Here is a 203,256-nt window from a genome sequence, read left to right as displayed (position 1 = left end):
GAGATGTCTCTAAAACTTTCTGACACCCAGGGGGACATGCCTACTTTTTCCAAAGGAGAAACTTCCCTCCTGTGTTCCCTATTTCAGTAAGCAGTGATGTCCACCCAGTTGCCCAATGGATTAGGATTTTTTCAGTTGCAAATACCAGAAACCAAACTCCAGGGGCACCTGAGTGGCTCAGTTCGTTAAGCTTCTGACTCTTGACTTTGGCTCAGGTCATGATTTCATGGTTTGTTAGAAAGAGCACTGCGTTGGGCTCTGTGCTGACAGTGCAAAACCTACTTGGCATTGTCTCTCTCTCTGCCCCTCCCCCTGCTCGCTCTCTCTCTCCCTCTCTCTCTCCCTCTCTCTCTCTCCAAATAAATAAATAAACATAAAAAAAAAAAAACCGAACTCCAACTGACTTAAGCAAAAAAGCAATTCATGATTCCATGAAGCCCATGGGAAACCTTGGGAGAACCCCAGTTTCCAATCCTACCTTCAACATTAACCATTATGTAACTTGGACAAGATACTTAAATCACCTATAAAATGGGGGTGATAATAGTACTGTTGTGAATATGAAATGAGTTCACATTTTAAAGTACTTTGAATAGTGCCTGGTACACAGCTAACAATCAATAGATGTTAGCTATTATTATTATTATAAGCTATTATCCAGGAATCACTACAAATCTGGAGGACAAATAAAAATATTCATCCTGGACACATTGTAGTGGTAACTACAGAATATCAAAGATACAAGAAAAAAGTGTTAAAAGCTTTCAGGAAGAAGAGATAAGTTACCTACAAAAAAATATGGACAATTAGGCTGAAGTGGGCTTCTCAACAGCAGTAACAGAAGCCAGAAGAATGTAAAATATCTTCAAAAGGCTAAAAGGGAAAAACTACCAAATTAGGACTTTAACACAGCAAACTATTTCTCAGGATGGAGTATTATGTGAAGAAGAACTTACCAGATCAACAACAAAAATCTACCAAAAACAACCCTCACCAAGCATGTCTAAAGAATCACTCCAGGAAGAAGGAACTAGAACAAAGGATGACACACAAAAAGTACATATGGGAAAATAAGTTAGGAAGTACATAGTAAATCAAAATATTGACTCTACAAATAATTATTATGATGATGACTAATATGAGGAATTTAAAAAAAGGAGGTAAAACAAAACAAAGTGATGACAAGTGAAATATAAGAACATACAAAGTATTATTAAGAATATAGAAGATTTGGGGTGCCTGGTGGCTCAGTCAGTCGGGTGTCTGACTTCAGCTCAGGTCATGATCTCACAGTCCTTGGTCCTGGGGTTTGAGCCCCACGTTGGGCTCTGTGCTGACAGCTCAGAGCCTGGAGTCTGCTTCGGATTCTGTGTCTGCCTACCCCTCCCTTGCTCACACACTGTCTCTCTCCCAAAATAATAAATAAACATAAAAAATTTTAATTAAAAAAAGAATATAGAAGATTTGAATAAAACAATTAACAAGTTTATCTACTGGACATGGATATACCACCTACAGCCACAAAATTTAGAGAATACACCTTCTCAAGCACAATGGAAAAAAAAAATTTTTAAGAATTATTTATTTATTTATTTATTCATTTTTTTTAACGTTTATTTATTTTTGAGACAGAGAGAGACAGAGCATGAACGGGGGAGAGGCAGAGAGAGAAGGAGACACAGAACCAGAAGCAGGCTTCAGGCTCTGAGCCATCAGCCCAGAGCCCGACGCGGGGCTCAAACTCACGGACTGCAAGATTGTGACCTGAGCTGAAGTCGGACGCTTAACCGACTGAGCCACCCAGGCACCCCAAGAATTTTTTATTTTTGAAAGAGAGAGACAAAGCACAAGAAGGGGAGGAGCAGAGAGAGAGGGAGACACAGAATCCATAGCAGGCTCCAGGCTCCAAGCTGTCAGCACAGAGCCCGATACAGGGTTCGAACTCACAGACTACAAGATTATGACCCAAGCTGAACCTGGATGCTTAACAGACTGAGTCACTCAGGCACCCCACAATGTAATATTTAAACATTGATCATGAACAAAGCTTTATGGTAAGTCTCAAAAATTTTAGAGATAGCATACAGATAACATCCTTTCACCAAGATGCAAAAATAATTAGAAATCAATTACAAAAATATGTTTTTTTAAAAATCTATGATTTAAAAAATATGAAACACACTTCCAAAAGGAAACATAGAATAAACTTACTTTTTTAAAAAAAAATGAACTTCATTTTTTAGAACAGAAAAGTTGGGAAGATAGTACAGAGTACTCATATACCTTGTGCCCAGTTTCCCTGTTATCAACATCTTATGTGACATTTGTTACAATTAATTAACCAATATTCCTCCATTATTATTAACAAAATCCATACTTTATTCAGATTTCCTTGATTTTTACTGAATGTCTTTTTTCTGTTCCAAGATTCCATCCAGGATGTGACATTACATTTCATAAATTATGTCTCCTTAGCCTCCTCTAGTCTATGACAGTTTCTCTGACTTTTCCTTGGTTTTGATGACCCTGACAGTTTTAAGGAATACTGGTCATGTATTTTGTAGAATGTCCCTTGATTAAAGCCTGTCTGATGTTTTTCTCATGATTAAGGATATGGCTTTTGGGGAGGAAGACCACAGAGGTAAATGCCATTTTCCTCACATCAGATCAGGGTACATGGTATCAACATATCTTTCCATTGTTGCTATTGGCCTCGATCACCTGGCTGAGGTAACATTTGTCAATTTTCTCTATCGTGACTTATTTTATTCCCCCTTTTCATACTGTACTCTTTGATCACTAAGTGTAGCCCATGCTTAAGGGATGGGGAATTATGTTCCATCTCCTTTGGCAAGGATTATCTATATAAATCATTTGGAATTCTTCTGCATAGGAAATAGATTTGTCTCTTCTCTCCCATTGATATATTTATTCAATCATTTATTTGTATCAGTATGACTTTATGAGTACTTATTTTATGCTTTGGATTATAAATACGGTATTATTTTGTTACTCAAATTTATGTGTGTGTAATATGTTATATATTTAATACATTATATGTACAAGTATATATAAACCTCTGTATATGATATATATCAAGCCATGTATATACCCATATCTATAATTACTTCTATATCTTTCTATCAATATCTATATCAAGCTAAACATGAGTTTTTACTCGAGTCTCTAGCTCTTATCCAATACTGTGTGTTTCCCTAGTCATCAATGTCTTTTTTAAACAATAAACTAAAAATTAAAAATCTAACAAAAGAGGGATGCCTGGGTGGCTCAGTCCATTAAGCATCTGGCTCTTGACTTCGGTTCAGGTTATGATCTCACGGTTCGTGAGTTTGAGCCCTATGTCGGGCTTTGTGCTGACAGTGCAAAACCTGCTTGGAATTCTGTCTCCCTCCTTCTCTGTTGCTCGCTCGCACGCACCCTCTCTCTCTCTCTCTCTCCCTCTCTCCCTCAAAAATAAGTAAATAAACTTAAAAAGAAAAGAAACATCTTATTAAAAAAAAAGAAATCTGACAAAAGAGAAACTCAAGGCCCAGATTGTTTTATGGCAGGTCTTACCAAGCATTCAAGGAATGGACACAGTTTTAACTGTGTATTTGAAAGGCATTAGCAAAGACCTAAAAATTGGGGGAAAAAAATGCTATGTTTCTTCATAGAAAGACTCCATATCTACAGATGTCAATTATTTCAAAAAATAATCTATACATTTTTTAATTTTAATTTTTAATTTTAAAAATATACACTTGGGGCGCCTGGGTGGCTCAGTCAGTTAAGCATCCGACTTCAGCTCAGGTCATGATCTCGTGGTTTGTGAGTTTGAGCCCCGAGCTGGACTCTGTGCTGACAGGTGGAGATTGGAGCCTGCTTTGGATTCTGTGTCTCCCTTTCTCTCTCTGCCCCTCCTGCTCGTGCTCTGTATCTCTCTCCTTCAAAAATAAATAAACATTAAAAAACATTTTTAAAATAATCTATACATTTAATTTCATTCCAAATGAAGCCCCAGAGGATTTTTCAATGAAACTTGACAAGCTAAATCTAAAATTTATATAGAAGGACCAAAAAACAATAATAGCCAAGAAAATTTTTTGAGACTGACGCACTGTCCACTGTGCTAAGAAAGCAATTAGCCAACAAAATTTTAAAGAAGAACAGGAAGGAGAGTTGCCTCACTAGAAATTAATTAGAGGCCTTTGATTTTAAAAACAAAGAGTTAGAGGGGCTTTTGGGTAGCTCCATCAGTTAAGTGACCAGCTCTTGACTTCGGCTCAGATCATGATCTCATGGTTTGTGAGTTTGAGCCTGCATTGGACTCTGCACACTGGCAGTGCAGAGCCTGCTTGGGATTCTCTCTCTCTCCCTCTCTGCCCCTCTCGCACTCGTGTGTGTGTGTGTGTGTGTGTGTGTGTGTGCGCACGCGCACTCTTTCTTTCTCTCTCTCTCAAAAGAAATAATAACATAAACTTTAAAAACAAAGCGTTAGAGGGGCACCTGGGTGGCTCAGTCGGTAAAGCATTCAACTTCGGCTCAGGTCATGATCTCACAGCTGGTGAATTCAAGCCTCATGTCAGGCTCTGTGCTGACATCTCAGAGCCTGGAGCCTGCTTCAGATTCTGTGTCTCCCTCATGCTCCGTCTCTCTGTGTCTCTCAAAAATAAGTAAACATTAAAAAATTTATAAATAAATAAAAAGAGTTAGATATTTACAGCATCAGGATAAGGAGGGATTTCTTAAACAAGAAACATAGGCCATTAAGGAAAACAATTATACACTTGATTACATTAGAAGATAAAACTTTTTAATAAAAGAGAATTTCTAAAGTTGAGAAAATAAGCCACAGACCGAGGGAAAATATTTGCAACACATTTAGCCAAAATGTATTAGATCAAAATACATACATATATATATATATATATATATATATATGTATATATATATATATGTGTATATATATATATATATATGTATATATATATATGTGTATATATATATATATATATATATATATATATAAGTCAGTCAGAAAAAGACAAAGAACTGAATAGAAAAATGGTCAGAGTATATAACCAGGCATATCACAGAAGAGTAAACCAGAATACCAAAAACACACAAAATATATTTAAACTCACTAGTATTTAGAGAAATGCAAATTAAGTCCACAGAGAGATACTATTTCATACACACCACATTTACAAAACTTCAAAAACCTTACAAGATTTTAAAATGGTACACAGTAAATTCAGTATCTTCCCTTTGGAAATCATCCAAAAGCAATGGAAGAAAATAACAGAAACACAAACCTTCTTGATGAAACTAAAAGACATTTGAATCCCAACCTGTAAAATATCTGGAAAGACTGCCCAAAGCAATGAAAATCAAGTAGGAGTTCAGATAGAGGAGCAGGGATGTGGGTGAGGGCGGAACTCAGAGACAGCTGCAGACTGGGCATACCAAGGTACAGAGCATGCCCTGACTTGCAAAACCAAAGTAAGTAATGGGTGCATGGGCTTGGGGAAAGAACTTCCTTGGGATCGGCTTAATTATGAGAAATATAGGAGGTAGAGCTAATTGATAAATCCTGGAAACAAGCTCCTTGAACAAGAAGGTGAGTATTCCAAAAGCTGCCTCTCCTTTTGCTGAGTAATGATGTCCAAATACTAGGATGGATGAGGACACGGGCTGATGGCCAACTGGATGGGCCACCCTACTCATTTGTCTGGACAGTCTTTTACAACTGATAGGCACTGTCATTGGTGCACAGATGCTCTCCCTTTGAGCCCACTCCCCTAAGTCTGTCCACTTCTCCATCCATCCATCCATCCATCCTCCTCTCCCTTAGACATGGCTGTTTCCAATATATCTTCTCCCCAGTCTTTGTTGTTCTTTTCCACTACCCTGCACAAAGGCACCCAGCTGTGGGAGGAGTGGAGGCCAATCTACAGCTCTTGCTATAGTCATCAAGTTGGTGCCCTGGCATGGGCTGGGTCGGAATTAAACAAGGGGCATGTTTAGTATTTTATCCACCCAGAAGAGATGTTTCTACAATTTGCTGGCTCAGAAAAGGAATGGCTTTGTACTTTGCTTGTCCACAGGGAGTGTTTTATGCAATTCCTCTCAAAGGCACTATGAGCTCATTTGATAGGGGACCAAACGAGAAGGTCTCATCATATCCTATAAACACTTTCTCATTTGAATCAAAAAAGCAAAATCCTGGTTAACCAGAAACAGAAAGTAGGTCCAATCAAGAGTAGTTCATTATAATATAAATAATTATTAGCTGTGGTAAAGGAGTAACTTAAGATGTAAAGAAACTTTGTATGGTCCCCTAACACTGTTGGAGAAGGCGGGTTCAGCCCACCCAATGGCAGACAAGGTTGCTGGTTCAGCCAGCCCAGAGTGGGTCTGGGGTTGCCCAGCAAGCAGTAGGTGCTACTCCAGAGTTTAAAATGGGGAGCAGGTGACCAGCAACTGGTGATGTGGGTGTGAGGCAGGGGCTGGGCACCAGTGCGGGCAGGAGACCTCTGCATGCTCAGAGGTTCTGATTTCCTCACTAAGAAGGTTGTGGAAAGATTATGGCCAGGCTGAGGCTATGAGTTTGGAGATGGCTGTCATCTAGGCCTGTGGCCTGGGCAGGCCCCTTGGGTGCTCTTACCCCCACACCTGGTCCCCAGCCTCAAAAATAGCAGGAGAGTCTCTCCCGTGCCCTCTACTCAGGAGCTTAACATTGTGCGGGCCCTAAAGGAGAGATGCTTAGGGGAATCCTGTTGTCAATCACAGGGCATAGAAAGTTAGGGGGCACCATTTGGAACCCTAAGAGACAGTAAGTTGATAACTGACAAATCATCCAGAACTTTCCAGCACCAGGTCTCCCCTCAACACCATCACTCCTTTAGTGTTAGGCCCACCTTGAGAACCATGTTGCGATTTTCCTCTCCTTTTAGTCTCTGATGTGTCACAAATTCCCATATTCCTGTCGTTCTAGAAGGACTCTGTGTTCTCTCCACGGTGTCTCCCTCTGAACTCTCCCCCTTTACAGGGCTTTCAAAGATGCTTCCTTGTCTCCACTCTCCATCTTCTGAACCCCTGCCTTCTTTCCTATCCCTGTCACACAGACATGCACCCTCAATGGAGAACATGCAGGAGTTCTGACTTGTGGATCTTATTGAGTCCAAACCCTTCTGCCTCTCACAGGCCTTCTACCACCTGGCCCTTCCTGTTCTCTGCACCTCCTTTCCTCACATTCCCTGAGGATGACCTCTTCCCTACCTACTGCTCCTTCACCCTGATGTTCCCTTTCCCCTCCTCTGACTGTCCTCTGTGACCCAATTGGGCCCCTTCCTTCAGGAAGTCTTCTTGTGTGGGGCATTCTGGCGGCTCAGTTGGTTGAGCATCTGACTTCAGCTCAGGTCATGGTCTCGTGGTTTTTAAGTTCAAGCCCTGTATTGGATCCTCTGTCCTCATTCTCTCTCTGCCCCTCCCCAACTCATGTTCTCTCTTTCTCTCTCTCAGAAATAAATAAACATTAACAAAAAAATTTAGAAAAAGAAATATTCTTGTGCAGAACACATCCACCCCTTCCTTTTCTTCTCCTCACATGTGTAGCCAGCACCAGGCTGTTCACCCCTCAGGGACTAGCTCTGTTCTTAGCCCTGAGTGTCTTCCTACAAAAACTGTTGAATGACTTCTCAATTTTTCCACAGGCTAAGTTCTGAGGTCCTATCCCTGGAATTTGGCCATGGGGCTGGCCCCAAAGCTGATACCTGTTTGAGGGAGGATTCTCAGCTGTGCTGCAGATTGGACAGAAACAGCCTGTGCTGGTGACTAACAGCTTGCTGGACCTTGCTGCCCCAGGACTGAGCAGGGTTTCTCCCAGCTGGCTCTGGGCCTAGCCTAGGGTGGGCCCATGGGCTACAGGAAGTACCTTATGTAATTCTCAGGGGAGCCTGTGGGTGGGAGCCTGACAGCTGTCTAAGTCACAGTCCTCACCCAGGTGAGGGTGGGGCTGAGGGGCACAGAAGGGGCTGGGACCTGGGTATAACAGCAGTCAGTCAGTGTGAGATACTCACATACCTGCACCCCCCACCCCAACATATTATCCCTGAGGCTCAGCCCAACCCACTATGGGGCTGAAGGGTGTGCTCCTTAAAAGATTTGCCTATATTGTCACTAATCTCTCTTCTCCCATTTTTCTTGAGCCGTCAGGTTTCTCTCCTACCACTCTACAAAACTGCTGGTCGAGGCCCCCAATGAACCCACATTGCTAGTGTTATGGGGGGTCCTCAGTCCTTCCTTACCAGGCCTCTCAGCTTTATTGAAAGTTCCCCAAGGTGCAAAGTCTTTTTCTTTTCTTTTGTTTTCTTTTCTCTTCTTTTCTTTTTTTTTCTTTTCTTTAACTTGCACCTTTCCTAATGCTCTCCAAATCCACATCCAAAATAGAGCTTGCTAAAAAGTAAGTGCTCCAAAATGTACAGTGGTATGGTGATTAATTGCTTGGGTGTAGGAATAAAAACTAAGCCCTGAGTTCAAGACCTGATTACTTGTGACCTTAGTGTTCTTGGGTAAGTAACTTGTCTTAGTTTCAGTTTCACATCTGTAAAACAGGAATAATAATATTACCTCCCTCATAGAATTGTTGTGAAGATAAAAGAAAACATATGTAAGATGTGTAGGACAAAATAAGCATTCACTAGAGGATATATAAATATATTATTATTAAAAATAAGAGTTTGTGATAAAAAGGGGGGAGCTTTCCCTTCGGTAACAGGAGGTCAGTCACCTATCTCCTAAGGCCAACCACCCACTTGTCTACTAGGTTCCATTTTCTCTCACCTACTCAAGGACACTTGTTCAGAAAATTTCCATTCTCTCTCCCACAACACCAATTTTTCTTCTGTTGGATCATAACCATCAGTGACTAAACATACAGTAATCCTTCAAGTGTCAAAACCCAAACTCTTGCTCCCCACATAGCATCTCCCTTTACCTACATCCCCATTTCTTTGTTCTTCTTTACAGCTTAGCTCCTCAAAAGATTTACCTATATTGTCACCAATCTCTCTCCTCCCATTTTTTTCTTGACCCAGTCAGGTTTTTCTCCTACTGCTCCGCCAAACTGCTGGTCGAGGCACCCAGTGAACCCACATTGCTAGTTCAACGATGGGTCCTCTGTCCTTCCCTACTGAGCTTCTCAGCTGCGTGTGATGCTGTCAGGGATGCTCCCCTCCTTCAAGTGCATTCTCCTCCTGGCTTTCTGCACACCACACTAGCCTGGTATCTCTCCTACCTCACCAGTTGCTCTCCTTCAGTTACCATGGCTGCTTCTCACCACTTTCCTGACATCTGCAGGTTGGAGTCCCCACAACTCAGTTCTTAAACTTCTTCTTTTCTTCCTTTTTTTTTCCCTCTGTCTATATTCATTCACTTAACAGTCTCTTCCAGTCCCTTGGCTTTAAGTAACATGTACACACTGGTGATTTCCGAATTTATATCTTCAGACCATAGAAGGCATGTCTACCTGCTAATGGACCATGTTCTTTGGGAAACATCAGAACCTCAGGCTGATGCAGGCTGTGGTGGCAAGCCCCTGACCATACTGTCCCTCAATGAAAGGGGTCTCTCGCCCTGGGACTCCAAACTGCCTCTCATTCTTGATTCCCTAGGGTCAGCCTGACCCCACAGCGAGCCTTCTCTGGGAGTTCCAATCAGAAGCTAGATCCCAGGTCAGGCCTAGATTCCAGGATCAGGGCTCCAGAAGCCAGGTACAGTCTGGGAATGGGACAAGAAACCTCAGGATAGTGGCCCTGGTCACAGGTAGGCCATCATATGGGACACCAGGAGACTCAAGAAGGCAGCCTGCCTGCAGTAGTTCTTGTTCAGAGGAAGGCACAGATCAGGAGAGGGGTCCACAAGGGCTTCTACTGAGCATGAAACTCTGTAGGTACACCTGCCAGCCTGGTGAGGCCAGCAAAGGAGACCTGTGTGAAGGCTGTCACCTCAGCTATCAATCCTAACTCAAGAATGTTATGCCTGAGGAAGGCCAGGTGGTCCCTTGGGCCCATAATTCCCATTCCTTTCATCTAAGACACTATTTGGCACCATCACTGATTGGGCACACTAGGGTCAATGTCTGCAGGGAGCTCGAGGAGAATGGTTGAGCAGGCTCCAAACACCCAGGCTCTGCCAGCCACCTAGAGTTCTGAGGAGCCCCATGTCTCCCATTCAGGAATATCAGAAAACAGCAGCCCAGAAGTGAGGAAGCCCTGCCCTTGGCTACTGGCTCATCCTTTCAGCCCTCCTACCCTGGCTCCGGCTCCACTCCAAGCCCATCTCTTGACCAAGATACCTGCTCCCTAGGTGGCGGCAGTGATATGGCCAGCTCAGCAAGGCAGGGATTTGTGAGACTGGAACCTCCACCCTCTGGGCGGCTCCCATCCAAGGGCCTTTCCCTCACGTCTTGGAGGTCGGCCAGCACCACCAAGACCTCTGGTGCAGCTAATACAAGGAGAAAGCACATATATGTGCACACAGGGACACACGAAGGTGGAACACCTTCTCCCAGGCCGGGAAGAGGGAGGAAATGAGGCAGGTCCATGGGGCAAGGATGAGGAGCAAGTCCAGTGAAACATCTCTAAAGACCAAGTCCTTCCCCTGGCCCAGGAAGGGTTGGGACCAGAAGTTTGGTCACTGTGCCCAGCATAACCAGCCACCTCCACCCCAGGAGTGTGGCGGCAACAAGTCCAAGTCTGAGCCAGGCTGCTCATATGCACCTGGCAGTGTGTACAGAGCGGTGAGGACCAAATCATTTACGAACAGCCAAGAGGCCACCTTCAGCAGCTCAGAGCACTCAGTACCAGTGTAGAAGAGTAACGCGCAAGTACTGAGGACAGACAGTGTGCCAGGCACAGTCTCAGCGCGTCACACACCGGGTTTCATTCCACCCACACAGAACCTTTCAAGTGGCCTCTGTGAGCTCTAGTGAGGCCGGCAGCTCTCCGACCAAGAGGCTCCTTACCCTTGAATGTGTCCGATCCAATTGGTCCTGCGGAAGATAGGACATTAGTTCAGATTGATGGTGCATTTGGGGACTGAAAAATACATTGGTGGTCAGAAAAACTCAGCTATTGTTAATACAATAAAATGTTGCGTAATAATAATGGCTAAAATTTCTTCATTATTTAGGATGTGCAATAGTTAATTTAAATTGTTTCTTTAAAAGACAACTTCATAAAATGTACTGGGCAATTAAAAATCATCAAATTTTATTTTTTTTAATTTTTTAATGTCTACTTTTGAGAGAGAGCATGAGAGGGGGAGGAGCAGAGGGAAAGGGAGACACAGAATCCGAAGCAGGCTCTAGGCTCTGAGTTGTCAGCACAGAGACCAACGCAGGTCTCAAACTTACGAGCCCTGAGATCATGACCTGAGCCAAAGTTGATATTTAACCGACTCAGCCACCCAGGTGCGCCTAAAATTTTTTTTTTAATGTTGGGAAGTGATCTTAGCCTGTCCTTCCTCTTTCTTCATGAAATTGGAAATTCTCCTTTGTAATATTTTCCTTACCACCAGCACCAAACTCATCAGAATAACAACGGAAAAGATAAAACAGATTAATAAATTCAGAATCCATGATTCAAAACAAGAAAGGGAGCTGTTTAAGGATCAGAAACTCTGAGGAAACCCTAAATAAGAAGTCAAATCGGAGCCTGAGAGGTATGGTGGTGCCATCCTTGCCTTGGCTGTAAGATCATAGGGGATGAAGCATTGCTTCAAGGCTCTCACTCCCGGGGCCACTGCACTGTTTCCATCTCCTCCCCTGACCCTGCACTGCCACCTAGAGGCCACTATTGCCAACTGCATGGCCAATGACAACCAGGAGCCATCACAACCTAGAGCACTTATAGATAGAATAGAACCCTCTGAGATGAGATTACAACTAAGAATTACCAAATATATAAAGAAGGCAACATCTACGAAATAGGGAAAACAGAGAACTTACCCCAGGTAGATATTTCACAGGACAATCAGGAAAATGTTTAAAAATCCATATGTTAGGGGTGCCTGGGTGGCTCAGTCGGTTAAGCGTCCGACTTTGGCTCAGGTCATGATCTCGCGGTCTGTGAGTTTGAGCCCTGCGTCGGGCTCTGTGCTGGCAGCTCAGAGCCTGGAGCCTGCTTCGGATTCTGTGTCTCCCCTCTCTCTCTGACCCTCCCCCGTTCATGCTCTGTCTCTCTCTGTCTCAAAAATAAATAAACGTTAAAAAAAAATCCATATGTTAGCGCCATCTGAGTTAAAGGAGCACCATTCACATCAATGCAGTGAAAACAGGTAGTTTTGAAGATCCTATTGGAGAATTTAAATTGAAAAATGTAATAGCCAAAAGTTAAACAAAAGTCTTCAACAAAAGCTCCACCAGGAGCTGACTGGATATAGAGAAATATTATATTTGTGAACCAGAAAGCATGCAAAGAAAATGCCCCCAAGAACACAGCACAAATGAAAAGACAGAATGTGTAAAAGGCAAGTTTAGTGATATAGAGATTCAATTCAGATACTTCTATATTCATTTGAAGGGAGTTCCAGAAAGAGATAATGAAGAAGAGTAGCATTTTGATAAAATTGGTAGACAATTTCTTAGAGCATCAAAAAGACACAAATCCAGAAATTGAGAGAGCTCACTGATAATTCTTTTTAAGCTCATACTTTAGAAAAATCATAATGTTTTTGAAAGTCAAAGACAAAGAGGAAGCCCTAAGAGTTCAAGACAAATTACCTACAATGGGATGAGAATTCAACCAACATCAGATTGCCTATCAGCGATATCAAATCAAGAAGGCATTAAAATCTGAGTAAATGTAAGTTTGCGTCAAGAGTTCTATATTCAGGGGCGCCTGGGTGGTCAGTCAGTTAAGCATCTGACTCTTGATTTTGGTTCAGTTCATGATCTCACAGTTCGTGGGATTAAGCCCCATATCAGGCTCTGTGCTGACAGCACTGAGCCTGTTTGGGATTCTCTCTCTGCCTCTCTCTCTGCCCCTCCCCTCTTCATGCATACACACACACACACACACACACACACAATCTCTCTCAAAATAAATAAATAAACTTAAAAAAAAGAGTTTTATATTCAACCAGACTATTATTTGTAAATCAGGGCAAGCAAAGAAAATTCCAGACATATAAGAACTCAGAAAGTTTACCTCCAATAGACCCTCCATTAAATATCTATTCAGTTTTGAAATCTAACAGAAATAAAAATAAAGGAAGAAAGGAGTTATAAGAAGATATAATGGGCAAATAAGTAAGTAAAACATATTGTAAAGTTGAAATAAATATTTCTATTTTGAAGTTTTTAATACATGGGAAATAAAATTCAAGTAAGAGCCCAAGGTAGCTTGTACAAAGTTTGGGTGGGTGGGGAGCCAGATGTAGGGCTGAAACATAGAAAATGTGTTAGCATGCTCAGGTTCTTGTCTTATTTGGAGAGAAAAAATGGAGACTGACTGGCTTTTTAAAAGTGCTCTTTAAAAATAAAAGTTGAGGGGCACCTAGGTGGCTCAGTCACCCAGGTAACCATCTGACTTTGGCTCAGATCATGATCTCGTGGTTTTTGGTTCAAACCCCACAATGGGCTCTGTGAGTATACAAGAATTGAGTTCATACCATGCATACTTTTAGACCACAATGCTATGAAGCTTGAAATCAACTACAAGAAAAAGTCTGGAAAACCTCCAAAAGCATGGAGGTTAGAGAACACCCTACTAAAGAATGAATAGGTCAACCAGGCAATTAGAGAAGAAATTTAAAAATATATGGAAACAAATGAAAATGAAAATACAACAATCCAAACGCTTTGGGATGCAGCGAAGGCAGTCCTGAGAGGAAAATACATTGCAATCCAGGCCTATCTCAAGAAACAAGAAAAATCCCAAATACAAAATCTAACAGCACACCTAAAGGAAATAGAAGCAGAACAGCAAAGACACCCCAAACCCAGCAGAAGAAGAGAAATAATAAAGATCAGAGCAGAAATAAACAATACAGAATCTAAAAAAACTGTAGAGCAGATCAACGAAACCAAGAGTTGGTTTTTTGAAAAAATAAACAAAATTGATAAACCTCTAGCCAGGCTTCTCAAAAAGAAAAGGGAGATGACCCAAATAGATAAAATCATGAATTAAAATGGAATTATTACAACCAATCCTTCAGAAATGCAAGCAATTATCAGGGAATACTATGAAAAATTATATGCCAACAAACTGGACAACCTGGAAGAAATGGACAAATTCCTAAACACCCACACACTTCTAAAACTCAAACAGGAAGAAATAGAAAGCTTGAACAGACCCATAACTAACGAAGAAATTGAATCAGTTATCAAAAATCTCCCAAGAAACAAGAGTCCAGGACCAGATGGCTTCCCAGGGGAATTCTACCAGACATTTAAAGCAGAGATAATACCTATCCTTCTCAAGCTATTCCAAAAAATAGAAAGGCAAGGAAAACTTCCAGACTCATTCTATGAAGCCAGTATTACTTTGATTCCTAAGCCAGACAGACACCCAGTAAAAAAAGAGAACTACAGGCCAATATCCCTGATGAATATGGATGCAAAAATTCTCAATAAGATACTAGCAAATTGAATTCAACAGCATATAAAAAGGATTATTCACCATGATCAAGTTGTATTCATTCCTGGGATGCTGGGCTGGTTCAACATTCGCAAATCAATCAATGTGATACATCACATTAATAAAAGAAAAGATAAGAACCATATGGTCCTGTCAATCGATGCAGAAAAGGCCTTTGAAAAATTCAGCAAACTTTCTTAATAAAAACCCTCGAGAAAGTCAGGATAGAAGGAACATACTTAAAGATCATAAAGCCATTTATGAAAAGCCTACAGCTAATATCATCCTCAATGGGGAAAAACTGAGAGCTTTTTCCCTGAGATCAGGAACACGACAGGGATGTCCACTCTCACCGCTGTTGTTTAACATAGTGTTGGAAGTGCTAGCATCAGCAATCAGACAACAAAAGGAAATCAAAGGCATCAAAATTGGCAAAGATGAAGTTAAGCTTTCACTTTTTGCAGATGACATGATATTATACAAGGAAAATCTGATAGACTCCACCAAAAATCTGCTAGAACTGGTACATGAATTCAGCAAAGTTGCAGGATACAAAATCAATGTACAGAAATCAGTTGCATTCTTACACACTAATAATGAAGCAACAGAAAGACAAATAAAGAAACTGATCCCATTCATAATTGCATCAAGAAGCATAAAATACCTAGGAATAAACCTAACCAAAGATGTAAAAGATCTGTATGCTGAAAACTGTAGAAAGCTTATGAAGGAAATTGAAGAAGACATAAAGAAATAGAAAAACATTCCGTGCTCATGTTGGAAGAATAAATATTGTGCAAATGTCAATACTACCCAAAGCTACTACACATTCAATGCAATCCCAATCAAAATTGCACCATAATTCTTCTCGAAACTAGAACAAACAATCCTAAAATTTGTATGGAACCACAAAAGGCCCTGAATAGCCAAAGTAATTTTGAAGAAGAAGACCAAAGCAGGACATCACAATCCCAGACTTTAGCCTCTACTACAAAGCTGTAATCATCAAGACAGCATGGTATTGGCACAAAAACAGACACATGGACCAATGGAATAGAATAGAAACCCCAGAACTAGACCCACAAACATATGGCCAACTAATCTTTGACAAAGCAGGAAAGAACATTTTGGAATGTTGGATAATGGAAAAAAGACAGTCTCTTTAACAAATGGTGCTGGGAGAACTGGACAGTAACATGCAGAAGATTGAAACTAGACCACTTTCCTACACTATTCACAAAAATAAACTCAAAATGGATAAAGGACCTGAATGTGAGACAGGAAACCATCAAAACCCTAGAGGACAAAGCAGGAAAAAACCTCTCTGACCTCAGCCGTAGCAATTTCTTACTTGACACATCCCCAAAGGCAAGGGAATTAAAAGCAAAAAAATTAAAAACTATTGGGACCTCATCAAGATAAAAAGCTTCTGCACAGCAAAGGAAACAACCAACAAAACTAAAAGGCACCTGACAGAATGGGAAAAGATATTTGCAAATGACATATTGGACAAAGGGCTAGTATCCAAAATCTATAAAGAGCTCACCAAACTCCACACCTGAAAAACAAATAACCCAGTGAAGAAATGGGCAGAAAACATGAATAGACACTTCTCTAAAGAAGACATCCGGATGGCCAACAGGCACATGAAAAGATGCTCAAGGTCGCTCCTCATCAGGGAAATATAAATCAAAACCACACTCAGATACCACCTCACACCAGTCAGAGTGGCTAAAATGAACAAATCAGGAGACTATAGATGCTGGCAAGGATGTTGAGAAACAGGAACCATCTTGAACTGTTGGTGGGAATTCAAACTGGTCCAGCCACTCTGGAAAACAGTGTGGAGGTTCCTCAAAAAATTAAAAATAGACCTACCCTATGACCCAGCAATAGCACTGCTAGGAATTTACCCAAGGGATACAGGAGTGCTGATGCATAGGGGCACTTGTACCCCAATGTTTATAGCAGCACTCTCAACAATAGTCAAATTATGGAGATAACCTAAATGTCCATCAACCGATGAATGGATAAAGAAATTGTGGTTTATATACACAATGGAATACTACGTGGCAATGAGAAAGAATGAAATATGGCCTTTTGTAGCAACGTGGGTGGAACTGGAGAGTGTTATGCTAAGTGAAATAAGTCATACAGAGAAAGACAGATACCATATGTTTTCACTCTTATGTGGATCTTGAGAAACTTAACAGAAGTCCGTGGGGGAGGGGAAGAAGAAAAAAAAAATAAGAGGTTAGAGAGGGAGAGAGCCAAAGCATAAGACTCTTTTTTTTTTTTTAAGAGACTCTTAAAAACTGAGAACAAACTGAGGGTTGATGGGGGTGGGAGGGAGGGAAGGGTGAGTGATGGGTATTGAGGAGGGCACCTTTGGGGATGAGCACTGGGTGTTGTATGGAAACCAATTTGACAATAAATTTCATATTAAAAACTAAATAAATAAAAGTGCTCTTTAAAAATAAAAGTTGAGGGGCACCTGGGTGGCTCAGTCACCCAGGTAAGCATCTGAATTTGGCTCAGGTCATGATCTCGTGGTTTGTGGGTTCAAACCCCACACTGGGCTCTGTGCTGATAGCTCAGAGCCTGCAGCTTGCTTCAAATTGTGTCTCCCTCTCTCTCTGCCCGTCCCCAGCTCATGCTCTGTCTCTCTCAAAAATAAACATTACAAAATATTTAAAATAAAATAAAAATAAAAGTTTAAGTATTAAAAGCTTAATGAGAGCCCCAAACTGGAAATAATCCAACTTTCCATCAGCAGGTGAATGTATAAACAAACTGTGGTATGTCCACAAAATTCCTATTTAGCAATAAAAAGATATGAACCACTGATACACACAACAGTGTGGATGAATATCAAAAGCACTATGTTGAGTGGAAGAAGCCAGACAAAAAAAGTACACACTAGATAATCCCATTTATGCAAAACTCTGGAAAGGACAAAGCTGGTCTGTAATGACAAGAAGCAGATCAGTGGGCACTGGGAGCAAGGGTGGGAGATTGGTTGGGATGGAACCCAAGAGAAGGGGTGATGGAAATGTTCCATATCTTTTTTTTAAAGTTTATTTATTTTTGAGAGAGAAAGAGAGAGAGAGAGAGAGAGACACTGCTGGGGAGGGGTAGAGAGAAAGAGGGGGAGGGAGAGAAGCAGGCTCTGTGCTGTCAACATGGAAGTCTGATGTGGGGTTTGAACTCACAAACCTGAACCAAAATCAAGAGTTGGATGCTTAACTGACTGAGCCACGCAGGTGCTCCTGGAAATGTTCCATATCTTGATTGTGGTGATGGTTACATGTGCCTATAAATTTGTTAAAATTCATTGAACTATACACTTAATCTTGTATATTTACTGTACACTTAGAATGGGTGCGTTATATTATTTATAAATTATAGTTTAATAAAATTTACAAGGGAAACCATCAGCATTCTAGCAACAGAAAGTAGAACTTTCATACTAGCGGAAGGGGATAGTGGAGGAAAGGAACGTGAATGAGAAAGCAAAAAACAGGAGGCTTAGGTGATACCTGCCTGAACCAGAGATACAGGGATACCTGGACCCTATTGTGGAGCCTTCAGCCTGAGTCCAGACAACTGAGTGGAGGTGGGTAGAACAGACCTCTGGTCTGCTAGACCAGAGCAGGCCCAGCTTAGACAACTGTACTGTTTAAACTTCCCAAGTGATGCTACTCTGTGACATTTTGGGACCACCACTCTGAGATTAAAGGCTAAAGAGCAATGATAGACTCACAAACACAAGCTAAGCAGCCAGAGACTGTCTCAAAAGCAATTGCCCACCTCCTTTCCACAGCCTACTCACCCCTCCCCACCTGACTGCCCCTCTGCCTTACTCATATTTTCCTCCCTCAATCTTTCTCTGACTTTCCCCCAAACCTTGCCTCCTTTTATCACTTACTTTGCCGAAGCTCAACAATTAGACTTTTAAACCGTCTAGGGGCGCCTGAGTGGCTCAGTTGGTTGAGCATCTGACTCTTGATTTATTTCAACTCAGGTCATGATCCCAGTGTCCTGGGATCAAGCCCCGTGTCAGGTTCCATGCTGAGCATGGGGCCTGCTTGAGATTTTCTCTCCCTCTCCCTCTGCCCCTCCCCAGCTCAAGCATGCAGGCACAAGCTCAATAGATAGATAGATAGATAGATAAAATGAAAAATCTAATTAAATGGCCTTCTATTATATATTTTTTTCAAAGCCAAATTCTGACTAAAGTCAAAGGTTTTTAATATGTGTGGGCTCTTAATATTCCCTGTGCCTCAGTTGTCCTAATGGAAAAAAATTAATCCCCAACCCTGAACTCTGGTGATCAATCTCACTGAGTTGCAGGACAGCCCCAGGAGAAGAGTCCTGGACTCTCTGCCCTGTTCCATGTTCCCCCACCATAGAGGGAGTGTTGAGGGGGAAATGGACACACGCAGAGTAATGCAAGTAATCCTCCTTTCCTCCTCTCCAAAAATGATTCCATCTGAAATGAGGGAGCTTCCATTTAAACTCTCAGCCGAAGAATGGAGTAGCAGTGAGGCAATAAGCTGCAGGGCCTGAGCTCTGGAGAAGGTGGGGGTACACCCATGCCAACCAGCCACCTACCAATACCTGAGGTCCACCTCCCAGTGTTGTGCCAGCCAATGAGTGAAGAAAATACTTCTCCAGGCACCTGGGTGGGTCAGTCAGTTAAGCATTCAACTCTTGATTTCGGCTTAGGTCATGATCTCACGGTACATGGGTTCGAGCCCCTCATTGGGCTCCACCCTAACAGCGCGGAACTTGCTTGGGATTCTCTCTCTCTCTGCCCTTCGCCACTTGTGCACAAGCTCTCTCACTCTCTCTCAAAATAAATAAACTTAAAAAAAAAGAAAAATTATTTTCATTCTTCTCTTTCTTTGTCTCTCCTTTCCTTCCTTTCTTCCTTCTTTCTTTCCCTACCCCTCCACCCCACCCTGCACCTCTTCCCTTTCTCTGCAGGAGACTCTTGTGAATGTCTGGAGATATATCTGAAGAAGCAAGGGGGCCTAATATTTGAACGAGCCTTGTTTCTCACATTCATTCAGCTAAGACTATGGGCCCAGGGCTGTCCTATGGTAGAACCCCACGGGGCAAATTCATATCATCACTTCATATGAATGGCACCCCCTGGAGTTGGGCAGTATATAGCTTGTACAGCCATACATGGCAACCTTGGTGGCCACCCTTTTCTTCTTTTGCATGGTGAGGGAGTTTGACAAGTTGAGGAATGATGTTCCTGCTCCTGTGTTTCTGCCCAGCTTCAGAATGAATCGGGCTCATAGCTGTGTTCTTATGGCCAAATCCCTCCAAACTGGCCACCCTCAGGACCTTGAAATGTGTTTCTGACCATCTTGGGCCAGGGTTGGAGATGGGATAGGAATGCAGTAGAAATAGACTCAGATCCCTCCTTACCTAGGATCAGGAGCCAAACTGGAGTCAAGAGTCAAGGAGTCAGGAGTCAAGGAATGGCCCTTAACTCCTCAGTCTGGTTGGCTCCCAGATTCAATCCTGGTGATGGTTCCTCATTCCCTGGCTGAGGTTACCCCTGCATCTGCTGACCAATTTCTTGACTAGAGAACCAGACCAGCCTCCACATTCTTGCCCTCCCATCCTTGTCTCATTATGTCTTCCCAAACCCAATCTAAGCCAAGGTGGCATTGCCTACATTTCTGTGTGAATCGAGTTACCTACCAACTCTGCACAAGCCCTGCACATGCCTGCTTCCTTCATAAAACCTGCTGGCCTGGGACAGCAGACACCAGCCACCACAAGGTGACAAGGTGATCACACAGTGAAGCAGAGAACTTGTTGTGTACAACTTTGCATATGTATGTGCGTTTTTCTTGGGAGACGGTCCATGGCTTCCATCAGTTTTCCAGAGAGGTCCAAATGGGTTAAGAACCACTAGAGTACAGTGTTGCACACCTTTTCATGGTTAGTAGGTAATGATCTGTCTCTTTAGAATGTAAGATCCCATTCACTTACTTGTCAAATATTTATTGTACATCTACTATCTGCCAGTCACTGCTTTAAACACCGGAGATAGAGCAGCAAACAAAACAGACAAAAATCTCTACCCTCCAAGGCCTTACTTTTCAGGAGCCAGAAACAGACCCTGGCTATATGAGGCATGAAAGACAGACTGAAAATTCTAAGTTTTGAGCTCCATGAAGATCGAAGAACTCAGAACTCTCTGAGTTTGAAGTTCTAAGAACTCTACAAAGTTCTAAGTTATGAACTCTGTGGAGGTCTTAATAAGTACTGATGATGCCAGCACAGGGGTGGTGATGACAGGTGGCCATAGTAGGAGCTCAGGGGCCAGCCTGGGGCTACCCCAAAGGAAACCTCTCATTGCTGAGCCCAGAGACAGTAGTGGTGGTCTATGACAGGAAGCAATGGTTGGGAAGTAGGGGAGAACCAAATTGCTCCCTACCCATGCCAGCCAAAACACTGGCCCTTCTGAGGTCCAGCTTCTTCAGCCCTCCCTGCTCATGTCCAGCTGGAGGCCTGGGGATCCCAGGCCAGGCCAGGCTGGGGGCACAGGCTGGGACCACCTTTCTCCCAGCTAGGAGCCAGAACAAGGGCTTTCTTCCCAGAGTCAGGATGTATGAGCCTTCCTCACATAGGTGTCCCTGACCGAAAAAAGGAATTGTGACTTCGGTCCTGGAGAGGGTGGAGAGGGAAGGCTGCAGCCCAAGAAAGCACTCCTGGAGGAGAGGGTAGGAGGAGCAAGTGTCCAAGTGAGTATGGCATCAGGGCCACTGAAGGGCCCCAGGCAGCTCAGCACTGGGCAGGGAGGACATGGGGACAACAAGGCTTCAGAGGCCAACGGCCAGAGGGCCCCCACATCATGCCTAGTCAGGGTGGACCCCCTGTCTACAGACCTGAAATCTGCCCATGGTGAAGAGATTCCAGCTATCAGAAGGTCCCAGGTGGGTCAACAGAGATGAAAAACAGGGAGAGAGAGGGGCAGTTTGCCCAGATCATAGCACGTGTCTGTGAAAGAGTCAGGAATCCAGGCCTCTGAGTTCCCAGCCAGGCCCCTCTACCGTGCCCATCCCTGCCCCACAGACAGGTGCTCGCCAGCCCCACCCTCACTAGCAACACACACACCCACGCAGCCACACACTCACTCTGCTCCCTGGTAAACAAATGCATGCTCTAGACATACCCATTGAGCTTCTGGGAATGGCGAGACTATTTGCAGGAGGGGGCAGCTGTACACCTGACAAGAGAGTGTGGTCCGAGTTTAAAGAGTAAAGCATCAGTAACTAGCAGGGAAACGTGTGCATACCCACCAGCCAGGATGCCATCCCACAGCCTTCAGGAGGCTGAGCAGAGAAGGGTGGTGAGCAGTGAGGTGAGGGGGCAGGGGAAGCCAGAGGTGAAGGAGAGTCGGCAGGCAGGAAGGTGGCATTAATGATCCAGACTGGCAATCCATGAGGTCTCCCTTTATTCTTGATAGCACTGAGCACTGCATCCAGGAGCCCGGCCATTTGCAGGAAGTGTGGATTAGACGGAGGAGTCTCTGCTTTTGGTCTCAGCTTAACCTGCTTTCACAGCTTCCAGTCTTGGTGAGGGTCTGAAGACCTGGGCCCCCTAAGGTCCTTCTGGGTTTGGACCATGCCCTGGGGCTAGATTGTGGCCTCATCCCTCTATACTCCAGTGTAAAATTAGCACTGCTCACTTGTGCCCTCCTCCTCCCCAAAGCCCCTGGGGGAGACATCCCCCCGCTTTGTCTCCCAGAAACACATATGAGAAGGGTGCAGCCCCAAAGCCAAGCTGCCGTTCCTCAGGAGCTTTCTGAGGCCTGAAGGACCTAGAGCCAGTCCCTGTAACCTGGTATGAAGAAACCCCACAGAGTCTACCACTCCTCCCCATACCAAGCCCTGGTCTGGGGCCCACAGTTGCTCCCCTCTCACAGCCCTCTGACTCCAGCCTGACTCAGCCTCCAGCCCTGCCCCCAGCCTGCCTTCGCTCCAGAGCGAGCTGGAGCGCATGCCGCAAGGTCTCCACATTGTTCAGAACATTGTATCGACTCAGAGCCACCAGCCGCTCAAACTCCTCAGGCTCATAGGTGAAGTTCATCATGCCATATGGAGTGTCTGCCCCATTGACCACAAAGTCCCCGTAGGCCTTCTCCTCGGCTGTTTGTCGCTCCACACCTACAGGTGGGAAGTGGCAAAGAGGCCAGGCTGGGGCACTCTGTGGCTAGGAGTGGCCAGCCCAGAAGCCCCCACCCCTTGCCCTAGGACATCTGGCGGGACCCACATTTCAGCTCTCTCTACCATCAGGAGGAACCAGGCCAGTGTGGATCCTGAGGCCTGGAAGGTGTGGAGCAATGGCCAACCTGGGCCCTCCAAGAGGCATGGGGTCCAGGAAATCCACTGTCAGAACGGCACCCCACCACCACCCTGGGCTGTGTGAGCCAGACCCCAGCCCAGGGCCTCCCCTCACCTGGGGCCAGGTGTGTGCAGAAGGTACGGTTGACGAGGGGAAAGTGCAGCACGATGGGAGAGCGGGGGTCCTTGGCCTTGGCGAACAGGTAGCACTCACGGGGTTCCTCCAAGTCCTCGGGGAGCACCTCGATACTTGGGAAGGGGATGCCTCGGTCCAGGCAGTACTTCTCTGTCATCTGTAAGACCTGGGCAGGGAGGCCAGCTTTGGACCCTGCCTCCGGCTGCCTGCACTCACATAGCCCGCCCACTAGCTGAGTGACTGCAGGTGGGCTACATCACCTTCCCCAGCCAATTTCTTTATTTACATAATAAAAAAGAGAATAACTCTAGTGGGGGGTTGTGGAGATTAAGGACAATCATTAGTGTTCCCAGTGTCATTCCTCTCCTTCACTTCTCTGGCTCCTCCCTGCTTCCTCTTAGGGGCTGATTTCAATGTCACCAGGTGGAAACTGAATGGTTACAGAAGGGCACGTGGGAGGAGGCTTTATTCATCATCTAATCCCAGGCTTTCCTTGGACCCAGGAGGATTAGGAGGAGGAAGCCAAAGATAGAAGGGCTGGCCCAGCAGCGGGACCAGAAAGCTCATCCAGATGATGGAACCCATCGACTACCCCACAGGGTTTGAGGGAGCTGCCCCTAGAGACTCCCCGAGGGGACCTGATGGTAACTAACGGAGGGCAGACCCAGACGCCAGTCCAGATAGGAGCAAAGAATGCTATCAGGACAGGCAGGGGCCAGAACAGGAGCCTTCTCTTCACCAGTATGGGAGACTTCTGAGGACCTTCTTTGGCCTCTTCTCCCACCTCCCCCTCCATCTCATAGCCTCAGCAATCCCCCTCCTTCAGCTGGGGAGACCAGTGCCACTAAAAGTCTTCACAAGGTACCCGCCCTTGGATTAGAACCCAGGCCCTCCATGAAGGGCAATTCCCAAAGCCCAGCCAGGCCGCCCTGCAGAGAACCTCAGTTCCTCCCCACCACACACCTTACCTCGAAAGGGGCCTCCAGGGAGTAGTCAAAGGACAGAATGAGGTCCACCGCTCTCTGGGGCAGCAGGCTGAGTGGGAACGGAGAGTTGATGGCAAAGCCCCCATCCACCAGGCACAGGCAGTCCCGCATGGGAGTGAGCTGGTTGGGGAAGGCGTCAGGGTGCGTATCTGCAATAGGGACAAATGCTCACTCTTCTCTCTCTGTAGAGATCTCTCCTCCCCTTCTTCTGATGGCAACAGAGTCTGCCACCCCAGCCCCTGGCCCTGCCTCCTGGCAGACATCCCAGTCCTTCCCCATCAGCCCCTGGGCAGCAGGAGCCCATAGCCCAACCTCCGGGAACAAAGGCAGTGCTGGTCCAGGTGAGCCGTGAGCCGGAGGCAAAGGCAGCGGGGGGACCCCCAGCCAGAGCAGCACCCACCTTTCCAGGCCATGAACTCCTGGCCAGCCACATAGTCTTTGTGCAGGCAGAGGCCCCTGGTGAAATTACAGTTCTCCGCGAAGGTAAAGCGGGAAGTAAAGATGTCCAGCACGGCCTGGGAGAAGGGCCCCTGGCGGGTGAAGAGCCTGGTCCTCAGACGTGTGGGATCGTGCAGCTGGAGCTTCTGGCAGTCATCTAGATGGGAGCGCGTGGGTGAAATACAGTCAGAAGGGTGCTGTCTGTTCTCCAGTGGCTCTTATGGCCCAGGGGACCCTTCCTATCTCCCCCCACATTCACCCCTCCTTCACCCCACCTCCCAAGCCTCAGACCACTGCTTCCCAGAACCTCTTTTAAATGACCTTTTCTTTCAGCGTCCCTATATTTGAAAGTTGCCTATGACAGTGTATTTGTTAAGTGATAATTTATATGCCCTTTGAAAATAAAGTTGTGTATGGGGCGCCTGGGTGGCTCAGTTGGTTAAGTGTCCGACACTTAATTTCAACGCAGGTCACAGTCTTGTGGTTTTGTGGTCATGAGATCGAGCCTGGCATTGGTCTCTGTACTGAGTGGAGCCTGCTTGGGATTTTCTCTTTCCCTGTCTGTGCCCCTCCCTCTCTCTCTGTCTCTCTCAAAATAAATAAATAAATAAATAAATAAACAAATAAATAAATAAATAAATTTTTAAGAAGTTTCTACAATCTAAAACCTTTTTTTTAAAAAAAGAAAACAAAGTTTTATATACAACTTCCAATCACAATTTCATCCATTAAACACCTACTGAGCAGTTACTGCGTGCTGGGCCCCTCCAGGGCTTATAGCCTACTTAGGGGGAGAGTCACATAAAGAGATCATAAATCATACCAATGCCCCAAGGTAAGGACAATGGTGGGGTGTGCACATAGTCCTATGAAACTTGGGTGCTGGGGGCATGCAGTAGAACAGAGAAGCCCCCTGACAAAATGATGTCAGAGCTGAATCTTAAGGGATGAGCAGAGGTTATCCAGGGAAGAAAGGTAGAAAAGGTTCTGTGCAGCAGGGAGCAGCCCAAACAGGAGCCCTGAGGTGTGTGGACAGATACCCACCAGATGCCCAGTGGTCCTGGTCTGCGTTGACATAACTGGAACCCAAGCAGAGAATTCAAAGGCGCAGTCTTACTATAGAGCACTCACAGCTCCCACTGGCTTTTCTGAGGTGGGCCTTCCCCTTCTTCCCCTGGTCCCCCTGCCACGCTGCATCAGCAGATCTCTGGGCATCCACAGACCCTAAGCTACAAGTCACTTCCTCAGGACTTCTCTGAATGCAGTGGGACAGCTGAGTCCTGCACCATCCCCTCCCTCATCCTTTGTGCCTCCACCAGGGCCCCGACGCTGGAAAGAGCAGTAGGGGGAGGTCAGGATGTCTACCCGCACCTGTGATGTTTACACTCCCTCTGTGGCAGTCTAGGAAGCTGAGGCCCGAGCCGGCAGTCTTCAGGAAGATCTCATCCAGGCTGGCTGCAAAGGCGCTGCCCCACACACCTAAGCAGAAAGGTAAGGCCCTGGGCCCTCACATCTCCTCCAGCCCACCTCAGGGCCTGGCCCAGCCCCTGCCCTGGCCCCAGCCCTCCAGCCCAGACTCACCCTGCAGGTAGCAGATCCGGGGCTCGGGCTGGGGCTGCAGCAGATGCCCCATGAAGAACTCAGAGCCAAAGAGCTCAGTGGGAACATAAGCCCCGTACTTGGGGAAGCCGACCTCATAGGGTGTGAACTCGCACCATTCTGGGGATCCAGAGTGAAGGGAATGTCACCAGGGGCCTTCCACCAGGACCCCAAGGTTTCCCCTCACACCTGAGTACAGGAGCAGGAATCTCACTTGCCAAGAGCAGGAGGCAGCAAGCTCGCTGTGCTCCAAGGCTCCCATCTATACACTGATAGCTCTGGCCTCTCCCACCTTCCTACCACCCATCACCTCCACCTGCTTCCCAGGTCCCTGCACCCAGGCACCTGCAAAGTCTTCCCCACTGATGTTGGTGTGGACATTGATGCTGGCGTAGATAGGATAAGGATTCTGGCCCTGGTTGACGGCCTCCTGCTGGTCAGACAGCTTGGCAGGGTTTTTCTGGTAGGAAGGAAAGGAGGCACTTGACTTTTGGGGGTCCCCTTCCTCCCACCCTCATGGCTTGAGGCCTGATACCCTGAAGAGGATGCCATGGCCCACAAGGGACTGTGGCTGCCAAGGCCAATGCTCTAGAGACAGCTCTCTAAGGACGAGGCTTTAGGCTGCAGCAAAGGTAAGGCCCCTGTGGGTTTTGTGCAATTCCAGGGGCATTGGGAACACTCCCCACTTGTTTCCCATTCAAGAAAGCATATTGGAACCCAAGGGAGTCAGTGACATTTGTTTTTTTGAGTCAGTGACATTTTTAAAGGAAAAATTGAAAACCAGTTTACTTTCTTTAAAAAGTAAATCGTTTGAAAATATGCATTCTTTCCTCAGACACAAGAAACCACTTGTGATAGACGTCCACAACGGAGAGCCACACAGTGGGCCAGACTCCGAGGGCTGAGAACACTGCTGGGCTCTGACTACTCTCACCTCCCAGCTCATACCCAGCCTGCAGTTCTAGGAGCAGCATGGCAGCTGGAACGCTCTCAAAACACACTGTGCTAGGGCTTCACCCCAGACCAGCCCAAATCAGTATCTCTGGAAGTAGGGCCCAGGCAAGGGTGTTTTTGAAAAGCTGTGCAGATGGGGGGCGTCTGGGTGGTTCAGTTGGTTAAGCATCCGACTTCTGCTCAGGTCATGATTTCATGGTTCATGGGTTCGAGCCTGGCATGGGGCTCTGTGCTGACAGCTCAGAGCCTGGAGCCTGCTTTGGATTCTGTGTCTCCCTCTCTCTCTCTTGCCCCTCCCTCCCTCTCTCTCTCTCTCAAAAATAAAGAAACATTTAAGACATTTTTAAAAAGAAAAGAAACGCTGTGCAGGTGATTCTAATATGCAGATGGACTTGAAAACTGCAGACCAGCTTCTCCCCTCCCAGGGGTGAGGAGCCAGGAAAGACGAAGTGGTGTCAGCCCACTCAGGGATCCACCTCTTTTCCTCAGAGAGCTCAGACCTAAGGGACCTCTTTGCAAACCTTAGATCTTACCTCAGCACCTAAGGCAGAAGTAAGTGTTGGCGGGGCAGGGGTGGAAAGGAGCTGTGTTTATTTATTATCTGCTCTTCTCTTACCTCCTGGTAGAGGAAATATTCAATGAGGAGACCCCAGATGTCGATGAGGGAAACTCTGTGGCCAGTGCTTTCCAGGCTCCCCAGTTCCTGGGCATAGTATTGTAGGCGCTCCGTGGACATCGCCCCCATCTTACTGCTGCAGACCCGAGCCTGGGCACGCTCAATGGGGCCCTGCAAGGCCACCTGGGACCAGTCTGGGTCCTTGTAGAGTGTGGAGATGCACCTGGGCATAGAGGGAATTAGGGGCAGTGGGGCAGCAAGCACGGCAAGGGGAGAGAGGGAATGCAACTGTTGGTGAGTGACCCTGCCTCTCCATCCCTTGAACCCACTGCCCTGCCCCACCCACTCAAGGAGGCCTGGGCACTCAGTGCCCCTCCTAACCCCCTTGGAGGCAGGATCCCAGCACGCCCTCAGGGACTCCACCTATATCACCAGCCACATTCCTTCCCCTTCAGGGCTCTCCTTTACTCTGAATCCTACCCCACCTCACTTACCAGGTAGACCCAGAGACCCCACTCAGGTAGGTCACAGTGTCCAGGAGGCCAAGTTCCTGCAGCCCTGCCAGGCTTCCGTACAGGGAAGACATGGCTCGGGTTCCACCTCCCGAACCTAGCACAGCCACCACAGGCACCTGGGCACAAAAATAATCATAACATTGACCACCACTGTCGCTTATGAATTATTGCTTATAATTTCAGACATTTGTCTACGAGCCTTATCTGTATTATCTCATTGAATCCTCACAAGCAACCCAGTGGGATCCCCATTTTGCAGATTAGGAAACGGAGGCACAGGAAGGTTGGACAATGTGCCCACAATCGTACAGGTAGTAAGTGATGGGCCATCAGACTGAAGTAGTATGACTCTAGAGATGGCTCTTGACAATTGTCTCGGGATTATATGTAACTGGAAGGTATCCTGGATTTCACCCAAAACTGTTGGAGCAGGGTTTCTCAGTCTTGACACTATTTATGATTTTGGACTGGGTAACTCTTTGTTGTGAGGAGCTGTCCTGTATGTTGGAGGATGCTTAGCAGCATTCTGGGCCTTTACCCAGTAGATGCCAATAGCATCCTCTCCCCCGGCCCTGCTGGTAACAATAAAGCATGTCTCTAGACATAGACAAATGTCCTCTGGGTGGGGGGTGGAGGGATGAAATGACCCCCAGTTGAGAACCATTGGGCTAAAGCGATGAAGACCACCAAAAAGCCTGGACTTGCCCCAGACGTGAGCGGTGCCCAGATGTCTCTTTGGGATCAGAGGTGCCTGGTGGGGTCAGACTAGAAGCTTTCTGGCTGCTCAGCTTTTCCGTGAAGCTTTAGCTCATTCTGCCCCCAGACTTTTGGTTCCTTTCCCTGGCCTCCTTTCTTCTATCTTGAAAGAAATGCTCCCTGGCCAGTGCCCACAAGGACACTCTCCCTTCAGAGCGCTGGAGGACACAGAACTCCCTGAGAACAAGATCTGTGCCCTCTTTACCCTCTACCTCCAGAGAGGACATCTGGCACAGAATAGTCATTATCAAATGAACAGTCCGGTCTTGCTCACTTTGTCAGGACTCAGAAGAGGCTCTGACTCCTGAGTACACTTGTAGCAGAAGAAAGCCACCAACTTGTTCCCAATTTACCATAGCTCTCTGCCTTGGTGTGGCCTTGCCTCCTGCTTCCCAGCCACGGCTCCCGTGGACCCTACACTTCCAAATCCCTTTGTCTACTGTTATGGTCTGAATTGTGCCCCTGCCCCTGCAAGTCCTTATGTCGAAGCTCCAGTATGACTATATTTGTAGAAAGGGCCTATAAGGTGGTTATATAGGTTATGTAAGGTCATAACAGTGGGGCCTTTATCTAATAGTATCGTTGTCCTTGCAAGAAGGGGAAGAGAGAGATTCTCCCCTTATCCCCTGTACATGTCCAGTGGAAAGGCCATGTGAGGACACAGCAAGAACATAGCTGTCTACAAGTCAGTAAGAGAAGCCTCACCAGAAACCAGCCCTGATGGCACCTTAATCTTGAACTTCCAGCCTCCAGGTGAGAAAATAACTGTTTGTTGTTTAAGCCACCTTGTCTGTGGTGTTCTGTTGTGGCAGCCTGAGGAGACTCATATACCTTCCTTGGCCAGGGCTGTTCATCCCTCATTACATACAGGGTCCTGACTCTCCTGATTTTGCCTATCGGCTCTGGCAAGCAGGACTGCCCCTTCCTCCTCTGTTTCCCACCCTTTCTCAAGGCTTCCTGTAACCACTTGGCCACACAGTACTCTCAAGGGAAGAGGCTGGATTTGGTCTTGGTGACCCTGGGGTCCAGCTCCTCCATTTCATACCTGGCCACTGTCAGGCGCCTGGCTCAAACCCAGAACCTGCTGCAGGGCCTTGGACACGATCTGCTTCCTCTTGTCCAGAAACTCCCGTTCCCCATCACACAGGCCAAAACCAAGACGCAGGTCAAGGTCTCCAGAGCTGCCAGAGATGGAGTGGGGGGGGAGGGGGCGGGTACTGGGTGACTGTTCATTGGAGGAAAGCCTTGGGCCCAGCCCATTTTTCACAGGAGCAGACCCATATTCCATCGAACCCCTTAGAAAGACCTCAGCAGAACCAGAGATGCCTTCCACCACCGGGCTGAGCTGAGTGGGCAAAGAGCCCCTACATATTCAGCCTAGCATAAGAGCCTTCCTCCTGAAGTCAGCCTTCCTCACCTCATTTCTGCCTTCATACTCAGAACCACCTCCTGGCCCTGAAAGAGACAACAGCCCCATCCCTGAGTGCCCTGAGTGGATTCCCCCACCCACAGCTCCTGTTGCTCTGGTAGCTCTGGCCCGTATGTGAACATCGTGGCTGAGCTCCAGGCTGGCCTGAACTTGACCCCCTCTGAGGCCCCTCCCCCCAGCCTTCTTTTGGTGGTCACAGAGCAAGCAGGGGTCCCTCAGGCACCCAGGCAGAGCCTTACCTCCCCTAGGGCCACAAAGCGCTGTTCCTCTTGGCCTAGGGCCAGAGAGGAGAGCAGGATACCCCCCTCACCCAGCTTGTTGGTGTGGGCCTCCAGCTCAGCACTTGGACCACTCTGTAGAGAAGAAAACACCCAAGGAACCCACCATGGTGAAGGAAAACATGCATCCGTGGTGGCCCCAGGACGCCCCCCTAGGATGGACTGATTCTATCATCCATCCCTTCCCAGACTATGGGCTCACTCACTTGCAGGACTGTGAGCCTCTCCCCCAGCTCCACATCCAGCCTGGAGCTGATCACTGGGTTCACGTGAAAGGTGAAGGTAGCTGGGAGGCCTCCCTCCATGGGAGGTTGCAGGGGCAAGAACTGTGGCTTCTCGTAGGCCCCGGGCACTGTCAGCTGAATCTGCCTAGAGCCTGGGAGCAGAGGGCCCAGGTAAGGGGGTGAGAGTGCAGGGGTGTGTGTGGCTCATGATGGCAGCGACCTGGATGGCAACTCCCCTTTGTTTCCTCTTTGGAGATGCCAACTCATCACCCTGCTCACCCTGTGGTTCTGTGGCCCACAGCAAAGGCATCATGAAGGACACTCAGGGTCCTACAACGTGCCCTGGTCAGAACTGGGAACTGGGGAGGGTAGGAAACACACAATGCCTTGGGAAGGGGGAAGGGCAGGGAGGGAGAGGACTCCTTGCCCAGAGTTTATGAGGCTGATGATTTTGAGATCATGATATTAATTATATAAAATATAATTCTATAATAATTATAATGTTATAATTATCATACATTATTACATTAATTACCAATCTTCAACTGGTAGTTTCCCCATCTTTTGCCTCCATTCAAGCTCTGTGCTCATCACCTTGGGGAAGGTTTGTGGCCAGGGAAAAAAACAGATAGGCAATAAGTTGTTCTGCCCTTTGTTTCCAAAGTGTAAGACCTTGCGAGCACACAGAGGGTGTGCAGCGGAGGTGAGAGGAAGGAGTGGGTTCCTGGGTAGAGGCTCGGAGGAGCAGAGCAGAGCCAGCCCAGGCCAGAAGGAGGCAAAGAGGGAGGCCTGTGGGCTCATCCTGTTCCTAGCAGCTTTCTCGGGAGGAGGAAAAACCCCAGAGAGAAATGTCCATGACATTCAGACAGGGGGGACCCCAAGCAGCCTCACAAAGGAGCCCCAGACCCTAAACATGACTTGGGAGCAACAGACACCCAGAAAGCCCAGAATGGCAGATGCCTCAGGAACAGAGGTCCACATGAAACCCTTCTCCCAACATACCCTCCTTGGCACTAAAATGAGACCTGGAGACATGACATGACCCTGGGTGGGAGGGAATTAGAGAAAATAAGGAAACTGATACTTCTTTCACACCATGGTTTATGGATGGAGATTGATATGTGTTGTTCAGAGTCAGAAACAATAGACCCCGGAGTGTCACAGACCTGGGTTTGGTTCCTGGCCTTATCACTCTCAGAGTTTGGTCACTGTGTGACCTTAAGTAAGTTTCTTGTTTGAGCTGGAGCTTCATAAATCAAGAGGATATAGTTGTATTTTCCAGGGTTGTTATGAGGATTAAAACATAAAAGACATGTGAAATGCTGAGCACAGTGCCAGACTCAGAGTAAGTGCTGGACATTTTCTGGACAGGACTCATCCCATGGGCTCAGACCCTCAGTGTCAGAGGAGACCTTAGCTGTCACACAGCCTCTGTTGCACTTCTGCTTCTGCGTCTGAGTGGCTACCCTCTGTGGCACACTGTACCTGTGGCCTCAGTTCTTCACTTCTGGAATGCCCATGCTTTGTCATGTGACTTCACTTCCTCCCACTGAGAGGCCAAAATGTTAGTTACTGACTATGATGTGACCAAAGGCTTGAAAACCACCTGCTCATCTGGGCTTGCTCTCATACCTCTGCTGATGCCTTAAAAACACAACCAGTCCAGGGCTCCTGGGTGGCTCAGTTGGTTGTGTCTGACTTTAGCTCAAGTCATGATCTCATGGTTTGTGAGTTTGAGCCTCACATTGGACTCTGTGCTGACAGCTCAGAGCCTGGAGCCTGCTTCAGATTCTGTGTCTCCCTCTCTCTCTGCCCCTCCCCTACTCACTCTCTTTCTCTCAAAAATAAACAAACATTAAAAAAATTAACAACAGCAAAAACAGAACATGACAAGTCTGCTAGTCACAGAAGGTTGTTGAGGGACATATGGCACAAAGCCAGGTCCCTCCTGCCAAGCCCAGCCTAGATCATGATGCATGAGCTCAATAAATGCTTCCTGTTGTCTGCCATTGAGATTTAGGGTTGCTTTTTGCAGAGCACTAGTTGGACTGATACAGCCTCTATGCTTGAACACTTCCAAGGAGAGGAAATTCACTACTTCCAGAGGCGAATCCGTCCCATCCTTGGTCAGTTTTGAGTGGTAAAACATTAAGAACTTTCCGCCTGAGACCCACCTTCTTGAAATCAGCAGCCCAACCCCTAGGAGAGAAGGCAAGACCCAAGGTCATGGACCAGACTCACCATACTCTCGATGTGGGGCTGTCCCGTCTTCCCTGAGGGTCCCCTGGATTCTCAGACAGGGCTGAGCCTGAGGAAGACAGAGGCCTGTGGGAGCCACCCATTCACAGGGCCCCGCACAGGGCCCAGACCAGGGTGAAAGGAGGGGTCTCTGGGGCAGGGCCCAGTTAACAACCTTCCCAGGGCCCGTGCCTTGTGGGTAGGAGTCTTCTGTAGTGGCCTCCTTCCCAGGATTCAGAAGAAGTGGCCCTGGTGGGAAAGGGGAAGGAGGAGAGGGGCTCTGATAGTGATGCCTTTGGCAATCCCAGCAGCCAGGGGCCCAAGTAAGTGATGTGCTGTGCACAAGGTAGGATGGTGGGCTTCTGAGCTGTCCACTCAGATGTGAGATAGCTTCTTGCCCCTGGTCCCTGGAGATGCCTCCCTAGCACATTTCTCCTCTCAGGAGTGCTTGAGTGTCCTTCACAGGCAAGTGGGCATGATAGGCTCAATTGTGGAGTCTGCAATGCCCCCCAGCCCCGGGCAGCCCCAAGCTCGCCTTCCCTACTCACCACCAGGACTCCATTGGTGATGACTTCAGACGCAGGCACCTGGCTGCAAAGGATGAGGGGCTCATGGGACATCTGGCTCCCCTTGAGATGGCTGTTACTATAATATGTGACTGAAGCAGCTGATAGAGCCTGGGGATCATGGCCAGGTTTGGGGGTGAGAGTGGGCTTGTCACCAACACTCAAATGGGTGACTAGACTAGGACATTCCCCCACAGGCCAGGCCAGCGTAGGTCCTGGTGATTGACAGCTGGAGCTGTCCTGGAGTCTTGGTGTAAATGGAAGGGTATAGGCACCACCTGGACTCACCTGTTCTCCAGAACAAATTCCACCTGCAGCTCCTGTGAATCCTACATGGATGAAGCAAGGAAGCATCCATTTGCAAAGAGCTCTGAAAGCATCAGAGACTGACCCTGCCCCCTACCCTGCTCAGCTTCAGGGTCTAGAAGAGGTGACCATTGTTGTGGCTTTTCATGGGCACAGGACAAGTAAGTAGCATCTTCATGAGAAGCTTCATGCCTTCAAAACTGTGTTCTAGGCCCTATTCTAGACACTGAGGGTTCAGCAGTGACTAAGACAGACAAAGTGCTCTGCCCTCAAGGAGCTCACATGTTGGCTCCACTCAGGGAAGAAGTATTTGAGGGGAACCTTTGTAGGGTTTGTAGGGTTAGTGGTGTAGGATAGAGAGGGGCCTGTCTTGGAGGCCTGGCCTGTGCTGACCAGGAGCCCTCACCTCGGTGTCCTGTGTCCAACTTCCTCTCCTTGAGTTCAATTCATTGCTGGCACAGGTGTGGTGGCTCACCTGGTGGTTGAGTGGGAAGATGTGTCTGTAGGGTTGGCCAGGCTTGAGGCTCCTCAGGTCAAAGAGTAGCAGGGAGAGCTGGTCACTGCCCAGGATGTCCTTATCACAGAGGGTGAGCTCCAGGACATTCTGGAAACAGGGCAGGCAAGAGGTGGGAGCCTGACATAGGGCAGGAACATAGGCAGCCCTCTCCCTCTGCTGGCCCTCACCTTCACAGCACCATGGATCTGGTAGTGGAAGGTCTCGTTCCACTCAGGGTCACTGCAGTTAGCCACCATCCTTGTCTGGGCAGGGCTAGGGGACGCAGTGGGCAGGCGCAGTTCCACGTAGCAGTCAGCTTTGGACACTGCAGGTGGGGTGAGGGAGGGGTCCTCACTCTCTAACTCTTGTTGCTGAAAAGGTTGCCTGGGGAAGGCTGGGGCAGAGGGGAAGGAGCCGAGGAGAATAGAAGCTGCCTGTTTGGGACAGGGCGACGTGGGGAGAGCCGGTGTCCCTAACTCCATCGGGACCAGTTACACCACCCATTCAACTGAATCCTGTAGTGGCCAGTTGAAAAGACCACGTGGCAGCACAGATAGTTGAGTAATTCCCTAAAAGAGCCTGATTCAGACAAAGAACTCCCCTTCCATTGTGAGCACTGGTGTGGAAAGCTGCTGGAGAGCAGATGATTTCTGGCAACAGTGGGCCTCACATGCTCACTCAGGCTGGCACTGCTCCACTTGCTAGTGTCAGAGAGGAGTCCATGGTCTGCACAAGTCTCCCCTCCAGCCCCTCCTGCCTGCCCTGGGGCTCCCTCACCAGGATGGATTCCCTCCACAGTCACCAGGAGCCCTTCTGCCCCACTCCAGATACACACACACACTTCAGGCCAGCCCCTGCTGAGCTCTGGGGAGGCCCTAGGGAAAGGAAGAGAAGAAAGGGTGGAATTGGGGGTCACTCACAGAGATCTGTGCCCTGGATATTTCTGGCCCTCAGCACCTTCACCTGGAGGTCATAGTAGGGGTGGGTTTCCCGCTGAAACAACAGAACTCAGGAACTCAGTTCCAGGAAGCTGGGTAGGGGGCCTGATCTCCTCCCTGCAGTAATGCCCAGCTTAGTCTTCCCCCTTCCAGTCACAGAGCAGGAGCCTGGCCCAAGGTCACTGATGTCGCTGTGCCTGGGAGCTGAGAGGTCTTGGCAGGGTCCTGGCATTGGGAGTTCAGCATGTTGGTGATGAGTTCAGGCTGGGTTCAAAGCTAAATTCCACTAGGGACTAGCTGAATGGACTTGGGCAAATTACTGGATTTCCCCATGCTTCATTTTCCTCATCAATAAACGGGGGGTTACAACCTCACAGGGTTGTGGGGAGTTTTAAATGAGAAGTTGTATAAAGTGCCTGGTATAAGTGCTTCATATATGTGGCCATTGTTACTAATTATGGTTATGAGGTACCACAAATTGGCAGCTTCCCTGTCATGCTGCTGCTATAGCTTGGGAACCTAAGGGAGAGCTGGAGTGATGTACTTAGATTAAATATTAGACGGGAAAGCTGTAGTCCATCCCACCCACTAGCTCGCTGACAAAGGCCACACCTCCTAGGAGGCGGCAGGTGAAGGGAAACCAGGTGTCATCCAGCTTGGACTGGTCTGACTAGTCGCTAAGGAGACAATAGCTTGGGCCAAAGAGAGGTAACAGCAGGCTGCAGCCTCCTGGGAGTGAGGCTAGCCCCTCAAAATCCCAGCAAACACCTTCATCCTTTCCCCTGAGGGGCTCTATCTACATCCAGGCTAGGGCAATCTGGGCAAAGCCAACAGCAGTACGTATCACATGACCTCACTCTCCATTCCTAATTGGGGAGGGTGGGGGGGTGGGATTATTTCCAAAAGCCAAGGTCTTGGCCAATCACTTTAAGCTCCACCAGGTTGGCTAGAGCAAATTAGTCCTAGCCCAGATCAAAACCCAACCCTGGGCTAGCCTGTCTTCAGAGGGGACTGAGCTCCCAGGACTCCTGCAGTCCACACGCCCCGGGGAAGATCAAGTACTTTACCCTCCATTGCCTCCACTGAGGTCCCCTCTTGTCTCTCTTCCGCAGCAGCACTGCCCCCAGGAGGGGCAGCCCCTTGCCTGCCAGCCACCTTGGCCAGAGCGCCCAGAGCATGGCCAGCCAGCCCAGTTCTCAGCAGGAAGCCCTGCCTGCTTTCCAGAGCCACTCTGTTCTCCTCTGGCTCCACTTACTGCTAGCTCAGGTCTGACGGTAACACCAAGGTGGGGAGGGTGGAGCTGGCAGCTCACAGGAGGACTTGAGGACTCAGAGTTGGGTGGCCTGCTGGGGCTGGAGGTGGAGTTTGATATGCTCCAGGAAGTGGCTGGGGCCCAATTCCCTCAGGCAGGAGACACTTCAGTCCCTCTCCAAGAGGATGAGGAACTGGTACTCTGGCTCCCAAACCCAGCCTCTGGTTATTATTGAGCTGCTCATGGAAAATAGATACCTGAGTCTCACCCCCTAGATGATTTGATTTAGTGGGTGTGGGTCGAACCCAAGTGTTCATATTTCCAACAAGCCTTCTAGACAATGCTGATGCAGCAAGCCCAGGGAATGAAAGCTAGTAAGTTCTGCCTCGGGGCCTCCGCTCCTCCAGGTAGAAAGAAGTCCTAAAACCATCTGCCTTCCAAGTCCCACTTTCCCCATGTTTCTTAAGCAGGAACATGGAAATCTCCGGTTCAGTTTTATCTGGACTCAAAGGTGTTTCTAATCTCTTGTGGCCTCCCTCATTTATTCTCCAAACACAGACGTCTGCTGTGAACCAAACCTGCACTAGGCCCTGGAACCAAAGGTGAGGAAGACCCATCCATATCCTGAGGAAATTCACAGCAGCTTTTGGCCAGGGCCCTCTTCCTGAATGGGTAGATACACCTGGATGGTCCGGGTATACAGATGGGGATACAGTCAGGTGGTATCAATAGCGACAGCTAAAAAGCATGTCTGCCTATCCTTAAGCTACTAGAAGTAAGGCTTTAGTTTAGAGGGTCCTCTTTTGACCACCATAAGCCTTAGGCTACAGATGGTACGTGATGTCCCCTTTTCTGTGGACCACGACACTCTAGGTGTTGTTTTTCCATCCAGGCAGCTTCCAGAAGAAAAGATTTCTGGGGCAGTGAGCCGATGGGAGAGAATTTCTATTCTTCAACCAAGACTTAGTCATCTCCACTCTCCTCCCCAAGGCATGAGGTGGAGACTGAAAAAACAACATCCAAAAAAGAGGTGATTCAATTCCAAAACGAACACTGTAGGCAAGTTGAGACCAGAAACTCCCAGAAAAAAAGGGGATGACTACCACTGCCCAGGCTCCAACAGGAGGGCCTATTTCTGCTTCATTTGAGCCATGAAGCCAAGACCTGTGCTGAGGTCTCAGAAATGCCTTAGTGCCGCCCCGTTGGTGGTATCCATGCACAGCACGCAGGGGACCTGTGGATCCACACCAGAGGGGCATGAGGAAAGGCACGGAGCTGGCTGGGGCAGACACAGCAGTCTGGTGTCCCATCTCCTGACTGATGTATTTTCTGGGCTGTACAACACTCTCTCTTGGGAGTCACAGGTCCTGTGCCTCAATAAAGCCATGCTTCTTAGTTCCAGATGCTTTTCATTCTCAACACTCAGGATGACCAGAGATGGCTAAATAGGGGGACAGAGAAAGACCAAACTGCCTTTTTGGAGCTGGCCAAAATGGACCAACCCTTCTCCACTTCTCAAATATCCTTGGGTGTATGTTTCGTGATTCTTCCGGTCAGCAGGAGCTGCAGGAAGAGGCCATGAGGCCCTAATATGTGAAGCGCCCGGGGAGACAACTGGGATTAGCTAGAGTTCCTGTGTGTCCAACACAACTTGGTGATGTCAGAAATGTTCTATACCTGTGCTGTCACACCATCAGCCACCACAGCCACACTAGCTGTGCTGGATGGCACAGATCGAGACACACAGGTGCCACAGGTGTTCTACTGTCTTTTCTCTCTTTGTCACGAATTGGCTTATTCTTCTCAATTCTTACCTAAATCAGTATCTTCTCATTGTTATCTCCATCACAGGACGCGTGGAAAAGAGACCCAAACAGGTTGGTTTCTTACTTTATGATGTTTATTATGAGATCCTCAAGAGTCATTACAGAGTTTCATGTCTAGCCTTCTCCACATCTCCACAGAGGGCAAAGAGGTCCAGGGAAGGAAAAATGGAGTTTGGGAAAGCTGGATCGTTTATATATTCCAAAGGAAGAAAACACGCATTCTTTATTCTATTGCTTCAAACACATGTGCCACACAGGTGGTGGGAATGGAAGATACAAACAGAGCAAGCCAGGAAGACTGGGTCTGCATGGCGGGGCGAGCTTCTGCTGCACAGAGGAGGGCCGGCCTCATGACTTCACTGCTGCTTCCAGAGGAAGCGCCTCCGAACTGGTGCAAACAGGTCCAAGGGCAGCATTGCTTCTCATGTGCTGGCACGGCCAGCTGGGCCTGGCTCTCCTGAAGCGCTGCTCTGTCTCCCAAACCTGAGCAGTCCCCATCTGTGTGCACGATGCCGAGGGCATGCACTCTGTCCCCGCGGACCCTCCATGGACAGCGTGCCCAGGAGGAGCCTAGTCTACTACACCACTACGTCAGCCTACAACAAAGGCCCAAAATGGCACAGTGCTGCGGGTTAAAAAGAACCGTGGCACGTCAAGGACAGGCTACTAAAACACTGTCGGGGCTGGGCACCATCACCCACCCTCATCACCATTAAAAACACAGCAGCAACAAGACTGTGCGTTGTAAACCCCACGGAGGACAGGACACAGGGCTGCTCTCCCCGTGTGTCTGCCTGCAATGCTAGACACTCCTCCCGTCTGTCTCGGATACCCGCGGGGGTGGGGAGTCTCCCTGCCCCCTCCATGGATGTGGTAGGGAGTGACTTCACAAACCCATGTGCTGCTGCCACCTCCTGCAGCGCTCTTGGCTGTCCCCGGGCACCTCGCAAGCATGCCTGACATCACATCCCTGTCAGTTTCCGATGTGAGCAGTCCTGTGTGTAGCAGAGACCCACCCACCCGCAACAAGCCAGCTGGAGAGAACAACTGCCAGGCCAAGCTGTGAGAGGTAAGCGGGCCGCACTAGCTGCAAAGGGAAAGGTGTCCAAGGCACAAAGCTCTCAGCCCACAGACTAAACCAACCTGCCCTGGGTGGCTGGTGGGTGAACCAGGAGCAGGAGGCCCCTCAGATGTCTAAGAGATATGACAGGCCATCCTTAGGGCCACCGTCACACCTGGCCCTGATGGACGGAGGATGACCCTCTCCTAAGCCTCTAAGCATAGAGCTCTCAGTCCAAGGAGGATCTATTTACAATATACCTGACAATCAATTATCGCTGTATCCTGGAAACTGAGACCTCCTCTTGCTTCTCATTTTACCTTGTTTAAAATATTAGTTATTCCTGGTGTCGGGAAAATGGGAGACAAAGCTGGGGTAGAGCAGTGAAGGGAGACAAAGGAAGAAAATAAATAGCGAGAAAGAAACGGAGACTAACAACATAAAGGGATGAGTGGGGAGCCTCCCAGGGAGACAGAGGGAGTGGTGACTATGGAGAAATGACTGTCATCACCTAGACAGCCAGTGTCCGGCCTGCGCAGTGAGAAGAAACCTAGGACTGCTCTCCTTCCAGACCCCAGGCCAACTGCGCAGGGGGCTCCATGCAAAGTCCTGCATGTGCCTTCACAGAAAACTCTGAATAAACAATCTCAGGGTTACGGACTCTTGAGACACTTTCCTTGATCAGGTGATTGGTGTACAAAGGCAGGACACTGCCCTTCGTCACCTCCTCCCATCCAAGCAGGTAGTAAATTCTCTGCAACTGCCTGCGACATAATGGTATATAAGGTATAGCTAATCTCTTTTTTCTATCAAAAAGCTGGTAACACCAGACCACAAGTCTGATAAATTTAGAGATGTGCCAGGGCTCAAGGTAGCCAGTAGTGTCCAAATGGGGAGACACCTGGTGGTGGAAGCAGCCCCTCATTTCTAAGGCCAGTGCTCCTTCCCCTCTCTGGGATAGCTGAACTGTCCATCTGAAGAATTCCTGGCATGCTGGGCTCAGGTGTCAGCTGGGTTTACCTCTTTGGAACAGAAGTAGTGCACGACCACGCCATTGGGGTATCTCGCAAATGCACTGTAGGGAGGGAAAGCCACTCAGGAGTGAGGACCACCTCTAAGAGAAGGCGCCTTACCCATATGCGACCCCAGAAGCAGCCCGCCCTAACCACGAGGAATGGCCCACCCTGAGGGTCTTCTGGATTTACATAGCCACCATCTCTGTCACATAACCAAACAGAGGATGAGCTCCATGCAGTTTGAAGGCATGGGAATATTTCTTATTAAGTAATCAATGTGCAAAATGGGGCAGATGGAGCAGGACACCGGCCTGAGTCAGCACCAGCTCATGCAGATGTGACAATGCTCATTAGAACAAGTTTCAGGCCAATTCTAACAAAAGACAGAAGTAAGGTCTTTTTGGATTCTTCCACCCACATAAGAAAAAGGACAAAACACCATGCTTTGCAGGAAAGGGGATGGATTAGAATATATGCTTTGAAACACAACGTTGCTGGCTCAGGATTTTACTCAAGTCTTTTTCTTCCTGCAGAGACACATCCTTAAAAGATAAGAACTTTCTGCCCACATACAACTCACACACACCCACTGGCTACATCACAACACATAGTTGCCAGAAGGGAAGGGCTTTATAGGCAGAAAATCAAGAGCCCCATGCCATTTCAAGTCTTTAAATCCTCAAGCCCACCCGCAAAACACAACATGGACTGCTCTCTGGAGCCTCAAGAACTAACCATGGCCAAGAGTCAGTAGCCATGCTTTCCCCCTCAGTTAAAGGGCAGAAATCCGTCCCAAGCCTGACCACTATCAAGACTGAAACTGCATAGCTGTGAAGAAGGCTCACCTGTTCCCGATCTTCTTCTTACACACCATGCACACCTTCTCCTCGGTGATGATGCACTTCACCTGCTGGTGTAAAATCCTCTCTTCCTGGACCTGGGAGAGCAGAGCGACTGGGAGAGAAGCCCCACCTTCCAGCACACAGAACACCAAGCAGAGGCTGGCTGGGTCTCACCTCCCAGCTCCCACAGAGGCCTCTAACTACAACACTTGCAACTAAATGTCAAGTCAGTTATTGTATCGGTTTGAGCTACAGTGTTAAAGCAACACAAAGCTCTGCTTTTGTCTACAGGGCTATGTGGTAACTATCTCTCGTACTAAAAAGTATAACTGCACCTTGGAGTTGGGAAAATTCATACCCTCAGAAATTCCGCATGGAGAAGGTTCTTGAGCACTTGATTGAACCGTTTCTTTTGTGCATTTTCTTCCAAGACCTTTTCCAGAAAGATGCGTATATCATTAATCTGAGTGTTTGCTGGGAGAAGGTTGATGGCCTAGGGACAGGAACAGAGATGGGAACACAGTGAAACAGAACAGGAGTAAGCCTGAGGAAATGTCTGAAGCCACAGAGCTCTCGAATCCCAGTCCATTTCTCTGTCCTCTCCTTTCATTCAATGCTCCCCCAAGTGCCCTCCATCTTCCCGAGAAGAAGTCCTGACCTTAGTGGTGTCCAGCTTGCTGTGGTGCAGCTCGAGGACCTGCAGGGCAGCTTGGAGGTTGGCTTGTGGCTCCAGCAGTTCCAGCTTGATTGGTCCCAGGCAGTGAACACTGGGGGGTGACAGGTACATCCGGAGCAGGGACAGATACACCTGTGTCTCATACAAGTACAAACCACATACGTCAGGCTGGCAGAAAGCCTCCCAGAAACCCCCCAGCATGACCACATGTAAAAGTACGAGGGGTTAGTCTGTGGTAATAGCTGACAGGGGACACTTAAAACTCATCATTTTCCACATTTTAAAAAGATTTTGGTAAAGTCAGTCAATTGCAGATGTTAAAAATTAAGGGCTGTTTTTCCTGAGAGACAAAACTCAAATGCCTTATATTTGTTAAGCATTACACTACTGACAAAATGCCAACACTGCAAAATGACTCAAAAAAGATCCCTCCAAGGAATCTGGCTTTGAGGCTGAGGCCCTATCACATTTTGGCAGAGAAGATGAACCCGAGATGAGATGTCGTAATTTCCTACTGGTACCAGTTAATGCAGGATTTCTCAACCTTAGCACTCAAGATTTGCAGCCGCATAATTCTTTGTTGAATTTTAGCACCCTGTTTAGCAGCAACTCTGGCCTCTACCGCCTAGATTCCAGTTACCCCCATATCCCTAGGCAGGACGATCAAAAGTGTTTCCAGACACTGACAGATCCAAGTGCATTCTAGATGGCGCACGTAAGTGCCCCTTATCACAACCATTAGATGTACCTTCTCAACAGGCTGATGACATAATTTACCATACAAGCTAGGACTCTTTTGAAAGTAAAGGGGCAGGGACGCTACTTATAATCACGTGGATGACCATAAGCCAGAAAATATCCCAAGCAAACCAGGATGTACGGTCACCCTGCCTCTTCCTTAATAAACACATGCAAAACCAATCAGTGATCTTAGCAATTCACACCAGTGTCACCTATGGCCAAACGAGAGAGGGTGAGGTGTACTCTGAGGGACAGTGAAAAGCGCACATGCTCCCGGGGCCAGGGTCACTACTTACATCTTTGTTGCCATCTTTATTTTGGTCATAATGCTTGTGGCAGTACCTGCAAGGGAGAAAGTGGTGAGACAAGGCCAGAGCAGCCATGTCTAGACAGAGGTCATCAATGCTGCCTCCTGAGCAGCCTCCTGATGGCGCCACAATCGGGGGCCAGTACAGGAGGCGGGGGGCGGGGGGGGGGGGGGGGGAGGTGGCCTTCTTAACTTCTCCCGCCTCTCCTCTCTCTGTGGGGCCAGTTGTTAGACTCCTTGGGTGGTACGTGGCAAGGTCAACGTACTCCTCAGCCATCTTTGTGTCCTTCAGGATGTGGACATAGATGAAGAGGGCTTGCTCATGCTTCCCCATGCGCCCCAGCAGCAGTGCGCGCTCTTCTAAGAGGCCTAGGAGGAAGAAGCAGCGTTAAGTGGCCATCGCCACACCGTGTAAGCACAGGCCAGGGGCTAAGCTGTTAGACAAATGGGTGACAACATTTTTATTACTTGGGATTTTGTCAAGGAGAACTGCTAAAATTTAAAAAAGGGTGGAGGGAGATATTTTAAGAGGTACTTTATCCCATCTGTTTTGTGATCACTTTAAAAAAAATTTTTTTTTTCAACGTTTATTTATTTTTGGGACAGAGAGAGACAGAGCTTGAATGGGGGAGGGGCAGAGAGAGAGGGAGACACAGAATCGGAAACAGGCTCCAGGCTCCGAGCCATCAGCCCAGAGCCTGATGCGGGGCTCGAACTCCCGGACCGCGAGATCGTGACCTGGCTGAAGTCGGACGCTCAACCGACTGCGCCACCCAGGCGCCCCTGTGATCACTTTTAAAATGGGTTAAGAACCCTCACCGGAAGAGACCAAGTGCATGATAAGTAAGCACCGACAATGTGCCAAGCACTCCAGCTAAAGAAAGTTAACACTTGGTCTCTGCTCTTCCGGAGCTTATACATCAGACAAACATGTCTTTTTCAGACAAATTATGCCAGATCACAAATATTGCTAAATAATGATCTTGACCAAGAACATGTACTGATGCAATAAAACAGGTTTCAACCTGGCCATCAATTACCAAGTGGTTCACACCCAGAAGAGACTCCTCTCAGTCATGGTACAAAAGTGAGTCTTCAGATGGGACAGAACAGCAGCACTGGCCTGAAACACGTGGTTTTTTCCAGGCCCAAATTTTGGGAAGACTAGGGCACTGGGGAAAAAGGGAAGAGGAGTTTTTGCATTGCCTTCTGCTGAATGGCTTCTGGCCATAAGGCAGACACTCACCATCAAAAGGGAAGTCACAGATGAGCCGGCCTGGATCATAGTAGCCAGAAATTTCCAAGAATATAAGGAGCTTCCGTCGGTATTCTCCCAGCTCACCTTCTTCCTCTCCAGCAGGAACTGGAGTTTTGCCTTTAAAGAAAACCAAACTCAATATGAAAGGATGCTATGGGGCAGCAATGTAAGGTCATCAAGAAAAACGAATGATATCACCACAATAATCAGAAAGGGCCTCCGCAGTGGGTTCCAGTTGGACTTTTCTCAGTTTATGGTCTCTACGTGACCCCAAAACATCAGCTTGAGGTAAAAAGAAAAACAAGCTGCACAAACACCCTTGTAGGCAAACCTGTTTCTTATCGGCACAGCTGTCATCTTGCAGACAAACCTGTTCCTTCCCCCACCCACAAGGGTGATGCTCAGAGATGCCCAGATCCAGACAAGGGCCTGAGTCTCCCCTGCTGGATCACTTAGCTTCCCTGGATCCTGAGGAACTTCCCACCATCTGGGCCTGCAGGGAAGAGTGGGGTCTGCTTCCCTATGCCACATGTCACCCTCAGGTCCCCAGGTCACTTCTAAAGCACAGGACCAACTGGCTGCCTATGAGAACTGGTACCTGCAGGGAAGGACAGGAGATATTCCTTCATGAGACCTTGCACCTTCTCACAGTACAGCTGGATTAGGCAGTTGTGGAACTGAGAGCCTGTCTCCTCCCAAACGTGGATGACATGTTCCTGAGGCAAAACACAGGTCAATCTGGTACCCTCTGCACTGTGACCCAGTTCCGTCACCCAGTCTCCCTCACATTTGTAAGGCCCAACAGGTCCCATCCAGATTGTTCCCTAATTAAGCGATAGCTCTTTTAAAACCACCAGGAAGTCTTAGAATACAACCTACAAACATCAGAGATTATTTTCTTGATTTGCAATCTAAGCTCCTTTATTAATTTTGTTCCATGATCCTCTAAACTCTCACATCAGCCCACGGAGTTAAGGTTAAACAGCTGCATTCTAGTACTTAAAACCAATGTGGTTGTCCTGTGGTCACTGCTGAGTGACTGTAAAACGTGGCCTAGAGAAGTTTTTCTCGAGCGTCATTCTTTTATTCCTCTGTACTTTACCTAGATTTAGAAGGCACTCATCAAAAAATTACATTTCCAGCTTCATCTACCAAGATCTCTTTCTTCAGAGGATGCTGAAATCATCTTCCTTACATTCTTACCAATCCCAAGTGACACAAGCCCCAATCCAAATTGCCCAAGAACTAACCCATGTGGTCCTGGATCCCATGTTTAAAGGTTTTTAGTTCATCCCAAAAAAGATCTTACCAGATAAGGAATAGCCAGACTCTTAAAATTCTCCACCAAGAAGCCAAGCACTCGGTCTCGCGGCAGGGACTCTACCTCTGGGAGATCTTCGGTAAATATCTGTGGGAACAAACCTGAGTTCCAGTGGTGGAACGATCTGTCTGCATTGCCACCAAACACACACACACACACCCAGGTGGAGGGGTCAAGTGGACTTCTGAAGGCGGAAGGGTGTGCAAGATGGCACCTGTAGCTAGTGCAACAGCCTAGATCACAGATCCCCCAGTGTCTGCGCAAGGCTCTCTGTGCTACATTACACTGCTGTCTCGTATTTCCCAGTCTACTCCTCTGAACACCAGAGAAATTGCATGAATCCTCCCTCCCCCTTCATCTGCCACTGCCCTAACTAGAATCAGGACCAAGCATGGTACTAGATAAACCCAAGACACCCCCGTGACCTACCTTCAGGCCATCCTCTGGGAAGTCTCGCAGCACCCACACTGAGTAGGAAAAAATCAAATGCAAGTTTTCTGTGCCTGGAGGGGAAAGTTAACAGGTGAAGCCCACCTGCCCATAGGACCGGGAAGGCAGGTGCACAGGTTGCCCCAGAATTTACTTTCCAGGGATAGTTCTGTCCAAGCACCAGTCACCTAGGGCTGCTTGGCCCTACTGGGCTGTCACAGTTCCACCACAGGAGGGCTTTTACCCCAAAGTAAAAACAAAGCTGGGCGAACACAAGAGAGAGAGGGCACTGACCAGCCAGAATCAGAAATGGAGGGAGACTGGGTCCATTGGAACACAATCCTTTCCCACTTCCCTTTCAAAGCTGGACTTACCCAAATGTTGCAGATACTGCACGGTCCTCTCATGGCCTTTCAGAGGGGAGTTTGCTTTCTTGGACTGGTCCACCAGCACCTGCAGAGCTGGCCATGAAGCCCAAAAACAAGGTCATAAGCCTCTTCCAGAAGGTGCGTCCCCATGGGAGAGTTATCACACATCAGTAGGCTTCCCCGATCTACATGTAAGAGACCCTCCCAGATGAGAGGAACCCTCATCCAGCCACCTTTCTCATGGAGCCCCTTCTTCTCATACAGGATTATCAGTTCGCTGTACTTGTGCGCCTTCTTCAGCACATGCTCGCTCTCTTCGATGTGGCAGTGATTGTTCTCCAGGCGCAGCAGAGGGGCCACCAGGGCCACGTTCGTCTGCATATGAAGCAGGACTTCAGCAGAAAGTCCTGCTTCATGGAGGAGCCCCCACCCCACCTAGTCCAGGCCTGCCTCAGGCTGAAAGGCCAGGGTGTCAACACAAGCAAGAGAAGGCAAACCACCCTTTTTCAGGACTACAGGTAGTGGCTTTTACGGCATCATGCTCGTTCACACAACAGACGTTAATGTTCTGGAGGGGAGTGGGGGAAAGAAGGTGATGCATTCAGGAAACACAGCCCCCATCCACCCTATAGCACTAACCCCAATCTTACCAGAGACCAGCCCACTGCAAATTCTGGGGCAATATCTTGCCTTATCCTCTTAATTCCAAGAAGCTCACAGGTGTCATGAAAAGACCAGGTGGTTCCCATCATCAAACATTTCACTTTTACTAGTGGCAAGTACCCCAAAGTAGCATTTTCCCAGTTTCAGCAGACTGGGAATTGTTGGTACTCAAATGCCTGGAGGACTCACATGCAGGTAGCACTTGAGCAAGGTGGTGTCGATGATTTGCAACAGCTTCTTCTTGGATTTAATGGTGGGAGTGCCTTCCATAAGCGGGGAGGTGCTAGACTGGTGATCAGAGTCATTCAGCTTCTTTACCAGTTGGCTTCGTTTCTGCGAAAGCCCAAAACTGTAGGGTCAAGGCCAGGACTAAATCACCTGAGCTACCAGGTAATGCCAAAGACCTCCAAAACAGTTCACATACCCACCTTGATCTCACATTAGGACATAATTTTTATTAGGGATCAAAACAGATGAATGCCAAGTTGCCACAGATACAGTAACAATTATTGATTGGGTAGTTACTGCACACCAGGCACTACGCCAAGAACTTTATGTTATCCTATTTTAAATCTAAAACAAATGCAAGTATTATTCTCTCCACTTACAAGTGAAGAACCCAAGGCATGGATGTTACATCTCTCACAAGCAGCAGAGGCGAGTTTCAAATTAGGGTCTAATCCCAAAGCCCATGTTCTTCTTCTTCTTCTTGTTTCAATCAACTTTATTGAGGTAGAAGTAACATACAATAAAATGTGTCCTTTAAAAGTATGAGATCCATTCTGATGGACACACACGTGCATGTAACCACGACTCCAATCAAGGAACAGAACATTTCTATCAACCCGGAAGGTTCCCTTGCGTTCTTCTGAAAGGATCCCACCCCTTACACCACTGATCTGATTTCTATCATGAGATTAGTTTTTCCTATTCTAGAACTTCATATAAACAGAATCATCTGGTTTGTATTATCTTGTGTCTGGCAGTGCCCACAGTCTTATCCGCTCCATCGTCTCTCTGGCATAGTAACAGTGTCAGTTAACTTCACACATTCCAAATCTCAGTACAGAAGTCCAGGGAAAAGTGTGTGCTTGGAGTCTTAATGCAACACAGTGGCAATAGAGAGCCTTCTTTATCACCACGGGCTTAGGAGATGGTCTGCCCTAGGAACACTTCTCACTTGGCACAGCTGCATGAGCTCTGAAGGGTGCAGACAGAGGCATGTTTGTATGTTCTTTGCAGGCCACCAGCCACAGCTGGATAGCCCTGGAGCCCAAGGTCAAGGAAATGCCAAGGCCATGCATGCCTGATCAGACCCAAAGGACATTTACTAACCCAGAAGCAGGTGGCTTACAATTGCCTAGCAGTAATTCTCAGGGCCTGGCCAGGGGATGCCTTACAGAGGTCTTCAGAATATATAAGGGGAAAACATTTGCTAAGTTCTCTGACTCTGGGTGAGTGCCCAGGAAATTAATAGTAACCCTTTGTGAGAGAAGTTCAGGGTGAAAAGTCTTTAATGGAAACATTAGTTTCAGTGTTTACCTGAAAATTTCACTTACCAATCCATAACAGTAAACTGAAAAATAAACTTAAATCTAAATACTCCCTCTAAAAAAAACCATGTTATAGAAGAATATTTATTGATAGGAAAGAACTTGCTCAGTATACAGCCAGATTTTTAAAAAGTAAGCTATAAAACAACTTTAGTTTGATATCCACTGGCAATGATAATCCAATAAGTAAATTTTTTAAAAACTGAATTCACAAACACATAGAGGAACATACCTCAGAGACACTGTGGATTTGGTTCCAGACAGACCACTTCAATAAAGTGAACATCTCAATAAAGCAAGTCGAATGAATTTATTTCACACTGCATACAATGGTATGGTAGTATTATGTCTAACAAAATAATGTACATATCTTAATTTAAACATACTTTATTGCTAAAAAATGCCAACTATCATCTGAGTTTTCAGTGAGTTGTAATCTTTTTGCTGGTGGAGGGTCCTGCCTCGACGTTGATGACTCAGGGTGGGGGTGGCTGTGGCAATTTCTTAAAATAAGACAGTAATGAAATCTGCCACATCAACTGACTCTTCAAGAATGATTTCTTGGGGGGCACCTGGGTAGCTCAGTAGGTTAAGCAACCGACTTCGGCTCAGGTCATGATCTCATGATTTGTGAGTTCGAGCCCCACGTTGGGCTCTGTGCTGAGAGCTTAGAGCCTGGAGCCTGTTTTGGATTCTGTGTCTCCTTCTCTCTCTACCCCTCCCCTGCTCACACTCCGTCTCTCTCTTTCTCTCTCTCAAAAATAAATAAAGACTTTAAAAGAAAAAAGGGAATGGTTCCTTGGGGTGCCTGGGTTGCTTAGTCGGTTAAGCATCTGACTTTGACTCAGGTCTTGATCTCGCAGTTCATGAGTTCAAGCCCTGCATCGGGCTCTGTGCTGACAGCCTAGAACCTGGAGCCTGCTTCGGATTCTGTGTCTCCCTCTCTCTCTGCTCCCCTCCCGCTCATGCTCTGTCTCTGTCTCTCAAAAATAAACATTAAAAAAAAAAAATTAAAAAGACCAATGATCACAGATCATAATTATAAATAATAATGAAAAAGTTTGAAATATTGTGAGAATTACCAAAATGTGACACAGAGACACGAAGTGAGTAAATGCTTTTGGGAAAATGGTGCCGACAGACTTGCTCAATGCTGGGTTGGCACAAACCTTTAATTTGTTTAAAAAAAAAAAAAAAAAAAAAGCATCCGTGAAGCACAATAAAGAAGGTTAGTGTGGCTCTAAAGATCTAGAAGGACAACAATATAATGATTACTTTTCTCTGGGTGGGAGAGTTATCAGTGATTTGCACTTTTGCTTTATATTTTCCTGGGGAAAGCACACATTTTTCCACAAGTATGTATGCTCCAAAAAAGTGTTTCAAAAAAATTATTATTTTCTATCAACTAAAATTTATTCTTTTTAGTTCCTTTAACACCTTAGTGTAAATTTACCAGAAATCAAGTAAATTTCCTGGTATTAAGATTTGGCAACAAATAGCTCAATGGTATTAATGAACAGGGAGATGAAGGAGAATGAAATGTGTGAGCCCACCGTGATTGCTACAGGATTCATTTACAGAATATGCCTGTGGTTTAGAGAAGGCCCTCACTTCCATGTCATAGAAAAGCAGGTTCTAGAAGTCCCAGGCAAACTCTTCCACACACCTCTGTACTATACCTACCTGTGTCAGGTAGTCAATCAGAGCTAAGTGTGCCTTCTCCAATTCAGCCCCCGAGAGCACAGGCAGTGGGTTAGGGTACTGTAGCTGTTTCCTGTAGTCTGTGGGCAGCAGGTCCGGGTACAGGCCCATCACATGGGTAGGATCTAAACGGAAGGTAAACGTGATTGCCCAGGAAGAATCATGTAGCAATTTAAGGAGCCAATAAAATGAGACTATTATTATGGCAAAATAAGTTCCGGACTGATTTTTTTTGAGAATTTTTTTTTTTAATCTTTTAAGTAATCTCTACACCCAACATGGAGCTTGAACTCACAACTCAGAGATCAAGAGTCACATGCTCCACCAACTGGAGCCACCCAGGCTCCCCCAAGATAGCCTTTTTTAAAAAAGGAATGACTCCAAGTTCATAACGACTCAATGAGCTATATACACTTACATAATTTGAGCACTATTTATATTTCACCAAACCATCACAAAAATGGCTTGACTCTACATTCCATTCATGGACACATACACATATGCAGAATTCGAACTGAAAATTTAAGAGCTCTCTGAAAATGGAGAAAAACTTTTCCAGGAAAAACTGATAAGGCAATTAAAGTTGAAAAGATCAATGACCTTATCTGTCAAAAAAGGAATATTACTAAAACAAATGGCCAAACGACAGGCTAGGGCATATATTTGCAGCATATATGGCAAGAGATTAAGTTGATTATATAAAACAAATCCACACAAATTGGTAAAAAAAAAAAAATTCATTTGATGAACAGGCAAAAGACAGGAATATCTGACAAGAAAATAATATAAGTGGGAAAGCATTTTGTTACGTTAAGAATCAAAACAGTACAGGGAGTCTTGGGGGGTTCAGCTGGTTAAGTTTCTGACTTCGGCTCAGGTCATGATCTCATGGCTCGTAGGTTCAAGGCCCACTGAGCTGTCAGCACAGAGCCTGGAGCCTGCTTCGGATTCTGTGTCTCCCTCTCTCTCTGCCCCTCCCTGCTCGTGTTCTGTCTCTCTCTCTCAAAAATAAAAAAAACAGCAAAAAAATTTAATAAAAGAAAACAGTACACACTAAAAACATGTACACATTTTTATATCCATTTAATTAGTAGAAAAAAAATTTATATGATACTACCCAGTGCTTGAAATATTATGAAAGTGAATCCTTTTTACACTGTCAAGGCAAAAAATACTGCTACCTCAATAAGGAAAAAAGCACCTGGACCCACTAATCCCACTTCTAGGAGTTCACTCTAACAAAATAGTCTACAAATGGGAGGGGGAAAACACATCTGAATGAACAGGTAATGTTACCATCATTATTTGCAACGATGCAATTCTGGAAACAATGTGGAATTTCTTCAGCAGCAGAAATAAGAACGTATTTTTCATTCGACTAAGAGATTATAATGCAATCATCACAAATTATAATTATGAAGGGCACACAGCAACATGAAAAAACGCTCTAACAATTTTACGTGACAAAAGCTATAAAAGCGTACACCTTTATGATTATAATTACATTAAGACGTGGACATGTGGAAAAAGTTTGGATGAGAAGGAGACAAAATGAGAGTCAAGGCTAGATCTGGAGTAAGCTTTGTTTCCTTTAACACCTTAATAATGTTTTGTACTAGCATTACTTTATTTTCATTAAAAAATTTTTTTTAAAGTTGGAGGAACATGAGAAGGCCAGGTCCCTTCTGTAAGGAGGCGAGCACCACGCAAACAGACCAGAAGAGAAATGCTACACAGCCCTGAACCCTCCAGGACCCATATCATCCCCAAGGAACCTGTGTCTGGCCACAAAATTTCTGCCCAGCCAGGAAGACCGTGTTCCTCAAAATCAGAGAATCATGATAATGTGAGGAAGACACTCGTGAGAAGCAGCATCTGAATGGCCAAATGGGACAGTTGACAGTTGTACGTGGTGGCCACACAGAAACACAGTCTGAGGAAAGAAGATGACTGTTGGGGAGCTGGAAGGAAGGGTGGCCCACAATGTGAGCCTCCATCAGCCTCCTGCACCACAGTGTGTGTCTACAAACAGGGCTCTGAGGGTGTCATTGTACTTAAAACCGTGTGCCCAAAGCCAATCACCCAAAGCCTCCAATATGATGTCTGAACTCCCTTGCAGCATTCAAGGTCCTCTGAAATTTGGCCCCAGCTTCTCCTTCTAGTGTGATCTATCCAGCGCCACAAACATCCCACTGAGCTGTGGTTCACAGATCCTCAGACACAACTGTGTCTTCCTGCCACCTGCCTTCCTTTACACTCTCCTTTCCCCTGTATCTTCCAGGGCCCAGGTTACCTCCTCTCTCCCCTCCTCTTGAGACCTCCTGACTCAGTTCTCCATGAGCCTGAAGACCTATTTCACGCTTATTCCAATGTTTTACTGAGCAGTTTTACATGCAACCTCTTTATGGACACACAACATGTCTTATTTATCCGAGAAGCCCAGGACTGAAGGCAGAGCTGGGGCTGACCAGGCTTATCTGATCTGCCTTTGGGCTGAGTCCAGGATTATGCCACACATCAAATCCCCAGTAATACAGACAAATAATTAACAATGGGATTATATTTCTTATACAGAACAAATGATACAGATCAGCTCTGCTCTGGCCACATGGATCTGGCTGCTCCCTGAACATTTCAACCTCACTGCCTTTCCACTAGCCATTCCCTCTGCCTGCAGAGCACCTCCCCAGACGTGTGCCTGCTTCAATAGCTTCCTTCAGTCCCTAACTTCTCAGAGATGCCTTCCCTGATCATTTAATCTCAAATTTCAATGCTCATTCCTATCTTCAGTACTCCTTACCCCCCTTCTCCTGTTTTATTTTTCTTAGGACTTACCACTTCCCAACATATTATAATTTTGCTTGTTTATTTCGTTGTCTGCCCTGTCTCCATCAGAATATAAGCGCACGACATGGTATCCAGAATTGTCTTCAGTGCATGGTAGAAGCTTGATAAAATTTTTGTTGACTGAATAAGTAATGAATATACTATGTGAACCAATTCAACAGGCTCAATTTCAAGATCTAGATATGGGCTTCAAGAAATATAAAAATTATCTTATTCATATCATACTCAACCACTCAAGACGCCAAAACCCCAGGGCCTCAATGCAGTGTGTGTTCTTATCAAGCCATCATGCAAATACCGGTACCACTTACCTTTCTACTTTGCATTAGAGCTTTTTATGTACAAGTTGTGGATTACCACAAGGAAATACTGCTAAAATACTGGTTCTTAAACATCTTTAGGATCCTCTCTCTAGAGGATCTTAAACATCCTGATCCTCTCTCTAGAAAAACCCACACATGCAAAAATTTTTGTATCAAGTCTAGGGTGGTTTATAGATTTGATAAAGACCACTCACAGGTCCCATGTCCCCAGTGGCAGGAGACACAGCTTCTTCCTGACTCATAAAAGCTAGAAATAGGACACCCTTGTAAGAAGCCTATCCGTGGAACACAGGAAAGGAAAGGGCAGGAAAGCAAACCTGGGCCCAGTCCATCCTATACTAGAGGGATGAAAGGACACTGGGCCCGGTAGTATTATATTCCAGCCATTTGAGACTTTTCTGCAGCCTGGCCTCGCTCTGGCTCAGAACATGCCTCCACAAAACTTCCTTTTGGTCCCATTCTGTGCTCTTGAAGCATTCTTCTGACTTAGCATCCCAGATACACTCTTTTCTGCTACAACCTGAGTTTCTTTCATGTGAATTAGTTCATGCACAGTTGGTAAGTGGGAGAATGAGATTATGAGGCAAAAATTGTGTGTTTGTATGCAAATTTCCCCAACTTGTTAGTGTTTTCAAGTGACCAGGCAAGCTTCCTCATAATTAAAGAGAAAGCCTAATTATACTGGGAGACTTAAGAAAGTACTGAAAAGTGACCTTTTTTAGCCCAAGGAGTGGCTGGTTAGTAGCTTCGAAACCGCTACACTTTTTATTAAGTTAAACCACCTGCAAAAGCTGAGAATCAAAATGAAGCAAAGATGTTCTCCCCATATTAATTATTTGAGGGCTTATAAAGAAGTCTATATCCAGGATGAGACGCTTTATTTTGATGAAACTAGTTTCTATTAGAAGCAAATATTCTCAAAGATTTGTATCTCAAAGGAGAAAGCACAGCCCCAGGATTCAAGATTGCCAAGCACTGTCATGCTGGGTACCAACACCAGAGGGAATTTAGTTTTAGTAGGACCGTTATTATTTTAATTAGTGTTCCACTTACAAAGTTGCCTATGTCTTGAGTGGTCTGCCCCAATCCCATTTTTCCCACAAGCCTTGTTATGTCCCATTAAGGATTTATTTATTTTAAACTTTGAGAGAGAGAGAGAGAGAGACAGAAACAGAGACAGAGAACAAGCGAGCAGGAGAGGGGCAGAGAGAGAGAATCCTGTGCTGTCAGAGCACAGGCCAACATGGGGCTCAATCTCATGAACCGTAAGATCATGACTTGAGCCGAAATCAAGAGTCAGATGCTTAACCGACTGAGCCACCCGGGCGCCCCTACACGAGTTATTTATTATAGAATATAAGGTTTTGCAGAACCACATTCAAAGCATCATAACAAAATGCCTGTACCTCAATACACATAAAAAAGAGCGCCCTGGGTGCCCTGTATGAATATTCTAGCCACTGGAAAGAGATCTGGCCTCTCTACTGTAAATAAATAAAGGGATATTCTGTTAATATATTGGTCTCATGTGATTTTCGTCAGGGTCAGACTATACTGGTAGTCCGATGATCTCTGGATATACTAAGAACATCCACTTCTGGACCTGAGGACCAGACCTTAGTCTGAGGTCAGTGGAGATGCTGCCCACTAGACAACATCACCACCAGCACACATCTCCTCCTGCCACTGGTAAGGGTCCACTTGGGCCTTAGTTCCCTACGAGACTGTTCTTTGAAAGCAGAATTTGTCTGGTTATAGTTACTTGGAGCCCAGTGAAGTGCACTGCACTGTATGTATTTGTGGAATGAATAAATTAAAAGATATTAACTTCATTAAGACTGACTTTAAAGCTTTAGGATTGGGGTTCAATTATCATTGGCACATAGAAAAAGTACCAAGTTACTATGGCATTTATAGCTTATTATTCCAGTGTTTTCCCAAAGAGCTGGTAGAACACTGAAAATAAATGTCCCAAATGAGTTCATTCAGAGGAAGGATGGTACAAATTTATTGATTCAGGTTGCCCAGCTTTCACCCCTCTTTTTAAATAGGTGAGCTCCTTCTTCCATACCACATGTGGTCTTGGAGAATAGTTCTAGGCACCTACATTTGCCTTCAGAAGCAAAGGGTAGCCACAACCTCTTTCCCCACCCCTAGTAAAGTCAGAAGGTGTGAGACTATGACCCAATCCTGGTCAATTAGATACCCTTAATCTTGAGAAAGTGACTCAAGGATGACAAGCAGTTATGGTACACACCAACAAAGATCACAGCCTACATGGTTCTTTTATGTAATGTTGATACTCCTCCAGCAAGAGGTAGGGTCTGTGTTCCCCTGCCTTGAACACATAAGAATATGGCAGAAGTGACTATGATAAAAGGCACTGAAGCTTCCACTGAGGTCTCTTGGATTGCTCACACCAGGAAAAGCCAGTCACTAGGAATGAGGACAATCAGAGGGACCCACTTGGATAAGTACTGAGGCCTCCAGCTCACAACCAGCACCAACTTGTCAGCTATGAGAATGAGCCACTCTGGAAGTGGATCCTCTAGCCTAGTCAGGACTCCAGATGAAGATAGCCAAGCCAACATACAACTACAACCACACGAGAAATCCCAAGCAATAACTGCCTAGCTGATTCCTTCCCAAATTCCTAACCATAACACATACCGGGAGAGATAACAAATGATTTGTTATTTTACGCCACTAAGCTTTGGGGTGATTTGTTACATGGCATTAGATAGCTAATACAAGCTGGTGGGGGGCACTTTTCATTGAGGATGTGGTAACAGGCGGTAGCAACAGCTCAGGAAGTAACAGTGCCAGTGGAGGACTGCTCAGCCTGTCCTGGTTCCAAAGGGATTGCTGTCCAGCTTCCTGCTTCTTGTTGGGAGGTTCTCCGGAGCTCCCTTGGTTCCTATCATTCCCAAGCCTGGTCTCCATTAATTTTGTGTCTACCTACCATTCTCCTAATATTCCAAGAAACCACGCTTCATTTATCCAGATACTGCTTTAATTAACCAGAACTGGTCTCCATTGCTCACAACCAAGAACCTTAACTGATACAGGGAGTTATCTTTAGCTCATTATTGGCCAATGATGAGGGAAGGAGAAAAAAAGGCAAAACAAAAGAAGAAGGGATAAATATTATATAGAGTCAAACCAAGTATATATAAACGGACCTAAATTAAGCCAAAACAGAGTATACAGAAACAAAACAATTTAATACTAACAACAAGCTAACTTTATTTGGCATTTATCCTGTACCATGCACTGTTCTAAGCACTTTACATAATCTTCACAATGCTTTAAGTATTATTATTCACCTGCTTTGCAGAGGAGAAAACTGGAACACAGAGAGGTCCGCTAACTTTGCCTGAGGTCAACAGTCAGACTCCAGCGTACCTGCCCCTCACAACCATGTTCTAATGTCTAGAGAGCTTGTAGGTCTCTGAGAACAGGAAGGGCTTTGCAGCACTGCCTTGTGTGACTCTCAAAAGTAACCTACTGTTTAATCCTACTAAGCTCAGGTCAGGGACTTTTGCCTAGAACAGCATTCAATAAATACTAGATGACTGAATATACACTTGTTCACTTGAATTACTTTCTGTTTTCTTTCTCTAATGGCAAGGGTAAACCACTGTGGGCAACTGGAAGTCTGTGTTTATGGGTGAGACCAGATACACAAGATGAGGGCTGTAAATATATAACCTGTGGTCACCCACCAGATCCTGTGAGGCATGAGGATCAATTGATATGAGCACTGGTCTCAGATGTCTAGTATCACTTCTTCTGTGCTTTCCAGTTTCCCTTCCCTCCATGAAGTCCTTATCCCAGGGCCAGACCCGCTTGTTACCTGTGCCAAGCTTAGCAAAGACCTGCATGGACTCATCAAAACGCTTCTGGCAGAAGAGGTTGAAGGCATACAAGTTCTTAATGTGATGGATCTGTTGCTGCTTTTCACTGTCAGAATCATCTTTCATTTCCTAGTAAGACAGCAGAATAGGTAAGAGTTCACTCACTCACCAAATATTTATTCAGTATATACTAGGTATTAGACACACCCTGTGAGGTCCACATACCAAAGTGTATAAGACAGCCACATGGCATCTGCCCTCACAGACTGCCCTGATATTCTAACCAAAAGACTGAGAAGAAATTATGTAATTAAAATATAACTGGGTTTCCACAAAATATGTGTGACCCGTATTCCTGAAAATTGTCAAGGTCATGAAAAATAAGGAAAGATTAAGAAATTGTCACATATCAGAGGTCACTGAAGACATACAACAGCTAAATACAACGTGATTTCTGGACTTGAAACTGGAACAGAAAAAGGGCGTTACGTTAATGGAAAAACTGGTGAAATCTGAGTCAAGTCTAGAGTTTAGTTTAAAAACACAAAAAAATCGAAACCAAAACAAAACAGGGTGAGTGATGACAGAAGCACATGGGAGGGGTATCTAGTCTAGTCTGAGCAGTGGGTCTGAGAAGGACACCAAGAGGAATGTGGACTAAGACATAGGCTGAGCTGGAGTTAACCAGGAGAGTCTGGGCAGCTGACAGATGGAAGGGAAGAAGAGTGTGTTTTCCCAGCAAAGAGGACAGCACGTGTGTAAGGCCCTAATGTGACAGAGGGAACCCAGGCATGCTCAAGGATCAAAGGACATTTAACGTAGCTGGCACAGTAGGGACAGGTGCTGTTCACAGTAAGCTATTTATTATTTTTGTTTCTCCCTTATAACCCTTCATTCCCCTTATATTCTTTTAAACCCATCTTTAGGTTTAATTTCTTCCTTCAAACTGTCTTTTCATTTTTCCCTTCTTTTCCTTTCCTTGTGCCATCAATTGCCTTGTCTAGACCACCATCACCATGCAGCCACACCTGGTCTAAGCCCTCTTGGGTGCTTTACAGGCTTTCAACACCTGGCACAGCCTCCTTATCTGGATTATTCCCAGACATTCAAGCATCACTCTCTGCTCCAGTCAGGATGGGCTCCAAACGGTTTCCACACTTGTTTTCACTTCTTCAACTTCCTCAGGCTCTTAGCATTCTCTGTTTCCTCACCTGATTCTGATCTATTCAGAAAGGGTCCAACCTGGGGATGCCGTGTCCAACCCACAGGGAACTGTCCCTTGGCTAAAATTTTGCTCCACGTTTTGTCAATGGTAAAAACTTTAGTATGTTAATTGTCCTCTGAAAGTTTCATGTAGTTCTTTAATTTCTTTACAGAAAAAATAGGTTCCTCAAGAGCGAAGATGGTATTAACCAACCTTCTTTCATCACAGCACACGATACCTACTAAGCACAAGTCTAGAAAAGAGAAGGAAAAATGGAAACCCACTTCTACCTTCTCCACTACAGCAGGAAGATCACTGAAAAGACCCAAGATCTTCCTGTGGAGAAAAATAAGATACTAAAAAAGCTATGTGCTGCATCATACCCTTTAAAGTTCAAAAACTAAATACATATTCTAGCACACAGATATATGTAAATGATTAAACAAGAAGCAACTTCTTAAAATTTAATTACAGGGGCGCCTGGCTGGCTCAGTCAGTTAAGCGTCTGACTCTTGGTTTCGGCTCAGGTCATGATCTCACAGTTCGTGAGTTCAAGCCCCACATCCGGTTCCACGCTAATAGTGCTGAGCCTGCTTTGCAATCTCTCTCTCTCTTTCTCTCTGCGTCTCCCTGCTCATGCTCTCTAACTCTCTAAATAAATAAATAAACTTAAAAGGAATTTTTAAATTTAATTCCAGTACAGGGATGCCTGGGTGGCTCAGTCGGCTGAACATCCGACTCTTGATTTCAGCTCAGGTCATGATCTTAGGGTTGTGGGATTGAGCCTCACATTGGGCTCTGCAATGAGTGTGGAGCCTGCTTGGGATTCTTTCTTTCTCTTTTCTCTCTCTCTCTCTTTCCCTTTGCCACTCTCCCCACTTGCACTCTCTAAAAATAAAAAAATAATAATAAAAAAACATTTAAAATTTACTTCCAGTACAATTAACGTAGTATTATATTAGTTTCAGGTGTACAATATGGTGAGTTGACAATTCTATAGAATACTCAGTGCTCATCACGATATGTGTACTCTTTTTTAAAAATGTTTATTTACTAGAGAGTACATAGATGCACACATACGTATGGGAGGGACAGAGAGAATCTCAAGCAGTCTCCGTGCTCACACAGGGCTCAATCTCATGAACTGTGAGATCATGACATGAGCCAAAATCAAGAGTCTGATGCTTAACCAACTGAGCCACCCAGGCACCCCATGATACTCTTAATCCCTTTCACTTATTTTCCCTCATCTACCCACCCTTCTGATAACTACCAGTTTGTTCTCTATAGTTAAGAATCTGTTTTTGTGGTTTGTCTCTTTTTTTCTTTGGTCTTTTGCTTCTTAAATTCCACATATAAGTGGAATCATATGGTATTTGTCTTTCTCTGACTGACTTATTTCACTTAGCATTATACTCTCTAGATCCCTCCATGTTGTTGCAAATGGCAAGATTTCATTCTTTTTATGGCTGAAAAATATTCCACTGTGTATATACACCACATCTTCTTCATCCACTCATCTATCAATGGACACTTACATTGCTTCCCTATCTTGACTACTGTAAATAATGCAATAAACACAGGGGTCCATATATCTTTTAGAATCAGTGTTTTTGTGTTCTTTGAGTAAATTCCAGTAGTTGAATTACTGGATCATATAATAGTTCTATTTTTAATTTTTTGAGGAAACTTCATACTGTTTTCCACAGTAGCTATACCAATTTGCATTCCCACAACAGTGCATGAAGGCTCCAGTTTTTCTCCACATCCTCACCAACACTTGTTTCTTATGTTGTTGATTTTAGCCATTCTGACAGGTATGATGTATCATCTCATTGTGGTTTTAATTTGCATTTCCCTGATGAGGAGTGATGTTGAGCATCTTTTCAAATGTCTGCTGGCCATCTGTATGGCTTCTCTGGAGAATGTCTGTTCATGCTTTCTGTCCATTTTTTTTTTTTTAATTTTTTTTTTTTTCCAACGTTTATTTATTTTTGGGACAGAGAGAGACAGAGCATGAACGGGGAAGGGGCAGAGAGAGAGGGAGACACAGGATCGGAAACAGGCTCCAGGCTCCGAGCCATCAGCCCAGAGCCCGACGCGGGGCTCGAACTCACAGACCGCGAGATCGTGACCTGGCTGAAGTCGGACGCTTAACCGACTGCGCCACCCAGGCGCCCCTCTGTCCATTTTTAAATTGGATTATTTTTTGGGTGTTGAGTTATATCAGTTCTTTATATATTTTGGATACTAATCCTTTATCAGGTATGTCATTTGCAAGTATCTTCTTTCATTTAGTAGGTTGTCTTTTAGTTTTGTTGACTGTTTCCTTTGTTGTGCAGCAGCTTTTTATTTTGATATAGTCCCAATAGTTTGTTTTTGCTTGTTTCCCTTGCCCAAGGAGACATATCTAGAAAAATATTGCTATGATTGATTTCAGAGAAATTACTGCCTGTGTTCTTCTAGGATTTTTATGATTTCAGGTCTCACATTTAGGTCTTTAATCCATTTTGACCTTATTTTTTGTGTATAGTGTAAGAAAGGGGTCCAGTTTCAATCTTTTGCATGCTGTTGCCTAGTTTTTCCACCACCATTTTTTGAAGAGATTGTTTTTTACCCATTGTATATTCTTGCCTCTTTTGTTGAAGAGTAATTGACCATATAATCATGGGTTTATTTCTGGGCTCTCTATTCTGTTCCATTTATCTATGTGTCTGTTTTTTTGTGTGTATTATAGTGCTTTTGTTAATACAGCTTTGTAGCATATCTTGAAATCTAGGATTGTGATACCTCCAGTTTCATTTCTTCCTCTTTTTCAAAATTGCTTTGGCTATTTAGGGTCTTTTGTGGTTCCATACAAATTTTAGAATTGTTTGTTCTAGTTCTGTGGAAAATGCTATTGGTATTTTTATAGAGATTGCATTAAGTCTATAGATTACTTTGGATAGAATGGACATTTTAACATTTGTTCTTCCAGTTAATGAGGATGGAATACCTTTCCATTTGTTTGTGTCATTGTCAATTTCTTTCATCAGTGTTTTATAGTTTTCAGAGTACAGACCTTTCACCTCCTTGGTTAAGTTTATTCCTAGGTATTTTATTATTTTTGGTGCAATTGTAAATGGGATTGTTTTCTTAATTTCTCTTTCCTCTATTTCATTATTAGTGTGTAGAAATGTAACAGATTTCTGTAGACTGATTTTGCATCCTGAAACTTTACTGAATTCATTTATCAATTCAAGCAGTTTCTTGGTGGAATCTTTTGGGTTTTCTATATACAGTATCATGTCATCTGTAAACAGTGATACTTTTACTTCTTTCATACTGATTTGGATGCCTTTATTTCTTTTTGTTGTCTGACTTCTATGGCTAGGACTTCCAGTACTATGTTGAACAAAGCAGTGAGAGTGGACAACCTCACCTTGTTCCTGACCTTAGGGAAAAGGCTCTCAGTTTTTTTTCCCATTAAGGATGATATTAGCTGTGGGTTCTTCATATATGATATTGAGGTACAGTCCCTCTAAACCTATTCTGTTGAGAGTTTTTTATGAATGGAAACTGTACTTTGGCAAATGCTTTTTCTGTGTCTACTCAAATGATCATATGGTTCTTTATCCTTTCTCTTGATGTGACATAACACATTGATTAATTTGCAAATATTCAACCACCCTTGCAACCCAGGAAGAAATCCCACTTGATTGTGGTGAATGATTTTCAAAGTACTGTTGGATTCAGTTAGCTGGTATTTTATTGAGAATTTTTACATCTGTGTTCATCAGGGATACTGGCCTGTAGTTCTCTCTCTCTCTCTCTCTTTTTTTTTTTTGTAGTGTCTTTATCTGGTTGTGGTATCAGGGTAATGGCCTCATAGAATGGATTTGGAAGGTTTCCCTCCTTTTCTGTTTTTTTCAAATAGTTTGAGAAGAATATGTATTAACTCTTCTCTAAATGTTCGGTAGAATTCACCTGTGAAGCCATCTGGTCCTAGACTTTTGTTTTTTGGGAGGTTTTTTGTTTGTTTGTTTTTTAATTTTAGAGAGAGAGTGTGCAAGCAAGTAAGGGAGAGGGGCAGAGTGGGAGAAAGAGGGAGAGAAAAAGGAAATCCTAAGCAGGCTCCACACTCAGCATGGAGCCTGAGGCACGGCTAATCCCACAACCCTGGGATCATGACCTGAGCCGAAATCAAGTGTTGGACACTCAACCAACTGAGCCACTCAGGCACCCCGGGAAGTTTTTTGATTACTAATGCAATTTCACTGCTGATAATCAGTCTGTTCAAATTTTCTATTTCTTCTTGATTCAGTCTTGGGAGGTTAAATGTTTCTAGGAATTTATCCATTTCTTTTATTTGTCCAATTTGTTGGCATAGAATTTTTCATAATTTTCTTATAATCCTTCGCATTTCTGTGTTGTCGATTGTTAATTCTCCTCTTCCTTATTTCATTTATTGGAGTCCTCTCTTTTTTGATGACTTTGGCTAATGGTTTATCAATTTTGATGATCTTTTCAAAGAACCAGCTCCTAGTTTCATTGATTTGTTTTATTGTTTTTTAGTTTCTATTTCATTTATTTCTGCTCTAATCTTTATTATTTCCTTCCTACTACTGGTTTGGGATTTTGTTTGTTCTTTTTCTAGCTCCTTTAAGTGTAAAGTTAGGTTGTTTATTTGAGATTTTTCAACAAGAAACACATTTTTAACGGGCGTGATAAATACAAATTTAGGGTAATGGCTATGTCTCGAGGGAAGGTAGAGGGATGGGATGGGGAGGAACATATAGGTTATATAAGTTATTTTTCTTGGGTAAGATGGTGGATTCATGGGTATTCATTATTTTAAAAATGAAAATAAAATAACGGAGGGCAATGCATAGGTGGCAAAAAAAAAAAAAAAAAAAAAAAAATTAGTAAGATGTTGACATTAAATGCCCTAAGAAAGAAACATTCTTTATGGGATATTAAACATGCCTAACTATTAAGACGGGATTTTTGTTTTAAATCCAGAACATGTATATCCAAGATGAATGTTACTTCTCAAAAGTATCTACCACATGTGACTACAAACATAAATTCCAAAACATGCAACCACTGCTTTCCTTTCAGAAAGAACTGACAAGATACTCTAAAAAGTAAGCTTTTAAAATACTATCTTCATAAAAATCTCTTTTACTAAATTAATTTAATGAGTAGGATCGGAATAATCTTTGGTTGTTTCCTAAACTCAAATCCACTCTCTACAGACAATAATCACCACTGGGGATGTTTAAAAGAATAAGACAAATCTCAGAGATCAGTCTCCAAAAGTCGGCAATGAGAGAAACACCAAAATAAGAGCATGGTTACTACTTGGCTATGAACCTCGGCTATGAACAATATCCCATGGAAACATTCAAGGACAGTGGCAGCCATAAAGAGTGCAGCCTTCTCAAATGCAGCAACATGAGGTGGTTTCAGAATACCTGAAGAAGGCCTGCCTATCCAAACACAGGGGAACTACTGTTGAAAGGGATTTTGAGTGGCCCTCCAGTTGTTGCATTTAACCAGACTGCGGTCTTACATTTTTAATTGTTACTTTAATACCTGCACTGTCTTTAATTTTTCAAGGCTGTAACGTATCTATTAAATTATTTTATTGTCTTATTAATTCTAGGAGATATTTGGCATTCTTCTCCATTTTACAGATAAGCAAACTGAAAATGTGAAATTCTTTAGAGTTTATGGCAGCATCAGATCCCAAATCCAAGTCTCCTAACTTTGAGCTCTGTGCTTATTCTACCAGTCTAAACCAAATATAAACATCTAAACCAAAAAAACCTGCTTTGAACAACGAGAAAGGCAGACTCAGATCCATATCTCAGAAACAATACTTACTGCAAGCTGTAGAGCCAGTTCAAACTGCTTGTCCTGGAGAAGCTGTTGGATTTGGGTTGCCATGGGGACAGGAATGAGTCTCCAAACAAAATGATTGCTGGCCACATAGATAATATTTGATCTGGGGGCAGGAATAAGAGTATCAGCAAAAGGGCACAGGCTTTATGATGACATAGGTGATTTTAAAGCTTTGCAATATGGCAGCTACAGTAAAAAAAGAAATTCCTTACCCTCCCGAGGTAATGAAGCGGGGCCTTTGCAATTCAATACTCTGGACCAGAAGCCTCGGTTCGAATGTTCGGATCTCCACATATCGAGGCAAAACTGCAATGATGTAGGGAGGCTGGTGCTCTAAACAAGAAAGAACACCTTGAATTGCAGATCTGGTCTATGAACTGCTTCAGCTCCCATTTCTAAGCTGCACTTAAACAGGATCTCCCAATAGTCCACTAGTCAAATACCAAGTCAGGATCCTACACTGTGATATCCAAAGGGAAAAAATGTTTTGTCCAAGTGATGCTAAGAGAAATCTCTTGCACAAGAAGGATGCATCCAGCTTCGCTGACAGTGACCTGATCCCACTCCTATCATCTCCTCCAAAGGACTGGGTGAAAGCTTCACCTGCTCCCTTTCTCACCAGTCACAAAATTAAGCCAGAGAAAGGTCAGTGGCAGCTGCCCCTAACAATGCATCAGAGGGAGAATAAGGTTACATGACCTCTTCTTTCATTCTCTTAGGAAGGGCAGGAGGAAGGTAACTTCTTTTTTCCCTAAAATGAGGCTAACAAAAGAACTCCACATTTCTGGCCAAAGTTATTTCTGCTTAAGATTTTCACAGGGAAAAGATGCACACTCCACCTGATGCTTAATATGCTTAATGGTTACAGAGAAGGCAGCTGGATGGCATTCTCAGGGTAGCAGTTTTCTACCACTGATGTGAGGTATCTAGAAAGTAGAGGAGTGGTTGCCAAGGGCTGAGGGAGAGAGAAATGGGTTGTTACTTAATAGATACGGAGTTTTAGTTTCGCAAGATGAAAATATTCTGAAATCTGTTGCATGACCATATGAATATATGTAATGACTGAACTGTATGCTTAAAAATGGTTAAGGTGATAGATTTTATGTTATTTTTTATCACAAAACTGAAAATTTTTTAAATGTAAAAAAAAATAGTAAGAAATGAACCACTAGATGGCATCATTATCAAAAAGAAATGTAATCTCAAAGAATGTATTTGTAGTTTCTTAGTCTGGCTAACTTCCTATGAATTTATTTTCCTCACTTATTTTCTGATAAAAAGTTTTTCATATTATGTTTGCAATTTACACTCTAAATACAGTAAAAAATTTACAGCCAGAAGGGACCTGGCCTAAGTAATACTTCTATCACTTTGAACACCATCACTGTTATTAGGCTGGTATTTTTCATCTTACAAAAAAAAAATAAAGTAAAATAAATGTGGTTTTGTGTTGGATTTTTTACTTTTTTTTTTTTTGCTGGCCTCCTTTTTAAAAGCTAGTACAATTCCCTTTGGTGTTAATTTGTATAAATTTGTAAAATTTCTCTCCTTTAATCTGGTCTAATTTAATGAAAAAGGTAATCTATAATAGAAGCACTCTATCATTGCCCAGTCTCCTCAACTCTTTGACGACAGAGATGGTCTATATCTGTTTGTATCTTCAAAACTTGGCAGAGTGCCTGGTATACAGCAGATATATAACAAATTGCCAACAATGACAGTGATTCACCTATTCAGCAAGCATTTCCTAAAAGGCTATGTTTCAGGCCCTACTCAAAGTGGATCAAGACATGAGTCCAGGGTTCACAGGGCTCCTACATGAGCACAGAAGACAGCTCAACTGTATCCAGTGAGACAGTGTGGGTACCATGACAGGGAAAGCTGAAAGAGCTTTGGAAGCAACAAGGGGAAGTGACTAATTCTGCCTGCGCATCAGGGAAGACTTCACAGGGGGAAGTGCCACTGAATAGGGCCTTGTCATGTGAGCTGGACAGGGCCAGGCAGAGAAGAAATCAAGAGACAACAGCATGTGTGATGATCACTCAGTGAGGGGGGGGTTCCACGATGACTGGAGCCTGGGTGAAGTGGTAAAGTTGAGAGCAGAAATATAAATGAAGTTTAAAATGCACACCATCTAAGGAGTTTAGTCTTCCTCTGTCCGGTGGCGATTCTCCCACCCTACCTAGAAAGAATGCCTTCTCCCCACCTCAGTATGTTAAGGCACAGAACTGTTTCTGAGAAACACTGCCAAAGGCAATGGGCGCTAACAAAGGAACTCATACTAGCGAATCAGAAACATCCTTCAAGCGTATTACACACATCTTCATCAGTTCTCCCACAGCTCCTCTTCTGAAGGGAAAACAAGGGCCGCCTAGAATACCACACGAAGCTTCTCGCGCAGCTCTGAGCCCCTCAAACTTGTTAATATACATAATCTCGGGCCTTATAAAATATTGTCCTTTTGATTTATCTTCCTTCTGAACCGTTCATCTCTAACCACCACCAAAATACCCTAGAACCTGATGCTTTTATCCAAACATTTACCATTTAGGAATCTACTGTTCTGTGAGACGTTTGCACGGGCCTCTAACCGGCACTATCCTTATTCCTCCACAATTTGAGCCACCTGTTTTAGCCAGGGCAGTCTCCCTGCCTGGTCCAGTCCAATCGTACCTATGTAATGAAACTTCTTCCTGACAAGTTGAACAATGAACTTCCCCTTTCTCAACTACTGAATCTCAGCTCATCCAATTTAACCGCTCCAATGGTGCCTTATTTTATCTCTTTATCCAAGATGGAATCTTTACCTCCCCAGCTAGAGTCTTTAAAGATGGCATGTCTGTACGCCCCCTCCACAGTGGTAACTATTTTTAAAATGCTCACTGTTCTGACTGAAAATGAATTGCTGCAAGGGTGGTCACATGCTTCCAGGCAATGCCACTGCTGAGAGCCTGAGGCAGGTGTAGGAGCAGAAACCCTTAACATGGAGGGCAGAGACTGACATCTAAATGCAATGTGCACCTCCAAGCTACAAAAGCAGAAGCGATAACCACCACATCAAAAACACTTCAATATTGAGTTGCATGTATTACAGGAATAAATAAGGAATTACCACTAATTTCCAAATGTAATCTATCTGGCAGAGGACACAATAAAACCATTAAAAAGAAGGTATAACAAAAAGGTCTAAGAAGTAAAAATATACAGCAGTAGACAATCACTTCCTAAAACACACAACTCTGCTCATTTCTTTCCCCCGCAGGGGCAAAACCCAGCTTCCTACAAAAACCAGAATATCCCATTTTTATGATCTTACAAACTTGTCTACTTATAGGAAGGGGAACTGAGAGTAAATGACACTGTTTCATGCTGAAGCTATGAAAGGGATTCCATTCTGTGAGGATGGCGCACAACCCCAGCCCACGGTGGGAAACAGCAGCTATGGTGGTCTCACCCATGGCCACTGGTATGTCTGTCCAGTTCAAGGCACATTTCTGTGTGCATATCCCCTCCTCATTGAGCACCACGGTGAGATCATCCTGACCCACAGCCACTTTTCCATCTGCCAGAGGTGCAACTAACGGCTCCAGCTGTTTTCCTGTTGGAAAGAGCTCTTTGATGGACCCCTTTCCATCCACCTATAGGAAGACACAAATTGAATCAACCAGCATTCTCTTGATAGAGGCACGAACATGGCCTGAAAAACCCAAATATAACTCCAAGCCTACAGAAGCCAATAATATTCCTTGCTTGGCATAAGGAAATATTATAGAGTTTGTTATGACAAATTTTGTCACCACAATGACAGAACCAGTTCTCTTTTTCTCTAACACAGAGGCACAAGCATCTGGCCTGGCAACTAACAATGTCAAGTGCTGGCGAGGATGCAGAGTGACTGGGACTCTCACTCGCTGCTGGTGAGAATGCAAAATGGTACAGCCATTTTGTTTGTTGGCTTCTTATAAAGTTAAATAGACACTTACCATACAACCCAGTAATCCCATTCCTTAGGTATTTGCTCAAGAGAAGTAAAAACTTATGTTTACACGAAAACCTGTATGCAAATGTTTACAGCAGCCTTATTCATAGTGGCGAACAATTGGAAACAACGTTGTCCTTCAACTGATGAATGAATAAACAAACTATAGTACATCCATACCATGGAATACTACTCAGCCATGAGGAATAAAATGACACGCACAACAATACAGATGGATGTCAAACGCATAATGCCGAGTGAAAGAAGCCATATTCAAAAGGCTACATACGGGAGGATTCCATTTATATGACATTCTGGAAAAGGCAAAACTATAAAAGATGAAGAACAGGTCAGTGATTACTAGAGGCTGGGGCAGAGAAGGAGGGGTTGACTTCAGAGGGGCAGCATGACGGCAGTTTTTGGGTGATGGAGCTGCTCTGAATCTTGATTATGGTGGTGGCTACACAACTCAAGGCATCTGTTAAAACTCAGAACTATACATCAAAAAGAATGAATTTTACCGTATGTATATAAATGAAGAATTTTTTTAATAGCTTGGGTCTAAACCAAGATTTCCCACCCTCAAGACTGTACCCTTGAGAAGATGATGCCAGAATTCAAGACAGTCAGAGGGAGCCCGCTCCAGCTTCAGGCTCTGTATCCCTACCCCTCATGGACTTCTTTTGGCACCTAAATGCCTCACTGTTATTCTGCTAATCAGTCAGCTGGAGAGCAGTGACTCCTCTATGAGTTTGCAACTCTGATGCTGATAAAATGAGGACACTCTAACAACATAAATGTGGAACAGATATATTAACTAGGTAAATAATGAAGAGCTAACATGGTGGGGAGTGGGGAAGTGGGGAGAAGTGAAGATGGAGAGAAAGACTTCTAGAATTGCCAAGTCTGGAATATGAGAGGGGTATAAAGCTCAGAAGTTTAGGTTATGCTATGAAATGAATGGCATATCAACCATTTCTACATACAGTATGACTACTGGAGGAAAAAAAAACAATGTTGTGGATATTGATACCACTTAGGAGAAGGAAAAAAAGTTGTAAAACAATGTGTATGACATCTTTGTAAATAGGCAGAAGTTCATATGCCCAAAGATTAACAGTAACTGTCTCTGAGTCAATAGATTATGGATGATTTATATTTCCTTTATTTTCCTTATATTTCCTTATTTTTTTATAATAAACACATGTGGCTTTCAAAATTTTAAAAAGAAAGTAAAAATAATTAAAAAAATAAATATACAAAAAGATTTTAGGCAACAGGAAACTCAAGTCTTAAAAATGCTTAATACTAAAGTTAGTTTCTAATGCTTGAGGATTGAAGCCTTAAGATGGCAGTCTATGACAATGCTGTTGGACAGAGGCAAGCAGCCCTTATGATCTGTTCCAATAATTAGATACAAGATATGGATAATTCATGATGCTGCCTAGCTTCAGACATCTATTTGTGGAGATGCTGAGAAGCATAAAATATAACCAAATATACAAACACAAGCCCTGTTATGCCCAAACGGTACTTAAGGCAGTCTCTTGGCCTGTAGTTCAGACGTGCATAATCATGTCCCCCAGGTAAACTAATACATGCAAAATAATAAGTTTACCCTTATTAGGTAGTAGTCTCTCTTGAAACCCACACAGATAGAATTTTCACACCATGCCATGGACTTGGGCACATCTGGTACACTAAAGTCCCCCTGAGGAAAGAGAGCAAGAGTTCAAATGGAAAGATGTTAAAAGAAACCATGATCTTCCTGTTATTCCATGCCCACTCTGCAAAATGAACCTCACCCTCATCTAAACACAATTCTGTAAACACAAGGCTAGGAAATCATCTGTGATAAAAATTTAAGTCACCCATGAACTGGATGACTAGATGCCTTTGGAAAAGGTGAAAACCCACTCTGAAATAAACCCATGTGTATAAACACTGCTTCTGAAGGCCAGGAGACTCTTGATGAGTGAGCATGAAGAGGCTCTCAGGTACTTATGGCAGAGCCTTCACCTGGAGAGAACTCCAAGACTGAGGCCCTGACCTTCAGTATCACTGAACAGGAGTCTTTCAAGCGGTGAATCAACATGGACTTTACCTGCAATTCGTGAAATTCCCTGTCCTTCCAGAAATAGAGCTGCAGCTTCTTTTTCACTGCCACACACATCCGCAACACCTCCTCACCGGTCTCTGTGTGCTGGGAAGAGACACCCAGAGCAAATGAGGATGTGTATACGATGGCTCCACGACTGAGTGACCACTAAATGAGAGACTGCCTACCTTGAAATGGCTACGAATCTGAAAATCCCCTGTAATACAAACTTACCCTACCAGACAAGCTGGGTGGAAGAACACCATTTTTCTAAAATGTACTTAGAAACACAGGCCGAAGAGCACTTCCTCCCTGAGGGCTGCCAGTCAAAGGTCCCAACCCCAGCACATCTCTTAAACATTCATAATTCACACGGAAAATCCCAGGGCAGGCCTCCACCTATGCAAACGCTTCCTCTTTTTTTCTTAAATGTTTCTCACTCGTGGATGTCAATATCTGCTGGTCAGAGATCAGCATGTGTCAGTGGCACTTTTAATCCTTAAAGGAACAGGGGAAAAGAAAATGTCTAAACATAAAACAAAGCAGTGTCAATGTAGACCACAAATACTAAAAAGCGATCAAGCTGAGTAGAGGGGTAAGGCAGATTTTGAATAATGTAAGGAGGATAAATTTGCAAAAATTAGGAGAAATGTCTTTCCTGAATAACAAAAAACACCCTCAAGACAAAGAAGACAATAATATGTTCAGAACAAGGTCAATATAATGTTCTATAGTTATGCCCATGATACTGATGGTACTGTTAAGTCTGGATTTTCCCCATAATGGTTTGTCCATGACAAATGCTTTTTTTTTTTTTAATGTTGATTCATTTTTGAGAGACAGAGACACAATGCAAGTGGGGGAGGGGCAGAAAGAGAGAGAGAGAGAGAGAGAGAGAGAGAGAGAGAGAGAGACACACACAGAATCCGAAGTAGGCTCCAGGCTCTGAGCTGTCAGCACAGAATCCAATGCGGGGCCTGAACTCACGAACTGCAAGATCATGACCTGAGCTGAAGTCGGACCTTAACCCACTGAGCCACCCAGATGCCCCTCCATGGCCAATGCTTTTATCCTGAGTTCGTTGCCTCCTCTGGTGCTCTAATCAGCACACACACAGGGAATCCAAATGTTTCACCTTCAGACCACATACAAAGGGGAAAATTTCTCTAATACAATCCAAAATCAAACATTTTCTTTGGATCTCTGCTGGGTTTGGATATCCATGTTATTCTTCCCATCTGATGGTAGGAATAATATAGGAAAGAATGTATTTATCAAAATACAATGTCAAAATTCATCTTGCCTAAACTTACCTCAAGGTCACATGTGAACAGTGATGCTCCCTTTGCCTTTGAAACCGTAGTGATTTGTTGAAATGTCAACAGGTCATGGACATAAATGTTATTTTCTGTTTGGAAGGAAGTATAATAACCCTATAAATTATCATAATTCTCCACACACATGAATAACTAACAAACAGATGAACCGAAGTGTATGTTGGTTGAAGATGTATCTTTCAGTTTCACTAACAATGAGTTATTCCGATCTATTATCAGAATTACACTCCAAAATGTTTAAGAGGTCACTTCTGTTCCTTTAAATTTGGGCTGGCTTGTGTAAGAGAGCTCTTTCACTAGCAAAGCCCTCTTATACTCGGTCTTCCTCAAGTCTGGAAATTTGTGATGCAATATTTGTACAAGAATTGGCTTTCAAAGCTACTTCCATTAGGAGGCCTCAATAAAAGAAAGGAAATCCTCTGTGGACTTTGTATGATCCCATGATGAGGAATTCTTTTCTAGCTGCAAGCAAAATAATTTCACTCAGGCCTCCTATCTAGTTTTACTCATTAAGACATAGTTACTTTAAACGTTCCTCTCTAAACCTAGAAGCTAAGTTTAAAATTATTCTACCATTTGGGCCCTGGGCTGAACAGTACAAACGTGAGGCAAGTTTCTAGTTCTTTGTTGCCAATAAAAGGCCTCACTGGCTGCCTTCAATTGAATCTATGGCTTTTCAAACAAGGCCTGAATAGTCTGGCCTTGATCTGTCTCTCCCCTATCTCTTGTCACTGTGTCACTCTTCACCACACATCCTAAGTCTGGTCAGACTGCAGGACCTCTGCTTAAAATGCTCTGCCTACTTCTCCTTTCCTATCAAAATCCTAATCATCCACTAGATGATGCTGTCACTCCCATTACTAATATCCACAACATTTTTTATAAGTTTCCATTGTAACTTATCACACTGAATCATGATTATTTTCTGTCATTTCAGTCTTTACAATCAGAACATAAACTCAAAGACAGAAACGATGTCTCTTTCAATTTGGTATCCCCAATGCCTAGGGCAGAGCTCAATAAATATCTGCTCAATATCAATAAATATCTGTGACTGAATGAATGAACAGCACTCCTTGGAGGACAGAGCTCAAGTTTATGAGAGATGCTGTTGTCTTTAATATTCGTGTACCCTGCTGTGTCTGGTGTGGCATAGGTCAGTTTCACTGACTCTCAAATTAACCATGAAAGAGTTAGTCAGGTCACAGTTTTTATTTTTTGACACATGAAATATAACTACAACCCCTTTTCTTACCTAACAAGCTGACCAGAATCTTAAACTGGGAAACCACATGGATCTGGAAAAGAACAAATCATTAGACTCAATTAAACATTTCTGACAGGGCTTAACAAAACTTCATTTAACTACAGTACTAAAAAGGGACTTGGGGTACAGGGGTGGCTCAGTCAGTTGAGCATCTGACTTCAGCTCAGGTCATGATCTCGCGGTCCATGAGTTCGAGCCCTGCGTCGGGCTCTGGGCTGACAGCGCAGAGCCTGGAGCCTGCTTCTGATTCTGTGTCTCCCTCTCTCTCTGCCCCTCCCCTGCGCATGCTCTGTCTCTCTCACTCTCAAAAATGAATAAATTTTAAGGGAAAAAAAAGGGACTAAAGAGTCTATGCCAATGACAGGAATCTGACTTATATTTATGTGTAATCGCAATTTCTGCTCATTATAGAGGATCTCAGGCACATGACGGATGGACCATGATCTCTGCGTAAGTGGGAGAACAGAGAGCAGAGGATTCAGAGTTATTAAAAATGTTACCGAAGTTCTAGTTTTGACATGGTCCCATAGAAGTCAAATATTCTTGTAGTGACCACCATCACTGCCTACCTGTTGAATCTTTTTGGAGAAGTTTTTATTGGATTTCTCTAGTGTCACTTCAAACCTGTTGCAACCTATGGAAAAGAAACAAACATTCAGGGATACACGTAAAACTTAACTATAACAAAAAATGCTGCTCCATACTGCTCTACTACATGAATCTACAAATTCCTAAAAGACTAGAAGCTAGAGATCTACACTAGAGAGCTCTCTTCACATTGAGTATAAGAAGTCACTTTCAATTCTAATTTTAGAACAGAGGGTTTCATGCACCTTCACTTGGCATTGGCAATCATATGATGGAAGTTCAGTGAAGCTACAAGGTACTTGTGAGTCTGAAGGTCTTATCCTGCAATATAGTACCTCGGCTAAGTGTTTGTAAAAAGTCACAAATTTAAGAACCCAAGCAATGAAACCCAGCCCAAAGCATCCTCAGATCTAGACCAGCTAAATCCCAGCAGCTACCCTATGTCCTGCATCACGGGACAGAGCAAACACTCAATACTAACCCCAGAACTAAAGTAATTTAACACATCTACACTTACTGCCACTTTCAGGAGATTCTACATCTGTTGGCACTGCTGCAAAAAGGGAAGAAAGTTACATACCACAAAAATATGTCATGCTAGCTTTGTGGGAATGACAAAAATATTCAGCCTCAAAAATCACCAACAAGGCAAGAAGAGAATAATTATCATGACAATGACATAACAACAAACTAAGCAAAAACTAGGTGCTGGGTTCTGGGTTTAAAAATTTATGTATATTTTCTAAAACCTCACAACTATTCCAAGAAGTAGGTATTACTGTTCCAATTTCATATGTGAGGCACCTGACAGGTCAAGCAGTTAAGTAGCAGCCAGTGAGAAAGCGCCCAGAAGCAAACTCAGGGCTGACTGGAAAGCCCGTGTGCTGAGCCTACACTCTATCTGTCTCCCAGCTTGTGAAGAGACTATTCAGGCTGCTGACCCCGGGCTGCTCCCCACAACTAGTGGGGCCCACACCACCAAAGCTGGTCTTACTTTTTCCACCTGTCCCTCAGCAAAGGAGATGAAGGGACTCTGGAGATTCAAGAGATTCAGAAATTTGTCCTGTATTCTGCCATTATATTTCACAAGAAAAAAAAAAACCAGCCACTTCACACTTGATACAGAACTCTATATTTGAAAAGAGCTTTATTTTAAAACTTCTACCAATTCTCCTCAAAGGGAGACTTATCTAGGACTGAGGTTCTCAAATTTTTTGGTGTCAAGACTCCTTCACAACCTTAAAAATTATGGAGAATCCCAAAACTTTAATATGGGTTGTAGTTATCAATGTTTACCAGGGTAGAAATTAAGACAGAAATTTTTAGGGGCACCTGGGTGGTTCAGTCAGTTAAGCGTCCGGCTCTTGACTTCAGCTCAGGTCATGATCTCACATTTATGGTTTGAAGCCTCACGTCAGGTTCTGTGGTAGCAGTGTGGGGCCTGCTTGGGATTTTCTCTTCCCCTCTCTCTCTTTCATAAACCCTCTACTTTGACTTTTGGTTTCTCTTCTAACCAGGTGCCTTCCTCTTTTCCTATTTCAAGGGTAGCAGAAGAGTAGCAGAATAAGGTAAAGGGTAGCAGAATAGGCCACCCCAAAATCTGCCACTTTTGTACAGGGATTATTTTGAGCTGAAGGCAACTGAGAAGAAACAGGTACAAGAAAAGCTCTCTGCCCTCCAATTTGCCTAAAAACAGAGCATACATTTACACAGGTGTCCCTCTACTCCCTCTCTACCAAGGACAGGATTTAATTAGTTGGAGACAACACTAGACCCTCAGCGGCCCACAGAGGACACCAGAGCAATCTACTAACAAACTTTACTAACTAGTCCTTATTCCATTAGTTTCCCATGTGTGTGTCTTCTAGCAGTTTGCCATCCTAGAAACTCTAAGTCCTTTTCCCTTGCCTTATTGCTTCTTTAAAAATTGTTTGTTCATTTGTTAAGATGCTATATAAGCCCAAATTCCAACCAGCCCTTTCAGCTACCCATCACTAAATGTTTCCATGTGTATGTGTAATACACATGTTAATACACTTGTCATTCTTTTGTTAATCTGTCTTTTGTCAGTCCAATTTACATATTCCCACCCAACGGACCTAAAACGGGTAGAGGGAAAAATATTCCCCACCCCACACACCTGAAAGATGCTCTTTTTTCCCATGTTACCCTTGCTTAAGGCTCCAAAGGGAAGTACTATTACCTTAAGCTATTTACTACAGAAAGTCTATCAGGTTGAAAATTATGAAATGTAGTTTTTTCTAATACAGTCAAATAATGAAAGGGGCAGGGACGCCTGGGTGGCTCAGTCGGTTGAGCATTCAACTCTTGATTGTGGCTCAGGTCATGAGCTCACAGTCATGAGATCAAGGCCTCACCTCTCCTTCTACCCCCTCCCCAACCCCCCCACAACTGTGCTGGGCGTGGAGCTTGCTTAAGATTCTTTCTCCTTTTCTATCTGTCCCCCCCCTCCCCCACTCTCACTCACTCTCAAAAACTAAACTAAACTAAACTAAAATAAGACAATTTCATATGGTTCGACATACTTGGGCATTTATAGCAGATTTCTATAGACTCTACAGCTCCAAAGTATATTATCTAAACACATCAATTTTCCATAAAAAGAACATCAAAGTAAAATTATGAAAAGGGAGTGAGGCACTTCTCCCTCAAAGGAAGAAACTCTGACAAAATATATTTCAAATACTTTTGGTTATTATTCTACATTTTGCTGACAATGTCACATTTGAGAGAGCTTTAGTTTTCAAAGTCCTTGCATCTGACCTCAACAATTTTCTGAGACAGACAGGCAGTTTATAGAAGAGGAAAATGACATTGGGAAGGACCTACTCATAGTCATTTAGCCAAGGAGAAGGAAAGCTGAGCTCAAACCCAGGTCTCCTCTCTTCTAGTCCACCCCTCACAAGTTAATAAAAGTTTTTAAACCAGTGGTTCCTAATTTTGTTTCCTACCCCCACATCACTCACACAAAAATCTTATACCCATCAGTAACACTTATTTCTGACAGGGAGTCACTAAGAAGTAAGGAGGGGAGGAATGTTCAACCCCACCTACGGGCGGGGGTCGGGGGGGGGGGGGGGGGAACAGAGTCTGAAAAAAACAAAAAACCCTGAAGATTTTCATATGCTTCTCCCCACTTTACCACAGTATTACTCTCAACCCCGATGGTTTTTAATGATCTAGGGATCACTGATTTCACAGTTGTATATTAGCTATCAACATTTTTTGCATGAGTAGTAAGCCATCTCTTTCTCGATTCTGGAGAGCTGCTACTTACCAGCATCTTTCCGGATCCTATAGAGAAGAAGATGTCCTTGTTTGGTGCCAACAAGAAGCCATTCCTCTGCAAGAGAAAAGAATTGTGAGAAAGGTCAATCAGCTTTACTAAAACCCTACTTCTTGAGCTGGGGCTTGTAATGAGAAGTCAAAGGGTCAAGAAAAGGAGTTGCTTTTGATAGTAGGTGTTTTGCAAAACTAAGGAATATTTATATTCAAGAAATGTTTGAGAACCAACCAATCAAAAAAGCATCATTACTAGACTAGACATATCAGGGAATAGAAAATGGCCCTGCCTTCACGGTTTCAAAATTAAACTGACCAAAAATAGGATGAAAATTTATATAATCATAAGATGGGGAGTATAAACATGAAAGTAGGTCTCTAATGTCAGAAACAAAGCTAAAAGGTACCCTTTGGAGGCTTAATGATTTTACCTTAAGGAAAATTAGAAGTGTCACAGAGTATTAACCTTATAGAATTCATTATCTCAAAAGGCGGCCTAGCAGATCAAAACAAACAACTGCAACTCTCACACATTGTTGGCAGCAATATAAACCAGTACAGCCATTTTGGAAAAAAGTCTGGCAGTTCCTCAAAAACTTAAACATACAGTTACCATGTGACCCAGCAATTCTACCCCTGAGCATATACATGAGAGAAGTGAAAACATATGCTCACACAAAAACTTGGACACAAATGTTCAGAGAAGCAGCATCTGTAAAAGCCAAGAGGTAGAAACCACCCAAATGTCCATCGACTGATGAAGGGATAAACAAAATGTGGCAAATCCATACAATGGAATATAAGCCAGCCATCAAAAGGAATGAAGTGCTGACAAGTGCTACAATAGCAGGGATGAACCTGACATTATGCTAAATGAAAGAAGCCAGACGAAAAAGGCTACAGATTTTATGATTCTATTTATATGAAATGTCAAAATAGCCAAATCTATACAGACAAAAAGATTAGTGGTTGCCTAAGGCTGGTGGGCTTATAGGAAAATGAGGGAGTAAAAACTAAGGGGTATGGGGCTGATAGGATAATTAAAATGTTCTAAAATGGACTGTGGCCATACTTGTACAACTCTGTGAATGTACTAAAACCCACTTAACAGTGTAGTTTAAATGGGTGAATTATATGGTATGTGAATCACATCTCAATAAAGCTCTTATAAGGAAAAAAAAAAAAAAAAGACGATCTAGGCCAGTGAGTGGTTCTTTGGTATGTATCAAAATTATCTGAGGATTTGTTAAAACACATTGCTGGCCCCTGCCCTCAGTGTCCGAGTCAGCTGGTCTCACAGCAGCCCTGGAAACTTGCATTTCTAACAAGTTCCCAGGTGATGCTAACACTGTTGGTTCAAGGACTGCTTTGGAGACACTAAAATGGTCTATGCGAAAAGTAAAGAGGCTTCAAAAGGGTTTATTTAAATAATTACCCTGACAGATGTATATTAACTCATTAAGGTAAGTTAAGCATGTCCAGGTACTTCCTCAGCTTTTTGATGTTGTAACAAACATAAAGGTCGTTCATTCCTTTCATAAACTCTCTTGATCCTTTACGAGATAAAATATTGGAAAATGGTACAAACAGATACTTTATTGAGAATGTATTGTGTTCCAGGAAATGCTAAGCACATATCATATGTTAACTTCACTAATCCTCATAACTATCCTTTGAGGTACATCCTTCTGATAAAGCCCCATTTTATAGATGAGGAAGTTGAGGCCTAGGGGATAAATAATTTGTCCCGATTCATACATGTAGTAAGATGTGTACGGAAGCATCAGGACGTAACTACATGCTGTGATGTACTTACTAAGGCATCACATGTCAAAAGAATGGATTTTGGCCAGAGGTTGTCTGAACGACACTGGTTATATTTCTAAAAACAGGTAGGGGTGCCCTGGTGGCTCAGTCGGGTAAGCATCTGATTCTTGATTTCAGCTCAGGTCATGATCTCACGGTTTGTGAGACTGAGTTCCACGGAGGGCTTCCTGCTGACAGCATGGAGCCTGCTTAGGATTCTCTCTCCCCCTCTCTCTGCCCCTCCCCCACTGGTACTCTCTCCCTCTCTTTCAAAATAAATAAATAAAGTTAAAAAAAATGTAAAAACAACAAAAACAGGTCAAAAGCCACATCAGGAACATTTCTCCTGATTGGAGAAATCCTCCTAAGGTTGATGTCCTTAGTCTTCCAGGAAAAGATAATGACTCTGTCTTCTTTTATTTTGTGTTGACAAAGGAAGTAGGAGAATGTGTGCCTTTTTTTTTTTTTTTTTTTTTTTTGAGAGAGAGAGAGGGAGAGGATGTGCGTGTATGTGCAGGAGAGGGACAAAGAGAATCTTAAGCAGGCTCTATGCCCAGTGTGGAGCCCAACGTGGGGCTTGATCTCACAACTGTAACATCATGACCTGAGCCAAAAACAAGAGTCCAGTACTTACTGGACTGAGCCACCCAGCCTCCCTAACAGTGCATTCTCTCAATGACATAAGAGAAATCAGAAATAACACTAGCTCTAGTGGAATGTTGGAGATTTATGTCAGAAGAGAACACAGAAAACAAAAGAATTAAGTTCACAGTGCTTGCTTTGTAAAAGATATTGTGCTCAATACTACTGTATTGAGCAAGTGGTAATCCTAAAGTTGATTTTTAGGACACCCACTGCTATTTCGGATGTAAATAAAATGAAGCAGAAAAGTTTTTAACTCACTTAAAACATACATAAAAATCTATAACCAAAAGGCCAACATAATATAATGTTCACCTTCCCTTCCCACTCTGGTTCCCAAATCCCTACTGTTTTTCTTTGTGTCTTTGAGCAACCTATCTTTACACCCAGGTCTGCAACGTCTATCAATTTCACCTCTGTAAGGTACCTTGCAACAGCCGTATCCCAGGTCTCCAGTAACCCCTGTGATGGCCTCACCAGTCTCCCTATATGTGTCCTTCCATGTTTGCTATAGACAGATAGCAAACCTTAGATCTGTGATACTGTCACACTGGGGCTTAAACCTTCATGAAGCTGCACCACTAACAAATGAAGTCAAACTTGTAAGCATGACATTCAAGAGTCTACTTTCCATTTTTTTTTTTTTTTTTTTTTTTTTTTTAACATTTATTTATTTTTGAGACAGAGAGAGACAGAGCATGAACAGGGGAGGGTCAGAGAGAGAGGGAGACACAGAATCCGAAATGGGCTCCAGGCTCTGAGCTGTCAGCACAGAGCCCGACGCGGGGCTCGAACTCACGGACCGTGAGATCATGACCTGAGCTGAAGTCGGACGCTTAACCAACTGAGCCACCCAGGCGCCCCTACTTTCCATTTTTATTGAAATGTTTACTTGCCAATAGATGTTTCTTATCAAATGCCTACTCTATTGGTCATAAAGTGGAATCAGACAAATTCATTGTAAATAAATAAATAAATAAATAAATAAATAAATAAATAAATAAAATTTTTAATTGAGATTTTTTTGGCCCTTTTCACGTTTTCATTTGAAGGTGCTGGGGAAAAATGCATTTATCATACATGCAAAGTGTAACAGCTTTCCTTTATATAGTAAAAGCAACTCTCTCTCTCTCTCTCTCTCTCCTAATACTCAAACTCATAAGGGAAAACAGTGCATCATCCAGATGTGATAATGGCACAGAATCTTGAAGAGGCTTGATTTGGTTTTGGAAGTCAGTGGGTGCTCAGGTGACCAGAAGACCTGACCCATGTTGGGCCTCCACATTCTATGACATGTCATCTTATAATACAATAATGGATACAAAACAAAGAGAATGAGAAGTCTGCAGAGCAGGCTCAAAATTTGGGTAGACAGTCCCTTCTGAGACCCAATACAGCAAATCGGAGAGTGGGACACACTACCTAAATGGTGTATTCTATGGATAACACATACATAAACAGATGTCAATCAGCCCTAGAAAATTCCTGACAGACTAATCCTGAGCCACAAGTTTGGAGCTTATTCCTCCTGGGAAGTGAGGAAGTGCTGAGCCCTCTTGCTCATAATAACCCTAATGAAGATCTGTCCAACAGTGCAAACCCAGCCCAAGCTCATGTGATATATAATTCCATTCCTGACCCTATGCTGGCCACTGCAGGGAATACAGAAATGGAAAAGGTAGTGGTCATTTTCCTTTTTTGGGGGGTCATAGAGCAAAGAACAGTGTTTCTTAAAGCATAATCCTGATTAGCTATATCAGAACGACTTAAACTTATTAAAAATACACATTCCTGAGTGCTGATCTGATTTAGATACAATAAATTCTGCAAGAGTGACCCAAAATCTGCATTTTTGAATTCAATTTTTTAATTATATGACACATTTATGTAGTTTCAATGCTAAAACTGTGGGAAGTCTAGCTTCCATTCTTGTCCACTCTCTCCTGTCTGCTACAGGCAACCATTTTAGTCCTTTTTATCTTTCTATTGTTTCTTTGGAAAATATAAGAATGACTGCATATACACACATACACACACACACACACACACACACACACACACACACACACACTTGCATTTTTCTTTACAGGTTCTTAATATATATTAAAGTTTGGGAACCAGTGTCTAGAATCAGACATGATTTACTGGATATAGGACCTTGGAAAAATTACTTAAATTCTCAGGTTATTCCTCTGCAAAATGCAGTTATTGATTCATAAAAGCTTAATACAGACTAGTACTCAATAAATGGAAGCTATTATTATTAATATCATCATTCATTCATCAAACATAGGTTTAATGAACACCTATTATGAAGAGCTATTCTAGGAACTATAAAGCAATATACAAAACAAAGTTCCTGCTCTGAAGGAACTTCTATTCTAATATGGAGTGAAAGAGACAATAATATAATATAAAACAGCATTAAGTAGCAATCCATGATAAGAAGGATAAGCCTGAGTAAGAGAATAGCACATTGTCTTTTATATAGCATAGGTGGGGAAAGAAAGTCTTGCTGATTTATGTGGCATTTCAGCAGAGACCTGAAGGAAAGGAGGAAGGAGCAATGTAATATTTAGAGCAGGAGAGTTCCAGACAGAGGAAAGAGCAAGTGCAAAAGCCCTGAGGTAGGTACATGCTTTGGGTATTATGGAATAAAGACGACTGTGTGACTAACTGGACAAAGGAGACGGGGTAAGAGCACAGGAGATGGGGTGGGTGAGGGGAAGTAACTAGAGGCCTGATGATGTCAGATGTATGAAGCACAGAAAGGGCTTTGGAACTTATTCTAGTTGTGACAGGAAGCTACTGAAGGGTTATGAGCACTGGAGAGATGTGATCAGATTAAATTTTCAAGGGATCACTCTACCTCCGTGTGGATAAAAGACTGAGAGCAGCACAGTAACAAATAACATGGTGATTAGACAACTACTGCAGTAATCCAAATGAGAGAGGTGGTGCTCTCATCAAAGTAGAAACAGTACAGATGGAGAGAAGTGACTGGACTCTAGACTTATTCTGAAAGTAGGGCACACAAGATTTGCAGATGGACTGGATGCAGCGTGTAAGAGAAGTGAAGAATGATTCCAAGGCTTTTGGCCTTAGTAAAATAGGTACATAGAAATGTCATTTGCTGAGATGTGGGATGCAGGGGGACAAAGCATGTTTTGGGAGAGTGGAATCAAGAACCGTTGTGGCCATGCTACTAGACGTCCAAATGAAGGTATTGAAAAGTCAGACGGATTCTACAACTCTGGAGTTTAGGGAGAAGTCATCATCAGCATCCTCATCTCCATTTCCCTCATTTCCATTTCCCAAGAGATGGACTATGGTGTCTCTAAGACATCTTCCAGCTCGAATACTGTCTGGCCCTGCATGATCTGGTTTCTGGAGGTTCCTGGATGAATTTTAGGTAAAAAGGGTAACAACTAGAAACAGTAGTATTTACTGCTGCTCAGGTCGGAAAATAGTTTTGAGTCAAGAGTTGGTAAATAGCCTCTTGTAGCCTAATACCTACTGCAGCGTCCTAGGAGGTAACGAGCCCGTCCCCTGCTGGGATCAAGGCAAAGAGCTACCTACCATTTCAAGTTTTAATTTATTTACTCATTTTAAGTAATCTCTGCACCCAATGTAGCGCTTGAACTCACGACCCTGAGATCAAGAGTTGCACGCTCTTCTGAGCCACACAGGTGCCCCATCCCTACCATTTCAAAACTATCTTTCTGGAAAGCTCAAGTACAGGGAATCTTTACGGTGACAAAGTGGAGTTGGTGAGAGGCTGAGATACATGTACTACTAGTTCCAGAGAGTATCAGTCAAGGATTCTGACAAGTATGGTAAGCAGCTGCATTCATCCTTTTTAGAAGCATATGTCCTAGGCTGAGTTGGGTACCTCTCTCCCATGTTTCTATATTAGGCAGCATATGCCTCCAGTATCATTTATCTTACATCATAATCCGTTCATATGTCTTTGTTTCTCACTCTGTGTCCTAGGAGCACAGGCACTGTTTCCTAATCATCCTTTAAGCCCTGTCTTTAGCAGAGAAACTGGTCCATTTACATACATCTAATACATACTTGATGAAAAATTAGGGGAATGTGTCCCTTTGGACAGTGTCAAGTCTTCCATTTTTTACATTTCTTTTCTCCTCTATTTATTTATTTTTTTTTAGTATTTATTTATTTTGAGAGAGAGAGCATGTGCGCACACATGTGTGCAAGATAGGGAGGGGCAGAGAGAGAGAGAGAGAGAGAGAGAGAGAGAAAGAGAATCCCAAGCAGGCTCCGCACTATCAGACCCTATGCAGGGTTCAGTCCTATAAACTGCCAGATCATGACCTGAGACAAAATCAAGAGTCCAATGCTTAACCAACTGAGCCACCCAAGCGCCCCTCCTCTGCTTATTTTTAATTTTTACTGAGCATTTAATCACAGAAAATGGAGGGTTTCTTGAGATATCCAGAAGAAGCAAGAGTCTCTCCTTAACCCAAGGGACTAAGACAGCTGTGAAGGTGTGATTTTAAAGCCCAAGGCTGCTAAAGGCAAGACAGTGCAAATTAACATGAAGACCTGTAGTGAAAGTACCTTACTGAAGAGGCTGTAAGGAACTCTGCAAGGCTGACTGGGTGGTACTGTCTGTAAATGATCCAGATGACACCAGCCACCACCAAGATTCCACCTTAGGCACCTAGCTCAGTATAAGATCTGATTAAGACTTCTGGGCCACTTTTTTATGGCCTTTGATTTTTAGCACCTGGACATTAACAAGAAAGACTTAAATTACTTGTTTGGTCTTCGGTGGCTGTTATCAGACACAAGCACTCAAAGATAAGAGCATAACGTTCATAACTGAGAGTCAAGGTTTAGACCCCTGAAACCATTTTCATTCTAGAGCATACAGGAGATGCCAGACCCTGTTTTCTGTACTGACCAATCCCAAGAGGATTACACAACTTTTTAATGGGTTAGATTCCATGACAGCCTGGAATGATGCTCTTCTACCCACAGTTAGGTAACTTGGGACATTTTGAATACAAGGCAATCAACCACTTGGCTAAACTGAGTTTAGAACAACAACGTGAGCTACCTAGTGACAAGTGACACTGACAACTGACAAGTGAACGATGAGTGATTACTAAGAAAAAAGGCATACGGTATTAATGTATTTAATGCCCCCCCAAAATAGTGTTGTCTTTCACCTAGAAAACAACAATCATCTGGACAAGTTCAAGCCCCCGGTAGGTTGAAAACTCCCCAGTGCTTGCCCCTCCAAACTGAAGACTTCTTGGGAATCGAAATGACCCAAAGCTGAGCACAGTTAATAAGAAAAGTTCAACCTTCAACTCTGTACCGAAAGCAAGGATAAACGTACCGAAAGTCTGGGTCCCTGAGGACTTGCCAAACATCCCATTTGACCTCGCTGTCTACAATACTATGCCCTCCCTCATCCCATGCCTCTCGGACAGCGTCCGATCGGAGTCCATACAGCTAGACTCCTGTCCACATCCCCAGCCTTGTGAAAGGCAGGAACCGCTTCTGCGCTAAACCCGCCTCGGGCCCTCGGCTCACCCCAGGCAGCCAGACAGTCGATCTGCAGAGGCAGCTTTTCCAGGATCGGCACTGGCTCGAAGGCGTCATGCATGGCGGCGAGAAGAGTCGCCGCAGCAGTCTCACCCGAAGTGTGCGGGGACGGGCCAGGTTTGGGCCTGGGCCGGGAACCAGCCCCAAGGAAGGGACAAGCGGGACGCTGACCGAGACCCCAGCTACAGGCCGTTTGGCAACACGGCCAACACCGGACTTCCTGCCGGGCTAAGCCCGCCCCTTCCGCAGCAGAAGCCCGCCCCTTCCGCGCAAATTCCTAACGCTCCTTCGAGGAACGCGCCGGCGCTAGGCTTCCCACCTTCACCCTAGACCCAGAACTTGTGTGTCATGGAGCCTGATTAGCAACGGGGCTTACCTAAAAGGCGGAGGGGGGAGGGGGGGGAAGGGGCATCTTGGAACTGTCTCAGTGTAGCATGGTGGTGAGTTCGGGCTTTGGCGTCACTTACTCGGGATGGAGACCATTTAGGAAATTAGCCTTTGTTTCTTTATCTGCTAAAGGATAGTAGTGTTCCACACTAACCTGGTGTTGTGGACATTAGCAACTCCTGACACACTCTAAACACCCAATAAATGGTGGTTTTTGCATTACCATTATAATCCCAACCACTTCAACTATTTTACCCTTTTTTTTAAAGGTTGTTCTAGGCCAGTGGTTCTCAAAATGTGATCCCTAGACTAGTAGTATCAACATCACCTGGAAACTTAGTGGAAATGCAGCCTCGGGCCTCATTCCTGCCCTACTAAATCAGAAAATCTGGATGGGGGGGGGGGTGCAGGGGGTCCAGCAGTCTGTGCTTTAGTAAGTCCCCAGAGTGAGTCCATGGACTTTAATGTTTGAAAACTACTGCAAGAATGAGGTGTATCTGGCAACCCCCCTCTCCCCCCCCCCACACACACAAAGAATATAGCAGGTAGGTCATTAAAGCACTTGAGTTTAAAACATAAGTCTACGATAAGTAAAAAAAAACTGGCCTTGGTCACTTTATTTTTATACAATGTCAGTTTCTTCACTTATAAATTAGGATTACTGTCCCATCTTTACCAAATGCTGTTTCTGATAATCCAGTGAAATACTTTCAAAGTGTCAGTATTAACACAAAAACTGCTAAATAAATCAAGCATTATGGGTGATTTTCACCATAGAAAATGAACACCTTGAAAATATAGAACTGCCAGCTGCTGTCCTCAAAGAAGGCCTGATACCTAGCAGTTTCAGGCCCAAGGACTAAGACCGATATAAACTCTCAGGTAACATGTCAATGTAACAAACTATAAATTACTTCTGAACCAGTTCTAAGAAATGATACGCTGTATGTAATCACAGTGCCATAACCCATAAGAGAATGCAGAAAGAATTATCAGGTACAGTCTACAAAATTTGTTACTTTACACTACTGCTTAACACCTTAAGATTTTTTCCCTAGTCTTAAGTCAACATCTAACCACCCTCAAAAAATATCTGACCAACTATCTTGGTGCATTATAACTATTATTCACTTGTTAAGTGTCTCTATGGAAGAACAGCACACAACCGTACCACTAGCCCTTTGCTAATGGATTAACCTGAGAATATAGTCAGTTCTTCATATGTTCCTTAGAGATATCGCCTAGGTGACTTTTTTTTTTAAATCACCACAGCAAAGAGCTATACAGAGATGTTAAATAAATGTAAACACTTCCACTATAGTATGAGTTAGTAAGATTGTGGTCATGTGGTCAATGGTTTCAACAGATAATAAGACAATGTAGAGTAAAAACCATGGAAGGAAAATTCCCACAAGAATTTGGGAGAAAGGATGGTCTTTAGAGAAAGTCTGAAAAAAATGAGGAAAATATATTAATTTTGTTAAAATTTTTTATATTAAAAAGTGGCATGAACTTTCTACGTAAAACAAAAATCTTGGGAAGGCGAAATTGGACAAAACCATTAAAACAAATATAGTGCTTCAAATGAATCCCATCACCTTGTGATGTCTCTTATAAACAGTCTCTAAACCAACACCAGGTATAAGAACAGTCGATCCTAAAGAATGAGCAGCAGTCCAGGGCCTCCACGCTACTTCATGCAGGAAAAACTGTTTCAATTAAGCCAGAAGGACCTGTATCCTTTGTATTAGCTCCTGCTTCCTAAGCATTACAGTTCCTTTAGCAGGGCACTCATTCACAAGCACTTAGACGGAGTGCCTCTCTGCATCTAGTGCAACACCCAGTGAATGGCATGAAGGCAAACAAAGCACTGCCTAGGACTCCGCAATGCCACCGCCCTTGGAGGCTTACAAAACAGTAGTTAAAAGTTCTGGAGTGTGCACCACATTGCCAGCAATGGGATGTGTCACAACAGCAGATGTCAAGAGTTAAGCTAATATTTCTCTCTAAAGTACATCTGAGATAGAAAAATCTTTAATATACACCATTTGTAAACAAAATTGCACTTGATTTTTTTTTAAATGATCTGAATCATACTGTAACAGTTTGCTTCTCTCTTACATACTCTTTTGTTTTTGTTTTAAATCATCCATAGAACCATGGCTCCTTAGCTCAGGACTCTTTTTTTCTCAAAATTACCTCTGTAAGATGTAACCTTGGCTTCTCAGGAAATGGAAAGGTAATTGATAATTTCCCCCATCACCTATGTAACTCTCTAAATAAATAAAAATTATAGGCAGTTGCTCCTGGAGATTACATATTATGGCGTTGATGTCATAGTTCTTTAGAAGATGTTAAACTTTTTAGTTTGATAGATTAAACAATTTAAACGTTATAGAAGGTTCAGGAACAACACACATAAGTTGCATAAACATCCATGTCAGGGTGTGGGAGGGAAAGGGGCATCAATGTTGTAAATAAAAACTTGTAGATTTTTCTTGTCCTATGAACTTGTTTTCAGTAAGATGTTCTCCTTGTTCTGACACCTCTCACCAGCTCCAATGCACAAAGGTCAAGGAATAGATCAGGTTTCACTGCCTCCTTTAATTCCATGGAGGAGTGTAGAAGATTGACACAGAAGCTGATCTCTTCCGAGTTACTACCCATCTTCAACTGCACATCTTCCCATTCTTTACTCCATTTTGGACCTTTCAAAGTGTGTGATCATTCGTTCCTAGGGGGAAAAAAAGTCTTTTCTAAGCATATTAATTTTAAATGGTCTACATTCCAAGTATCCTCTATAAAGAGGATGCACACACACATTTCCCACAAGTACTTTTGCTTATGTCCACTAAATATTTAGAAATGGTTCTTATCTATGAAGATTTTGAAACACACAGATGCCTAGGCCCCACTGGAAATCAACTGAATCAAAATTTCTAGGTTTCTGGACACCAAACCACAGATCAAAAGGAACTGTATCTTTCTGAGTCAAATAAGATGATTAAACAAATATTTACTTAAGATTAAGCTTAAACGGGGGCGCCTGGGTGGCTCAGTTGGTTGAGCGTCCAGCCCTTGATTTCAGCTCAGGTCATGATCTCATGGTTCTTGAGTTTGAGCCCTGCATTGAGCTCTGTGCTGGCAGTGCAGAGCCTGCTTGAGATTCTCTCTCTCCCTCCCTCTCTCTCCCCTCCTCCACTTGCTCTCTCTTTCTCTCTCTCAAAATAAATAAATAAACTTTAAATAACTTAAAAAAAAAAAAGACTAAGTTTTAATGAAAATGTGGACCTCCTCTGATTCAAGAATTTAACTTGAAGAAAATGTCAAGGATGTGGGCAAAGATTTAGCCAGAAACATTCTACCGCAAAACTCAAAATTATAACAAAACAGAATTAAATGTTCAAAAACACAGGACTGTTTAAACAAAATATGGTATATCCTTAAAATGAAAGATTACACATTAAAATTACACTTGAAAAAGTTCTAGAGATTTGTTGTACAACAATGTGCATATAGTTAACACTATGCACCTGACAATAATTAGGATGGCAGATTTTATATATTTTCATAATTTTTCTAAAAATCATGTTAAAAATTAGGTCTGATTAGAAAACAGTACTTATATATGCCGTTTCAATGAAGAAAATTAATGTGTTACCATTAAATTTCCTCTCTTATGTAATTTTTCACCTTAGAGTTAACATTTTTCATTGTGTTGTTTCATTTGCTAAAAGCACATATCACAAATTTATCCTGAACTGTAACAGATGTGTGAATACTTTTTCAATATGATCAATTACATCAACCAATCTATCCTTTTTATTTTATTCTTAGAACGACTCCTCCTGAAGCTCTCTGGTCTGCTCCATTCTGGACTGGATGCCCTCTAAGACTGTCACCCAGCTATTGGTCTTGGAGTTTCTTACATCATCATCCTGGGAGTTTATCCTTGCCCCTCTGTTGGACCCTTTATTTCCTGAATCCAAAGTCTTTCTCTTTTTAGTTCTCTCAATTTATAAAGAACATTTTCTATTACTTTCCTGAGAAAGCACATATAGAATGTTAATTATTTTATTTTTTGCATGACTGAAAACATCTTTATTTTACCCTCATACTGACAGTTTAGTTGAAAATACAATTCTAGGTTGAAAATGATTTTCCTCAGGGGCCTAGGTGGCTCAGCTGGTTGAGCGTTCCATTTTGGCTCAGGTCATGATCTCACGGTTTTGTGGGATCAAGCCCCACGTGCTGGCAGCTCAGAGCCTGGAACCTGCTTCAGATTCTGTGTCTCCCCCTCTCTCTGCCCCTCCCCTCCTCATGCTCTCTGTCTCTCGTAAAAATAAATAAACATTAAAAAAAAGAAAATAATTTTCCTCAGAATTCAAAGACATTGTTCTATTATCTTCTAGCTTCCAAAACTGAGGCCACAAAGTCTGATGCTGTTTTGATTCCTGGTCCTTTAAAACTTGTTTCTCTTGTAATTCATTTAAGTTCTTAGTTCTTGAATAGGTTTTTCACACAGGGAAATATGAACAGATAGGTGAAGTCGATATAACCAAAAGTACTGTAATAAACCTGTAGTGAACTGCCCAACTGGGTTTCACATACTCAGCCTTCTTTGACTGAAACAGAGCGATGGCTGGAGAGCTAAAGTCAAAAGGAAGCCCTGAGGGTAAACTATTAGCAGAAGCCCACAACAGGGAGATCTAGGAACTGCAGAATATACCACAGAAGGCAAAGTGTTACAAAGATAGGTTTAATTCTAAATGGTAGAGTTCTCAATTATTTCAATGCATAGAACTGCTAAGGAATTTGACATTGTATGCCGCATCACACAGCAAGTCAGTGGGAAATGAACAATTTTTCTTAGCAGCCAATCCAACAAAGTAAGTTGGATTCAGGCCGATGCTTTCAAAGGACATTCAAAAATCAAGGGATACTAGAATAACCTAATATTCAGAACAAAAGACCTGTCTTCAAATCTTATCATAAAACTTTGGAAAAGAAATAGGGGACAGGTACAGAAAGGAAACCTTCTTGAATAACATCTGGGTTCTAATATTGGTATTTCTATTCTCATCCTTTTTCAACTATACCAACTACAGTCCTTCAGGCCGTTACTGAGTCAAATAAATAAAATTCCCCTGAACAAAGGACCTATGATTCCCTATTAAATCATGAGACCCACAGTTTATGCACATGATTTGATTACTAACCTCATCTGAATCCAGAAGGGCTGGAAGTGCTCTGCAGAGAGGAAAACACCAAAATGAACAACGTAAAGTCATAAATGGTTCATAAAGGAAATTATGAATACAATTTAAAGCCCTTTCAATAATTAAGATCTGCATCTTATTAATGGGCACTTCAGGGGGAAAAAAGCAAATATGAAAACAGAAGAGTTACTGGAATTGTACAGAGAAAAACCATGTCCTGCACTGTAACAGGGCCAATATTTAATTAAAAATATAGTCATGGAACTAAAAAATCTCAAAAGGATTATCCCAATGATTTTGGGAAGGTGTACAGCTAAATCTTTCTAAGCAGAAATGTCATCTGAACATATAATCCTGATTGTTTGTATATCATTCCTTATTTTTAACATCTTTTTAACATTTTTAATATTCTTTAATTTTCTATTAGCATTCGCATTAGCATGTTCTTCAGCTCATTTACTTAAAATAATAAAAGTTATACTAACTGAAATAGGATTCTTATGATAACAATTAAAAAACTTACACATCTGTCACAGAAGAAGGAACATTCTCTTCTACCCATTTCAAATCATCTTCCTGCTGGAAACATACAAATACCAGTGGTTACTAAAATGCACCAGATAATACATGTCAAGTAAGGATCTAAAGAGGTCTCAACATTTTTAAACTTAATCTTTTGAGAATTCTGAAGTAGTATATTCACATAACAACTGGGACTGCTAATAATTTAAAAAATTATATAGTCAATACTTTAAAAAATCCATGTAAGTGTAATATAAGTATGTAAGTCAAATAGAAAATTGTCTTTAAATGCTTTCTTCTCAATGTTCTAATACCTAAGAGTTTGCTTCCTGTAAGTTTTGCTCCTTAAAAGTGAGATAAATTCTAAAGCCCTTAATGTAGACTGCATGCATAGTTCTAAAAAACAAACAAGAAACTGCTGAATGAAAAAAAATCTTGATCTTTACTACAAATAGCATCTTAGGTTAACAGGGCTATAACTTCCATTGGTGAAAACAATTAAATAGAACCATCAGACTAGTCTAAGGTGCCTTTTCAGGACACGGTAACAAACCAACTAGGTTAAAGATAACTAGATCTTAGAATGAGAATCACTTACTGTTTCTGTTTTTAAAAATAAATGTAATATATATTAAAAGATGTATAAAGCAAGCTTAATTACAGCATAGATCTAAAAAATCATTAAGGCCTGTATACAATTACTTACTGCTTTGTTTACTTTACTATTTCCATTTGGTTCTTGTTTGGTACTTCTCATTTTCATTCCTTCTGCAGAGGGAAAACAAAGTAGATGGGTTAAGTGTATCAGAGACCAGCAATAATTTCAAACATGGATTCAGAACTTTAGGTTTATGGACCCTGATTTATACAACAGCTATTTCTCTACTTTTATGCTAGAAGTTCAAAGCCAAATTTCCAGCTCATCCAGTAAGCAAAGTGTACATTTACTGTGCAATTATTCACTGAATTTATCATGGCTTCACCTTAATATTTATACCCTTACTTTTGATTCCCCCTAACTTCACCACATACCAAATTGAGAAACAATTGTACAACAGTTGTAAAATAATAAACTGTATCAAAGTATCTTGATTTTGATACTCACAAACTGTTATATTTGCTTTACTCTATTTCTAAAAATCAGAAAATAATATTTAAAGCACAAATCAATTTTATCACTACCAAAGCTTTCTTTTAGCATAGGTTCTTTTTGTTCATCTTCTTCCTCTTCCTCAGACAATGGTGAAAAGGCAAACCTGACAACGGAAAGAAACAAATTAGAAAACTACAAGAAATGCTACACTCTCTAGATTTTACAGACCTTATTACTGAAGCTGCAATGAGTCATTCATAAAATTATTTTAGTGAAAACAAAATAATTCTTCCCCTTCAGAAAGCTCTTATTTGCCTTTATTAGCAAGAGAAGCAGGACAGTATCACATTTACAAGTGCAGGCTCAGCCACAAACTACCTGGGACTTGAGACAAGTTACTTATTCTCTGTGCCTCAGTTTTCTCATCTGAAACTGGGGATAAGACATTACTCATAGAGGTGTTTTATAAAAAGTAAACAAGTCATTTCAAAAAGTGCTTAGAACAATACCTCACACATGGTAAAGCATTTACAAGCATATATTACCACGAAGAGGAAAGTAAATTCTCATGTAATTTAAAATCTCAGCCTTTCAATTTGTAGTTAAGAGACAAAGTCCTGACCTTGTATGTACCAGGTAATTTAAAATCTCAGGTTCCAAGTGGGGAGTTGAGAAGATGAAGGCTTCATCTGGTATATCTAAGATATCTTTCCTTTACAACTTCCAAGAGATTCAGCAAAGCAGCTGCCAGACAAATATCTCCTAGAAAGCTTCCACTTTGAACTCACTCTGTACTTACTGTTGTCTCTTATTTTAATTCTACTTTGTTTTTAAATCACCCTTTCATGAATTAAAAAACAAAAACCCCACAGAACTCTTTAAAAGCTAGGAGTAACAGGGAACACCCATAACCTATTAAAGGACAATTAGCAAAAATTAACACTAGATATCAAAGTTAATAATACTTGAAAAGCACTTCTTAAAAATCAGAATAAAATGAGGAGGCCCACTCTCAATGCCTCAATTCAATACTATACAGGAGAGCCTAACCAACACAAGAAACAGTAATGAGGCAGCAGTGTTAGTTGGAAAAGAAAGAGTAACATTGTCATTACTTTCAATAACAATCAATCTAATGGGGAAATCTAGAAATTATCAGAACAAGACAACATATGAAGGTTGATGGATATGATATATAAAAATCAATAGCATTACAAGGCTCTTGGCTGGCCCAGTCCATAGATAATGCAACTCTTGATCTCAGGGTTGTGAGTTCAAGCCATGTTAGGCGTGGAGCCTACTTAAAATTTGGTTCAGGTCATGATTTCACGGTTCTTAGGATTGAGCCCCACATAGGGTTCTGCGCTGACAGCATGGAGCCTGCTTGGGATTCTTCCATCCACCCCTCCTTACTTTCCTTCCTTCCTTTCTTCCCTTTCTTTCCGTCCTTTCTCTCTCTCTCTCTCAAAATAAACATTTCACTCATATATGGAATTTGAGAAACTCAACAGATGAACATAGGGGAAGGGAAGGAAAAATAACATAAACAAAACAAAGAGGAAGGCAAACCATAAGAGACTCTTAAATACAGAGAACAAACTGAGGGTTGCTGGAGGGGGGTGGGTTAAATGGGTGACAGGCATGAAGGAGGGCACTTTGCCAGATGAGGAGTGGGTGTCAATATGTAAGAGATGAATGAATCACTGGGTTCTACTCCTGAAGCCAAACTACACTGTATGTTAACTAACTTGAATGAACAAATGAATATATAAATAAATATTAAAAAATTTAAAACAATCAAAAGCATTCCTACATTTTTGCCAAAGCCACATGTATTATTTTAAAAGGGTGCATCCATAAGAGCCATAAAAATTTTTAAATATTTTAACAGAAGTTATAAAACAGGGGGGCCTAGGTGGCTTAGTCAGTTGAGCATCCAAGTCTTGATTTTGGATCTCATCATGATCCTAGAATTGTAAGATTGAGCTCTATCCTAGGCTCTACGCTGAGGGTGAGGCTCTCGGGGCGCCTGGGTGACTCAGTCAGTTAAGCATCTGACTCTTGATTTCATCTCAGGTCATGATCTCATGGTTCCTGGGATACAGTCCCACATCACAATCACCGCGGAGCCTGCTTGGGATTCTCTTTCTCCCCCTTCTCTCTACCCTTCCTTTCCCGACCCCCCTCAAAAAATCAATAAACTTAAAAAAAAAAGTCTCCTCTCTCCTTCTGCCCCCTTCCCTGCTCATGCTCTCTTAAAAAAAAAAAAAGTTATAAAATATAAGGCATTGAAAAGATTAAAAACAACAGGACATACCTACCACATGCAAGGATGGAAAAAATATATGTAACTTCCCTAATTAATCTATCAATTCAATTAAATTCTAATCAAAATCCGATAAAGGTTTTCCTACAATTAAATAAACTAGTTAAACATTTTATTAAAGAGAAAAGGCCCAATAGCAATGGATATTTTCTAAAAAAGAAGATTAAGGGGGAAGACACATATGAAGACTTATCAGTAAACTAAGATAATTTGAGAAAGTGTACTACTGATGTGGGATCAGAGAGAGAGAAAAAAGCAGAATAAAGAACTCACAATTAAACAATTCTTGATGAATAAAAGCACAACTGTGAAATTTTGAAAAAATCATAGAATAACTTGACTTCACCTTAAGCCAGGAAAAAATTTCTTAGACAAGACACAAAAAAAATGGGGCACCTGGGTGGTCCAGTCAGTTGAACATCCGACTCAGCTCAGGTCATGATATCTACAGTTCATGAGTTTGAGCCCCACACTGGGCTCGCTGCTATCAGCAGAGAGACAGCTTCAGATCCTCTGTCACCCTCTCTCTGCCCCTCCCTCATCTGCACACTCTCTCAAAAATAAACATTAAAAAGAAAAAAACAATGGGAATGCAAGCTGGTGCAGCCACTCTGCAAAACAGTATGGAGGTTCCTCAAAAAACTAAAAATAGAACTACCCTACGACCCAGCAATTGTACTACTAGGCATTTATCCAAGGGATACAGGTGCTCTGTTTCAAAGGGACACATGCACCCCCACATTTATAGCAGCACTATCAACAATAGCCAAAGTATAGAAAGAGCCCAAATGTCCATCGATGGATGAATGGATAAAGAAGATGTGGTATACGTATACAATGGAGTATTACTTGGCAATCAAAAAGAATGAAATCTTGCCATTTGCAACTACGTGGATGGAACTGGAGGGTATTACGCTAAGTGAAATCAGTCAGTCAGAGAAAGACAAAAATCATATGACTTCACTCCTATGAGGACTTTAAGAGACAAAACAGATGAACATAAGGGAAGGGAAACAAAAATAATATAAAAACAGGGAGGGGGACAGAACAGAAGAGACTCATAAATATGGAGAACAAACTGAGGGTTACGGGAGGGGTTGTGGGAGGAGGGATGGGCTAAATGGGTAAGGGGCACGAAGGAATCTACTCCTGAAATCATGGTTGCACTATATGCTAACTAATTTGGATGCAAATTTAAAAAAATAAAAAATAAAACAAGTTAAAAAAAAAGACAAAATATACAATACATAAAGGAAAAAAATAACAAATTTGACTCCATACTTCCAACTTTTTCTATGGCCAAAACACCATTCAATTGTTCAAAGATAAACTAGAAGAAAATATCTGGAATGCTTGGAACAAAATATTGGAATCTAAAATATATAAGGAATTCCTACAAATCAATATAAAAATGATCAATAAGCTGATAAGGAAAAAAAGTCAAAGATATAAAAAGCTGACTGGCAGAAGAATAATACGACCAGTAAATACATAAAGACATAAAAATTTAGTCTTAAATGCAACTAAAAATGCAGTGAATATTCTCATTTACCAGATCTGCAAAAATTAAATAATGGGGAAATAGGAAGGTAGAGGAGAGAGCTCCTCTCACACAAGTGTTGGTAGATACATTATTTGTTTCAGATTTTTTTGAATGCAATCTGATTTTAATACGTGAAAAATTATAATATGCATATCCTTTATCCCAACAATCCCAAGTCTTCTCTACTTTTCTCAATTTTCTTAACTTTTTTTCAAAGAATACAAACATTAAATGCATAATATGAAAAGACAGGCTATTTTCATGGGATAAAAAGATGTCATTTATCTCACACACACAAAAAAAATGTCACTTATTTTCTTTCTAAATCTTTTATTGGTATGTCTGATTATAAAATTATCCATTTAGTTATACTGCCTCATCCTTTCCTTCTTTGGTGATATGGTTGGGTAATATAAGCTCTTAACCATCTAAACATAAATGGGGGTGGGGGGGTAGCGTACCAAAGATATAGATATTCGCCAAATAAAGATAGCCAGTTTCTAAATAACTGAGATTTGCCAATAGCTGAACAAAGCAAATTCACATACAGACTTTTAATTCCCAAGTCTGTCACATAAGTTTTCATTTTACCCTATTGTTACAAAGTAAGCTGGTCTACTGATCATAAAAATTGTTCTTTCTTTCCCAACACTAGACAGATGAGACCCTCATTACAAGTGTCACAATCTATCTACTTCCCTTCTTTACTCATATACATACATATTACCAGAACATGTCAGAACCGAAAATCACCTTGTATCAATTGATTCAATTCCCTCACATTATATGAAGAGGAAACTAAGGCCCAGAGAAGTGAAGAGAGGCAACATGCCAAAAGTCACAGTGCAAATAGGAGAGTTGGACAGGAACCCACTTCTCTGGATTCCAGACCCAGTGAATATCCTTTCCAATATATGACATGGCCTGGACACTGTCACCCACTGAACTACCCCTAACTGATGACATCACCATTCAATGGTTAGCAATGTAAATAAGAAGTGTCCAAGAACCTCTGGTTGTTTGCAGATGGTCGCCAGAGAACCATGATGACAAATAGGATCATGGAGAACAGCAACCGCCAGATGGCATCATCCACCCACAGCTCCCGCCAATCCTACCAAAAGGGGGAGAAGCACATTTTTATACATAATCTTAACTCATTTCACAAAGTCCTTAGCAGAGAACAAGAATCATTTATTTATTCGTTCAACTTATACAAACTAAGGCCCTGCTATGTGCTAGGCACTGTGCTAAGTACAGGGAATAAAAAATAAATGAACACGGTTTCTTCCCTGGTAGTGTTTATTGCTAAAGAAAAGGCACCATACTTTGGTGCTTACACTATGTTTCCTATAGCTCTGAGAATCTTTAGGGAAGGACTTTTATACAAGGTAAGAGAAAGTAACGTTATGTTATTTTTTATAGTTTTCATTTTATTTATTTTTACCAGCTTTGCTCTGGCTTCCAAAGAAATGTTTTGCCAGTCTCTGCTCAAATCTTAAGTACAGGGCTTCTAGTGAGTAGTGTTATTCACATGTACTTAATGTTTTGGACTCTGGATTTCTTATTGAAACTTTTTAGTTAAGGAAAGATTGGGTTATGACAAACTATGACGATCATTTATAACGTTCTCTCTCACTATTGGGATATATAGTCAGTCCTTTCTCCTAACGTCTACCCAAAAAACCCATAAAACAAATCTATCATACTAAGCACAGTGTTAATATAGAATACTTAGGAGGAGGGAAGGATTCTAACCCTCAAGAGTGGAAACCTAACCCTAATTTCCTAAAAGGTATGAACCTTACCATTGTCATCAACATCATCGTCTGTGTATAGAACAGTACACTATTCACAAATGCATGTGTTTATAACTCACCGACTGACAAGTCACTATCCTGAACTTCATGGTTGTCCAGATGATAAACACAATAGATGCTAACAGGAAATGAAAAACCTGGTCACAGTATGAATATTAGTTTACATCCCTAATTACATTCTCTGAGTCTAGTTAAGTGGAATCCCACACATCCCTAACTCCCAATACATCACAATCATTTTCTCTGTTATTTTAATACATTTATTCAATACAAATTTACTTACAACTGCTGTAAGCAAGGCCCACAATTCATACTCTAGCCAATTCTTTCTGTAAAGAATAGTTTTGTTTACTATTTGGCTACTTTAGTCATCCTCAGAATTGGAAAAGAAGGTATTAGAAACATGGCTTTTTCCAGCATTATCAATAATATGATTTTTTTCCTTTTCTTTAGCCTTAGTATAATAATGCTAATTTTTCTTTGGTTGGTCGGATGGAAAAAGAGGTTGATAAAATGACTGCAAGACAAACAGAACTGTTGGTTCCAATTATAGGCCAGACCTCTTTATTCCTGGTACAAAAGCCAAAAGGCCAGCAAATTAGCCTACATGGGCTATAGTCTATGCTAATGGATATGTGTAACGAATATGTTATGCACGTTTAGTGATATATGTAAAGCCAATATAATAGCAATGTACACTAATCTAAAATCTAAATACAATTCTATATTTATTTTAGTAAAACCAAATAAGCAAATATTAACATCTTCTAAAAGAAATTTAAATGCTGTATGGTACTAGTGCTCACTTGCCTCAAAAAAAAAAAAAAAAAAAAAAAGAGTATCTCAGAAAAACAATGGAGATACGAGAGAGATATACCAAGAGTTGAAATTATATGTAGTTGCTCTTCACTTATTAAAATAAGTGGTTCTAAACTTTTTTTGTACCACAGACCCCTTTGAGAATTTGACAAAAGTGAAAGACAACTTCCCCAAGTGAAATGTACAAAACTTTTTATGTAATTTTAGAGAGCCTACCTATGGACTCTCAGGTTAAGAATCTCTGTTCTAAAAGAACTGCATTTAAACAGCAGGGAGCAAGTCTCCAACTTACCTGCCACTGCCAAGATAAGTGTGTTGGTAAAATGTCGGTACAAAGAGAGTTTTACAATGTTCCTCCGAAGTTTTAACAGCTTCATTGTTTGAGTCAGGCTAATAAATATGTGTTTGCAGGTCAAGGAAATCAACATTCAGAAAAAACAATAAACTAGTAAACTAATTCTTACATTTCTTTGAGAATCTGGGGTCAAACTGACAGAGTTATGGACACCAGGCCTAACAGCTCTCACTCTCAACCTCACAAATACCCCAAGCCTCACCATGATTAATAAGAAAGTCTTCATTTTCAATGAGACTTAAAGAGAACACAAAACCCAGAGAAAATGAGAATGCAAAAGAGAAGAAAAAATAAGAGGAAAAACATAAAGGAGAAATAAAGATAGGAAGAAGCTTTCCAGAAAAACAAGGAAGAAGAACCAAATGAAAGACAAAAGGAAGAAAATGAAATAAAAATGAGTTAACAGGCAAAAAACGGGAGTTAGCATCCTCTTTCCTCTTTTAAAGTAGTGGCTCTGTTCTCATTGTCCTAGCTAATCCAGTCTAGAGTCACACATTCATGCCCATAACCTCCCACAGTTTATACTCAGTCCCCTTGTGCCATGTTAAGGAACCTGCCATCAGTTGCCTGAGTTATCCTGAATGAAAAGGACCATACAATTACAAACTGGCTGAGAATCCCAGGCAGTTAGGCTCTAAAAGCAACAATCCTCCATTTTCAAGACATTATTCTCAAGTACAAGTTGCTGCACAAAGATAGAGGAGAACTAATGACCAATATAGACGATTACCTGCTCTGATGTTCAACTTTCAGAATGAGGGGCAGATATGAAAGCAAGTGTGTCGGAGCTCACTTCTGCCCTTTAACAGAGCCTTGGCTGCTACCTAATTACCGGGTCATCTTCTTGTATGGTCCAGTCCCTCTCCCCACATCTCTCAATATGCGTGGTAGAGGTTCACAAAGCACCCTTGAAAGATACTGACCTAGAAAAGCTTCGGCCTTTTGGGCCCAGGATACTTCAATTTCAAACATTTTTGATATAGGACAATCCCCCCCAAATTCACAAAATTACAACTTTATGTACATTCAGCCTTTTATAACAGTCACAGTCCATCAAGACTATAATATCACACCAATTATATATAGGACCAAATAACACAAAAACCAAAATAAATTTCTAAAAATCCCCAAAAGACAAAAGTCCAAACACCCGAATAATAGGTCAAGTCCCTAATAAACAAATGTTTACTCTTGAAAAGCAAGAAAAGATTATTCAAATAGAAGCTTGTTTGTTATCTGCTGGTTGACTTCTCCTGTAAATGAATCAATATTTATCTCAAAGAACGGAAGTCTTCAAACAATCCCAAGTCTACTTTTTTTTTTTTTTAAAGAATTTTTTTTTTCAACGTTTATTTTTTATTTTTGGGACAGAGAGAGACAGAGCATGAACGGGGGAGGGGCAGAGAGAGAGGGAGACACAGAATCGGAAACAGGCTCCAGGCTCTGAGCCATCAGCCCAGAGCCCGACGCGGGGCTCAAACTCACGGACCGTGAGATCGTGACCTGGCTGAAGTCGGACGCTTAACCGACTGCGCCACCCAGGCGCCCCCCCAAGTCTACTTTTAAATTAGAGGATTAAAACACTTATCCTGTTATCCTGTATGGGTTAAAATATGCTAAACCTACTTAGAATTTTAAGAGAGTCAAACAACCTGGGGGCGCCTGGGTGGCTCAGTTGGTTAAGCATCCAACTTCGGCTCAGGTCACAACCTTGCAGCTCGTGGGTTTTGAGCCCCTCATCGGCTCTGTGCTGACAGCTCAGAGCCTGGAGCCTGTTGCAGATTCTGTGTCTCCCTCCCTCTCTCTCTGCCCCTCCCAGTTTATGCTCGGTCTCTCTCTCTCTCAAAAATAAACATTAAAAAAAATTTTGCTTTTAAATAAAAAGGAGTCAAACAACCTCATATAGTTCCTAAAATCATATTTTAAGAATCAAAATACATACATAATTTTCAAATGATTTAATAATTGCCAGAGACTGAAAGAAATAGCAGGACCAGAGCAGTCAGTGATTCTAACACTAAGAGAGATAACATTAAGCCCAAAATTGAAGTGAAATGCTTATTTTTAAAAAAGCCAGAAGCTTTTATCTTGTGCTCAGTCTACAGTCACCAACTCTTACTGCAATTTTTAAAATTAAAAACAAAATAACTGCTTACCTGAGCTCTCAGTTCATTAGAATGAAAACACCCTATTCCCAAAGTAAAGAGTAATCAACAAAACCGGTAAAAACCATTTGCAGAAAGATCAATGGAAACCCATCTCCAAGGGGAGAAAATGGACCACCATCAAACAAGCCAATGAGAAGGATATCCACCAGCACAGGGCAGTGTCTAGGAAAGCCAAGGGGATAAAGGCCAAGGAAGCAAGATCAGTCTGGGCCTGCAGACAAAGAAAAAGAGGTGGTGAAAAAGAGATGTCTAGAGAGCACAGAGAAGAAACCAGCACATGATTCTGCATTTACATAATCATCTGGAATGATTTTGCATTCAAACTAAAAGAAAATAAGGAATACTTTGTACCTACACCATTCTTCCCTTCTGACAAACGATCACATTGAATATACAGCTGTAAGCATTTCACACAAACTGTTGATTACAATGTCAATACAATAAAACATGCTGCTAACTAATAAGAGGCAACCACCACAAAACTAGCATGCTAAGATCCATGTTAAGAAGTGACACACTGAAAAACTGGTGTTACAAGCCGACATTCCATTCTATCTCCTATCATTGTGATTTTGGCTACATGTCTAAAAAGACCGTTCACATATTTTAAAGTACTGCAGCATTAATATATTAAGAATTACTAATTTCCAGAATTGTAATATAATGTAAATCTACAAATAAGAGCATACCCCAAAATAAAATGTAAGGCAAATTATCTGTCCCCAAAACTATGCTGTTTGTTTCACACATTTATGTATATAAGCTGCTATTTATATAACCCTGATTGCCCAATCACCAGGACATTATTGAAAGGATATCCATAAAATAATACAGGCATCAACTGATGAGAGGGCCAGGTTTCCTATCAGAGCCAAGGGATAAGAAAAAGACTACAGCAGCATAAGAAAGAAAACGAAATAGAGTTAAGATTAAAATTGCTGAAAGTCGAAGGAAATTACATAGAGGACAGTGTGATATGAAAAACATATATGCATCCATAAAGAGTTTTATTTTACGGGGCAATTTATTGCAAAACTTACAGAGCTCAGTTTTCTTGAGGGCAAAGTCAAATTTACAGTATTTGCCACCATGAATCTAATGGGTTAATGCTGGGAGTAACTTTTAAATAAGTAACTGCTGGAATGACCGAGTTCTTCTTCACATTAATCCACCTCTAACATAAATGTCTTTATCATTTATATCTCAGTGCTTTGGTTCCCTTCCTGGCAAAGGGCATGATTTTATAATCCTCAAGAAGGATGTGAAACATTTAGTTGCATTTTTAGAAAAGCCTTTGAAACTCAAGTGGTGGTTAGCAAAGAGCACTGCCACTTTAAAACAATAAAAAAGATTATGGAGCAAGTACATGATTACCATATCTGCCCCTTACACAAGAATGAGAGCCCCTGTCTGGGAGGAGGAATAAATAGCAATATGGGGACAGGAGGGAAAGCATTCATTCCTGGTCACACATTAAACTTACAAAGCTCTAATAAATTAAAAAGAAAATTTGCATTATACATACATTTTGAAAATCAGAGTTCTAAGGTGACTTAGAAGAAAAAGCCCACAGACATTTCCAATTCACCCCTTCAAGACAAAAACGATATATATGAACTGACCACAAATACTCAGATTAAGCAGTACTGACCCCAGTAACTCTGAGGACCCCTTCCATTCCAGAGAACAAAAGATAGAGGGCTCCTGCTACTACAACTTTGTGAAGAGTGACTCCAAGTCGAGGCCTAAATAGAAGAAAGCAAAGACAAGAGTTGAATACCAACGCTACAAACTCCAAAATAAGCTAAGTAACAGTGACTCATGTTGATTAATACAGGCCTACAAGTTAGCAGAGATAAGCCAGACATACTTGATGTATCTGAGGGGGAAAAAAAAAAAAAAAAAAAAGGAAGAACAGATAGTCTTAAACCAAGAAAGTGAATACCAGAACTTTAGATCTGGCCCTGGTTACTGCATTTAAAGTTTTAAAAAAAGTCATTTTTATTACAGAGAATTTTCAAACATTCAATAGTATAATGAACCCCTCTATATGTATCATCCAGTCCCAAAAACCACTAACCCATGGCCAATCCCGCTTCATACAAGCCTCATCCACCTCCCATCATCCCATATGATCTTTCAGCGTATTTTTTTTTTTTTAATCAATAAGGACTTTTTAAAAACATAACCACAATACCATCTTCAAATCTAAAAATTTTAACAATATAAGCAAATATCCTATTGTAACTCATTAGATAACCTGTAGAGTTGTAAGCTCAGAATCCAACAAAATATAGTCTTCCAAATAGGTTCTTGAAGGAAGTCTTGAATCCATGACATTCAAAATGCCACCCAATCAGAATCTACATTTAAACAAGATCTCCACGTGATTCATTAGTGCACTGTAAGTTTGAGATGCACTGCTGTAAATCATGTCTACCTAAGCCTAAGTGATATTTGTGCTTGTATTTTTTTGTTATATGCTAGTAAAGTTCTGTATGGGCAAGGATTTTTCTCCCTACTGTCATATCTTAGAAATCTACTTCCTGGAACATAGGAGGCACTCCAATATTTATTAAATGAATTAAGTAACTTTACAAATGAAACCTACCCCATTCCCCTTATCCCACTGAAAGCAAAACTCCTTTAAATGAATAAATTAAAAGAATTGAAACTCAGGTGTGCCTGGGTGGCTCAGTTGGTTAAGCGTCCGACTTCAGCTCAGGTCATGATCTCGAGGTTCCTGAGTTCGAGCCCCATGTCGGGCTCTGTGCTCACAGCAAAGAGCCTGGAGCCTGCTTCAGATTCTGTGTCTCTTTTTCTCTCTGCCCCTCCCCTGCCTATACTCTGTCTGTCTCTCAAAAACAAACATTAAAAAGATTTTCTTTTATTAAAATTTATTTATTTAATCTCACTTAAAGCAAGACTACTTGAAGTAACTGTCTATACCTGGCTAATTCCAACTCCTCTGCTTCTATTTTCTCTCTTGAATTCACTTCAATCAAGCTTTTATCCTAGCACTTCACCAAAACGGTCTTGTTAAGGTCACTTACACCTCCCATGAAGTTAAACCCAGTGGACTGCTCAACCCTCTTGATACAATCACTCTCTCCTTGAAACAGTCTTCAGGTTTGCTTCTCACCACAATGGTCCTTCTCAACTTCCTCTGGTCTAATTCTATTTCATCTCACTGAATTCTAAAGAATTAAAATTGTTCAAGGTTCAATCCTTTGACCTCTTTTCTATATACACTCACTTCCTTGGTGATCACATCCCAGTCTCATGGCTTTACATAACATCTATATATTGATGACTCCCAAATTCATATCTCTACCCTACTCTCTCCCCTTTATTCCCTTTGGGCATCTAACACCTCCTAATATTCACTCTGCTCCAAACTTATTCTATCTAAGGTCTTCCTGAACTCATAAATATCAATTCCACCATTCCTTGCTCAGACCTAAACAGCTGGCATCATCCATGATTCCTCTTCTCTTTCACATCACACATTTGATCCATCAGAAAATTCCATTGGCTCTACCTTCAAAATATACACAGAATCTGACCATATCTTAGGATCTCTTCTTCTAAGTGCACATACAGTTCCCTCATCACCTTGAGATCTCTGCTTAATTGTCACTAAGTGAAGCCTTCCTCAGCCACTGTATTTACAGCTGAAAGCTCCACTTCTTGCTTGGCACTCTCTAAACCCTTCCCCTGCTTTATTTGCTCCATAGCACTTATCACTGAAATAAATATTAAATATTTTACTCATTTATTTTTATCTTTGTCCCCTCCCTCCACAAATGTAAACTCCAAGTCTTTTGTTTACTTGCTATATCCCCAGGGCCTAAAACACTATCTAGTATATAGAAGGCACGCAATAAAATTTTTTGAATAAAAAGTAAATTATTTTCAGACTGTTTTTTCAGACTGAATGACATTCCCATGAAAAACTGTGATTTGCAAAAATATTTTGGAAGATTAGAAGTCACTGCAATTTCACTCTAAAAGTTTGATGTTTTAATTGTCATTCATTATATTGCAGATTTTCCTGCAAATGCTCCTTGAGTTCTAAGAAGTGAAATGAAACACTTTACATTTCCTGGCTTTTATAAATCTACAAAATTTCAGGTAACTGTCTTACTGCGGTTCTTACATCAATTCTTTCAGAATTACAATGGGAACCTGAAATACTGATTCAATTTAATCAGCATTTTAATACGTTCTTCCATATAAAAAGTTAATACTTACTTGACTATGCCATATCCGAGGCTGACTATGATGACCAGGGTTCGAGCCAGTGAGCGTTTAACTGCTGATAGCAGCTCTGCAAGGATCAGAGCACCCTGAACTGTGAGAAAGAAGCAGGAAAGGGTGCTATAATCTAGGTTTGGAAAAAGGCGCAACTCTAGAACCAGAACATAGAGCTAGATCTCTAACAGTCGTCAGAATAAGCATTGGGATTATCCTGTTCAAAGAGAATACCTCTCTTGCAATTTTTACAAGTACACAAGCTGATTTTACTTACCTTGTTCATGTGAACAGCAATCTGGGTGTGCTCAAATCACCTTCCCTCCCCAACCCCACTTCACTAAAACCTCAGGAGAACATCTCACCTACCTGACAGTTTAGAACGCTTAGGAACTTTCCCCCATTTTTAAAAACTGAAGAACACACATTGAAAATATATAAACACATTGAATATATACAGTGAAAAGTACAAAATACACAGTTTTCAAATCATTTTCACATCTACTATTTTCACGCCCTTTCAAAGACAGGGGAAACTCTAATTAGTAATCTTACGACAATAATCATTAAAACTTAAATGTCTGAAGAGAAAGAACCAAAACTATCATAAAAAACTTTGGTACAAAACAATTTCTATCACTACCTGTTCACTTTAGTAAACCTACGCACCCTCCTATTTTCCTGATATTACTGTATTTTACCAGTTCTTGGATTTTAACATCTTTGAAATCAAAGTATGTCCTACAATCAATGGTTATCTTACTATTAAATTGGCAGTAATTATTTCTTTTTCAGATGCACACAATAATGGTGCCTTAAAAATCAAGGCAATTGAGATTCAATGATGGTAATAATCTTACCCAAAATGGCCACTACTGTTGTAACTTGTATATTTTGGTACCATCACTCTTAAATCACTGAACCCATAAGTTATAAGGCTAAAAACAAGAGTCACGATCATAATGATTATGCTTAAGTTATTCTAGTAATTAAGTAACTGAGAAGTTAAAACCATTAATGACTGCTGATCTGAGTTAAACTGTCACATGTCTTACCTGCCAATCATTCACAAACTGGTGAACATTTTTTGGTTACACACCTGATTCTCCTTTGTATCGAATATTCTGAAATTCTGCATAGAAGACAGCTTTCTCAAGCATTCCCAAGAAGATGACAGCACCAATCCAAAACTGAATTCTCAGGAGATCTCTCCAATAGCAGGCAGACCATGCCAGCCACAGAACACCAAATAGGACATATACGATGCACATCACCATGAAAAACTGTCATCCAAATGGGTAAGAAATAAAAGGGAAAATTAGGGCCAAGAGCCAGTCTGGAATCAATACGCAGTCTTAAACTATAAAAAAAAAAAATTCTACCCTCTACTTTAAGAATTTATCTTGTTGGAGTTCCATATTAACGTAAAAAAATTATCTCCTCTTGCATATTGAGAGACTACCTAAGGACCTATGAATAAGAGTAACCGCTCTTCTGCATTACAAATGCATTTTCAGCTCACTATGTAAAATTACACAAATGAAGATAACACTAAAGAGGAAAAAAATATGGCAGGGTTATGATACATCTGAAGGCAATGAAACATAACAAAGTGGGAAAACTATGAAAGGGAAAAGAAGAAAACCATGAACAAAGGAAATCTGAATATAGAGTAAGGATATTCCCATAGACACAGACACACATGAGGCAGTGTCATCATTTAGTTACTTTAAATGGGATCAGAAACTATAGGGCTGTAAGAAGTGCCCTGCTTTGGATTCTAGGGAGAATGTGAGATGTGAAATTATCTGTGAGGTACTTTCCAATTCTGAAATTCCACAAGTCATCAATCTCCTCATTCTACAGATGAGAAGACAAGGCACAGAGGAATTCACGGACACTCTGAATGTCACAATCCAGTAAGAAGTACAGAACTACAAGCAGTATTTTCTGAACTGTTCGGGAAAAATTCTTTAAAGAATATTGCCACAAAACATGGACAATCTTTCAGGTTAACTCATGTAATGTTAAGGTTAAAGAATGTAAGTTCACTTACAATCATCAATGGATATTCTTCAAGCGTGAGATATTCATACGGACCCTTCACTTCAACAGTCACTGCCAAAACACAGTCCTCAGAATTAATGTAAAGGATGCAGAAATTAAACAAAAACGTTGTGCAATATTTGATTGATGAAATTAATGAAAATCTCATTGGGTTATTTACTTTTAATGATTTCAATTCTGGTGAATATTATTTATAGAGCACTCTGAAATTCACGAAGTTTTATATTCTCAAGGTTCATGCCATGTACCACACAAACCTCCACTCTCTGCTCCAGTCAGTATCCTAAGTGGAAAAGCCCTCTGTTCCCATATACACATCCTTTAAAGACTAGAATGAATGTATTTCCTCCACAAAGCCTTCTGTGAGCTGCCCACTGGAACTATAACCCATTTCCTCTAAATCCTAAACACCTTTCATATATACTTTTTCTTGTAACACATCACTAATGTGCTTTGAAAGGTACAGGACTTCATTCCTTCATTCTGCTGTCCTCTTTGTCTTCTATCTATCTTTATCTAGATTTTCCTATTACTTTATTTTTTTTTACCTACTTCAATTTTATGTGACTTTGCGACATTAATGTATCATTTTCAGAAGGTACATAGTAAGTGTTTAATGATAGTAACAAGAATTTAAAGACAGATTTGCCTTACTGAAGCAAAACTATGACTATGTTTTTTACTATAGTGATATAAGTGATATCTATATCCAGAGACAGACTAATAACTGTCTAGTCAATGAAAATTTCCTAGTTTTTATCAAGCAAAAAGGACATACCATTGTTAAAAGTAAACCTGGTCCCCCTCACCAAAAAAAGTAAACTAGGTCCAACACTCATATAAATGAGCATCCCACAATAGCAATAATGAAAGTTTAAAAAAAAATTTTAACATTTATTCATTTTTGAGAGGCAGAGAGAGACAGAGTGTCAGTGGGGGAGAGGTAGAGAGAGGGGGAAACACAGAGTATGAAGCAGGCTCCAGGCTCTGAGCTGTCAGCACAGAGCCCAATGCGGGGCTCGAACTCACAGACCACAAGATCATGACCTGAGCTAAAGTCAGATGTCTAACTGACTGAGCCACCCAGGCTCATAAATCATAAAAATTTTAAGCAGACTGGTTATTAAATCTATACCTTCTTAACTTAATAAAAGAACAAATAAAATAATTATTTATTATTTACTACACCCTTTGTTTACTCCATGCTAGGGGTCAGCAAAGTACAGCACATGAGCCAAATGTGGTTATCCACTTTTTATTTTATTTTTTTTTAATTTTTTTTCAACGTTTTTTATTTATTTTTGGGACAGAGAGAGACAGAGCATGAACGGGGGAGGGGCAGAGAGAGAGGGAGACACAGAATTGGAAACAGGCTCCAGGCTCTGAGCCATCAGCCCAGAGCCCGACGCGGGGCTCGAACTCACGGACCGCGAGATCGTGACCTGGCTCGAACTCACGGACCACGAGATCACTTAACCGACTGTGCCACCCAGGTGCCCCGATTATCCACTTTTTATAAATAAAAGTTTTATTGGAAAACAGCCACATCTAGTTACTTACATATTATCTAAGGTTGCATTTACACAACAATGGCAGAGTTGGGTAGCTCTAGTAGACAGAACATTTATTCTTTGGCCCTTTAAGAAAATTTGGCTACCCCTTGCTCTATGCCACAACATAAAATAACATTTATTGAGCACTTACTATGTGACACACACTACAGAAAACAGGAGATAAAAAGATACATAAGATGTTTTCTGCTAGAAGGGACAGTAGGAAAGCAATATAGAGAACTATCCCTCTGAGCCAGTCCTTAAAGGATGAATGTGTATTTCCCAGGACAAAGTAAAAGGCCATCTGGGACGAGGAAACAACATGAACAAGGACAGGCGTGAAAATGCATGATATATATTTAAAGAACATGTAGTCTGAGGCTGCACATAGTACCATATAGTAGCGTTTTGAAAAGAAAGCAGCAAAAGGTAAACTGGGACAAGCTGCAGAGTTTTATAAGCCTTCCTGCAGAATGTAAACATTTTACAGGCGATGGGGAAACATCAAGGATTTACTGAAGGGAAAAAAGATGGTAACACTGTTTTCGAAAATTCTAGGAATTTCACACGGTGTAGTTAAGTCCATGCTTCAATGTATCTTCCTCCTAGCTCCAAACAATAGATGAATAAAACAAAACGAGGACATAAGCTCGAAAACAAGATAAATACCTCCAAATATCAAAACTGAACAAAAACTTAGAACAGTATATAAGGCTGAAGCTATGGTCATGTTTGACTCTGGGCCCAAAAGCAAGCTACGGCAGTTGGGCTCGAACTTGGGAACAGCGAGATCATGACCTGAGCCAAAGTTGGACACTCAACCAGCTGAGCCACCCAGGCGCCCCTCCATTCTTTTCAAAGAAAGAAGGCTGAAAGTAAATGTTGGCAACTGCTGCCTTAGATTATAACTTACTAGAAAGCTGTGGGCCTAGAAATACAGGAAGATACACATATGTCTTAGGCCCAGAAACTGTGCCAGGCCAGCTGCTGGCTTACCTAGATGCTATACCCCATATAACTATGGAGCATAAGAGCCACCTCTGGATTAGGAATTAAAAGCATTCAACCCAAGAAACTATAAAAAACTAAAATTTTAAATTAAGTCAAACAAAAGAAATAACGAAATAGCAAATACCAACAGTTTGTTGGTTTGTTGTATAGTAAAATACAATTCTACAAAGATTTAAAAAGTTAAAAAAGTAGACACAAAGACAATAATAAGAGTGAAAAGAGAGGGTGCCTAGGTGGCTCAGGTGGCTGAGCATCTGACTGTTGGTTTTGGCTCAGGTCATGATCTCATGGTTCCTGAGTTTGAGCCCTGCATCAGGCTCTGCTGACAGTACAGAGCACGCTTGACACTCTTTCTCTCTCCCTCTCTCTGCCACTCCCCCACTTGCACACTCTTTCTCTTTCAAAATAAAAACTTAAAAAAAAAAAAGAATGAAAAAAGCTACAGATACTTATTTTTTTGCAAAGAAATACTATTAATAACTTCATGCCAATACAGTTGAAAACTTGAAAGATATGGACAATTTCTCAAAAACGACACTGATTCAAGAAAAAATAGAATCACTAAAAAAACAACATATTATTAAAGAAAATTAATCAGTTGTTTAAAATCTCTATGGAGGAAGGGAAAAAAAGAACATTCAGCCAAAACACTATCATAAGTTCTACAAAACATTCAAAAACTGGATAATCCTACCCTTACAAAAACTACTCCATAGAATTTAATACAGGGGACATTCTCCAACTCATTAGACTAGCATAACCTCTATGCTAAAACCCATAGATGACAGTATGAGAAAACAAAATTATAGGGGCACCTGGATGGCTCAGTCGGATAAGCGTCTGACTTCAGCCTGGGTCATGATCTCACAGTTTGTGAGTTTGAGCCCTGCATCGGGCCCTGTGCTCTCCATGCAAAGCCTGCTTCAGAGCCTCTGTTCCTTTCTCTCTCTGCCCTTCTCCTGCTTGCTCTCTCAAAAAATAAATAAAACATTTTAATAAAAAAAAAGAAAACAGAAAAGAAAATTATAGGCCAATCCTACTATGAACATAGACCAAAAATTACAAATAAAATCCTGGAAAACAGAAGCCAGCTGTGTGTGTGTGTGTCTCTGTGTGTGTGTGTGTGTGTGTGAAGGCCAAATATTGGCATCTCAGAAATTCAAGAATGCTTTAACATTAGAAAATCACTTAATATAATGTATTACATTAAGAGATTAAGTGGGGAAATCTACATGATCAGTTAAATCAACACAATCAAAACAGCTGATAAAGCTGACCATTCCTCATACTAAAAAAAAAAAAACAAAAAAAGGGCAGAAAAAAATACACTTAGTAAACGAGGAAAAGAAACATCCTTAACCAAACACAGAATATTTTGAAAAGTCTACAATAAGCGTAATTGTGAAATGTGCTAATATTGCCATTAAAGTCAAGAGCAAGAGAAGTATGGTCATTATCACTGTTCCTATTCAATATTCTACTTGAGAAAGGAGGGGTGGCAAGAAAACTATAAAGAAGGAAGAAGCAAAAAAAAAAAAAAAAAGAAGAAGAAAAAGAACTACAGAAAATAAGACCAGTTAGTAAATGACCACAAAATTCCAAGTAAGGAATGGTGACCCATGAACTGGGTTAGTAAGATTAGAAAAAACACTAAGTAAAACTGAGACATTAAAAAATTACCAAACTCAATTAATTCAAAAATTTCCAAGTTTTGAGTTGGTAATCAAGTTTTGCCAAGTCTATTTTCAGAATACTGAAAAGATAACACCAATTAAAAAATCTAAAAATAGGAAGATCAAATGAAGGAAAATGAAGTACAAGCGAAGTACTTAAGACTGTCTGATACACAACAAACATTCTTAATTATTCCCTCCCTTAAAGCAATTTTACACTACCCATTACACATGACACAACTAGATAATACGAATGGTAAAGAGGAACAAAATGTACTTACTGGTAAAAAGACTATTAAGTGAAGTTTCTTTTGAGGATTCCTTTGAGGATGAAATGCCAACATGTACAATAAAAATGTATGGTGCATCTTGCCAAGTTTTCAGTGGATCGTGCATTGCCTGGAGAGAGAAAAAAAAGGACATCATATCTACAAGTATTAAAACCTAAGAACACATGTTAATATGAAAATCTTGTTCCAGAATGTGCCCAGGAATATGGATGAGTTCTTCATTTCCATTCATTAAAATAGTGGTAGGCACAATAAAACAAACAGGTTTATAGTACATACAATAAAGTAAGACTATAAGGTACTAAAAGACAGGACATGTTATAGCTTTATGCACAAAAATCACATACTTAACACTTATTTACAAGGAAAACCTCAGCTAAAAATCACTACATTGAATCTGTTTAATTAAGGCATGCTAGGATACTTGGTTATGTTTCATACGGATGAACTAAAAAGATTTAAATCATCTCAAAACAAAACAAAAACACCCATGATGCTGACAGTGAATTACATTATAAACACTAATTCCTGAATTAATTCTCTTTGTTCAATGTTCTTCTCAAGACTACCAGAATATCTTAGAAGCATTCACATCTTTATCAAAAATTTAATCATGGCTGGTCTACGTGGAAAGAAAAAGTCACTGTTCCTCAAAGTAAAGGAAGTGGAGGTAAGTGCCTCCATGTTTACAAAATTGGTTACTTGGGAAGAATCTGCTCCAAGGCCAGTGAATTTACACATAGCCTGAGCAAAAAGCCTTCGAGGATTTGTTGCCACACTTGCTAGGTGGGACAATGGACCTTCACAAACACAAGACTAAAACACAAAGATAAAGGAGATGAACACAGAAAATTGTTGGCTTCTTCTTTGTGTGTAAAAGGAGGTACTGCTACTTACTTGCAATTTATGACCTGTGGTCTTAAAAAAACTTTTGTCCAGACACCACTGAGTAAGCTTCATTGATCTATGAAAACCCTCAAACTGGGTAACAGATTTTGCGTATTTATGTGTTTTCCTGTAGAACCACAGGTTTTCTCAAATGCTCAAATTATCCTACAACCCAAGAAAAAGCTAAAACGAGAGTTCAAAAATTACATTCCATGATACAAACCCAAAGTGTCAAAGCAGATTAAATGATTCCACAGCTATACATTTCCTAGGTTATCTCAGTAACTTAAGAACATAAATGCCATGCTGAATCATTCATTGGTTTATCTCTGCCTGAAGGACTCTTTACGACAAAATTCAGGAGCAATTTATGAGAAAAACTGAGAGCTTCAAAGTTACAGGTACATCATGTACTATTTATCCATATTGACTGAACCTTTCCTGAACTTACTTATTCAATAACCAATAAAACTAGGCATAACAAGCTGCTCTGGTATTAATTTTATATATCTTAAAACTACCTCTTACAAATTTTAAAAGGGACTAATTAATTCTCATATTCTAGTATTTTATAAAGTTTCCATTTAATTCTGGAATATAGATATTTTGACCCTGTAAAAATAACATTCAGATGCCAGGCAGTCTGTCATGTTTAATATTTATCACAGTCTTTAATCTTCACAATAACCCCATCAGATGGGTACCAATATTAGCTCCTTCAAAGATGTCCTTTAAGAGGTGAATAGATAAAATAAACTGTGGTACATTCAGGTAATGGAATATTATTTAGCACTAAAAAGAAATGGACTATCAAGCCATGAGAAAACATGAAGAAACCTTACATCCGTAATACTAAGTGAAAGAAGCCGATCTGAAAAGGCTATATACATTATACAATGCCAACTATATGACATTCTGAAAACTGCAAAACTATGGAGACAATTAAAAAAATTTTTAAAAGTAAAAACATAAAAATAAATCAGTGATTGCCAGGTGCTTGAGGGGAGGGAGATGACTAGGTAGGAGTATTGAGGGTTTTTAGGGCAATGAAACAATTCTGGTATATTGTAATGGGGAATATCTGTCATTTTACATTTGTTAAAAACCAAACACTGTACAACACAAAGAACTAAAGCAGCTAATGTAACTATGGACTTTGACTGGTAACAATGTGTCCACATTGGTTCATCAATTGTAACAAATGTGCCACAATGGTGCAGGAAGGCCATGGTGGGGAAGTTTGAGTGTGCATTTGTGGAGGCGGTATGTGGGAATCCTGCTTTTTGCTCAATTTAAGGAAAAAAACCTTTCTTAATATTTATTACTTTTGAGAAAGAGAGACAGAGCGTGAGCAGGGGAGGGGCCGAGAGAGACGGGGACACAGAATCTGAAACAGGCTCCAGGCTCTAAGCTGTCAGCAAATGATGTCTAGCTATATTTTTGTGCGCGTTTATGCTTTCTTAGCCTAAATTCCTAGAGGTGGAGTTGCTAGGTCCAAATGTATGCACATTTTATAAGTACTTTTCTTGTGCTTGTCTCAGTGCTCTGGAGAAAAATTGTAGCAGTTTATGGTCCCAAGAAAATAAGATTGAGCTTCCCTCTTTCCTCATACTGACTGTTATAATTTCAAATAGATTTTATACAGTTTGTCAAGTTAAATTGTTATAAATTGTATTTTTAAAAAATTGTTGTAAGTGAATATTTATTTATATGTATACAGGACATATGTAATTGTGCATTTTCAGTGGTCTTCTGTGCATAGCATTCTTTTTAATTCTTCTCAAGGCTTGAGCTCTGTTCCTAGTGATTAAAGCTGGCTGAAAGATGACCCTGTTGAATATCAAAGTAGTATTTGCAGGCATTTAGTCAGAGTATAGTCAAAAGAAGTTAAAAAACTATCTTTCGTCATTCTCCCTGAAAATTTGCCTAAGAGGAGAATAGTTTAATAATTCTATTTTTAAAGGGTTCTCACAAGTTTAGCACCTCTATCCCCTTTTATTAAAGCTCTGATAAGACATTTTTTAGACAAAGGGGCCTCTCCCTGCTGCCCCTACTCCCTAAAAACAGATTTAATGCTTTTATTAACTCAATTTTATGGTTCGATTTAAGCAATAATGTGATATATTTGCCATTATAATGTTTTTTAAATTAATAGATTTTTTTAGAGCAGCTTTAGCTTTATAAAAACATTGAGCAGGGGCTCCTGGGTGGATCAGTAGGTTAAGTGTCCAACTTTGGCTCAGGTAATGATCTAGCAGTCTATGAGTTTGAGCCCCTCGTCCAGCCCTGTGCTGACAGCTCAGGGTCTAGAGTCTGCTTCAGATTCTGTGTCACCCTCTCTCTTGGCCCCTCCCCTAATCGCACTCAGTCTCTCTCTCTCTCAAAAATAAATAAACATTAAAAAAAATTTTTTTAAGAAAAGCAAGCTTGTGGTGTTTTTGTTCATCCTCATCCCATGTCCCTCTTACAAGCTCCCTGAACCCAAAGTTCCCACAGCAGTAACAGCTGTGGAAAAACAGCAGTTTGGCAGCCATTGGAAAAAAACAGGAAAAGTTTGGAGATCCCCTAAAACCCAGGGCAGAACTGTCTGGCACTTATCTTTTATGCCCAGGGCTTATTTTTTATGACCTGATTCAACCTCATTCAGTGGAAAGGACCCTATACTCAGGGCACTGTCAAAGACTCTCAGCAGCAACTGTGAAAGATCATGGCTGCCCCAGGCAATGTTAGGAGGTGGGGCTATTGAGAGGCTGACTAAAAACTTAAAAGGAAAAATGGGGGGGGGGGGGGGGAGGCCTGGGTAGTTCAGTCAGTTTAGTGTCCAACTCTTGGCTTCAGCTCAGGTCATGATCTCCTGGTTCATAAGTTTGAGCTCCAGGGCTCCACACTTACAGTGCAGAGCCTGCTTGGGATTCTCTCTCTCCCTCTCTCTTTGCTGTTCCCCTGCCCACGCACTCTCTCAATATAAATAAATAAACTTAAAAAAAAAAAGTTCCTTCTTATTTACAAGTAACATTTATGGGGTGATAATTACAAAAACAAGACTGACTATAACAAATATGGAAAATACAGGAAACACAGAAGAAAATAGAAGTCACTCATAATATTATCCACAACCACCATTATTAACATTTTAGTGCTTAAGGTTTATTTATCTATTTATTTTTAGTAACCTCTACACCCAAAGTGGGATACAAACTCATGACCCTAAGATCAAGAATCACATGCTCTCGGGGCGCCTGGGTGGCTCAGTCGGTTGAGGGTCTGACTTCGACTCAGGTCATGATCTCACACTCATGGGTTTGAGCCCCGTGTCGGGCTCTGTGATGACAGCTCAGAGCCTGGGGTCTTGCTTCGGATTCTGTGTCTGCATCTCTCTCTGACCCTCCCCAACTGGCATTCTGTCTCTCTCTCTCAAAATAAATAAACATAATAAAAAAATTTTTTTTTTTAAAGAATCACACGCTCTACCAATGGAGCTACCCAGGTTCCCTAACATTTTGGTGTTTAAACCTCCATTTTTAGGTTTCCTTTTTAAATAGTAGGATACTGGGGTGCCTGGGTGGCTCAGTGGGTTGAGCGTCCAACTTTGGCTCAGGTCATGATCTCGCGGTCTGTAAGTTCGAGCTCCGTGTCGGGCTCTGTACAGCCAGCTCAAAGCCTGGAGCCTGCATCGGATTCTGCGTCTCCCTCTCTCTCTGCCCCTCCCCCACTCATGCTCTGTCTCTCTGTCTCAGAAATAAACATTAAATAGTAGGGTACCAAGATAATTCAACACAAATATAAGAAAACTGAAATATGTGTCAATGCCCCAAATTTCCTACTACACTTACAGTTTTGTCTCCAGTAAGAGTAAGGTTTGTTCCATTCTCCTTAGCCTAAACATTAAAAAAAGAAAGTTAATTTAGAATTTTTACTTTATGCTTAGAAATACATAACAATGAAAACAATTACCTCTTGTTTTTCTCCTAAGAGAGGCAATCGATGTACAAAATCCCCAGAAAAGCTCTATGAAAAAAACATAACATTAAAATTGTTTAATAGTAAAAAAAAAAAAAAAAAGTTCAAAACCTACAAAAACATGGTTGAAGCAAAATACACTGTAACACTAAATAATATGGCATTGACAGACAGAAGATTTCCAATTAACCACAAACAAGTGAGAACTAAAAACTACTATCAGACTAAACGGGCCACTCAATTTCTCTGTTAAGAATTAAAAATATTTATGAATAAAAAAACCTTAAAACAGAAGACATATGCTTAGGATAGAGAGATCTTATGGTTCCCTCTCTTGCCTCATATGAGAAAAATATGGCTCAAAGCTATCAAGCTTTAGATACAGAAATGGAATTTCAACTTAGAATTTTTTTTTAATGTTTATTTTTATTTTTGAGAGAGAGTGAGAGACAGTGTGTGAGTGGAGGAGGGGCAGAGTGAGAGGGAGGCAGAATCTGAAGCAGGGTCCAGGCCCTGAGCTGTCAGCACTGAGCCCAACGCGGGGCTTGAACCCACAAACCCTGAGATCATGACCTGAGCTGAAGTCAGACGCTTAACTAAGTCACCCAGGCGCCCCTCAACTTAGGATTTCTAACTCTTGGGTCTACTGCTCCTTCCACCACAACACTCTCCATGCCTATAAAAAACCACACTAATGTTTTCTTGCCAGGTATCAGCAGATGAAGCATTCTCCTTCCTGAGTAATTAGAGCATGTATTCCAATTCTGTTACATTAGACTGAAGAAGGAGAGGTAACCTTACCAGTAGGGATAATATGCTAAGACCCTGGAAAGATTATAGCAGATCTAAAAGCAGTGAACCTAGGGCAACAGTATACAGCAGGTAGCTTTCCATGATCAAATCTAAGAAAGGCCAGCCAATCCTCCCAAGCTAGGGGATAAACCTATAAAAACTAAATGAAAGCCCCCTAACTAACATCACATTTTTTCCAGCTTTCTTATTCTATCATTTTAAAGATATCTTCTTTCTCCTCCAAATCCATAAAATCTAAGCTATGACAAGAACTCAATTATCAACTGTTATAGTTCAATTATCAATTTTATTTCATTTGCTTATCAATTACTAGTTATTAAAGTCTCATCAACAAACTTTATTTCTAGTAACTGGACAGAAAACTTAGCGTTCCGTGAATGCTTTGCCTCTTCAAGGCAATTTGCTAAATATTCTGAAGCAGTATTCAAATGTAGTAAGAACAAAGAAAAGGCTACAGTTAATAATAACTATTTTCGACACCTATAAAACATGTAATTTTTCTATCAAAAAACTGGCATCATATTCTATTTCTAAGAAAAAAGATTTTAGAATCAAAATTCCACTTACGTGATTACATATATGTAAGCATTAAAAATACATATTATTCACCTCTTCCCCTTGACTCAAAAAAAGTTGAGTTCAGGCCTGTAACAATAAAATCTAGAAACACTGGTATTTCTGGGAATGTATCAATTAAACGAGATCACAAAAGAACTGAAAAACTGCAAGTTTCAAATGTCTACCAGTGGATGAATGGATAAAGAAAATGTGGTATACATGTACAATGAACTATTATTCAGCCTTAAAAAGGAATTAAGTGGATACATGCTATATGGAGGAAGTTTGAAAACATCCTGCTAAGGGAAAGAAGACAAATATTGTATGATTCCACTTCTGTGAAGTATCTAGAATAGTGAAACTCATGGAGAAAAAGCAGAGTAGTTGTTACCAGCGATGTGAGGGGAGGGGGTGTTATTGTTTAATGATTATGAAGTATCAGTTTGGGATGATGAGAAAGTTCTAGAGATGACTAGTATACCACTAGCCATCTCCAGAACTTGCATTGCATCACTTCTCGGCCTTTTGGCTAAGATCAAGTGCAGAACTTGCATTGCACAACAGTGCAAATGTAATTCATACCCTTGAATGGCACACTTGAAAATAGGTAAAATGGTAAATTTTACTTATATTTTACCATAATAAAAAATAGGGATTTGCTTTTTACACACAAAGGAAAGCACATCCTCTTTTTGATGAGATAAATATTAAGTGGCTGAATGTGCAATTAACAGAACATGCTTCTAACTTATTTCTGTCAGAACAAAGAATTCAGAAGTGGGAAATGGAGATCACCAAATATGGAGGTATTATGTAGTTTATCTCTTCTATTTCCCTCCAACCACTATCAAACATTACCTGTGTTTTAAAGAGCTCACTGCAGTTCTGAAACAATTTTGATGATGTCTGGTATTTCCCAGACAAGCCTTTTTTTTCCTTAAGGTTTTCCAAATATGTCTCCACTTCTTCTGCCTGGAAAAACAAGAGGAAATACAATGCACACAACTTACTTTTCACAAGTAAAGTATTTAGAAGATAACAGATAGATTTCCTATAGGGCAGGTACAGTTTTGGGTTTGCTATTTTAAAAACTTACAACATCAAATAAAAACTGTAATAATGTCCAAGAATCTAACGGTATTGGACTCTAACATACAGAATTCTCCCTTTTTTTCTAAGCTCCAGTTTTGCATCTCCAACTATCTGCTTGTCATTTCTGTAATTCTGTCCTATGGCAACCCAAGATAATTTTGACATTCTTAACTTGTATTGCCTATCTGGGGATCTGCTAAGCTCTTGACCAGCTTATCACAAGTTTCAAACGTATGAAGTTTTTAACTGTAAATTCAACTAGTGATGAAGAGAAACATCAATAATGCTTCAAACTACATTCTGGACATATTATCATCTCTCTAAGTTCTTCCATCCTTTTAGTCCTCATCATTATCAGTCATACCCAACATTGTATAACAAGAGCAAAAAACAAATCAACACCACAAAAAAGATAATGTAAAACCCTAACACAAGGCAGAAATTCAAAATGCTTAAGGTTTGAAAAACCAAGTGAATGGCAGATATTTTTTAAAGACCAGTTAGATTATCTTCGGAAAGGAAGAGAATAACAAATGGAGAACAGAAACGGAATGAAAAAGGCCTGAAAAATCCACCCTGGAGCCATATATCTTCAGTGCCCAAGTACAGTGTACTATGTCAATTGTGAAATGAGGTCTAAAACTATTTCCATACTACTAATAAAATAATAATGTTATTTGCCTTGTACTGATAATGCAAAGTAATGATGAATAAAATTGCTGCCCCTTATCAGGAACCAAGGCAGTGGCACCTAATTATACCAGTCGTCATTGTAGTCAGTCACAAACTTACAGCTTAAAAAATAATTTTAAATACCAGTTTTACATAAGAATGCTTCACTAAAGCAGCAAAAATTATTAATATTATTAAATCTGGACTGTGAGCACATGCCTTTTTAAATATTCTATGAGACAAAACGGAAAACATGCAAAATACTATAAATGACTGTCTTGAGATAAAACACTTTACAACTATTTTGACTTACAACCTAAGCTATCCACTTTTTTCATTTACCTAAAAGCATAACTGACAAACTAGTTATTCACACTTGGTTATTTGGGAAATATTTTCTTGAAAATGGGCAAAGGAAGGCTGTCACTTCAAGGACAACACCTGACAGTATTATTGCCAATGACAAAATTTGAACTTCCAAGCCAAAACTGCACTTCGGAAAACGTATCTTCCTCACCATGAGCTCAACAGCCTCTAGTACTTAAGGAGTTTCTGATGTGACAGAGGGTGATGCTAACAAATATAACTTCAAGTTAATTGTAAAATGAGGTAGTATTTGAAAGAATGATAAAAATCAGTCAACAAATATTTTCTAAATAAACCCTGTTACAAAATCAGACATGGATAAAAGACCACAGTGCATGACACACCAACTCACTTAGTAGAAAAAGAACCCACTGATACGGTTTCAGATTCCACACTGCCACCAACCTTTAAGAAACTCTCTCTACTTGTTATGTGTTGGTACAGGATCAAAAAACAGTATCTACAATTATCTGAAAACACTATTAAGATATCATTCTCTTTTCCAACTATGTATCTGTGTGAGGCCACATTTCAACCAAAATAATATATCACAATAAACTGAAGAAGATATAAGAATCCAGCTGTCTTCAATTATCCAACATTAAGTGAAAGGCGCTGCAAAAATACAAAGTAATACCACTCTTCTACGTTTCTGAAAAAGACATTTTTATTTATTGTTTTATTTTTAACATAAAAAAACGTTTTTCACGTTAACATGCAATGGTTTATTATTGCTATTTTAAAATAAATTAACAAACATTTTTTGTATTTTGTGTTTTAAGTTCTAATACGGTAACCCACATGAACGAAGGCTTTTTGGAGACTGCAGTAATGGTTTTTTTAAATATTCAACGCTTCACGAATTTGTGTGTCATCCTTGTGCAGGGGCCGTGCTAATGTTCTCTGTGTTGTTCCAATTTTAGTATATGTGCTTGTTAGAAGGTGGGGGAGGGACAGTAAAGTACCCCCCAAATTGAGAAAGTATTTTAAGACCAGAAAACAAAGCGGGCGACTCTCTACAGTTTATGCAGAGTTTTATTCGGGGTAACTTACTGACAGGGGGAGGGAAATGGGCAGAGTATGATTCACGGCAGCTGCAGTTATTCTCCACAAAGTCCAGACCTTAGTCCACAGATTTTATACAGTGAGGGGACACACAAAAGGACACTGTAGTGAGATCAAAGGGCTCCCATGTACCTCCAAAGGGCTTGCATGCATCTAATTAAAAGCTAAGCATTAATTAGATCTTGTGGCACCAACTGCGCATCAGGAGGGGGAAAGACTATGTCATCTCTAACAGATGAATGGAAGGCCAAAACAAGGCTTCCCCTGTCCCAGCCTTGGTGGACATTTTTAAGGTATGTATATTCATCTCCAAGGGGTCTGGAACACGTAGCCCCTCAAGAGAGGTAATCAAACACACATGAACAAGATGGAGGGCCAAAGATAGAGTCAGCACTGTCAGCACTTCTACAGTGCTGCCAAAGTAAGCAAGATTCTGCAGTAATTTTTAAGGATTGAGACCAAAAAGTTTGTGAATTGCTAGTACAGTAAGCCTATAAATTGGGAAGCACAGATTCTAACTTCAGCTTGTCTCCTACCTCCTCCTAGCTATGTGACACTCCTCCCTCTATCAGGTTAGGACCTGATGATATCTAAAGTCCAAGAAAAAGTTTGTTAATCTTATATTCCTTACCTTGAAGTTGTAGATTTCATTGTAACAATCAGCACTTTTCAGATACCAGGTTATATTCAAAGATACCTCACAAGGTTCTCCATCAACTATAAAAGAAGAAAACTTTGTGAATAAAGATGAGTCCCAAACAAAGCATTTTTCCTAAACTGTTACCACACACCTTATTTTTTCCTGCTAAATTTAGATACTCAAAGACCATCCCTTCTCCAAACTTGAGGTAATGAAATAATTTATGTAAAATAACTGGATATTCTTCAGCTAAAAGTCAGTACTGTTATTCACAAAAGAACAGTCTTTGACCTGCTTAAGTTTATCTACTTTTATGCCTTAAAACCTCAGTTTCTGGTTCTCTGCTAGGAAAAACCTGGAAGTGACAAAGCAGTCCTAAGTTAAAACCACTCTTCTATTATCATTCAAATATTTACTGAGCAGAGCACTTAAGTATACAAAGCTAACTGACAGTAAGCCAGAAGAGACTAGGACCCTTAAAAGGCTACATTCTAGGGGCGCCTGGGTGGCGCAGTCGGTTAAGCGTCCGACTTCAGCCAGGTCACGATCTCGCGGTCCGTGAGTTCGAGCCCCGCGTCAGGCTCTGGGCTGATGGCTCAGAGCCCGGAGCCTGTTTCCGATTCTGTGTCTCCCTCTCTCTCTTCCCCTCCCCCGTTCATGCTCTGTCTCTCTCTGTCCCAAAAATAAATAAACTTTGGAAAAAAAAAAAAAGACTACATTCTAGCTGGAAAGACAAGGAATAACATTAGGGACATCACAAAGCAGTACTCAAAGCTTTACTGAGGGGAAAAATTAATGGCTTAGACTTTGAAAGATACCAAACTGGACTACAAGACAAAGAACTACAAACAAAAAGCAAACCTGGCTGGGGAAGGCAGAAGAGCAAAAGCAACACCGAAAGAGCATTAGACTCTCCAAAACCCACCTTAAGAGAAGCCTCAAGGAACTTCACGAAATCATAGTGGCTGCGTAACTCATTAAACGTAGTTTGGAACACAATGTTCTAGTGGACCAATGCATTAGTCTGAAGATTTGAGAGTATAAATCTGACTATATGACTGATCAGCTGTCCCACCTGGAAGTCAGCTTACCTTTGATTGCAGCTGCACTATGGAACTCTAAGATACCTGCTTTATGTACATATGACAAAGATAAACATGACAGCATCTAGGATCTAATTTTGATTAACGTAAGACGGGCACCTAATATTTGTTTTATTTTCTCAAATTAATTTTCAAGTGACACACTTTTTTTTACAAGGTTCAATTAAAATACACAAAACTCAGGGCGCCTGGGTGGCGCAGTCGGTTAAGCGTCCGACTTCAGCCAGGTCACGATCTTGCAGTCCGTGAGTTCGAGCCCCGCGTCGGGCTCTGGGCTGATGGCTCAGAGCCTGGAGCCTGTTTCCAATTCTGTGTCTCCCTCTCTCTCTGCCCTTCCCCCGTTCATGCTCTGTCTCTCTCTGTCCCAAAAATAAATAAACGTTGAAAAAAAAAATTTTTTTTAAATACACAAAACTCTGTAATGCCTAGGTGGCACAGTTGGTTAATCATCTGACTCTTGATTTCAGCTCAGGTCACGATCTCTTGGTTCATGGGTTCAAGCCCCATGTCGGGCTCTGTGCTGACAGTGCAGAGCCCGCTTGGGATTCTGTCTCCTTCTCTCTCTGCCCCTCCCTGACTTGCCAATACGTGTGTGCGTGAGCGCTCTTTCTCTCAAAATAAATAAATAAACAAGAAATAAACATTAAAAAAAAAAGTTTAAAAATACACAAAACTCTGATGTGCTGAATAGAATTTACAGAAATGATAAAAAGGATATTGCAATCTCAATATAAACTACTCAGAAGAACCATACCAAGGAGAGATTAAACAGAAGCTAATAAGAAAATCCCCTAAAAGAAGATCTGCAGGAAAACCTGGCTGCAAAAATACTATTATGTTAAAAAACACCATTCAGAACTTTGAATGGTTAGATTTAAGAGACAAAAATGGTCCTAGCAATTTCATGGAAAGCTATTTACCATACGCCCAAAAGTATAAAATCAGAGTCAAGGCATATGTGAGAAAGCAGAGAAGTAACAAAATGAGAGATAATGTGATTTTCAGGGGCTTCAAATTCTCCAAAAATATGAAATGCAGATACTACAAAATATGCAGCTTGTGCAACTTGACAAAGCACCATTTGATCAAAATACAGGTAAGAAAAGACTACACATAATAAAAAGGTAGAACAGCATGCAAGTTGTCAAGCTATCTCAAAAGACCAAAAACACTGTTCTCCCTGAGAGTTACTCGTATCTAGCACACCAACCTCTTAAGACTGACCAGTTTGTCAGAGTAATGTAATTTAAACCAAATTGAAGTCATTAGTCAAGAGATTGTATTTTCATGGATATAGTCTTCTCTTCATAGAAATTCTATAGGTCCCCTTCACTCCCACTAAACTGTAAGCTCAGTGAGAGGGCCTTTTCTATCATTTTCCTACTGTCTAAAACAGTGCTTCACATAATAGGTTGTTAGTAAGTACACACTAGATGATTAAAACAATAAAATCATCCAATTAAAACTTACAACTTTGCACTTTCATAAAGAAAGATGTGCATAGAAGCACATACGGATGACCCGAACTTTTTTTAAATAATGTTTTTTAATTTATTTATTTTTGAAAGAGAGACAGAGCAGAGGGAGGGACAGAGAAGGAGATAGAGAATCTGAAGCAGACTCCAGGCTCTGAGCTGTCAGCACAGAGCCCAACGCGGGGCTCAAACCCACGAGCCGTGAGATCATGACCTGAGCCAAAGTCAGATGCTCAACTGACTAAGCCACCCGGGGAACCGAGCTGAACTTTTATCCCTGATCTTGAAATAGAGCTATCCATGATCATTTATTCCCTAAAATAAAACCATTTTCAAAAATAAAAGGAAGCTTTTCTTAAATGTGCAATGGGAAATTCTGGATTCAGATACAGTGGTTTTCTCACTGGACAGACTGGTTTAATTCCATGTAATCCCTACTTCCTGATAATATCTTTGAGCTTCCTCTTCCAAAGATCTAAATAGCAAAATACTCCTTCTGTAAACAAAGGATCACTGAACATATTCGTGCAGAGCCAAAGGTCTGACACCTAAGTCATTTGTTCAGTAAATACCTAACAAGCACACAAAAGCAAAATTGGTGGTATCTAACAGAGGGCAGATTAAAATACCATCAGACATAATTTGTCTAACTGTAAAGTGTAAACACCAGAAAAACAAGAGAAGAAAATAAAGTTCACACAAGTATTCTGAAGATTACTCAGGGGAAAGACCTTACTTATACTACGTGTTTATGCCTAGAAAATGCCAGGCTACTAAATTTCAAAACTTATGTTTAGAGAAGATCAGAGATAGAAAATAGGTAATTTAAAAGTTTAAAGATCACTCAAATAAAAACTTCATGAAATGCAAAAACTCACATTTCAGGAAGATAGTGGTATTTTTGAACAGGATCTTTCCAAAACTAAAATAATTTTTCCCCTGCAAAGATAAAGGAGAGAAAGATAATTAGCATAGATCACTTTAATTCCCAAGGCAGAATATAACTGTTAAAAAAACCTAAATTTATAAAATGTTTAAGTTAGTTTTCTGAACAACAAAATCGATATCCTTCCTTTTAGTAAAATTCAACCATATCCAAAGTGCAGAATTTTGTAGCTTGGTGCAGAGACATGATTTTTCCTCCACAGGCCATGAAGCAAGGACTCTAGAAAAGAAACTGCTAGAAATCCCAACTTAAATCTTCACGGGAGGCACTCCTTAATTAGTTCATTCGCTTTACTCACTAATCACTGTTCAGAATAACCAATCATTTCCTCAAGTAAACTATGAGCAGACAGATTTAACTATTAACCATTTTAGTAACAATAGCTAAAATTCAGAACCTGAAGATCTTCACCAAACGAACAAAAGCTATAATGCTTGCCATATAAAAGCACAAATAAGATTTGGACATTACAACCAGTGAGCAAAGCAGAATCAAACAGAAAGGCCACCGTGGTTTCAATAGGACTATTGCTTTTCGGCATTTCCTGCGTGCATCCGATTTTTGTGAGCTCACAGGACTATAAAAACTCGTACTTCCAATGAGGTGTAAAGGAGTGAGGTGGGGAACAGAAAGGGTCAACCTATCTAGTAAGTTGTCCAAAAGACAGCCTACGTTTACCATGTCAAATTTTAGAACACAATTTCTACCACTTCAGCCATTCTCATTTTAGAATATACTTTTTAAATGCCTAGGCTTCCTCATCACACAAGGCTTAGAACAACCATTCGAAAGTGCAAAGGAAATCAAACAACTTCGTAAGTACAATCATCCAGTAACAAAAAGTGCAAAGGGAAAAAGTGATAAAGACACCCATAAACAGATCTCTCTCATCCAACCTGGGGTCACTGGATTCTGTGAAACTTCAGCTGAAAGGGAAACCGTTCTCCACCTATCATCCATCAACTTTACACGTCTCACGTAAGGCACTGAAAGTTCTGACTTAGCTGATAAGAAACCATTCCACCATTCTTCTCCGCTCCTGAAGCGGCTCTGGCACTCCGGCTAACCTACCCACAGAAGTGCACGGCTTTCCGCTCCAGTGTAATGGATCCTTGCTATCCAGCGACACAGATGCTCCAGGCAATTCCACCCCTTTTGAAGCGGACTTTTGCGGAACCTTCATGGACCCCTAGGGCCGCCGTAGCCCCACCCCTTGCTCGTCCAGGCTCAGTTGCTTCTGAAGTGAACACTCACCGACGGTATCGGAATGTGCCACTTGGATCGGTCAGCAGCAGCGACAGGTGCCGGTCCTACACCAAGGAGCGACAATGGGGACGGCTGAGCCCCCAAAAGAAGAAGAATGACAGGCAGCACCTGCAGCCACGCAGCCGCCGCCATCTTCACAGCCATGGAGCGCCTACCGAAAGCATTTCACCGTCTTCCGGTTCGCCCCGCCCTCTTCCGGCTCTCCTCTGGGGGCGGGATCATCCGGGTCCTCGAAACCTAGCGGGGCTTGTTTGTTTTTCCGCCCAGCAGCCCCTCCCTAAGCCTGTCGTCACGGTCTCGTGTGAGGTTTAGAGCAGAAAGCGCAGGCGTCGTCCTGTCGTAATCTGGTCACCTTGGAGTGTTAAGATGTTAATCAAAAGCCACCTCCGCGTAGGTCTGCTTTTCTCCTCTCTCCCGCCCCTTAAAGGGGCTGGGGATTTTAAGCAAGCACCTCGTGTAGCGTTTGGCTCTCTCCTCTCGTTCGCCCCCGCCTCTCATACCTTCTAAGTCAAAGTGAGACGCGGGGTCCAGAAGTCTGGGAAAGCCGTAAGTCTGACTGCCTCCTTGGCAGGTAGTAGTGAGTTCTTGGTTTCTGGAGGTTTTTAAGCAAGGACTGGAATTTGGCAGTGGTGTAGTATAAGCACTTCCTAAGCTGTATCTACTGTACTAGATAAGCCCTTAAAAAAAATCGTTGTAGCCCTGAAAAGCATGATGGTGCAGTAGAATTTGTCTGGAGAACATCCACCTTCAGTACAGAGCAGTCCGGCACTTTCAACTTAAAACTAAAAACGGAAAGAGTGGGCCAGTTTTCAGTATCTGTGGCGTGAGGGTCACTGAAATAAACCTGCAGACGTTTGACCTGGGCCGGGCAAGCAGTCTCTGTACTACCTGGTTCTCACGCTCTAGATTTTTATCCTCTAGAGCTCTTTGAGTACACGCCCCCTCCGCTACAAAGACAGTTGCGGTTCCTAATGAAAGCACTTCCTTGTTGGCACTCATAAACAAGAAAATTTTGTCAAATCTCCGTAGAAACGCTAGTTTGGGCCTGGAAACCCCAAGAGTACGTGTAGTTTTGCCACTTCTTAAGGACCTGGGAAGGACTCCATTTTCCAAGAACTTGATGGTGGTGAAGTGCTGGTTGTAATTTAGAAAGACTGCCCTTCAGTGTTTTAAAAACACCGCTTGGCGTTGGCCTAAGAGCTGAGAGCCGGTCCGACGGGCTGGGAAGCCATGGAAGCTGCTGGGAAAGAGGAAATCAGGTAAAGGCCCCCTGGTCCTGCAGGGACTGACTTCAGACAGTAGGGAATAGATAGTACCCGAAAGTACCTTTGAAAGCAACATTAGGTTTGAAGGTTTTATTGATTGTTTGAATGGCCTCTTATTTGCATGTTGGATATTTGTATTTAATCTTTACCAGTTGTCTCAATTCCCCAGGGAATTAGTTGATATAGCTAGTCCCTCACAAAATATTTTCAGGATGGTTTACAGAACAGTGGAAGAATTGTGATCAGAACCCTAACATGAATTTCAGGCTACACCCCCATCTTCCTATATTATTACAGAGTTCATTCTTCAAAGCTGAAAAGCAAGGATTGCAAATTTCTCTAATCTTTGCACGCTTGATTAAAGGAAACAGTGACACAGACTATGTTAGTGAAAGATTTGATTACTTCCAAGAAAACAACTTTTTAGTACAGCCAAGTGTATCTGTGTGGGCTTGTTTTCATAATATCTTGAAATTTGTGTTCAATCATAGTTTCCTACATAATCATAGACATGCTGATTACAGCCGTATTCAGCAATATGTCTGCTTGAAGGCAAGTGTGTGTTTTTTTTCGTTTTATAGCCTAGAGTTGTTTTAATCATACGGAGGCTAATTTATTTTTTTTAAGACTTTTTTTTTTTTTCGAGAGAGAGACAGACACAGAGATAGAGCATGAGCGGGGGAGGGGCAAAGAGAAAGGGAGACACAGAACCAGAAGCAGGCTACAGGCTCTGAGCTGTCAGCACAGAGCCCAACGTGGGGCTCAAACTTGGTAACAGCAAGATCGTGACCTGGGCCGAAGTTGGATGCTCAACTGACTAAGCCACCTGGGCGGCCCCAAGATTTTAGTTTTAAGTAATCTCTATGTCCCACATGGGGCTCGAACTCACAACCCCAAGATCAAGAGTTGCATGCTCCACTGAATGAGCCAGCCAGGTGTCCCTGGAGGATAATTTAAATACATATACTCAAGTAGCAATATATATGCATCTTGTTCGTGTTCTATTCCAGAAACAGCTCTTCTGCGAACTTGGTTTGTTAAAAATTGGCTCTTAGATTGTCAACATTATCTTAGAAAGTAACAGATTTTCCTCCTACATCTGTTTCTGTTTTTACTCTAGCCCCTTGCACATACCTCTAATAAAGCATTTGTCAGGTTGATTCATGCTTCTTTGCTAGGCTCTTGCAGGAAGCTCTGACACAGTCCTCCATATCTTCCTCAGAACCCAGCACTCAGTAAGAATATTCTGCAAATATTTTGTTGAAAAAATGAGTGGATTATTTTTGTTTTTGTGGGTTGTTTTTTTTGTGTGTGCTTTTGTTCCTTCCTATTTTATTGTTGTAGTCATAGCCTTCAGTCATTATTTTAAAAGAACCCTTCCTCATAAGTGACAATACTCTTCTTCCAGTGCTTTCAGAGTAATCCCAGAACTTGATATTTTGTTGTTTACCTTGAGTGATTTACAAAAGGATGTTATTCTGCAGCACACATGCTATCATGTTAGGTTATGGCCATGACACAATTTTGCATTGCAAAAGTTCATCACCCACGTTCATGCTACAGTTAGAGAAGGAACAAAAATTGGATTCACAAACCTTGTGGAAAGTAAGTTTCTTAAAATGTCTTTTTATTTAGTGTTGAAGATGAAGCTGTGGATAAAAACATTTTCAAAGACTGCAGCAAGATTGCTTTCTACAGGTAAGGAGAGGAAATAATATTACCTAGATCAAAACATTGCAATATTGTAATGTCTATAGGCTTCCTAAGGAAAGAATCAGTTAGGAAATACAGTCATTAAGAAATTCATTGGACAGGAGACCTTCACCTTTATACACTCACTACTATGTTATTTAAATTTCTTAATAAATTTATATTTTAAAAGTGTTTATGGCTTTGAATAGATAGTACTTTTACATATTTCAAAAGTCAAATAATATAAAAAGATATTCTTTGAAGAGTGTTACCCCCATGGTTGTCCCCTGCCACCCTATTCCACATCTTGTCCCTCTGAATAACCAGATTTGTCAATTTCTTATTTATCCTCCTGTTATTTCTTTTCATAAATACATTTATTCCTATATCACTGCCCTTCTTATACCAAGTAGCTTCCTATATATGCTGTTATGCGCTTCTTTTTTTTTAATGCTAAGTAGTTTATCCTGAGTATGTAGAGACTGTTCTCCCTTTTTATAGATGTATAGTATTCCATTGGGTAGCCGTACTCTAATATATTCAGTCTTCTTCCTATTGCTAGATCCTTGAGTTGTTTTTAATCTTTCAGCTATAAAATGACTGCCACAATGAAAAACTATATATATGTCACTTCCTATACATGCATAAGTATTTATAGGATTAATTTCCAGGAATGGGATGACTGGGTCAAAGAATAAATGCACTTAAAATTTTAACTATTACCAGATACCCCTCATAGGGTTTGTACTGTTTTGTACTCTCATCACCACTGTATAAGATGATCTGTTTCCCCAGAGCCTGAAAAAATATTTCTTTAAAATATTTTTGTTGAGTATCTCACTACAATTTTTGGTCATTTTACTTTCACAAAAATTGTATCCTGTGTTACAACTTTCTAATTTATTCAGACTGCCCTAAAGGAAGAACATCAGATCACTTAAATTCTGAGTAGGTGCCTTAGAGGGAATTCTATAGGGAACTCTTGGTCATTTTGTTAAATCACTAGATTATACCGGATTTCTACTAGAATTTATTGAGTTTCTCTTAAAGTATACATTTCATGGAAAGTGGAAGGGAACTTAACAAGCTAATAAATATCATCTAAGAAAACTGCCCCACCTTTTCAATAAAGGGGACAAAATGCCATCCTAGAGCAGTGTTATGTTGAACAATTTCATTAGTATTTTATTAGCACTCTAATAACAAAGTGTTCTGTTAGTGCTTTATTAGAGTACTAATACTGTCTGGGCCCAATACATTTATCATCATAGTGAATTTTAATGACTTCCACGTGGTAATATAGTTTGCTGAATGCTGACAGTCACAAATAATTCTCAGGCATTTGTATACTCTGTATCTGTAGGCGTCAGAAACAGCAGCTCTCCACAAAGTCCACCTATCAGGCATTACTAGACTCCGCCACAAAAGGCAAAGACAGCACCAAGTTCCAAATCCTCAATGAAGCAACTAAGGTAAAAAAGAAGTATTTTCTACAGAAAATTGTTTCCATACTAAATGGGGTTTGAATGAAGTAAATTTCCACAAAGGCTAATTAAAACTATGCATGCTTCAAAAATAAACTTTGTTGGAGAAATAATGTGATCTTTTTCATATGTACACGAGTACTTTAAAAGTAATGTGAATATTTACTTACAGACTGCGTATCAAATGCTTTTCTAGGTATTTTACAAATATTATTTCCTTTTAATTAGTCTTCATAATACAGAAAAGTGACTAGGAAGTCACTTGTTCTAAGTCACATAGCTAGTAATCAGTGTTTTCACCTGTGTCTATCAACTCTGTTAAGCATCCATGTTCTATTACTGTTATACCCTGTACAGTTGAGCGTGTGGCCTGAGGAAGGTACAGATTGAGTGAATGTCCAAACCTCAAAATGTGGGTGGACCAGAGGAACAAGGGACTATGGAGTTGAAAACCTAAGTCACAAGTGTTCCATCTCCTGAGCTGCTTCACTAGCAGATCACCCTAGCTACTATATCCTGAAAGGATTAGAGCAGTATTTTAAGTACTTTTTCTCACTTGTCAAATCATACCGCTACTTCAGATGGGCCAGCCATAGAGGAAGTCCTGTATGGGCTAAGGTAGGAAGAATGGCTATGCGCAAGTACAGCGCTACCAGCCTGACCCACACTTCCAGATCCTCCCTGTCTTCTAAAGGCATCCGAAGCTTCTAAGGCCTCCCAGACCAATCTCGCTTCTTGGTAATTCTTATAGCTGAAAGACATACTTGAAGCCTTGAAGTGTAAGTTCCCTAACAGATGACTGAGAAGGAATTCCTCCTTTCACTCCAAAGCTGTGAGATATCTCCCTGTGGCGACCGTAGCTCTCGCCCTGTGGTGCTGCACAAGGGAACCTCCTCAGAGAAGACAGAAGAAAAACTTGCTCCACAACATCAGGGGGTTCTCTATAACATTTGTTAGGCCTTTAATTTAGCAAAGGGTTCCAGCTTTATTCCCACACATGAGGATCTATTGCACGGTGAGGTCGGCTACTTTCTTTATGAAGTTTTAGAAAATGCAGCTGTTTCATAGATATGGAATTTTCTAACATACTTTTCTTGCCTGAATTCAAAATAATGGCTAGAATTGTATGAACAGTTCTGTGTTCTCGGTCCCTCTCCTGTTTCCAATTTCTAGCTACTGTGATAGCGGTACACTTAGTTCATCTCTCTTAACTACACAAATGGGATGGTTTAACCTTTTTCTGAAACCTAATGCTGCTTTTATGTTTTTTGTTTTAATTTTTAATGTTTGTTTATTTTTGAGAGAGAGAGAGACAGAGCATGATTGGGGGAGGGGCAGAGAGAGAGGTAGACACAGAATCCGAAGCAGGCTCCAGCCTCCGAGCTGTCAGCACATAGCCCAACGCAGGGCTTGAACTCACGAACCTTGAGATCATGACCTGAGCCAAAGTCAGACACTTTACAGACTGAGCCACCTAGGCGCTCCCCCAATGCTGCTTTTATACTACCTCTTTTTTTCTGGAGGAATTTGCCCCCTTGCTTGGCATTTCTGATCCTTTGAGTTCTCAGCTCATGGTACCCCCAAAGTCCTCTACAAACTGATCCAAGTCTTTACTAATTACCTTTTTTTTAGCATAGTTTGATAGCCATTCATGGGAAAATATGAGGCAGCACTGATTTCCTTCCTGAAGAGCCACCTGCCATTTGCATGTGGTCTAATAGCCTGAGACCCAGCCAAACCTCTGTATTCAGGGTCAGCAGAAGCAGTTGGCTCTGGGAAATGCAAGGAGTCTACTAGAAACCTTGTAGGAGTCATTAAGCCTGCCACCAGATGTCAGGTACTTTCCATTCTTCTTTTTTTTTTTTCTTTTTTGTCATTTGCTCATCTTCCTATCTCTAATGTATCTAAACCCAGAGAGTTATCGCTATCCCATAGTCAGGCAAGAATCTCTTCCCATCCTTGGAGAACTTCAGTGTATTGAGCATCTGAACATCCACTGTCATGAAGATTCATGGTGAAACAAAGTAAATGAGGCAGAAGCATCCTGTGGACCAAAATACAAGTGTTCATGCATCTTGATACCAATGCAGTTAGTGGTGGATCCCCACACGCAGCCTTTTGCAAAACTATAGATCAGCTCTCTTCACACATCCCTCTTTGGAGCCTGAAAACGTGCAAGACAATGCTGTTCAGGTCATGTGTCAGAACCAGAGCCCACCAGATCTGGATGCCAAAAAAAAAGAAGCCACAGTCCAGGAGGACCCACAAGATCTTAACACAGACAGCACATGGCTCAGAAGGGAGTTGAGAAGCCCTAACAAGCAAGGGTAGGTTATCCAGGATATCAGCAACATAGCTCCCAGGACTGAAAACTCTGTGGCCCCCTTGGAAGAGACTTCATGTTCAGGTATTAGAAATATTGGGGCTGCGGGGCTCAGCTATTGGGCTTTTGGGGCTCAGTCGATTGAGGATCCAACTTTGGCTCAGGTCATGATCTCACGGTTTGTAAGTTTGAGCCCCACATCAGGTTCTGTCATGGTAGAGCCCATTTAGGATCCTCTACACCGCCCCCCCACCTTTCCCTGTCCCTCCCCCACTTGTACTATCTCAAAAATATTTTTTAAAAAGAAATATTGGGGCTGCATAGAGAATCTGCATGCTCTGATCTCAAGCAAATACATGTATATGTTTAGGAGGTCACCCTGAAATTCTGGGCTGAATTCCAATTTAATGTTTTCCTTGTCACTTGGAGTTGAGATGACGAATAGGGACTTAAGGTTTCGTGTCCTCTGTCAGTCTAATATGGGCAACAAAGATCCAGACAGTAATCTCCAAAGTTGTCTGAACCTTGTATCCAGCTTGCTGTATAGTCAAGCAGCCTGCTTTAGAGGTCGTTTCTGGGATAAGATGGACGTTTCATGGGAGATATCACGTTAGGATATGGTATGGGTGTGGTCTGGAGATTTAAAACAAGCTGCACATATCTACCTATTCAGAATGATAGCTTTTTACTTCAAGTTCACAGAAACAGAGCCCAGAGTCTAAGAGATCATATTCAGCTCACAGCTGCAGTTCTCAGATTTCACTGATGAAGCAGATTCTTAGTGTCTGCCTGCTCCCACACCCTTAAAACTCTTAAAGCAGTAACTTTGTTGTCAAGGTCTACTGTTAATTTTTGAAATCCTTCTTCTCAATCTTCTTCCCCCAACCTACCCCTTAATAAGCAACCAGAAAACAGAACCGAGCTTCATTCAGCATTTTCTTAGCTTGGACTGCCATAACAAAATACCATAAACTGGGGTTCTTAGACAACAGATATTTCTTTGCCAGAGTTCTAGAGTCTGGGAAATCCAAGATCAAGGTGTCTGTGGGCATCCTCTTCCTGGCTTATAGACTACCACCTTCTTACTGCATTTTCACATAGCAGAGAGAGAGCTAATTCTCTGGTTTCTTCTTGTAAGGACACTAATCCCATCATAACCCCACTCTCATGACCTTATCTAAACCTGTTTACCTCCCAGAGGCCCCATCTCCACATACCATCATATTGAGAGTTAGTGCTTCAAAATATGAATTGGACATGGAGGAAAACACAATTCAGTTCATAGCAAACATGATGTTCCTGAAACAGTAATATTACAGAACAAGCTGAAGTGTTTCCCTGTGTGTTGTCTCTAGGTCAAGACATCTAGGATTTGAAGAAAAGGCAGTTGTAGTTTAAAACGCATGAGTTCTCTCACATAGGGCCCCAGTATAGTATCTTTCTCAGTATTCCTGAGAACAAAATAATCAGGTAGATATTTGATAAAAAGGCTTCCAGAAGAAAATCTTAAAGGAAGGTTAATGGTAAAACGTTGACTGCTTTTTTGGAGCTGTTTTTTTCTGTTACCGATTTTTTACCTTCAGTGAAAATTTGACCTAGATTGAGAAACAAAAGATTTAGTCTTGTGACTTCAGAGCAGAGAAATGTATTCTGTCCTCCAAGTCTAGCTAAAAAGCACTGCTAGCAAGGCTAACCTGGAATAGACCTATGCCTTTGACCTACTTTATATTGCCAATTTTTATGCTTTCTTATGACATAGATGACTTTTTGGCAACATGTTTACTTTTCTTTACAGCCTGTTTACAAGTTTTCACTAGAGACTACACTTCTAGCAGCATCTCCAAGGATGCAGGCATATCTCTGAGCACCTCCATGAAGTTACCCCTTGCCTTTGCATCTAAGCCGGATGAAAATGGGATTTCACCCAGCCAGCCACATCCTCAGCAGATGAGGAAGAACTACAACTTGTTAGCCAGTACTGTTTCTGCAGAAGTGGCCGTGAACAGGCAGCTAATTTGGGAATAATAAACCAACTGGCTGCAACAGTGGAAGGAGCAGTTAATGTCATACAGCACTTTAATGAACTCTTAGACAATCCTCTGGATGCTGGAGGTCTTTTTTATTTTTATTTTTTTTTCAGAGAAAGAGAGGAGTGGGGCTCACCTGAAGTGGGGTTCGAGCTCACCCGATGTGGTACTCGCTCTCACGAACCGTGAGATCATGACCTGAGCCGAAGTCAGATGCTTAACAACTGAGCCACCCCAGTACCCTGAATTCTAGGAGGTCTTGATCAACAACTGGGAGAGGTTGTTGTTCACTCTCGTAGGCCTTTTAGATTAACTGTTCTTTAGAGTATAGAGAAGACACCTGGAACCAGAGGAGAGGCAAGATCTATATCCATCAAGAAGTTGATGGAGTCATAATTTCCATTCCTAATACCCACTGCCATTTAAATATGTGTTCTATGGCAACATGTTTAGTTTCCTTTACTAGCAGGTTTTGCTGTTCTGTTAACTCAGTCACAATCTCTACTAGTTGTGATTCCCAGTTGTGGGTAAATAACAGGTTTTGTCTTAATATAATTGTGATCAGTCCACTACTTGAGTACAAAGACAGGGCTATTCCTAGCACCATAGTTTTTACAACCTGGTGGTATTTTTATCCATGTGGCCAAACAAAACAAAACAAAACAAAAACAACTACATAAAACTAGACTTATGGATGACAGACTAGCAGGTTTTGTTTTTACTAAGCATAGAATAAATAGGATAGGAAAAGAGGATTTGTACTCTTTCCCAGACTATGAGAAGTGAGTCTCTGAATAAAGGTTTATGAAAAACCAAATAGAAGCTTGTAGTGCTAAAAGGAACCTCTAAATGTACTCCTTTCTCTGAGGATTTATCTCATGTTCTCTGTGTAGGTGGACATTTGCACATCTTAAATACTTTTAAGGAGCAAAATCCATGCTGTCTCATTATTTAAAATGCTTAATTATATATTTCTTCACCTATTTTGCAGTAATCCATCTTGCTGCAATTTGAGTGTAACTTACTGTATTCTGAGTATTAACACGCACTCCTAGTTTAAGCAATCTAGCTTCTGTAAGTTAACATACTTTTTCATCGTCATTTCCAATCCTAATAGGAAGAAGGGATTCAATAATTATTTGTGTATTACTTTTTCACCAATGTCCAAGCGGAAGAAGAAGAGGAATGTATACAAATTCTTAATGTATTAGATAGAAGAACATAACATTCATGTCCCCACTTTTTGACACAGCAAGGTTTTGGTGGGAGAACTGAAAAATAACTGGCAACTGAGAAACCCAGAGAAGTGGTTTTTAAACTGTCAACCACAGAGCCCAGGTTTCCATGGAGTTGTCTCAAAGTTCAGTTCAGGGAGGGGCTCAAAGGCAGGGGCACTGAGTCTCCCCACTGTCTTTAACCCAAGTAGCTTTATTTATTGCACTAATGAAAATCTGCTATTAAAAAAATTTTTTTAAGTCAATAAAAACAGCATGAGCCAGATCATAGAAGCAAAGCATACTAATGTCTAAGGAGATTATATGCTTGGACCATGAGAGCTATGTTAGTAATAGTAGGAGGTTTGAATGAATCTGAATACCTTGAAAAGGATTACCTATTGGAAAAAAACACTTGCTTAATTGAGCTAAAATGAAAACAAAATGGAGCTTTGACTCTGATTCGTATGTTTGGTTGTAAAGGTCATTAGAATAAAAGAAGGGTTATTATCTACCTCCTCATATAATTAGGATTCTTTCTGAGCTGCAGCCTCAAGAACAGAACATACAGACCAGTCTTTGGTTTAAAAAAAAATTGTTTTTAAAGACAGTTATTTCACTATAACTGGGAAAATCTCTGAGTGCATAAACTAGGTGCAATTTGTTCATCATATGTAGGCAACCTGTGTGCCCTCTGCTTAAGATGTGCTTGCTCATTCTGCCTACCCAGAGACCAGCTAATCTCTGAAGGTCCTGCTCCCCCAGAGACAGCCCAGAACCCCTTTCCTTACAGTCATCACTAATATTCTCTCTCCTTGTTCTCCCACAGCACTGTCCTTGTCCTTCCATCTCAGCACCTATAAAATGCTTTATGTTTACTATGTGTTTTATCTGTAAATTGCAGTCTTCCTCTAAGAGTTTAGTCATCTTTTTCACAGCACATCACAATATTAGATGCCAAATAAATGTTAAATTTGAGAAAACAACGGAACTGTATGTCTCACTTCAGAGACAATACATAATCTAACAGAATTTCAGCTTTATTTGTATTTGGACACATTTTTAAATCTTAGAATTCTGATGGCACACTTGAAGTAATTAAATTTACAAAAGAATGTTAAACATACAATGAATAATTACAGTATGATTGAGGCAGGGGAAGGGCAATGTTGGTCAAAGAGTATATATAAACTTCCAGCTAAACAAAATGAGTAAGATCTAAGGATTCTATTGTACAGCATAGTGACTATAACTGATAATACTCTGTTATATACTTGAATGTTGCTAAGAGAGTAGATCTTAAATGTTCTCATCACAAAAAGGAAATGGTAATTATGTGATATGATGCAGTTGTTAGCTAATGCTATGGTGGTAATCATTTTGCAATATATAAGTATCAAATCAATATGATGTACACCTTAAATTTGTACATTATGCCAATTTTATTTCAATAAAGCTAGAAAAAAATAATTACACTGCTACTCTACTATAATTCTACTTTATTTTTTTAAATTTTTTATGACATTCATTTTTGAGCAACAAAGAGCACACGAGCAGGGAGGGGCAGAGAGAGAGGGAGACATAGAATCCGAAGCAGGCTCCAGGCTCCAAGCTGTCAGCACAGAGCCCAACATGGGGCTCAGACTCATGGACCGTGAGATCATGACCTGAGCTGAAGTCAGACGATCAATTGACTGAGCCACCCAGGCACCCCTACTATAACCCTGCTTTAAGAATTATCTTTAAAAGGAGCCAGAGCCACTGCACTATTTACGTGGTCACTCTTTTAAGTGTCGGGTCACTACGTAAGTGCCCTGACTACTTTTCTACATTCCCAAAGAGGCAAAGTTCCAATAATATCATTATTTTAATGCTGTGATACTCTCCCTGCTTCCTATTTTACTTGTACCACATTGACCCTGTTCTACACTATGTCACACAGCCTGCCCTCCTTAGCCTTTGATTTAACAGATGTTACAGTAACAGTACATGGACCCAGTTGTAACCAGAATCTGGCATCACATGAAGGATTTAATGAAGGATTTGCTATCAACCACTGAGGCATGGCACAGCAATTGAAAACTGTCAAAATATTTCTCTGATCAAGTTTTTGAGAAAGATTGTGGCTCTGTGTTGGAGTTGCTTGCTCTCACTCAGGATTCCAAATAATATGATCTGGGGAAAGAGGAGGGGCTTCACCTAACATTGGCAGTTGATACTTTATGCTTTGGGGAACTTTATTTGGCGGGGACTGTTGGTAAAGTGAATGATAAGTGCTATTTTTGTAAGATAAGCATGCAGGTTTGGAAGCTTGGGCACATTTGACCCATTTTAAAAACTGCCATTTAGAGTAAATCAAAGGAGAACAATAGGTTAGAAAAGCAAATTCTCAGGCATAGCCCTAGACTCATACCTTAAGAATCAGTAGAGTAAAAGAATGTTCTGTAGGACAGGTGCCCATTGAAATTTCTAAGGAATCACAGAAGGCATTGGAAATGGGCAGGTCCATTAAAATTCCCAAAGACTCCAGAATGCCTATGAGAAGAAAACTTGTCATAACAAAAACTAAGATACTACTTGGCCTTTTCCACCATTCTCAAGTAAAGTGGATTTTTAAACTACATAACTAAATGGGAAACAGAAGCCCATGAGATCCTAGAAGTTTTTTTTATTAAAGATCAATGTCTGTTTCTAACGGACTTCTAAATTATAACAAAGATGACTTCATATTAAAAAATACATATTTCTCTGATCTACATGCTTCATTTTGTAACCTAAATCTGGCCATTTCTATTTTCTTGGGGTTTGTTGTTGTTTTGTGTTTTATTTCTCAAATATGGTAGTCTAAATAATTCTATGTTGCTTCCATGTCACACTATAGGCAAAATTTTACTTAAGTTCCCCTGCCTCTTAAGAAAGCTGAGAACATCCCAACCTCTAGAGAAAATTCCCCAGGCCCTATTCTCAGGTGTACAGGAAGTGCCTTGATTAAAATCAAGCAGCAAGCCTCAGGCATCTATCCTAAGGAACCCGAATGACCATTATTTTATTCTCTATTCCTTTCCATTCTGTGGTTGGTCATCCTTCATCTTTTATTCAGCTGGAATCCAGTTGCCCTAGTTTTAGTACCAAACCCTTACTCTAAGACACCTGCAGTTTATCATAGATAAAGTGGCCGCATGTCCCAGTTTTCCAAAAACAGTTTCAGCTCATGCCTATCATTCAGTATAATTATTAATAGGGATCTCTCATTTTTAAAGGTCCTGGTCTGGACAATTATAGGTTTGCCTTGCCATAGAACACATAGAATGAAGGGCACCTGGGTGGCTCAGTCAGTTAAGCATCCAACTTCAGCTCAGGTCACGGTTTCGTGAGTTCGAGCCCCATGACGGGCTCTGTGCTGACAGCTCTGAGCCTGAAACCTGCTTTGGATTCTGTGTCTCAGTCTCTCTCTGCCCCTCCCCCACTTGTGCTCTTTCTCTCTCTGTCTCTCAAAAATAAATAAATGTAAAAAAAAATTTTTTTAAGAACACATATAATGTGTTTCTTGCTGTACCACAAGTATAGCCAAACAAGTAAATACAAAGATTGGGGAGCTATTTCCTTCATGATTCCCATTGTCTCCAGTTTACTTGGCCTATAATAATTCAAACATAGTTTCTAATTATTGTAATTTGACTCGAGAACTGGCCATCACTGGTGTAATAACCTGTTAAAACTAATCTCGTGTCTGTTCCAAGGTTCCTCTTCTGGCTGAAGTTTATGGTATAGAGGGAAATATTTTCAGGCTTAAAATCAATGAAGAAACTCCCCTGAAACCCAGGTATGAAGTTCCTGATGTTGTCACAAGCAAGCCACGCACCGTAAGGTAAGCCAAGGAACAAGAGATCTTGGATACGCCCTCAGTATGGTCTTTTATTATACCTTGAGTAGCAGATTTTGCATGTTCCTCCTGTTTTTTCTATTCGAAGCTATAATCATTTGCAGAGTCAGTTTTCAGTTATTTGGGGATACATTTATGCTTTTTATATATTGTCCATTCTCCACCATTTGATTTATCAGCACTTATTCATGAGCAGAAGCAGAGCTTTTGAGCCCTGCTGTCCTTCTTGCAAAGGAAATGATTCATCAACCAGACTTTGGGAACAAGTAGAATTTGAGAACAAGTAGGAGAGCTATTTAATTTACTCAGATTAGCAGCAGGGCTCCAGAGATCTAATATACTAGCCAAACTCCCGTGCTTACCACAATTTATACAATTAGGCTCACTTTTCATTAAGGGTAGTCTCAGAAATGTAACATGTCAAAGATAAATTAATCATCAGTGTCTAAGTGAAACAAAAACTTTGGAGATCAAAAAGCATTTTTCCTAGTTCTGCAGTATCTTCCTCAGTTCTCAATACTCTTTCCAGTGATATTTCACTGGTTCTGCCTGCTGATTCCTGTTATTTTTTCATATTATTTCACTAAAGGAATATAAGTTTATGCCAAATGCTTTAATTTTCACTATATCATTATCGTAGTTTTATGTAGATTACTTTTTCCATAAAAATTTAATCAAGTCAGTAGATTATAAGGAGAAAAGTACTTCAGTGATAGTAGAATCATCATAAATTCAAAATAGGTCTAGTCATTCAGCTGCTCCTATATGCCAAGAACTTAGAAAACTGGAATTAAAAAGAGACTGTTTTCGGGGCGCTTGGGTGACTCAGTCGGGTAAGCATCCGACTTCGGCTCAGATCATGATCTCACGGGTTCGTGAGTTCGAGCCCTGTGTCAGGTTCTGCTGAGCGCTCAGAGCTGGGAACCTTCTTCGGATTCTGTGTCTCATTCTCTCTTTGCCCCTCTCCACTTGCGCTCTGTCTCTCTCTCTCAAAAATTTTTAAAAAAAATTTTTTTTAAAAAGACTGTTCTCAAGGCTTTTTAGGTTGGTGCACATGCATGCGTGTGTGTGTGTGTGTGTGTGTGTGTGTGTGTGTGTGTGCTTGGTTACAGTATATTATTTTTTACTATCCTGGAGGATTCACTTTACTGGTAGATCCTTTTAACATTTTTACATCTGTGTTAAGTAAAATTCATCTGTAATTTTCTTTTTCTGTGTTATTGCCATGTTTTGGGGTCAGGATGATAACTAGCTTTGTGTGATAAATATGTTGTATTAGTTCTGCTTCCATTCCAACCTCTTTCTAGAGGGCCTTTGGCTACTGCAGTAACAAGAAAGTTAAAAAATACATTCCTCCACTTCCCATACTCTCATGTAACTAGTTTCTGGTATAATTCAGGTTCTACCAGTCAGATGCACTTACAGGTATCTTGATTTTAGAACTGAGCTTCCAATTTTGCTGGCATGGATTTGGCAGCTATAGAATGTCTCTAGAGGCACACTAGTTAGGGTAGTAGTTTATTCATCTCTGGAGCTAATATGGCATGATCTTGGAGCCCAGCAGTTGCCACAGTGACTTCTGATTATCCAACTTCCTGATTCTAGCTGCAATAGTAGTTCAATTGACCATGCAGTAGTATTCTAGGGATCATTACCGGCTGCCCAACCTATTACCTCAGTGCTTCCAATGATGTCATAAGCTCCCAATTCCCCCATCTTAAGTTACTTATTTTCCACTTAAAATAGCCAGAATTTTTTCTTTGCTTTTTTAATGTTTATTTTTGAGAGAGAGAGAGAGACAGAGCATGAGCAGGGGAGGGGCAGAGAGAGAGGAGACACAGAATCCTTAGCAGGCTCCAGGCTCTGAGCTGCCAGCACAGCTGGACTCAAACCCACAATCCACAAGATCACGACCTGAGCTGAAGTCAGACATTTAACTGACTGACCCACCCAGGCGCCCCCAGAATTTTTTCCTTATTGTACAGTTGAATCTTGGTTGATATAGCCTTTGGTATCAGAAGTAAGTATAGGCAACAGACCCTCTAGGATGGGAATATGAGATTGGTTAGCTGCTTTGGCCGGATTTGAAAGCAGCGAGGACTTGGTTATCATTAGAGGATAAGATACTAGTGTTATGGGCTCAATTGTGTCCCCCCCCCAAAAAAAAACTCATATGTTGAAGCCACAACCCCCTGTGCCTCAGAAAATGACTATATTTAGAGGTAGAACCTTTGAAGAGGTAACTTGTTAAAATGGGGTTGTTAGGGTGGACTGTAATACAATATGAATAGTGTTCCATAAGGAGAGGAGATTAGGTCACAAGTTGACACAGACAGAGGGATGACTATGTAAGGATACAGCAAGAAGATGGCCATCTGAGAGCCAAGGAGAGAGGTCTCAGAAGAAACCAAACTTGCTGACACTTTGATCTTGGACTTCTAGCCACCAAAATTGTGAGAAAATAAACTTCTGTACTTTAAGCCACCCAATGGGGTATTTGTTGTGGCAGACCCAGCAAACTACACAACTGGTAATAAACCACACCATTCCATGGCAAACTTACTTAAATTACTACCTGTGATCAACAGAATTCCACCAAGGCTTCCATTCCAGCAGAAGCAGCTCCTTTTCCTCTAACAAAGCTGATCCTACCTTGCTTGGACACCCTGTGTTGACCTCACCTAAGATATATTGTCCAAGGGGATGACAGTGCTCATTGTGCCTCACCCCTACCACCCTTCACTGCCTTCCTTTAAGCTCACTACCAGAGCCTAACATGCCTAGGGAGCTAATTACAGTCAAACACTACACCTAAGGAATTGTAAGATTTTATATAGGCAAAAACCTAGGAAATACGGATAGAAATGCATTCTGAGGGATTCCTAGACTAAAGAAAGGAACATAATTTTAGGACCACATTAAATTTATTGACATGGGTACCAAAGAATCTAAATTTGATATGCTAGCTTGGACATCTGGGAGTGGGTCTAATTATTTGCTTGGTTGGTTAATTATAATCTGTACTCAGCTATGGACTCTGCTGAATGAAGCTGAGATACCAGCTTAGCCTTGGCACAGAGTAGAAAAGATGATCCATAGACTTAGGGAGATAAAGATGTTGAAGTGGATATGTCATATGCAACAGCACAACTAGCCCCTAATTTTGCTCTCCAAGAGGTTCCAAAGAGACTCCTTTCACTGAGAAATAACTTGATGAAGGAACACTTGGAAAGCATTGTAGTGAGTGAATGTCTTTTATGAGCTAAAAATAATGGTGGAAAATGATGCCATCAAAATGGGCTCCCCGATTTCAGTGGAGATGGTGAGACTCCAGGTGCATAATGAAAGTAGCAGCATTTAGTTATTAGTGACAAGGTGAACATGTTTCCATAATGCACAGCAGGGCATGTATGGTACCCAAAATGTTTAACTCTCAGGGCAGTGAACAATGTATCAAAGGGTCCACTGGACTGAAATAGATGCATTAAAGTCCTATTTGATGGAACAATCAAAAGAATTCCATTTTGCTATTTATTTATTTAGAGTGAAAGGGAGTACAAGTGGGGAAGGGGCAGACAGAGGGAGAGACAGAACCCCAAGCAGGCTCTGCACTGCCAGCATAGAGCCTGACACAGGGCTCGAACCCACGAACCATGAGATCATGACCTGAGCCGAGATCAAGAGTCAGATGCTCAACTCACCGAGCCACCCAAGAGCCCCTGCATTTGGGTGTGATAAACAGTGATATACAACTCTCATACTACTCCAGACAGTTAACAAAACCCAAGTATCTTGCCTAGAATCCAGGGAGAAGGACTTCGCAAGAATATAATAACATAAAATATCCCTCCTCACCTTCCCTAAGGAGGCATGTGACCATTTACCAGAGTGACTGTGCACCAGAGAAATAAATATCTAGACCTCTGAAGGATTTTAAGTGACTGTCTCTGGGCTTACATGATTTCTGGGGATCCAGAATATCCTAACAGTCTAGCTCTCAAATCAGAGCTGATGGGAGTCAGGAGAGATTGCATCTCACCGTGGACCCACCGGGTCAATAACCCAATCTATGTTATTTCCTTAGTTTTTGAGTATTTGGTTGGAATGAGAAAGAAAAGCAGTATTTAGACTCTGTGCACCAAAGTGTTCCTAGACTGTCCAGCCCAAGGAAATGATGATGATAGCTAACATATTATTATTTGCCAGGCACTGCCAAGTACTTAAGTACTTTGCTTGCATCATCCCACTCAGTTCTCCCCAAAAGCTCTATTTGTTCTTGCTTTTATTATTTCTACTTTACAGATGAGGAAACTAAGAACTGGATAGACTGACTAACTTGTCCAAAGTTATACTCCTAGTGCATGATAGAGCTATATTCAGTCTAGGCTTTCTGACACCAAACCCCTATGTCCCATGAATATGGATTTGCACATTAATTTGAATTGAGAATCACTTCGAGCTATGTAAACCTATTTCTCTCTTCTTGCTTTGTTTTCTAGGCTGATTTCATCCTCAGGGGATGCAGGTAGTCTGGTACTGGCTGATGGAAAAGGAGATCTGAAGTGTCATATCACAGCAAACCCATTCAAGGTAGATTTAGTGTCTGAAGAAGAGGTTGTGATGAGCATAAACTCCCTGGGCCACTTGTACTTTGAGCACCTGCAAGTTCCTCTCAAGAAAAGGTATTTTTGCACATTACTTGGCATATGAACATAAGAGGGGTGCTTGGGTGGCTCAGTCAGGTGAGCATCTGACTCTTGACTTTGGATCAGGTCATGATCCCAGGGGCATGAGATCAAGCCCCATGTCAGGCTTCATAGTCAGCATGGAGTCTGCTTACGATTCTCTCTCCCCACCATCCTGTCCTCTTTCTCTTTAAAACAAAGCAAAACAATGTCAGAAAACTTGATCATGATTATCACTTGCCTAAATAGTTGATATATCACCATGAAAACTTAGTTCACCTTATTTGCTGGAATATTATTTTGAGAAATTTCATCTTTTCACCCATGCAAATAAATGCAGGCTTGATGACAAGAATGATTCGCAGACTTTTGCAACTTGACCCTCCTAACACATCCCATGCGTTTAACTGATGGCATTGTCTACTCTTAAAAAGCACTCTCTGTTGAGAACTGATAAATGTTAATGTGAACTGATATGTCTTCAGAACTTCATTTTAGGGGGTATAGCTCAGGGGTAGAGCATTTGACTGCAGAACTTCATTGTATCCCCTTAAAATAACTTCAATTAACTTACACTTGAATAATTTCCAAGAATTATATGGAAATAGTCACTCGATCAAAGCTGTTTGTATGAGGGTCACATGAACTGGGAGGTAGTCATAGGGGAAGATTCTTCCATTTTTTTTTACCAATATTGTTTTTAAATTCTCCAGTCTGTAGCTCTTTCTACTTTTATCCTAATAGTTAACATCTTATATGTTCTGTAGAAAGCATTGAACATTCATTATTGCCACACAGTGGTTTTTATATTTAAAAACCTTATTTTCTAAAAACAAACAAACAATATAAATCTTATTTTTTTACATTTATTTATTTTTGAGAAACAGAGTGAGACAAAGCGTGAGCAGGGGAGGGGCAGAGAGAGGAGACACAGAATCTGAAGCGGGCTCCAGGCTCTGAGCAAGCGGTCAGCACAGAGCCTGATGCGGGGCTCAAACCCACGAACTGTGAGATCATGACCTGAGCTGAAGTCGGATGCTCAACCGACTGAGCCACCCAGGTGCCCCAAATATTGTTTTCTTATTACAGAGATAGTTTCTGTTCATTATAGGAAAAATAGAAAATATTGAAAAGAAAAATTTCAATACCCATAATTCTGCCGCTTGTTAGTACCTTATGAATGTTCAATTATTTTTTTTAACTGAAAAATACTAATAGCATAACAAATACCTGTAAACCCAGTACCCAGGTTATTTATATTTAAAATATTTTTTCTTTTAATAAACTCCCATTATTTGTGTTTTAGAGGTGATAACCTAAGTTGGGCCTTAATCTTTTTAGAATAAGCATATGCTACAAAGGAGTATATAGTGAAAAATATCCTCACCATTTGTCCTTGAGCTACCTAGTTCTATCTTTGAAAGTAATCAGTGTTTCCAGTTTTTTATGTATCCTTCCAGAGATAATTTATGTCCATCCAGTAAGATATATATATTCTTTGTTTTATCCTTTCTTGACACATATGATACCACCTTTATACATTATTCTGCACTTTGCTGTTTCTTCTTTACCAATTTGATAGTTCCTAATTTCTTTAAAGCAGGTATATAGTTTCAATTGCATGCTTACACAATGATTCATTTAGTAAATTTCCTCTTGGTGGACTTTAAAATTATTTCTAATCTTGTTTTACAGCTACTCACTTCATGGATAACTTTATATATGTATCATTTTGCATACATGCAAGGATATACATAGACGAGTCGTAGAAGTAAAATTGCTGATCAGATGGTTTGTGAATTTGTAATTTTGACTCGTGCTGCCAGATCACCTCCTATAGAAGTTGTGAACTAGTTTATATTTCCACCATTTACATTTGTGTTAGGAAAATCAGATTATCCACCTGGAAAAATTTTTAAGTTAGACCCAGGCCTTGCAACATTAGAAAAAATGAATTCCAGATGAAAAAAATCACAGAGTAGGAACATCTTGAGCTTACCTCCTCCCACACACACATCCAAATCTACAACTACATCACTTCTCAGCCTTTTGGCTAAGATCAAGTGTAGCAGCTGTCCTTAACAGTTTAATATCTGCTACACCCTCAATGTGAGGACAATACAGTATATTAAATGGATTTTTTGGAACTAGGAGATGGAATAGGAGCTTGCTCCATCCACTTCACGCATTGACCTGGTATTGGAGTACCTTAAGGAACAGTGCACCTACCCCTTGGGTGGGGAGTAAAGATTGTACAAAAAAAATTCTACAACTACGCGTAGAAAATGATCTCTGAGAATGAACTAAAGACTAACAACAGAACATACAACTAAGGATATAAAGAAAAAGACACATTAAGGTGCCAGGTAGGAGGAGCAGAGACATGGTTTATTTAGTCAGGTTCCACATCCCCAGTGCAGCAAACCACAAATGGGAGGGATATTACAACCAGAGAGACCTGCCCTGAGGAAGAAGAGGCCTGAGTCCCACATGAATCTCCATATGCCATGGGGACCTGCACCAGGAAGACAAGCTCCCCTAACGTTTGGCTTTGAAAACCAACAGGGCATATGTCCAAGAGAGTCAGAGGGCAGTAGGAAACTGACACACTGCTCTTTGATGGCATGTGCACAGTCACACCTGCTCTGAGTGCCAACACAGAGGCAACCATGTGAAAAATCCCTGGGTTACATGTGAAGGAAATTCACTAATTTTAGGGGATGTGCCAGAATGGCAGGTATCTGTGGGAATGTCCTCCAGGGACAGATGCACTGATGGGTACCATTTTTCTTACTCCTTCTACCTAGTTGGCCCAGCATTAGTGGATATCAGTTCTGGCACTCTTTACTATGCTAGTGCCACTCACCCCACCCCAGTGCTCCCCTGAAGACTTGTCCCACCCAAGCCACCTCCCAGCCTAAAGACCTTCTCAAGTGTTTCTGCACCCTGGCATTCCTGGTAGGTGCTTTAGCTCACATTAGAGCTCCTGCCAAGAAGCCTCCAACCCCAGCACTTGCAGTAGGCAACCCCAGCTGGGACCAGAACCCCTCCTCAGCACCTCCGCCCCAGAAGGTCATCCCCACACACTAGAACACCTACAGCAGTCACAGCTGGACCCTGCAGCAAGCCAAGCAGGAGACATGCCCCACCCACCAGTGCACTCACAGCTGTCATTGCCAGGCCTCACAGCCAGCCATGCCAGGGACCAGCCCCACACACCAGCATATTCACAACAGTCACAACCAGGCCTCTCAGCCAGATGGGCCAGGGGCTAGCCCCACTAACCAGTATGACCATAGCAGTCACAGCCAGAACTCACAGACAGTCATGCTGGAGGATAGCCCCATACACCTGTGAGTTTGCACCAGTTGCAACCTGGCCACAACAGGAAGGTGCACACAACCCACACAGGGAATGCTCTTGGGGCACCTGACCGGGGTGACGAGGGTGTTTGCGCTACTGGGCCCACAGGACACCCTCTGCATAAAACCACTCCTTCAAGATCAGGAGATGTAACTGATCTGCCTAATACATAGAAGCAAACAGAGACTTAGGCAAAATGAGGAGACAGAAGAATATATTCCAAATGAAAGAACAAGACAAAACTTCAGAAAAAGAACTAAACAAAACAGATAAGCAATCTGCTTGATAGAGAATTTAAAGTAATGTTCTCCAAATTCAGGAGAAGAATGGATGAACACGGTGAAAACTTCAATAAGGAGATAGAAAACACAAAAAGAACCCATCAGCTGAAGGATAAAATAACTGAAATGAGAAATACACTAGAGGGAATCAGCAGATTAGATGACGCAGAAGAACAGATCAGCAATCTGGAAGACAGGTAGTGTAAATCTCCCCATCAGAACAGCAAAAAGAAAAAAGAATTAAAAAAAAATGAACATAGTTTATTTATTAAAATTTTTTATTTAATAATTTAATTTTAATTTAATTTAATTTTAATTTAATTTAATAATTTAATTTATTAAAAAAAATTTTTCCAATGCTTATTTATTTTTGAGAGACAGAGTGTGAGTAGGGAAGGGACGGGAGAGAGAGGGAGACACAGAATTCAAAGCAGGCTCCAGGCTCTGAACTGTCAGCACAGAACCTGATGCGGGGCTCAAACCCACAAACCATGAGATCATGACCTGGCCAAAGTCGAACGCCCAATCCGCTCAGCCACCCAGAAGCCTCTAAAAACAATGAGCGTAGTTTAAGGGACCACTGGGACGTTAAGCATACGGACATTCACATTATAGGGGTCCCAGAAGGAGAAGAGAGAGAGAGAGGGACAGAAACTCTATTTAGAGAAATAATGGGGGGGGGGGCACCTGGTTCTTTGAAAAGATAACAAAATTGATAAAACTTTATCCAGACTCATCAAGAAAAATAGAGGGCCCAAATAAATAAAATCAAATGAAAGAGAAGTTACAGTCAATACCACAGAAATAAAAAGGATCATAAGAGACAACTACAAACATTTACATGCCAGCAAATAGGAGAACCTAGAATAAGTGGATAAATTCCTAAAACATACAGCCTTCCAAGACTGCATCAAGAAAAAATAGAAAATGTGAATGAATTGTGAGTAATGAAATTGAAACAGTAATCCAAAAATGCCTACCAAACAAAAGGCTAGGACTACACAACGACTTCATAGGTGAATTCTACAAAACCTTTGAAGAAGAGTTATTATCTGTTCTTCTCAAAATATTCCAAAATATTGAAGAAGACTTAATGCTTCCAAACTCATTCTATGAGGCCAGAATTGCCTTAATACCAAAACCAATACCAAAAAAAAAAAAAATTAATTACAGGCCAATATTCTTGATGAACATTGATATTAAAACCCTACACAAAATATTAGCAAACCAAATTCAATAATGCTTTAAAAGAATCATACATCATGATCAAATGAGACTTATTCTAAGGATAAAAGGATGGTTCAATATCCACAAATTAAGCAACATGATACATCACATTAACAAAAATAAGGATAAAAATCATATGATTATCTCAGTAGATGCAGAAATGGAATTTGATAAAATTCAACATCATTCATTATAAAAAATCTTTCAACAAAGTTGGTATGGAAGGAACATACCTCAACATAATAAATGCCATGTATGGCAACCCACAGCTAACATCATACTCAACAGTGAAAAGCTGAAAGCCTTTTCTCTTAGAACATGAACAGAACAAGGATGCCCACTCTTGTCACTTTTATTCAAAAATACTGGAATCCTAAAAACAGCAATAAAACAAGAAAAAGAAATAAAAGCCCTCTAAATGGGAAAAGAAGTAAAATTGTCACTATGTGAAGACTACATGATATTGTATACAGAAAACACTAAAGATTCTACCAAAAATAAACACATAAATCATTTTTAAAAACTCTTTGAATTAATAAATTAATTCACTAATACAGGATACAAAACAAATATACAGAAATCTGTTGCATTTTTTATATACTTATAATGAACTATCAGAAAGAGTAATTAAGAAAACAATCCCATTTGCAATTGCATCAAAATGAATAAAATAACTAGGGTTAAATGTAACCAAGGGGGTGAAAGACCTGAACCCTGAAATCTATAAGACATTGATTAAAGAAACTGAAGACAGCACAAATGGAAAGGTACACTGCTCATGGATTGGAAGAATTAATATTGTTAAAATCTCCATACTACCCAAAGCGGTCTGCAGATTGAATGTAATTTCTATCAAAATACCAATGGAATTTTTCTCAGAAATAGAACAAATAATCCTAAAATTTGTACAGAACCACAAAAGATTCCAAATAGCCAAAGCAATCTTGAGAAAGAAGAACAAAACTAGAGGTATCATGTTCCTTGATTTCAAAGTATATTACAAAGATACAGTTATCAAAACAGTATGGTATTGGCACAAAAACAAAACATGGAGAGTTTTGGAACACAATAGAGAGTCCAGAAATAAATACATGCATATACAGTCAATCTTCAACAAAGGAAGGAAGAACATACAATGGGGAAAAGATAGCCTCTTCAATAAATGGCGTTGGCTACTAGGTATTTAACCAAAGAAAACAAAAACACTAATTCAAAAAGATATGTGCACCCCTATGTTTACTGCAGCATTATTTGCAGTAGTCAAGATATGGATGCAACCCAAGTGTCCATCCATAAATGAATGGATAAAGAAGACAGTGTCTACACACACACACACACACACACAATATTACTCAGCCATGAAAAGGAATGAAATCTTGCCATTTGCAACAGCATGGACAGATCTAGAAGGTACCATGATAAGTAAAGTCAGTCCGACAAAGACAGATACCTAATAATTTCACTCATGTGGAATATAAGAAGCAAAACAAATGAACAAATAAAAAGACAAAAAAAAAAAACAGACTCTTAAATACAGAGAACAAACTGGGCGTTGCCAGAGGGGAGGTGAGGGGGGGATGGGTGAAATAGATGAAGGGGATTAGGAGTACACTTATTGTGATGAGTACTGGGTAATGTGTAGAAATATTGAATCATTATACTGTATACCTCAAACTAATATGACACTGTATATTAATTTTACTTGAATCAAAATATATTTAAAAATGAATCTAGGCACAGACCTTACACCCTCCACACACCTGAGGGGCTCAGTCAGTAAGCGTCTGACTCATGATCTCAGCTCAGGGGCTTGATCTCAGGGTCGTGAGTTCAAGCCCTGCTTTGGTCTCCACTTTTTAAGTATTAAAAATAAAAACTCAAAATAGGTCATAGATCTAATGTAAAATAAAAACTATAAAACTCCTAGAAGATAACAGAAGAAAACCTAGATGACCTTGGGTATGGTGATGATTTTTTAATATACCACCAAAGTCATGATTCATGAAAGAAATAATTGATAAATTAGGCTTCATTAAAATTAAAAACTAGGGGTACCCGGGTGGCTTAGTCAGTTGAGGGTCCAACTCCTGATTTTGGCTCAGGTCATGATCCCAGGGTCATGGCATTGAGCCTGCATTGGGCTCCACACTGAACATGGAGCCTGCTTGAGATTCTCTCTCTCTCTCCCTCTGCCCCTCTCCCTGGCTCATGCTCTATCTCTCTCTCAAATAAAATTTAAAAAAACTTTTAAAGATAATAAAAATAAATTAAAAAAAATTAAAAACTATTGCTCTTTGAAAAACAATGATAAGGAAATAAGAAGATAAGCCACAGACTAGGAAGAAATATCTGCAAAAAACACATCAAATAAAGGACTGCTATCCAAAATATACAAAGAACTCTTAAAATTCAACAGTAAGAAAGTGAACACTCAAAAATGTACAAAGGAGTTGAACAGAAACCTTACCAAAAAAGATAAACAGATGGCAAGTAAGCATATGAAAAGATGTTCAACATCATTTGTCATTAGTTAAAACAAGAAACCATTACATATCTGTTAGAATGACCAAGATCCAGAACACTGGTAACAAAATGCTGGGGAGGATGTGGAACAGGAACTCACATTAATTGCTGTTGGGGCTGCAAAATGATACAGTCATGTTGGAAGACAGTTTGATAATTTCTTACAAAACTAAACATACTCTTACCATATAATTCAACAATCATGCTTCTTATTATTTACCCAAAGGAGATGGAAATCTATGTCTACACAAAAACCTGCTCATGAGTATTTATGGCAATTTTATTCATAATTGCCAAAACTTAGAAGCCGTCAGGATATCCTTCAGTAGATGATTAAACTATGGTACATCCAAATAATAGAATATTATTCAGTACCTAAAAGAAATGAACTATCAAGCCATGAAAAGACATGGAGGGAACTCAAATGCAAGTTTTACCAACTGAAAGAAGCCAATCTGAAAAAGGCTACCTACTCTATGTTTCCAACTATATAAAATTCTGGAAAAGGGAAAATTATGGAGATAGTAAAAAGATCAGTAGTTTCCAGGGGTTAAGTAAGCCAAAGGGATACCTAAGCAGTACACAGATTTTAAGGGCAGTGAAATTACTCTGTATGATACTGCAGTGGTGGGTAAATGTCATGATACATTTGTCAAAACTCATAGAATGTACAATGCCAAGAATGAACCCTAATATAAACTATGGACTTGGGGTGATAATGATGTGTCAGTGCAGGTTCATTGATTGTAATAAATGTAGCACTCTGGTACAGGATGTTGACAGCGGGGGAGACTGTGAGTGTGTAGGGACAGTTGGTCATATGAGAACTCAACACTTTCTGCTTAGTTTTGCTGTGAACCTAAAACTGTTGTAAAAAATAAAATTTGTTAATTTTTTTTTTAATTAAAAGGCACCAGGGATACCTGGGTGGCTCAGTACGTTAAGTGTCCACTTCAGCTCAGGTCATGATCTCACGGTTTGTGGATTCCAGCCTCTCATGGGGCTCTGTGCTGACAGTTCAGAGCCTGGAGCCTGCATCGGATTCTGTGTCTCCCTCTCTCTCTGCCCCTCCCCTGCTCATGCTCTGTCTCTCTCTGTCTCTCTCAAAAGTAAACAAATGTTAAAAAAATTTTTTTTAATGAAATAAAAAAAATCAAAAGGCAACATACTAGTTGTCTTAAATTTCACCACAAATTTTTAACATGTATAAGAATTCAAAAATTAATATGCATCTATAGGAAGAACTTATACCGATCGATAAGAAAAAGAGGAACACTCAAATAAACAATGGGTGATACAAACTGCAGCAACATATATTAACATGATGAATATCAAAATTTTTTAATATCAAAAAATTTTTAAGGCAAAGCCAAATGTGCGTTTGAGGACTCGTACACTCGTGGGAATGGAATAAAAAACAGCAAGGGAGTGATTCCACACAAAACTTGGTAAAGCGGTTCCTCTGAAGAGCACAGCAAGGAGATGGATGATACATTTGAGGAGAGACGCTATGATGCCAGATGAACAAGTCTGTTGCTTATGTGGCTTCGTAGTCGTTACTTTAGTATTCATTTTTAACCTCTGAACTTATATACTCTTCTATATTCGTACTGTATTTTACCCTAAAAAAATTAATGTATAATGAGGGTGAATAGACAATTCACAGAAGAAATAGAAATGCCATTTAATGTATACAAAAGCACTTTACGTCATTAATGAAAGAAATTCAAAGTGAAATGCATTACCTTGTCTAAAATTTTAGACTGCCAACGATTTTTGTTTTTATTTTTAGATTTTTTTTTAATCTTTATTTTTGAGAGAGACAGAGACAGAGTAAGAGTGGGGGAGGGGCAGAGAGAGAGGGAGACACAGAATCTGAAGCAGGCTCCAGGCTGTCGGCACAGAGCCCGATAGGGGGCTCAAACTCATGGACTGTGAGATTGTGACCTGAGCCAAAGTCAGACGCTTAACTGACAGAGCCACCCAGGTGCCCCTGGCAATGATTTTAAAAGTGTATAAGGTTCAGTATTGTTAAGAACGGGGAGAAATGAGCACTCAAATCCACGTATGCCCGATAGTTTAAATTGTTACAATTAAATTGGAAGACAGTGCATTATGTTGCTTTGTAGGAGGTTAACATTGGAGAGAGGGGAGCAGTGTTCCACCTTGCTTGCTTATATTTTGTTTTGATATTGTATTATGTATTACATGTATGATAAAAAAACTGATAAAGTTTTTTAAGGGTTAATAAGAAAATTCAAACATATTACATTTTAACAAATCAAGCTATTGGATTAATGTTCATCATAAAAGTTCCTCAATTTCATAAACTTATTTTTATAATTATTTTAATAAGTTAAAAGACATAATTTATGGGGTCTCAAAAGTTAGAAATTAAAATCTTTATCATTGAACAAAATTCTGTTAGTCTTCCCTTGAGTAAAACAACTTTATTTATATTAAAACAGAGCTACCAAAGAAAATAAGGAGGACACATCAGTTGACACTTCTCAGGTAATACAGATTGAGCAATTTACCTTTTTTTCAAATCTCTTTCACCATCAATATGTGGGATATAATTGTTCTGTTCTTCCCTTCTTCTTACAAATGGGTACTTGATAAATACTGCATATAAATGAGACCATCTGTCTCTTGCTCACCTTATTATCTCATTGATTCATTCGTCTACTCATGTATTCATTCATTCATAAAACAGGTAATTCTTGAGTGCCTGCTTTTGTGCCAGCTCAAAAAATTATGCTAGGCAAGAAGAATCAGCCATGAATGACACAAATCTCAACCTGTCCTCATGAATCTTAGAATCTAATGGGAAAGACAGACTCTGACAAGTACAAGCATGAGGAGTGTTACAAAAGAGTGCTATAGGAGAAGATAGCAAGGAACTTGACCAAGATGAGGGTCAGGAAAGACCTCCTGTAGGAAATGACTTAACAGCTAAAACTGATGCATGAAGATACATAAGCTAGTCAAAAGGTGGAAAAACACTATTCCAGATAGAGGGGATTTCATATGCAAAGAGCTTGAGGTAGGAAGGAGCACATTTGAAGAAATTTAAAATATATATGTATATATTTTAGCAGGAAAAAGAAAAGCAAAGGAAACAGTGTTGTGTTAACAAGGCCAGAGAGATAGGCAGGGGCAATTCAGTGGAAAGTCTTACAATAATTCTTTTAGTAGACAAATATTTGTTGAGTATTTCCTATATGCCAGGCACTGTTCAAGGAATTGGTGAGATATCATTGAATAAATCAAAGTCCCCCATTACCATGAAGCTGGCATTCTTTTATGTCTTGTTAAACTTTTTCGACTTTAACCTAAGAGCAAAGGAAAACTATGGAAAGGTTGTAAGCAGCAGAGATACATGGTCTGATGTCTGTTTTTAAAGGATTATTTTAGCTGAATTATGAAAAATGAATATTCCAGAAATCTTCTCTTCATCCAAAGCCACATGCATCTTTGAAGGATCCCTGACAGTAGGTATGGCCACCAGGAATAGTGAAACATATTTCCAGTGCAGTAAGGACATGCTTCTTCCTCTTGAGGACTGACCCATGCTGATTTATATGAGAGAGAGTATTTTTTCCATTTCCAAATAGAGAAGGACAACTAAGACATAGCCTTAGACAGTTTTGTGACGATATGTCAAATCAGCTGTGGGGAGACCTCTAATTAGATAGCTTAAATAGTGGTTTTGCATCACAGATGCAAAGAATCTGCTGAAGGCTATGAGCCTTCTCTATAAAACAGAATTTTTATACTGTTTGAGGGAGTTCACAAACTCTAAAGGCCATCCACAGACCCCAGAATAATAGTCCCTACAATAAGAATTCAGATGTGATTTAAACACACACACACACAGACACACAGAAGCTCACTTTACAGAAGCTTATAATTATGGAGAAACCACCTAGAAATGGGCAAGGGGCTCATTTTTAAATTTTTTTTTTCAACGTTTATTTATTTTTTTGGGGGGGACAGAGAGAGACAGAGCATGAACGGGGGAGGGGCAGAGAGAGAGGGAGACACAGAATCTGAAACAGGCTCCAGGCTCTGAGCCATCAGCCCAGAGCCTGACGCGGGGCTCGAACTCATGGACCGCGAGATCGTGACCTGGCTGAAGTCGGACGCTTAACCGACTGCGCCATCCAGGCGCCCCAAGGGGCTCATTTTTAAAAAGAAACATGCATTTCAGGGCTCCTGGGTGGCTCAGTCGGTTAAGTGTCCAACTTCTACTCGGGTCATGATCTCACGGCTCGTGGGTTTGAGCCCTGTGTTGGGCTCTCTGCTGACATTTCAGAGCCTGGAACCTGCTTCTGATTCTATCCGCCTCTCTGTCTCTGCCCTCCCCTGCTCATGCTGTGTCTCTCTCTGTCTCTCAAAACTAAATAAATGTAAAAAATAAATAAATAAATAAAAAAGAAACATACATTTCATGCACACATACAATTTTTAGAAAACTTCTTCATTCTGCCAGAGAGGAAGAATGAAACTTGTAAAGCCAAGAAAGGAAACTTGTAGAGCCAAGAAAGTTTTGGGCTCTACATCAAAAGATTGTGAACCTGAACAGCCTCACTTCTCACGTAGTTTGGCTAATTGAAGGAGGGCGGCAAAGTACCCACCTCAGCCAAAATGTTTGCTTTTTGACCTAAGTTATTTGATTCTCAATGTTGTGCCTCACATGTTTACAAGAAAAAAAAAAGGATTTAAAAGATCTTACTTATGTAAAGACCGAATTTTTCTTTTTTTAAATATATTTTTAAAATTTTTTCATGTTTATTTATATTTGAGAGAGAGAGAGAGAAAGAGCCTGAGCAGGATAGGGGCAGAGAGACAGAGGCAGAATCCAAAGCAGGCTCCAGGCTCTGAGCTGTCAGCACAGAGGCCGATGCAGGGCTAGAACTCAGAGCAGTGAGATCATGACCTGAGCTGAAGTTGGTCACTTAACCAACTGAGCCACCCAGGTGCCCTTTTAAAAAATTTTTTTATTGCTTATTTATTTATCAGAGAGAGAGAAACAAAGAGAGTCAGAGGACAAGTGGGGGAGGGGCAGAGAGAGAGGGAGACACAGAATCTGAAGTAGGCTCCAGGTTCCGAGCTGTCAGCACAGAGCCCAGCATAGGGCTCGAACCCATGAACCATAAGATCATGACCTGAGCCGAACTCAGATGCTTAACTGACTGAGCCACCCAGGTGCCCCAAGACTGCATTTTTCAAAGTGCTTTCACAGCATTTTGGCCTGTGTAAAGATACTCATGTCAAACAATTCCTCAGAATTATATAGAATTACAATATGATCCAGCAGTTTCACTCATGGATTTATATCTGAAAGGGCAAGTAGGGACTCAAGCAAATATTTGTATACTTGTGTTCTTAGAAGCATCATTCACAGTAGCCAAAAGGTGAAAACAGTCCAGCAACCCAAGAGTCACTGACAGATGAATGTGCACACAAAATGTGGTATATACATACAGTGGAATGTTACTCGGCCTTAAAAAGGAAGGCAATTCTGACATATGCTACAAAATGGATGAATCTTGAAGATATTATACTAGGTGAAATAAGCAGTCACAAAAAGACAAATACTATATGACTCTAGTTATAAGAAATCTATGTATCTATAGTAGTCACATTCATAGAGACAGGAAGTAGAAGGGTGGTTGTCAGGAGCTGAGGGAGGAAGAAACGGGGAGCTATTGTTTAATGGGTGTGGAGGTTCAGTTTGGGAAGATGTAAAAGTTCTGGAGATAGATGGTGATGATAGTTGCACAACAATGTGAATGTACTTAATGTCACTTTAAAATGGTGAAAATAAGGGGCACCTGGGTGGCTCAGTCAGTTAAGCATTGGACTTCAGCTCGGGTAATGATCTCATGATTTGTGAGTTTGAACCAAGCTCCACATAGGGTGAGCCTGAGCCCTCCTTTGGGTGAGCTCAAGCCACACTCATGTGAGCCCCATTTCTCTCTCTCTCCCTCTCTGCCCCTTGTGGGATTATCTCTCTCTCTCTGTCCCTCTCTCACTTGCACCCTCTCTCTCAAATAAATAAATAAATAAATAAATTAATTAATTAATTAAATTACATAAAATGGTAAAAATGAAAAAAAAAGGGGGGGTGGGGTAGCACACCTGGCTGGCTCAATCAGTAGAGCATGCAACTCCTCATTTCAGGGTTGTGAGTTCAAGCCCCACATCAGGTGTAGAGATTACTTAAAAAATAAATAAATAAAATGTTTAAAATGAATAGTAAATAAATAATTAAAATGGCAAATTTTATGTTAGGTCTATTCTACCACAATAAAAAATCATATTCATGTCAGCTTCAGTTCATAAGGAAGATGATTACTGGCATTTATGTAGAACACAGATCAAATTTGTTAAATATACTGACATCACAAACAGGTCTTTTAACATTTTTTAACATCCATCCAATTTTGAAAGAAAGAGCATGCACGGGGTAGGGGCAGAGAGAGAGGGAGACACACAATCTGAAGCAGGCTCCAGGCTCTGAGCTGTAAGCACAGAGGCCGATGCAGGGCTCGAACTCAGAGCAGTGAGATCATGACCTGAGCTGAAGTTGGGCACTTCACCGACTGAGCCACCCAGGTGCCCCACAAAGTGGTCTTTTAAAAGACAGACTCATTTTCTCAGTCTAATTTTTTAATAATCCAAACAAAATGTACTCTTGTGGTAACCACATTTGTTGCAATGTATAAACTCAATTTGCTCCTTTTTTTGTGCCACCAGGAAAACCAAGAGGATCTAGGCTTGTGGGAGGAGAAATTCGGAAAATTTGTGGATGTCAAAGTTAATGGTAAAATTGAAACTTGTGTAGTATTAAAGCAGATCTTGCCAAAATCACTAAATGTTGCTACCTATAAGTCCCTTGAGCTCTGGCACCTAAAGAAGTGATTTCTGTAAGGAGAACAGAAATGTCAGATTTGGATCCTTTATTGTTCAATAATGTATATCAACAGAGAAATAGTGAGTATGTACCTTCAGTGGTCTCATGTTAAGGGCCTAGGTCAGCACACTGCTGGTACTACTCAGTATACAGACAGCCGCAAATCCCACATTCTATTTTCATGAGAGTCAAGTGATGAGAAACAAAATTCTAAAGCTCATTAGCTCCAATATTCCAAGCCATTGGTTCTCAACCTTTTCCAAGCCTCCCCATCATTCACACAAGTATCACATACCCATCTGTGAAATTTCTCACTAGACTTAGTGATAGTATGTGTGTGGTGGGGAGTGAAAAGTTTGTCTCTTTTGGATATATGGTTCAGATACTTGGAGCTTATATAGTTGGAAGAAATACTCACTTTCCTCCTTCCTCCTTCCTACCCAGTAGGATAACAGATCCTCCCTAACTCCTTGAGAATTGCTGTTCTAGCATCTGTATCTATAACTTAGTATAATGATCAGGGCTGACAATGTGTCCAAAGTTTATAAGTAGGGGGGCCATCGGGCTTTCCTTTCTGTAACATCATAATGTTTTTTACCTTCGCTATAGCACCCCCTTTCCAGAAATTCCTTTAAATAAGGACCATTTGATGTCAAATACTTTTACCTAAGAGTGAATTTAAGTCTGTTATCTCTCTTAGTTACTTGCATTTTTCCCATATTTCTAAAATAATTGTTAAATAAAGGACCTTGTCTTTGGTTAAAAACAAAACCAAAAACGTATCTACAGTCATTGGGAAGGGATATTTTTAGGAGCCAGGGAAGATCCTCCTGATGGTCTTGGCATTATAGTCCCTGTATGCAGTAAGAATAAATGATCAGGCAGAAGACATCCAGTCTTTCATCTAGTGAAGATTAAAATTGCTCAGTATCCTTTGTTTCCTAATGCAAAGAAGCATGAAGTACATTTTAGGAACTTTTAGATTAGAAAAAAAAAATCTAAAACTTCATAGGTATGCTTTACAGATCGAAAGAATATTTACTGTAAATGAGAACACAGAGAGCTTCAAGCATATAGCTAAGGAAACACTAACAAATGACCAGAACTTTGTCTTGTGCGTGTTTGTATCCCCACAGTACCTAAATGTAACATCTTACAGAAAGGGCACACCATGATTTACTGATTGATCAGGGCAAGTTCAGGTCTCTCAATCCCTAGTCTAGTCATCTTGCTACACTCATAAGTAACTGAGTTTCCTTAAATGATTGTCCCATTAAGAAGCAAAATTCTATATCCTGGTCCCTACAGGTCCTGCCTCCATTGGTTTGGATTTCTCCTTGCACGGATTTGAGCATCTTTACGGGATCCCACAACATGCAGAATCACACCAACTTAAAAATACTGGGTAAAGTGAAAACAAAAATTCTTATAGGATGCTCTGGTTTCTGGACTGTAAAAGGTTTTTTTTTTAATGTTTATTTATTTTTGAAGGAGAGAGAGATAGAGCATGAGCAGGGGAAGAGGAGAGAGAGAGGGAGACACAGAATCCGAAGCAGGCTCCAGGCTCTGAACTGTCAGCACAGAGCCCAACGTGGGGTTCGAACCCACAAACTGAGATCATGCCCTGAGCCAAAGTCAGATGCTTAATCAACTGAGCCACTCAGGCACCCCTGGACTGTAAAAGTTTGAAGGGAAAATATGTGAGATGTCTGAGCCTGAGCCAATATGTGCCTGGTCTTGTCCTCCTTGAGCAGTGGTTTTCCATTTTTATCTTATTTTTGGCAAAAAATTGAGAACTATAAAACTGTAATTCTGAACCTAAAAATATACAGAGAAAGTAAGAATATGGAACTATTGTGGTTGAAGCAGGAGAGAGAGCTTCATCATACCACCTCCCTAGGTTTTGCTTTCACCTCTCTAGGCTTTTCTGCAGAACCTGGGGAGAATACAGGGTGAAAATCACTGACCTAGAAAAAGGTATTTACCAACCTCTGAGCCAGAGAATGAGACATTGTGGCATCTTGTGGCCCTTGGGTGGCTCAGTCAGTAGAGCGTCCAACTTCGGCTCACGTCACGATCTCATGGTTCATGAGTGCAAGCCCCTCACATCAGGCCTGCTGCTGTCAGTGCAGAGCCTGCTTTGGCTCCTCTGTCCTCCTCCCTCTCTCTCGCCCTCCCCTGCTTGCGCTCTCTTCTCTCTCAAAAATAATAAAACATTAAAAAACAAGAAAAATTGTGGCATCTCATGTCACCTTTGATTCCCTTAGGGGGATCATTTCAGACTAACACTATTGACAAGTAAATGCCAAAGACGTCAGACTAAGGAAGCAAAACCAAAGAGAAACAGTCTGATCAAGGGTTCAGATGCCGTTTCCACAACAGTTGGGCATGGTAACAAGTGAATCAGAAACTATGCTTCCCACCCCAATTCAGTTCCCCATCTTTCCCTACTCAGTACTGTAGAAGCATGTTAGGACACTATCTGTCATTTTGTTTTAGCAGCAGAGAAATACACAGTTTGCCAATGATATTTACCGTGTGCTTGCTATTGTAGAGGATTCATAGGAAATAGTCCTCACAAGAGGTATTCAGAAAAGATATCTAAGGGGTACCTGGGTGGCTCATTCGGTTAAGTAGCCAACTCTTGGTTTCGGCTCAGGTCATGATCTCACAGTTCTTGTGTTTGTTGGGATTCTCTCTCTCCCTCTCTCTGCCCCTCCCCTGCTCCTGCTCTGTCTCTCTCAAAATAAATAAACTGAAAGAAAGAAAGAAAGAAAGAAAGAAAGAAAGAAAGAAAGAGAAAGAAAGAAAGAAAGAAAGAAAGAAAGAAAGAAAGAAAGAAAGAAAAAGATATCTATGAGACCATGCATGCCAGTTGTCACAGAAGGGGATGCCAAAGGAATCAAAGGAGGAGAATCACATTAACCTTGGTTGGGTTAGGAAAGTAGTACGAGTAAAGCCTTGAAAGATGCATAGGACTCAAGTGTTTGCAGGGGAGAATGGAGCTATGCTATTCATTAATAATATATTTGTGATTGTAATTGATGATAGTCCCATCTTTGTGTGTTTCAGTGATGGTGATGTTTACCGTCTTTATAATCTGGATGTCTATGGATATAAAATACATGACAAAATGGGCATTTATGGTTCAGTGCCTTATCTCCTGGCCCACAAACCAGGCAGGACTCTAGGCATTTTTTGGCTGAATGCCTCAGAAACGCTAGTGGAGATCAATACAGAGCCTGCAGTAAAGGTGAGCTTATGGATCATGGCTGCATGTCATACTTACAAAACAACAACAACAACAAAAAAAACTAGCGTAGTCATAGCCCTGGGCTTTGTAGTGGCAATTCTCTGCCACCAAAGTCTTTGCAATATAATCAAGTGAAAGTTAACAGTATGTACCAGTTACTTACATATGGATGAATGTTGTAAGCTAGAGGGAAAGTTTTCAGACCCTCATTCCATTCTTTTTCTAGTACACACTGACCCAGATGGGCCCCGTTGCAGCTAAACAAAAGGTCAGATCTCGAACTGATGTGCATTGGATGTCAGAGAGTGGAATCATTGATGTTTTTCTGCTGACAGGACCTACACCTTCTGATGTTTTCAAGCAGTACTCATACCTTACAGGTACAGCTTCTTGTTTCATTATATTTCTTCTATTGCATGTGTCCTAATTTTCAGTTAATATTTGTTGTACACTGTATAGAATTTATAAACAATTTGCCCAAGCTTTTCAAAAAGCAGGCATTTCTCTTCTCATCTTTATCCCATTCAGCTTGGTAAAATGTTGCACTGGGACTAGAACTCTCCATTCTCTAATCCCTAATACTCCATCTACTTTCCTTGGAGCCTTTAAGCCTGGGCTTTCTTTGTCTTTATCTCAGATGATCAGTGTCCCAACCTGAACTTTTTCTATGTTCTCTTCTCCATTGAAATATACCACTGGTTTTAGCACTAAAGCATTTTATCTTGAAAAGATGTAAAAGATCATCTTTGTTGATGTGGAAAAAGCATTTGACAAAATTCAACACTATTTCATGATAAAAACGCTCAGAAGGCTAGGAATAGAAGGAAAGTTCCTCAACATGATAAAAGGCATTTATGAAAACTCCACAGCTAACACCCAATTCAGTGGTGAAAGACTGCAAGCTTTCCCCAAAGATCAGAATCAAGACAAAGCTGCCCACTTTGACCATTGCTATTGAACACTGTAGTGGAAGTTTCAGCCAGAGAAGTTAGACAAGAAAAAGAAATAAAAGGTATCCAAACTGGAAAGGAAGAAGTAAAATTATTTCTATTCACAGATGATGTGATCCAACATGTTAGAAAATCCCAAAAAATAGGGGCACCTGGGTGGCTCAATCAGTTAAATGTCTGACTTTAGCTCAGGTCACGATCTCATGGTTTCTGAGTTTCAGCCCTGCATCGGACTCTGTGCTGAGAGCTCACAGCCTGGAGCCTGCTTCAGATTCTGTGTGTTTGTGTCTCTCTCTGCACCCTGCCCCCTGCCCTGCCTCCACTAGTGCGCTTGCTCTCTCTCTCTCTCTTTTTTTTTTTTAAATTTTTTTTTCAACGTTTATTTATTTTTGGAACAGAGAGAGACAGAGCATGAATGGGGGAGGGGCAGAGAGAGGGAGACACAGAATCTGAAGCAGACTCCAGGCTCTGAGCCATCAGCCCAGAGCCTGACGCGGGGCTCGAACTCACGGACCGCGAGATCGTGACCTGGCTGAAGTCGGACGCTCAACCGACTGCGCCACCCAGGCGCCCCTCTCTCTCTCTCTTAAAAATAAAAAGAAAACATTAAAAAAAAAAGTTAAAAAAAAAAAAAAAAGAAAATCCCAAAGAATCCACAAAAACTACCAGAGCTAATAATTTCACCAAAGTTGCAGGGTACATGATAAACACACAAAATCAGCTGTGTTTTTAATTTTTTTTTTCAATGTTTATTTATTTTTGGGACAGAGAGAGACAGAGCATGAACGGGGGAGGGGCAGAGAGAGGGAGACACAGAATCGGAATCAGGCTCCAGGCTCTGAGCCATCAGCCCAGAGCCTGACGCGGGGCTCGAACTCACGGACCGCGAGATCGTGACCTGGCTGAAGTCGGACGCTTAACCGACTGTGCCACCCAGGCGCCCCTCAGCTGTGTTTTTAAATACCAGCAATGAACAATCTAAAACAGAAATTGAGAAAACAATTCCATTTACAATAACATCCAAAAGAATAAACTACCTAGGAATAAATTTAACCAAGGAAGTGAAAGACTTGTACACTGAAAACTACAAAACATTCTTGAAAGAAATTAAACAGGCCTAAATAAATGGAAAGACATCCTATGTTCATGGATTGGAAGTCTTAATATTATCAAGATGACAATACTACCAAAAGCAATGTACAGATTCACTGCAATCCCTACCAAAATTCTGGTAGTCATTTTTTGAAAAAGTGGGAAAGCTGATCTTCAAATTCATATGGAATTGCAAGGGGCCCCGAATAGCCAAACAATTCTGGGGTGGAGGGATTGGGGGTGGCAGACTTATACTTCCCAGTTTCAGGCCTTACTGTAAAGTAATCCAAACAATATGGTACTGGTATAAGGATAGACACATAGACCAATGGAATAGAATTGGAAGTCCAGAAATAAACCCATACATCCCTGGCCAATTGATTTCAGCAAAGGTTCAAGACCACTTACTGGGGAAAGAATAGTCTCTTAAACACGTGGTACTAGGATAAGTGGATAGACACATGCAAAAGGATGAAGTTGGAACCTTACCTAACACCATACCACACACAAAAAACTCAAAATAGATAAACAACATAAATATAAGAGCTAAAGCCATAAAACTCTTAGAAGAAAACAGGGGCAAACCATCATGACCTTGGATTTGGCAACAGATTCTTAGAAAAGACACTAAAATCATGAGCAACAGAAAGAAATAAGAAGTAAGTTTGACTTCATTAAAATTAAAAACCTTTGTGCATCAAAGAACATTATCAAGGAAGTAAAAGGCAACATACAGGATGGGGGACAATATTTGCAAATCATACATTTGTTAAGAGTCTAGTATCTAGGATATATAAAGAACCCTTACAACTGTACAACAAAAAGATAACTCAGTTCTAAAATGGGCACAGTACTTGAATAGATAGTCTCTAAAGATATACAAATGGGTTAACAAGCACATGAAAAGTTTCTCAACATCATTAGTCATTAGGAAAGTGAAAATTAAAACCACAATGAGATCCTACTCCATACCCACTATGATGGCTAATTTTTTTTTTTTAATAGAAAATAGTAAGTATTGGTGAGGATGTGAAGAAACTGGAACCTCATACACTGCTGTTGGGAACATAAAATGGTTCAGCTGCTGTGGAAACATTCTGGCATTTCAAAGAGCTAAACATAGCATTTAATATGTCAACTTGCCTAGGTCATAGTACCCAGATATCTGGTTAAACACTAGTCTAGATGTCACTATGAAGCTATTTTTTAGATGAGATTATCCTGTCAGTACTATTAGTTACATTGATAGACTTTGATTAAAGCAGATTACTCTCAGTAACGTGGGTGACCTTCATCCAATCAGTTGAAAACCTTAAGAGAAAAGGACTGAGGCTCTCTAAAGAGAAAGGAATCTGTCTCCAGACTGCCTTCATATGTAAGCTGCACCTTCCCTGGGTCTTTGGTCTGCCAGCTTGCCCCGTGGAATTCAGAGTTACCAGCCCCCACAATCACATGAACCAGTTCTTAAAATCATTCACTCTGTAAGTGTAGAAATATATATATATATACATACATACATATACATACATACACACATCCTGTTGGTTCTATTCCTCTGCAGAACACTGTCTAATATCCTTCATATATATATATACACACACACACATATATATATATCCCTGTATATCCTTTATATGTCCCCAGCAATTCCACTCTAGATAAGTGAAAGCAAGGACTTGGAGGGACACTTGTATGCCAATGATCATTGCAGCACTATTCACAATAGCCGAAAGAGGGAAACAAGTACCCATCAAAGATGAATGGATAAACAAAATGTGTTAAATACATAAAATGGAATATCATTCACTAACGTAACAAGCGATGACATTCAGATACATGCTGCAGCATGGATGAACCTTCAAAACATTATTCAAATGAAATATGCCAGACATAAAGGGACAAATATTGTATGATTCTACTTACATGAAGTACCTACAATAGGCAAATTCATAAAGACAAAAAGTAGATTAGCAGTTATCAGACGCTGGAGGGTGGGATGGGTATTGGAAAGCTATGGCTTAATGGTTCAAATTTCTGTCTGGGGTGATATAAAATTTTGGAAAGAGGTAGTGGTAATGTTTATACTACATTGTGAATATAATTAATGCCACTGAATTGTACACTTTAAAATGGTTAAAATGACAAATTTTATGTTCTCTTTTGCCATTTTTTGTAAAATGGTAATATATTAACCCCCCCCCCCAATTGAATTGTATGCTTTCATTTGGTCAGTTGTATGGTATGTGAGTTACATCTCAATAAAGCTGTTAAAAATAAAAGAAATGTAGCATCGCTTCTGATGCATTCTCTTGCTAAAAGTTCCTGGGTCCAACCCATGTTCAAGGGAAGTGGAATTTGATTCCAACTTTGGTGGGACAAACAACCAAAAATTTATGGATATGGGAAGACACACATATAGGAATAAGCACTGTCAAGGCCCACCGATAGGCCTTTTCAACGTTGTTATTGGGGAGAAGAAGCCTGGTTTATAGGAAGATGCTTCAAAAACAGTGGGTCTGCCACCGTGTTCAAAGAAATCCAAGTTTTAAGTTTAGAGACTACCTGTTGACTCCTGATGAGGACTTAACAACATCCCCCCTTCTTCTCTCCCAATATTGTTATATCATAATGTTTAGTTAAATCAATATTTAGTGCTTATACTTTTCAAATGCTCAAAGGTGTCAGATAATTTACCCATCCCACTTTTCTCTCTGTAACCTTCCCTCCCAGCTCTCTCTGTCCTGCCTCCATCTAGGTTGTTGCTCTCCAGGCTCCCTGCACAGCTGTCATCCTAGGACTTTTGCTTACTATTTTCTGGTGTTTGATCCCCCTTCTCTTGGGTTCCATGTTTTTCTTTCTTGTGGTTTATTACCTTATTGTTTTTGGTTTTTGGTTTTTGTTTATAGCATCTTCTGGTAGTTTCCTAAGAAAGTGCCTGTGAGGTACATTTTTTGCCTCTATGCAGGATGAAAACATCTTTTCTACCTTCACTCTTGATAATTTGGCTAGATTGAAAATTATTTCTTGGTGGGGGGCTTAGTAGGTTAAGCATCTGACTTTTGATTTCGGCTCAGGTCATGATCTCACAGTTTGTGAGATCAAGACCCCGCACTAACAGCATGGAGTCTGCCTGGGATCCTCTCTCTCCTCTCTTCCCCACCCCCCACATGCACACACTTTCTTTCTCTCAAAATAAATATTCTTTTAAAAAAGAAAATAATTCTCCCTATGACCCAGAAATTGCACTACTAGGAATTTATCCAAAGGATACAAAAATGCTGATTCAAAGGGGCACATAAACCCCAATGTTTGTAGCAGTGCTATCAGCAAAAGCCAAAATATGGAAAGAGCCCAAATGTCCATCAACTGATGAATGGATCAAGAAGATGTGGTATATATTTATAATGGAATACTATTCAGAGACGAAAAAGAATGAAAGCTTGCCATTTGCAACAACATGGATGGAACTGGAGGGTATTATGCTAAGTGAAATAAGTCAGAGAAAGACAGATATAATATGATTTCACTTACATGTGGAATTTGAAAAACTCTACGAAAGAACATAGGGGAAGGGAAGGAAAAATAAGGTAAAAACAGGGAGGGAGGCAAACCATAAAAGACTCTCAAATATAGAGAATAAATTGGGGGTTGCTGGAGGGGGCTAGGTTAAATGGGTGAGAGATATTAAGGAGGGCACTTTGCAGGATAAGCACAGGGTGTTATATGCAAGAGATGAATCACTGGGTTCTACTCCTGAAGCCAAGACTACACTGTATGTTAACTTGAAAATAAATTAATAAAAAAAATTATTTCTCTATTTCCTTCCATCTTCTTGCTCCAAAATCACTCTGAATTCTGTTTCCTTGTGTATGATCTGTCTTTTCCTTCTGAAATATATTCTGAAATTTCTAATACTTTGAAATTCTGGAAACTGACAATAAAATGCCTTGATATAGATCTTTTAAAAAATTTTGTTCATGTCAGTGCAGGGCTCGAACTCACTAACCGTGAGATCATGACCTGAGCTGAAATCAAGACTCAGATGCTTTAACCGACTGAACCACCCTGGCACCACAATATAAATCTTTTTTTTTTTTTTTTTTTTTTTTTTCAAATAATCATTGTGCTGGGTATTAAATGTGAGCTCTTTCAGTCTTTAGAATTGTGTCCTTCACTTTTGGTAAACAGTCTTGGATTATTCCTTTGATAATTTCTTCCCCTCCCTTTTCTCTTTCTACTGTACAGATCTTATAATCTCCCTTATTTTCTAAGTTTTCTCAATTTTATCTTCTAGGCCTTCCATTTATGCTATATTTCTAATTTCTTCATACTCGTTCTTTTCCTCTGATTGTTCTTTATTTCCAGTGTCTTAAACTAGTCTTATTTCAGTATATTTTTTCATCTCTCTGAACATACTAATGATAGATAATGTTTTGATGTTTACTTTGGTTCCTTGTATTGTCTCTGTTTTCTCAGAAATCCTTTTATTCTATTTCCTTTTTTTTAATTTTTTTTTAATGTTTATTTATTTTTGAGAGATAGAGAAACAGAGCTTGAGGGGAAGGGCCAGAGAGAGAGGGAGACACAGAATCTGAAGCAGGCTCCAGGCTCTGAGCTGTCAGCACAGAGCCCGATGCGGGGCTCGAACTCACGAACCACGAGATCATGACCTGAACCAAAGTCGGGACGCTTAACCGACTAAGCCACCCAGGCGCCCCTCGTTCTATTTCTTTATATGGATCCTTCTAATCTTGGAGGCTTTCAATAAGGTTCTGCCTCAAAGCGCTCTAGTATTGGGGATGGAAGGTGGGGGGGAGGAATCTTCCCTCTAGGAGTTTTCGGAGAAGAGAGATGAGCTCTTCTCCTCATATTCCCCTTTCAAACACTCTGGTGAGAGCCTCCCTCACTTTGCTCAACAGTTACCACCTCTCCTCTGTCCCACACTTTCCAAAGTTTTGTTGAAATTACTCCTCTCCCATTCTTTTTGTTCTTGTGGCTTTATTCTTTTTTTTTTTCTTTCTTTCTTTCCTTTACTCTGATTTTAGTGGGACTTTAGGAGGGAAAAGAGAAATGCAAGTGGTTGGCCAGAAGCCTGCCATGTTATCAGTAAATGTTTTGATAGCAATTGATAGTTTTTCCTGCCTTTAATCCCCTTCCCTTTTAGTCAGTCTCAACACTGCTCCCTAATTTTTCTAAAACATAGATATGCTAAGATCACATCTTGCCAAACTTTTGATGACTTCCCATAAGAAGATTTAGCATTCCTAGCCTGAACTACAGGGACCCTTACAAACTGATCCTCTCCAGTTTCGTCTTCTACTGGTCTCTCTCACAATGTAACCACCCTGGATTATTTATTTTTCCCTAAGCTTATCATGCACTCCTCTGCCTCTTTGTCTTTTCCATTCCCTGTGCCTCAATGCTCTATGCATTCTCTCTGGTAGATTCCTCCTACTTACTCTTCAAGGTCCAAAACCAAGTGTTACTACCTCTGTGAAGCCTTTTTTTTTTTTTTAACGTTTATTTATTTTTGAGAGAGAGAGAGAGAGAGAGAGAGCAAACAGGGGAGGGGCAGAGAGTGAGGGAGACACAAAATCTGAACCAGGCTCCAGGCTCCGTGCTGTCAACACAGAGCCTGACACGGGGCTCGAACTCACAAACCATGAGATCATGACCTGAGCCAAAGTCGGGCATTCAACTCACTGAGCCACCCAGGCGCCCCTAGCCTTTCAAGTCTCCACATTTTACTGCAGGCAGTATTAACTCCTCTGTATTCCCATAATACTAGGCTGATACCTTTAACATAGCAGTTACACCTCTAAGCAGAACAGTTAATTTACGTACCTGCCTCATCAGCCAAATTATCACTTTCTTGAGGGTGAAGACAGTGTTCTCTTCTCCTTGATATTCTAAGTACCAAGCTCAGTGCTTAGACCCTGTAGACATTTAGGACATGTTTATCAAATGTGTAATGATCATTGTGATGGTAGCTGGCTCAGTTGTCATCTTCCACTTTCAGGCACACAAGCCATGCCCCCTCTCTTCTCTCTGGGGTACCATCAGTGCCGCTGGAACTATGAGGATGAGCAGGATGTAAAAGCAGTGGATGCAGGATTTGATGAGCATGACATTCCTTATGATGTCATGTGGCTGGACATAGAGCATACTGAGGGCAAAAGGTACTTCACCTGGGACAAGAAAAGATTCCCAAATCCCAAAAGGATGCAAGAGCTGCTCAGAAACAAAAAACGTAAGGTAAAAGAAGCTGACGCTTTGAAACCTTTTCATTACAAAGCATTTTTTTTTATTATTTAAAATTTGCATTGGCACATTAGTGGAGGAGAGCCATCTGATAAAAAAATGGCCATGGAAATAGTACCTTCAAATGTAATTGTAACTGTGATAACAGGAAAGCAATGATGGAAAGATGGTCACACCATCCGTCCCTGCCTTAGGTGTCGAGGTCCCTGCAGGACAAAGGGGCCTAGAATTCAGTCTCGTTTGTTGTGGCCATCCTGTAGTGATTTGATAGATACCCCAAAAGCATGATTTGGTTCTGATGTCAACATCAATCTCGAGATTGGGGACATCACATTAACACCAAGAGGGTCTGAAAAGGTTGATTAGTCACATAGGCATTCTTGGGGGAGCAGGGCTGGCTCCCAGCCTGCTCTTAAGATGTCTTGAGAGAGCTGGGAATGGAGACATCTCAGCTTTTGTGGTGCTTGGAGGTTTGGACTGGGGTGAGGATTCCTATGCATGCTCAGGGCTTGTGTGGTTTGAACTTCCTGCTGGCACCCAAGGAGGGAGCAATAGGGCTTTCTTTGTCAGATGTGGGCAGAAGGGTAAGGGGGAGTGGTGGGGCTAGAAAGCTCTTAACAGTCCATCAAAAATGGAGTCATATTCTTCATCATACCATTTTTTCTGCATGCTTCCCTGATGGACTCCACCTATCAATCTGGCCAAAGGAAGAACTAAAATATAAAATGGAGAGGGGAAAAAAGACACTGGAAAGTATGTAATACAGGTGTGGTGGTGGTAACAGCAATAATGAATAGAAGGAGGGAGAGGAAAAAATTGAGAGAGGAAAAGGGGGAGAACCCTAGATGTTTCATATAAATGGATCCCTGCAGTCCCTCTCCTTGAGATTAAAGTTGTCTTTTCAATCCATTCCTTTGAGCCCCAGGCCTTTCACAGGTGACCAGAGCCAATCATATTAACTCCTAATTTCCAAGTTAATAAATAGCTACCATTTGGCAAGCACTTACTATTGGCCACAGAATTTGATAGAACACAGTATTCTATCCAGTCATCACAAAATTATGAGGTAGATCTTGTTAGCCCATTTTTCAGGTGAAGAAACCGAGGCTTAGTTTTGTATTTTGCACAAAGGCACATAATAAATAAGTAGTAGGGCAAGAATCTGAACTCTGATTTGCCTGACTCCAGAACCCATGTTATTCTAAGCAACTATTTATTGAAGCCATCAGATGTTCAAAATACCGTGCTACAGATGAAGGGAATGCAAAGATGAGCTCCTGGGGGTCTTGCAGTGAGTTGGGGGAAAGACAAGTATACAACAACCACAATGTAGGGCAATAATGTAACAGCCAAAGAAAGATCAAGGTCAGGAGGGGACTAAGAGAGAGAGAAGATTGCATCCAGCTAGATTCAAGCTGGGCTTTGTGCATTTTCGATGAGCCCTGAAGGATGACTAGCTGAGAAAAGGGGAGGAAGCAGTGCAGCCAGAGGCTGAAGCACCCAGTGGTGTTTGGAAAACAGTACGCAGGTTGGTTTGGTAAGAAAACCATGTGCAAGAAAAGGCATGTGCAAGGTTTAAGTAGTAGGGAATCTGACCTTATTGTAGGCTGCTTTGTATACATTTGGAGACATTGAAAGTTTTTTAATAAGAGGTTAGTATGAAGAATATGTGAAGAACACCTACCACTCAACAAACAAAAAACAAACAACCCAATTAAAAATTGGAAAAAGGACTTAATAGACATTTCTTCAAAGATATACAAATAGTCAACAAGCACATGAAAAGATGCTTAACATCACCAGTCATTAGGAAAATGCAAACAGAACCACAATGAGATACTGCCTCATATCGTTAGGATGGCTATTATGAAAAAACAGAAAATAGCAAGTAAGGAGGTACAGAAATAGAAACACTGATAGTGGAAAATAAATGTAAAGTGTTGCAACCACTACAGAAAACAGTTTGGCAATTCCTCAAAAAGTTAAAAATACAATTACCATATGATCCAGGAAACCCACTTATGGGTATATACTCAAAGGAATTGAAAGCAGGTACTTGAGCAGAAATTTATATGCCCATATTCATATCAGCACTATTCACAATAACTGAAAGTGGAAGCAATCCAAGTGTCCATCAGCAGATGACTGGGTAAACAAAATGTGGTAAATACATGCAATGGAATATTATTCAGCCTTAAAAAAGAAGAGATCCCGTCACAAGCTACAACATGGATGAACCTTGCAGACACAATGCCAAGTGATATAAGGCAGTCACAAAAAAGATGAATACTGTATGATTTCATCAATCTGTAATACCTACAGCAGTCAAAATCATACAGACCGAAAGAATAATGGCACTTGCTCAAGGCTGGACAGAGGAGGGAATTAGTGGTTTTTAATGGGTATGGAGTTTCAGTTTTACAAGACGGAAAGAGTTCTGGACATTGCACAGCTCTGTGTATGTACTTGTACCTTTAAAATTGGTTAAGATGGTAAATTTTATGTTATGTATATTTTACTACAATTAAAAGTGTTTTAAAGTTTTTGAGCGTTGGAAAATTAAACTTCAGTTTGCAGAATAGATTTGAATAGATTTGAGGAAGGGTGGTGACAAGGTTGTCCTAGACAAATAAAGGGTTTTGATACCCTGGAGTAGGAGGTGATGGTATTAGAAAGGTAGAGAGATCCTAGAGACACGGAGTTGTGATGACAACTCTTCTCAAACCTCCTTCCTAACTATACCTGTACCATTGGGTTTGGGCTTTTTTGTTTTTAACATGCTATTCTCATTTTCTTTAATGTTTGCTTTGTCAATGTTAACTTCTAGATGTCTAGGGAGCAGGGATGACTTAATCCTCTATGTATAGCACCCAGCACCTCAGACAGAAGCTTAGTAACTGCTATTTTGAGAACACGTATTGGTTGGGAAGCAATAATTATGGAAGAGCACTGGCCTAGTTTTGATACTAATTATATTTCCATAAGCATGAAAAGTTATTGGGTTTTACCAGTATCTTAAATATTTCAATACTAGTAGTTATTTCTGAGTAAAATTTGAACCCCAAAACTATGATGAAAAGTATAAAAACCAACATATAACTCCTGTGAAACTGATGAGCTCGTCAAACCTCTGTGTCCTGACAGCTTGTGGTCATCAGTGACCCCCACATCAAGATTGATCCTGACTACTCAGTGTATGCTGAGGCCAAAGAACAGGGCTTCTTTGTGAGGAATCACGAAGGAGGAGACTTTGAAGGGGTATGCTGGCCTGGTAAGATAGCACTTTATATACTTATTATTTCCACTTGTTTAGTCCCAATTAATAAAGATTGCGTGGCCATCACCCTCATTTCTTATGGATGTCTTTTGCCACAGCGTAAGCACCTTTAAGAAAGTTTTCTTTTGTATCAAAAGATCTTTTGTATCTTCCATAACATCTGGTACAGTGTCCTCTGTATACATTTCTCAGTCAATGAATGAATGAAAAAAAAAAAAACACAAAACAAAACAAAACAGAGAAGCCTTAATAGTACTCTAAGCAAATGAAAGTAAAAATCCAAGGGATGAGAAAAGCAGAGGAGAAAAAAAAAGAACAAGTGGCCTATAGTCTCTCCCTGTCAATCTTTTTTGCCTTGTTAGCCCATAGTTTTGACTTCTCAGACTCCCATGAGTGACCTCAGCTGCCTCCAGCAACTCTGGATGCTTTATTTCAGAAGGTATTAATTTAAAGCGTTGGTAGAACCTTGGGGACAAAAAGGAATCACCACTGTATCCTCTCCTGGCACTCCATCACAAATCCATGTACTGCAGAGAAACCCCATGCATCCTTCCCCCCGCCTCCCCCTGCCCACCCTTATACCACTCATGAACACTTCTTTGTTCTCTTTAAGAACAGAAGGGTCACTCCAGATTATTTGCCATGATTACTTGGGCTCTCCTGGGCCATCAGTGAGGGACAGGCTCCGTCTGGATGCTTGTTCATTGGCATTACCCTGGGCCTCTCCGGTTGGAAAGTCTAGTCCAGATTATCATTGGAGTCCAGCAATGCCTTCATGCACTTCTTGACAGACTGCACCTCTGTATCAACTACCTTACATTTAGGGTGCCCAGTGATTACCCAACTTTGACATCTTCTCTACAACATATCTAACCATGAGGACCACTGTTTCTCACAGTCTGTCTACTCTTCTGCCTCTACAGGTCTCTCCTCTTACCTGGATTTCACCAATCCCAAGGTCAGAGAGTGGTATTCAAGTCTTTTCACTTTCTCTGCCTATCAGGTTTGTTTTTATTCTTTTGCTCTTTCCTAGTGACTTGAGAGGATGAAAGAAGGAAAAACATGATTGAATAGAGTGCTTCATTGAGTAGCTCTTGATAAGTAATCCTGGGATGAAAATGCAAGGAAGGCAACCACATTACAGACTTTGGTGGTGCCAGGAGAGGTGCCATATATATTACCAAGGGCACAAAAGCTGTGATTTCTACTTCCATTATAATAGACTCTGTGACATATCAAAGTACTTAATAATATTATATGTTAAAATTACTATATGAATTTTACATAAAACAATATTCTATAGCTTATTTAAAGATGATAATGATGTATGTGAGAATATCTTGCAAATTATAGGGGCGCCTGGGTGGCTCGGTCAGTTAAGCGTCCGACTTCTGCTCAGGTCATAATCTCGTGGTTCGTGAGTTTGAGCCCCACATCGGGCTCACTGCTGTCACGCAGAGCCCACTTTGGATCCTCTGTCCCCCTCTCTCTCTGCCCCTCCTCGCTCATGCTGTCTCTTTCTCTCTCTTGAAAATAAATAAACATTAAAAAAACAAAAGGTGTGATAAGAATTGAAATTTTTAAAGAGGTGTAATAATAAATCAATTCTTAAAATATTATAAATACATATAAAATATACAAAAAAAGAAATATATCAAAAACTATAAGAAAGAACTGGAGAGGCCACTTCTAGAAAACAGTTTTCAACCCATTATGAGGATGATAATAATGATGTTTAGTATAAATTGAGTATTGCTGTGTGCCAAGCACTGTGCTAAGCACTTTATGTACATTTTACCATTTCATCTTCAGAGTAACCTCTGAGGTTGAAACTATAAAGAACTCTAATCCCACAGATGAGGAAACTGACATATGGACAAGTTTAAAACCCCACTAAGTTCGCTCATCTTAGTAAGTGGTAGACCTAAGATTTGAACTCAGTCTGTCTCCCAAGCCCAAGTCTTAACCACTAAACTCTAGTTTCTTTTTTTTTTTTTCAATTTAAATTCAAGTTAGTTTACATATAGTGTAATAATGATTTCAGGAAAATAGAACTTGTTGGGATGAGCCCTGGGTGTTATATGTTAAGTGATGAATCACTAAGTTCTGTTTTCCTGAACTCTTCTTTATCCATTCATCAGTCGATGAACATTTGGGCTTTTACAGGGCCTGGATGTTACAAGGAGCAGGACATTTAGAAAACAATGGAATGAGCTGCCTGAAGGACTCCCTGTCATTGTAGCTATGAGTCTAATGCTGAGAGACCCGGATTCTATAAAAGGGATTTCAACACCATGATGACTAGATGACTCAAAAGCCCCTTCCCACCCTAAACTGAACAATTCTATGCAGAACACAAACTCTAGACCATGCTACCAGACAGGTATTTTACCTTTCAAATCTTGCAGAGTATTAGAGGGAAGGCAGAATCTTATCATGGACAGCTATAAATGCCCTTAGTTAAGAGTTTTTGGGGTGCCTGGATGGCTCAGTCAGTTAAGTGTCTGACTCTTGATCTCGGCTCAGGTCTTGATCTCAGGGTCATGAGTTTGAGCCCTGCATTGGGCTCCATGCTGGGCATGGAGCTTACTTTTTAAAAAAAGGTTGCAGCAGATAATGGATGTTATAGGACCTAACTGTGAACACTCATACAACCTTTCCTATAGGGGTTCTCCAGGGTAGGTCTTGAAGTGTACTTGCTGGGCAGTATTTCATATACAATATAGCACAGTATTCTTTCATTTATCAGCAAATACTTATTGGGAACCTTCTGTGGTTCAGGTACTGTTCCAGGTGTTTATGAGCAAGACTGATAAAATTCCCCACCTTGTGGACCATTTATTGTAGCATTGGAACAGAAGACAGAGCATAGATAATAAACATAATAAATAATAAATTAAATAGAGTATGAAAGAGGAATAGGGTGGCTATCATATTAACATCATCACTATAGGAGTATTATCATGGCTGAGGAAGAAATTTACTTCTTAGGGATCTACTGACATCCTCTACATATGGAACGACATGAATGAGCCCTCTGTCTTTAGAGGACCAGAGCTAACCATGCAGAAGAATGCCATTCATCATGGCAACTGGGAGCACAGGGAACTTCACAACCTCTATGGTTTTTATCAGGTAAGACATCCATAGAGAAGTCACCTGGACCCAAATGCCCTGACTTTTGGGTTGAAAGTCATTTGTAATAGCCATATTATATTGTTCATTTCTCTTTGTGGGTCTTATCAAGTTGTAGCCAATAAAGGACTTACTATTTCTCCCTTTGCACCTTTTCTTTCTATAACAAACTTGATGAATTATAGATATATGAGATTAATGATAACATAGAAACATCTTCTTTGGCAGGAGTCATTAGTAAATGACATTGAATACTTAAAGACTTTTTTTGAAGTAGGGTAGGCAATGTGTAAATACATAAACAAAGGCAATTAAAACAAATGTTTTGAAATTTCACAAATCTTATATTCATACCAGGGGAACAAGATTTAGAACATAGATATACAATTTCAGTAAGTCTTTAAATGCAGAATGCCTTAATTAACTACTTAGCCTTTTCATTAGAAGGTGGTAGAATTGTCTTCCATTTGCCAATCACATCCAAAACATATGTCAGTCATTTGCCCTTACTGATATCCGTAGTTCTTTGTTTTCATCCTGTGTTCCTATGGCTCTCCCATCAATTGGTATTTTCTAGTGGGAGTTGGTGTCTATATATAGCACAGTTCAGATTATGTGTTTACTTCTTTAAAAGCCTCTTGCTATAACTGCAAACTACTTTAGAGAATTTTCTTATGTTGGCCAGGGCCAGTCACTTAACAACCTCTTTGAATCTCATTTTTTTCCATCATTGAAAATGCTCTGTCTCAGAGGGTGTTCTGTAGATTATAAGAGAAAATCTTATAAAATGCCTAACAATAGTAAGCACTGAATAATTCTAGCTTATTATTTACTATTATTCCATTGCTATTTTAATCAAAGAAAATCTTCCACTCTTAATATGGGAATTTAGAGTAGTTTCATTGCATTATGAAAATTATTTGATAGATTTATTTTAATATTTTCCATTTTATATTCCCACCTATTTACTTTTGCATGTCTAATAGCTTATTAGGATGTTTGCAGAATGCTCTAATCTAATCATCCCTTTGAAAGTTTTCTCCTTTGCCTTTGTAGCAAATGGCTACTGCAGAAGGACTGATACAGCGATCTAAAGGAAAGGAGAGACCCTTTGTTCTTACACGTTCTTTCTTTGCTGGATCACAAAAGTATGGTAAGGCATGGCTCATATGATCAGACTTAAAAACATAAATTTGCAAACTTTTTTTTTTTTTTTTTTGTATGGTATACGGTGCTACTGTGTTGATGCCTTTTTTTCCAGTGGCCCTTCGGCAGGCCTAGGATTGTAGCAAGTGACGTTCCCGGAAGTATGCCTTTTGTCCTGTGACACAAAGTACCTCAATTTTAATAAAGTTTAGTTACTTGTTTCCCACTGAAGAAACGGCCACTTAGTTGCTGGGAGAATGACTTCAGAGTATCTCAGTTTGCTGGGATGGTCATCTCTGATTCTGTCTATTTGATTTATCTAAACCAGGGGAAATCTACTTCTTACACATTCCTTCAACCACCTGTTCCACTTAGTAATATGGCTTAAAATAGACCTGGCTGTTGCTTGTGGTCAGGGTCATCTAAAACTGGATTCAGTTTACTAGCTAATGCAGATCTAATTCAACTTAACCACCTTCCAGCAGGAAGGCTATTTTAAGTCCCCTGGCCTTGCACAAATAACTAAGAGCTTAGGTTCTAGTCTGAAGAGTCCAGCCTTTACTGTATCATACACATTATTAGGCCTCCTCCGCCAGCCCTGAAAACCAGCCCCTGTGGTACTCTGGAAAAGCCACAATATTGTTATCTCAGGCAAAGATTCATGTACATAGATGCTCACCATAGCGTTAGTCCTTGAAACAGAAAAAGAAAGAAAATCCAAATAAGGGAATACTTATAAAAGCATTATATATCCATATGATAGACTATCATAAGGCTATTTAAAATAGTACCTCTTAATTGCATGAGCAAATGTTTGTGACATCATAAGGGGGGGCACCAGAATGTTTAAATGTTGTTACAGTATATTATCACAATTTTGTTTAAAAAATAGAGATAGCAATCTAAATCAATAAGTTTAGTATCTTGGTGATTATGAGTGATTTTTAAATTTTCTTCTTTTTACCTATCTCTATTTTCCAAATTCTCTACAAGAATCATTTTTAATCACTAAAAAATGTCAAGTATTGGGGTGCCTAGTTGGCTCAGTTGGTTGAGCGTCCCATTTTTGGTTTTGGCTCAGGTCATGATAGCACAGCTCATGAGTTCAAGCCCCGCATCAGGTTCTGAGCTGACAGAGTCTCTCTCTCTCCCTCTTGGGATTCTCTCTCTCCCTCTCACCCTGCCCCTTCCCCACTCGCATGCATGCTCTCTATCAAAATAAATAAACATTTTTTAAGTCAAGTATTTTTTTTTATTTCTTAATGTGGATTTTATTTTTTAGAGAGAGAGACAGACAGACAGAGCCCAAGCAGGGGAAGAGCAGAGAGAGAGGGAGACAGAATCCAAAGCAGATTCCAGACTTTGAGCTGTCAGCATAGAGCCCAACTCGGGCTTCAAACTCTCAGACTGCAAGATCATGACCTGAGCCAAAGTCAGACGCTTAACCGAATGAGCCTCCCAGGTGCCCCTAAAAAGTAAATTTTATGAAAATACTAAAATGAAAATGAAAATACTAATAAGTAGCAATTAAAAAAAGATAAAAGATATGAATACTAAGTAATCTCCAATCTCTTAAATATCAGCCTACTGCCTAGTCTTCAATACTCTGTGAAACTATCAGCCCTCCCCAAAGTGTAGCAAGTGAGGCATTACAGAGAACACTACTGTGTTAAGTTTTATGCTTAGACCAATAGCCAGAGCTCGGTTCTGACTAAACAACCGTATGACACATGAAAATATCTGCATGCTTACAGGAACTTTCTCTCTTGACCAGAATGCCACCATGTTGATTTCACAATCATTTTGTCTCATTTGAAGTCAAGGAGAAATTACTAGAGCACCTTAAAAAAAAAAAAAAAAAAAAAAAAAAAGCAGTCCCTTGAAAATATTTTTCTTCACTGGCCTTAGGACAACCTAAAATTTCTGTGGAAGATTAAAACAAAAATAGCTTCCAGAACTATTTTGATAGAAGATAGACAAAAATGCCTCAGGACTAATTTAGATTTAGTAAAGTAAGATTTTTTTTTCTTGTGTGAATCTCTTTAGTGGTATATAATTTATCTTCACAATGTCTTATCAACTATACAATGATCAAGAGCAGTGGCTTTAGAGTCACACTCCCTGGGCTCAAATCCTGCCTCTATCACTTAATAACTATGTATTTTAATCCATTGTTGGCCATATTTCCTTCATCTGTAAAATGAAGTTAACTAGTGTTTACCTGATAATGTTGTGATGATTCAGTGAGCTACTACAAGCCAAATAGTATCATCTGCCTCCATCAGACCTTGATAAATCTTAACTATTGTTCTTGCTACTGTTATTATGCCTCCTTATACAGTCTGTACCACTCCTCTTAAATTATAGAGTGGCTTTTTTGAGAGGGGGTGTAGGAATAGGCATAAAAATCAATGGAACAGAATAAAGAATCCAGAAAGAGTCCAACACCCATATGATTAATTAAATAGGAACAGAGTTGCCAAAGCAATTCAATGGAAAGAAGAGTTTTTCAATAAATGGTGTCAGAACACTGGGTATGGAGGTGGGGGAAGGAAAGAACCTTGACCCTTACCTCTTACCATACACAAAATAATTCAAAATGGAATATAGACCTTAACTATAAAAGATAAAACAAAAACTTCTAAAAGGAAACATAAAAACTCTTTGTGACTTTGAGGTAAACAAGATTTCTTGGATGGAACACAGAAAGCATGAACTATAAAAGGAAAAAAATGCTAAGTCGGACTTTATCAAAATTGAAAACTTCTACCCTTTCAAAGATGTTAAGAAAATGAAAGTCAGAGATGCCTGGGTGGCTTAGTAGGTTAAGCTTCGACTTCAGCTCAGTTCATGATCTCACAGTTTGTGAGTTCGAGCCCCACATTGGGGTCTGTGCTGACAGCTCAGAGCCTGGAGCCTGCATCGGATTCTGTGTCTCCCTCTCTCTCTGTCCCTCCCCTGTTCGTGCTCTCTCTTTCTCTCTCAAAAATAAATAAACGTTAAAAAAATTTTTGTTTAATCAATCAATAATAAAAAGACATGTACTTTTAAAAATAGCAAAAGATTTGAATAGACACTTTACAAAAGAAAACATATAAATGATCCATAAATACATGAAAAGATGCTCAAAATCATTAGTCTTTAGAGAAATACAAATTAAAACCACAGAGAGACACCACTACACATCCATTACAGTAGCTGTAATTAAAAAGACACATTACCAGGGCACCTGGGTGCCTCAGTTAAACGTTCAACTCTTGTTTTCGACTGGGGCCATGATCTCGTGGTTTTTTAGTTGGAGCCCCATGTCGGGCTCCACAATGAGAGTGTAGTCTGCTTGGGATTCTCTGTCTCTGTCTCTCTCTCTCTCCCTCTCTCTGCTCCTCCCCCACTCACTCTCCCTGTCTCTCTAAATAAGTTAATTTTAAAACAATTCTAATTAAAAAAAATTTTTAAAGACACACTACCAAGTGTTGCCAAGAATGTAGAGCAACTGAAATTGTCATGTATTAATAACGTAAAAGTAGTACAACCACTATGCCAAACGGTTCGAAGTTTTCTTAAAGTATGCAACATACACTGAACACAGACCTAGCAATTCCACTCCCAGATAGCTACCCAAGAGAATGAAAACATATGTCATGTGATTGGGACACAAATGTTTATAGCGGCTTCATTCACAATAGCCAAAACTTGCAAAGAATCCAAATGTCCATCAATAGATGAGTGGCTAAACTTGTGATAGATCCATGCTATACAAAACTATTCAGCAAATAAAAAGGAATAAACTATAACATTATGCTGAGTGAAAAAGCTAGAACACAAAATAGTATATGTTTCCATTTATATAAAATTCTAGAGAAGATAAAGAAATCAGATCAATTGTTAGGTAAAGTGGAAGGTTATTGACTGCAAAGAAGCCCAGTGATCATTTACACTGTTTCTGTACCCTGCTTGTGGTGACAGTTACAGGTTTTTGAGCTCAGACTCTTCACTTAAAATAGGTACATTTATTATATGCAAATTATATTTCAGTAAAGATGATTTTTTTAATGTTTCTCCTAAAATCAGACTTGAGTTACACTTCAAAAATAAGTGCAATTTCAGAATATTTTTACAAAATGTTTTGTGGATCTTAAGAACTTTTTCACATTAGAAAATCAATATATTTTCATTGTAGAAACCAGATTTTGTATATTTTAAGGTAAGAAAGAAATGTTTTCCTTTATATTAATTTGTCTATTTCAAATAAAGAATCTATGAAATTGAGTGCATGAGCTGATTTGTAATTTTTTTTTTGATACCTTGTTACTGGTGATCAAAGGTGCTGTGTGGACAGGCGACAACACGGCAGAATGGAGCTACCTGAAAATTTCTATCCCTATGTTACTCACCCTCAGCATTACTGGGATCCCTTTTTGTGGAGGTATGATGATATCCACAAGCTTGAAGTGAGAGAAAATAAAAAACTAGGGTGTTTCTCCATCCAAGCTGGTCACAAATGCCTTCTCATTAGCTGCTTTGGGAGGGATAACTGTGGAAAAAAGAAAATGAGGAAATTGAAGGGATACTTCCAAGCTGTTTGTGTCTCGTCTGAAGTGAGGACATGAAATAAAGTCATCAGAGAGCCCAGAGTGCCTGGGTGGCTCAGCTAGTGAAGCATCCAACTTAGCTCAGGTCATGATCTCACAGTTCGTGAGCTTGAGCCCTGCGTCAGCGAGAACATGGAGACTGGAGCCTTCTCTGCCCCTGCTCGTGCTCTCTCTCTCTCTCTCTCTCTCTCTCAAAAATAAGTAAACATTAAAAAAAAAATTTTTTTTAAGTCATCAGAGAGCCCAAGTGCTTTTTTCCCTCTTTCTCTGATTCCTCCTTAGATGCTCTTGATAACTGAGTTTTTCTGAAACATACCTTTTCATCAAAGTGAGAAAAATGGAGAGAAGTACAAAGAATTTAGCAAATCAGAGATAAGCCTTACAGAAATCCTTTTTTACTCAGCAGGTTTAAAATTGTGTGACATATTTTAACTGTTTAAAAAAAAAAAAAGATATGCTCTTGGGAAAGATAAATTTAGTTAAAATACGATTCCCTGATGGGTTGCTTTCCCTAAATCCTAGTAATTGTCTGCGGATGAGAAATCCCAGTATGGAAGGTGCTCGGCGAGACTAGTTCCAGCTGCTCCTTGTTTTCTGTAGGAATAGAAGCAACTTTATGTCACACACATTTTAACAGATGTGTTTCTTATGGTATTGGTCCACAGACAAGAAATATGTATCCTCCTTAAGGACCAAGCATCACATTCTCCCTAAGTCTCTAATTCTGATTGTCTGTTTTTTAGTTCAGTAATTTTTATCTTGCTTTCAGCTGTTGCTTTCAAAAGGAAATCAGTTGCCGACCTCCTACCCCGGCCCTGAACATACTTATTGAGACAGGTCGACATTTTGCAATTTCTGGGTTTGGGAACATAACAGAAATGTTAATCTTGCGGCAAAACCTCTGACCTTTGGACGAGAAAAGAGTATTCGAAGAGAATATTGTCAGCTCCCAAACAGGCTGAGTTTTTAAATACGTGCTCCCTAATTTCAGGCCACAGTTTTATCCTGTCATTTTGAGTGTACATACAGCACATTTATCCCGTCCGTCTTCAAGCCCTCATTTTACCGGTGTGCAGTATTTGTTAGAAGACCGGTTGCCTCACTTGGCCTTCCTTTGCCTAACCAGCTGACGTAGGTGGCTTCATTGGGAATCCAGAAGCAGAGCTGCTAGTGCGTTGGTACCAGGCCGGAGCCTACCAGCCCTTCTTCCGGGGCCACGCTACCATGAACACCAAGCGGCGGGAGCCATGGCTCTTTGGGGAGGAACACACCCGGCTCATCGGAGAAGCCATCAGACAGCGCTACACCCTCCTGCCCTATTGGTATTCTCTGTTCTACCGGGCACACGTGGCTGCCGAACCCGTCATGAGGTAAATAGGCTTCACCAGTTGGGGGCCCCAGCACCCAATCTACACCAGAAAAATCCCCTAGCCATTGGGGAACTCAGTAATTACACAGTGATTTCAAGAGAAAAGCCATGTGTTTAATCAGCTGTCAATCAGATTATTGAGCACCCACTGTGAGCAGGGTCAAGGAGTTGAGGTCAAAGAAAAGCCAGATCCCCTGCTACTTTGTAACTCAAGTGTTCATATTTGCTAGAAGACAGAAATAGAGATTTTTTTTCAAAGAAAAAAGGAAGTGACTATAACTGAATTCATGGTTTAAACCACAAGCATCCTCTCATGAAGAGCAACTTACTCTGCTGGTCTTGGAGTCTGTCTTACTCTTAGGGCTAAACCATTCCAAGTTGGAGGTGAACATTTTTTCCTGGCATATAAATTATATTCTGATTCTATTTTGGAGGCAAGATGTGAAAAACCTACTTTCTAGGTTACAGAATGATACAGAGACACACATAGTACACCAAGGCTTCCAGATCAGCACTTCCTAAACCTGGCTCAGATCAGAATCACCTGGAGGGGAGCTTTTTAAAACTATAGATTTCAAGGCCATACCTCCAGACCTACTAGGAATCTCCTTGGGTAGATCTCAGGATCTGTATTTGTTAGAAGTTTCCCTGGTAATGCTAGACATCAGCCAGAAGGAAAGACTACTGCTTTGTTACTATTCAGTAGGAAAAGGATCTGTTATTACAAAGGCTAGTGAATAAACTAAAAATAAATTTATCTTACTAAAAAAATATCCTTTACTCATGAGGTTGAAAAAAGCATTAGAACCATTAAGCTGATATCCAGATACACAGATGTTGAAGATTTTATCTTTATAAGCCCAAAGGCCTCCTAGATAGTTGTGTAAAAGAATAATAAAAAAAGAAAACCACACAGCTGTTTCTCAACCCTCCAAAAATGTTGCCGGCATGAAAACAAGTAAAACCAGTTCTTTTCATTTAATATAGGTAATAATTAAGGATGCATGAAAGGCAGTGACAGTATGAAAACATGGCACAGATTTTACATCATCATAAAAATACGGTTTTACACACATTTAATTTGTTCCACACTGAATGTGTTGGGCATTTGCACTTGCCCAAAGCTCTGATTCTGCCTTCAGAGTAGTCAGTGCTCAACAATCGGAAGGAAAAATTGTACTTACCAGAATTCTCAATCTTTCATTGGAACGTTCCAATGAGTAGATAGGTCTTTCACATTAGAACAATATATAGTAATCCTAGCAATTGCTCATAAAATCTTAAATCATATGAAAAGAGTCTTGACTCTTTGGCTTTTTCCAATTTCCTTTGAGTAGTTATAAAACTGAAAATATAAGTGATTTAATAGTAATAAAGCATTTAGTAATGTTGAGGTAAGAATTTTTTTTTTCTTTCCCCAGGCCTCTATGGATAGAGTTCCCAGAGGAATTAAACACTTTCGGTGTGGAAGATGAATACATGCTAGGTGAGCAGTTCTTATCACTATGATAAATATATTATAATTATGTTTTTGTTATATTTCCTAGTATAAGAGCACTAAAAAAAAATCACTAATCTCAAGACAGCCAAAAAATAAAAAGTAATTCTGTCATTAAGATTTTTAGTGTATTGGGGCGCCTGGGTGGCTTAGTCAGTTGGGCGTCTGACTTCAGCTCGGGTCGTGATCTCATGGTTTGTGAGTTCGAGCCGCACGTAGGGTTCCGTGCTGACAGCTCAGAGCCTGGAGCCTGCTTCAGATTCTGTGTCTCCCTCTCTCTGTTCCTCCCCCACTCGCACTCTGTCTCTCTCTCTCTCAAAAATAAATAAAGATTAAAAAAAAAAAAAGATTTTTAGTGTATTAATGGAAAGATAGCTCTATTCTGTGGTCATGTTGCACTTCTCATATTGTTAACTTCATATAAATCTATTCTATTTGTGGATGCAATTTCAGATTCTTGTTCTGGTCCACTTATAAGCTTTATGACACCACTATAGGGAATGGAAGTAGAAAACAGTAGACCAGACTCAGAGGGCTTACTTCATATGCAAAATAGGGTTGTTGATGTTGTTGGCCTCTTCTTTAACAAGGTTTGGCCACCAAATCCACAATAGGGACATTTATCATCTTGGAAATAGGACTCAAGAAACCATGCTCAACAGAGAATTGCCCAAAAGGTGAATCCTGTTTCTAAGGAGTGGAAATCCTAAAACACAAAAAGCTTCACGCTCTCTCTCCATTCTTAGGTCTCAGTTTAAATAGCTACTTCCTTGGAGAACATTTCCCTGACCAGAATTGCTTCTAATACCCAATTACACCTAAATTCAGTCAAAGTCAGTCCCTCTTCTTCTTTTTTTTTTTTTTAAAAACTAAGAGCTGCCATTTTTTTTTTAATTTTTTTTTTTTTAACGTTTATCCTTGAGACAGAGAGAAACAGCATGAACAGAGAGGGTCAGAGAAAGAGGGAGACACAGAATCTGAAACAGGCTTCAGGCTCTGAGCAGTCAGCACAGAGCCCGACGCGGGGCTCAAACTCACGGACCGCGAGATCATGACCTGAGCCGAAGTCAGACGCTTAACCGACCAAGCCACCCAGGCACCCCGTCAGTCCCTCTTATTACATAACTTTCATTCCGTTTTGTGCTTTTGCCTTTTTGGTTTTTGTCCCAACTCTAATTTGTAATTATTTGTTTAATAACCGTCTTTACTGACTGCAGACTCCATGAGGATAGGCATATTGTCTGTCTTATTTGCCACTGTATCTCCAGAGCCTAGCATAATGCCTGGCACTCACCCGGAACTCAATAAATATTTGTAGAATTAAAGAGTGAATTCATAAATGGATGAAATTTATATACATATGGGGCCATGGTCAAAAAAAAATTAATAATCCAGGTTGCCTTTAAGAGAATTCCAGCCTTCCTAATGATAACTGCCCACTGCCCCACTGATACACTCCTATCCATGCTGACCACAGTTCTGAATAACAGTTGTAGGCTCACCGTTTTCAAAGTCACTTACAGCAAACAGTGACGCACTTGGAGAAGTGCAGTAGCTCCTCCAGACTCCTGGCATACGAGCAGCTGTGCACAGGAGACTGTGATGGACTGTGGCAGGGTCCCTCTCTATTACCCTAATATGCCATAAATAGATTAGTGATAATTAAGAATACAGTCCCCGATTTGAGCTCTGGTCCCCTCTCCAAAGTGCATCTCTCTGATGAATCATTGGTTCAATTCACCAAGGTCTCTACTTTCACCAGGTTCATAGTTGAGTGGTCTCTACAACAACAAAAGCACGCAGAGGAGAAGGATGTTTTCAGACTTCTTAGAATGATGTTCAACTTTATTTCTTCTCTGTTTTTCAGGAAGTGCTTTATTGGTTCATCCAGTCACAGAACCAAAAGCCACCACAGTCAGTGTGTTTCTGCCAGGATCAAATGAGGTAAGAATAAATGAGAAACAGCCACATATCTTACATGTCTCATATCTTCTCCCTTCACTCTGATGAATTAGCCCCTGTTAGGACATAGATTTCTGCATCATGCAGTTGGGAAGACAGCCCAAATGTCTATAGTAACTGAAGATTCTTGTAAATCGTGACCTCAGAGGTCAAGAAACATAACGAAAGAGCGGGGAAAAAGATGAATAGGTGACAACACCGGGGAGGGTCAGAAAGTTCTTTACCTTCACACTTTGACTTGTGTAAGTGACTCCTTGTTAACACATGGAGGCTTTGAGTAGGAAGAAATCTTCAGTCTACTAAGAGGTATGAGTGTCTGGGGGGAAACATAAGTAAGAAGAGACTTTGCTCATTGGTTCTGGCCCTATCTAAAATCCTAAGTTTTTGGTACTAAAAGCTGTCTCCAGGCACTTGCCAAAGTGGGTAAAAAGTAACAACGGTGACTTCCTTTGTGCCTCCCCCCCCCCCCCCGCCAGCCTCCCAGTTCTTTTATTGGTTATTGTCTTTGATTATTATCACTGTATAAAATACCACCCTGGACTTCTGGAGCCCAGGGCACTGAACCAAGGCAGGACACAGGAAGAGGTGGGATTAGCCCATGGGATGCAGAGCAGAGATCCACAAGCAGTAACAGCAACACCCACCAGAGACAGACGATGGATGGTGCAAAGGGGCCAGGAGAAGAGGCAGGGCAGAAACTTGGGGCACCAGACCAGGTAAAGAAGGTATGGAATGGAGAGCAAAGAGGAGACAAATCCTGGAGAGAGTCCTTGAGCACTGGAACATCGCCAGAGACCTTTGCAGCCAGGGGGAGGAGATGTGAAGGTTACCAAACTGATGTGAGACGTCCATGTCAACATATTCCTGGACTGTCAAGGCTTGTGGTGAGGTAGCTGAGCCGGGCCATGCTTAGTGCTCAGTACTGTCGAGTGCCGGTGAGGCAACACCATGAAACATCCAGCACTGGCATTCTCTCTCCATCCAGCTTTACCTGTGGGGTTGCCGTATTCGTTTCCTGAGGCCGCTGTAACAAATTACCACAAATCTGGTGGCTTAACATAGCAAAACTTTATTCTCTCCCAGCTCTGAAGGCTTGAAGCCCCACATCAAAGTGTCAGCAAGGTTGGTTCCTCCTGGAGGTCCTGAAGGAGAATCTATTCCATGACTCTCTCCTCGTTTCTAGTGGCTGCCTGCAGTTCTTGTCGTTCCTAGCTTTGTAGCCACAGCACATCACCTAATATATGCCACCATTGTCAGGGCACCTTCTCCTCTGTGCGACTGTGTCTCCTCTTCTGTCTCTCATATGAGGACCCTTGAGATGACATTTAGGACCCACCTGGATAATCCCAGATGATCTCCTACTCCCAAAATCAAATTTGTTACCACAGGAAGGAATATTCACTCCTAGGGATTAGGAAGTACATACACCTTTTTGAGGGGCCACCATTCAGCCCACTATGTTTGTCATTATTGATATGGCAATACCCTGGCTCTTCTCCAGAATGTTCATGAATTATGTTCTTTCCTCTTGATTTCTCCAGTAATTTGCAGTTCTGAAGATGAGGACTCTTTACAAAGGTTCCCCCTGAGTAAACAACAACAGCTAAATAAATTGTTCTGCCAAGCACTTCTGCCGAGAGTTTTGCAATTCGATTTTAATAAAGCAACAGCCTCGGGGCCCCTGGGTGGCTCAGTCGGTTGAGCATCCGACTTCGGCTCAGGTCATGATCTCACAGTCCGTGAGTTCGAGCCCCGCGTCGGGCTCTGTGCTGACAGATCAGAGCCTGGAGCCTGTTTCAGATTCTGTGTCTCCCTCTCTCTCTGACCCTCCCCTGTTCATGCTCTGTCTCTCTCTGTCTCAAAAATAAACGTTAAAAAAAAATAATAAAAAAAAATAAAGCAACAGCCTCCTGTTAAGAGGAACTAGTTCCCTCATGACTTAGCCACAAATTAATTTTTTTATTAATTTAACTAATAAAACATGTCCTTAATGATCTATCATTGCAAGCACATCGTTGTGACTGTGTAACATATTCCTTCAACGTCATTTCCCAGAGTGTTCTATGATTGTTTCTCTCATTACATCTTCACAGACCCTGGATAGGAGAGCCAAGCCCTTGACCTCATCGGTCAGCTAGTATAACATCGCACTGTACAAGGGGGCTACCTAACGTCCCTTGTTGTCACTTTTACTCATATTTCTAGATGGCCCATTCCCTCTACTTAAAGTCTTTGCTCAAATAGCTTTTTCTCAGTGAGGCCTTCTCTGACCACCTAGTTAAGATTACAGATCACTCCCACTGCCCCTGGTACTGTCCAGCCTGTCTTCATCCTTCATTTTTCCCACAGAACCTGCCACCTTTAATATACTAGATATTTACTTACATGTTTTGTTTATTATCTTTCTCTCCCATTAGAATGTTAGCTTCTTAAGGGCGGTGATTTTCATCTGTTATGTTCACTCTATATCCTCAGCATCTAGATGGGTATCTGATGGGTAGAAGGCCTTTAGTAAGTACTTAGTGAGGAGCTTGGTGACTGAGCACTAGGTCTGATCTACATGGTACTTTATACCAGTTTACCCTTCCTAGGCTGGGGATGTTTGTATATATTACCAGAGCACATACTCTATACCCCTTATTCTAATTAGTTCCGGAAATGACAGACAGGTAATTCCAAAATCTTATTTAAGCCAGTTTTTTGGGTTTTTTTTTGTTTTGTTTTGTTTTGTTTTGTTTTGTTTTACCTTTCGCTCCCACTACTCTTTATCTAAAGGTACTGGAATTTGCCAAAGAAAGACATTATAAGAAAAGAAAGCTAAGACAATATCCCTCATAAACACAGATGCAGAAATCCTTGACAAAACATTAGCAAATTGAATCCAGCCAAGGATAATACATAGAGACAAGGTGGGTTTGATCCAGTTGAATTAAGAGTTCCCTGTAGCTGAGGATGGTCAAGTCACAGCCCTCTCACATTCACAGCAGGACGGTGACAGAGTCAACAGTGCAGCTATATAAAGGATGTGGTAATCCCAGGAGGTGAACTTGCGAAACAGACTCCTTGGCTGCCAGAAATTATATGGCTAGGAAGAGAGAAAAAGAGGTTTTTGTTTCCACGCTGCTGCTGCTGGGATCTTAAGGATTTTATTCCATCAAATTACTTTGTAGGACCTTCTTGTTAACTTCAGCAACTAAACCCCCTTGATGAGGATCCCGGATAAGAATTTGAACCTTATCAGTGAATCGTACTCTGCTTTAAAAAAAAAAAATGATATCATAGTAGCAATCCAAGTTTCCACTTGCCTTTCTCCAAAACCTGTTTCCTTCTCTGACACTTTCCTTTTCTCCCACTCATTTATAATTTATTTGCTTGCACTGTGCTTTTCTTCGTTATTGCTTTTCCTTTATTCCATCGTCTTTTTTACTGCTACACACAGTAAGTTTATAAGACAACCAAATTATAAAATCCATGACAGCAGGAACTCTGTCTTTCTGTTCACTCACATATGCCTAGCAGTGCTGGGCATGTGGCAGATTGTTCGATAAATAACTTTTGGATGGACAGATGGACAAGTAAGTGGCCTTTCAGTCAACTTAATCTATCACGGTACTAGGTTAGTCTTTTGGGATCTTCTTAAAAGCATATGTTCTTCCTAACTTCTACTGCAGATTTTTTAAAAATTGTGCCTATTTTTTTTTTTTTTTAGCTTTCTGGGTATTTGAAATCCAGATAAATGGATGTTTTACTGAATAATGAAATTGTGAGCAGAGTTGCTCATATACTCTCTCTCATTAGGATCTGTTCCTTTTCAGGTCTGGTATGACTCTAAAACGGGTACTTATTGGGAAGGAGCATGTACTGTGAAGATCCCAGTAACTTTGGACTCTGTAAGTTGTTTTCAGGCTGTAATTTTTACCTACTGTGCTCTATCAGTCTGCTTGGACTGCCGTGATAAAACACCATAGACTGGGTGGCTTAACCAACAGAAGTTGGTTTTCTCACAGTTTGGGAGGCCAGATGTTCCAGATTAACGGGCCAACCAATTCATTTCCTGCTGAGGACTCTCTTCCTGGCATGTACACAGCCTCCTCCTTTCTGTGTCCTCACATGGCAGAGGGAGAGCGTGCACTCTTTGGTGCCTCTTCTTATAGACACTAGTCCTATCAGATCAGGGCCTCACTTTTTGGCCTCATTTAACCTTAATTACCTCTTTAAAGTAAAGTAAAGTCCTGTTCCCAAATACAGTCACATTGGTGGTTGGGGCTTCAACATATGAATCTTGTCGGGACACAGACATTCAGTCCATAACATGTGCCTGCATAGCGAGAACCAAGGACATAGTGTTCTGCATAACAACACTTATAGAGAGAGTCAAAAAGCAGATTAATGGTTGCATAAGGATGGGGCAGAGAGAGGGCTTGGGAGCAATGGGGAATGACTGCTAATGGGTACAGAGTTTCTTTTTAGGGTGATGAAAATGTTTCAAACTTGATTGTGGTGATGGGTACATGACTCTCAATATGCTAAAAAACATTGAATTATACATTTTAAGTGGTTGAATCATATGGCATGTAAATTATACCAATAAAGCTGTTAAAATGTGAGAAAAAAAGAATAAACATATAGCCTGGTCTCTCGGTATGAAACATCAAGGACGAACCATTCTTCCCCATATATTTACATTTGTATGTGTAAGAAAAATAGTAACACTGAAAATGGAGTAAAAATCCCGGTCACCACACACGCCATATGGAATGTCTTTCTACCAGACCAAGTCACAAAACATGAGTTTTCAGTTGTAACCCTGGACCTCTAGGTGCAAGGAAGGCTGTCAGTTTCGATGTTGGAATCACAGGGGCCCATCCCACCTGAACTTGTGAAGGGGGGTTTGCTCTTGCAGCTAAATCACAACCACTACTGCAGGCCCTAAGTAGTGTTAAGAGTAAGAAACATTTATTGAGGTTGTTTTTTGAGAGCTGTCATCAGCAGTATGGACTCCATAATAAAATGATTTCAAATTTCAACTTTCAGATCTAGAAGAGACTTTAACATTCATCGACTTGAGTCTCTCATGCTTACAGAGGAAGAACCTGAGTTCAGAGAAGTTAAATTACTTGTCCAGGCTTATGGCTAGATTTTGGCAGAACTGAGAGAAGAACCCAGGCCAGCCACACTCCCACTTCAGAGCCCATTCTGTACTAACCTACTACCTCGGTCTTTGAGAAAAGAAAAGACGAAGCGATGGGCTGATGAGGGTGGGGAGATAAATGCACTTTACTCCTTGCTGCCAACTGTGAGTCAGGCAGAGGGTGGACATCTTATCTACTCCACCCTCACACCCAACTTCATCTGTATTCGTGTACTTTTCTCCCTCTGGTACTTTACTCAGTGAAGTACAAGCCCCCATGTGATCTAGGGAGCTTCCTCACAGAGGACTGTATGGGGAGGCAGGAGAACTTCTGGGCTTTCTGTGCTGGGAATGCCACTCCAGAAGAACCATAGGTATGGGCCATGTCTATAACACTGTTGTTAGAGTCACTTAAAGTGCTTTCGGGGTTTCTATAACAGAAGTTTCACAGATTTACTCTCAGGATTGAGTCAGGCATCCTGGTGACTCGGGAAAGCAGGGAGCAGGAAGGGTATGGACTGTAGTAAGGACAAAGTCATCTCCCTGAAACCAAGAAACTGTAATTTTTTATAGGCACACGTACATACATGTGGGCCTACTTACACAGGCAGAAAAACTCACTCCTTAGCAGGGCCCTGGTGAAACATGTGTATTATGTTGACAAGCAAATTAAAAATACAAAACAGGAACTACTGATAGGATAGGCAGAAGAGGTAACAAATTGATGAAGGGTGAGAAGTTTCCCTAAGAATTAAAAAATGGACCATTTTTTTTTAGTGTTTGAACTCTTCCTTTTAATGCCAGGGCTTCCATATTTTCCATCTCTGTGCTCACAAACTTACTTTGCTTTTGAGTCTATACTTGTAAAGAATGTGAATCTTAGAGCACCTGGGTGGCTCAGTTGGTTAAGTGCCTGACTTCAGCTCAGGCCACGATCTCACAATTCGTGGGTTTGAGCCCCATTATCGGGCTCTGGAGCCTGGAGCCTGCTTCGGATTCTGTGTCTCCGCTCTCTACCCCTCCCCCACTCGTGCTTTGTCTCACTCTGTCTCTCAAAAATAACTAAATGTTGTAAAAAAAAATTTTTAAAGAATGTGAGTCTTGTACCATGAAGTATTTTTAGATTCTACTTTGAGATTGCCTTTTACAAATGCTCCTTCCCCAAGAGTATTGTTCTGTTATAGATACCAGTGTTTCAACGAGGTGGAAGTATAGTGCCCATAAAGACAACTATAGGAAAATCCACAGGCTACATGACTGATTCCCCATATGGACTCCGGGTGGCTCTCAGCACTAAGGTATTTGGAAAATGTTACCTTCACACAACTCATTCGTTACTACTTTATCTCTTTACAGGAGCAGTAGCCTTCTGAGTATGTGGTAGTATTTAAAAATGATACACCCCAGTTAGTTATGGGATGGGTGTTTCTGATGTTTTGAAACATTTCAGATTCACTGTCCAGCTTGTCTGACTTTCATGGAATTGTACTTAAGAGAACTCTGAGAACTAGAAATGTTAGCAATTTCCTCTGGAGCATCATGACCTTGGTGCTCTGCAGCTTGGCCTTGATTACCACTGGACTAAATGCTCACTGGGCATAGCCTGCCACATGGATTAGCCCTAAAATTCAGTCTCCTCTAAGAGGGTACCTGTATCTATGCAACATTTCAGCAACACTGACCCCACACAATGACTTTTGTTCTCATCAGATGGCTCAAACAACTAAAATTTCCTGGGGTAAAGCTTAGAAGGATCCAGAATTTGTATGTCCTTTTCAGAAGATCTTTTGAGCAGATTCCTTTCTTATCCTTTTGCCCAAATACACTTCCAACACAAATTCTTACTCTTGCACAAATATTATAAAATAATTAAACTTTATTTTTCTTACATCTTTCTTTTCCATCTACTTCCCTTAGACATGTCTTCTTGGACCAAACTATGAGTCTCAGACCACAGAATAAATACAAGAGACTCGAGATCCATAGCACATCAAACATTGTCAATAACAATAAACTGCCATATGGAGTGCTGTGACATTGCTTGACATGCCAAAGGGGTCCTCCTACTGAAATGAAGAAGGAACTTCCATTGTCTAAATGGAGGGTTTCTAAAGATAGTTGATCTCCTCCATTATATACTACATTTTTTTTAGCTTCATTTTATTGCGTGAACTTTTCTTGACCTGTCGTCTCATTTTAAGATACTATTTTCAAAGGAGCCACCTGTGCCACTGACCATATTTCGTAGTTTAAATTTTTTTCAGCAAGGTCTCTTTGTGCTCCTCTTATGTGACTTCCTTATTCATATTAATTCACCAATGGGCACTGAATGTATGTATTTGTATGACTACATATACAGCTTGAATAGTAAGCTTTTGTTCAATAAAATTTTTCACGGATATTTTAATCCCTCTAGTGGGTGACATTCTTTTCCTAGTAAGCTATTATGTAAGCAGATTCTCTCCCTATGATTCACTCTCCAGGGTTCTGCCGTGGGTGAACTCTATCTCGACGATGGCCATTCATTCCAGTACCTCCACCAGAAGCAATTCTTGCATAGGAAGTTTTCATTCTTGTCAGGTGTTTTGACCAACAGGTAATAGCAGCTAAAAAGCTGTGTGCTTTCTTAAATAAATTATGCTATCCTCAAAAGCGCAGCTGTTGTTTTAAGGTACCGTTTAAAGAAAGTAATGATGAAGGCCATTTGTGGAGTATTTTTCTTTTTTTTTTTTTAGCTTCACTAAGATATAATTGACAAATAAAAATGTAATGTATTTAAAGTGTACAACATGGTGATTTGCTGTATGTATATACTGTAAAAGGATTCCCACCATCAAGTTAATTAACTCACCCATCACCTCACATATTTACCTTTTTTGGTTTGTTTGTTGTTTTGTTCTGTTTTAGTGAGAACACTTAAGTTCTACTCTCTTGGCAAATTTCAATTATAGGATACAGTATTGTCAACTGTGGTCACCATCTTATATGTTAGATCCTGAGACCTTATTCATCTTACAACTGAAAGTTTGTACCCTTTAACCAGCCTCTCTTTCCATTTGCAAATAGAAACAATTTTACTACTTCCTTTCCAATTTGGATGCCTTTTATTTCTTTTTCTTGCCTAACTGCTCTACCTCGGGTGTCCAGTACTATGTTGAACAAAAATGGTGAGGAGTCGGCATCCTTGTCTTCTTTCTGATCTTGTTTCAGCTTTTCTCCACTGAGTATGATGTTAGCTGTGCACTTGTCAAAACAGCTTTTATTATGTTGAGATACATTCATTCTGTACTCAATTTGTTGAGAATTTTTATCATGAAAAGCTGTTGAATTTTTTCCAATGCTTTTTCTATATCTACTGAAATAATCATATTATTTTTATCCTTCTTTTGTTAATGTACTGTATCACATTTATTGACTTGCCAATGTTGAAGCATCTCTGTATCCCAGGAATAAATCCCACTTCATCATGGTGTATGATCCTTTGTTGAGGAATTCTGCATCTGTGTTCATCAAGGATAATGGCCTGTCATTTTCTTTTCTTATAAGTATCCTTGCTAGCTTTGGTAGTGTTCCACTCTTTGGAAGAGTTTGAAAAGGACTGATAATTCTTTAAATGTTTGATGGAATTCAATAGCAAAGCCATCTGGTCCTGGACTTATCTTTGTTGGCAGTCTTTTATTACTGATTCACTATCCTTACTAGTAATTGACCTGTTCAGATTTTCTATTTCTTCATGATTCAGTATTGGTAGCTTGTATGTTTCTAGGAATTTATCCATTTCTTCTAGCTTATCCACTTTACTGGTGTGTAATTATTCCTAGTAGTTTCTTATGATCCTTAGTGTTTCTGAAGTATCAAATGTAACGTCTCCTCTTTCATTTCTTATTTTATTTATTTATTTATTTATTTATTTATTTATTTAAATTCTAGTATAGTTGACATATAGTGATATGTTAGTTTCTGATTATACTTACTTGAGTCCTCTTTTTGTTGGTGAGTCTAGCTAAAGATTTATCTATTTTGTTTATGTTTATTTTTCTAATGTAAGTAATCTCTACATCCAAGGTGAAGCTCAAACTCACAACCCTAAAATCAAGAGTCACATGCTTTACTGACTGAGCCAGCCAGGTGCCCCAGCTTATTTATTTGTTTTTTAATTATCTCTTAGTTTCATTGACCTCATATTGTCTTCTTAGCCTCTTGTTCCATTTATTTTCACTCTGACCTTTGTTATTTCCTTCCTCCTACCTTCTTTGGGCTTAGTTTGTTCTTCTTTTTATAGTTCCTTGAGGTGTAAAGTTAGATTGTTTATTTAAGGTCTTTTCTTTTTCTTAATGTAGGCGTTTATTACTATAAGCTCCCCTCTTAGAATTGCTTTTGCTGCATCTTGTAAGTTTTGATATGTTGTGTTTCCATTTTACTTTGTCTAAGATACTTTATTTCCCTTTTGATTTCTCTTTGACACATTGTTTAGGAGCATGTTATTTAATCTCCAAATATTTGTGACTTTTCCAGTTTTCTTCTTGTGATTGATTTCTACTCTCCTACTATTAGGGTTAGAAAAGATGCTTGATATAATTTCAGTCTTTTTAAATTTGTTAAGACTTATTTTGTAGTCTAACATATGATCTATCCTGGAGAATGTTCCATGTGTGCTTGGGAAGAATATGTATTTTGCTGCTACTGAATGGAATGTTCTATATATATCTATTAAGTCTATTTGGTCTAACATGTAGTTTAAGTCCACGTTTTCCTTATTGGTTTTCTGTCTGGATGATCTATCCATAGTTGAAAGTGGGGCACTGAAGTCCCCTGCTATTACTGTATTGCTGTCTATTTCAACCTTCAGATCTACTAATACTCGCTTTATATATTTAGGTGTTCTGATATCGGGTGCATAAATATTTACAAATGTTATAACCTCTTAGTGAATTGACTCTTTTATCATTATGTAATGATCTTTGTTGTCTCTTATTACAGTTTTTGGCATAAAGTCTGTTTTGTTTGATATAAACATAGCTAGCTCTGCCTTTTTTTGATCTCCATTTGCATGGAATATCATTTTTCATCCCTTCACTTTCCTTCTGTATGTTTCCTTATACAGCTGAAGTGGGTCTCTTATAGGCAGTATGTAGCTGGGTATTGACTTTTTAACCACTCAGCAGCTGTGTCTCTATTGATTGGAGAATTTAGTTCAAATACACTTGGAGTAACTATTGATAGGTGGTTTGAGGGCTCATGTCTCAGGTGGGAGGCCTTAAAACTGGGGTACTAGAAGTGTGGTCCAAACCCTTCACTCTTCAGGGAGAAGTTGGGATTTGGGAGTTCCCCTTCCACTTGTATGACTCTGTCCTGGGGATAGGGAGTGAGAGTGTGTCTCAGCCTTTCCTACCTGTTTCGATGTGGATGTTTTCGCAGTCACTCAATGTATGGGAGTCACTCAGGTAGTTTCTGTATCTCCAGAAGGGAATTGCTCCACCTGTAGCTTTACATTCAGTATCTCCTTGAAAGGAGGGAAATTCAGGGACCTCTTATGTTGCCATCTTCGTCTAGAATTTCCCTGGAGTATTTTTCAGTCACTGCATGAATCTTCCTTATTGTCTCCATCTTCCTTTTCCTCCCTCTCTAAAACATAAAAAAGAATTCAACTTAAGTTCTGATTAATCCCATGTATTGCCCCATTCAACAAGTGATTAAATATCTGAGTTCTTAAAATTTGATTGCAGTGTCGAAGTCACATTTGCGACTTCAGTGTCCTTAGGTGACAGCTCTCCAAATGGCTTGTCAAAGGGAGACTGGTTTGTCTACTGGTTAGGCAGTCCTCAGCGCATGGAATTATCTTTTTCCTTCTCTTCATCTTAGTAAACGTGACAACTGTATTGTTCTTGCCTCCATAGGGAAAGATGGGAGAGGAACCCACAAGGCTGGGATGTTGACCTAGTAACCAGTCCAAACCCCTATTCTCCTCCTTTTCCTAATGCCCTTTGCATCTATTCCAGTTGTGCTGACAAAAGAGGTCATCATCCCAGCAAGTGTGTGGTGGAGCGGGTCTTCGTCCTTGGCCTCAAGAAGCAGCCATCTTCTGTGACCACCCATTCATCTGGTGAGCAAACAGGTCATTTGTTTTTGTAAACATGGAAGTATCTCTTCACCCAGTGAAGAGATGATTAGTCCCAAAACTGATGTCGTGTGCTCAACTGAGTGGACCCTGTACTTTCTGAAATACACTGGTCAAATACCCAGGTGTCTAAAAGGAGCAAAGCCACCCTGCTTCTCCTCATCGACTGGTCTTTCCGCGAACTATAAGATGTTAACATTTTTCTAAGGGAAATTATTTGGGGCTTGAAAAATATTGTAACTTCTCTGAATATTTTGTTTAACTGTAGCTGTCTGAAGCTGCAGAGAATCGTACCCATGTTTATGGAGTTTCTTGAAAGGATATATCCTTTCTTACCTGCTGAACTTCTTTGTTCCTTACAACTCCTTTTCCACCAATCTTGCACTCAAAATGATAGAGGGTTTAATCTTCAAAAAATTCGTGGAAGTCCATGGGTAAAAGTGCTATTCAGCTGGATTTTCCTACATGGGGCTTAAGGTTTTATGACCAAGTGAGAAATATTTTATATTTGAAAGAAAGATCTTTCTCTCCTAGATATTCATCAAACTTTTCCTGCTATTGTCTTGATATTTAGACGGTAAAGAAGAGCCTGTGGTTTTTACATATTGTACCACAATGTCCACCCTGAGCCTGGAGAAGCTGTCACTGAACATCGGCGCTGACTGGGAGGTCCACATCAAATAACTGTGACGTGCACCCAGTGACGGGCGCAGGAAGCAGCCTGTACCTTTCAGCCTTTCCCTTGGCCTTTTCTGACATTTGTGCTGCATGTTAATTGACTTCTCTGGCTAAAAATTAGCTTTCATTAGGCACCACTTTACTAACAAAAACAAATTTCAGGTTTTACATTTTTAGAGGTACGAGGAATACTTTTTGGGTCAAACACCACCTCATCTCCTAGATGCAGGTAGCCCTGAGACTTTTATAGAGTTCATTAATCTTCCATTGCTTCTTGGACTGTGGCCCTGTGGTCAGCACTGTGGCCCAATGAGTAGCTTCTCTTTGAGCACAGCTGGATGGTTTTGTGTGTGTGTGTGTGTGTGTGTGTGTGTGTGTGTGTGTGTGTTTAAGTAAACTCTACCCTCAATGTGGGGCTTAAACTCACAACCCAGAAATCAAGAGTTGCAAGCTTTATGGATTGAGCCAGCCAGGTGCCCTGGATGGATTTGTTATATATGAGATGTGGGCCAAACCCACTATTTGTGGCCCATTTGTGGAAGCTTGCCTCAGGCCATGCAGCAGGATCAGTCTGGCTATAGTGGCTGAGCTACTCAGGGCCTGTCTCCAAGGGGACAGCAGCCTCTCATACCCCTCGGTCATCTTTCACCCACTTAGATGTGGGCAAAACCACCCTTTTCTGCTTGCACTGCCTACGCTGAAGCAACAGGGAATTATTCTCCCCTAAAGATTGACTCTGAAGCACAAAGGATTCTTTTCCCTGTTGTGCTTGTTGGGCTTCAAAGTTCCCAATTAATCTTCTTAAAATCCTAATTTATCTTAATTGTTTTTATTAAATACGTTTACTGACCACAGAAGATTTGTAACATGAGTAAGCTATATTTTGTAATTAATAATAACATGAACACCCATGTCCCCACAACTGAACTTCAGAAATAGAACACAGGGCTGGGATGAGGGTAAGTCAGGCACAAAAACTCTTGCCTTGGGCACAAAATTAAGGGGGTACCAAAAAAATGCAATAATCAAAATAAATAATATTTTAGTGTAGTATTTTTCGAAATCAAAATTAATGCAAAAAATCCATGATGAACAAAATATCAAAATTTTAAATAAAGACAGGATCAGTACTACTAAGTTTTCTTTCTCCCTTGGTCCCCCGTATGGCTTGGCATGGGCTAAAAAGCATTAGGGAACACCAGTTCCTCCGGCTGCTTCCTGCTCTGGAGACACCAGTGCCTCTTCGCTGCCTGTTACTGCATCTGTAGGGCAGCCTCGTGTGCTCAGCACGTTTTCACGTTTCCTCCACTGAGCGACTTGCCAACTGCCACCTCTGTGCCTTCTGTGCCCTGGGCCCCATTATCCACCACTTTCCCCCTTCCCATGCAGCTCTTACCATCCATTGAGGCCCAACTCAAATGCCACTTTTCCATTAAGCCTATCTAAATCCTCTGTCACCCCCGCACCCCTGGACCCATGCGCGGTTACTTTGCTCATCTCTGAAATGCTGTTCCACTTATAATGTGCGCTCTCCCAGCATCCTCAGGGCAGTCCCTTAATGTTTCAGCTTTGTCTATCTTGTTCCCCTGCTAGAGTGCATGTTCCTCGAGAGCATATTTGTCTTCTGTCTGCCAGAGCACCATTATACTTGCCTTTCAGTAACCAATGGCTACAATTAGTTAACTGATGGATTTGATTGATTAAAAAGTGAGAATTTAATGTATTTGTTTCCAATTTACTTTTCTGACAGGACTCTTCCCTCCAGATGTAGTAAACATTGTGCATTTCCTTGTGGACACATTGCATTATATCAGTTGAGATTTCAGCTTTGCACCACACCACATAGACATTCACAGATTCTTTGCTATTTCTGTAAGTCTTGCAATTCAGGAGAAAGGAAGAAGTCTACATTAGCTGAAGCCGTATTTCCCAGCTTTGAACTTCCCTTAGCAGCCTACAGTAAGACTTAACCTGAAAACTGGGTGCTTTTACCTAATACATGATGATGGTTTTTAATGGCATGTGAAGCTGAATAATTAAGACCTATCTTTAGATTAACATGTATTGCATTTATTCTTCCATGTAAAATATTTTTTGGAGAAAGGAATGAAACTGCTCTATCTTGACGCAGAATGGTACTGAAAAGTTCTCCGAGAGTCAGAGTGGAGAGAAATACAGTCTGGGTGTTCATTGTTCTCTGCTTTTACGGCTTCTCACACTTCACCTGCCTCCTGTTTCTGCAGCTGTTACCAGAGCATTCTGTGGGCATGGGTTGGCCTGCAGGTGTTCAGTTACCTTGTTGGTTGTGGCTAATTCTTGATATGTGTTCTCAGGAAACTGGATTTCAAGTAAGAATTAGAATTTTCAACAGTTGGGAATGCAAGCTGGTGCAGCCACTCTGGAAAAAAGTATGGAGGTTCCTCAAAAAACTAAAAATAGAACTACCCTACGACCCAGCAGTTGCACTACTAGGCATTTATCCACGGGATACAGGTGTGCTGTTTCGAAGGCACACATGCACCCCCATGTTATAGCAGCACTATCAACAATAGCCAAAGTATGGAAAGAGCCTGAATGTCCATCAATGGATGAATGGATAAAGAAGATGTGATTTATATATATACAATGGAGTATTACTCGGTGATCAAAAAGAATGAAATCTTGCCAGTTGCAACTACGTGGATTGAACTGGAGGGTATTATGCTAAGTGAAATTAGAGAAAGACAAAAATCATATGACTTC

The 203,256-nt window shown here is 41.0% G+C and overlaps 4 protein-coding genes and 2 non-coding genes across 16 annotated transcripts; 2 read left to right on the top strand and 4 right to left on the bottom strand.

Moving 5' to 3' along the window:
• Positions 1-22,141: 22,141 nt before the first annotated feature.
• On the bottom strand, positions 22,142-36,667 carry PLA2G4F (phospholipase A2 group IVF). Its single transcript, XM_047863195.1, has 20 exons — positions 36,557-36,667; positions 35,472-35,544; positions 34,740-34,876; positions 34,531-34,659; positions 34,038-34,078; positions 33,732-33,774; positions 33,187-33,253; positions 30,928-31,097; positions 30,683-30,796; positions 30,432-30,469; positions 30,060-30,195; positions 28,238-28,374; positions 27,744-27,966; positions 26,519-26,633; positions 26,156-26,293; positions 25,946-26,053; positions 24,537-24,731; positions 24,119-24,285; positions 23,130-23,316; positions 22,142-22,837 (listed from the first exon to the last, which is right to left on the bottom strand). The coding sequence occupies exons 1-20, from the start codon at positions 36,665-36,667 to the stop codon at positions 22,617-22,619; spliced, it is 2,550 nt and encodes an 849-aa protein (XP_047719151.1). The 3' UTR covers positions 22,142-22,616.
• A 1,956-nt stretch (positions 36,668-38,623) lies between these two features.
• VPS39 (VPS39 subunit of HOPS complex) lies at positions 38,624-85,455 on the bottom strand. Of its 2 annotated transcripts, none has more exons than XM_047862598.1 (25): positions 85,208-85,455; positions 77,187-77,252; positions 73,870-73,934; positions 73,289-73,331; positions 72,010-72,104; positions 70,703-70,801; positions 70,217-70,309; positions 68,074-68,257; positions 64,832-64,952; positions 64,602-64,722; positions 57,529-57,658; positions 50,485-50,627; positions 47,438-47,581; positions 46,819-46,960; positions 46,592-46,678; positions 46,218-46,291; positions 45,777-45,875; positions 45,066-45,183; positions 44,456-44,584; positions 43,476-43,578; positions 43,199-43,244; positions 42,144-42,293; positions 41,844-41,978; positions 41,489-41,580; positions 38,624-40,702 (listed from the first exon to the last, which is right to left on the bottom strand). In XM_047862598.1, the coding sequence occupies exons 1-25, from the start codon at positions 85,278-85,280 to the stop codon at positions 40,627-40,629; spliced, it is 2,628 nt and encodes an 875-aa protein (XP_047718554.1). In that variant the 5' UTR covers positions 85,281-85,455; the 3' UTR covers positions 38,624-40,626. The 2 variants fall into 2 exon arrangements, with proteins under 2 accessions (XP_047718554.1, XP_047718555.1); XM_047862599.1 differs by having other exon boundaries at positions 46,218-46,255.
• A 1,622-nt stretch (positions 85,456-87,077) lies between these two features.
• On the bottom strand, positions 87,078-127,415 carry TMEM87A (transmembrane protein 87A). 2 transcript variants are annotated; one of them, XM_047861229.1, is made up of 20 exons: positions 127,152-127,415; positions 125,830-125,890; positions 122,365-122,450; positions 119,397-119,510; positions 117,162-117,215; positions 117,041-117,085; positions 112,311-112,428; positions 107,782-107,843; positions 106,825-107,008; positions 105,726-105,825; positions 103,123-103,216; positions 102,290-102,361; positions 99,241-99,349; positions 98,189-98,247; positions 97,320-97,423; positions 92,530-92,603; positions 92,054-92,115; positions 91,349-91,404; positions 90,826-90,856; positions 87,078-88,340 (listed from the first exon to the last, which is right to left on the bottom strand). In XM_047861229.1, exons 1-20 carry the CDS (start codon positions 127,305-127,307, stop codon positions 88,299-88,301), a joined length of 1,683 nt encoding a protein of 560 aa, XP_047717185.1. In that variant the 5' UTR covers positions 127,308-127,415; the 3' UTR covers positions 87,078-88,298. The 2 variants fall into 2 exon arrangements, with proteins under 2 accessions (XP_047717185.1, XP_047717186.1); XM_047861230.1 differs by lacking the exon at positions 102,290-102,361 and adding an exon at positions 101,614-101,682 and having other exon boundaries at positions 127,152-127,401.
• Positions 121,509-121,610, bottom strand: LOC125169152 (U6 spliceosomal RNA). The gene has a single exon (XR_007153485.1). It is a non-coding gene; the product is annotated as a U6 spliceosomal RNA (small nuclear RNA).
• Positions 127,416-127,508: 93 nt separating the features above from the next.
• On the top strand, positions 127,509-202,991 carry GANC (glucosidase alpha, neutral C). Of its 9 annotated transcripts, none has more exons than XM_047861222.1 (25): positions 127,511-127,553; positions 128,193-128,422; positions 130,064-130,126; positions 131,484-131,592; positions 140,909-141,036; positions 145,551-145,733; positions 155,599-155,644; positions 159,896-159,962; positions 161,361-161,457; positions 163,125-163,305; positions 163,532-163,685; positions 171,367-171,602; positions 174,753-174,879; positions 175,809-175,888; positions 177,877-178,020; positions 179,077-179,173; positions 183,491-183,592; positions 184,885-185,128; positions 186,549-186,613; positions 188,493-188,569; positions 192,403-192,477; positions 194,903-195,016; positions 196,202-196,314; positions 199,718-199,821; positions 200,411-202,991. In XM_047861222.1, exons 2-25 carry the CDS (start codon positions 128,394-128,396, stop codon positions 200,518-200,520), a joined length of 2,745 nt encoding a protein of 914 aa, XP_047717178.1. In that variant the 5' UTR covers positions 127,511-127,553; positions 128,193-128,393; the 3' UTR covers positions 200,521-202,991. The 9 variants fall into 9 exon arrangements, 8 of the variants coding, with proteins under 8 accessions (XP_047717182.1, XP_047717178.1, XP_047717179.1 ...); XM_047861220.1 differs by having other exon boundaries at positions 127,512-127,709; XM_047861221.1 differs by having other exon boundaries at positions 127,512-127,734.
• Positions 147,770-147,966, top strand: LOC125169297 (U2 spliceosomal RNA). Its single transcript, XR_007153611.1, has one exon. It is a non-coding gene; the product is annotated as a U2 spliceosomal RNA (small nuclear RNA).
• Positions 202,992-203,256: the final 265 nt, after the last annotated feature.

Source organism: Prionailurus viverrinus, chromosome B3 (genome assembly GCF_022837055.1).
Source record: "Prionailurus viverrinus isolate Anna chromosome B3, UM_Priviv_1.0, whole genome shotgun sequence".
NCBI lineage: Eukaryota > Metazoa > Chordata > Mammalia > Carnivora > Felidae > Prionailurus > Prionailurus viverrinus.
Note: the sequence above shows the minus strand (reverse complement) of the source record. Positions and strands in the feature narration are given on the sequence as shown.

What these genes read in the sequence shown, in the direction of transcription:
- GANC (XM_047861222.1), top strand. Translation starts at nt 128,394, where the DNA reads ATGGAAGCTGCTGGGAAAGAGGAAATCAG. An exon ending in TCCTCAATGAAGCAACTAAG is followed by an intron (nt 131,593 to 140,908) that starts GTAAAAAAGAAG and finishes GTCTGTTCCAAG; the next exon opens with GTTCCTCTTCTGGCTGAAGT. An exon ending in TCACTTTCTCTGCCTATCAG is followed by an intron (nt 175,889 to 177,876) that starts GTTTGTTTTTAT and finishes TTTACTTCTTAG; the next exon opens with GGATCTACTGACATCCTCTA.
- VPS39 (XM_047862598.1), bottom strand. Translation starts at nt 85,280, where the DNA reads ATGCATGACGCCTTCGAGCCAGTGCCGATCCTGGAAAAGCTGCCTCTG. An exon ending in TAGGATCCGGAAAGATGCTG is followed by an intron (nt 73,935 to 77,186) that starts GTAAGTAGCAGC and finishes TCTTTTCCATAG; the next exon opens with GTTGCAACAGGTTTGAAGTG. An exon ending in GCAGTATCTGCAACATTTGG is followed by an intron (nt 46,292 to 46,591) that starts GTAAGTCCAGCT and finishes TTTCCCCTCCAG; the next exon opens with GCACAGAAAACTTGCATTTG.
- TMEM87A (XM_047861229.1), bottom strand. Translation starts at nt 127,307, where the DNA reads ATGGCTGTGAAGATGGCGGCGGCTGCGTGGCTGCAGGTGCTGCCTGTC. An exon ending in ATGAAATCTACAACTTCAAG is followed by an intron (nt 119,511 to 122,364) that starts GTAAGGAATATA and finishes TTGTTTTTCCAG; the next exon opens with GCAGAAGAAGTGGAGACATA. An exon ending in AAGAATATCCATTGATGATT is followed by an intron (nt 107,009 to 107,781) that starts GTAAGTGAACTT and finishes TTTGGATGACAG; the next exon opens with TTTTTCATGGTGATGTGCAT.
- PLA2G4F (XM_047863195.1), bottom strand. Translation starts at nt 36,667, where the DNA reads ATGCTCTGGGCGCTCTGGCCAAGGTGGCTGGCAGGCAAGGGGCTGCCC. An exon ending in TATCCAGGGCACAGATCTCT is followed by an intron (nt 34,877 to 35,471) that starts GTGAGTGACCCC and finishes CCCCACCTGCAG; the next exon opens with TGTCCAAAGCTGACTGCTAC. An exon ending in AGATCCATGGTGCTGTGAAG is followed by an intron (nt 34,660 to 34,739) that starts GTGAGGGCCAGC and finishes CCCTGTTTCCAG; the next exon opens with AATGTCCTGGAGCTCACCCT.